A 288,358-nucleotide genomic window follows, 5' to 3' on the forward strand; every position below is an offset into this window, starting at 1 on the left:
TGTGATGTGCTGCTGTGTGGACATGTCTGAGGGACAGGCTGAGCAGGAGGCACAGGAGAACCTCTTGAGGTTCAGCAGATCCAAGTTGTAAGGTCTTGTACCTGGGTCGTGGCAACCCCCACTATTGGTACAAGCTGGGGGGTGTAAGAGTGGAGCACAGCCCTGCCAAAAAGGACCTGGGGGAACTGGTGGATGGCAAGCTGCACAGGAGCTGGCAATGTGCCCTCACAGCCCAGAAAGCCAACCGGATCCTGGGCCGCACCAAAAGAAGCACAGCCAGCAGTGTGAGGGAGGTGATCCTGCCCCTCTGCTCTGCACTGGTGAGGCCTCGCCTGGAGTACTGTGTCCACATGTAGAGTTCTCAGTACAGGAGAGACATGGACCTGTTGGAGTGCATCCAGAGGACTTATTCAAGGAATGTAATACCTTTCCTACAAGGACAGGGTGAGAGAGCTGGGGCTGTTCAGAACAGAGAAGAGAAAGCTCCAAGGAGACTTGACAGCGACTTTTCAGTATCTAGAGGGGTGCTGTAAGAAAGAAGGGTACAGACTCTTTATTAGGGTCTGTTGTGTTAGGACAGGGGGACTTGGTTTTAAACTAAAAGAGAGGAGTTTCGTATTGAGATTGGATGTACAGAAGAACTGGATGACCTTTGAGAGCCCCTTCCAACTCAAACAGTTCTGTGATTCTATGCTATGGCTGCGCTGGAGATGCAGGGGGCTGCCCTGGTCTGCCTGATTTCCAGTTAGTTGTGTTTCTGTAAAGTGGAGGACGCAGCAGACCAAACCCCAGGGCCTCCAGCATAGCATCTGCCTGTGTGACTTCAGCAGCACTGAGAGCCATCTGGCCCCAGAAGCGGTGCTGCTGGAAAGCAGTTCTAAAAATCCCAAGTGAACAGTTTGCTTACAGTGAACAGAATGCATCTTGTTTGCAGATGGCCCTTTGTTAGCGTGGGACTGGGAGAATACCAGTTTTTGTCCTTAGCCTGGGGAGCTTGAAGAACTGCCTGCAGCCATGTAACATGACCAGACTATGGGCTTTGTTACTACTTCTGGTCCAATGAAAAGTTCACCTTGAAAGGAGGGGTCTTTGAGTAAAGCAGGAAAATCCTGCAGGTCTTTGAAATACTGCTGATAGCTCAACTTCCAGTGATAGCACGTTTAAGGTACAAAATTTAAGAGGAGTGATGGGAAGGGCTGATGGTGCAAAGCTGGGAGAAGTGGCTGACACAGCAGAAAGCTGTGCAGCCGTTCAGCAAGACCTCGGCATGCTAGAGAGTAGGGTAGAGGGAAACCTGATGAGGTTCAGCAAGTACAGGCATAGGGTCCTGTGCCTACGGGGGAATAACTGTATGCATCTGGTTAGGGGCTGACCTGTTGGAAGGTAGCTCTGCTGATAAGGACCTGGGGGACAACAGATAGGCCATGAGCCAGCAGTGTGCCCCTGTGGCCCAGAAATCCAAATTAATCACAACTTTGCATTTATAAAGCTTCCACCTCAAAGTCAGTGAGGGTTGCTTTTGTTCTTGCAGGATCTGGATGCAGCATTGCCACTTATAGAACTCTACAAAGATAAGTTGGTGGCAATTGGAGAAGTAAGTAGAATTCCAAGATGGGTTGAAATGTATATGGCTTTGGCAGCATCTGCCACCAGAGTTACAAAATCTTAGTGTATGCTTGGCTTTGTATATATGATAAACATTGCTGGCCATCTGAAAAAACCCCACAGCTAATCAGTAATTCTCTTAATGTGCTCTCCTTCATAGATTTGCCCAAATCCCCGTTTTCCTGCATTATATTGTTATTAGGAAATAGTTACCCTTGTTCAGGTCCTTTCTCCCTTCTGCAACACAGTTAGGCCAACCTATGGTTTCAGCATGCCTTGGTGACTTACATAAGTCCCTTTTTCTCGTGATCCCTTGTCTGTCTCTACCCACACAATGTCTATTATATTGTATTTCCTTATAAACAAACCGAAGCTTGAAAACTTTAGGGTAGAGTCTGTCCCTTTGGTATGTTGGTAGCAGAGGGGTTTGTGGCTGGTTCTTGCTGGAGGAAAGGCAGTTGTTGAGAGAACTTGGCTAAACTTGTCGTGTGTGGAGCCAGGAGTTGAACTTGGAGTTGATCCTTGTGGGTCCTTTCCAACTCAGGATGTTCTGTAGTTCTGTTTTGTTCCTGTACTTTAACCAGGTTTTTGGTTTGTATAACAGTAAATTTGGCTTCTTTGAGGTTTAAATTCTGTTTGAATGTATTTAGATAAAAAAGCTATAAAATTAATGGGTAATTTTTTTGCTGGAGATAGGACTAAGTTACAGGTTCAAGTTGGAAATTCAACTTAGATTGGAGATCCAGCTTTGAGATTTTATCTGAAATAATATTTAATAGTATATAAAAACTCAGAAAACTGCTTACAGATTAAAATGTTAAATACAGTCGCTGCCTTCAAATGCTTTCATAATTGAAAGTCTTGTCTTGAGAATGAATTCCTTTCTGAATTAAGCTACAGTGTGGCTACAACCTTCTTAATTGCCATCTTTCATAAATATGTTTTGTAATACCTTGCAGGTTTGAAACTTTTTTTTTCTTTTTCTCTCTGCGCTATTGTGATTTAGTCAAGCCTTAGACCTGTACAACTTTCTCACTTTTGTTCTTGTACCGTAGGTTGGATTAGATTTCACTCCTAGATTTGCCAGCACAGATGAACAGAAGGAAGGACAAAGACAGGTTCTGATCAAGCAGGTTGAGTTAGCAAGAAAACTGGATTTGCCTTTGTAAGTTTTACTAATAGGAGAGTTTTCCAGATCTCAGTAACCTCTGTAAATTGTTCCCAGGATTTATAATTGCTAAGAGCCTCCCGAACTTACATGGCTTACACTGGTATTAGTGTCCTGACAGTCTCCAGCTTGAGACGTAATTACTGAATTTTGCCCATGAGTACAGTGGAGTTCCCTAGCCTGTCTTCACAGTGTTGTTGCTAAATATTCACTGTGGCTAAAATGATTTAAATACACATCTCTAGGCTTTTTTCCTGGTAAAAGTGCTAACACAGATTGTTTTCTTCCCAGCGTGCTGTTGGTTCATTGCAGCCTCCTCTAGAGAGCCTCCTGTAGCAAGGAACTGGACTAGATGACCTACAGGCGTCCCTTCCAACCCTATGATTCTGTGATTCTGTGGTGTATGTTTATTGAAAAATAAATACAAATACTGTTGCTTAATTTCCTAATACCACGGCTCTCCCTCTTTCCTTTGCAGAAATGTTCACTCCCGCTCAGCTGGAAGACCAACCATTAATCTCTTAAAGGAGCAAGGTATGTTTCTAATGCATGTTTTCCCTTCTTATTTTTTGCCAGCGGAATTTCGTAGAATTTCTTCAGTTTTGTAATGCTTTCCTATCATGTTGTGCCCAAGAAACTTGTGAAGAGTGGTGTGGAGATTCTGCATCCACTCTTTGGTGGGGTTGAGGTTCAGTTTGAAGCGGACACTGTGAACGTGCTGTAAACCCTGCTAATAAATTGGTTTGTTTCTTTTCTCCAAGGTGCTTCAAAGGTGTTGCTTCACGCATTTGATGGGAAGCCATCTGTAGCCATGGAAGGAGTGAAAGCTGGATACTTCTTCTCCATTCCTCCTTCCATTATAAGGAGTGATCAGGTAACACTTGAAGGGGATCGCTCCTGCTTGGTGCTTGGGGACTGCAGGCAGTAGTTGGCAGCTTAACATGTTGGCAAACGTAACTACGTTTTTACTGTGCAGCTCGAAGGAATGCTTGGTTGTTTGGTTGTTTTTTGTTAAGTCTATACAGTATAAAAGGCTATCACAGAGATGTGATTATAGTCACTTGATGCTTTTTGATAGAAGATCCTGCTTTCAGTTAAAACTGCCTTTTTACTTTGATTGTGTTTCTGTCTGGGACTTTTGCCATAGCTGGACATTTGGGGCAGAAATTTTGGCTAAAACAATTCAGCTATTCATGAGAAGCAATCATTAAGAAAATGAGCATTTTTTTCCCCTCATTTTATTGTATTCTGATGAACTTTTCTTTGGACATTTTTGATCCTGTAACGCTCTAGAGCAGGGAGGTGACACATGGAAAAGCACTAGTTTCTATCTCACTGCTATGGCACTTCTTGTTCAAAAGGAAATCCCCTTACAGTTGGCTAAGTTACAGGTCTTTGAGAAATGCTGATTAGTCCATGGCATGCCACTCAAAGCATCGGCTACGCTGCTTAAGATCAGCACTGGCCAGTTTCAGCCCTTGACTCAGTGAAATGCTGCTTCTGTTTCTACTGTGGGCTGCTGCAAACTATGCTGACTTCTTAGATCAGTCAGCAGTCTGCTTCCATCCTGCACCATCATCATTTTCTGTGATAAGCTCAGGAAATATACGATGAGAGAAGGCATCAGTCAAGCGGGAAGGTTGTGAGGGTGGATATGGTTGGGGATGAGGGCAGGAAGCTGTAGAAAGGAGAGCAAACTGGAGCTGAATGGTAAAAGCAGAAAGGGGAATAAAGATATTAAAATGCTGTATATACAGAAAAGTGGTAGACTAAAACTGCATTGACAATCTGATTCTGTGCAATATAATCACATAATTTGATAAAGTAATAGAGGATCCAGTATTCAGGTAAAAGTGCTTCAGATGTTTAGAGTCACAAAAAATGAGATAATTCTTTTTTTAAAGGGACATCTTAGGCATTTCCTGGTATTCTTGCTGCCATTCTGAATTTGCTGATAGTATACTGACAGTGGCATCAGAGTCTTTCAACATTGCTTTTAAATGCAGAGCTTATCTTTATATCTTATATTTTTTTTCCCACAAGTGTAAGTGCATAAAACATTTAATAATTCTCTTTATTGTCTTCAAGAAGCAGAAACTTGTGAAAGTGTTACCTCTGGAAAGTATATGCTTGGAAACCGACTCCCCTGCTTTGGGGCCTGAAAAACAGGTAAATGGTGGGGGGGATTTCTATGTTTGTATATCCACAATGACTCCTTGTCCTTGTGGAGGTTAGTTGCTAGCATGGGAGAGAGGAGGAGTGTAGGCATTGACAGGGGATGAAGGAGATGGCCAGGTGGAAATTTTGAAATATACAATTCAGAGAAATAGCTATAGAGGTAACGTCCCAGCCTGAAGCTGGGAAAGGAAAAGAAATTCCAGAAAGGGCCAAAGGGGAAAACGATTCAAGGACAATAGATACCTGTAATTTCTGTACCGTAGATAGGTACAGTGTGACTGAAGGTGTGTCAGGAAGTGAATCTGAAGCACTTGCCACCTGGAGGGATCTGTTATTTGCTCTGTTTGATTTTTATTTTTTTAATCCAGGTGAGAAATGAACCAAAAAATGTTTACATTGCTGCAGAATATATTGCTAAAATTAAAGGAATTCCAGTTGAAGAAGTTATAGAAGCGATGACGCAGAATGCACTGAAAGTATTCCCCAAACTTCGTAACTTCCTTCAGGTATAGACTTAGAAACTGATGTTGCTGAAACTATTGGTTATGATGTAATAAATAAAACCAACACACATCTTGGCCTTGAGTTTTGCTATCAGAGAGGTCAAGAAGTGAGCACAGTGTTGTACAGATACAATTCACAACAAATATACTGAGTTCATCAGAGGTCTTCTGTGTACAGCATTATTGGCTCTTCAATGTGATAAAGATACGTTGTTCTTCATTCCACTGACTGGAAGTCACTTGTCTGTGGCCCTGCTAGGACCTGCTTGAAAACTCCAGAAGGATGGAAGTGCTGAGTGTCAGTCAGACAGGGCTCTGAGCAGGGCAGGTGTAGCAGCTCCAATTCTTTTTGATATGCAGCTGGAGGGAAAGAATGGCAGTCCTTCTACTTTCCCCCTCCTTTTCCTTTGCTTATAGTAACTTAACAGTTATTCAGATCGTGGTTATTTTGAGAGGGGTGTGCTTTTATTAGTTTTTGAATCGCTCTCAAAGGAAGAACTTAGGATTTGGTCTTATCTGCAGGCCTACTCTTCTGTCTGCCCCGTATCAGGATGTGAAAGGGTAACAAGTCCAATGTTCTGAGATCTTAGAGGGATTTGTCTGCTGTGGATTCAGCTATGTGTTCTAAAAACTGGATATTGTGTTGTCTCACAGTACCTTGCATGAACTGAAATGTGCTGAAATACTGGGCTGAAATTTGTATTGACTTAAACAGTGAAGAGGTGAATTACAAGTGACACTTGTTCTGAGGGCCAAGTAGGGAGGTACAGGCTTTGTCTCCCTGGGGGTTCAGTCCATGACCACTTTCGGTAGAAAATCCAAGAGCAAGAGTATTTGGCTTTAAGATTGGGCACACAGACCATTTTCCAGGTTAGGCTTCTTCTTGTCTTCTTGCTTAAGCATCTTCCTGAATGCCCCTTTGGAAAATGGTTTGTAATGCCCTATTCTGAATTCATCAGATGTCTGCCTTTCTGTGGGTTGGATGAGGAGGAGACATAATATTGTCTTGATTGGCATATCAGGTTGCAGTAAATAGCTTAGAGCTGACTACTTCTGCCTTACAGGTCAAGAAGGTTTTGTTTTGTTTTTTATTTGCTGTTTTGAGGATTAAGATGGAGAAGGTGTCAGCCATCCATTAAAATAGAAATGGGAGCAAAACCTTGTGATATAAGGCATACCCACACTGTGGAATTCTGCATTCTGCACTGTGGTAAATGCAATTCTGGTCTACCCAGAATTACTTTATCAACTTTAAATATTTGTTTCTAAGCAGTCTTGCAGCACACAACAAAACTTGAAGAATTAGTCTATGTTACAGGGTGCATGCAGATCAGCACAGCTTGAGTCTCCTGAAGCTTTGACCCAGAGTAGTTAGGGCCATTTGTTATCCTGGGTCTACAGGCACCAGTTCCACTGAATTAGTGAATGATGCAGTTTGCCTCCAGGTGGTGCTAGGGAACAGGTGTGCCATAGTCCTGAATTATATGTTATTAATGATGTCACAGGAGATGCTAAGCAGGTGATAACAGGCTACCTTACATGTGCTTCATTCTGAGTGTGAAGCATGGGAATGCAATCATGTATGGAGAAGGACAAGGAGTTGTACCAGCTCTGGGGTGCTATTTGGTTGGCTTTGCTAGCCCTGCACCTGCAGCTGGCACTGAGGGCAGCAGGCTCTGGAAATAAGTTTGTTTCTTTCCCAGGAGATCAACTTTTCTGTGTGTGGCAAAGAGGTTAAGCACATGTGTGCTGAATGCTATTGCAGCCAGTGTGGTTGTCGGGATGAATCCTGTCCCCTTCCTGTGTAGCATGGGCTACTGGAGTAGCCAGGAATGTGCTGAGGGAGAGATTCAATGGAAGTTCAGCTGAGTGTCAAGTTGAGCTTTCAGGAATCCTGAGGGGAAACGAGAGAGAAAGCTCAGAACCAGTGGAGATGCAGCTTTCCTGTTCTGTCATGCCTTTAGCTTGCTGGGCCAGTGGTAGCGCCACTGAGCTCTCACAGCACTCCAGGAGCAGAGCAGTGCTTGCATGTCCCCAGCTTTGTGTCTGTGAAAATCAGGCCACAGAAATATTAAATGAGCTGCCCAGTGGCTCCTGAGGTTCCCAGCAACATGAAGAATGGTCATTTCTGAGCTCTACCCTCAACAATCATTCTCCCCTTGGATACTACCAACAGCAGACCTGGTAGTGTGGCTTTTCTTGTCTGTCTTGAAGACTCTACGTGGAGTGATAGAAAAATGAAGAAAGGTTTGTGATTTTTTTGTAAAAAATAGTGCCTTTGGGGTGCCTCATTCATTACTCATTGCTCAGTCTTTGGTGCAGCTCTGGTGGGTACAGCTCCTGCTGGAGGAAAAACCCCATGTCACTTGGTGCTTTCCAAGTTTAAAAGGCAGCACACAGATGGGCATGAGGAACTCCCATGTGTACAGGATTACAGTGAATGCATCGCTCCACACATTATGAGGAGGATGCAGGGTGACAGTGATGTGAATGTACTTTCCACAGACTGAGCTTGCCGTTCATTTCTGGAGGGCTGCAGATGCAGCAACCTCGCAGGGCCCTTCTGAAACTTCCCTTGAAGGCTTGCTTCTGCCAAATACTGCGGCAAGCTGTGAGGCTAAGTAGTTTTTCAAGATTTTAATGTGGGAACAAGTGAGGAGGTGACAATAAGGCTAAGCAGATAATATGTGTTATCCTGTTACTCACTGTGATAAGAGTTTGAACAAATTGACCAAAGGCGTTTGCTGGAAGTGTTTTCAGCTGGCTCCTATGCAGTGCATAGGTAGGCTCTTTAGAAGCAGAAACAGTAAATAATTGGCTGGAAATGCAAGTTTTATCACTAATGAGTTTCTGCTTTTGTTTGTTTGTTTGTTTTTCATTAATGCTGACTGGGGCCTTTGTTTCCATTACAAAGCAGGAAAATGAATTTAAGAAAGTTACTGGCTTAGCAGAAAGGTTTGTTATCCTTCTCTTTGCTTTCTGTATAGAATTAAAAAAGACACAATTGGGATCAAAGAAAAGTTACAGGCTGCCACAGCAGCTTTCCTTTCCAGCAGGTGGTTATCCCTCCCTTTGTGCCCCAAGACTAGTTTTCAATGGACATGAGCTCCCTTCCTGCCCTGAGTGCTAGCCATCTTTTGTGTCTGTGCTCCTGTGAGTCGTGGAACTGTGGAAAAATAATGGTGGAGAGAAAAAAACACTGAGGCACTAGGACATGCAGCCCACTCTGTCCAGAGCTGTTCCTTGTGGCACCGTAATGGGTTACACTTGGGTTTTGTCTCCATTAATGTTAGGAGGGCATGTTAGGATCTTGGGTTTATTTTGGCTGTGCCAGGGCTGTGTGTTCTGAGTAGTTAAAGCTGATGCTTGGCTTCTTATCAGCCCACCCTCAGCACAGATCAGACAGTGTCTCTGTGTTAACAGAAGAGAACACACTGCACAAGTAGCACAGAGATTTTCTTTCCAAGGGATCTGGGACCTCCACACTGTAGCAGTCCCACTCTCCTGCGTGTGCCCTGTGATGCTCCCAGCGCAGCCCTGCAGTCCCAGCCCACTCCCAGCTGCTTCATTCCCAGCTCCCCATGCATTTTCCTCATCCCTATTGTGGTACTACCCTGTGGGACCAGACCTCCTTGCACTACACTGCCATGGCTGGGAAACTGGAGGGCTGGGGGTTATCTGGCAGGAAGGCCTGTCCTTGTGATGTGCGCTGCTGGAAAGGGAGGCTTTGAAGTTTCAGTTGGCCCAGGCTTGTTGCTATAAATACAGAGAGAGAGCACTTTGAGCTCAGAGTTTTTCTGGACACACAACAAAGAAGGAGGAAGCGAACAGAGCACAGTAGGAAGAAGTTAAATGGAGCACCATGTGGGGAGCTCCCATCAAAGCACCCCTGGATAACTCCCCTTCTGTTTTGTGGGACTGTTCCTGCCTGGGGAGCTCCGAGTGGAAGCTGAGCTTTGTGCTAGCACCATGTAACCTGCACATGTGGATGTCAGTACCCTCTGAAAACATCCACTGCCAATCCATGTATGTATGTGGGACTTTATCTGAAGAGGCTCCTTGTATCAGGATGTTCAGAATGTGGAATGAGGCATCTGCACAAAACACTTTCACACACAGTAAGCCAAAGCAAGCACTGAAGTATTTTACTGCATACACAATGATCCACTAAGAGATCCAAGAAGGACAATTAGCCAGCACATCTCAGATTGGCTGTAAGGTACTTTATGGACTTTCCACCCTGTCTCCCCATGGAGACCCCATGTTATGGTTCTTAACTGTTTTCATTAGTACCCGTACTGTCCTCTTGATGGTAACCAGGTTATACTTATCTGATGGGACCTCTCAGGGTTTATACATGTGATAGTCCCAGCTTTGTCCCAAGCTGCATGACACAGCAGAGGAAAGGTCCTCACTGAAGCAAGTAGAGAGAAAAGATAGAGGGCTGCTTTCTCTCTATGGGACTTTGCCAGTGATCTCCTAATGCATGGCTGCACCACCCAGCATGCCTCTGGGCTACTTATTCTTAGAAAACCCCATCTGGACTCCAGCTTTCAGCCCTTGATAGGTGACTTAGGATGGAGGATGAGAGAGAGGTACAAATCTTGTTCTTGTGTAGATCTCTTAGTGCGTTAACACCCATAGCTTAGTTGTGTTATTTTTGTGTAGACTGAGAAACCTTTAGAAACAGATTGTTGTAAGGAAGATCTGTATCTGTTTGAAAGCCCCCTTTCTGTTGCAGATAGCAGTTCTCTACCCAGTGGGTCAATATTTAGGAAAAAACACCGGTTACCACCACCAACAAAAAGGTCAGTTTCATAAATATGAACCTCAGGAACATCAAGATCAAATTTCTCTTGTTTTTATATGCGACTGTGTTCCTGTAAATAAGCATGCTGTGTGCAGTTCATACATGTGGGGAAGGTTCACAGCTAAATCTACACAGGTGCCCAGAGCACTAACAATAAAAACAAACGAATCTAGTACAGCGTTTCCAAAGATTTTCTTAAACTTCAGATAGGTGCAAATAGGAGCAAGAAGGAAATAGCATTTTGCCTGTGGTGATGAGCAGAAAATAAATATTTGGAAAAAATCAGAGCTCACAATTGCTTTGCCATGTGCTGTCCACGTGATCTGCCCACAAAGCCACTCTGAGTGATCGAGAGAGGGTGGTTTGGGATGGAGGTGTCCTCGTACAGCTTACTGGCAGCTATTACATGTATACCCTTTGGACCTGGCATAAGTGCTGCAAAAGTGAGGCTGGATAATAGCCATCCAGCCAGAGGAGCCTGAGCAGAGCAGCATCAGGAGTGAGTCACTATAAGGGAGATGTGAAAATACCTTTACACCTGACTTCTGATGTGACTTATGCTGATAAAATTGTTAAAAAAATAGAGATCAGGATCTGTGGAAAGGTACAGCTGTCCATGGTCTGGGAAATCACTACAGGATGATGCTCTTCTCCTGGAGTAATTCAGTAATTAAGATAAGAACAATGAACTTGCTCAGTGAGACACTCTGCTTTTTGAAGGTATGGGTTTACATTGAGCAAAAATGTGTGTTCTCATTCAGCCAGCAAATGATTGCTTCCCTTGAGGGGGAAGGTCAGTATTGCTCCTCATTTTATTTAGCAGTGTGTGTAGGACACAGACTTAGGCACAACTTTGGAGCTGATCACCAAGATGTCTGTGTACCCACTGCCTCTGCTGACAGACTGGTGCCTGCATCTCTGCACAGACACGTGGCTTTGTGCTCAGGAAGCTCTCCAGCACTGGGCTGCTGGTGCTGTTTGGTGTTGGTCTGGTACCAATGTAATCACGATGTGTGAACCTTTAGTACTTTCCTGGAAGGGGACCTACCCAGCTGTTATCTTTACGTTACAAGGCATGATCAGGGTATCTGTCCTTGCAGAGTTCCTGGAAGCATTCTATAATTAGATTGCATGAGGCTCGGCCTTCTGCTTTATCTTCCCACTATCGTTCTCCAATATCTGAATCAATGCAGAAGGAGAAGTGATTGATGGGGAGGCTGTGGGTGACCAAGGGTGGCTTACATGCCATGGCAAGTATCGGTGATGTCAGTGCTCCCTGCAGACCTGTTTTTCCTTTGGAGTGAAAATGAGATGCTGGGATTTGATCAAGGCCTCACGTAGCAGCTTGGAGCTCAGCCTTCCACAGGCTGTTGTTTTTAAGCGCTTTGAATTGAGAGGCTGAACTTCTTCACCTTCACTGCTACCCACTGAAATACTGCTGCTTCTAGCACCCAGACATTTACCCTGGGAAAAGCTGCACTACCATGAGAGTTACTGACTGTGCAGTGAGGAAGAAAAGGAGGTGACAGTGAGCAGGCACCTGGGGATGTTGCTGAGCATGGTGCACCCAAGCCACCAGCCCAGCTGGGGCTGAGCAGGGTGTTCTTTCACCAGTATGTTCAAGTAACCTATGGCTTTTCATGAGCTCTGTGAGTCTGCTTGCTTTTGTCCCGTGCATAGCTGTCCAACACAGCTTTTGTCTTGTGCATAGCTCCAAGGGGCTCAAGATCTTACTGCCTGTGAAGAGAAGTAAGCAATCAAAAGTTATTCTTAGGACCGAAGTTATTCCTCTTCATTCCTCTCCTACGGTTTCTAAAAGCTGCCAGCCATTTGTGCCATCTGAGGTCTTAAGGAACATAAATGCTCTGTTTAGCCTGTATTTGCAGTTCATTGGAAATACAGGATTATCTCCAGAAGCTTAAACAGTCTGAATGCCACTCTGGCAGATCTGGTTCCTGTTTTGAATGTTGCTATGTTGATTTCTGTAGTGAGATTGACCTTGTCATGTGCTATTCTGCCTTGTTTTGTTTTCTTAGCAGCACCAGAAATTAATTAAACAGATTCCATGTAGGAGAATGGATCCAAAGAGTGGTTGCTTCTCTTGGTCCAAACAAATAGGTTCAGTCAAAAACAGGTAGATCAGTCCCCTTACGTACGCTGCTTTAAAACTCTCTTCCTGTGCTCTTTCTAAACTTAATGCACTGAAAAGCCTTAGTATAATGTAACACAATATTTTCTTTTTTACTGGCCTTATTATTTCGTATGAGAAGAGCCACAAGGATTTGAAAAGATAAATAATTTGTAAATCAGCATGTCAGCTTTCAGGCTGAGATTATGTGATAGCTGCTTCAGTAAAGCATGCCAGTGAATGCATTCATCGACACCTTGGAGAACACCAAATGATTTTCCCTGTAGTGAAAGGGAGGAGAACTTTCCCTGCGATCTTCTGGCTTTGCAGCTAATCTGAAACAGTCTGAATCTTGCTGGGCGTACTATAAAGAGAGCTGTCTAAAGGGGTCTTTGAAGAATGCTTGCAGTGCTTTCCCAACAAAGGAGCAGAAAAAGTCCCTTTTGGTGTCTGGATGGCTGAGTTCCTGTTCAAGTGATGTAGGCTGCAGGAATGTTATTGCATTTTCCATAATGTGCTATCGCAGCCAGGGGCCGGGGCAGGCATTGTTTTGTTTTAATTCAAGTCTACACAAAAAAAATCCCTCTGATTTTTAGTTATGCTGAGGTCAGCCAACATCTTCCCTATGGAATAGATGTAGGCCGTTAAGAAACATGGCTCTCTTCCTGCTGATAACTTCTTCAGAGAGCAATTGGGAACTTCAAGCTGTTAGTAAATATTTGGGTTTCCTCAGTAGTAAGAGTAACAACATTTCTCAAGATTGGGTGAGCAATCTGTCTTTATAATACAAGTACATTTCCATACTTGGCTCTCAGTAGATCCAAATCCACATTTCTCTTCCATCTGAATTTTAAAGAGCGTGCACGTGTTTGTGATGAAGCAGGTAGTAAAAGAGAGTGGTGAAACTGAAGTCCTGTTATGGTGTTTTGTCACAAGTGTACTACATTAAATTGCTGCAGCTCTCAAGTTATCTGAGACCTCCTAGAAGCGAAGGTGATGTTTTATCCTTATTCCTTTGAATGATGCTTTCATTGGCCAGTTATTCAGCATTCTGCCAAAGCTGTCAGACACATGGCATTTTTTTCTTAATGTTAACATGGCTTTTCTAATCACTTCTGTCCCACAGTCCTTTGTTAACTGAGGCTGATGTCATTTGATCTCTCTCACAAAAGAATTTGAGATTGAGACTGTCTGCCATTGTTGCTGCAGAGAACAGAGTATTAGGGGAAGAGTTTGTGCAGTAACAACAAAAAATGCTTTGAGGCTCTTCTCAAAAGTTAACCACTGTTCGGATGAATGAGTACTTGCTGAAAATGAGAATGTTCCTTAGAGGCAACCCTCTGCATCTCATGATTTTTATTAATTGTTATGAAGATGGGCACTTTGTTGTTGCTGTTTACTGTTCATAAAGGATTCAGATGGAGGTTACACTTTTTGTGACAGATGAAGAAGCTCTTATCCATGCTGAATAAGAACCCAACGCATTTTACCTACTGGATTTATTCACTTTTTATCTGTCTATCTATCTATCTATCTATCTATCTATCTATCTATCTTATCTATCTATTTTAAACACAAATTCTGTGTATGTAACATTTTTCCCCACTTGCTTTGCTTGGAAACTCAGGAGAAAAATTCTGTTACGTATAACAGACTGACAGCTGAGACTACAAAAGGAAAACCAGATGGCAGCACAACAGAAGCACCAGATGTACATTTCTCCATCTTTTGTGTGGATGGAGACATCTCAGAATGCTAATTTCTAATATTATTTACAGAAGAGTACCTTGCTCACTTATCACTCCCCATGTTTGAAAATTGAGAACTTTTCTCTGATGCTTAAGTAAGGGTATATTTCTGTGTGCCTGCCAGTATAAAAAATTTGCGTACAGGTCACAGACAAACATCCCTGCTATGGGCAATTATGTTCCAAAATTAAGGTGCCCAGACAAGCACCTGGAGTTCATCTACCAGCAAACTTCAGTTAAGTGCTTTGTATTGCAGATGCTCATTCTGTGAGAGAGATTAAGGCTTTATGTTGTGGGGAGAGCAGGTGAATGTTGCTGAAATGAGGACTGCATAGGAGGAAGAGGATGTTTACATTTTCCCTGTATTCTCTTAACAGCTTTCAATGAAGAAATTTAAACACGCAACTCTTTAACCGCTTTATTTCAAGTCCAGCTTACTGAGGTTTGTTTGATATCTTGCTAAAATAGTTCATTTCCAGCTCAGTTGGAACTTCAGATCTTTTGTTCTGAAATCACTTTCTTAAGCTGCTGTTAGATTTTTATTATTATTATTATTTTTTGTCTAAAGACAAGTACGCTGTGCATTTCTTCAATGGAGGTTGTCCCTGCACTGCGATCAGTGTAACTGGGAGTTGAGTGCTTTGTAAAATAACATTTAAATTCTTGACAGTAAAGACTGACACGGTTTGAAACATTACAAACAGAAAATCCTGGAAAACAGAATTGTGTGCCAGGAGCACACAATAAAATATTGGAAAATTCCAATTTTATTTCTGAACAAGTGTTGGTGTTCTGGCAGTGTTCTACAGTGCCAGTCCCAATGAAATGTTCAGTTCAGATTCCTACCCTCAGGCTCAAGTTTCACCAAGATACATACACTTATGGATTTCTAGGTGGAGGGCTTAGGTGCTGTTGTGAGGTTTGGAAGAAGAATGCGACTAAGAGTGTTAGGAAGCTAATTACACCTTGAAAGCAGCACTGCATAGCTGACGTTCCTTTGTTTTGTTATATGCTCCGAATGAAATAAAAAGGCAACTTCAGTATGGTGTTTCATCCAAAGAAGGCATAATCTGAAAGATTAAAGTTTGGAAATAGTTATGAAAATACATCACTTTTTCAATTGACGATATATTACAGTAACAGGGTCAGATTTTGGATGAGAGGCTAGATTGAAAAAGGTTAGCAGCAGTTCTAAGCTAAATTTGTCCTGCAAACCTTGACACCAGTCTTCTGTTTTTTGCTTCATAAATTATCCATGAAACATAGAACTCCAAGGATGCACATTTTAAGTGAGCTCTTCCAGTGGCTGTTTCTCAGAGGAGAACTTTCTCCTGCTGTTCAACAATGTCCTTGGCCCTGCTTCTCACGCAAACAGATGTAAATCAGAAGTAATGGTTGTGAAGCCTATGAAATACAGCAGTGTAAAAAGTTAGTATGCAAGTATCAAAGATTTTTCCTACTGCTGTTAATTTGTTCTGCCTTTTCCTTTCCTGTTTAGAAAGGTAATTCTGGAGATAAATCACATGTCCGAGAGATGAAATTGCATTGACTTTACCACATCAAAGTCAGCCTGGTTTTACTTTACTAACATCAGTGTAGCTGTGGCAGTGATGTACTTAACTTCAAGTTGATGAGTTATGAAGAAGCTTACTTCTTTCTGGAAAAAATCCACTTTCCTTATGGGAGCTAACTTTCATCCAGGTGCTCATTCTACTGCCAGGCTTAGGATCTTCTCTAAAGTCTCCTGATCTCCACTGCTTTGAGGGCAACATATCCTCTGAGGTGCAAGCCAGGCTGTGCCTCTTCTCCCTCATACCAAGCATCTGCACTGCCTTGTTACGTCCATTGCAACCAGGTGCTTTTTTCACTGCCTCAGACATCATTTTGAGAAAGGTGTTCAGTTATTTCTTCTGTGCGAGATTCCTGTGTTGCAAGCAAACGAAGCTTTGTGTGTTGTGATGCAAAGAGGATGCTGTCTGTCTGCTGTGAAAGTGAAAGCTCAGACGCATCTGCAGCTCTAGAACAGGTTGAACTTGAATCTTACTCAGAGCATATTCACCAGCACTAAATCTGCCTGCTGCACAGTCAGCAGTGTAACAGTAGGAAAAAGAAGAATGAGAGAAGAACAAAGCCTCATTTCCTATGTCTGTAGGGGTAAATGTTATCATTGGATGAACTGCAAGGTCACCTAAAATACAATGGGGAAAAAAAGTTAAATGAAATTAGATCACTGTTTACACCTTCTTTGGAAAAAACAAGAACTATACCTGTGTTCCCCAAAAATTGTGGTCCTTTCCTCAGCTGCAAGGCCTACTACAGAGTGAAATTCTCCTATGTCAGAATGAGCTGGACGGGTGGGAGAGCTCCCAGCTCATCCTAAATACTGAACATTGACTATCCCAGGCCAACCTTGTGCTAAGAACTGCTCTAGAAGCAGTGTAGACGGCCAGGCTCCAGTGACCACAAACAGATACTGTTGGAAGTATCAAGATGTGGCCTCAAGATATTTTTTCAGCACATCTACTGACATGTTGCACTGACACACCTAAAGTGAAAGCAGTCTCTTCTGTTGCTTTGATGTCTAAGAAGAAGAGGAACCAAAACAAAGTCCTATTTTTAACAAAGCTGTGCTTCTGCAGCAAGTAGCACTTCAACTCTGAAGTCAGCCAGAATAAATGAATTTACCCAGCACCTGATCTGGTACGAGAGAAGTACAGCTAGACCAGGCTTTTTCTTGGAATGAATGAAGGAGGCAAAGAGGGCCTGAATCTGATATAGATAACTTAATTGCAAAAAAAGCAGTTTGCTTATCTGTGATCTGTGAATTCAAGATTTGCTTCCAGTAGCCTCTAAAAATCCACAGTGCCTGCAGTCATCCCTACCGTGTCTTAGCTAAGTGCTCAGGGAAAGCAAATATAGCCAAGTTAGAATTTTGAAGAATTTGTTCATTTATTTGTTAATAAGAATTTTGTTTTGTTTTAAATAAGAATTATTGTTATAAGAATTTGTTCATTTATTCATGCTCTAAATTAGATCAGGAACTGTGGCTTAAATAGATCACCTGATGTTAACTAAAATACCAAATCATAATTAGCGAGGAAAATTAAGGCTGGTGGCTAAGCCCATCTACCACTCATACACAAATCTGATTAGGCTCAAACATATGCACCAACAATGTGCAGTATGTTATTTGCTGAGCACACGCAAAATGATTTCCCACAGAAGCCAGTAACAAACTTAAATATTGTGGTATTTTCCTAATGCTCTTTGGAGAACAATCCATTTTTATAACGGCACATTGTCCAGAGCGGCAGAATTATAAATCACGGTAGTGTTGCCAGATACCACTCCTACACAAACACATACTGGGCAAGGTTTGAGGGAATATCGCTTACTGAGGTGACAAGTGACGGCCTACACGTGCTACGCATGAGCCACACAGCCTGATTTCTGAGGGGTACGTCACATCAAGCTGCAGAGGTTGGGTGGAAACAAGGAATGCTTTGCCTATGGCACTTGATGCAGTGAAAGACCAGGGCAGAGGCACGTTCCCTAGTGCCGGTTCTGGGTGTCCTTTGCCTCCAGTCAGACCTCCATCTTTGCCGTCTGCATGTTAACCCATCAGCGCATTCCTTCGCACCGCAGCTGCAAAGAGACAAAGCTGTGGACTGAGGGGAGCACCGGTCGTTTCCTTGGAGCTGTCTGCGGCGGGGCGGCAGCGGATGCAGCCTGCAGGGTGCTTGATGGGAGGGTGCCACACACAGACCTGCAGCCACCCGGCCCTGCGGCACAGGGTGCATAAACTGAGAGAGACTTTACGGGAATGAGATTATGCTGCTGCTCCCTCGGGGACGTTGTGGGGATTATTTACGTCATTTCTGTCTCCATATGCTTCCCATCGTCTGCACTGAAACGCTTCCGAGGTTCAGGTAAAAGACTGTAAATGGAGAATACAAGGGCAGCCTGTCGGCAAGCGACACCACTCATAACGCAACTCAGCACCAGGAATAAACAGGGACCGTTCTGTGCAGAAAGGCGGCGGGGGTCGATACGGAAACAGCACCTTCCCGCCGTGCTCTGGAAGCAGCGCGCACCCGGCGCTGGAGCTAGCGACGCGGGGAACGCCCTCAGCGCCGCCGCCCGCAGCTGGAGGCAGCCGCGCCCGGCTCCGCCTCCCACCGCGCCCCGCCTCTCGGCTTCCATTGCCCGCGCCGGGCGCCCGAGGTTGCTTTGCGCCCGGCGGCGGAGCGCTGACATCGCGGGGCGGTGAGCGCCGGCGGAGCCAGGCTGAGGCCGCCGCTGCCGGGAAGCTGGGCGGGGAGACGGCCGAGATGGTGGAGGACGGCAGCGAGGAAGAGGAGGGGGAGGCGGAGGGAGAGAGAGGGGAGATGCTGGGAGCCCCGCAGCACAACGGCTTCCTCCCCGGCAAGGAAGCGGAGAACGGCGGCCCCGGAGGATGCGCGGCGGCCGGGACCGGGGCGGGCGGGCGGGCGGAGACGCGGCTGTCGCGGCGGCGGCTGGCGGTGCTGGCCGTGTTCAGCTGCTACTCGCTGGTGAACGCTTTCCAGTGGATCCAGTACAGCATCCTTAGCAACGTCTTCGTCCACTTCTACGGCGTGTCCTTCACGGAGATAGACTGGCTCTCCATGGTGTACATGGTGGCCTACGTGCCGCTCATCCTGCCCGCCACCTGGCTGCTGGACGCCCGCGGCCTTCGCCTCACGGCGCTGCTGGGCGCGGGGCTGAACGCGCTGGGCGCGTGGCTCAAGTGCGCCAGCCTGGCGCCCGGCCGCTACGCGTTCACCATGGCGGCGCAGGCCGTGTGCGCCGTCGCGCAGGTCTTCATCCTGGGGCTGCCCTCCCGCATCGCTTCCGTCTGGTTCGGCCCCGCCGAGGTCTCCACCGCCTGCTCCGTGGCCGTGCTGGGCAATCAGGTGAGGGGCTGGCGCCGGCTTCGAGCCTGCGTGCAGGGGAGGTGGGCTGAGGCGGTGTGAAGTGCCACGAGTCACGGGGAATTAAGGTCGGAGAGACCTTTGAGGTCATCCCGTCCAACCCCGACCCATCGCCGCTTTGCCCGCTGACCGCGTCCCTCAGTGCCGCATCTCCGGTTTCCTGAACGCCTCCGAGGACGGTGCCTCCACACGTCCCTGGGCGCCTGTGCCAACTGCCTCGCCGCTATTTCTGAGGAGTAATGTTCCCCCATAGGCGGTGTGAGGTGACGGTGGAGTGAGGCGGTGGCATGAGGTGCCGGTGTAACTGAGTCGGATCTCCTCACGTCCCCTGCTGGTTTATCAGAGCTGGACCGGGCACCTCTGGAAGCACAGGTGGAGATGAGTGCTGCTCCTTGTCCTTCCCCCATCACCTTATTCTCAATCCTGTCCCTGCTCATCTGTGGCAGCAAAATGGTGAAACTCCCACCAAGGCCACTGGTGCAGGCTTAGGTCTTAGGTGTGGTTTCGTTAAGATAATAGAGATTATGTTTCTTGTCTCATGAGTCTGATGATTTATGACTGTGCACTTTGGATTATTGGTAATATTTAGGTTAAGGTTCTTGCTATATTCTACTTCTGTATTAACAGCTGTTCTATTGCTTTCCCACTACAATTAATCCTGTGCCTTTTTGCTATCCACAATCAGGTTTAAGATTTCTTTGTCAGCTACATCTCTGCGTTTCAGACGCTTACCTGTCCTTCCAGTGGCAAGGAGCTGCTAGGGCCTCCATTTGGCAGGACAGTGGCCAAGGCTTCCCCAGCTAATGCAGAAACTGGGTGTGGGGCTGTGCATAGTTCTGATGCTGGGGAAGGAGAGGAACAGCAGTGCAAGGATTGTCCTGGATCACACACAAGTTATCTGCCGAAGTGCTGCTTACTTGCAGCTGAAACATATATCTCTGAGAGTGTGGCTGTTTGCTTGTCAAGGGTTGTTTTGAGCACCATGCTTTCAAAAGTAGTTTCTCAGTTGGGTATAGCAGGTTCTTTCTTGATCCTTCTGACCATAATTCTCTACTGCAGTTCTCTGTATGAAAAAGGTTAAAAAAAAAAATAAAATAAAAAAAATGATGGCACAGGATGCTTGTGGGTAACTACATAGTACTGCTCTGATGGCGAATAAAAGTCCTACACATTAAGAGAAAGTATAATAGTGTACTCTGTTTATGAGCTTCATACACTGAAGGGTGAGGGTAGAAAGAAATGAGTTCTTCAGGTGAACACTGAATACTGCTTAAATCTGATGGCCTTTGGGGGAGGGAAAGTAGGGAAAGACTTACAAGGCAAATAAATGCACAAAGGCTGCTTTGAGAGCCTACTGGCACATCTCTGGTGTGAGTGCTCTCTGAGTTGTGAATTTGCCATTCTGACAGTCATTGACATTTTATTTATTTTAACCTGAAATAGATGCAGGTTTTTTTTTTTTAAGTCTAAGAATTTGTTCTTGCACTTAAGAATACAGCTTAGTTTTGTATGAGTGACAAAGACAAGTTGCAGAGTAATTTAAGGCTGTTGTTTCTTGACATTTCTTAATGCTTTATACATATACCCGAAATGTCAGGAAAATGATTTTTTTGTTTCTTTTCTTGCTTTTACAGCTTGGCACTGCCATTGGCTTTTTGTTGCCACCTGTCTTGGTTCCAAATACCCCTGATGATATTGATCTAATGGCACATAATATAAGCATAATGTTCTATGGAACAGCAATAGTATCCACACTTTTGTTCTTCTTAACAGGAGTTGGTAAGTGTTTTGTTCTTACAGTGTGAAAGTACTGTGGCCATAGGGGGTGTTTATGCTGTTGTACTTCGGGCATCTGACTTAGCCCTCCGCAGTTGAATTTACCTCTTCTCAGGTTACTTGTGCTCACTGTCTGTGGTATCAGGGCTAAGAGACAGACATTACTGTGTGTCATGCTTCACGTGGAGCAATCTCTCTCAGGACACAGGTTTTTTGCTAGAACCCATGAGGATACTATGATGTAATGGAAATTCTTTCTGTTATTCTTACAATTTAGATGTGAAGGGATAGGGATGCTGCATGTGAAGTCAGGCTCTAACTATATGCTGGCAGCAGTGAGATGTGAACAAGTTAATTAACGCATCTATTCTGGCTGTGACTTGTTTCTTGCATGAGGAAAATCTAGAATGTATATTTGGAAGCATTGAAAAGACAAATTAATCCTGTTAAATGTACTGAACTAGAAGACTTCATCTTTCAAGAAAGAAACAGGCATGACTCTGGAAAATACAGATGAAAATCTTTTTTTTCCCCTAGTGTTCAAAGAGAAGCCCAAATACCCTCCCAGTCACTCTCAAGCACTCCTGCAAGCTATGCCTCCTGAGGATTACTCCTACAAGCAGTCAATTATTAATTTGATCAAAAATGTCCCATTTGTGCTTCTACTGATCAGCTATGGTAAGTGGTTCTGTCTGGCTGTTGTCTGGCAGAGCAGTTCCAATGTGTGCCAGAAGCATGGTGAGGTTTAATTGTGTTTTTTTTTGGCTGAGGGAGGGATGTCAAACTACTACATATTAAGCAGCCTATGGAAAGCCCTGCAGAGTTTGAGATGCCATTTATAGGTCTGGAGAAGAGATGCGTATGGTAAATGAAAGGTTATTCCTCTGGTCTGAGTCTTGGATGCCAAAAGATTAACTCTGTGGTAGCAGATCTGTGTTGCTAGATGTGGGGTGACTGAAGCTGCTCTTTTGCTGTTGCAGGAATTATGACTGGAACATTTTATTCTGTTTCCACATTGTTAAACCAGATGATAGTAACTCATTATGAGGTAAGTATTGTTTTGTTTTTGTTTTTTAATTTTATATTTGCAGAGGTGATTTGGTTTGGTTTCCTTTGTACCCCCCCATACAGTTTCTTGCATCATACAGCTGTGGGAGTCATAGGAATGTTTGCCTTATGACTGCCAAGAGGTCTGAACTTGACTCTGAGTGGAAACAAGTTATTAATGAGCACCATATAAATATTTGTTGAAAGGGAGAAGAAGTGAACGCTGGGAGAATTGGCTTGACACTGGTGGTGGCAGGAATGGTGGGTTCGATTATTTGTGGTTTGTGGCTGGATTACACTAAAACGTACAAGTAAGTGTGGGTAGGCATGTATGGGGCTAAGGGTAGGAGTCTGGTGCAATTATGTTAGAAAAATACTGCAAGTGTGGAGGTGAGCTGATGATAAAATGCAGCACATCCCTGATCTTCTAGCAGCCTTGATGAAGATGAGTTTCAGAGGCTTCAGCAGAAGTCTGACGCTCTGTTACTGGTTCTTGACCAAAAGAAATGAGAGGGAGTTGTGGAGAATGCAAAGACGTGAAGGGTTTTCTGTCTACTGCTGTCTCTGCAGGGAATGTAATGCTATCAAGAAAAGTGTTGTGTGTCCTACGTGTAGTGGCCAGAAGGAACCCAGTAGGTTCCTTCTTCGTGGAAACCATAAAGGCTCAAAACTTACCCTCCCTTGTTGTGTGAAGCACCCAGTTGAGGGATTCCCAGTTCTTGTATGACTTCTGGACCTGTTAAGAAGCACAACATTGGCTTTCGTTCAGTGGATGATCATGCAGCAGAACTCTGTTTTGGTGTAAGAGCTCTTGGGTCCATCACCCGTGCTGTGGTGCCGCTCCAGGAGTGGGCAGTGCTTCCTCTGCTGACAGCAGAGGAGTTCTCCTTTGGTGATTCTCACATGTGAGCACTGTAGAAACCTACAGGATGCTAGCGCTGTGAATTTGGCTTATAAATGAGTGGTGCATGCTTTAATGTTTTGGGTTACATCCCTCATTCCAGATTTAAAATGTTTTATTTATTTTTCTGACTTACTTCTTAGACTGATTTTTTTTTTTTTTTTTTTTTTTTTTTTTTAATTTTTAAACACTGATATTGATTTGGCTGCTGCTGTTTTGATCTTTATATAATGAATTGTGCTGCAGAATGGCCAAGAGGTGCAGCACAGAACTAAAGGAGAACTAAAATAGTCTTGAGGTAATGGTTTCCTGTACAATTATTTGTTCTTTGAGAGTCTGAGTAGTTCTCTTGGCCTTGAATGAAGCAGCCGTGTAACTAAGGCAATAAGGAGCTGGGGTATGAATGTCTTCTCACTGAAATGCATTATATGGTTAAGTTAGAGTTACAGGAAGCTAATTTAATTATTGTAGAAAGTCAGTTGTTAACAAGAGAGTAAATAATGTTTATATTATTCTTCTGTACTTCAACAATGTGCTATGACCTTATGTTTAAAATGTTAATATGTTGTTATTGTTGTTGCGTTGCAGGCAAACTACTTTGATTGTTTACATTCTCTCCTTCATTGGGATGGTGGTATTCACCTTCACGCTGGACCTCGGATACCTTATAGTGGTGTTTGTGACTGGAGGAGTGCTTGGGTGAGTGATGAAAGGAGGCTAGAAGGCTGATTGCAGTTCTGCTCAGAGGTAGCATTTGACTGCTTTAACTCAGTGTTTCTACTGTGTGTTCTGTCACCATGCTCTCAACCTATGTCTGTGTAGCTAATAGATGTGGTTTATTTGGCAGGCAAAGCAAGCGTTGAATCATATTAGATCTTGAAAACAAACAGTTCAGAGTAGCAGATAATTGGGTACCAGGTGTTGATGCTTGATTTTCATAGCCATAGTAACAGATGAAAGCCATACCCATCATTTTCTTGTTTTCTTCTTCATCAGGTTCTTCATGACCGGCTATCTGCCACTTGGGTTTGAATTTGCAGTGGAAATTACATACCCAGAGTCTGAAGGCACTTCCTCAGGTCTCCTCAATGCATCAGCACAGGTTGCGTCACCTTATTTATTCCAGTGGTGTAAAGTTCAGGAAGGCTGCTCTGCTAGAGTCTAAGTCTTCCTTAGATTTGGCTGCTGATCTCCATTGTGGTGGTGTTGTCCTTTTAAAATATATATATTTTAAAATTATTATTTGGTTCAGTATGATATGGTCTGAATTTGACGACTCTTCTTGATGTGGTACTGATGGATTGACTTGTTTGTAGATATTTGGAATTGTCTTTACGCTTGTTCAAGGAAAGCTTACAACAGACTACAGTCCTCGTGCAGGAAACCTCTTTCTTTGTGCTTGGCTGTTCGTGGGCATTATCTTGACAGGTAACTAAGCAGAAATGTAAGTAATGATATATTTTTAAATGGGGAAAAATGTGGAGTTGAGATGTTTCAAAGACTTAGGATGTATGTGTATTAGTATATGACTTTCTGTCTGGGCTGAGGACCAAAATGACTAGGAAGTGCAGGGTACATTCTAAGTTTTACATGCTTGCTGTGTCCACACACTTTGTTTTAAGGATGGTGTTGCTAATAGGTGAACAACCAGTCATCACCCATTTCTTGAGCCTTGTCCTGAATTTGTGGCAGATGCTTGCCTTCAAAGTAGGTTAGTGAACATAAGCAAATTGGTAAATGCAGACAGTTTGCAGTTTTTCAAATGTAAGAGATGTTGGGGTTTTTTTTTTTTTTTTAATGTGATGTGATTTAGAGAAACCAGCATTTGGAAATATGCTGGAATTGACAAAACCACTAAGCTTTGCTTTAGGTACTCATGTTTTAAAAGCTTTTATTGTCATTTTTTTGCATGTGACTTGTGAGGAGCAAGTTCCGATTGTCACCACTTCAAATTACAAAAGTCAGTGATGTATTTTGAGTCAGTGCTGAAAGCAGCTTCTTAGTGCTTGCACGTGCCCATGAAATGCATGTCATTACAAAGCTTTCTCTTTTTTTTTTTTTTTCTTTTTTTTCCCCAGCCTTAATAAAATCAGATCTGCGAAGACACAATGTGAATTCAGGGATTATGAATATGGATGTGAAAGCTGTAAGTGGTGACTCTTTTACACTGTGATATTACTACACTTGAATGGCTGGCTCCTACTGAATTAATATTGGCAGAAAAGAGCGATTGACAAAAACTTCCTGTGTGACAGTTTTGGTGCTGCTTTGTAAGGACAGAGCTGTGTGGGATGCTGCCATCAGATAATGTTTCTCTCCTTAGCTTCCATGAGAAGTCTCTGCTCTCAGATTTTCCTGAATTTTATATGGCTGGTATTCATCTCTTCTTGAGTGTAGGGTTTATTTATTTTTCCATGTTTGTAAGTAGTTTTGTAAATTGTGGGGCTTTTTTTGCATATTGCTTTAGGAGGTCATGCTATAGATGACACGTTTTATTTTAAACACCTGCCGTTCCTGTAAGTGAAGTCTGTGTCTGATGAACTGAAGTCACGCTGCATTCTTATTCTGTGTTTTCATGAAGAGCCAGGTTGTTCTTCTCTGAGCACCCTATCGAGTTATGGGAGAATGAACACTGTGCTTCCTGCTGTTTATGAGTTCCAAGACCATGGTTCAGCAGATTTTGCAACTAAACACAGTCACGAGTTGAACTAAAACCAACACCTGAAACTTTTTTCACTGCTGTTATTTTCTTGACCCTTTTGATTCAGTTAAGGAAATCAGCTTTCTGAAGTCAGATGTTTTAAGGTCCTTCATATGCATCTTTGTATTATAAAGGTGTCTTGCATATACAACAGCTCTGGTCATCTGCAAGCAGCTTTAGGACTTAAGGTTCAGAAACTTGCAAGTCAATGCCACACAAGCAGACTTTTTTTTTTTTTACCTGAAACCTGTGTGGCTGTGTCTGCACAGTATGACTGTGTGTTTATCAGCTTGGATTAGGGTTATCATGGAGATGGACGTGGTGACTTGTACATAGCAGTCCCTGACTGTTCCACTTTCACTCATTACCCTGTTAAATTACCCTGTTAATTAGCTAGATTGTCACACAACTTCATGAATATTAACCCCAGTAACACAGAAGTGTAGTGTTCTCACTGCAGCATTATCATAGGGGAGTGCTGCCTGTGTTAATAAATGTAGAACAGCTGCCTGTGTGAATAAATCTAAAATAGTACCAATTCTAAACCTTGATTAAGATTCTCCCATATTTAAACCTGATGGAGGAAAAAAAATGGAAGTTAATTTCCACGTGATAAATATCTATATGCTGTAAATGTATGTTTTAAAGTTAAACTAAGGAAGCTCAATTCCATGGATTTTTTTTGGGTTCATTTTTTTTTTTTTTTTTTTTTTTTTTTTTTTAAATCAAAAAGAGAATGGAAAATAGAGCTTTCTGTAAATGTCTCTTCTAGTTGATAAACTACATGTACTATTGTGGTCTAACATACTGTAGTCTAACTCAATAGTTACCCAAGAGTACTGAGGTTGAAAGTGGCTTTGGCTGTACTACAGCTCAATTCTTGATTACTGCTTTCTTTTTTCCACAGGTACCAGTTGACAATCCAGAACGTGAAACTTGTACTGCATTAAAAATTCAGTCAGATTTGTAAGCCTGAAAGAAGACGGCTTAGAAACGCACAATTTCTGTTGAACGCTTAACAAAATTAGTATAGTCACTGGATTTATGTGTATGAGTAGTAAAATGTGTTTGGTGATTTTGGTGACAGTTATGTGGACAGCTATGAAGATGCTGACTTCATTTTGCCCAAGATATAAACAATAGGACTTTGTATGGAATATTTATTGTAACAGACTACAAGTTTTGCTGTTTCGTTAATGAATCACAGAGTCGTAGGGGTTGGAAGGGACTTCTGGGGATCATCGAGTCCAACCCCCTAATGCTCTCCATTTTGGGAAGAAGTGTACGTTCAGGATGCACACCAAAATGTGCATTTGGAATCCTGAAGTACAGCCATGATCAGAAGTATCTTCTCCCCAGGAAATCAGAAGTTAGTTAATTTCTTGTTCAGTTCTTTCTAGTGCTTTTACCAAGTCGGAGTAGGTAGCTGCATGACTGAAGGGTATTCATACTTCTTTCTAATGTCTCTGATGTAAGACAGTATTTCCTTCTGGGAAACTGTCTATAGCACAATTCTGAAAACGTGATAACTGCAATTATGTGTGTTGAGTTTCTTTTGCCGTGAAACTTCTTGATAGATAGTGGAAGATGAGAGAAAATGCTTTTTTTTGTAGGTTCATCAAGCATTTCTGGGGAGATTTAAAGAGCTTCCTACTAGGTATGTTGAAGAAAATACATTTCTTATTAAATAGAAAGAAAAGAAGAAGAAAGACCATTGATTTATCTATCTATCTATGGTGAAGTATTCACAGGCAATGGAATATGATTGCACAGGTTGCCTCCTGAATATTTTGAGTGCTTTCTCAGTTCAAATGAGAGGAACATGTGTTTACAAAGAGATGGTGCCTTTACAAAGTAAAGAAGATCCTTGCCTCATCTTGAGTTTGGCCAGTGCTGCTGAAGAAATTCCATTTTGCTTGTTAAACCTCCTGAATGTTTGTGGAGTATCCGAAAATGTGCTCTATCTGTTGTATTGTTTTTTCTTTCCCCTCCATTTATTTCTCTGTGTTACGTTGTATCATTTGTCTCCTGTAAAATTTTTGTGCTCATTGTGTAACTTAACAGTAAATAATGTCTTGTTCCTCACAGTCAAGAGCTGTAAGGGTGACTGAAAGGAAAATAGTGATGTTTTTCTTTGTCTGATGAAATACTTGCTGTTTAAATAATGAGTCTTAGCTACTAAGTACTAAGCTTCTTTGCTTTTGTATTATAATTGTTTGTATTATTTCTCACTGCAGTGCTACTGATATTATTCTTCACCCTGTGTACTATCTACCCAGCTCCAGAACTGACATCCCTACAGTAATACTGAGGCTCTTCTACTGAAAAGTCCAGCCAGAGTTAGCAGCATTGAGGCTTTAGCAGCCTTTCAGGTGAGCCTGCAGTTTCAGTGCCATCAGTGATGCAGTCTCTGTGTTCCTACAGCTGTAGTGCCATCCAGCAGGTTGAATCCTGCTTGAAGTTTTTCTGTGGGTTACAAATTGATATGGAGAACTTTGCAACTCCCAAGATAGTCTTTCAAGGTGTTAAGTATAATTAAATGCTTTTCTTCTGCCTTGTTTCTCTAAAGATTTAGAGATTTTTTTTTTTTAATATATAAAGCAGAACCTGTATTTGTAGCTTTCTTAACCTAGTGATAAATGCTTCAGACATGAGTAGGCTGAGTGGCAATGTATGTATCTGAAGAAGCCAGGCATATCTGAACATTGGTCTTTCCAAAACAAGCCCATGCCTCTGCCGGAGCCAGCACTAGAGGGAAAGTGGGCATGCTTTGTGGCTCCTGGAGAGGCAAGCTCTATGAGAGGAGTCCTGTGTGAGATAGCTGAAAAGAGATGTTCAGATGGCAGGCAAGAGGATAGGAGTGGAAGTAGAGGTACCTTGTTTATCTCAGTTCTTACATGGAGCGACTAACTGATACCAGCTGCCCCGTTCATGGGTGTACACATTTTCAGCCTGAGTGAGCAAAGTGAAATTTCCTTCCTTTTGCTTTCTGAATGATTTTTGCCTTTAGAGAAGTGGTGACACTATGATACATACATACATATATATAACTCTTCCACAGAATACAGGTATACAGAATGGATGTGCTTTCAGACGTCCAGTAGAGTCTTTGGCAGCATCCAGAATACTTTCTACATATCTGCTAAACACTCTAAAGTTGAGCTCTTAATTTATTTTGGAAATTCCTTTCCCTACTAGATTCCAGTTTGTTTAGTTGTTTTCAGTTGATTATTGAAAACTATTCTAGCCCTACTGGCTCCTTGTGTTTTTCATCTTCTGCCAAATTACTTGGCTGCCCTCTGAAATTGTCCAAACAAGGTTTTTGGCATGCTAAAAAGCCTGCAGGGTTCCTGAAAAGAAAATATTCCTAATAATGAAGACTTAATTACATCCTAGACTTAATGCAGATCAGAAGGAACTTGAAAGTCGGAAACCTGTGAGTATGTATTTATTTGAAAGCTATTTCTGGGCAAGAACTAAGTATAGGAATAAAAGGCTAAGTGGCAAAATGAGGAACAAATAAACCAATACTCTTCTCATCTTTTCACAAAAAGAAAAAAAAAAAAAAGGGTTCTAGCTTGTGGCAGAAACTGCTTTGGGGTAGTTGGGGCTTTATTTTTTGCTTTCTGTTTGTTTTTTTTTAAATAATATCAATCAAATGTGTCTGGAATTGGAAATAGTGTTTCTGACTTTCTGAGCCATCAGATGGTGGCTCAGCCCTCTTCTGGCAGAGACTAAGAATCAAAACTGCTTAAAGAGTAATCAGTCCAGCAATGGGATCGTGTGTGCCAGCTGTGAGAGGACAGAATCAGAAACCATGTGAGGGAGCCATCCCAATTCCATGCATTAATTTGTGCTTTCAGTATGCTCTTCTGCCTATCACAGGAGCGTGTGTCTGCTGTTACCAACTTACGATTCCTAGTGGAAAAAATGCTTTTTGAAAAAGCTTTGGGCTGCTGTGTGTATGACTGAGTGAAATTGGGTTAATTCATATGTATTGCTCTCATTTTTCCATTCCGTGAACTCAATAGTTTTACTTTGTGAATGGGAATGTGGTGTTGGTTTTTATCTTGCTGTACTTGTAACACTTTCTGGAGCATTAGAGACTACAGACAATTCATAGCCCACAAGCTAAGCTGTTGTATCCATGTTTTATCCCCCCTACACACAATGTGCTGCCTGAAATCTGTGAAGAGAAATTGTTAATACACAGAATAGGGTGGAATAAGCAAAAATATGCTCAAGAGAAATGCATTTTCTTGTAAGACCTGTGTTATATACTGCTTGTCTTTGTTCTCTTGGAGATTGTGAAGATTTTTGCTGTAATTTTTGTTATTGTCCTATTCTTTGTTTCAAAATAAAGTTTAAAAAAAAATCCCTATGAATATTCTCTGAATGCAGTATTGTACGTATGTATACATGTGGGTGAAATCATTCTTTACCATTACATGTCACTTATAAAGCTTACAGCATACAACTTGATTGGAGCAAAGCTGCTGGTACAGCTGGTGTGTTAGACTCATTTCGCCCCCCTCCAAAGCTGTCATTTAATGTAGGAAAGCTAAGCTTTATATGTGAATTTTGTACTCTGCACTTAATAAACATGCGTGCATTCATATACAGACTGGATGTTTTCACATTACCCAAGCATTATACACAAGACTATTGGCTTACAGTGAAATCTTGTCAGCATATGAAATTAAAGTGTTAGCACCGATAGCTGAGTTGCACTATTCTGATGCAGTGGTTTCTCCTTTGGTTTGAAGAAGGTCTATGGAGAAAAAGTATGGCTGAGACCTGAAGCAGGGCTGTCCAAAAAGTCAGCTCCTCCAGGGTAGTGCAAAGATTAATTATTTTATTCTCAGATGATTAGTATTGATTCCCAGGACACGAGCTGGGGGCCAAGCAATTCTGAAGGATCCAACTTCAAAGAAAGTAGAGTTGCTGTAAGAAAGTGATTTTAATTTTCACCTTCCTTCTCCACACAGCTCTGAGCTACTTTCTCAAAAGAGATTAATCCTAGAAGGAGGCTGCAGTTCGTGCAGAGCATCAGATGCACCAGCCTCGTGTGGTAAGTCAATGCTAAGTTTCACTTGTATTTGGTTAGAACTGTATTCCTCTATGAAAGTACTTCTATGAAAGCTGTAGGCTTATATTCCCAATTAGTGTTGCAATTTAAACACTCCCACAGCTGGAAGGGAACAATCAGCAAATTATTATTGCCCTAAAGTTCATTCTTTGGCAGACACTTGGTTTTTCTTGAAAGAAAAGAAACTTCACCAGGTACGTGGGAGATGTGAAGGCATCATGACTGTGAGTCAAAGCCATTCTCCAGAGAAAATGCTTTCTTTGTTTCTATAGCTGAGGGGTGCTGTATGTATCCAAAACTAACAAGTGAGATACACTTTCAGAAACTGGACTTTGCATGGTTAAAATCACAGGTAATGAATACTCCGTTTCCTATGCTATAGAAGGCTTCTTAGTGCTTGCTGGATTTCCTCCTTTCTGCCTTTGACAATGGACTTACCTCATCTGACCCTGTTCTGAATTAGTATTTCTATCTTTGCTTAGACAACATCTTTCAGAAGTCAAAGCAATAATATCCTGGACTTTGTATAATAAAGTACTTCAGCAGTCATATCAGTAAAAAATAGGTGAAATGTGGGCAATGTTTAGACGTGGTTTCTGATTAATGAGATAGTGCCTGCTGAATATCAGGTAACATCAGTATTTAGCCTCTAGGGTGCTGACTTCTAATCAGAGGGGAGAATCCTGAAATTGTTGAATCAGGTATAATAGGGACTGCACCACGCATGTGGTCCTTATTCTTTTACTGGTTCTGGTGTCAAGAGAAAAGACATTAAAATGTTATGCTCCCCTTCCTATGTTTGTACATACTGCTATTCTCCGTTATTTCCTTGGAAAATAGCTTGGTTTCCTCAGAATAATTCGTCAGCTAATTCAGAGCAACTTCCAGGTGCAGGAAGAAACCTGCTGAGGTGAGAATGGCTTGCCCTTGGCTTACTAACCAGCTCCATGCACTTCCGTTTGTATACCTTGTGCTCCTAGAGCGCAACTGAAATTCACTTAGGGGTCTATTGCTAAAAGCCTTCAATTCACATGGAAGCTAATGCTTAAAGCCTAAAGTTTCCATGCTTTTTCCTCTTATATTTGCTCAAAAAAAGTATCAAAAGGGTAGAGGAGCCCTCAGAGGCTGAGCTTGACAAAGCCTCCCAGCCCTGACAGCTGATAGAGATATGGAGATCCAGCAGCTTTTGGGAAGCGAAGAGTCTGGGGTGACTTTGCTCCAACATACTTCATCTGCTCTGCCATGGACTGTGAGGGTCTTGCTAGAGTAGCAGAATGAGTATGATTCATGTGATGGGGTGTAATGCAGATGTATGAAAAAAAAATCATTTTGCTCTAGATGACTGTATTTCCTTTAAGACCTTTAACTTTTGAAATTTGACCACAGCATTTGAACTTTATCCTCATCTGCAGACACTTCTGCAGTGTTTTGTCTACTGTTCAGTCATTGCTTTCTTGAGAAGGAGGAGTTTTAATCTGCAGAGCACTGGCATCCAATGAAGCTTGAAGTGCTGTTCCAGATCAAAAGCTGCTTGATGAAATCATCAGTGTTGTGGTGATATTTTGCCATATAGTGGAATGAGAACAGTGAATCACACATTTCTTTGCAGGTTTCACAGAGCACTTTGGTCCTAGCTTGAAGCTAGGGCTTATGACAAGTTTTATTGCTAAACTTGATTACTTTTTCAGTCCACTCTCAAGTACTCCTGATCTTGAGCAGGCAGTGTTTGAATGGGATCCACTTCTCCCCTGGTACAGGAAGCAGTGACTCAGTACTCAAACACAGAGGCTTACTTTGGCAGGGAGCCTGTCCCAACTCTCACCTCAGCTCAACCACTCCAGTTCCCTTGTGACAAGGACTGGGGTGCTGCCAATTGCTGAAGAGATGGAAGCGATCTGGTGTCAGAGGACCAGGTCTTTTTTTTTGTTTGTTTGTTTTTTAGCAACTACCTTTCTTTGCTACCTGTACTGCTATTATGCAGTTTCCCTGAGCAAAGTGGTGGTGTGGAGTGGTTCACCCTGCACCTGAAGGTTATGAAGGAAGTGAGCAGTCCAAAAAAGATGGCTTTTGTAGATTTATGGAAGGTTACTGTAGTGTTTCCTTGTTTTTTACGAGCAGATACTGTAGAGAGTGAATCATATGCTGGCAAGTGAGACCTTCACAACAAGTTGTGTTAATGCAGACATTTCCCCAGACTGGGAGCAAAGCCTTAGAGCAAGACAGCAATGCAGGCTGGCCAGGACATGGTGGGGTGCTGCTCAGTAGCAGAGATCTCCACTGTACCTAGTGCTATTAGCTGTCAGTCAGCAAGGTGACCGTAATGGGAACAGGGTGGGCAGGGCTGTGCTGCTGTTGGCAGGGCTAGCAAAGGTTTATGGGGAGCGTGCTGGAGTGAAATTATATGCTAGTCCTGATGTGTTGTATTTTCCTGCCACTTTGGTTTCATGTGCTGGAAACCTTGCACGTTGTATTAGACTGAGATCAGGTAGAGCCTCATTAAACAAACCCGACTAAATTAGCACTAATGATGTGTTGTGGTAGAGTTAGTGCAGGAGGCCTTGGACCTGGTAAAGGCCCTGGACCTGGTCAGGTGGAAATCAAAAGGCATTGCTGATGTTCTTCATTGCTAAAGCTGAAGCAGTTTGATGCTGTTGTGCTGTGCTGGTGCAGTGGAAAACAAACAAGAGTTTCCAGAAAGGGTTGTTTGGGGGAGTACTCCAAAGCAGCATACCCTCAAATCTTCCTTTCATAGCTTTTTTTTCTTTTTCTTTTTCTTTTTTTTTTTTTTTTAAGATCTACTTTACATTTTTATTTTACCAGCTTTTATGATCACAGTGATTTATACATAAAGTTATCACTCTTAGTGGTTATGCAAACCACTCCTGCAAACTTGCCATTAACATATTACCATGGTGACATCCTTATCACCATTTAACCTTGCAGTTCATTACTAAGCAAATCCCATTCCAGTGTGATTTCCAGGTCAGGATAAAAAGCCCAAACAAACGAGTCTTATCTTCCTCTTCAGGCACTGAGTTTTTCCAGGAAATGGCCTGAGTTTTGCACATCCATCATGCAGTTATGTCAGGCAAACTTTCCAGACCCCATTCTTTTGTTTCCATAGAATCACAGAATCACCAAGTTTGGAAAAAACCTCCAAAATTATGTAGTCCAACTGTCCATCTACCACTGCTAACCCTAAAACCATGTCCCTTTGTACAACATCTGAATGTTTCTTGAGCAGTTCCAGTGAGGGTGACTCCACCACCTCCCTGGGCACCCTGTTCCAGCACCTGACCACTCCTCTTCCAGCAGCTGCAATGGGCTTTGTGGATGAAGTGGGCAACAGGGGTTCATGTTCTTAGCAGAGAGAGCAGCTCCCCCTTTTCTTAGTTTGGGGCTCCCTGCATGCTTGTGGGAAAACTTCCAGGAAGCAGTGCCGATCCTAATATCACCTTGCTGCTATGGTGCAATTAAGAGCCATTAATTTTCCTTCTGTTGGTTGTGTAATAGCACTGCAGGGTGTTCTGAATGCTGTGTGTGAATGAGTCTGCAATTGGAAATAATGAAGGTTAGAACCTTCTTGCATGACTTAATGATCAAATTAGTTCGTTTGACCCAGAAAGCAACTGCGGTGGCACCAAGCTCTGTGTTAGGAAAAGGACCACAGGTTAAGAGTGCTGCTCAGCCCTGTTACTTGAAGAAGGGACCGCAGTGCCCTCTGAGAGGCTCTGAGGCGTGGATGCCCCTGGTAGGCAGGGTCCTGTTTGGCTCTGGCTGACAGCCTTTCTCCAGTCTTCCTGACACCAGCCTCCAGCTGAGATGCCGACAGAAGGGCAGGGCTCACAGGGGACGCCAGCTCCTGCGGGAGGCCGTTAGCAGAAGGCTGGCATACACCCAGGGCTGCTGAAAGCCTTCGTGGAGTGGACAGGGCGCGGCACGGCTCACCCCAGCCTCTGGGTGGCTGAGGGGACAGCTCTCCTCGCTCGCTTGGCGCCACCTACTGGGCTTAGTTGGCGCGTGGGATTTCTGTTATTAGGCAGCTAGTTCGGGGCGCAGTCGGGCTGGGCACGGCTCTCTGAAGGGCCGCGGGGCCAGGCAGCCCTGGGGCGGGAGGCTCGGGTGTCAATCCTGTCGCAGCCCCCGGGCACGGTACCCGGACCGCCGGGGGGCGCCATCGTCGCGGCCGCGCCGGGCAGCATCTCCGCCAATTGTTTCTTCGCCCGTCTCCTGGCCCCGCCCTTCTTTGTTGCGGCCGCCAATAGGAGCGCGCTGAAGGCGGGCGGCAGGCCCGTAGCGTGGTAACGGCGGGGCGGCATGGAGCGGCGAGCCCGCAGAGCGGCCGGGGCGCCCGGGCCGTGGGGCTCAGGGTATCGCGCGGGGGGCGGGTAGCCGCCTTTAGGGCTGGGGTCTCGGCGCGCGCGAGCGCACGTTTGTACCCATCTCTATTGATAGAGGGGGGCGGCGGGGCCCGGACGCCCCCCGCCCGGGGCATGGCGGCGGGGCCATGACGGGAGCGGCGGGCGGCGGCGGCCCCCGCCGGGCGTCGGCTGCGGCCAAGGGCGGGGGCCGCTCCCGGAGCGCTCAGCCGCGGGCGGTGGGCAGCAGCGGCGGCGGCTCGGAGGAGGAGGAGCAGCGGGACGGCGGGGTGCTGTTCCTTGTCAACAAGAGCGGCTTCCCGCTGGACGGACAGACCTGGGAGCGGATGTGGGGGCACGTGGAGCGGGTGCACCCCGACGGCAGCGCCGTGGCCGCCGCCATCCGCAGCGCCGCCTGCCTGGCCCGGGTAAGGCTGCGGGGCGGCGGGAAGGGACTGCGCGGACCTCCTGCGACCCGCTGCGGCGGGTCCGTGCCCGCTGCCGAGCTGCCTCGGCGCCCGGTGGAATGTAATGATTGACGAGCCCCGGGATCGAGTCCGCCGGCTTTGTCCGCGCTGGGTAACGGAGCGCTCGTTCTGTGCACGGCGGCCTCCTGCTCCTAATGGGGTGCGGTGAGGCGAGGGAAGGCAGTTCCACGTGGGCTGCCCGCAGCGAGCCGGGACCTGGCGTTCCGGGCATGGGGTGGTCGCTGGCCGCGCTGCGCCGTTCGGAGCATCGGCCCTCGCGCTGCAGCGGCCGTGCTGTCTGTGGAGGCGTCGCTGCTTAGAAATAGCGATGCAGGGTCAAGGTTTCCCGTTGCTCTACTCCCGAATCCTACTTGCTTTATAAATGCGCGATCCACAGCGCTGTGTCTCCGCTCGGCAGCCCTGACTTCCCCACTTGTATGCACAGAGCTGGCTGCTGCTCTGCTGGCGGGCTGGGACCGGTCCTCTGCAGGGCTGTGCTTTGAGGAGTAGGACAATGCCAGGCAGCAAATGCTGTGACATAATGACAGTCCTGGCAGGAGTTTCCCTGGCCTGAGCCTGGTGTAAAGTGTGACCAGAGGAAACGGAGGGGCTCTTTGCAGATAGACAAGAGTAGGGATGGGAGCTACAGCTCTTCTTCTGTCCCCTCTCGTTTTCCACCACTGCCTGTGCCCCATCTCTGTAGGTACTTCTAGAAACCAGGGATGAACCTGTGGTTAGGAAGCTGGGAACTGTGGAATCTTTCATGCTGCCTGATCCTTGAGAGTGTACGGCACCTTCTGGGGTGTGCTCGGTCCTTTGTGCTTCCAGTGGCGTTAAGCAGGAGCTGCATGCTGCTCAGAAACATGCAGGGATTGAGCTCTAAGCAGGTGGAGCTCTGCCCACTGACCTAGGACACAGCTGGCCCAGATCAGCTTGCCTGGCTGTGGTGTGACCAATGTGGGCCAGGTGCCTGCATAGCCACATTTGTGCCTGGGACTGGCCCAAGATGCAGAGCAGTCCAGAGCCCTTTGTGCTGCAAGCTCTTATGGTGCTGTGGTGATCTTGTTCCACATGTACCTCATGCATATGTGTGAAAGACATTGACATGGAAGGTTTCAGCACCAAAAGCTCAGGCCTGGCCCAGGCCAGCCCAGCGCTGATAATTGGGATGCCTGCACTGCGTGTAGCGAAGGCTGTGAGTCCCAGCACCCATCCTGTCCCCAACAGCTGGGGGCCTAAAGGCTCTCCAGCAGTCCAGCTCTGGTAGTTTTGGTGAGGGCCACCCCACTGCCTCGATGTGTTGTGCATGTGCAGTGCAGGCAGGTTTTTATCTTAAAGGAGAGTCTGTATGGGATTGAGAGCAGCAGCAGTTACATCTGGAAACCTTCATTCACTTTTTTTTTTTTTTATATACTATTTCTGCTCTTGAAACTTGAGCCTTGTCTCAGTGATTCATCCAAGCCAAAGGGGTAGGGGGTGGAAGGAATTTGTGAAACTGAAGAACTACCTCTAATGAAGAGTGTATGCCTGGAAATTTGTACTAAGAAATGCTCACCATCCCCACTCATGACTTGTTGTGGCAGCAGAGCTGTCTGCGTGGTTACCATACCTCTTGTTGCACTGAGGAAGCTAGCAGCACACTGGAGCCACAGCCGTCTGTCTGCTTCCCACTTAAAACACATTTTTGTGTGTCAGTAGTGTGAGTCTCTTCCTATCCCTTTTCCAAGGCCTGTGTACTGTCTGACAGTAGTAGCGAGCTGAATGTGGGTGCTGATTTCCTTGGCAGGTGCTTGTCACAAAGCAAACAGTGAGCAGCTCACTCAGAGCGGAGGTGGGAGCCTGGGCAGCCAGGTCCATGAGAGGGAGGCTCCACCTGTTTTTATAGATGCTGACCCCTTGTTTTGCAGCCTTGCCCCTGCATTAGCTGGGAGATGACCAGGAGCTGCCTCTTCCCTGTGTTGCTGTGGGCTGAGGAGCCACATAGCTGTGGGGATTAGATGTGGATTGAGGGCCTGGCTTCTGATGGTGCTTTGGCACCAGCTGATGCCTTAGGGGATTTCTGAAAAAATCCCATTATGGTACAGTCTCTGTCTCTAAGTGTCTTAATACCATTAGCTGTCTGGTGCCCTCAGATGGCCTTTTGGCCCTACCGATCCCTGCCTGGCAAGTGCTGGGATTGTGTTTCTGTGAGGAGCCTGTGTGTGCGGGCTGCACAGGTCCTGTCCTGTCCCCACGCTGCAGGGTGTGGGCAGTCCCTGTCACAAGTGGGATGGCTTTGTCCTGTGCCCGAGTTCACTAAGGTGGGAGTCATGTGCTGCAAAGCTGCACGGTGTTAAGTGCCTTCATCTGTCTTAGTCAGCCTCCTGTGAGGAGTGGTAGCTGGCTGACCTCTTCTTCTTCTTTCTGTGCCCAGCCCTCGGTTCCGCCCGTGCCCAATTACAAGCTCTCCATGTCCATCCCAGAATGGCTGCAGGCAATACAGACCTACATGAAGATGCTGCAGTATCCTCTGCACAGTGTGTACTCTTGCAAAGAAGGCTGATGTGTCCAGCATGGAGCACTGCCTCATGGGTTAGCAGGGTTTACTGGAGCTGGTCACAAGGGCTGAGGATCATCGGGGGTGAAGGGACAACTCTCAGCACTGCTACAGACTTCTTGAGCCTTTTCTGAGGAGCGTAATGAGCCACAGCAAAGCAGGAGCCATGGGAAGGAGGGAGAGATTTTGCAGCATGCATCTGCATTCTAGCCCTGCAGCCTGCCCCTGGGACAGCTGTATTAAGAGAGGGGTAACAAGGAAGGGCCCTGTCCACATGTCTCAACTGCTTGGAGTTTTCTTTGGAGCGGCATACATCAACCTGGCCTCCCTGCTGCTTTGTCACTGCCCTGTGCCTGATAGCCAACCCTTCCCCACACTGACAGATAATGCTGGGGGAAGCTGCTGGCCTGGATGCTGACTTGGCTGCTCTTTTCTGTTTGCTTTTTTTCTAAACTCTCCCTCTGTGTGTGTGTGCGCTCTGGGGGAAGCAGCGAAGATGAGGAATGAACGTGAAGTCCTGGTAAGGATTAGGAAAGGATCTGGGTGGCAGCTGGAGGAGCATCCAAAAATAGCAGGGCAGAGGTTGGGATCAAAGCCTGGGCAGCAGCTGCAGGGCAGGCACTGCTGTGCAGCCCCTCTTGGGCAGAGAGAGCTACAGGGAGGAGGGCTGCACAGAAGGGGAGGCCATGTCACACAGCTCAAAAAAACACCATCTTTTCCTCCAGTGGTTTTGAAGTGCTGCACTTTGCTATGGAGGAGGAACAAGTCTCAGAGGTTGGGTTTGGCTCTGCGTTCAAAAAGGCTTCAAAGTGTGCTGGGACTGGGGAGCAGGATCCTGGCTTCCTTTGAGGGCTGAAGGAGGCTGTATGTTTTCAGAGCACTCTGTGAAAGGGTCTCATGAATTAAGTTTCAAAAGTGGGTGGGAGGGAAGAAAGTTTTTTTTTTAATGTTTGTTTTCCTGGAAGTCTCTGAACTCTAATTAATGTCAGTTCTGAGCATCCTGATGCAAGCTGAAGATTTGTATAGCCATGGTCACACAGCCAGCAGCTGTGCTGGTTGTACCGTGCTGGGGTTTGGTTGGTGGGTGGCTGTCCTCTGGCATCCTTCATGATGAGCTCTCATGTACTCATGGTGTTAACTTTTGTTCTTGAGTTGCACTTAGGTGGCTAGTTCCATTCTAAGTGCATTGTGTATTTTAGGGAATGATTTATATTTCCTAAGTGTAAATAGATGTATTGCCATGCAGTTGATTTACAGGCTGACTGAGTTAAAACTTACAAAAGGAAATTAGTTCTTTGAAACAGTGGATTATGTTGTTTGGTTTGGGCTCTTGCTTGAAGGGGAGACTTTTTTCAAACTATAACCCAGTTTTTTTCAAATGCAACCCAGTGGCAAATGGGAGCTAGAGGAAAAGAGAATTCACATCTCCCAAATGCCAAGTGTGTCATATTAGACAAGTGACCTTTTTGCTCAATTTTCCATCTAATGCTGATTAATATGTCATGAATTGTGATTTTATTGTTTGTCTGTTTAAGTTGCTTTCCTTAACATACAAAATTCAGATACAATCACACGGGAACTCAGTTCTTCGAGATCAGAAAATCCAGACCTCTAAGTGGGTAAGTGTCTTTGGAGCTGGTATACTGTCATGCTCCCCCATACATACTGAGGGCACTCAGCTGATGCAGAGCAATGTAGTGGTGTGGGAGCTCTCTAGTGCCACTGTCTGTCCTGGCACAGCCAGGGCTGTGTGTCACTACCTTTGCAAGGAGAGTCCCAGCTTGCTGCCTCCTGGGACAAGGATCCGTAGCAAGCCAGCAAGGGGGAGGGCTGAACTTGCTCAGTATCCATGCTGTAGCTGGCCAAGCTTGAATGTGCAGGGCTGGGAAAATTCAATTCTTGTTTGTTGGTGTTGGGCTGGGAGGGCTGGGCTGTTTTTATGGAAAATATATAAGTCTTGTTATTCTGGTTTGCACTATAATACCATTGCTGATGGTAGGAAGAGATCAACTGTGCACATTGCTGCAGAAATCTTAATGTTGTTGTGGGCTCAGTTATTTCACCTTTGAGGATCACAAGGAATAGCTCAAGTCATGGTCTTGGTTCTCCCTTTGCTGGTCCTCTTGTCGTTCCTTCCACCTGGTGTGGATGACAGTGAGTTGCATAATACAAATATGAACATGTGTGCAGGGAGTGTGGCAACAGAGTTGGGACCTCTTGCATGTAAGAGCTGTATCACGGTTACGACAGATCTTTGAAAGGACCCACTAACTTGGCAGATTGGGGTGGGTGGTGATGTTGACAACATTGTGCCTTTTTAATAGGGCAAAATTTAGACAAGCAGAATGTAATGACTCCTGTAGGCTGTCCCATCTAGCTCTCCTCAGCTGTCTGTCACTAATAGTGTGTTGCTGTAAATTTCTTTTCCCATCACAGCTCTAGACTTCAAGTTTTCATCTTGCTGACAGCAATCTTTCCCACTTCCTTTCTCTATGTAATTTTACTGTACTGGTGGAACTTGTTTAGAAGAAATCTTGTGCTTTGAATGATGAATGGGTTTATAGACTCTTAAACCAGTTTTCAGGCTGGTCATTCATTTTTAAAGTTGTCCCATTACTTTTATCCAAGGAAGTGGAGAACGAGATGAACTCACTACTTTAAATGGCTGTGTTCTCTTGGGCTTGATGATAGTCTGGCTTATGAGGATGGTGCTTTTTCTTTAAAGTGAATCAGCGTGGAGGTGTAATCAGGGCTCTGGATCCTCTTCTAAGTGGTCTTATTTCCTCCATTTATCTGCCTTTAATGTTTGTGGGCTTGGGTACTCATGTTTGGCTTCTCTCCTTGTTGCAGTGACTTTTGAGCAATCTAATTTGTGGTGACAGGATTTCAGAAGAGCTACAGCGAGGGCCTCTGGAAATGGTCTGGCTAGTAGGGGCTGGTTTGCCAGGCACAGTTGTCTTCCTTTCTCTTCCATTAGACTTGCACAGTGTGAGCTGCTAAGCCTGCACTGGTTTGCTCCTTGACATAGTGGACAGGGGTGGGCCTGGCACAGGATGTGTGTAGGATCCCTCACTTGCTTTTGAAATAAGGCAGGAGCCTGCTGACAAAGCAAGGTTTGTATTTGCAAGTGGATCTGGCAAGATGCTGCACTATCCATTTCTACCAACTCTTGGAAGCTGAGACTGTTACCAGAGTCGTGATTTATTGCTGCTGAGCATATTGTTTATTTCCTATTGTAAAGGCTCAGGCTAATGAAAGTATTACGAGACCTCTGGCAGCCTGACTTCATGAGAGTGGTGGCTGGACACAAAGAAGTAGAGTGCTAGGTAGAAATGATGAATATTCATAAATTCACGTGAAAGTGTCCTAAAGCAGCTGGAGCATATTAATGAGTATTTCTGTTATGGAGGGAGGACTATTATGGAGATTTACTGTCAGCATCAATGCAGTACATGAGAGAATAAAAATGTCTGGCTGGGCTTAGGAAGGAGGGCATAAATTATCCATAGGAACACATAACATTAAGCAATGCAGGCTTGATACAGCTCTGCCTTTATAATCCCTTTTATGAAGAAGTCAGCTATCAACTTGCATCTAGACTGCCTGGCGCCCTGTGAATTTGTCTGGACTCAAACGACGCTTCTGAAAATGTTAGATTGTGCTGGTGTGGCTTTGTAAGGGGTGGGAGAGATGTGATCCTGAAAGCTGTGTGTTGTTCCTATTGTATTGGCAGCGTGTGTGTGAAACTGGACCTTACCTTGCCTGGGTTTGCTGTACTTGTACAGAACCCAGATTTACAGGTGTAGCATGGATGTTCCTGACCCAGGGCCATGTCCTTGGTTTAGGTTTTGTGGTGTGCCCTTTTATACTGGGGAAGTAAAGGACACTCAGTGGAGTTCTGCTGATATCTGGTAGGTGTGAGAGTGAGGCTGGGATATTTGTGTTTCAGGCACTTACTGATAGGACTGGTTTTCTTTTTTTCATCCAGGATTATACTGGCAGAACTTACATTACAGCTTCTGTTTGTACAACTCTGATTTAAAAATTGGTTGTTCTTCAGTCATCACTCTTTAAAGCTCCCAAGAACGGATTATGTAAGAGCTTCAGAAAAACAAAGTTTCCAGATATTTAATGAAGTCTATGAATGTTAATTCAGTGCTAACACACTTTTATTACTGGCTGTACAACAGGCGATAAACCCTCTGCAGGCTTCTGTTCTAGGATACAGATGTGAGCCACAATGTGGAGCAAGCATCTCTGCTCTGCACAGAGTAATGGGGACAGTGTAGGGAGGTATGATATTGCAGTGTTCCCTTCATTCAGTGTCCTGTTGGTCACTGTAACTCCAGCTGAAGCAATAAAATAAAATAAAAAAGCAACGGATTGTGGGTGCTTTGAGAAATGACAGAGCTGCCTCTGGGATGTGAAGGTAGAGCCATTCTGTGGCAGCAGACAGTCGATGGCAAGAGGAGTGCGATAGGAGCAGACACATGGAATCTATGTAACCAAATAGTAAGGAGGAGAAAAACCACAATACTGTTTCAACACACCATATTATTAAGAAACCCTGATGGGGCTGCAAGGGAAAATGGGCTCATCCCATTTCCAAACAATAGAGTGCAAAGGCTTTTAAACATCTGCTTCTTTCTCACACTGCTATAGTCAGCATGTGGGAGAAGTCCTTTTGCCACTGACACAAACTGGTGGTGAGAAGATCCTTGAGAATGGTGGCTGCACTGCTTTATATCTGTTTACTCCTGTTCGTACTTTTCACTTCTCTTTTTGCTTTGTTTGGGAAGAGTAAACCTGTCAGGAGCCTCTGAGAAGCCAAGAAGAGGGAGGTTCAGTGGGCCTTGTGCAAGTCCTGATGCCTGGAGAAAGAGAATTTAGTAGGAAATATGTGGGAGGATTTTATTATGAGATTTACTGACATCTGTAGAAACCTTGGCGAGGAAAAATGGTTCAGTGCTCCTTAGCATGTTCATCTCTGAATGAGTGTGGTGGGCCCCTGCTGGTGAGGTCCTCTAGCACTGGGCGTGCTAACAGGTTTGAAGCTTTTTCTAACCTGTATGTGAGATAGGAAGGGTGGTTAAGAACCAGGGAGCAAAAGGTATTTGTGTTTCACGTGACGTGCCTGCAGTCATGTCAATGGAAAGCATTCTAAAATGGCAGGCACTAGTCCTCAGTGCAGAAACCAAGGGTGATAATTCAAATGGGCACCTAAAAACACTGAAATAGATTGGAGTCAGTTTACAAGGAGATATTGCTGTGGACCTGGAGGGAGAAGCATGCAGCCTGTTCGTGTTAGCTGTGCTTATCAGGGGCAGAAGTGTTAACTGTGGTCTGGGACAGATACCTGCCTGGCAGATTTTAGGTAATGGTGTAAACACAGCAAAGAGGGAAGTTATATTGGGCAGCTGGGAGCTAGCACAATATGAGATTGCAAGTACTGCACTGGAGAATTGTGGATGTGGAATCTGTTGAGATGACTGGAAGGATTTAAAAGTGTCTGGGACATGATAAAGCTGTAAGGCAACATGAATTTAATTTGACACATTTTATCTCTATGAGATTGTAAAGGCTTTTGTGTGTAAGGGAGGAGTTGCAGAAGTGATCCCTTTAGTATGGCTGTTGGTAGCTTCCAGGTAAGGCAGGGGCATCCAGCCTAAATAAAATGATTCTGACACAGGGACCCAAGCTGGTGAAAAGCTGCACTCAGGAAGTGGCATGCGGACAACAGCTTGTTCTTGGTCTGGCAGAGCTTGTCAGTTGAGGTGTGCAGTAACTGTCCTAGGTCAGTCGTGTTTTTCATTAATGGTGTGGATAAGACTAATTGTTTGCTAATTAATGTGCTTTGCACTTCAAGCTGAACAAAGTGACAAGACTTTGTAAGATTGAACTGGGATTCAGAGTGGTTTTGGAGAGTAGGAGTGGATTGGAACAAACAGGTGTTATTTTAGTAAGGACAGTTGCAGAGTGTGGTTTTGGAAATCTTCAACTGTGAGGATACATGATGGAGAAGGAGAGGCTGGTTTTGCAGAGAAGGATCCGATTTTAGGTATTTATTTTTAAAGACATTCAATGTGAGTCAGCAGGGCCAACAACACACTGAGTTGGGTTGCAAAAATATAGTTGGATTGAAAAGATAATTAGTGTTTGTATTGGAGTGGTGGGATCAAGTAAAGGGCTACAAGTGAAAAGAGAACAAAAGGAAAGCAAGAAACGTTGCCCAAGGTCTAGAAAACATGACTTATGGCAAAGCTTGGGGAGGGAGGGCTATAATAATAATAGTAAATGTGGGTTTACTTTGTCATGTTTGCAAAGGAGAGGTTGATTACAGCCTTATGTATGTATAAATGTCTGTTGCAAAAGGAGAGTTAATAAATGGTCTCCATGTCCACTGTGGATAGCAGAAATAGCTTCTCATTTAAATTGCAAAAATAAAGATTTAGTTTAAACATTAGGGGAGCTTCTCAGATGTGAGGTTAAGCATAGGATGGATTTACTGGTGGCTTCCCAAGCCTTTGAGAACCCAGTTCAAAGTAGGTTGGAAAATTATCAGTGAGGAGCGATTTGGGTTTGGCTTGTGCTACCTTGGGGCAGAGTGGTGGCTTAGGGGTTTTCTGAAGACTGTCTCCAATGCAAATGCAGTTTCTGAGGCTGTGGTTTAACTTAGGCTTGTTAAGAGAGGCAGAGAGGCTCTGGGTGGTTGTTGAACTGGGTCATCCACAAACTCTGTGGCCTGTGTTGCAAATGTGAAGGAAAAAAAAAACTTTGAGTACTGCCCAGGATTGGGCATGACAGGGTGGTGTTGGATGTGGAGATGCTCAGGGCTCTGTTCAGCTGGCTTTCTGTGCTCCATGAACTCACAGAAGTACTGAGCACCCTCTTGTTCCACACTCAGGTGAGACTTGGGCTCGTTCTGCCCAGGAGCTGCCTGGTGGAGCAAGGCTGAGCCCATGAGTTTGGAGAGCCACGTCTGCAGCATGGCTCCTGGGCCCACCAGCCAACAGCTGGCCCTGGGCTTCCCACCTGGGCTTGTCCTTGCAGGGATGGCTGTGGTTCCTGTGTCCTGATGCTGAAAGCAGGAGCTGGACAAGAGGGCTTGCCATGCTCCCTACCAAGCTGAATTAGCCTCCGTAGATGCTATGTAAAGGAATGGGAGAGCAGCTGCTAGCCTGAGTGGGCAGCCAAAATATAGCAGTGTGACTTTGTTTTTGTTTTTTTTTTTTTTAAGCAAGCAAAATGCCTCTGCTGGTCAATTTAAATCTATCTTAATAATTGCATAGCATCTTGAAGGGCTGTACTTGCAAGCAGAGCATATGTTAAATAGAACTCAGTATTTAAGTACCATGGATATTGCTGTGACAGATACATTGGGGCTAATTTGGCTGCTTATTTAGGCCGATTACTTTGAAGCCTCCCTCCCTGGCTGAGGAATCATTAACATTATATATATATAGGCTGACAACTTGACTTGATGGCAGGGAGCTTGTGCAGGCAGCTGTTAGGAGAGCCAGTGCTGCGTGCTGTGGTGAGGCGGTGACCCCAAGCCCAGCAGCCGCAGGAATTGCCTTGCGTTGCTGTGGGAGGATGAAGGGGCCCCATTGTGTCCCTGCCAGACCTGCTGCTTGGTGCTGGGGCTCCTGTCACTGATTGTGAGCATGGTGGAGGCAGGCAGGCTGGCCCTGCTGTGCCCGCTGTACGGCAGGCAGCACGTAAAGAGCAGTTGTTTACAAATGAGGAGATAATTTCTAGCCTGGAATCCCCGTGACAGGCAGTAATAGCAGTGGAAGCTGCGCTGCCATTTACACTGAATACAAGGTTTAGAATGCATGAGATGGCTGAATTGGAAAGTGGGAAAATAGATTAATGGCTTGAGATGCATATTCTCATCATCTTCTCTGGTAGAAATATTTCTCTTTTTATGAAGCTCTCCTCAGAGAGGATTAGAGGAGACTTCAAAATAGAAGTCATCCTTTGTTTTGGCTTTTAGCATTGTCTTGCTGCAATTGAATATCACTTTTCTCCCTCCCGGTAATTTTTTTAAAGAGTCCAGATTGTAACTAAATTTCATGGGCTTGCCATCCCTGGGATGTATTGTTTCTTGCACTCCTGTAAGGAAATCCTGCATTTGGGGCAGCCCAGAGGAGCTGGGGAGCAGTAGGAAGGTAACTTGGCTTGCAGTGTGAGTTATCTGTGCTGGCAGAGCTGCAGAGCAGATTCAATAAAACACCTGAAATTCCAGCCTGCATCTATAGCCATCAGCTCAAAAAAGGACATAATCACTGAGGGGATCAGCTTGGTTGCAGGCATGTTCTTCAGTGCAGAGGGGATTGTGGTGCACAGGGAGCTCCTGATAGGCAGCCCTACGTGTGGGATGACCTGGTGCAGTGCAGGAGGCTGCTGTTCTTCCAGCACTTCCAACGACAGCTGTCGCCTGCTCACAAGGTGCTGCTGTGGTCATTGCATCCACCCAGCAGGAAGTCATGTCCTCTGCATCCCCTGAGGCTCCTCCAGCCCCAGGGACCCGTGCAGTGACCCAGACAGAGCTCCCCAGGAACATCAGAGCACATCTAGCCTGCAGAGATGAGAAATGGGGATGTCTGGTTCCAAGAGTAAGAGAGAACTTTGTTTCAATCATAAAGACTAAAAGCTTTTTGTCTCTGTTCTAGGTTGATGGAAACAGCAAGAGAAATGACCAGGGAGTCCTTACCTATCAAATGCCTTGAAGCAGTCATCCTGGGGATGTATCCTTTCATGTGTCTGTCACTTCTTACTCTGCAGCGCTGTTGAATTTATCAGCTGTCCTGGAGGGTGTCTGAGATGTGCACAGCCAAAGGTGAGTGTACACATTTCAAGGGCTGTCTGTGCTGTAGATTGGTGAGCTGTTGAGATGTGTTAGGAAGAACTGGGGAGGCTGTGCTGTTCACAAGCATCAGCTGGTGTTACAGCTGCCTCCTGCCCCAGTAATTTGTGTAACATCAGGATCTGACCCACAGTGCCCACAAGTGTCTGTCTGTACAATCCTTGCTTTGTTTAGTCGTTTGTTGCCTGTTGCTGTTGAAGCTTGTTAACACATGAGAAACATAGGTTCTGCGCTGTGTTTGTGTAATGTTTGCATACTGAAGTTGTGCTCACTTCTTGTTTCTCAGTCCACAGCTGTGGTTTGTGCAGAAACAGGTGTATACTATAGTTAAATGTTTATGCTCTACCTTAATGTAATGGATATTTCCTACTCAGGTTCAGAAAATAACAAGGGTATTTTTATTTGGAGACTGACTCTCTTTCTAACTCCCTTGTTCTCTCACTAATAAACTAACTTATTTGTCCCCAGATGCTGGAAAAGAGCAAGACAGGCCTACAGGTACAGCTGTGCACTGGATAAACCTCAGCACGGCTGATCAAATTTGATTTCAAACAAAGAAAACCGAATCCCAATGCAGAGCGGCTCCTGACGTGTCTTTGCTGCGTTCTGCTTGCTGCTGCTGCCCCCTCTCGTGGCAGAAGAAATTGGCATGTGTTGTAGTGCCCGGTGCTGGCGAGGGGGTGTCTGAGAGCTGCCCCCTGTGTGCTGCTGCCTCCTCCTGCCTTGGCAGGGCCTGCTGGCGGCTTGGGAGTCCTGAGTGCTTGGTGGCAGCAGGTGGCTCGCACTGACACCAATGTGTGTAGGCCTGTTGTGTTTACCCATGTGTCAGGACTCTATTTTGTATTATTTGGAGAACAAAGTGGGGAGGAAATCCCCAGGAGGAGCTGATGCTGCTCTGCAGTACTGGTAAGTGTCTCTGTGTCTTCTGGTGCTGTATTTCTAGTAGTGAACCACATAGCATTCAGACAGAGAGTGAGAACACTGGTGACATAAAGATGACCTAGGAGTCATGGTAACCTAAGAGTGTGTTTGATAGTTGAAAAGTTTTGACCATTTTATTTTTGATTTCTGAAAAAGCCTTTTTTTCCAAAGTATTTCACCTGCTTTCCTCAAGTCTGATCTCTCTTTTTTTTTTTTTTTTTTTTCTTTTTTTTGTGTGGGGGGGCAAAACAGTTGAAAGCTCTGATTATGCTATTTTGTATCATTTCAAGTTTCTTTGGGGATGGATTTCAAAGCTTTGAATAAATGTTTCTGTGTCAAGACAGTACTTCCAAAATGTGTATGGAAGGCTTTTAGTTGAGGTTGCCTCATGAGAAGGCTTAGCAGGGAGAGTGGGACAGGGCTCTCTTTTCCTTTGGTTTCCAGTTCCTGCACTGGAAGTCCATTGCGTAAGAACAGGGGCTGCCTTCTGGGGTGGTTGTCTAGTAACATGTTCGTTGATGGAAATTAAAAGATACCAGAAAAATATTTAGATTTTATATTAAAGGCGAGGTGTGGGCACACAGAATATCAGTAGCAAGTAGATGGGCCTCCTGAGTGTGTGACTTTTGGAAGTGGCCCTTACAAAGCATGGGTCCCTGCAGAACCTCATGGTGTGCTCCAGATGTGTTTCTGGAGCAGATCTCTGTAACAACATGACCTTGGCTGATTTTTTCCTCAGCTGTGAGACTTTAATCTTCAGTGTCACCCTCTGGATGTGTACTCGGTTAGGCAGCAGCTGTGGCATGCTTTCCAGGGTCAAGCAGCTTCCAAATGAGAGATGCTGTTGCCCTCTGTTCCCTTTTTTGAGTGTCACATCACTGACTTGCATCCTCCTGAGCTGAGCATCCTGGTGTGTGTGTATGTGTGTTAACCTCTGGTTCTCTTTGTCTTTAGAAATAGGGTAATGCTGTGCTGACAGGCCTTGTCCTGTTGCTTGGCTACCAAAAGGAGCGAAGCCCGGCTTTGCTGACAGTGAGCCCTCAGTGTGAGCCTCCCTTCAGAGCACAGCTTGCGCAGAGCAGCTTAGCAAGGTGTCATTTAACTGAACTGCTTGGTGGCTTGTGCAGTTGCCTTTTGCAGTATGGCTTCTTATAAAATACTTCAGCAGTCCCTCTTGGTGCAGAATTAAGTTTTGCATAATTATCATCGCACTGAATATTGAAGCTTTTTTTATCTGGCAGCAAGTAAAATACTGAGCTATTCTAAACACACACAGCAAGGGAGCAGCTGCTGTGAGATTACCAGAAGCTCATACAGATCTTCCAGCATTATAACATTTGCAGCAGTCTGTACAGATCTCCTCCGCATAGCTGTCTGAACTGGCTTTGTGTCTTGTTGCTTTCATGGACTGCTCAGCAGTGCCTGGCTGGAGGCATTCCTCCTGCTGCCCTCTCCAGGATCCTTCTGAGTTTAGCTGTAGATCAGCTGAGTAATTGTATGTTCACTGCATTCATTATGAGCAAGGATCAAAACTACTTGTGCTCAGAAAAGGGAGTAGTAAACCAAAAGGTGCCAAGGGAATTGTATCCAGTTGTATTAAAATGTGGAGAGCGAGTACAGATTCTCAGTGGTCCACAGAGTGCTGTGACAGGTGAATCTAACTTATTCCCACTGACTGCAGTGTCCCTGTCGTGGTTCATGCGAGGTAACCAGCAGACCTGTGCAGTGTATGAGACCTCCTGCTGTCTGATAATGTCATTAACGGGGAGGGCAGAGTTGCCCCAGGAGGAGAGATGATTTAATGGCTTTACACCCTGCCCATTTAATCATTGGGTGATGTTTATCTCTGCTGGAGTCCTTCTTGCCTTGCAGGCAAGGTCCTGGCTGGGAGTGAGTGCTTCAGTTAGGGGCAGATTTTCTTCCTGCCATCACTGCAGGGTGCCTTGGGATATTGACATCCTCTCTGTCCCCTGGTTGCTTTCTGCAAGCTTGTCTGCAGCCTGACATGTTTTCTAACTGGAATAGAAGCAGGGAAGGCCTGCTGAAGAGCTGCAGCCCCTCTGGTAGCTGGGAGGAGCTCAGAGAGCTTGTCATGACTTCCATCTTCATGGCCTAACCTTGAACTAGTCAGCTCAGGCTGCACCTGGGCATTAGAGAGCTGGCTTCCTGCTCAGTCAGCAGGGTCATGCAGACCAGGGATTTCAGTGCTGCATCAGCTGCAGGTTCCCATGAGCAGCCGTGTCTGGCCAGCCAGGCTGCCCTGCCCTCCTCCCTGGCACCTGGCTGCCCTGGCCTGTGCTTACTGTCTGAGCCTCCCTGCCTGCGGTCACATGGTGCATGACAGTCACTCCCTTGGTTTGGACACCAGTGGGCTGGCACCCCGCAGACTGTTCCCTCGCCACCTGTTGAGCTGGCTGCGGTTCCCAGCGGCAGTGGGAGGCTGTTGGTCATAGGCAACACAAGCTCGGGTAGCCATGGGAAGCCAGCTGCTGCGTAGATGGCATCAGCTGCTAAGGCCTATTTCCAGAAATGTCAGTGTCCAAAGCCTGGAGCCACAGTGCTAGCACATGGAAAGATCCCACTCAGATTATGTATTTAAAAATAAAAAAAAAAAAAAGCATTAGAGAAAACCCTTTCTAAATTTGCTCCTGGCAGATGAAGGAGAGTTCCTCTTCTGGCGAGGAGCTGCTCTGCACTCCTCGGCGGGGATCACCTATTTAGGGAATGGTCTGTAACAGAGAGGAAGAATGCTGGGATTTCTGTGGGACTTTTTTGGTAGTAGAGTTTACTAGGGAACAAATTAAAACGCGGAAGGGCCGACTATAAAGCATTGCTGGAGTCATCATGTGGGTATATAGATTTAAAAACAAAACACAAACATCCAGAATCTAGTTTCGCACCAGAGTTTTAAAACAGCGTCTGACTCAGATCATGCCTTAGCTCAGAATGTTCACAGAACTAAAGAATGGTTTGGGTTGGAAGGGACCTTAAAGTCCACCCAGTTCCAACGCCCAGCCATGGGCAGGGCTGCCCCCCCAGCTCAGCTGCCCAGGAACCCATCCAACCTGACTCTGAGTGCCTGCAGGGATGGGGCACCACAGCTTCTCTGGGCAGCTGTGCCAGGGCCTCACTGCCCTCCAAATAAAGAATTTCTATCTAAATTTCCCCTCTTAGTTTAAAGCCGTTCCCCCTTGTCCTATCTACGTTCTCTGGTGGGGCTCCAGATGTTGTCCGTGTGCATTTTTGCAGCGGGGGCAGGAGGTGGTTACCTAGAAGGTGACAGATAGGTTTCCTGGGTGATCATCTGAGGAGATCAGCATCCCTCAATACTGATTTTTGGCTGTATAGCCGCGTGGCTGGGCCCTGGGAAGCTGCTTTGACTTGCACCAGGACCAGATGTGGAGGGCACCGAGCTTTCCTCTCAGCTGCCTGTGCCCTCTCCTGCTCCGTGCTGTGTCAGCATCATGCTGTGCAATTTGCTCCCTGACTCTCCATCCTGCAGTAACAGGCCCAGCTCGGAAGTGTGATTGCAGCCATGGTGGCAGCGTGTCATTGCCTTTTGTTTGCTACAATACAGCTCTACTTGGGCAGAGCAGAAAGGAAAAGAACTAATAATGACACATGGGCGGAGGGGAAGCCCGTTTGCTGTGTATTTCATCTCGGGTGGGGACTCTCATTAAGCAGTCCCTTGGCAGAAGCAACCTGTATCTAAAGGTTAATTTCCACAGCAGTTGTTGCTGGGTTGTTTGATGGCGGGTAATTTCCATCCTCAAAGGAGCCTTTTACTCCTACCCAGCATTTAATGAGATTAAATTGCAACTTCTGCAAGGCCTGGTGGCAGAAGTGTGTATGTGTGGCAGGCGGGTGCCACACTTTGTGTGGGCTCAATAGAAGGGCACTGGGGAGCGAGAGAAAACCCTTTCATCATGAAGGGAAAATAGTGGCGATGTTTGAATGCTTCATATGTGTTAATAAAAGATACTGCTTTTTCAGTTACACAGATTGATAAATACAATGGGCTTCTGTAAGAAACTGTCTGTAGGACAAGTTACTGTAACGTGACTTTGATAGATGCAGGATGCTCCTTTTAAGGCCTGGAGCAAGGTGACCTCAATGAGATGACAGTGGGCTGAGTTTTCCAGTTGTCACAATTGCTGTGGTAAAAATGTTTGAGTATGTGAAATTCAGCAAGTGTTGGGAGGATGATCTGCCCCAAATGTGCTGAAGTGTGCTGCAGCTGTTCCTCGTCACCGCACCTGCCCTGCCTGGGCCAGGAGGCCTTGTGGGCCTCAGTGCCTGGAGCTGGGGCTCAGCTGTCCAGGATTAGCAGCAGGGAGCAGTGCAGACTCAGCACTGATGAGGACCTGCTTGTGTGAGGGATTCTCTCTGTCCTTCCCCCTCTGTGAGGGTCACTGATGTCCTGAGGAAACCAGCTGGGCCAGCACGCAGCTCCCGTCTGAGATCACACATTGCTGTCAGAAAGCTTGGCCCTCAGCCATTTCCACTGGTGCATTTGGAACGGCCAGCCAGCAGTTCAGGGACAAATTCTGCTTTATAAAGGTTTGTTCGTGGCCATATGTGTCTGTGCTAATTTGGAAACAGTAATTGTCAACTCAGGAGCTTGTCTTTATCTCAGCAGTGTGTTACATATATAAAACTGGTCTTGTATCAGGAGTGGCCAGACTGAGGGTCATATTGAAAGACAGATCTGTAACCGTAGAAAGGATTCTGATCTGTTTGTACTGCTTAACGGCTGCAGAGATGTGTGAAAATGAGAATAAACAACCCGAGTCTTACCAAGTGTCAGTGGTTCCCTTTTGGTTTTGGTGTCAGATAAAGGAGCTCCCAGGGATTTGGGGTGGATGCTCTCCTCCAGCATACTGCGCTGAGCGCTGTCACTGTTGCTTTGTTTTTCTGTTCTTCCCCACAGGCATGGTAGAGACAGGCCCTTTCCTGCCTCAACAATTGAGTCTTATTCTCCAAACAGTAAAACGGGCTTTAGTAATATTGACAGTTGCTGGGGCACTCTGAGAATACACTTGTGTTTACGTGGGTTCTGGCAGTGAAAACTGTTGGAGGTCTCACAGCTGTAATGTGGTGCTCCCTTCTCAACCCCGTTTTCGCCTTGACTCAGTGCACAGATACCTAACAAATGGGCAGCCCTCTGTGGAACGATTCCCCATCAGCTTTAAAACCCACTTCTCAGGGAACTATTTTCATCATGTGGTGCTTGGGATTTACTGCAATGGCCGGTATGGATCACTGGGCATGAGCAGGCGCTCGGACCTAATGGACAAACCTCTGACTTACCGAACTCTGAGCGACCTCATCTTTGAATTTGAAGACTCCTATAAGAAGTACTTGCATTCAGTCAAAAAAGTCAAAATCGGATTATATGTTCCGCATGAGCCACACAGCTTTCAGCCCATTGAGTGGAAACAGCTGGTCCTCAACGTATCCAAAATGATGCGCACAGAAGTCAGGAAGGAGCTGGAGAAGTTTGCCAGGGATATGAGGATGAAGGTAGGTCTGGTGCCTGGTTTTAGTTACAGGATCTCTCCTTCAGCCTGGGAAACGCTGGAACCCCACATTCTCCCCTGGCTGTCAAGGAGTCAGCACTCAGATTGTTTTCTGCATGTTTTCTAGCTCTGGATGAGGGTGGCCAGAGGTGGCCATTGAGGCTGAAGCTATGGGGTTTCTGTACAGCTCCAAATCAGGCAGCTTTGGTGTTACATAAGGGCGGATGCCTGCAACACAGGGAAATGGGCCTTTCCTCTTTCCTTCTTTCCTTTTTTTCTGCTGAGAGGTGCAAGTCTGTAGAGGAGCATGATGGCAATCCCCGAGGTATGCGAGCACATGTTGAGGAGAGTCGCTTCTCCATGTAGGGCATGCTTCCCAGTACCCGTGCTTCAGTCACGAGGTAGGTGAGGTGGGGAGGGAAGGAAAGCAAACCCTTGGCAAGATCAAGGGAAGCACAGGGAGAGAGGGCTGGCTGCCAGAGGGCTGCAGGGTTTGGCTGCCCTTGGGGCGAGGGGTGTCCCTGAGCATGCTGCCAGCATTGCTGTGGGCAAGAAGCCGGTCACAGCTAGGGCAGAAGGGGAGCTGGGGCCTCTCCAGCCTTCTGCTGGCAGCAGGAGCTGAGCAGGTGCACTGCTAAGTATGGGGCTGGCTCTTTTGGAGTGGTATGCAGGTTATTCTGGGTTCCCATACCCTTCCCTGCTGAGGAGTGGCTTATACATGGAAGCTATGTGCCTTTTTGGTAGGGGCTGCGGCAGCCTCCCTGCCCCCTGATGGAATACCGCTGCTGATGTTGGAGGCAGCAGGAGAGCCCTCTCCTGTGCTGCCAAGTAGGGCGAGAGGGGTGAGAGGTGCCCTCCCTCTGCCTCTGCTGCACATCTATCTTCGGGAGTCCCCTGAGGTTCCCACCGGTCCCGTGTCCTTCAGCTGTGCTGCAGCCAGGTGGGCCCAGTGAGCATCGCTGCTATCTCTGTCACTTGCTGCCTGGGGCACAGGAGGAGGAGGCAGCAATGAAAAACGCTGAAGCCAAAATGGTCTTGTCCTGGCCTTCAGAGAGACAGCGTGTGGGGCAGTAGCACAGATAAGATGCCTTGTACCCTGATGTCATCTTAGGCAAATATGCTTGGTTACATTGTAATGAAGTTTTATTTTTTTCCCTTCTCTATTCATACACTTATAATACCATCTGGAGAGCAAATCACTTGAAGTGGGCTCCAGTTAAAGAAGTCCATGCAGGTAGACAGCTTCCTGAACTTAGTGCTTGCTTCTGACAGAGGCACCAGCTCAGTGTTTGTACCAAGCCATGATACTGTGTCCTGTCCTCAAGGCCCAGACCACAGCCCCGTACACTTGCATTCAGTCAAAAAAGTCAAAACTGGGGGCTGAAAACCCTGCACTGAGCTCTGCCCTCATGAGTATGGCTGTGCCTAATGCCACCTTGACCTCCTCTTAGTCAGCCACAAGATGACTTAATTCAGGGCTTGAGCCATTTAATTCAGAACACTTACATAGCAAGAGGTCTGATTTGGAGGATTGAGTCTTGAAAACAACCTGAAGATCCTCTTAACCTGGGCAACATTTGAATGAACCCCAAGGGACCGAGGGCTTTGTGTGTGCCACCTGTGCTACTGCCTGAGGCCCTTCATTTAAGCTTTATTTTTTTATGAATTGTTGCCATCACAGAACGCTTCTCCCTTTCCTTCCCATCTCCTGCAGATTCTGAAGCCCTCAAGTGCCCATTCTCCCATGAAGGAGAGGTCGCGGGGTAAGTCGCTGTCCCCTCACCGAAGGCAGGCCAGCCCTCCGAGACGGCCGTTCAGAAGAGACAAATCGTGAGTACCCCTGTGCTGTCACTGCTGCCATCGCTGGCGTACAAAGTTATTTGACAGAGTACAAAATGTAGACGCTGGCATTTATAGGAAAACTGTACCAGGATCTTGACTGCCTAAGAGGCTCTCCAGTCCAGCAGTGCTGCTTGTGCCGGCGCTGCTGTGGTTACTGGCCCCTGATGGCTCCTCTGTACGGTGTCACTGGGAGCCCTGGTGACGCTTGTTTGGTTCAGCTCTACTGGGTGTTGGATGGCTGTGACAGTGGAGGTCTGGGTTCCACCTTTTATTTTTTTTTCAGTTTTTATACAGTACATTTTTGGGAGAAATGAAGAACATATCTTGGGGTGCAGAAGGCCTTTGCAGGGAGGAACGCAGTTTGATCATATTTTGGGGTGTTCAGACATACATTTTAGAAACAGAAGATCTCCCAATGGTGTGGGGTGCAGAGCTATCACCGCTCCAAAAGAAGTTGCATTTCCTGTGAGCAGCACTGGTGTTGGGCTACTATCCAGCTTAGAGGATTGTGGAAGAAGTCAGTCTTTGTCTTCTTGCCAAAGCAGAACTAGCCCTCCCATTGTAAACTTTTGATTCTAATTGGTTTAAAAAGCCAGGCTACTTCATTCATGCTTCGTAGCTATTTGTTTTTCTGCGAGTGACTGGGGAGGAATGGACTGTGACTGCAAGTGATACCTCTAAATGGACAGGAGTGAGCTGCCAGGCCTTTTACAGCCACCAGCACACTCCATACCTTAGATGCGGAAGAGTCACGCTCGAGCTGCACTGCTTCGTGCCAGGAAGCTGACAACTGTGAAAGCCCACACGTCACCCGCATTAGTCACACATTTATGATCACCTCTTTTTAAATAGGCTCCCGGACTACTGTCTCAGCACTTATTTATTTATTTTAAAGTGGCTAACAAAGACATGAGGCTAACTTTCTAAAGATAACTTCCAGATAGTTTAGCAGCAGATGATTTCACAGCAGGCTTTTATTTTAACTTGTGAATTCATACTTGGTCCACAGTGCTGTGCTTTAGATGTCATCACTGCGTGCTCCTTGCTTAGTGCGTGAGTAATTACAGTCATGGCAGGCCCTGCTCCCCCCCCAGCCTCATCTACTGGGTTCTTTTGGAGGGATGAGGTTCTCTCTGGGTTTCTCCTAATGCAGTGCAGAAGTGCAACGCAGGCATTGCAGCTTTATCTACGTTGTATGGTATTCTGAGCCAAATCCTCCATCTTATCTCATGGGGATCTTAGTGCTGGTGCTGAGAGCGGGAGTCTAAGAACAGCAAGAGATGCACTATATGAAGTTTCCAGTGTCCTTTCTTCCTCCCTCTCTTTAATTAAAGCCAGTCTGGATGGTTAGGCTTCTATAATTTTCTTCTGTTAAGTACTTACAAACTGAGACGTGTTTGCTTTTCTGTTGTGAGAATAGCTGAGAACCTGGAATGAACTAGCAAATCAAATGCTTCTATAAACTATACACTGCCAGGATTATTTAGGTTTAAGAATGTTGCTGCAGGAGCTTTTCCATTGCATGCTAAGTAGGGAGAGACTGATTGCTCAGTCTGGAAGTTTAATTTATTTGGAATTGTGAATATAGTAACAGCACGTGTTTAAGTGAGATAACTGAAGTGAATGGCTTGATAGTACCAATCTGTAAGATGCCTTGGAAGTGTAAGGTGTTCATCTCAGGCTTTCTGTTTGGCTGACTCTAGAATTTCATGCAGACTTAGGCAGTGGGAAGGAGTAGTCTGAGACTTACGTTAGCATGTGAGAGTCCTTGCCCATTGACCCTCAGCAGTTTTCATGTTGCTGCAAAAGCCAGAGGATGGACAGCTTTTCTTCGCTGGTGGTGGGCTTTAATGGGAGCTTACTTGAGTAGCTCAGGTTATGCTCGTTTATGTAAGAAATTCAGCACGCTTGTGCTTGCAGCGAGAAAACTGGATGTAGTCAGCCTTAGTTTGGAGTAAGCTGTACCTGGCTCTGCTGGTGCTCTCTGCTCCTGTGCGGCAGTGCCAGATCGCTCTCCCCTCCTCTCCTTGTAGGCCTGCGGTGGTGGACAAGAAGGGAGACCTGGCTACACTCAACGAGGTGGGCTACCAGCTCCGCATCTAACAAAGCCATAGGCTGGACAGAGGGCTTCCTCGGTGCTTCCCACTGCACTTTACCCTCACTCCACTGGAAGGAAAAAGGAACGGGACTATTTATTAACTTGTGGACACTTACAGTAAAGGTTTTATCTAGAAAATAGAACAGAGAATTTTCTTGGTGGCTGTATTTATTTTCATTCAGTTCATGAAAAGGCATTAGTGAAGAGAACCTTCACTCTATCATGTAGGACATAACAGCAGTTGTATGTGAATTTCTACAAGTAGAGTTTTGCTATGTGAGCATTAATGGAATTTGGACATTGTGCTGGCTGGTAGCTTTGGGTTGGCTACAACTCATACTCTTAGTATTAAGATGTGCTGGGTGCAGTGTTTAAAAAAAATAAATAAATCACATTCAGTATTAATAGTCGGTTCAGCAATAAAAACAACCAGTGCAGCAGTGGCATGATTTTTTGAAGTGTCAACATTACCTCACAAAACTGAATAGATATGCAAAACTGTCAGTATTACTGTTTTGTAACAAGTTTGTACTGTTTCCCAGCATTCCTGGTAGTATTAAAATGGCACTGGATGTGCCCTGCCACCTCTATTGTTGTTCTGTGCATGTTGCTGAAAGACATTAATAATAATATGCAAGTTGTATTCTTAAAAACGTTTTCTTGGGGAAAAATGAGTTTTTTAAAAAAATAATAACTGATTAATAGTGAATTTCTAATATTTCATAATTTTTTATACTTTGTCACAAGCTTTTTGTCTTTCTTGACTACACTGCTGAAGCACAAGAAGAAGAGATTGCTGGTTTTGTAGAGACAAGTGTCCACAATAATGGTTTGTTGCTTGTGTATGTTATTGCAATCATGGAAAAAACGTCCAAATTGCTGAGTCTTTACACAACTCTTTCAAGATTTGTGTGCAGCTTTGAACCTCGTCTTTGAAAGGCCAAGTGCTCTCAGATGGTGATGCCTTGACATCTTATATTAAGATCAGACATCACAGGCTGAAGTTAAGCTTCCACTGTGCTGCCGAGGGAATTTCTCTTGTATGCATTGTAATCACAACTGCTTAGTCAGACCTGAATAAGGAAGCTTGTATTGGAACAAGTTCAGCAATAAAATACATGGTGTGTCTGAAATAACCAAGAACCAGGCTTGTCTGCTTCTTCCCTCTCTGCCCTTCCACTGTGAGACTTGGCTAAGGACCTGTGATGGATGGCAGTGTTCACAAGTGACGTGGTAAGAGACTTTCATGCCTTTCACATGAATGAAGTTCTCTGGAAGCATTTGAGCGCTGCGTTCATGAAAATATTTCATTAGGTGCCTAAGTAGAAACTGGATTATTCCAAACATCCAGCCTCTACCCTTTGTGCTGTGCTTATGGATTATACTGCCATGGTCCTTGTGTACCTCCTCTTCTGGGCACGCACTTGTTTTGGAATCTCATAGAAGACAGGACATTCTAACACAGTGACAGTAATACTGAATGAAATGGAATGATGTAAGCTCCTAGAACCCTTCCTGCATCAGCCAGGAAACAAATGAAAACAGAAGGAAATGAGTGCATATACCCAAACCTCACGGCTTGCTCAGAAGAGTCAGTGAACTCATCTCCCTAGGATAGAAAGCCAACAGAGACCCAGCAAGCTTCTACAAACAGCAAAACGCTCTTCGGTAATCCTTCACGAGGCCTGGAAAAAAGGCTTTTCAAATGTATTATACTTCCTTATACAAGATTACTTGATCAGTTACAGGGAGGCCTTTCTCATCCCTCTTTCCCCACCCTTTTTCACTCCTCTGTTCACAATAGGAATTTTGGTTCAGGGGTGAAGTTGAAGAGACGGAAGAATTTTTTTTAGTAGAAATTCTTGTGTAATTTGACATCAGCTACAGACTTTGGTTTACACTTTGTGCTGCTCAGTGTCTTGTGACAGTTTTCTTCTTGTGTCTTTTAGATTTCTCATGGGTAAAATACTGTAGAAAAACTGACATGGTGATCAGCTGTATCATATAGCATGAGGGTATCTGGTATGTTTCTAGCTTTTTCTATGGAACCACAGTTTACTACTCTTTAACTCAAGAATCAGTGGTCGGTATATATCTATTACCAGGGTCCAGAGCAATCTGAGTTATTTCTTCTTAGCCTCTAACTTAGACTGAAGCTCTTTTATGCTACAGAGCTGTTCTGAGGTGGTTCTTGTTCAACTGAAAATTTCTCTTGAAACTTGCTTATGATGGCATTTGTCTTAATGGTGGTTCTAGTGGCCGTTTTGTTACCTTACTGCAAAATGGTCAAATAATGTAGAAAACATGCATGCTGTTCTTTGTTTTTTTTCATTACTTGTATGCTTACGCACAGTGTGAGACTTCAATAAAATATCATGGTAGTCTTTGTAGTGACTTAGGGTTACTTTTTGTCTTGTCTAACACTGGCTATTATTGGTAAGTGTCCAGGTTGTGATATTCCAGAGAATACCCAAGTCATTTTAAAATGTCACACTGACACAATATTTAAATACAAGACAAATAGAGAAGGTCAGAGTTGAGCACATCCAAAGCATTTGCTTTTAAATTAGTGTAAAATTTGAGATTCAGACCCGCCCTACAGCATGTTTGGAATGGCCTATGGAAGTACTTCCTGCCATACAAGAGATTGGAACTGACATGAAACCTGTCCTGTGAAAGAGCTGAGACTTTAAGCAAATACTTCTCTGAGTGCCAGACAAGGGCTGCTTAAGACCTACTTTACCTCTCTCTTCCTGTTAAATCCCTTTGCAGAGGTGCTCAAAAGTAACTCCACAATAAAATATTATTTCCAGCTCATTACAAAATTTGACATGCACACAAACTCTCCCCTTTACTTGAAGGAATGCACAGTTCTCAGAGAATAATCAGTTTTACTCAGATTTACAACAAAGACCATTTACAGCATTTCTGTGAAAAATAATGCCATTTTAAGACTGGCAGATGTTTTCCATTATCAAAGAGGAAGCTCATGTAAACTTTCTTTTCTTTTTTGCCTCAAAGAGTCATAAAGTAATTCAAACTCTTAAAAAAAGTCTCTTTAAAAAGTCTACTTTACCCAGCACTACCAAATCAGCATGCAAGCAAAACATTTAAACCGAACCGGCAGTGCTCAAACTAACTTTAAAAAATAAAAATCACATCAAGAGAGAAGGTGGGAGTAACTGTAGCTACATGGGAGGTCCTTTGGGTGTTACCGTTCAACGAGCCTGAACTCTGCGAGCAACGGCAGGTGGTCAGAGGAGTTATTTTCATTGGGAAGACCATTAACAGTCCAGAGATCTTTCTCTGTTAGAAGTGCCAGCCTTCCGAGGAGCTTCAGACCTCCGTGAAGAGAATCCTCTGTTCCTAAGTGAAAACAAACAGACAAAAACATTCACTGTAGACTAAAGTAAAAAAAAAAAAGTAATAGATGGCATTCATACATTTTCAGAAAGAACAGAACATGACAGTCTGTGGTTTTGTATGGAACAATAACCAAACAAGATGGTTTGGAATTTTTTCAATTTATTACTGTTCCCACACAGAAGGGCTTGCTCCCACAAGAGCTGCAGTACTCAGGACACAGCCCCTGCACTTTGCAGGAGGAGGAGCTGAGGTAAGAAGGGAAAGGGATTTATTTGTCCATTGTACCTTCCCTGAAAAAACCCTGATACAATCCAGTCTTATTCCTTAGCGCAGCAGCATGGCTGTACAGAACTGACATTTGCAAAATTAAGAATCTCATGAGATTTACTGGGACACACAACATTTCTATATCCTCAAGCATGCAGTTCTCCAGCAGGCAGACAATACTCTCTCTGCTGAGGATGAAAGCATTTTGGCATCTTCATTCCTAATTGCTTGTCATAAGAAATGGATCTTACCCAGTGTTTCCTGCTAACTTTTCATCATAGCCTTAAAAGAAATCTTAGAAGTACCAAACCTCCTCCCCCTTTCCCCCAGAGTAAAAGCATCACATTGGTCATGGTAGAGGGGAAGACGAATGATAGCTTTTTACAACTTCATTATTATTATTATTATTATTATTATTATTATTACACTATATTTAAAATGTGTCCTCATTAAAAACAAATAAACAAACAAACTACAAAGCAATCAGCAGCAGCAAGAAGTTTTTTTTTGCATTAAGAAATTCTATTGAGAACGAGATCCTTTGTGTTGCATCAAACTTTTAGAGTTCTCGAGCTGTCTCCTTGAGAGAGCAGACTATTCTGCACCCCTACCTGTTTGTTGCACAGAGATACTACAGAGGGAGCTGAGAGCTTTTCAGGAATGGCCCAAAACAGCAGCTGCAACTTTTGACAAAAATGTGCATGTAATGAATGTGTATGATCAGCTGATTTCAGAACTTCCAGCTGAATGTTTTAAGGGCTGGCTTACAAGTAGAACTATGTAAAGGATCGCCCAGCAACTGCTAAACTCCTTGCAGAGTTCAGGGTCTTCACCCCCTTTGCAAACTGCTAGCTTACCAGGCCTCTCACAACCCAGCAGCTGCTTTCTGCTGCCTTGAAGGAAATCCTTCTTGCTGTAAAAATATCTCAGTGTCTTTAGAGCACATGTCTGCTCAGCTCTTGAGCCAAATGTATTATTTGGCAGCACCTGCACTTCTACAAAGCAGCAGTTCATTGCTACAGAGAGCGTGGTCTGTATGCAGTGATTCATGCCAGCTCAGGGCATGCACTTTGGAAGCAACCAAATCAAATCCTGCAGCACCCAGGTAAGTACTAACTCCCTTTTCACAGAAACATTTCCAGAACACCAAACTAAGTTCTTGGGTAAGCATACCATACATTTTTAAGTCACAGAGCACTCAGACTGCACAGAACTCGGGAGGAATTTAGAGACTTCATTTGCTGTATGCGTTACGACTAACAAGACTTTGGTACATTCACTCAATGAATGTTAATGATCTAGACCCAAAGCATGAGAGATGAAGGTGCAGTTTTCATTTCAGTTACCAAGAACAACGTCAATCCACTAAAATCAGTGGCAATCTGCACTGGGAGCAGGATTAGAATCCAGGTTTCTTTGCTCAGAGTTCTGCAGAGCCATTTATCTGATGGCACTGCGCTGTGCACTCATGGCTGGTAGTGGCATGAGACACGCAGCTAACTGTAACGTGAAAAGCCTGCTGCTCAGGAGCACCACACTAACACACAACTACGATCAAAGCAGTGCAGTTCCCCACCAGGAAAAGCACCCACAGAGGCACTGCATCTTTCTTGCACCATCTGGTGAGTTTTAGCTGCAACTGCAATCAGGAGAGTGACAACTGGGCTTCTGCCTGTGCCTCCTCTCAGAGGAAAGGCCATTCACTTGACATTAATTACACCAAGACTATCTGAAAAGTAATTTTCTAGGAAGCAGCTCATTTAGCAGCTTTGGCACGTGTTAATAAAATTGCCATTTTATTGACTGAATAATTGGAAAAACGACTTTGTTGTAGGTCTGGCCGCTCAGATCCTCCAGGAGTCAACAGTATTTTCCAAGTGCTACTTACATCACTGATTTTCTGTAGCCTTAGCTCTTGGTTTCCATGCTGAGAGGGTAATTACAAGAATGTTTCTCTAGGTGAAAGAGTTTGCCCATTCCAGCTGTGGTAGGTTGACAAGGCAGCCATACCTCTGAGGTACTCGATATGGATCAAATTATCACGTTTCCCTTACAACCAGATCCAGAAGTTCCCTTTTAGCATCTCTGAAAAATAATTAAAAGTTGGTTTCTTTACCTGGTTGGGCAACAGAATCATCATTTGCTGCAGAATAGAAAATATAATCCACAGTGACTGCGCTTCGGGAGTGACAAGTTGTTACTTCTGGCAGCCCATTTTCAGGGAAGTAGTGAGAATAGACTGAAGACAGCTTAAAACAGTGCTGCAATTTTGAGGATAATCTAGATGGAATCAAAAGAAAAACATTTTATTTTCTTGCATTTCCTAGAAAAAGCCATCAAATGTTTCTTGTTCAAACAAAATAAACATCTGGATATGCAAGCAAACTGGTGTTTTCCTCAAGCAATCAGTCTCATCGCTTTTTGTGCTAGAAATGTTTATATAAGAATAGCTTATGAGAAAGGGACTGGCTGTGAAACTCATCTCTACCCGTGCCTTACTGTATGTAAAGAAATCAATGTTGTTTTTTTTTTTTCCTGAACTAAAACTTGAGTGTTTTCAAGTTAGGCTATACCTAAACTTTCCTCTATTCAGGCTCCTGTTCTGCCTTTCCTCATCAGCAGCCTGTCTGTTCCTCTTCAGTTCATCTCATCTCATGTATGTATTCAATTCTGAAAGAAAAAGGCACAATTGCACCTTTCAGCAGGAGAGCTCTTCTCTCTATCCCAGCCATTTGCTCCCATCAGCTCAGCAAATCACCCCTTCCTCAGCTGTACCGCCTCGCCCTGCATGGCTGCATTTTAAACCTGATCTGCAATATGTTCTTAAAATAAAATGTTTTGCTATTGTTTTTACAATTAAATCAGCCTGGATGGCAGTGGGTACAATACAAGAAAGCAACAATTTCTTTTCTAGAAATGGATGGGGAATAAGTTCCTCTTTTCAACTGACTCTACTGCCAACAGTTATACGATGCAGCTTCTGTGGACTTCTGCATCCTGTGTTTTGATGACCTTTTCCATCTATGTTTAGCAGAAGCGCAGCTTTCCTGAGACAGTGCAGCCTGCCCTAACAGCCTGACACCAGCCAGTGCCAAATGGTTAAGCAGGGAGTGAGATCTGGTTAAACATTCAGCAGTCCTGTGACTCACAGCCTAGCCAACAATCGTTGCATCTACACTGATTAAGTCGTGTACAACAGCTTTTTCTTCCATGACTTTTCCTTACCATTGCTCAAGTACTTGTGCGGTGTTGTTCAGCAGTTGGTTTTACTTCTGCTGAAAGCAAAGAGTTTGTCTGTTTTATATCTACTGCCTGGAAATTTGTCACAGTGAGTACATTCTCTACTTAACCCTTCAATATTTGCTCATGTTCTGCTAGCTCTAAATGATTTTCCAGTTAATTCTCTCCCAGCTTTTTTTTTTTTTTCCTAAATCAAGAGACCCAAGTCCATTTAGTCACTCTTCAGATCAAAGCTATTCCAATGACTTTGATCATCCTTGTTACTTCATTTCCCTTATAAGATGAAGCAAAAACCTGCAAGCAGTCTTCAACATGTGGCATGATACAGATTTATTTACACTAACATTCCATTTTCTGTACTGTTATCAACTCCCTTCCTCAGAACAGTTATTCCTTGCCTTTTTGATTACTAGGGGTTTCAATCTATTAGCAGTGATACCAAGATCTCAATTCTGATAAGACATGGCTAACTTAGAGCCTGATATCACACACAGACCATTAAAGGAGCTTCCTTCTCTTTTGCTTTATTTTACATGCTTTTCCCAGTTTGGTAAAGGCAAGTATATTCTTCCTCTAAAAAAAAAAAACAAACAAAACAAACACCTGTTTCTTCACAGCAGTCTACTGATTATTTTGCCAGATGGGCAGATTGGGATCAGTGTGCATCTTATATCCATGTCTGAAATCAAATGCAAGTCTGGTCTAAAAACAAAACCAATACAGCCCCCTCTCTCCCCCCCCAAATATCCAAGATCCAGTCAAAGGAATGCACCTTCTCCCCAACAACACGTACTTTTCAGATGCTATTACAATCTCTTTGGTGTTATCCAATGTTGCTTCCTCTGTTTTTTCTCCTGTCAAATAAAAATACATTCAGTTTACATTCAAAGAGTAGGATGTAGGTGAGACTATAATACTGAAAAGCTACAACAGAATATCTGAATATCTGTAAGTATGTTTATTTCTTGCGGCAAGCAAGGTACAATTCACAAAACTGGACTGAATTACTCTGTTCCATTATTTAGATTCCCTACATCACATTATTTCAAATTGTTCTGTCTGACGCACACAAAAGGTGGATGAAAGATGCAATACCACTCAACAAGGAATCACTTTCTTTTCCCATTTGTCTCGTGAGATACTCTTACTGTAATACATGAACACTGGAGCAGAACGTAGGCTGATGCTACATGCTGCATTCCTCTCTCTTCTCCCTGTCACAGCACAAGCAGTTTTCCTGATGCAAACACAGTAATCCTGATGTGATTATCTGTCAGCTCCTGAATGGCAAATTCTGTGTCTTCTCAAAGATTTAAATCTGGAAATGCTTATCTTGTACAATATTCAAATTCACACGTGAACAAACAACCTTACACTCAAACAAGCCCAACAATAAGTTTGTGCAAGCTCAAGGCTATTTTTTCCCCTTCTACTGTAAAAGATTATCTGTTTTTCAGTGCTTCCTGAAGGATGCTTTCAAAGGACCACAAAATCCATCAATCCCGAAACTGACCTGCATCATCTTCTTTTTGTTGCTGTTTTATTTCATACACACAGTTTTGTGAAATACCTAATTTTTTGGGCCAAATTGGAATAGATAAGATTCTTTGTCCCCTTGGAAACTGTTCTTGTCCAGAGACCTAAGAAAGACAACATGCTTTTTCAGAAGAAATCTGATTAAAAAAAAAAACCCTGACGTGACCACACATTTTCTGTACATTAAAAATGTAAGCAAAAAACAGCCCCTTAGAATAAGCATTTTATAGAAAGTTAACAAGCCATTATAAAAAACAGTGAATTCTCCCGATCATAGAACAGCTTGGGTTGGAAGGGACCTTAAAAATCACCCAGCCCCAGCCCTCAGCCATGGGCAGGGCTGCCCCCAGCTCAGCTGCCCAGGGCCCACACAACCCAGCCATGACTGCCTGCAGGGATGGGGCACCTCAGCTTCTCTGGGCAGCTGTGCCACTGCCTTGCCACCTCTCTGTGAAAAGCTTTTATCTAAACCTAACTTCTTTCAGTTGAAATCATTACCTCTTGTTCTACCACTACACTCCCTGATAAAGTGTCTCTCCCCATCTTTCTTCTTGAACCCCTGTAAACAGTGAAGGGCCACAGTGAGGTCTCTCTGCAGCCTTTTCCAGGCTGACCAGCCCAACTCCCTCAGCCTTTCTTCACAAGAGAGGTGTTCCAGCCCTCTGAGCATCCTCATGCTCTCCACTGGACCACTAAAACAGGTGCACATCCTTCCTGTGCTGGGGGCCCAGAGCTGAACACAGTACTCCAGTGGAGTCTCATCATTCCCTCTGTTTACTCCTATCAAGATATTTTGCAGCTACCTAATTTTCCAAGATAGGTGTTGTGACACGAAGCTGAGAGATTACTGAGAACACTGTTTGCAATGTAATAGGATTGAGTATAGACATCTCCCTAGCAGAATCTTATTTTATCTTTTTTGTGCTTATTCTGGGAGCAAGTAAGGACAAAGACAGGCTAAAAACAACTACCCACTGGCAACAAACACCACTGGGGCTGTTTTCCTATTTTCTCATTGTACATAGTTCTGTGCTTCCTATTAAATAGCTTTTGACATATCCAAGAGCTACGGCACACAAGAATTTACAAAGAAAACCATCTAACCTGAAACAGTTTAGCCTCAGCACCCAATCCCATATTTGATTTTTACAATTATTCTAACCACTGTAATTCAAAGCTCATCTAAAACAAAAGTCATCTTCTCAGAGAGAACAATATGCAATTGATTAAGTGGTTGTTTTCTCCTGCTTAAAGACCAGAGCACTGACAAACAGTGACACAATCATCCTGTGGATAACTGCATTTTAAGAACAATTAATTTGTTCGGCAGATTTTTCATTTGAGAGTGATAGAGGCAGATACAACATCCTGTAAGGCACAGCTAACAAACCCAGGCTTAACTCCACAGCAAATTTCTAGCAATTCTCTTTAATCAGAATCAACTTTTTTCCAGGTAAGAAATGAAAAGCTTACCTTCCCTATAGCAAGTCCTTCATAATTTAACTTCCCTTCCTTTATAAATCTGTACAGCGGAGAACCAGGAACAGAATTGAAGTCACCACAGATGATAATTGGGCAGAAGATACCATTCTTCTGAGGGGCGACGCTAGCAATCTCTGCCAGGAGCATTGCAAGTTGGGTCAGTTTGATATCCCCTCTCCTCGGGTTATACAGCAGATGCGTGTTAGCTATACAGATGGCAGCGTTAGTTTTACATGGAAATTTAGGCTGCAAAAGTAAGACTAGTCCAACGTTGTCTCTGTCCAAGAGTGGAATATCACGGCGAAAAAACTCCACGGGATTTGATGACATCAGCCTAAACTTAGAAGTTTTGAAGCAAATAGCACAGCCATCGGGTTTTCTTCCTGTCCGCATTTTGTACTCACAGTGATACCCTGCAGGAAAGGTAATTAAAAACAGAATACTATTAAAAAAATACAGATTCATTACAAAAAAAAAGTTACACTTCACACTACTTTTGTCCCTCCCACAGCAGTAAAGACTCAGTCTGAAGTAAGGAAGCCTAAGGGAAGTTCACTGCACTCTTTACATTCCTTTCTTTAATGTTCATCATTGAACTCTGCATCTTTTGAGGTTAAATTTTCTGATGCTTATGTTATTTTGGAGGACAGATGACTTCAATGGGAATTATTTGGTGTCACTAAATACAAAGCTAAGAGCAGAGTTCCTAAACAATATCCATCACAAACTCCCTAAGAGAAACTCAGACCTGAAAGGCTTCTGACAGAAATACCAAAACAACTGGGTCCCGATAAAAAGAAACTTATGTAAAACTTAGTTCCTATTTATCTTTCAAGTTGATGGGGATCATCCCCAGTATCTCGTTTTTCAAAAATAATTGTTTTAAGATGGCATTGAGCTGCCATCTCAAGTCAGGAAATAGTTCAGTATTAACTGCCCCAAATAAATTTCAGCTAGAAATGTAAAAATGTAAGTTTTTAGTACTGTATTTATCCAGTATTCTTTAAGTAAGAAATTATTTAACATAACTAACGATACATAAGTAATCAAGTATCACTAGCAATCATTAGACTTCACTAATGAAGGCTTCAAAATATGGTTCAGTAAGGAGAGTGAACACAAGAAGCATTCTGTCCCAACTTCAGTTTAAATACTGCAGGAAATTTGGTCCAATACCTTTCACAGTGTATAAGCATTTAAATAGTTTAAGATACCAAGCATCTTCTTCTCTATTCATGTTAGAGAAAAAAAAAATAAAATAAACCAAACAACCCAAAATATAAACCACAAGTCACATCAATGGAAGCAGACTTGCATAACAAAGGCTTTTTTCCTGGATATTACCTGTGAAGCATATCAGTGATTAAAAAAAAACCAACCGTACTGGCCATAAGATTTTCATCATACCCAAGGATTCCAAACTTGACTTGATCTCTTTCCTATAGTGGTCTTCTTGGACTTCTTGTAAACAAAGTACCTGAGGCAAAAAAAAGTTTACAACAAAAGTATTACTTTGTCTCTCTGTTGGCAGCCTCTGTACATTCAGACAAAACCAAGAAGATGTTAGATTTTTTTTTTTTCCCCATAATCCTACAAAAGGATTCAGTCTCCCACTAAAAACAAAAACAAAACCTTAAAATGAAATATTTGCCAATGAAAACCAGCTGTTCAGTCTTGCATGTCCTTCGCACTAAATAATTTCTGGCACAGTTGAAGACACAGACTTCAGCTCTAGAGGTTCAGAATCTGACACTGCCATAGAGAAAGGTGCCCTATTTTCCCACTCTACATCTATCATCAGATGTGCTGAAGACACCATACTGCACTGAGTGGATCTTCAGCTATACTTGCATAAACTGTTCTTAAATCCAGTGCCTTCTTTACTGCACACTATTAAAGCATGCATTAAAGACAAAAGGAGATTTCTGTGAAGAGAAGGTTCTAATATTGAAAAATAATTTTGCTGCATGTCAGCAGAACATTGGTGTCATTTCAAAAAGACCAGGAAGTCAGGGACAAAAGGCAACCATGAATATTGCATACTGTACAGTTTGCTTTTCCTCTAAGTTTGGACCATAAGTAGTGCATTATAAATCATAAATCAGAACTTCTGTTAGGCATGACATAACCAACAGCTCAGCTGGATTCACAAGACAGCCCATCCACTAAACTAAAAACCATCAAGGATTGGCTACCCCATTTCATCAGTTCTAATAAATATTTCATTTCATCCGTTCTAATTAATAGCCACGTGCTTGTTTTCTACTCACATCTGCATCCAGCTGTTTGATTTCTTGTAGAATGTTGGGAAATCGGTATGTCCAGATTAACAAACGTTGTCTGCAGTGTTTGTACAGGTGGGAGTTATCTTCTAACAAATTCTGTGAGAGGATGTTGTAGGACATGACTGTGAAATCAAATTTGGCTTCACATTCTCTATTACTTTGGTCAGTTTCTGCACTTTCCAAGATTTTCATTGTCCTGCTGTGCTGACAGAAATATTCCCAGTGTCTTTTGATATTTCCTGTTAAAAACACACGCAGCAGAAAACCACATGACTTCTTACTGCTCTTAGAAATCATTCTACTAGCAACTACTTGCCTTGGAAATTGCTTAACCAATTCTAAAAGCTCATCTGATTAGCAGTGATTTAGAATCTCCATTGAAGATGATCTTTATATAAGCATCTGTGAACAGCACAGCAGAAAACAGTTATATGCCCTGCATTTCTAATTACTTTGAAAACAGGAAACTGGCATGTTCTAAGGAGATTGCTGCTGTCATACCATACCACCCCACTTTGCTAGTTCTTCCTTGCAGGAAGGCTGCTGGCCCAGGAAGTCAAATCCAGTCTCTGACAGGCTTATATCACTGCCTGCCCCTACATCCTAAATGCAATGTATCTGCAATGAATTCAGCAAGGCTTCAAATATTACTTTCATAGTGGGAGAGAAGTCATGCTGCACCTTTGTGACACTGTAACATTTTTAAAACAGATGTTTCCTGGGAGAGGTGCCAAGAAAAACAGTAACTCAAAAGAGGTGGGCAATGTTGCATCTGACTTGTTACAAGTTCTATGTTCTTAATAAAAAGAACAAACAAGGCAAAGAAGCAAAAAAACATCTTTTACCTTTCTTACTACTCTCACTTTTTTCATCTTGTGAGACAGAAACACATAAAGTTTCTTTCTGCTCAGAGAAGTTTGGTTCTTCTGGGGCTGGAGAATCCGGCTGGGTGCTGAGCCTCCTCTTCTTTGTCAGTGGTTCTTCTCCCTCAGATTTCATAGTGGGGTTAGGCAGGTAAAAGCAAGAATTTTGTGCGAAGTTATCGAGCTGCCAATTAGAATTCTGAAATTGCCTCCAAGGTCCAAAAAATGGTGGGAGCCTCCAGTTTGTTGAGAAATCAACCGGAACAGGCAGAGGGAACGAGGCCCATGGGCAGTGTCCAGCCCATCTCATACAGGTGGGAACTGGGCTGCCAAAGGCAAATACCTGAGAACCGTTGACATGGGCGATCCAGTCTCGGCCCAGCCTCTGCACATGACGGGGCAGCATGGGGTGTCTACCAATGAAAGTGTACATTTTGTTACTTAAATCCAACAAAACGTGCCTATAGAAGGCTGCAAATGCAATATAAAAGCCCCTCTCTACAAGTTAACACACACAGGGTATTCATTTTTCTATTAGTTCTAGTTCAACTACACGAGAGAAGAATCAGATTTTTAGATACCGCTTACACATTACAACCTCTTACTTGGAATTTCAAATGTAGTGGGCACATGTAGAAATGTAAACCTTAACCTGGAGGGTGACTCGCAAAGCGAGACCTCAGGAACTGAGGCAGAAGAGGGAAAAGGACACAAGCGCCATTTAATTTTCACACTCTCCCTCTTAGTAACTGTCTACAATTCCGCCTTGTTGAATTCAACGCCACATCTTCCAAGCGCTCAGCAGGACAACTTTTACAAAAAGTCATTTGGCGTGCTGCTTGAGCTTCTTTAAAAGGCTATTAGAAAGGAGTCAGAAAAGCACCGACTTGCAAGAAGTCGGGAATTTGCTGAAAGAGGCGCTGACAAGGACCGTGCCATGACGACAAGGAAACAGACGGTACGGATGCTCACTTCCTTTCAGGCGCCACAGACAGCAAAGAAATCTCACGCCTGCACCGACTTCCGCTGGGCACCGCAAAGGCGCTTAAAGCAACCGGCCGGCACGGCCAGGCCTCCCGCAGCCGCGCGCGGCGCCCCCGGGTTCCGGGCCTGTTCCCCCAGCAGCTGCCCCACCGCCCAAGGGAGGCCGACGCGACACCCAGGCCCGGCGGAGGCCTCACGGCGCCCTCAGGCCCGGCACCCCGAGACCCTGATCCTCGCCCGCCGCTCTTTACCTCACGGCGGGCCCAGGGCCAGGCCCGGCCCTGCGGAGCCCCGCTAGCTGCTCCGCCGAGCCCTGGCTCCCCCAGAAGGGGTCATTCCAGGGCAGCGCCAGCTCCGCCCGCCGCCGCCGCCGCCACAATCCCTGCCTGCCGCTTACCTCGCGAGGGCGCTAGCTAGGCCACGCCCGCTCGCCTGTGGGACTTGTAGTCCGAAGGCCGCCCTGCCGTCCCGCCGCCATCTTGGTTTTGGGAGGGCCGGCGCCAAGCCGCGCCGCCACGTTGGGCCCAGGGCGGGGTGAGGCGGCAGGCGCCATCTTGGTTGTGGGCGGCTCGCCCTGCTGTGAGGAATTCGAGCGGGTGGGAGCTTGTGCGTCACCTTCGGCTCTCAGAGAAATGAAATGCTGCTGTTCTTACGTGCTAGGCATATTTTGGAGACAGAAAAGACACCCGTAGGCAGCAGCATCAACGGCAGTTATTTTCTAGAGCAGAGAGAATTTTCCCATAGCATGTAATTATTTTCTTTATTCTGATGTGCAGTAGCTGTGAGGACAGTTGTTTTTTTTTTTAAGGTAAGCCTTTAAGAAAAGAAACATATGTTGGTGAACACAGAAACTGTAAACAAAAAAAATAGAAGTAAGAGATTAATTTAATCATACATTGAAAATCTCTTCACTTCTGTATTTTGTTATTATTTCTTACTTTGCCCCAAGTAAATTTTAATAACCCAGTAACATTTAATTACATGTAATCTCTTCTAATAATTATTTTGTATATCTAGGCTATACTACCTATGTTAAGAGAGATTCTTTGAAATAGGTACCCCCAAATACTGGTTTGTAACTAGCAGCCAAGTATTTCATGAATCATTTGAGCTTTGGGAACTCCCCAGTGATCTGAGGCTACTGGCTCACTGAGGAATGCTTTGATTGATTATGCTGAACACGAGAAGAGAAGAGCCGTGGTGCTTCAGCAAAATGGTCCAGAACTCAGTTTCCTGCCTGCTAGAAGGGGTTGGCAAAAGGTGCCTCAAGATGTGCAGGGACCAAGCAAACTGCAGCTGAATGCTTTCCCTGCCTCTAGCTGCTTTGAGTGTAGTAGATTTCCTGAGCCTGATGCAGTTGTCTTTTCAGTAAATCTTAGTGGCTCTCTCCCCAAATACTTGAACTTGTGAACTTTTTCACAGAATCACGGAATTGTAGGAGTTGGAAGGGACTTCTGGGGATCATCTAGTCCATTCCTGCTGATAAAGCAGGTTTCCTACAGCAGGTCACACAGGAAGGCATCCAGGTGAGTTGTGAATATTTCCAGATATATTTCTCCTTCCCTGGGCAGTTTGTTTCAGTGCTCTGTCCCCCTTGAAGTACAGAATTTTTCCCTCATGTTTGTATAGAATGTCCTGAGTTCCAGTGTGTGCCCACAGCCCCTTGTCTTATTGCTGGGTACCACTGAAAAAAGCCTGGCCCCATCTACTTGACTTCTGCCATTTGTATATTTATAAGTGTTGATAAGGTCCCCTCTCCGTCTCCTCCAGACCGAACAGCCCCAGGTCTCTCAGCCTTTACTCATAAGGGAAATGCTCCAGGCCTTTAATCATCTTGAACTCTGAACTCTCTAGAAGTTCCCTGTCTTTCTTGAACCGGTGAGCCCAGAACTCAGCACAGTGCTCCAGATGTGGCCTCAGCACATTTTATTTTGTTTTTTTTTAACGTGCTCCAGGATGCCATTACCCTTCTTATTCACACGAGCAAACTGCTGGCTTTTTTTTTTTTTTTTTTTTTTTTTAAATCAACAACATAATTTGAGAAAAGTTGTGCAAGGCTAGCTAGTATTCATCATGTGAAAACTTGTTTATCTATTTGTCTAATTCCTACCAGCCTCTGGCTGTGTTGAAAGAGACATTAAGCAGTGCACTCCCATCCATCTTCTCCATACAACTCATGATTCTGTGGACCATTAACATATCCTTTTGTGTTATTTCTTCTTCCCTGCCAAACCCCCCCAGACCGTTTTGTTGTTCTAAATGAAATAAAAAACAAAAAACAAAAAACAAAAAACTATTCAGTATCTCTGATTATTTTTATTTTCCTCCTTCTGAGGTTTCCTTAGCTCTAGTATTTATATATTCTCTGACTATACAAAATATGTAAAGCTTAGTCCAGCCATAGAACTGTAGTGTTGCAACACATTCCTCTCTATCTACTGAACTCCTACTGCTGCTTCTCTGCTCCTCTTCCCACCAAACTAACTTTTGAATAAGGCAGATTTAAAATTGGCATGTTTTTCTCAGAAGGTGCAGAGGAGTTAGCTTTTGAAATGATGTATGTCCTGCTATGTCATTCACTAGAGATTAATCAGTGATGCCTTCAGTACCACTGATTTCTGTTGGTACCATTAAAACCTCAGAACTTCCACATCTTATAAGATGTAATTAGTAAGGACCACTTCATAAGCAAGTTCATGTTGGAAGTGGTTGTTTAATCACGTTTTTGCACTGGAAGGTTGTATGAGCTGCATGTTATAAATACTCAGTATGCCATACTGGAAAACATTTCCTTGTTTCCTTGAGCAAGTGTGTCCTCTGGATTTATGCTACCACCAATGCAATTGGAGCAGCTGCAAACTTTTCACAGCAATATTACAGAAGATGAGAATAATAAAGTATCCTGAGGTCATTCTAACCCCTTCCTTTCAAATTTAAACAAAACCTTAGAGTTTGTATGTACATTAAAATTACTCCAACCAGAAGATCTTGTATTGGAATTTTTCCTTTAATGAAACTTCAGCCACATTATCATTGGTATAAGAAATCATTCACTATCCAATGGATTTCGTTGCTTGTCTTTAGCTTTGGGACTTGGAAACTTACTTTGGAAGGATGGTGATCAATACCAATTTATCTCTGAAGTAATTCTTTTGATATTTACTCGCACGAGGTTGGATATACCACCTTGTCAAAGACATAAAAGACATGCTTCTCTCTAAAGATAAGTGGGTGTGGCAGGTGAGGTTCTATCCATGTCACCTTCTCTTCCTCATCTCTTAAGAAAGTGTCTACCCAAAGCAGGGTAGACCAGACAGTTCTTAGAAAATGAAAGTATAAAGAATCTTCCTAGCAACTTGATAGAATCATAAAATCATTAAGGTTGGACAAGACCACTAAGATCATCTAGTCCAATGCCAACCCACCCCCACCATGCCCACTGACCACATCTCTCAGTGCCACATCTCCACGTTCCCCAAATGCCTCCAGGGACAGTGACTCCACCACCTCCCTGGGCAGCCTGTGCCACTGCCTCACTGCTATTGCTGAGAAGAGATGTTTCCTAATATCCAACCTGAACCTCCCCTGATGTAACTTGAGGCCATTCCCTCTCATCCGTCACTGTAACCCAGGAGAAGAGGCTGAACCCACCTTGCCAGCACCTCCTTTCAGGCAGTTGTAGAGAGCAATGGAGTATCTCCTGAGCTTCCTCTACAATGTTCTCTCCATCAGCTCCCCATAAGGTCTGTGTTCCAGATCCTTTACAAATTCCTTGCCTTCTCTGGACGTGCTCGAGGGCCTCAATGTGTTTCTTGTAGTGAGGGACCAGTGATAGCTTGGAATGCCAAAGTAATCCAGATAAATCCGAGAGACAGGGTGCTATGAAACTCACTTTCGGCCATTTCTGCCCTATGAGGTGTATATCCCCACACAGGATGACTCCTATTGGGATTGCACTGCTCAGAGCAGCAGCTGTGCGTGGATGCTACAACGTTCCATTTGGAGGCACTGAGCTCCTCCGACCCGATCTTGCTGAGCTCTCCGGGCTTTCACGAGGAAATCTGCGGGCACGTGATCCGTCTTCAGTCAGATCGGTCCCGGGAGGGGAACGTCCCGCTCCGTCGCGCCTCCTCCCCTGCCCGCGGAAGTCCGCACAACCTCCCTTACGCCCCTCGGGCGGGGCTCCCTGAGGCGGCGGGCGGGAGGGCGCGGCCGGGCCCGGCACCGCCCGGGCGGGGCGGGGCGTTCCGGGGCTCCGCTTCCGCCGCGGTCGGGCCCCGTTGCGGCGGCGGGCAGCATGCTGAGCCCGCGGGAGCGCGGCGGGGAGCTGGCCCGCTTCTACACGGTGACGGAGCCGCGGCGGCACCCCCGCGGGCACACCGTCTACAAGGTCACGGCGCGGGTGAGTCAGCGCCGCCCGGGGCCGCGCCGCCACCGCCCGGGCCTCAGCCTCGGCCCGCTGCCCGCTCCCCGGCGGCGGCCGCAGCCCTTCCTTTCGCCTTTCCCGGCCGGCTGGGGGGCCGCCGGGCCGGAATAGTTGTGCAGGGACCCCTGTCTGCAGGGCTGCGTGGGCTCGGGCCTCTGCCCTGTGACGGTGCTGGATGCTTGTCGCCTCCATCTTCCCATTGAAGCCCAATAGGGAGAAGGAGTATGTAAATACGTGGAGAAAGCTGCGAGAGGAGTGGGAGTTCAGGTCACGGGTTGGTGGGTGTATTGAGACCACCAGGAAGGACAGGGTGTGTTCGGATGGCTGTGGTCGTGCGGGTGCTGTGGCTGTAGGTGTTCTGCCTGGGAAAACAATGTGTCTGCGTGTATCCCCCTAACCTTGGCATTTTGTACCTGTCTTTATGCTGTAGCACTCAGGTTTTTTGAGCACGATCACACTGCATGAAATCATTTTGTACAACTAAAAACCTATTTTTAATCTTATTCCCTGCCTCGCTCCCCCACCCCAAATGAGAGCTCCAAAAGTAGTGTCTCCTATTCTGATGTGTTGGCACACAATGTCAGAGGCATATGTTGGTGGTACGGCAGCAGAGGGTGAACCTTTCCACCAGTATCCCATTACATGTTGTTGCTGTGTGACACATGGCAGCAGAGGGGCACTCTGACAAAATGGTGTCTGACATGGGAGTGCATGAGGCAAAGGTATGGAATTTAATTCCTCCATATGGAAAAATTAGCACCCACTAATGGTCACCAACACTTGTTGAACGTTGATGGAGATCAAACAGTGGGTGTGAGCATGTGAGGCGGTGGGTGATGTGTTTCAGAAGAGATGAAAAGGATGTGAAAGACAAGCAACATTCTGGACAGCCATGCTTACGCAGGCTCTTGTTCATTGCTGGTGAATATACCATAGTTAATGGTGGTGACTGAGTTGAAAAATAGTGGTTTGTAGCTGAGAATTTGCACTGTTAAAGAGTGTTGTTGTGCTCTTTGTTGTATTTTCTATGGAAATAAATTGTAGGCATTACTTTGGGAGCAATCTACAGATGTGTATTAATGCAAACACAGATATGGGATGTGCTAGATACTTTTTAGTCAAATAAACTACTTTTTATTAAGAGCCAGATAAAGGTTGTGGGTTATTTTTTTTTTTTTTTTTTTTTTTTCCCCTCAGAGATTTTAATCTAAAAGAGAAAGATTAGGTTGTGCTTGCAGTCAGAGCCTCTGGATGAGGATTAAGGGGATGAATCGCAAAGCAGATGTTGTCATGGGTGTCTGCTATTGGCTGTCCCTTCCATGATGGTAGTACAGATGAGCTATTCTGTAGGCAGTTAGGGGGAATCGTAGCATCAGCTGAACTCATCCCTATGGGAAACTTCAACTGTTCAGACACAAACTGCTGTGACAGCTGAGTCTAGGGAATTCCCAAAGCAAGTTGAAGATAATTTCCTGTTGCAAGAAATAAGTGAGACAGCTAAGGGGGAAAAGTGTCCTCCTAGAGCTGTTTGAGAACAGGGAAGGCCCTGTGGGAGAAATGTTTTGGCCACAGCACTTTTGCAGTGGTTATGTTCAAACATTTTGGAGGGAAGAGAAGAAAGGTCAGCATTACCACTCTGGACTTCAGGAAAGGAAACCTTATCCTACCTGAGCTAGCAGTGTTCCCTGGGAATCAATTTTGGAAGGCTTGGGGGGATTCCATGCAAGCTGGTCACTCTACAAGCACCACCTTTTAAAGTCCAGCAGTGGGCAGTCCTGCTATGCTGTAAGTCAAGCAAGTGGGGCAGCTCAAAGGGTTGCAGTGAATGGGGCTGGCTGGTGGCTGGTCACCTGGCTGGTGGTGTTCGACTAAGGAGAGCAATGGGTGCTACGCTGGGGGCAGAGTAATGGTGGGCACAGTGCAGAGTGGGAGATGTCAAAGTAAGTGATGTTTTGGTACTTGCAGACTTGTTCAGGAACAGGCTGTGGTTAACTAGCAAGAAATGACAGTGTGTCTCTGTGTCCTGTAAGTTGGAGCCGTGCTGGTGGTGTGGTTTTCCAGGAGATGCAGTTCAGAATTGGGGAGCATGCAGGCTGCCGTGGTTTTCCTGCAGAACAAGGAGTTGGTCAGCCTTTGATCTCTCCAAACTAAGCTGTTAACCAGAGATATTTCATTCTTTGCTGTGTTTGGATGTTGAAAGTCCTCGAAATACAAAATTATTTAATTTATGCAGCAAAGCATGTGCTGTACGAACAAATGTAGAAATACAAGTAGCATTTGTCTCACCTCAGTGGGTCTCTATCTGGTAATCTATTATGTAGTACTTGAAGTGAGGATTTGAAGTGTTAGATGTTGGACAAATGATTTAAAAATAATTCAGTGAACATATCTGCTGCAGTCCCTTTTTCTCCCCTCCTATTCCTCCCTCCTGTTCCTGCAGTGCTCTGGCTCCATGGTTGATATCACAGCACTACAGCTGTATTGGCTGAGCTGATGCTCAGCAGCTCTGGGGGACCAGCAGGAAAAAAGTGGGGTGGGTCTTCCCCTTGCATTGAATCCCTTTGTGACAAACCCGGGGCACTAAGTGTGCTAGTGGAGATGCCTTTCAATGGTGCGTGAGTGAATCCTTTCTGAAACTACACTGAGGCCACGTATTTATAAAGTAGATTTGATAAGTTAACCATAAACACAGAGTAAAGTATCAGGAAGTGATGATAGCAAGAGAATTGCTTATATGACATCTGAAAATGTAGGCTACTCATAAAAGTTCAGAAAATTGAGCAGATTATAGTTACTAATTAAAATTCAACTGAGTTGCATTGGCTATCTGCAGGAATGGGCTATTCTGAGATACGTAGCTCAAAGGTGAGGTATGAGATCCTTTTAGAGTTTCTCTTTTCAGATCATAATGCAGTAGTTATGCATTGCTCAGCTCATTGATGGGTATCACAATGATATTTTTAAAATAGATGGAAGTTGCTTGCATTAAAAATTTGCAGAAGGAGCCAATTGCATTGATCCTTGTGGGAGAACTAAAAATGTGCATTGAAAACTTGGGGGTTAGTTTTTTTTGGCAAGTCTCTGGATTGATTGTAGGTTTGGTTGAAGGGGAAGACCTCTTTTGGGGTTGACCTTCAGGAAAGGATATGAAGAACAAAGTAGGAAGACACATTAATTATTACATACTGACTTAAAGTTGGCAGGACTGGTAGATATAGAAGGCAGTGTAACATTATAACAAGTGTGGAACAGGGCCTCTGGGTTTTATTCCAGATTCTTACTAACTGTCTGGTAATTACTCATCTCTCTGGGTCTCCTTCTGCCCATCTGGTAACTTTCCTAGCTGCCAGAACTGGTGTAAGACTTTAACTAAAGGTGAACTGCAAAGCCAAACAGCTGGTGCACGCCCTTTGGTCTCCTTTTGATGCACAGCCGTACCTGTGGTACCTTCCTTCCTCAGCTCTACAGCTTCCCTACATCAAGTACGCCAGCTGCTGGAAAAGAAGGGTCGGAATTGTTCACAAATGGTACACAGGAACTGGCTGGTAGTGAATGAGGTAGCACAGCCACAAGGTTAAAGTTTGGTCAAGTTGCCAAATGTGACATTAGTCACAGATTTCCTTGGATTGAGGAAAAGCTGAGGAAAGGTTTGTCAGTGCAGGCTGTTACAAGGGACTGACAACTGAGTGATGCCCGAGGCCAGTGAGATGGTGTTCTATGCTGTGTAACATGAGTCATGTAACTCCTTTAACTTGCCCCTGTATGTCACCAGTTCACAGTGCTAATTGTTTTGGGGTGTGCCAGTGTGCGGATAGTCTGAGTTTGGGGTGAGAGTGCCCTGTTTATTTAACACTGGGCTAATTATTGTGCTAAATGGCTTTGGCTGAGTTATAATGAAGGATATACTGACTGACACAAGGTAATTGCAGTTATGAAATACAGATACCTGGTTTCGATGTGTTTGATTGTGTGGATGTGCTCTTACTGGTGTGACCAATGCAGAACTTGGATTACGAAGGCTTTTTTGCAGTCAATGTTTATTTATGGAAAGAAATCCTGACAAAACACAGGCTTCTTGATGGTGTGCAGTCAAGCCTCATTTTCACTGCAGTTTTCCTCTGGACAAAGTCATTTATAATTAATTAGGGAAAGAGCGTTTAAGCAGAAACAAGTACAGAAGGATGGAATTAGTTGCGTGTGCACGTTGATGGCTGTAAGTGAAGTGAAAATACTGTCTTAATGAATACAAAGCCTTACATTCACAGCAAGGCAGTGAGTGACTTGTATTACGCTAAGCATAGCCTTAATTAGCTCTGCTTAGTGGGAGTAATGTGACCCAAATATGAAATAATAGAAGAAGATGGGAAAGATGAGGGGGGTGCACTCTGTGCAGCTTTGTTCTGTGAGATGCCTTCTGTGCCATTTTGCCTGGAATGTCCGTCTTGATTTCTCATCCCAGCAACGATCTCTGCTGCTGGAACTCCCTACTGTGTTGTGTTTGGATATTAGACTTCTGTGAAACTAATGAAAACAGTTCTAAGTGCAAGGAGAAATATACAAGTGCCTGCCTTTTTCCAGGTTTTAATTTTCAGCAACAAATCACTCCGTGTTTCCATTTGGAATAGTAAAGCTGAGTGCTTAATGTTTTTGTTTTCCTTTTCAGATTGTTTCGAGAAAAAATCCAGAGGATGTCCAGGAGGTAACAGTTTAAACTTGTACAAATGTCTTTACATATCACATTATGCCTTTTGAAGTATCTTTGATGTAATTTAGCAATTTCTGTGTATTTTGTCATCGTAATTGTGCAAACTCTTTTTTTTGTATGTTTCCATCTGTTTTTTGCTTTCATACTTGAAAACAGTCGCTGGTGTAACATGTTGCAATTCTGCCCTCAGTGATGAATGTGACTTGAAACAAAGTCTTAGGAAGTAAAGTGTCTTTTGATGACAAGAAGGCTTTGATAACTTTGCAAGCTCTTTTCTCAGGGCTGGAATTGGCAAATTGATGGTTACTTAACTCCTACTGGTAAAATTAGAGATCAGTCTGCTATCCAAGTCTTAGGTCTCAGCTGTAGGTATTATAGTCCTCTTTAACCAATACTTCATGGAAAAGCCTACATCATTACTGGCTATTAGTGAGCAGGGAAAATGGAGGCACGTGGGAGTAATTGAGGGAGATCAGACTACAAGTCATATATTATGCGTCTCCCTTTGAGGATCCTTAAGTATTTTCCCATGATGTACTTTGATAAAACTTTTGAATTGCTTGCTCTTTGCCTCTTCCAAAAAGGCTCTGAATAAGCCTTGTATCACTTTAATGCCTTGGAAAATCTATTTTTTGTTTCCTTCTTGATTTCTTCTAGACTAATGACTTGACATTGCTGATACTATTATGATGTACATGCAGTATCTTCCTTCAAAAGCACAACCTTATGGCTTTTCAGACATTGAGTAACATGCATATGTTGAATTTCTGGTGCAGTCTCTTACCACAGTTGAGGAGAACCTGGATAGTTGATGAAAGAAGAGCCCACAGATGAATTCATTGCATCTGTATGGTCAGACATGAGTTACTGATTAGTGGCTTGGCAGAGGTGAGACTTGCCTGCTACACTCCCCTTTTGTTGCATCTTTCTTTGAATTCTTGAGGATGAGACAAGCATGAGCATTCATGCTTCTGGCTTTTTTTTTTTTTTTTCTTAAGCTATAGAAGATTAAAATAGTCTATCAGAATCAGAGTGATCATGAAGCTAGTGGTAGACCTGTGTGACTGTAGCTTGTAGCTCAGTCTCCTCTTCCAGAGAGACTCCTGAGTTGAGCCTACACGTGTGCACCCTCTGCCAGTACATTAATCTTCATCTGTGGGAGAAACACTTTATAGCAGCTGTTGATGAGCTGTTCATCAGTAAAATACATTGAGTGTCTTTCAGCTAGTGTACTGCATGAATATATTTTAAATAATTTTGAAAAAAACAGCAAAACCATATCCTTCAGTCCTTGCTTTACTTTATAGATGCAGGCTAGCCTTGCAGGATTCCACAAAGTTCCTAGTTACTAAAAGCAAGACTGCAGACTGCAGTTGCTAGAATTATAGTGGGAAAACAACATAGATTGGGAGCTTTGCTGTTGTAGTGATCTCCTGTGAAGTGAAAGACCTGTGGGCAGTGTTTGAAAGAAAAAAAAAAGATGCTTCTAATCTGCTCCTGCTGAAAATAAATTATCTCAGTTTTCTGGAATACTTGTTTAGAAATCCAACAGACAGAATTTTGTATATTCAGCATCCCTCTTACTTTATGGCCTCCCTGTGCAACCACTTCCCACTTGGCCATGCCTGCCTACATTTTCAGAAGTCTTTTAATGGCATTGCTGTGATGCTAGTAAATGAGTAACATATGTGCAGCTGTATGTAAGGCCATGTACAGTCATCTCAATTCTGCTTTCTGTCAGCTCTTCTATAACTGCACTTTGGAATACCTTTAGTGCACAGTCTCTCCCGCTGCAGCCAACTAGAGTTCAGGATGTCCTCACCTGTTATTGCTGGGACAGGAAGGAAGGTAACTTTGTAAGGGATTTCTTCTCAGAAGAATGACGTTAATGCAAAATTGTATGTGGAGGAGTTAACAGATACTGAAGGGCTTGTGGCATTCATTTCAGTTTCCTTGCTTCTGTGTGTTGATGATGGCAACATGGCATATGAAGTCATTCTAGTTAGGGCAGTCCATGGTTGATTTTCTTTTTTTTCATCCATAATTTGCTGAGGAGAAAGGGTTATTTTTTGTGGAAGGCAGAGATCAGATGAGTTAATAGAGATACAGTGGCTCTAGCTATGATGAGCACACACATTATTCCCTTACAAGTCTAATTCCTGTTTTATGATATACTTGGTGTGCTTTGTTGGGCCCCAAAGTATAACACGTCCTTCCTCCAAATCTAATTTCTGAAGAGTATATTACAGTGGGAGCTTTGCTAACTTTGCTGAGCTGTGTGCATGCAAAGGCATGATTTCCATGAGCTTGTGAAAGAGTTTAGGATGACCTTCACTCATTTGCTTTACAGGCCTTTTATGTTTTCAACCTCCTGGCTACTGGGAGAACGCTTGCAGCAGCAAAAAATAATACTCCGTAGTGGAACAGAATTTAGTGCTCTTAATTTTTGGCAACATTTCTCAGTGTCTCCAAATACTGACTATATTGCAGCTTGATGTTTTGTGACTTTGCTTTCTTAAGAAACTCAATAAGTGCTGATCACCCACTTTCTGGATATTGGATTAAATGGAAGTACAGCAGTAGAGAATTATTGTTTATGGAAGTCAAATCACTAGTTAACTTTCTTGAGAGATTCTGTTTTTAATTGCCTTGCCTGTTGAACTCCATCAAATACTAATTGCAGCTGAGTTCTGGATGCATGTGTGTGGTAGGTAGGTGGGGCTGAGTCAGGACAGCTACTTTACACATAATTAAATTGATGAGGGGAATAGGGTGTTGCCATGGTAAAGCTTTACATATACACTCCTAACGGTCCTATTGCCTTATATCTGCACTGTTCTGTAGGTATGACTTGCATCCACTGACAATTGGAAGGCCTCTGACCTGGTGCTTAAAAAGAAAAAAAGAATTACTCTAAAATCAAACCTTTTACTTCTCTCTAAATCTGATCTCCTTGAGGAAAGTAAATTTTTTTCAATTATGATTGCTCATGAGAATGCAACTGGTTAAACCATAAATATATGGAATATTTAAAATGGTGTTTAGTTGTGTTCACTTGATTGAGATTTGTGACTGAAGGAACACTGGAATCAACTTATGCATTTATTACACCCTCTTTGTTTTTCTTTGTTCTATACTAGTCTCTTTGCATTAGTGTTGAGTTTTATTACCATGGCTTAATGAGTCTAGCAAAAAATGCCTTTGTTCTTTTTCTTAATTTATTTTCCTAAATCTTAGGAAACGAGTTACCAAACTTGTTAGCAGTCAAATGCAAATTCTGTTGCTTGATTTTTCTCCTGATCTGATTTTCCTACTGGGTTTCCTTCTTTCTCAAATGGCAGGATACAAAGAATGGGATGGAAGAAGGATAATGTAGATACCTGGCTGCAAGATGGCTGCTTCTTTCTGAAAAGGGCAGATCAGGAAAATCCATTGTAATGAATGCTGTCCTTGCATTTCTGAAGTCTAGAGTACAAAAAGAATTGTTCAATTTTTTTACCATGATTATTAGTAATAAAAAATTTGGACTTGCATTTGCACACGGTCAGCGTTTTATGTAGATGCATAAATTATCAGCTAGTTTGTAGTCCTTGGTGCTTAATGCTCTGTCCATAAAAAATCCTCTGTCTATAAGATTCCATAAGAATCCTTCACTTGTACTGATTTATTTTTCCTAGTTTTCTCTTGCTGTTGTCTCTTCCCCATACCTGCGCCAAGCACAGCATGCTGTTGAGTTTTGGTGAATAGTGAAATGCTCCCATTTAGCTTTTTTTTTTCCCTTCTCTTAGTGGCTCCTTGTGTAACTGGTCTGCATCCTGGCTGAAACATTGCTGCTTTCACCCTCTGTGTCCTTTTTTCACCTTTTCCTTAATGTTTAGTCTGTACGCTGCAGTCTTGTTAGCCAAAATGGGGCTGGGGACAGGTACCTAATCACTATTTTTTATGATTGTTACGTTTGTCAGTTCAGATTGTATATTTTTGCTAAATGTGTTTGCTGAAGGTAGTGATCTGATTTGCTTGAAAATGTATTTGTGCTTTGAACAACGAGCCTGCTAATACTCCCCACCTCTTTCTGTGCTTCAGATAGTCGTTTGGAAGAGATACAGCGACTTTAAGAAGCTGCACAAAGATCTCTGGCAAATTCATAAGAACCTCTGCAGGCATACAGAACTCTTTCCACCTTTTGCCAAAGCAATAGTGTTTGGTAAGCATGATTTCTTCCTGAATTGCTGAAATGTATTGATAACTCAGAATCCATGAGTACATTTTGTTTTGCAGCTGCGTGGAGAAGTCTTTCCTATGTGCTTTTGAGCTCAGTGTTTTTGGTTTGTTGTGAATGTCTTACCGATAGGTGGGCTGCTTTCACAATTTGGTATTTTTATTATTATTTTTAAATGGAATTACTTATGTGCTTGTGCATTTTAGAGAAATAAGCACTTATGTTTGTTGATGTAATATGTTCTATAAAAGTCTCTTACAGTGAGGGTGGTGAGGCACTGGAACAGATTACCTCGAGATGAGGTTGATGCCCTGTCCCTGGAGACTTTCAAGGCGAGGCTGGATAAGGCCCTGAGCAACCTGATCTAGCTGTGGTGTCCCTGTTCAGTGCAGGGGAGTTGGACTAGGTGGCCTTTAAAGGCCTCTTCCAACTCTAAGGATTCTTTATCTGTTAAACATTAGTTCCCTGTTTTCAGGAGCACGTTGTTTGTATTAGCTTTGTGAACAGTGCTTGAACAATGTACAAGACTATCATATATAAACTGTTTATTGATGAGTTACAGAGAAGTACAATGTTGGAGAAAATATATGTTATATTTAATTATAACTATCAGTTGTATACTCCTTTGAGGTCAGTATTACATAAAGCTATTAATTATACATAAGAGGGCTGTGACTCTACATGAGAAATATGTGGCAAAAGCTACTTAGCCAAAAAAGGTTTTATCGTAATCCAGATGGAAATCACCAAGAGTAGCCATAGATGGATTTTCACTGCAGCAGTATGGCTCTGTATAGAACTCCATAGAGAACCAATTGTACTGTCAACTACTAAAGAAAAAAACATTCTGTGCCTCTCAAGGAAAAACCAATCAACCAAAAAGGCCATCCAATCCTCCCGAGTGTTAAGGCTTAAAATAACTTTAACATTAAAATGTAATGTCCTGTTGTGTAACATTGTATTTTGAACCTTATCTTGCTGGGTGTGCAATATCTTGAGCTTTAAGCCTTTTTGTTGTGTAGTGTATCATATTGTATTTTTAACAAGTTGTGTGCCTGCTGTGCATGTTGCACTTCTCACAGCATTTTTCATATTTTTTTTCCTTGAAATTTAATGTTTGTGTGTTGACTGTTTTTCAAGTTTCATGGCATGCCTCTTGTGTACAGTTTTGCACCTTTTCTCCATTTTTTGGCATCTATGTGTGTGGTTTTTTGTGCATCTTTGGATGCGGTGCATTTCTCAGCTGGGTGGCCCTTAGGTGTGCTCTTTTTTTGTGTTTATTTTTCACGTGTCTTTTTAAGCAGCCAACGTGCAGGTGCTGCATGTTTCCATGTTTTCCTCATGCACTGTTTGTAGGCATGCATGTGGCATAAGCTTTTGCACATTTTTTCCTTGTCCCTTGCTAGTGTGTTTCAGCCTCTAGCATGCATTTGACATTTTTACCATTGACTGCTCATCTTTTCACATGTACTATGTTTTGATGTGCATCTAGTGTGTGTTTTTGCTTGTTTTTTTCCATGTATGGCATTTTTGCATGCATTTAAGACTTTTTTTCCCCTTTCTTGCACCTTGCTGTTTTTTGCATACTTTATCTACATTGTTTATTCTTTTTATATTGCACCGTGTTTTTTATTGGTGCATTTTTTGTTTTAAATTATGATTTCTTGTGGTAAGCGTGAAAAGAAAATAACAAAAAGCCCCAACCCCCTGTGACTTTGAGATAGGCAGACCTGCCAGTTCACGGAGTGCCATAGCAGAGGTGGTTCAGTCACCCTTCATTCAGCAGTGCTGTTGTGCAGCTCTGGGCTGTGGCACTGTAGCAGTATTTGCTGGCGGCCCTCTTTTTTCTCCAGTGTCAGAGAAACAGTAGGAAACTCCCGTGGAGACAAAACCTCCACCTTCAAAGCACAACTTTTCCCTTAGTTTCAGGACCAAATTCTGCCAGACGTAGAGTTTTTGCTATCTAGTGCTACCATGCTTATTCGTGTTCACTGTGCTGCATGTAGGGATGGTGCTGGAATGTTTTAAAGAATATATGAACATAAACAAGTGGAAGTTGGCTTGCAGGCTGTCTGCAAACTACTCTCGGGGAGGCACTGACTTAGCCTGCTATTGTTAGAAATGTTCAAGTGATGGGCAAGGAGGCTGAGCTCTGGTGTAGACTTCATGGGTCTCTGTGCAGAGCTGTGTAAAATTCCTAGGTTGTCTTTCACAACAGGTACATTACACACAGCTCTTGGGTCTTTTTATTGCTTATTTTTGAAGTTGGAAGAGGAGTAAGCTTCACTGTTCTGTCAGAACTTGTGCACTGATGTTTAAAAAGAGAGTGCCGTATTAGTTTCATCTTGAGATTATTTTTATATCTTATTTACAAACTAGAGTGCTTGCTGGACAAGTTATTCACAGAGCCAACATTTGCAATCTGTAATGTAATGTTAGGTAGAAGATACGGTATCTATTCACAAGGGAGGGGGAAGAGAAATTAAAGTGGAGGTTGAAAAGAGTACAAACTTCTAATGTCGTAAGTAATTTAATTGTCAGAAACACAGATTTGGGAGCTGTTACTGTCTATAAACATGGGACAAATAGAATGGCATCTAAGATCTTTAAAATACATCTTTCTTTTGTATGGAACAAACAAACGTAACTGCAGCATACATTCAAAGGGAGGGAAATCTACAGAAGGACTCAGTGTAGTTGTTGACAAAATGCTCTTTGAAGTTAAAAACCAAACTAAGCAAAACTCACTAAGTTTGAATGAAAAATACAGGAAAGAAAAAATGAAGTAAAAACAAGTTTTAAATAATTCATAGATAGCAGAAAGGAACAGAAATGTCCTATTTTTTCCAATTTAAGATTTATCTTCATTTAAAACATAAAATTTTACAACAGCTCCTTCCATGCTTCTTCTACTTCGTAGTAGGTGCTGTGTGTCTTATTGCCACCTAAAGCATGTATCTTCAGTCCTAGTGCTTTTTGTATTAGAGAAACATGTAGCCTTTGTGGATGCTGAGTTTTTGACAAACTTCTTTTCAGTCTTGTTCAGTTAAAGGTGAGCTGTGAAGCACATCTCTGTTAAAAGCTTCCCTTTTCAGGCTGCTTTACCGAAGCATTTCTGAAATGTTTTTTCACTGTGGTGATGTTTTATTTGTTGCAGTTTTTAAATTAGTTATTTATAAGCATTGCCAATAGCTGCCAATGGCATAGTTTCATTTTTTTTTTTTAAATGCACATACTTTAAGTAACGGTTCGTGTTGTTTTGTGGAGAGTATACTTTACAAGTGGGCACTGTTGAATCAGACAGTTGAGCTTATTTGTTCTGAAAGTGTTAAACCTCAGCAGAACCTCAAGTGTAGCATTCGGAGTTTCAGGAGGTGATGTGGAGTACTGGGAAGGATTTAGAAATGGATCAGCCACGCTGTGCTGTTGTATTTAGGATAACTGAAGATGTGTCACACCTGCAGAATTGAACTGCCTTGCACATTCTGCAGCATATCTTTTGAAAATTATGATCTGCAAGTGTGTGTTTTTTTTTTTTAAGCTGCTCGCTTCCAAATATGAAACTTGGTATGGGTGAGGGAAAAATAAATCCAGTGAAGGATAGAAAAAGTAGAATGAACTTTTCCACCCGTGTTATCGGTGATCGTTCAGACCATAGTAAACTCAGGTAATGATACCAAATGAAGGAATCTGTTTAAGGATTAGGTGTCATGTGTGGTCTGAAGTGTTGAGAGAAACTGCACTGTGAGCAGAAACTTTGGTAGGTACTTTGTTTTTCAGATCTGCTCCAGAAACAGAATGGTGAAGTCTTTTAACAGAAATTTGCATTTGATTTCCATGCTCATAGGAAATTCTGAAAGCATCAGTTGCTGGAGGAGTAGCCCAATGATGTTAATGCATTGGTTGTACGATGAAACTGAGCTTGAGATTTCCTAAAACTCTGGAAAGCTATGATCTCTGTCATGAAGTTTTCATTTGTCTAAGAGACGTGAAGAGCAGTGGAAATTACATTGACATAGGTGCAGGAAGATATCATTTAGACTGTGTCTGAAGAGTCAGATCAGGTATCTGAGTACTTCTGAAAGTCTTACTGAGAATGGAGAGACCAGCCAAAGCACAACAGGAAAAACAGAAAAAACAGGGAAAAACAGGAAAACAGGAGCAACAGGAAAACTAGGGGAGTGGGAAGGAGTTCAGTAAGGGTGTCTGGGCATGGAACTGTTGCAAAGATGACAGTCTGGGAACAAACCAGTGCCAAATAATATTTTTCCATCCCAAGAAGTCCTGTAATTCTGAAACTGGTTGTTCTGTTAGTGTATCGTGGTGCTGATGAACCAGGAAATGTAACAGTGACTTTAATGTTTCAGCAGCTTTATTCCAACATACATCTTAGTGAATTTTGTTCTTGCTCAGCTCCCTAAGAAAATAAGGCTTACATAATTGCACTGTCAGAAAGTCAAATCTCTTGCTCACGTGGATCAGCTGAATTTGAGAGATGAGGTGCCTAATGATGTTTCTGTGAAGTGTGTGAAACAGCATCCCAGTGAGTAGTGTGCCCACGCTGTGTCTTCCTAAGGGAAGGAGGAGCCAGCTGCTGCCTGTTGGACTTGCACATGAGCATGAGCATGTTCAGCCTGTAGGCCTGAGTGCATGTTGCCTGTGCCTGATGGAAGCTTGGAGAAGGTGAGGAAGAAGAAAACCACTTCTTAATTGTTTTGATGAAGGCCTATAATGGAGAGAGAAGGATCCCTGGGAAACTAGGAATGGTGTCTTACAGAATCACTTTTTTGTGCAGATTGTACATTTCTCACTTTGTTAGCTGCTAATTTCTTTGTAATCAATTTTCTGATGCATTGCATTAGCATCTGTGTTACTTTGTAGATTAATTTATTTCATGCTGTTACGCTTTATTGAGGGAAATTCTTTTTTCATGATATCCTGTTTTTCTTGGTGTGAGGCAAAAACCATAATGCTCCTACAGTGTTGCTCTGAAGGCCTCTGAAGTTTGATGAGCAGTTTGATATGGCCTGATTTCAGCATTGCCACTGAATGTGATAGCATTGCCTTTGCCTTCTTTCTGCTTACTTGTTGCCCACTCTTTTGTATGTCTGCTAATGTTTGTACAGCTGAATGGCCGGGGTGAACAAATCATGGGGCTGATCCAGCTGAAAATTAGCCCAGCAATGTCTTTTCTTTCTTTTCGTGGAAAAAATAATCCCCAAAAGCTGTGTTTGTGATCTTCTGAGTATGTACATGTCTTTCTAGTTTTATTTTCTTTTTTCTGTTACCACATGGGCAGGAGCTATTTACTTGAAGAATTTCTAGAAAGAGTCCTGCTTTGATATTTTCTTCTGGGATTTTTTTTTTTTCTTGTTCTGAGTATAAATGAATTTTGCTTTTGTATTCAATGCATCTTTTGTCCTCTTCAAAGGTTAATGCCACAGAGCTGTTATAGGTGGCTCTTATTTTTATGGTCATGCTGTTATAGCAATACTATTTCTTGAACTTGTCTTCCCAGTCCTTTTTTTTCCCTCTGTATAGCTGTTTCAACTATCTTTTCTATTCTCCTCCAATTATTACTGTTCACCTCTGCCCTTTTCCTTTTGTAAACTTATAACTATTTCAACAACAAAGTGATGTTGATATGAAAAGCTAAAAGAAGTTGTGTGCAATTGTGAAGAATGTGGATTTAAGGTAGTAATGCAAGGGTCCTTTCTCCTGAGAAGCAAATCTCTGAGGTGAGCTGTGTGATTGGTTTTTAAACACTTTTTTTATTTTTTTATTTTTTCCTAATTGGAACGTCTTGGGTGCTGGGAAGGGAAAAGGGAAAGGATTGTACATTTTGGTAAATGAGCTGCCTCCCAGCTCTGATTACCTCCTGAATCCAGGGCAGATGAGGCCCTATCTGCTTGGAGCTGTAACTTCCCTGTCTCACTGCGATTTGTCTCCATAAATAGCACCTTAGAATCAATTATCTGTTTGGGGGGCTTTTAGCAATATTTCTGCTTTCTGCTCATGTCATGCATCGTTCTTGAGAACACGTGAAGAATGCTCAGCTCCTTACAGGATTTGGGCTGTAATCAAGGCTGACACTGACTGGCATATTGTCAAATTGCACACGTATCATTTACTGTTAGACAACACTGGACATCCGTTAGTGTCTCTTGGCTAATGAAGAGTGTTGCCTCACATATTCTTACGATGGGAGTGTGAAGGATTCTTGTTGTAGCTGCCAGCTTTCATCATGCAAGTGGATTGCAGAAGGTGGTACTCTAGGGATAATTGAGAATAGGAAGATTGAAGATTTGCTGTGTTCTTCTGAAGCACTGGAATGACTTCCATTGGCTCAGGGCATTGTCTCCAGAACATTGCTTTATTTATTTATTCATTTATTTATTTTTAAATAAATATTTATTTACTCTGTGGTGGTTATTATTGCAGAATAAATATCTAGTTATTTCTAAAACTGTCAATCCACGTGTCTGTTCCAGGGCGATTTGATGAAACCGTGATTGAAGAAAGAAGGCAATGTGCTGAAGACCTGTTGCAGTTTTCTGCTAATATCCCTGCTCTCTACAACAGCAAACAGCTTGAAGAGTTTTTTAAGGTTTGTTAGTATTTGCAAGAACATTTTCCTTATTGATAGGAATAAAGTATACTGCTGATTCTGCTTTGTTTATAACAATAGAATGCCAACCAGCTGATCTGACATGCTTTCTGAAGCAACTGGCAGTTTTCCATTCACTCTCAAAATGTAGCTTTGAGGAAAAAACCAAAAAGGTGTATCATACCTCTAAGGTGGAAAGGTCTACAGGAACTTTAGGTGAAGGGATTTGGAATTCTTGCTTACCAAATGATGAGCAAAACCAGTGATGTTAAATCTGGATGATGTAGGGAAGCAATAAAAACTCTACCATCAATTTGGCATGTAACTAGTTAAGTATGCTACTTGCACAGCGTTATGAGAACCACTCACCAGAATACAGTTTAGGACAGTAAGTTGAGACTTTCTTTTTATTACATTTGAAGCAGTTCACTTTCAATAGTTTCTTCAAACCTCTTTATTTTCAGTACTTAGCTAATTCCAATATTCCACAGGCAGATAAGCATCAATTTACTTGTAAACATGATAATAACTCCCTGAAATTAAATAAATGCTCATTTGGTTTAGATTGGGTTAAAAGTGTATTGACGTGTTTAGTCTCTTTAAATGATACATGCAAAAGCAAGATTACAGCAAGGCTTACAAATTACAACTCAAGTTCATGGAACAGTTATTGCATAATAAAGATATTTTTGTTAAGCATTGGAAGTAATGCTAAATAGGAGAATGAATTTAAATATTTTTTAGTTTATTTCCATTTACACTTTTTAAAATTTATTTTTAAATACTTCCGTGCTTTTGGATATTTGTTCAGAAAAGGCTAAAAGTGAAGGCTTTTCTGACTTTATAAGGCAATGAACAAACCTAAAATGGCATTCATTTTTATAGGAGTAAATATGTCTACAAGGAGATTTATGCAAGCTTGAGCTCAACATAGCATCAGCTACTGTATGTTTTTCTGTAAGAAAGCCTCATGGTTTGATCAGTCACCAGCTCAGAGTCCTTCAGCTCCATGTGTGAGTGGTTTTGTTGCTTGTCACATTTCTGTGCATGTAATCATGGAGAAATAGAGTTGGTCACTGAAGTCTTAGAAGGAACTGAGGGAGATGCTGTGTCTATCTATGTACTGCTGACTCCAGGAAAACAGACTACTGATGTGGAAATGTGCTGGAATAGTTCAAGACAGATTAGAAATGCTTTTGGAGGTGGTGCATTTATAATAAAAGTGCATGGAAGGGATGAACTTGAAATGCGAAGCAGAAAATTAAAAAAACAGTGACAAAATGACATCAATATAAACATAAAACATAAAGCAACAGCAAAAAAAAAAACAAAAAAACAAACCCAAGGTGTAGGGAACCTGCTTTGGCAGGGGGGTTGGACTCGATCTCTGGAGGTCCCTTCCAACCCCTACAATTCTGTGATTCTGTGATTCTGTTTCCTCATGCAATTAACTGTTTCTTTTGATACTTTACCTATAATGCTTTCCAGGCTTAGAAGGGTATAACACTGTCCTTATATACTGGCCCTGGCCTTATCTTCTTTTGTCCAAAACTCAGGATATTAGATCCTGGTTAGGCTATTAATCTGATCCACAGACACTTCTGTGTGAGGGCCCTGCTGACCTAGGGAATACCATGAAATGGCACAGACTCAAACCATAAGAGAGCTGGAGCATCACTGTTCTCTCCATGTAAAACTCTAGATCCTGTAGGTAGACCTGCTGCAGCCTGTGTGGTTCAGGACTTGTGTTACTCACCACAGAAGCTGAAGTTGATACCTAAGTGGTCTGTGGCAAGCAACTGTGGCCTGAGCAAAAACCCTTGTTTTGCTTTGGTTCTTTAGAAGGAGTGCATTCTGAATTTTCATAGTCATAAAATCCCCAAGGTTGGAGAAGATCTCCAAGATCATCAAGTCCAACTGTCCACCTGCCACCAATATTTTCCCCACTAAACTGTGTTCCTTATTATAACATCTAAATGTTTCTTGAACATCTTCAGAAATGGTGTCTCAACCACCTCCCTGGGTAGCCTGTTCCAGCTCCTGAACACCCTTTCAGAGAAGTTTTTCCTAGTTTTATGTTGCGCAATGCGTGGAGTTTAGCTAGAAGGATTTGGTCAGGCTTACTGTCACTCATTTGTAGTGGAAATGGAAAGTCAGGGCTTGAAGCAGTGATTGAGCACCTGGTGGGAAGGCAGGGCCAACTCAGGAGAGCTCAGGTGCATGCAGTGCACCTGGGTGACTGCAAGGGGTAGAACCATGATCCACCCCTTTCCAGATCTCATTTAAGGGTTGGCAGTGGAGGCAAGGGTATCTTGCAGGAGATCCCTGTGTGCCTGAGGCCTCCTGATGGTAAGCAGCTTCTTTCCTTTGTTTCTCTGTCTGTGGCTGCTGCATTTGAGCGTATCCTCACTTGTTGCAGCATGGGGCTTTGCTGCTACGCTGTCATTGCTGTGCTTTCTATTGTGTTACAGCGTTATGCCTATTGAAGTCTGTGAGAAATTATACCAGCTATTTTACACAGTTGTTGAATAGGTTAGAATGATACTAGGATTAAACTTCAAGCTAATTTTGCAGGTATGTATAGATTGATTAAGTGCATTAACTGAAAGTCGTGGAACATTTACTGGTTAGAAAAGTTGATTTTGATTATCACTGCTATATAAAGAGATTTCCATAGAACTCAGCAACTAAATAATTTCTTTCCCTCTCTTCAGGGTGGAGAGGTACATGATGGATCTGAACTGATCGGTCCTGTTGAGCCTCTGTCTGACTCACTGACTGACAACCTATCTGACTGCAGCTCCGAAGGTTTGCTTCTTTCTGTCATGTGGCTTTATACCTTGATCTCTTTTAAAAGAGCACATAAATGACAAGTGTAAATGACAAGTGCTGCATTTGTACGTTTCTGTTTGCTTGATATGACAGATAAGTTGAAACTGGGATTTAAAAAAAAGAAAAGTTCGGCTCAGCAGAACTCTGTCTGCTCTGCTAGAAGTTTGCTTATAACAGGACATTTTCTGGGAGTTTGTCTGGTCCACTTTAAATGTCCTGCTGCTCTGTTGTTCAAAAAGAACTTCTTCAGGTATCAGTGGGAACTGACCTCTCTGGTGTAAATGTACGCAGTCCCACCTGATTCCAAAAGGTTGGGTAAGTGATCTGGTAGCATTCATGATGAATTGTGACTTAAGTCTCTGGTAGTAAAAATTTGCAGGGAACTTTAAAATCATTTTGAGATTGATCAATAAATATTTAGGTAACTTTGAATTTGCCCAGAGCATGAAAAATAGGTCTAAGATTTGAATTGCTGTATTCATTTCAGAGGGTTCTTATTTAGCTGTTCGTGCCCTGGATGCCACCAGGGTTTAACTGCTGAGTAGAACCCAGAAGATATACTTAAAAATTATGCTCACAGTTTCTTGTGTATGAAACCTAATGTTGGCAAATAGGATTTGTTAAAGAGAGTAACAGCATGTAAGTATATATTATTATAACAGATATACTTAAATTTTTAAGTAATACATGTATACTTCAGATATTAAGTATACTAACGTCTTGCGACTCATGCTTTCTTAAGTTTGAAACCAAACGATGGCGAGTGGGATTTGGGAGAGAAAGTAACAGCTGTCTTTAAGGCCTCTAGATGGCAGTGGCAATACTCGGCTCTGAGTCCTCTCCCTGTTTGCATATAATTCTTCTAGTCTGATTATCATAGCTAGTTTGGACTAGTTAGTTCTCTGTTTTTGTGGGCTGACACAGCCTCCCCATGAGCACTGTTCCTCCAAACTGTCCTACTGAGAAGGGGCTTGTGTTTGCTTAACAGAAGTTGGTGTTTGCTAATAAGGTTCTGTTGTGTTTTCTCTGTTTTGCCTGTTCTTTTAAGACAAAGTTCACCCTGCAGAATACATGCGTGTTAATGGTAGAAGGATCAAACTGATGGGCTTTTTTTTTTTTTGAACCAAGATGAACAATAAATATCCTGCTTCTCTAACAGTTTGACAGTTCATGCTTTAAATACTTCTACAAGGATCTCTGTGCTTTTCAAGAGGGCACATCTCAGAGCATCACAGTACTTTCTAATCTTGCTGACTGTCACTCATCTTCCTCTCTAGATATGTGAGACAATGTTCATCTGTTGAACCCCCTCTCCAAAGTTTTTCTATACCAGTTGCCACATTCTTTAGATAAATCCCCTTGGAACATCATCTTTTTTTTTCCCCTTTTTTTCTTCCTTCTGGTTTTACCACATTCATGCTTTCCTTCCAGAAATAAGCAGATGCAGTTCAGACTTTTCCTACCCCTCATGCTGGTTGGAAGCCCTGTGACTGCGATTTGTGTGGTGATGGAACTGGGTTTTATACCACTCCCCTAAGCAAAGTTTATTATCTCAGGTTCTGTGCCATGCAAGCTCTGTTAGTGCAGCTTCTGGTCAAGTCAGCTGCAGGAGACAGCTCTGTTTGAAATATTCTGTGTAGATGTGTCCTGATTCATATAGTCTGGGAGACCAGTGCACCCTTTCTACAAAACACAGCCTGATAGTGGTAGGGCAAGGGGTAATGGTTTTAAGCTAATAGAGAGTACATTTAGATTGGATAGTAGGAGGAAATTCTTTACTCACAGAGTGGTGAGGTGTTGGAATAGCTTGCCTAGAGAGGCTGTGGGTCCTCCATCCCTGGAGGCATTCAAGGTGTTAGATGCAGCTTTGAGCAACATGGTCTAGTGGGAGCAGTCCCTGTTCATGGTGGAGGGTTGGAACTGGATGGCCTTCAAGGGTCTTGTTTCCATCCATTCACTCTCTTCCATTCATTCACCTTTCTCCATCAGTCAGCTCTGTTTGCATGTGCAGATTCCCTAACTTGTGATTTTTTTTTTTTTCACTGAAGAAGAACATTTGGTGCCTCTGAATGTTATTTCGTAAATTTAGTCGTGAACAGCCAAATTTAAGTTTAACTTCGGCAGATGATACCTAATCACTGATATCCTAATGAATCTTCTGTCTTCCTCCAACTGGTCCGTTTTGAGGTTGCCTTCTTTATGTATTCATGAAGCTACAGTTTTCTTCTCATTGTAAACACTGCTGTGTTTTCCTCCCCTGAAAAGATCTGGAGCAGTGTCTTGAGAGCACCTGTGCACTCCTGTATTCTCCAGTAGTCTTGTGTCACTGAATATTGTCATGGCTTGATTTTAGACCAAGTAATGACTGGTAATTTGTTTTTCTTCCTGCCTTTTTTTTTTTTCCCTCTCACTTAGGTTAAATGATTTGCTAGCTCTGGAGAAGCAACATTTCTACAGTGCTTAGCAAATGTGTGTGCTTTCTCTCTACTCTTCCATAAATTGTAAACCTCCCTGTCTCCCCTTCCCTTCTGAACTCTAGAGCTGCAAAATCAAAATGAAAGTTTGAGCTAGGTGCCTTTGAGTCACCTCCTTGCTGCTACACATTCTTTTTGAAGAAGACAGAATACTTTTCCTGATAACGTGCATAAACTCTTGACTCTGTTGATAATACAGAAGAAAACAAGACAGCCGGTTTTAGCTCAAAATTTACTTTTGTTGCTTGTACAAACAGCTAAATGCCTTGACCTTCTTGCTTGTTTTATTGCTTCAGTAGGTACATGTGCCAAGGTGATAAAACAAACTGCTACGTGATATCCAGGTGGCACTGCCAAATTCATTGCTCGCTCCATATGTCTCATGCAGAGTACTATTCTGGAATGACATTTTTTGAGACTGAAACCTGGCATTTTTTTCTTAGTTTGTAGATGTAGGTCCCAGCTTTGAAGACTCTTCTGTTGTAAGTCTTGTTAACTGTAAATCATTGGAATGGTGTGAGATAGGGATTAAAGTCCTATTGTTGTTGAAATTAGGTGAGTTGGAGTGCTGAGGTTTGAGTTAGCCATCCTAAGCAAATGATTGTGTTCTGATTTTAACCTTGGTGGCAGCCAGAAATGGCAAGTCTGACTTTGCTGTCAGTTTTAATGGTGTGCTACCAAATGAATATCTCTGATAGCCAGTTCAAGAGCAGTTTCACATTACATACTTTTACCTGCAGCAGGGCCATATCTTTTGTTTTTGATGGCAAGTGAACATCTAATCTGTTATGCAAAAGGGTATCAGAACCATTTTTATCGTTCTTGTCTTTTTCAGTTCGGAAAGACTTAAGTGGACTTGATGATGTGACGCTTACAAGCCAGTCGGAATGTGGAGGTGAGCTCTGAAGTTTCAATTAGTTTTGTGGAGTTCGAATTATTAAAGAGTCATAATTATGGATGGACACCTTATGTGGATGATGATTCACACAGAATGGTGTGCATGTAAAATATCTTTGCCACTTATTCCCAAATAACTCTTCTAGGTTTCTGTAGTTTGAAATTACTGAAGATCAGTTTGAAGTAAGTGTGTATGCTTGTGGCAAATGTAAAATAAAATAAAAGCTGTGAAATTCCAGTGAAAGAGGTATAATCCATTTTTTACCACATCTTAACAATGGAAGAATAGTATATATGGTAGTCATGAATTAAAGTGCTGTGTGATGCAGAAGCTGACAAACTGTGAATTCGAAGTCCTAATTGAATCATTTTGGGATGTTTCATTTCACTGATTTAAAACAGTATATACAGAGAGATCTTGCAACAATGATCTGGCTTCTGCTATTCTAACAGCACTCACACAGGGAGATTTAGCTTCCTGGGCTCCAGCAGTGAGCAGGCTTTGAAGGTTAAAGTTGGGTGTTAGATGTTTGTCTCTTCATTCCCTGTATTAAAATGAAGAATTGCTCTGCAGAGTTTGTAGCTAACTTTTTAAAAAACCGTATCTCTGGTTACTCAAAAGCCATTTTTAAGTTGGAAAATTTTTGTGCGCAAAGTCTTAGGAAGTTGGAAAGGTGAAAAGCAGGCTAAAATATTTGAATGCGATAAAGAATGTTGAATATTCCTGCGGTATATAATGTAGAGTGATAAATGTCTGTCTTGTCGTGCTTTCAGGCTTCTCCAGTGACAGCGACCTGATCTCTTTGACAGTTGATGTAGACTCTCTTGCTGAATTAGATGATGGAATGGCATCCAACCACAGTTCTCCCAGCAGAGCTGTTGGCCTTTGCCATACTTCTGAGCCCCCAGTACAAAGCGCTGTGGCATCTGAGCAGGAGTGGAGCAAACCTGAAGGAGAAAGGGAGAGCCATGGTCTGTTTTCTGGAAGCTTAAAACCCAAGCCTGGCAAACAAGATTACTTAGAGAAAGCAGGCGAGTTGATAAAGCTGGCCTTGAAAAAGGAGGAAGAAGAAGACTACGAAGCTGCTTTCAGCTTTTATAGAAAGGGTGTTGATTTACTTCTGGAAGGTGTTCAAGGTATGGATCTTCCCATATTGTTTGTTTTACCTTTGGTTATGGGTATTTGATTATGGTATTTCCTTAGTTACATCTGCTTATTGTGTTGCAAGGAGGTGATATGAAATGCAGAAAAATGTGTGCCTGGCTTTCATCTGCTTGATAGCTGTTGTGCTTGTAAGACAGAGAGAAATCTTTCTCTTTAAGACTTGAATAATAAGCTAGGGTCTAATCTTCCAAGTGCCAAATATCTCCTACTCAAAATTGCAGCACAACCTCTGACTTGCAGGTAAGTAGCAAAGTGCTCCACTTTTGTCTCTTTCCTTTTTATTACCTAGGCATTAATTAATGTGTGGCACTTGCAGCACTGTTGAAACATTATTTAATTTACATGGTTAAGTGAGGATTAATTATCCCCATTTTACACATGGGGAGAGGCAGACTCAGGTTAACTTTTCAATCACAACAGGATTAGAAGTATTCTTGGCTCACAGCCTCTTGCTTCTTTCATTTAACTGTTCTCCTTTTTCTAGCTAAAAGATGCATAGAAATTTACATGCTTATGCTGCTGGAGGAGAACAGGATTTTTTTCAGAAGACTTTGATGCATCAGTATATCTGCAAAAACCATTGTTAACTGATGAAGTACAACTCCATGTAAACTTCTGTAGAGTCTCCTTGTACCCTGTCAGTCAAGGGACAGTTTTATCCCTTTCCATCTCTAGTTCTTGAGAATCTAGAGGGATAACCTCATGTATTTGCATTTTGTTCAACAATAGAATAAAATGACCACAGGAAGAGATCTGTTGTTTCCTGGAGTGAATTCAAGGTCTGTGTATTGTGCTTCTGTTTGACACAGATCAAATGAGTGAGATTAGAATTGTGGCATTGTTTAACAGCATACAGCACATGAATATTTTGTTGCTCCAGAGCTGAACTTAAATGCTAATGTGCATGTACAAGTAGAATCCTGTTCTCCATCTGAGTACAGAGCTCAGCAGTGGTCTAAGCCCTGTGAACAATTGTAGGAATGGAACTTAACCTACTGAGCTGCCTTAATGGAGGCTGGAAGAAAATGATGGATAAGCTAACAATGAAGGCTGAAGGTGTGCACTTTACGTAAAATATCAGTTAACTTTCTGGCAAAAGCGAAACCCCTTTTTTTGTGTGCTGTCCCAGTGGTTGTCAGTAGGGCTGCTGCTTTGCTGCTTGTCATGGCTTGTCGATGTAATCAAAATGCCTTCCCTTGGGAATAGAAATGTGTACAGACTGGTTCTAGGTAGGCATCTCATCATTTTTCCTTTCTCTGTCACTCTGCATGGATGTGGAGATAGTGGGGAGGTTGGTCATCCTCTGCTGGGCACTTAGCTTAGATTTGCATGAATCCAGCTCATCTTGTGCTCGCTTCTGAGCTTAAAAAGTGTGCTTAATTGTCTATAAAGACAGTTTAAAAAACCCCACACAAAAAACTGAAATAACAGAAAAGCCTAATCCAGGAGTTAGCTCTTGTATATTTAATTAGTAGGTGGTATGTTTAACACTGATTTGTGAATATTCACTGTGTGTTGCAATAAAAAGTCCCCATCATTTCAGCAGTACTGGTTATGTAGTTCATGTGGATAATAATGGGTCTGTTTTGAAGGTGAGGGTGGTGCAGCTGTTGCCAAATGCCTCTTGTCTTTTGCCATTTGGTATTTTTATCCTTTTTTGTCTAAATTAGCCTATGTATTTTTTGAAAGTGAAACACAGCATTCGTACATACTTACACACCAATCTAAAGTGACTGTACCTTTCAAAGCAGACATGTATTGTCTGCAAATGCAGCCTTTCTTTAGATCGAACTGAAAGTGGCTTTTGCATGTAAAATGGCAGTACATGCTTTTGCCACATGGTGGCACCAAGGAAATAGGAATTGACACTTACCATTGGAAAATGCAACTAATGTACCAGAGGAAAAAAGAACCGTCATTCATCCCTTGTTTGAAACTTCTCTGAGAATTACTGTGGAAGTGAAATGCCTCCACGCACTGATTAGGCATATCTAAAAGATAAAGATCTCTCTGTTACCTGCCGCCTCCTTTAGGCTTGGCACGAGAAGTTCTTACTTCTTAAATCTACGTCTTCAAAATCACGTATGAGTAAGTTTATTACTGTGAGTTTACAGACCTATTGTTTAGTTAGGAGTAGCATGCTTCCATAAAGGCAGCTGGGGCAGCTCATCTGTCATGCTACCAGTGACCTCAGCTCTCTGAGTTGGTGTACTTCTACAGGGTGAGACGAGGTATTGCACAGGCTTACACCAAAGAAGTGTCCATCTTGAGTTCATTTTCAACTATCTGTGCTCTCAGAAGTGCTGTCACTTATACTGTGTGTGCTGTATGTGTATTTTCCTCTGCTAGTCTCTTGTGGACTTTTAGTGCAGAATCCTTCCATGTCCTGTTTTACAGTCCTGCTGCAAGACTGGATGTGTGCCACTTGGGAGATGAAGGCAGTGTACGCTCTGAGAGGCTGTAGTATAACTTGGTCTCTGGACATCTGCCCTACAAATGTCTTGGGCCTGGTTCTGCTCCATATACATATTCAGTGCTGAACATATTTGCCAGTGGGAAGGAGAACAAATTCCTGGAGTGGCATCTGAGGGCTCTGCTGCTCCTGAACTACCTGTACCTCTTGTAACTTCCCATTTCCTCGCTGCCAGAGCTCCCTCACATTCACACAAAGGGAATGATTGCCATCATTTTCTCTTTCCTTGAAATACGCAGATCCTGATCCCCTCTTGTGTTTTCTGGGACCTGCTGTGTGCAGGATTTTGGCACTTGCACAAAGCAGGTTTGTAAAGGTTGTGTAGCTGGTTGAGCTGAAACCTTCAGAAATTCAAGTTGGGAGTGAGTATTCCTGACTTGTTTGAGAATTTCAAATTTTCATACTTTTTAACCATACTAGAAAATAAATACACTAATTGATAGAAACTTGGGTTCACAGTTATAGCTGCTCATTTGTTTTATTAGCATGTCAGAGTACTTTGAGGTCAATGCATTGCTTCAGGCCCAGTGGCGGAAAAAAAGCACTTATCGATTGCGAGCCACCAACTTCTAGGCTGGAAATCAACTGTGTTTTGTACAAAGTTAGTGCTTTCCTGACTTCGATGCAGAAAGTAATTTGTGTTAGGAAAAAATTGATTAGGGGCCTGAAATTATGGAAAAGGATATTTGGAATAAAGAAGGGAGTCCTGCTCCTTCTGGTGTGAATTGCTCCTCTTTCTTCAACTCCCACCATTCTCTAGTTGTATCCATTATGGATCTTGGCTGTAAAAACATAGTTAATGCTGTTGCATGTTGCTGCATTTAAATCACTTCAAACATGTGATGGAGCAAGAACAGCCACAGCAATATTGTGATTCTGTGTAGAAAAGTACAAACTCTGTTCCCTGTAGCTTAGAATACAAACTTGTCCATTCCTAGACTGCTGCATATGAGGCTCTTTGTTACATATTAACATCTGAAGGTGTATGATCCATTTGCTTTGTCATAGATCTGGGGTGTTTGTGTTAGCAGCTGTGGCTAAGCACAATTAATAGTTATTTACTGTGTGAGGCTGGTTCAGCTAGGCAGTGTGGACATCGTTGCATGAAGTGCGTGGTACGTAAGTCAGCTTTGCAGCCACAAGTATATTTCCCAGGTATTTCTGTTTTTGCTGGTTATCTACAGCTCCTAGATAAGCTGTTGGTGTCTTTGAAAGCAGGCTGTGAATGTCGATTTCTCACTGCTCCGTGCTATTTTCATGTTTATCCAGTAAACAGAGCTGGAACAGAAATTACACAAATTGTTGGAACCTTGATACAATGACTTTGACTTTTAACCCAGAAATGCATATACAGTGAAATACTGGGAATACTTTAGACAGCTAGGTGATATTTCTGGATATACTGAAAACAAACCGACTTGTTTCTAATTACTGGAATTATGATGGACTATGATCTGAGCTTGTGATGGAGCCAGGAATGCAAACAGGAGCATGACTAACAGAATGCCAGACAGTGCTTTGTGAAGAGAGGAGAAAAGCCGTGGCTTTTCCATGAGCATGTTTCTGGCTTCCAGATTAAAAAGAACCTTTGCTTGTTTGTTGAATAATACTTATGAAACCAACTTCTGTACAAAGCAGTAGCTATGTTAAAGGAATATAACTTGTGAAGTCTTATGAGTAGTATTTCTTGCTGAGAGTGGCAATCTCTATGCAGTTTTTGAGCTACACAGTGATTGTGCCAGATGAGAGCATCTTTGAGGAAACAATAGACCTGTTTTCTGAGAGGTATCAGTGTGAGTTTGTTGGCATCAAGCAAATGCAAATGAGGATCCTTGCATTCCAATTGCAGGATTATTTATGCTAATGCTACATATTTGAGATCCTGTTGAAGAGATGAGGAACAGTTAATTTTTGCAAGACAGAGCCCTAGACGACATCGGGACACCTTGGGCTGTGAGATGATGGAGATGATGATGTCTGCAGGAAAAGAAGGTTGTGCTGGGTTCTGACAGGGAAGATTAATGGCAGTGTTAGTGGCAGAATTGAGGTTTTCCCTCAGCCAATCTCAGACCTCTGTGCTCAGATGATGCATCATGACTGTCTCCTTATTCCTTGTTGTGACTTCCACTGAGCTTGGAACCAGTCAAGACAGGAACTTCCTGCCCTAAGTCCTTCCAAAGGAGCTGGAAAGCCATTATATCCTAGTAGACTAGGAGGATGCTATAGGACCATTTGGATTTAGCTTTTTAAGCAACAGTGCAAAATGTTACCTCTTGACATTACAACTTCTGTTCTAAAACAGACTAGTTGTTTTAGCAGTACTTGTCTACTGGTAAGCAGCTGGATTAAGAAGGAATATTAAAAATATTGTGGTTTGCTTAAAAAAAGTCAGCTAATTCCAGCGTGCTTTCAGTGATGCTGAAATTCTTGCTAATGTGGGCCATGAGCTATTCATAACTGAAATGTGCTGACTTCCAAGCTGTTGCAGACCATATAGAGCCTCAGAGAAGATTAGTGCTACAGGATTTGTAACTGCAGGGCAGATGTTGGATAGATCACCCTGAGTAAAGTCATTCCGTATGCACACATACTGGGTTTAGACACACCATCACGGCTAAGCAGTAAAATATGGCATCTGCTAGTCAAGTATGGAGAAGTCTAGTATGTAAATGCAACCAGATTGAGGTATGTAAAGGAATACTCAAGACGGGTCCATTTTAAACTTCGAGATTCTTTGCACAAAATGCTGAGAAAGATCCGGGGTTTACCTTCTGCAGGTTGGTACCCATACAATATGTGTGGATAAATTGTGGTGCTAACTAAGCCAGTGTGTGGGGCATGTTGCAGAGGTGACATTGAATGCAGTCCCATAGCATTTGATTGTAATGGAGTGAACAAACATGTCTGAAGGTAGAACATAAGCATCTGTACTTTCTTCTCTCTTCTGGAGGGCAGTGTCGGCTTGGTGTTAATCCAGCCTTTCCAAGATTTCTGAGTTTGTCCTCATGGCAGTTCCTCACCAGGTTGCTGATCATGCCCAGCCTCTCTGATAGACCTCCCTGCCTGCGCAGCCTTCTGTCTGGGCTGTCATTAGGCAGCACTTAGCTGCAGCAATGTGTGTTAATCTTTACTTCTGCTTTGCGTTGTTTTTAACCTCCTATCAGAAGACCCCTAGTGGTTGCCATGCTTCTTCCAGCACAATGTAAACACATCAGGCTCACCTAGGTGGTGGTACTTCTGTCCAGGTGAGAAAACGAACTGAAGTCTCTGACTGCAGAATTAAATGCCTCAGGCCGTGTAGGTGAATTAAGGGTCAATTCCTTTAGCTAAGAAAGAAGAGCATAGAGAAGTTTGGAAGTCTTTTCCTCTCTTTCATGGTGGTGGTCTGTGTAAATTCTTTCACTGCTGTGGCTTTCGGAGTGCTTTTCTATTTCTGTGGCCCATGTGTTGGAGGAGCTGCTGCTGTCACCATTTTGTTTCCCCTCTGTGCTAGGATGCCATTGCTTATCCTTCTGTCTTACAGCAGTCACAGGTTTATTTTCCTTTTTCCTCTGTAGTTTTACAGGAAAGTGTTCAAGGTTATTTCTCATGTTGTGAGGTCTTACTTTGGTGAAATGCCTTGCAGCTGAAGTCTGAAAGTTTTAGCAGATGGATGGGAAATTAATCTTTTCTTCCCTGTAGCACTGTATGACCATTCCTTTTAGGTTTTTTTTTTCCAGTTAGTCACACATGCATGAGGAAGGCTACCATCTTGTGTGTTTAACGTGAAGTTGTATGAATAAACAGATGTTTGTTGGTTAGCATTTCTGGAAAGCTACTTTTTTATGATGTTGAGTGTTACTGTCTCCTGGTGACTGGTCATTCAAACGCATTTTGTCTACACCATTATTCTGTGTAATCTTAACTTTTGCACATATGCCAGTATTTTCTTTCCAGGAAAGTATTTACCTAAATATTCACACCACTGGCTTGTAACCTTACATTCATGACTCACAGGGAGTGAAGATCTGTAAGTGTTTTGAGCAATGTGCAATAAAGTAAATGTACAAAATATACAGAGCATACCAGAAAATTGGAAGAAGAATTCTTACACGTTTATTCACTGTCATACAGTTGTGCTTTAGCTTGTGTGGTTTTAAAGGACAGTGGGGTACTCTCTGGTGCCTTCAGGGAGGGAGAAAGAATAAGTCTGAGAAATATGGTGCATCCTAACCTTTTTTAGGAGGAAAAAAATCACTTCAAACTGTTTATACCATAATAGGGCTTAACTTTAGCTTTATTTATTTTTTAATATTTACTGTCTTTTTTTCAGCAGTGGAATTTAGCCACCACCCCAAAGATAATCACCATAAATTTATTATATAGCATACTGGAGATGAGGAGCCAGTGGGCTTATTTTGCAAATCCGAATTGCCACCTGCTGCTAAAATCTGTAGCATCTTCCCTTGATGCTGAGGTGTCCATCTACTCCAGCACCTGCCACGTTTCACTTAAGTAATTGTTTGAAAATTAAAGGTTACCCCCTTTCCTGTGAAAGTTTGGAGACTTGTTCCTAAATCCGCAGCTCTTCCCATTCCTGAAATAAATGTTAGGGTTATAAAAGTATGTCCAAAGTGGTCACAAATCTGTGCTGGATTATGACTTGCATTGTCACTTACAGTGGGCCTGAGCTTTTGTTTGGCTAATATGGACAAAGGAGTCAGCTTCACATGATGTAAGAAGTGTTTGCCCTAAGAAGAACAGAGGTCCTCTTGAACCAATTAGGCAAAAATAACAGCTGGGCTACCCACTAATAAGGAAGGTGCTGCTAAACCTCTTTTCATTGTGAGAAGAAATAAATCTTTTAAGGCTTACTCCCTTGCATTTTTATAGAGAGCAATTCTTTGAAAAATTCAGCGATCCAGCTGGGTGATATGTGCAGGAAGACTGTGAAGAAGATAAAGAAACTTTTAAAAATAAAAAATGGTATTATAGCTATTAGATTTGGCAATTATAAATGTTTCATTGAAGATTTCAGTATTTAGAGAAAGTTTTACCGTTTAAATTGTTAAGTACATCGAGTTTGGGGTTAGCACAACAGGCAGTCTTCCACAAGTTCCTTGTAGCCTGCAAGAGGACATTCCTTCCTGGAGCAAATCGCTTCTGATACCCTCTGAAACAAAGGCAGCCCACATGTATTTTTAGTAAGTCTGAGAAAAAAGCAGGAAGATTTGGAATATGGAGGTTACAAAGGATCGGGACAAGTGATGCTAACTTTTTACCTCTTCTGTGGAAATATGCACATCGTGGGCAAGCAGCTGGTTAGGTAGGGAACTTGCTGTTTGGGTTGGGGAGTGGTTTGGAGGAGGTCAGACGTGACGGAAGGAATATCTGGAATTCCTAGGTGGGTAATATATACTGTGATTTAGTAGATGTGTGATATAGTATACGTTAAGGGCAAGTAATGTGCAGTGCTATTTTTGTTTGTTACCATCTGTAAGATAAGCATCCATCCTGGATCTGTGGAGAAGACTAGTTAAGGATCAGAGCAAGTTTGAAGGCACTTCTACGCATCCATAACGTGCTCTGTTAATACTCTAGATTACCTGGGGGGAAAAGGGGACAGATTTCTCCACGGTGCTAATCGTAGAATCATTTGAGTTGAAAGGGACTTTTAGAGGCCATCCAGACCGACTCCCCTGCAAGGAACAGGGACAACTGCAGCTCAATCAGGTGCTCAGAGCCCCCCCGCCTGACCGCGAATGTCTCCAGGGAAGGGGCATCCACCACCTCTTGATATCTACCAGAGATTTTTATTTTTCACTTTGTATTTACAAGTTATAATCCCCTCTCCATAGCTTTTTTTCCTGACACCTGAACATAAGGCATTTACCTATATGATAATATCGCAGGAGATCTGATACCTGAGAAAAAACAGCTAGCTCACCTTAACACCCAGTGCTTCACCATTAAATTAGCGGATCATTCAGAGCAAGAAAATTAGCTCTTCTGAGCAAGAAAGCTGCTTGTAATATTGCTAGCTTCCCAGATGCTACCGCAGGGTGTATATTCGGTGGAAATGTTGCTTCTCTGTATTTTGCATTCAGATCAATGGTCTATAGGAAAACAAGCCTGCAAGTCACAGATGAACTTGGTGGCACGATTATTCTGATATTTGTGGTTTTCCTCTATCAAACCCTCAAGATCATTTGAATGTTGTTAGGAACGTCTGTTTTTGTAAATATATTATAGCTGAGCTGTCCTTAGAAATAAAAATTAAAGAACAAATTTTAATGCGTTGGCTGCTGTCCTAATGTCCTGGCTACTGTTAGTTTGGTCAGCGGGTGGCCCGGTCAGCCTTTCCAAAGCCAATTTTCATTTTAAGATATTTTTATTTCTTTGAAATAGGCAAAGCCTTTGGAAAATGAGGGAGCAGCCTGCTCGCGCTTGTGTAGATGAAGGCTTATATGTGCAACAAAGTAGCTGTAGAGTTTTTATATTCTGTTTGCAGTAATAGTAAACAGAGCATCTAAAATAACCACTTGCACATTGCAACAAACACATCATCATTTGCTTAAAAAGAGTTATAATTACAGTTGACGAAGCATGGACACCATAAAAAATGCATTAGTTTGGCTTGACACATTAATTACCTGTTTTTGCAGATGTTTTTATATATTGTTGTGTGAACAGTTTACAAAATAATTACAGGAAAGTCATATGGAAAATAAACTAAGTGGGTGGTTTCTCGCCTTAATATTTTCATTCATGTGAATCTGTGTGAGGCACAGCTGCTCCGTAGCAAATGCAGAGGGAGAGAGAGGGAGGAATCTTGAGGGGGTTTTTATTCAGGCCTCTGTGATCAGCATCGCTACACTTTATATTGTGCTTTAGCAGTGTAGTTTTTAAACATGTAAAATGACATTGCTGATTTAATCCCAGTGATCAGGAGCGGGGAAAAGCTTTGATCCTGATCAGATGAAACATAAATCTTCTAGTATCTAGGAAAATAAATGAAAAATCAATATTATTTTAAGCAGGATGATCTTTTATGAGCAGTTATAAAGATTCATCAAAGGCTTTGACACAGTTTAAACATTTCCTGTTTGCTGCCATTTAAAGAAAAACGCCTTTCAAGTTATAAATTGTAATTAAAGAGAGATACTTCTTTAGATTATTGCAGGCTAACCGCAGAATGAAAATAGGAACTCAGTGTGTTCATGCAGTGATGAAATCAAAAGATCTTCACTCGAAATAAATGCGTTGATTCTTTGAAGAACACGCATTTGTTTCACTTTACAAAATATTATAACAAAATGTAATATTGCCATTTTGAAAAAATATGCATAGTCTGTTTCACAGCTGAAGCATCTATCAGAGGCAGAGATTTTTTCTAGCACTGTGTTCTAATGCTTTATTTAAATGAAGCGTTTGATAAATTGAAATCGATGAAATTAAATAAATGGTAAAGATTATTTTTAGTTTAATGAGATTTTTATTATTAGGCATCACCCTGTGCTAAGACTTTTTGAAGTAATATTTTTTCTACTCCTGTAGAATTTGTATCCTCTACTTCATTACAGATTTCCATGAAGCATTGACTGGCTAAATGGGAAATTACATTGGAATATGGCTTTTCTATTTTTCCTTTTCATTTGCTTTGTTAAACTAATATAAATAAAAATCCTGTTCTGAGAATCCAATTCCCCAACTCCCACTCAAACATACACCTTATTACAGGGTTCCTAGGGATGGAACTGATAATGATCTTGATCTTGAATAAGATACAAGAACTCGTGGAGTTTGTGAATCTGCACCCTCTTAATGGCTGAAGATTTTAATGACTGAACAGTTTGTGAATGTTTTTTAACAAATTACTCAGGAAGGGAAACTAGAAGGAAAACTGAAATTAATGTCTTGTGAAAGTAGGGAGAACAAAGACAGCTCTAAGGGGACAGCCTATCTTGTTTGCGTTAATTACTGTAAAATTACTGAAGCATTGAAAAAAGGCAATAAACATCCAAACTAAATACACATAACTAACAATTAAGCAGTAAGCTTGACTTTTATGATAGCCTTAGACACTAGCCTAGCAGTTTTCTACCAGTTTGTTTGAAGAAAATGCTGGCTGAAGAGTTTAATGTTGCCATGTGGATGATTTGTTTTCCCTGTGCAACTACCACTTTTGTGTGCCTTTGAGAATGTTGACGATCACCAGTGATCATTACAAAGTTTTATGGTGCTCTGAGATTAAAGATGAACGCAGCAGTGTTGGTCATATTTCAAGAAATTGCAACACGTTTATTTAAAAGCAAACAAAACCCTGTGTGTCTATTCCATGCTGATACAGCCAATCCCAAGCTCAAACAATTGAGTTTTATTTCTTCTTCAACATGAGAGTAGTACTGGTAGTCTGGTCTAAGGGAATTTCGCCAGAAGAGTATTAGTAGAGTCTGATCTAAGAGGAGCTTAGACCTGAGTTTGCTTTCTCTTTAGAATGAGAGGAGTTAACTCAGAAATTTGTGCATATCCATTACATTGTAACCTAAAAGTGTGCTGAATTTCTGACTGTCTGGCTTCCTCCTAAACCACGTGCAGTCCAAGGTATTTATGGAGAAAGGCTCTGTATCTTTGTCCAAGGAGTTAACAATCACTTTTCCACCTGGTGGGAGATGGATAGTAATAGTTACAATAGATCACTTTCAGCAGAGCTTGGAGTAGAACATGAGTCTCTTCTGCTCTGTTTTTGATGGAGTGTGTGTGGCAGTTCTGTGCATTTAGGTAGTTGGTAGTCACAATACAAAAGTGAGGGGGAATCTTTAACAAGGTCAAAATGACTGGTAGAACAAAAACAGTGTGATAAAGACCCCTCTGCCTTGTTCACTCTCTTGGTCAAAGGGTTATTTAAAGCAAGGGCAATGATTCCATCTGGAGTACGGTATTCAGCTCTGTGGCCCCCAACACAAGGATTTGTTAAAATGGGTCCAGAGGAGGCCATGAAGATGATCAGAGGCCTGGAGCACCTCTCCTATGGTGTCAGGCTTGGAGATCTGCAATTGTTCAGACTGGAGAAGACTCTAGGTTGACCTTATAGCAACCTTTCAGTACCTGTGGGGAAGATGAAGAACTCTTCATCAAAGGATGAGGGGGTAACGTCTTTAAACTCAAAGAGGATAGATGTAGATGAGATATAAAGAGGAAATTCTTTACTCAGAAGGTGGTGAGGCAGTGGAACAGGGTGCCCAGAGAAGATGTGGATGTCCCATCACTGGAGATGTTCTGAGCCAGGTTGGATGGGGCTTTGGGCAGCCCAGTCTAGGGAGAGGTGACACTATCTATTGCAGGGGGATTGGAACTGGATAGACTTTTCAGGTCACTTTCAAGCCAAACCATTCTGTGATTTGTTTCTTCTTGTATAAGGCAGAGGGAAAATAACTCAGAGCTTCTACAGTAGAGGAATTTTCTAAAGAAACCTGCTACTTGGCTTTTCACTTTTCTCTCCAATCTTGAAAATGTTTTGAGAAATATGAGCGGTCAGACAACCTTCTCATCCTTCTTTATTAAGGAATCAGATGTTAAAGCTAACCAGGTCTGTCCAACTGAAAGACTCAGACATCAGAGTGACTCCTGCTGCCCTGACCTGCTGGAGATCAGTGTAGGCAGTTCACCTCTCCTTCGGGTCCTGCCAGTTGTGCTGCAAATTTCTGAGAGGCTTATGCATGTGACTGCATATTCTGTAGGCACACGGCTGGCCACAAACAGATGGGCACAGACAGAGGACACTGCCTTTGTAGGCACCTACATAACCACAGACAAAGTGTGCAGCTCAATTTTTTTTTGAACTATCGCTGTTCCGGGAAAGACTGGGCCCAGGCCCATTGTCTGACTCTCAGAAGACTTGTCTGCTAGTCTTGTGTGAAGGTTGGTATTGCATCATATGCACAGAGAGCAATGAGCTCACACATGCAGAAAATGAGGAAGAGTAGAGTTGAGTGAGAAGGTAAGACAATGATGATCAGGTACAGGATCTTAGACTAAGTTGTGCTGACTAACAGCCTACTTACACACAATCAACAGATGTAATTCCCATCCCTATTTTCTCACACTTGTCCCCTGGGACTCTACCTTGTCCCTCACCTTTAATCCTGACCCTAAACATCTCAGATGAGGCTTAAACCTTCCCACAATTCTTCTTATAAAGCATTCCATATTAAGTTTTGTGTACAAACTTTTACTCAGTAAGTTCTTCCTTGGTTTCCCTCAGACATCCTGTAATAATTTTGCTTTTTTTTTTTTTTTTTTTTATGAGACTTGTTCTTAATAACCCACAATAATCTGGTTCCTTTCTTATCAGTCACCAAGTTTCTGGTTGAACTTCTTCAAGGTTACACTTGGTGGGCATGTCAAATGGCCCATTGATCTCTTTCTTATGAGTTCTAGTCTTTGTTATTCTCTGCTATCTGCTGTTTGTCAGGGTTTGGTGTTTGCATGCTTAATTTATTACCTCTCCTGTTCCTTGCCTTGTCTTTTATCTTGAGTAGCTGTTAGATAACCTTGCAGTTCCTTGCCCCATTTGAGAACGGTGCTGACTTACACCTGGTGATTCTGAAGCCTTCTGTAGCCAAGGCTGTGTTTATGCAAGTCTTGGGCAGCTTCAGTTGTGGCTGGAAGCAACTGTCATGGCTAAATGAAATTTTTGCTGTTACTCTGAGAACTCCCAGGGCAGACATTTCAGTATTTCAGCAGCCACAGTATTTTCATTTTTCTGCTATAGCAATTATGGTGCGCAGTTTTTTTCTCTTTGGTTGGTAGTTGAATTCTTTTTTTTTTCTTTAGTAAAAATCGAGTCTCTTGTAGCAATGCACTGCTTGTGACGAGAGTGCCTGAACATAAGGATTTAGAGTGAACATAGATTTTTTGCAGTACCACAGGACTATCACCTCTTGCAAAAGTTTGGATAGACTAGGCCCAACACAATGAATATTCAGCCATCTGGAAATTGAAATAGTTGATATGAGTGGTTTTTCCTCTCTTACTGTGTGACCCCCAAGTCAACAGCAAAGGAACAGCAAGCATCAGAACGTTGTGAGCAGGAGTTGTTGATGTCTCCCATGTTGTCATTTGACTATTGATAGCATTTCTGTATTCCCTTTATACTTAAGGAATCTCACGTTAGAAACATAGGTGGGAAAAACAGATCCAAAAATTTCTCCATTGTTTCTATGTAAGCTCTTATCTTGTTTTCTGTAATTGAGATTTTGGGAGGTACATTGTTCAGACTGGCAGTTTGTTACAGTTCAAGTTACAATAGGAACATCTGCCAGATCACAGAAAAATTAGCTAAGAATTTTTATTCACCTCAGTCTATTACAAAGTTTAATTTTTTTTTTTTTTTTGGTAGAACTCTGATATCATAGTACTTGCGTTTTATGAGATGCATATTTGTAGTTTTGATTATTAGTAACCCAAAGTAAATCAAAAAGGTAGAATCAAAGCAGTCATGTGCTTTGATTACTTAGCACCTCTCTCTGTGTAGAAAAAATAACCTTACTTTCTTTTCCTTTGAGGTGAATCAAGTCCAACTCGTCGAGAAGCAGTGAAAAGGAAGACTGCGGAATACCTCATGCGAGCTGAAAAGATTTCCAGTCTGTACCATAAATCCTCTGAAGATGTTTCTATGGTAGGGTTTATTTTTTGTTATTATTATTTTTTAAAATTTGGTCTAATTGAATTGTTCTGTCTCGTAGTAAAGCATATTCAAGCTTGAGGATCAAAATCTTTGGAATTTATCTCAGGAGGACTAAGGAGTATTTTGACATTATATTTCTATTAACTTGCTCTTATTTTCCTATTCTTTTTGGTTTCATTTCATTAGAGACTATGCTTAATTTAGCACACTTTCCTTCTGCTCCACAGTTGATGAGGTGGACATTTTGATTGTGCTAAAGATTTCAAGTTAAAGCAAAAAAAAAAACAAACAAAAAACCAGAAACCACCACTAAAACTTTTTTTTTTTTTGACTTTTCAATGAAAATATTACTCACTCCTGGATGTAGCAGAAAGTCTGTTGGTTTCTTTAGCCTAGCACATATGGATGTATCACAAATGAGTTAAGCTTGTAGAGCTGGGAGGGGTGGGGGATGGTTAGAAATAAATACTTAATTGAGCTAAGGCTCTTTTTGCTTTATTTAGATGTCTCTCCTGGTTGTGTTTGAGTGATCAGCAGATTCTTTATTGGTGTGGAGTTTCAGGACTGTCTTAAGCAGAAACACCCTTATCTGTACTTGTGCAAAAGATAAACAAAGCTCGTTCCAAGACGCCCTCAATAAATTTCTACTTTGCCCTTCCCCAACCATTTCCATCAGGACTTATCTATTCTTACTTTAGATCTTTACTGCACTCATGTGAAACTGCGTGTAGGTGACTGCTCTATCGTAAATATAAAATTTACCAACTTCCCATCTCTTTGCGTGTGTATCAGTTAAGGGCAAAAAGCACAGAGATTATTGCTTCTTAGGTTGCACAGATCCAAAAATGCTCTCAGGAGACTACAGCTACCTAAATGTGAAGTGTTATAAAAATCTTACTGCATAACAAGTAATTTAAAAAGCAAAACCAGTGATTTTTAAAGGTAACTTTTTCTGTGTTGAGAGCCCTCAAGTACATTTTTTTGAGAATGTTCCAAATGAGATATATTTTGTGAGATTTGCAGTCTTGCTGCTGCTGTGAATTGTACTTTGAACAATTTAGTATTTTGGACTGATATGAACTCCTACTAGGTAGTCTTTCTTTGGGTCAGGTGCCCCTGAAAGTGGGGAAGAATCTGTATTGAATGGAAATCTCAGTATGTTTGGAAACCACAGAACAAGGAAAAAAAACCCAAGAACAACCTATTTTTACCCTTTTATAAGTTTAAAAACTAATTGCAGTTGGAAAGGAGGAAGAAATAGGTTGCGTTTTTGTATGTGGGCTTGAGAAATATTTCCTCTTTTGCTGTACTGAGTAAGGCAAATGTCTTCTTCGTAGATCCAAAGAAAGTGAAACTAATTGGAGTAAGACAAAAGGAAAAAAAAAAAAAGTAATGAGACTAGAAATTCAGTCTTCTTGAAACTCTGAATTGACAAGATAGGGCAAATCTGAATGTTCTACTCTCCTTTCTACGATAAAAATGTTTTTCTAGGCTGTGGCTTTGTCTTCCCTATGGCACTGTTTTCCCTTTGTATTTTAGTTCCATTTATTTGCTACTCTTTATAACATGGAAGCCTTACTTTTGTCTTAGAGTTTTTGTAGTTTTCTGGCATCAGATGCAGACAGTGCTGTTGGGTCACAATGGTTGTGGCGGAGAATAGCTTGTCTCTGATTTTATAGCTGAAAATTTATGGGAAGTAGGACTTCCCTAAATTGTTTTAAAGGTGAGGAATTGGCATGTTCTTTACTTTGGCTTTCAGGACAGGAGAGGATCTTACAAAAAGAAGAATGTGACTCCCTGTATGGTGTTTGCAGATCAGACCTGAATTCTTTCACCTTAATTACTACTAAATTACTAAATTACTACTTATCCTTTGTAGTCCCCAAGGTAGATTTGTGTGTGCGTGTGTGTGTGTGTGAAGTATTCCATCCCATGCAGGCAGTGATAAAGTGTATTGAAATTACCTGCATCTGTCTGTGGGGTGATGTTCACTAGTGGAAACATGCAGATATTTTGCATGTGTCCCCTATAGAAATTAAGTCTATAGTTTTGAAGATTAGTGTGCACGTTCCTTCTAACTAGCTAGCTTCTGAACTGCTGTAAGCATGGCTTTGGTCAAGTCTGGGGCAAGGCTAGTTTGTTACTGGTAGCATCCCCTACTGTTGTAAGTCCTGCAGACTGATCCCATCTCTTTTTCAAATACTGGTGCTTAGACAGGATACATAGGCAAATAAGACTATACAAATCTTTATTTGCCCACATGGGTCAGCAAAGAGATATCTCATCTCTTTGTCCTTGCTAGAGTGATGCTAAAGTGTTTGGGAGGAACCATTGCTTTAGTATATATATGATGCCTTTACTAGAAGCATGGTCAAGTTTTGTCACACTTCCAAGTGTAATAAACTCCTGGAATTGCCTGTGCCTGTATTATGATGGGCAGGATGCATTTCTGGCAAGGAAAACATGATTCAGTGCAGGGAACTTCATGGAATATGAAAGCGCTGAAACTGTAAGCGCATTGGAGGAGGAGGCTTGGTTAAATAGCAAGAGTAAATATTTCAGTGTTTCTATTCACCACCTGATGTTAGGCAGAACTACTTTGTCACTCATGACCAGCGTAGGTAGTCTTGTGTTTCTTTTGTGCCCTTACAAGTAACAGGGTGAGCAGCTTCAAAACCAGGCTTATCTGGCCTTCATAGATGTGATATTTTGCTTCTTTCTCATCCACCAGGCCAGAGAAATATCCAGCAAGGGAAGAGGTAAGCTCTGAAGTATGGGTTTAGTATTTGTCTTGCACGTCTCTGCTCCTCATGACTCCCAAAATCTGTCAGGCTTATGCTGAGCCACATGAAGCAGCCTTAAAAGGCTGTGTGTTACAAACGTAACCCAAGCCATGTGTTTACCGTCTGAACTCTAAGTGGCAGTAAGGCAGAGGGGCTTCTCCTGAAGGAAGCAAGCTATTCTTCCAGGCCTGAAATGCCATGCTCCTGCCTCAGTGAAGACCAGATTTCTTTAGAGGCAATAGCCTGGTGTTTCAGAACTGCAAAGAAAAAGATTCTTTGATGCCATGGAAACCAAACAAAGAATGATAATAGTTTGCTACTTCTCTTGCCTCGGCAAAAAGCCATCAGTGTAGCCCTCAAGGATAGCATCCTTAGCAACCACCCTGCTGCTGGCAAGTCTGAGTAGTGAAGAGAGAAACACAAGAGGACGTGTTTTTGAAGAACTCTTGGCACTGTTGAAAAAGGTTACAAGTAGAGGTCTTAAGGATGGATAGAAGATTTCTTAAGGCTGAGAAGCAGCGCAGGGAACAGATGCAACTGTGACTGACCATGAACTGGGAACCTACTTGACAAGGTATGGTAAACATTGAGAAAAGCCTTGCTGTAGATCTGTTGGAGTGGGAGATGTGGAGGGACCTTCTGAAGATTGTAAACAGGCATACAGACCTTATGGAAAAACATGCTTCAGCAAGCACTTTCCTGCTCTTCCTCAGCACAGCATAGCAGCCTCAAGAGCCTTCTTGACAATAAATACTCAAGAATGCTGGCAGCAGCAGGCCATTTTGCAGGTTCTCAAGCTTTGTTTTTCTCTTTTGCCTACTTATGACTAGCAGCCTTTAAGGGAGTCACCGCCAAGCCTGAGTGAGAGAGATAGCCTGCCTCAGCAGCCTTTGAATTGCATTGGACTGACCAATAGAAAGCTTCAGCCTAGCATAGCTGTCGAATGGGAGACCCAGCACAAATATACATACAGGCTATGGTCTGTTTTAACGCTGAAGGTATTTTTGTAATGCATATCTTCTTCACTCTTTGAAACTATTTCTAGTTCCACTTACGCCACTTATTTTATATTTGGATTGTCTCTTTTTGCAACTTTACAAAAGCTGTTGTACTCTAAAATGTCAGATATTTTCAATTTTCAGAGCAGTTTAGTATTGTGTATTACAGGCAAACTCAATGCCTAAACAGGAAAAGTCATCTCTGTTCTTTGCAGTTATTTAATAAGATATTATACTTCCTAAATTTCTCATTCAATGTGCATAAAAACTGCAGAATGTGTAAAGAAAATACACTGTTTTAGTTTTATGTTATGCAAGTTTAACATAAAATAGAAATTCAGTCTCAAGGTTTTCCAGATCATTCTGCATACCAATCAGCTGTTGATTCTAGATGTACATGACCCCAGCTGTGTCTCAGCTTCGTGGAAGATACCATTTCAAATTGGTGGTCACTGGGGACCTTGTGAAGCGCACCTTAACCTAGTCTCTGTTCAGATGCATGCAGAGATGCAGCATGTTTTTTGCTTGATGCAGATTCAGGGTGCCCTACTGGACCAGGAGAACTGGAAACTGTTTCACAGCCATCATGTGAAACTTTGCATCTCAGGCCAGCAGAATCTGCTTCAAAATGAAGAATCTCTTTGCTGAAGTGAGGGTTTTGGCCATGCTATGAAGGGTGGTGACTGAAGTCATCAAACACTGACCTCTGCATGGTGAGGGGAGATCTAATTTTGATGTGCAGCTTGAAGCTGAGTTCTGCACTGATGTTTCTGAAAGTGCTCTTTTTAATCCTGAAATTCTGTGAAGACTGCTGTCAGAGGTTGTGGAATCAGCAGTAGAATTACCTTCTGTCACATGGTGTTTGTGGCTAGGGATAGAACTTTTGTCTTCAGTGAGATTAACATGAGAGGCTCTTGTAATGGCCAACAGCGATGCTGAAGTTAAATCAGGAGCTATGCTTCATTGTGTAGGTTGCAAAGTTAGAGCCTGTTGAAGACTCGTGATGGACACAAATTGTTGCATCTTGGAAATCACAATCACATCATCCTTTTCCACTTGAAGTTAGCTCCGGCTTAACAAAAGGTGATGGTAGGAAAGGAACTGCAAGACTTTGGATGCTGGTCCCTAGTCAGGTAATCCCAGCTGGCTTCTGCTGTGAAGCTCAGAGTGTAGTCTAGAAATGGTACATAAGGCAGCAGCAGAGAAAGTCCTAGAATACCTGAGCAGTATACTGAGCATTTGGACAGGTTGTTGAAGTTATCCTTCAGATAGTTGTGTGGGTATAGGTAGTCTGACACTTTCTTTAGAATATGAATGCCTTATTTCTAAAAGCAGATTAAGTCTTTGATTTTCTGTTAGCCTCTTTCCTGTTTTTTTTTTTTTTTTTTTTTTTCCTTCTTTATTCCTCTAGTTTTCACAAGCAAGCTGTCCTTTAGTTATTTTTCTTATTGCTGGCAAGATGCTGAGCTTGGGTTTTTCACCTGTTCAGAGGAGCAGACATATCATGCTTAATTGCCTTACTTCTGGAAATTGAGTATTTAGAGCTTGCTCTTGCAACAGAGTATGATGTCTTTCCAACTCTGGGGTCATCTACTAGACATTGAAATGGTGAAACCACACCACTTTAAAGAGCAAAGAAGAAAAAGAAAAATAGCCTGAAACTTATAGAAAAGCTACTGAGAACTGTAGAGACATTAATGTTATTAATCATTTTAAGGTAGCAACTTAATGATTGAAGTTAATAAAAAAATTTAAAAAATTAGTCATTTTAAGGAAGCAACTATAAAATGATGGAGAGCAGTGTGTATGTACTGTTACTGACTGTGCCATTGTTGGTGATATTTTAGAGAAGAACCCAAGAATGTGTACTGTTTACTTCAGACTCTATGGAAATGATGGGTGCAGAAGTCCAGTTCTGTAGCACTGTTAACACAACTGTGAACTTCTGAACAGACGCATGAACTTAATTCATGGTTGGAACATTGTGCATAAGAGAAAGTTTTGAAAGCATGATTATCAAGCAGTGTTATAAAAAAGTAATAGCTTGTAAATCGAAATCTTTTATAGTAGTCCTGAGAATTTTGAAATATTTTCTTTCATTACACATTTTCCTTAGAATGCTTTTGAAATTGTGTCATGATTAAACTCTGCATTAGCAGAACTCCGTTTCAAAGCATCTATTTTTTTAATGCAAAAAAATAGCACACACTTGTAAATACAAGACAGAAAAAGAAAGCCACCTTGACCTTCCTGGTAGCTTACTAGCATGAAGGACCTAAGGTAGGTCTGGAGAACAAACTTCATGCGGAATTATTTTCTTCTTTGTACCAAAAGCTTTAGTGATTTGTAGAATCTGGGCTGTTTTCTTCTAAGTGCTGTTGGTACTCAGCAGTATCTGCATGACAAGGAAAATCACAAGAGCCAATCAGTTAAATGAAGATAAATAAAAAACTCTTTTAAACCGAGAGCCCAGTAGATTGACAAAAGGAAAATTACACCTTTGGAACATGTTCCAGGCTTTTGGAATGTGTGTTTTTGGCACTTTCTGTTGAATTTCACAGGCAATGCTAAAATAGGAGCTGCTTTCAGGAAATAATTTGGAAGGAAATAAGGTGATTGACAACGTGAAGGGAAACTGATTTTGGGGAGAGATATGAAGAGGTGCTCTGGTCCTTGACAATAGCACAGTGAATATATAGGAGGGCAAACACTATGTGGGGAGGAAATAGAATTAACTGGCTTAATGTCTCCAGTTTTTCTGCAAGTTTCTGATCATTTTCCTTTGTGACGTATTTATTAACAATGTCTCCAGACACTGACAAATGTGAGATGAACTTTTGACTTTCAGAAATTTAAAAATCAAGGAGTTTCACCTTTCTCTTCCTTTATCTTTGTATGTTAGAAGGAGAGACTTGGGGAGGCTGGGTTAGGCTAAAAAAGACTTCTTGTGTTCAGCTTTCCAAATGAATGTATCAGATCTGGGAGGAAGGGACTCTGGTCTGTGGTTTTAGTGGAAGCTGCATGTTGAATTTTTAGAGGAGGATCTAATGAATTCACTCAGTTTGCAACTAGAAACTTCTGAAAATTAAATTGTTAATGTGCCAGAGGTAAAATGTGATGCTTAGAGGTTGAACTTTGTCTTGAAAGACTTCTGCTTTAAACACTGTTCCCTCCTCTGCCATGCAAACTTGGAGTCTGCCCTGGGAAATTACGAAGTACAAAATGGACAAAAGTCTCTGTGTATTAAATACTTGAACAGTTAGCGCCTGCTGATTTTCTTGTTAATTTCTAGATTAATATGATGTAGCTAGCTTCCTTTTCCTAAGGCAGTATTAGAAATTATTGTACACCTTGCTATTAAAAGGATTTCATAAAGCTCATCGGAGAACAAGAGAATTCTGTTTATAATCCTGTATTTTATGTTCTTCAAACTTAAAAAGCCTCTAATTTACTTTCTCCTCTTCAGTGATCTCTGAATTATTTTGTATCTGTAATAGCTATAAGGCTTTGATTATTGGGATGGGTTAAGAATTCAGCAATTGATTCAACCAGGTTCTGCTAAGCATAGAAAGTATAAAAAGACATTATTTTTTCTTTTCAAAATTTTGTTTTCGATGTTATCTTGGTTTTATTTACTTGCAAGTTGTTTTTTTTCCCCCCACTAAGGACAAACAGAAAACTTCTCCTTTCATCTTCACTCTCTCTGATTTATGATAAATTTAGTTTCCTTCGGCCTGGCATTTGCTTCAGCAGGCAGTCTTCCTTCAAGTACCACCCTGATTGATGTGTAATCTTTGATATCTTCCATTAGCCTCCAGGATCACTAAGTTCAAGGCCCTCTTGGAACCTAAGGAGCCCTGCCGAGGAACTGAAGGCCTTCAGAGTCCTTGGGGTGATTGACAAGGTAATTCTTCAGTGTCTCTTCAAGAGTTCAGTCATAAATCGACTGCATGCTGACATTTTGTCTTTGAAGCTGTGGATCTTAAGGATATGAAACAAAAGGGGAAAATGACTCAAATGCATCTGCACTTTAAAATAACAAAAGTAGAAGAAAAAAGGCTTTTATCTGAGCAATTCATGTAAGGCCATGCAAAATATATTTGAGCTAAAGGATAAGACACATGTTTGGTGGCATTCAATAGGATGAGGCCTGTTTTTTTAAAAATGAATCATGGTTACAGTAGTGGGGTAAGGACAAGTTGATGTGTTTTCAGTTGAATAAGCTGGTGGACATTTGAAATACAGACAGGTAAAAATTCCCACTTTGGAGCTATTGTTTAAAATGGTGTTAGAAGGATGACAAATGTTTGCTCTCCATTCCTGAGAATTTGGAATTGAAATCCCCAGCAAAGACACAGATTGATCAGTGAAGCCAAGCTTCTTCTTGTCACCTGCAAGTAATGTCACCCAAAATCCCAGGGCCATGTTCCTCTACAAACAGTGAAGGACCATACAGATTTTTTTGCAAGCCTGATCAAGAGACCAGAAGAATTTCTGCTTTGTTTTGATAGTGCTGATTAATTGTCACCTTACCAAATATTTCTAGGATGGCGCATTAATCAGTGGTGTGACAGTGGCTAATGTAAGACTGCAAAGGTTCATTTCCTCCTTCTATTCCAATTCCCTTGTGTCTTTTGAGTTACTCGTATAACCCGTGGTTTGTGCCTGGTGTACTTGATGCATGACCAATTTATGCGTTTCTAACTCGTATCAGAAAAGCTATCCCATCGCTTTAAGATCTGTATTTCTTCTTTCTTGTTAGACTGAACCTAGCTACAAATCTTTGTTTTTCTTTGCTTGTACTGTTGTAATTGTGTGGATAAGCTGATAACTTCTCAGAGGGCTATATACATTGGGTTGTTATGGTTATTTTTGTCACACATAAGGATTTCTGATCCTCAGCTTCATTTATCATCTTTGTTCTGTTTTTTAAGTACAGACTTTACCCCGTGAAGTGTTTCTCCCTGTATACATGTCAGAGACGGCTTTGAAAGAACAGCTGTTTGATTGGTAGCCTCCAACTAAATGCCCATGCCAGTCGTGGGCTTTGTGAATTAGTCTGAGAGTATAAGGCTGAAGAAGTGTTGGAAAGGAACTGAGAAAAGCCTTTTCCATCTTCTCGTGTAGGAAAAAGGAGCAGTGACTGGAGAAAATGCTGGTTCTCGCAGTTGAGGTTTTAGAGTCCTTAGCATTGTGAGGTCTCCTAGATCCCTCTCAGAACATTTCTCAGGTGTGAAATGAACGTACCCCGATCTTTGAGGCAGAGCTGGGGAGAATTAGGGTTCCAAGATGACAGAAATACAAGATCTTAGTGCTGGAGATGCATGTGAAGAGTGGTTCAAGGAAACAGGCCTGTGTATACAGCTGTATGCTTGTGTGTAAACAGTACTATAGGGGTCAGAGTTAATGTTTAATTACTGGGTGGAAAAAGGAGCAATACTCCTTCAGCTGTCTTTGTACTCTGCATACATGCTTCCAAATTATCCTTATTACACTTAGTCTTGTCTTTTATCTTTTGTTTCTAAGTGTTCATCCAGTCGTGAGGCAAATGAAAAGGCACTCTAAGTCCAAACGTTCACTGAGTGATCAGTGAAGCAAAGATGTGTGTTTGTATGTGTGCTGGAAATTATGCCCCTGCCTTCGATTTAAACCACCATCTCCTTTCCTTCCTCACCATTGCTTTTTTTTGCCTCCTTCTCTGCTTGCATATACTCTATAAAGCTCATGTCTGGAGAAATCTAAATTGATGGGCAAGTTTAGTATCCTTGCTGAGGCGTAGTGTGTTTGTTCTTGAAAATCAATTCTGATTTTCAGGGCTGGCGTTGAAGATGCTGTGCTTCTGGACTCAAGTCTATAGCTGGTTCAGCATATGCCCGAGTTATGGCTGCAAATAGTATTCTGCTATTTCTAACCCTGAGGCAACTTCACTGGTTTCAGCAGAAAATGGATATGTGGATAGTAACAAGCCACTAACATTTTACTGCTGTCTTCCTTAGATCTGACTGAGACTAAGCACACTGAATGGAACGTGGCGGTGAGTGGCTTCTAGAGCTGTTCTTCCACTGCTGCTTGAGGCCCAGGCTGGTGTCTTGGCAGTGCCGACTGGAGCAAACCAGCAGTTAATCTTCACTCATCAAATGCTGAAAGGTTCAGCACGTCACCTTAGCATAATGTCTGTCCTTGTTGTTCTTTTGAAGCCCCTTGAAGTATTTGGAATTGGCTTCTTGTTCACAGATAAAATGCATTCTGCTACCTGAAATGCTGGATATTTCAATTTTTTTTTTTAGACTGGGCAAAACACTGGGCATTTCATTCTGGTCTGGTTTAGTGATGTGCCATCTTTCCCTCTCTATCTGCCTTTTCACTTTCCTTGTTACTTAAATAATTTTTGCAGCGTTGATCCCTTTTCTGCTGAAACTGAGAGAGTTAGGGATTTTAGCATTATTAAAATCCTGAAAGTGCTGTGAAAATTCATAGTGGAGCACCCATAACAGTGCCTCGCCTCTCACCCTTTGCTTTTGCTCTCATGCAGAGGCTGTGGATATAAATCCAACTGTTTTGATAGACTTGAGAGGATCTGTGCTAGCGTTTGAGGAAACCACGTTTCTTAAATTCTGCTGCTGCTGTGCTTGCTTCGTGGTGCCAAAGGTTAACTAGATGGTGTTTGCAAGTATTTTATGGGAAGAGTCTACCTGTGGCTTTCTGAAAATAGAGGTTTAATCTAATTCTGGATATTGCTCTTGTCCTGCAACTGTTGTAGGCTCTCAGCTCTGTTGCTGATTGGCAAGCGCAGCTCTTATTAATGTTACAGGGGTACCACATTGAAAACAGGCTAATATATAAATATTTTAGCTGCTGTTATCACCAACCAGGAATGATCAATCATTTTACTGGTTCATGTACCTTAAAGTACAAAACCTCTTTTTGGAGTACCAAGGATTTTTGCTTGCAAAATTTGACTAATTAAAAATACGAGTTGCAGATTCTGTGCTGAGTTTCTGCCCTAGGCAAATCTTTCCTTTGAAGCTACAACTGGCCCCTGAAGAAACTACTTTGTTACAGTGCTGCTGGATACCTTAACAATGCTGTTTCAAGCCCAATTTCTTATTCTTTAGAACCCTGTTATTTAGAGTCACTCCATTTAAAGATTCATCTTGAAAGCAGAGTACATTAAGTAATAACTATGCCTCTGTAACCAATGACTGTCTTTCATGTCTTTTCTTTCCCCTCCCCTAGACTCTCGTCAAGCCATATTGTCCATGTTGCAGTGGTGTGCTGTGATCAGGTTTTGATGAATGTCTGTATATTTGAGCTTGTTGTTCAATACGCTGTTTGTTAAGCTTCCTTACACAACCTGAAACCTTATCAAATAAAATCACTCTCATCAGGGCCTTGCTAACATTATTTGGGGACCTTCTGAAGGGGATTCCAGAATTATTATTATTATTTTTTTTCCTGAAGAACTGGAAGTGGTTATCTTGATCTGTAGTAGAGATTATGTTTGTGACTGTTGTGCTGCTGTGAGAAGTTGTAACTGATTTAATATATGGCGATGAGTTGACCTTAGGAATGTGTAGAAGAACCAAATCAGGGGTAATTATTCAGAAAATGTGATTACTACCTGTCTACTTGATGAGCAAAAGTACAAAAAAGCACACACATAAAGAATCTGGAGTTCACATGTATGGTCTGCAGACCTATAGATGAATTCAAACAGATTGTGGTTAGTTTTAATGGAGCTCAGTCAGAAAGTAGGAGAAATGGCCTCTCTTATGGCAGGCAGTGTGTGTGCACTGCATGAATGTCTCATGTTGTTGTGGCTGTGACCATTTAGTGTCTATTAGAAACTTCAACATTCAGCACTTTATGTGGAGGTGAGTTTCAAGAATGCTGCGGCTATGAAACTGAATTGGCTGCAGCAGGTGTTTGCTCTCACTTGGCTCCTGGGTGCACATTGCCAAGCTTCTTTCAACCATCTTGGGGATCTGATGGAGAGGTGGTAGGGGGAGAGGGAAGAAACTGTAATAAACAGTGTGAACAAGTTCAGACATTTGTTTTTGTTTCATAATTATGCTTAGAAAGAGAAACTGGCTGAAAGCATTACAAGGAATTGACCAGGTTTTAGCTTGCAAAAAGATGAACTTTTCTTTCTGTTACAGCCAACTGAAAGTATTAAAAAACTTAAATTTGAATATATGCTGCTTTCTTAGTATTTGCATTATTTAAAGCTGCACCTTTTGTCTTTTAAGTACACTATTACAGCAAGTCACAGAATATACAAACCTTAAGTTCCTTGGAATAATGGTGTGAAGGGAGGAATAATTGCAAACAGAAGATAATTCATGTTGCACAGGTACAAGGATAAGCAATAATCACATTTTCCATACATATTAGCCAAATGTAATCTCTTTTTGCAACAGCAGAGGAAGATGAGTGAGAGTCTGAGTGATGTAATCTGAAAAGTGACAAGAATAAATCTGTATTAAGCAGATTTTTTAATCCTGGTAGCCTTGACAGCCAGCACAGCTGAGGAGAGCAGGGGGAATTGCATGCCTGTTTCTGTCTCATCACTACTGCTGTGCTGAGCATGGCAGTCGGCCTTTTGTCCGCCCTGCTGAGGCTTTTATGAAGTCCCAAGTGCTTGTCCTAGGATCAGGTCACCAACTTGTCTCCTTCCTAGTTGTCTGTCACTACCTGTAATGGGATTTTCCTGTCCACTGGTGGTATAAATGCAAGGAAAAAATCCTAGGGGAGCATCTGATACCTGTGAGTTTGTTGGACTTCTGCCGGAGGATCTGTCCTTTGATGAGATTGCAGTTGTTTAGGAGGTAAGGACCAGAATCATTATGTGACCCACTAGCAACATTGTTATGTGGGGTGTCTTCAGTGTAGAGCCACAATTTAAAAAACAAAAATTAGTAGCTTTTAAAGTAGCTCCTCAGCTGTAGTGTATCTTCAAAACCCTTTAGGTATCTGATACCACACTAAGGAATTCTTTTTTATTTGATCAGGCAACAGCTATTTTTCAACCTATGTTAGTGAACTTAGTCACGTTTGTGTAAGTGAATGTTTTGAGGTGTTTATTTTGATCAATGTTAAACCTTGCTCAAGTAAATCGAGCAGCACAAATATGTTCTATGCCATGTTCTGTAAGTGGGGATTCTGGAAAAACATTAATATTATATACTGGGGGGAGGGGGAGAAACAAAAACAGAAAAGAAAGGAGGTCTGGGAAAGCAAATAACAGCAGTGTGTTAGAGGGCTGCATTTATATTAAAGCCACCTGCAGGAGGGCAGTGCATTTAGCAGTTCTTAGTTCTTGCAGTAGTGTCCCACGCGACCTTGGCTGGGTGCTTGGTGGGGTGACTGATGGCTCACCGTGCTCTTTTTTCCTGGTGACTTGCCTGTTGCCTGCCTCTGGGTCTGTGATTCCCCTTATGCTGACTTCTGCAGTATTCCTTCGGTCTCTTATCTCTGGGCTTTGATGCATATGTTCTGAAGGTGGCCACCGTGACTTTGGGTGGCAGCAGATGGTAAACCTTCAGGCTGCCACCGGCTATACTGGTGTTAAGTTGGAAACTTAACGTTTGATGAAGAATCAGTAATGCATATGAAAGAGCTTTTACTGCAGAAATATCTTTTAATTAAAAAAAATTAGCATACTGAAACATTTGCTAATTTCCGTGCATTTAAAAATCCTAAAATTAACTGTTTTCTTAAAGCCAGACTATCGTTATTTACCAAGTAGGTTTTATTATGTTTTTCTCCAATTAATTGTACCTTCTGCACTGAATTTATTTTAATTTATTTTCTACTAAGCTGTTGGATACACTGTAAATTAAATCTAAGAAGCTAAATTTTTTAAGTAGCTGTTGTCAGCATCAGTATTAAGCATTTCAGTATTAAGCCTTGACTTAACCTCCATCCTCAGGAGAGCAAGCCGAACAACAAAAACCCAAACAAACAAAAATCTTAAAATCACAAGTAGAAAAGTCAAAACATTGCTGCCATGCAAGGTTGCTGTGTTTGCATGTGTTTTTGTATGTGCCTGAGAACTTAACTGCTTACACAAAATAGGGATGAGTGGTGTAGACACTTATTTACAGTATACATTTATGGCAATTGCTATTTTGCTGTCAGTTTTTTAATTTTTATTTTTACCATTTTGAGTTTGTCATCAACACACAAAAATAAGGGAAAAATGGGTAAGCAACAGTGCTGTGAAAGCCAGCATGATGTGTAGACCTTGACTGTGTTAGTACATTAGTATTACAAATAGGATTTTGCCTGGTCTCCTTTTGTGTCACAGTCTAGTTGCTCAGTGCCCAGGAATGCCCTGCTGTGCATTTTTCTCCCTCCCCCCTGAGATAGGATGCTGCATGTTACAGCTGACAGCTCGTTGTTATGAGGTATTAAATATTACACCTTACACAGTAGTTGTCATCAGCAAAACAGGTTCCATCAACTTACTGCAAGCCAGGAGCAGTTTCTAGTACAGGCATCTCAGTGTGGTCTGCTCGGGGAAGGACAGAGTTATGCAATGGGGAATGTTTTGTGGAATCCTGTTTTGTCCTGCTGTGTCATTCTGGTGGAGGTTTGTCGTTTCATATTTGAAAAAGGACTCTTAGAAAAAGAATTGCTGATGAACTTGCAAACATTTTCCTTTTGCAATGGGAGGAAAATGTGATGGTATGCAGATAGTAAAGACTTGTTGGGGTACATGGCTGTCCAGAACCTGGCTATGAAAAGCAAAGTGAAGAAGTTAAGTTGGCACTTGGGTCAATGATGATGTTACTGTTGGTCAGCAGCCTCGATAATGCATCTAAGAGCTGCTCCCCTTTCTCTGCTCTGTTCATCTGATACAAAGTCAAGCCAAGCAAATGTGCTTGCGACAGTCTCTTTTCCGGTCTTTCCCCTTCCTAAAATAGCAGTTTCCTGGTGAGTGATTTAATTATTCTTGTATTTGTTAAATTATTTGAGTGAGTCTGGTTAAACCACCTTTTTGTAATATGCATGCAGCTGCCTCTCTTAGAAATAGATTCTTGGTCTTTATGGGTCCCTGTAAATTCTCTGGTCAGCCAGGGTCAAATGCAGTATCAGTGGGCAAAAAGTTCCTTGCATGGTTCTTGCTGGGCTGCTTGGGATTGATCTCCTGTGAAGCTAATGATCTTGTGGAAAAGTAAGCATTGAATCAGCAAACAAATAATTTTCCATTAAATAAAGTGGAGCTGTAGCTCATCATCACTGGGGGCAAGTTACGATGCTTGATGGGGAAGCTGGTTAGTAAGACTGGTTAGTCCACCTAGGCAGTTAACCTCAAAAGTGCACAAACATTATTTGTTATTACAGTTATAAAACCATAGCTGCTACTTTCAATTTGATGTTGTAATATAGCAGCAGATGAAGGCAGCCCTAAAGGGACCCGTTGTCTGCTTTATTCCCGTTAGTCGTAGTCATTCTATATGTCATCTTATAGGGCGAGGGCTCAGTGATCTGTTCTGTTTCACCATATGCTAATACAGTGCTGATAAGCAAGTGTGAAAAATGAAAGAGAGGAATACATTAATTGTATTTGTGCAATAAGGTATGCTATCAAAGGTAATTATTTCATGACAGTTTTAGTTATAGCAGTTGTTTTATCATAAAATAAAGGATGGCTTTAGGAGACTTTTATTGGAAAGACAATTGTATCAAATTAGTACCAAATTAGATTTTTGCCTTTATAAAGGTGAGCAAACCCATGAGCAGTTTTTAAATTGGTGTCTCCTACTCTACAAATGAATGAATCCTGTCTGAGGGTTAAAGAAGCTATTATTCTGTCCTTTATGCTGACAGCTTCATTACTGATAGGCCTACTGTTGATATTAAAAAAATGTTTGGCTCCTTATGATCTTTGTGCATGCAACTAAAATATTAATACAGACCACAGAACTGTTCATTGAGATATGACTTTAAATGAGGTTGATGCTTGTAAATCTGGAGAGATACAGATGTTAAATGCTGCCATTCCTTTTCCTACACAGTTGTATGGCTAATAATTTCCAAGTGGCTAAAGCTCTTGTTAGCAAGAGTGCTGGTGTGTTAAGAATGGCCCTATAAATAACTTTAAGAACTGAAGTTGAAGGTGCTTCTTTTAAAGACTATTGTTAACTAAACATTATTGCCAAACAGATGGAAAGCATTCACCAGCCTGATGTTTTTAGGTCTAATTATATTATCGCCACTCCTGGTACGGCTCAGTTGAAGAGGTGTATCCAGAGGCCAATTTATAATCATTTAGCCAACACCTGTTTGGGAGATATTGACAGTCAAAGGGCACATTTAAAAAAAAAATCACATATGTTCTTGTATTTATTGCCTCAGTGTGAACAGTGTCTAGTTACAAATAAACTTGGGATAAGAAGAAAGTGACGGTAAACACATGATAGTTTTCAACTGTTCTTTATCTGTCTTCGTCTGGCACCTCTTGCAAGTGGCTTTTATTTTTCTCTTGCTCTTTGGTTTTCTTTACTGTTTGTATATCATTTGAATTCTTTGCCTTTGTAGTTAGGCAAGGATAAGTAAATCAGTTTTATAGTTACCATTTCTTCAGCTGGTTTCTGGAAGATTCAATCAAGAGACCTGAAAGATTGTTTGGAGAAACTCCATGACGTAGGGACATGTGCCATTGGCATGGAAATGACATGTCTTTTCTTTCTCAAAAATTGTCACTAATAGCAATGTCTGATGATATTTTTTTCACTAGAAGACAAAGAAAGGCTGTGAATACTGGGTGCAACCCTAGTAAAAGAGGAAGTCTTTGAGAAGGAAAAGCGGCTCTCCCTTTATTTCTTTCAGTGAAATTTGGTGAGAGCAATGATGTGGAAAAACTCCAACTCTATTTCTCTTACTAGAGTGAAATGCAGAGGGAACGAGGGCAGTGTTTGGAAAGTGGCATCTCAAAAAGCAGTGCTTGTCTTGCTGCAGCCACAGCTTTGGGAAAGTCTGCGCAGTGCTGCCCTGAAACTTCCCCTCATGCTACTTACATCTTCACCTTATTGCAGGCACTGCACGTGGTGGCTCTTCTGGCAGAAGAGGAAGTCAGAAGGTGCAGAGAAAGTCAGTTGTGAACTTGGTAGGCTTTACCTTGCAAGGGCCAGTGGGCCCATCATTGCCCCACAGAGTAGAGACGGGAGGCTGAATGCTGTATTGTGCTTATCCTGTCACCTGGCAAACCCAGAATGTGTTGCTCCAGCACATTGTTCCTCTACAAGGAGTCTTTCTTGATGAATCTCTAAGTGCAGTTGCTGCATCTTGTCCACTGAATGCTGAGTTTGGTAACCCCAGTGCTGACATTTTCAGCCCTTCAGGATTTTAATTTTTAGTGTAACCAAATCTTACTGTTTACATCAGGTATTTACAATGTCTACTGTAAATAAGCAGTGAGTGTGTACTCTTGTTCCTAAAGGAGAGTTGATCTCATGCTTGTCATTGTTTTTGTGGCTGTCTTGCAGCTGGTGCTTTTCAAGTACATCCATGTTCTTGGAGTTTACGAACAATTCTTAAGTGTGTGTGATTTGAAGAAAGAGGTGCAGAGAGTTCCAGCTCCCTGAAGATAAACTTTTCCCAAAATATATGTGAACATAATTCTTGTTTGTTTTGTTTTCAACATGTAAAATAACAGAGCTTGCTAAGAGGCAGAACATGGTCTAGTACTCCTGTCATCACTGGATTGTAGTTTCAGCGGAGGTAATGCAGTCCTAATAGAGATTTTCTCTGTGGCTGTAGGTGTACTTCTGCAGCAAACCCATCCACTTTTTTTTTTTTTTTTTTTTTCCAAAAGAAATCCTTCTTTTTGTTGTTACCTTAATACTGGTTTTGCAGGGACATGAAAGGAACTTCCTTACAGCCATTCCTGTTGTGGTTTACGAGTGTGGCAAAATAAAAGGGCAGCTGAGGAATGAGACAGGAGTGGCAGTATGCAGTTCAAAAACTTTTGGTTACAGAACATTCCTTTACTATCAGGAAAAGGAAAAGCATTTGGTGTATAGAAAGCTTGATCGGGGGGAGGTGGAAATACTGTAGTAAGAAGGTAGGTGCAGTGAATTAGGAGAAAAGAAAATAATACAAGTGATGTAACATAGGAGGCTAGTGCAATATGGACATTATTTGTGTGCTTTATTTTGTTGTTGCAATTGCATTTCTGTAATTTGTATTCTGCTAAATTATTTCTACAATTATAAAGTAGTGGTTTTCTTTTTAAGGTTTGTTCTTTAAATTAGCTGATTGGGAATCAGGCAACATTCTAGTAGCTCTCTAGAGATCCAATTTTCAATCAAATTTATTTCTTTAAAAAAAAAGTTGTTTAACAAATGTGTGTTACAGGGCTTTAATTTTTGTTTTCATCGTGACATATTTCACTTTGTTTGCAAGAACATTTCAATAGTAAGTTTGAGAATAGAGTATTGTCATCTTACTCATGTGAATTTTATATGTTTCTCTGAACACTTTTTGCTTAGGTTTTACTTGTAATGGACACTAGAACACAGCAGACTTTTATACTGAAGGTAAGTAAAGTCTTCTTACTTCTCTGAACAGACTAGCTTCCTAGTTTATACAACCATACAAGATCACTTTGCATCTAATGTGCCAAGTTATATATATCCATATTAAGTGCACTGGAATCATTTTTCTCAGTATTCGATCTTTTCCATTCCTTTCTCTGTGTAACTTCTCATATGTGCTGGTTTACTCACTTGATTTGCCACTTGTTGTTGATGTTAATAATTCAGTGGGCTTTGGTAACGAATCACTGTTTCAACATGCTTTGTAAAAGAGCCATCAGACTCTACTGACTCAAGCCATACGTGTGCTTCTGATTAAGGAAGTTAAGATGAAAATTCTCCTTAGCCCAAGTATACCCTCAGCTCATCGTCATGGCTGGGTTGCCCTCAGTTGAAGAGTATTGTATTGACCAAAGGGGATTCTGGATGAAGTGGATGACTCGTCTTATCCAAAATTGCTGTTTTATGGTTTACATCAATAGACTCTGAAAACTGAATTTAATGTTACTAAGCCATTGAACTGCCAAATAGTTAAAGGTTGAGGATATTTTTTTTTATATTAGTCTTTTGTGTTTCAGAAAGTGCTCAGATGAAGATCCCAACATACTTTGAGCATCTGTGTTGCTGAGAGTTGATTTAGTCTGAGTCTTGTCTTTGTGGCTATTATTTCAGACTCCCATTGAAATTAATGACATGACTGATGGGAGGAAGGGCTGAAAAAGGATGTCCCAGACATGGAGCTATAATTAGCTAACATTTTATAATGTGGCTTCAGGACTGGCTTACGACCCTATCTTAACTTAGTGCATTTGGTTATTGAAGTGAGTTGTCTTAAGTTTATGCAGGGTACAGAAAACCTTTTTTGTTCCTCAGAAAATATTATTTGTGAATATTGTATATTAGAACCTCACTTTATCTGCTGGCAGATAGGGAAACATTGAATTTCCCATTTCACTGCTTATGTTTATCAATACTGTAATAGGTCACATTATTGACATAATTTTTTTTTTCCTTTCCCTATTCCCTCCCTTTCTCCCTCTCACATCAATTTTTTCACTTCTGGCAACTTCATCTCTGTGCTACCTCCCAAAAATCATTACCTCTCAAGGAGATTAATCCTTTCCTTTCCTTTTTGTTGTGGTTACTGCGGTTGTCTTTACTAAAGTACAATGGAAATGTGAGGATTACCTGTAAGGCTAGGGCATTCTTTTGTCTTTAGAACTTGAATTGAATTTTTTAATAGTGTCTTTTGGTCATGCACAAAAATAAATTTTTAAAAAAAGGTCACAGGGAAATAACGGAGTGTCATCCTGATGACTTAGTTTGAGAGAGATTCTAATAAAAACATTGACCCATGTAATTGATTTTAATGGCAGCTTTGTGCCATCTTCTGTTCTCTGGAAATGTGCCAGATGCCATCAGCACAGCCTCGGGGGACCGAGGGGCATAGAGCAGCAGATGAGTGGTTTCTCTGAAGCCCAGAGTAACTCGGATAGATTAGTTTGGTTGATAAACACAGAGCACAGCAGGCTCCAAAGGCAACTGAGGGTACAACTGACCTTTTTGTTCTCTGTCAGGGTCTAAGGAAAAGTAGTGAGTACAGCAGGAGCAGAACGACCATCATCCCCCGCTGTGTGCCCAACATGGTGTGCCTGCACAAGTACATCATCTCCGAGGAGTCTGTCTTTCTCATATTACAGCATGCAGAAGGTTTGTCTCTCATTTAAGTATATTGCTGAAAAAGTCAGAGGTGTAGGTTTTAATCAATCATACATTTCAGTGTCAAATCAATCTCTTATGTATATCTAATCAAAATATTTTTCCGTGCCTTAGAGATGTCATGTAAGGCATCTCACATCCTCCCTCCTCTTCTTTCCCTTCATTCTCTGGTAGATCTGATTCCTTTTTCCAACAGCCTCTAATCCTGATGGGTCTGTTGCACTGTAGCATTATTGAAAGCGTCCAACAATTAATTTCTACCAGAGAGCAAGTGCTTTTAACTGCAACAAGTATCTGTAGTATTTACAGTCATCTTTAAGAAACTAAGTCTTTGGCTACTTTTGTAAACTTTGGCAAGTACATTTGTGGTTAAGTGACAAGCATTCCCCTAAGAGTTGAATAACTGTCTGCTAAAAAGCCATAAATATTTGCCTAGCAGTTAAAATTACATAGTTACTCTGATCTGGATTTTTAAGAAAATAGCTGGTGGCATCACATTGGAGTTCAAAGCAGAACCACAGAGCAGTGCTTTCAAACTATTTATGAAATTCCTGTTAAATGTACGGGGAACAGGTGGCAAAAAATAATTACATCTTGATTTTTTTCCTCTAACACCTGGATTTAAATATTCCTCAAATGTAATTACCCACATTTATTTAGAATGAGTGCAGAATATAAATTTTGGGTTTGCTAATAGTTCTCTTTTTAGGAAATGTTAACAATTTAGACACAATGACTTGAAGGATATGTAGCAGAGAGAAGATAATTTTATTGCATTGAATATTATTGTTTTTACTCCTAATAACTTACATTTTAGCATTTTTATGAGCAATTTATGTCACGTGAGGCCAGCTAAAATTGGCTTTAAAACATGAATAACTTTTTAAGCTATGTGTGACAAGGTTTTGTCGCTACGAGTGTTGCATGAAGAAAGACCTCACACTGTACTGGTGGTGATGCTGGGAATCTGTACAGTGCTACTTTTTTGAGGTCTGTATGATTCAGCCAAATAATTTAGAAGCCATCATCTGAACTGTAATTTACATGTAAGCTCAAACATGTACAGTTGGAGAAGTAGTAACTATTCAAACAACAACAAAGCACAACAAAGCCTAGGCAGATACCAGCTGACCTTAAGGCTCGCAGAATGAAAGAATTAGAGACCAGACACAGTGATAATGCAACTGTTTCTAATAGTTCTTCAGTATTTGAAGACCTGCTCTCTTGGGAAGAATGTCCCTTCACAAGACAGATGGAAAACCGCATGTATTACCAGAGGAATTTGGGGGAGTAGTGATCACATGGAGAGAACAAAAATGTAAAGGCAGGCTTAATTTAATTTGATTGGTTGACAAAGATAATCTCCCCAAAGTGATAATTTTTTTTTTGTATGATGACAGTGATAAAAATGGAGATGTTGTATGATCAGAGGTCTTCCATTTAAGAGCAGAAGCCCCATCTTAATGCTTGGATAGAGTATATGGAGTATATTCGTTAAAAAAGGGTAACTCTCTTCTAGTCATCTTTGACCTGATCATGAGTCCAGTTAAGTGTTCTTGGCCTGAATGTGTTGCTCTTACCAACGCTGTCTGTAACAAAAGTTTAGAGTTCTGTGGTGAGAAGATCTTTAATTTACCAAATGCCTGCTAAATCCTATTTGTGCAGCTTAGAGTCTTGTGTGGCACCCTGTGATATCTGCTTGGTTTGCCAGCGGTGAAGGTGGTGTCTGTCAGGCATTGTCATTTTGCCTGGGCAGTCAGCAAACAAATACTTGGAAGCAGCCAGAGCTCATATGCCTTTCTCTGGCTGCGGGTCATGCATGCAAACAGGGAATATAGGAGAGAGATAAATTATTTTGAGGTGGAGCTGGGAGAGAGCGTGCAGGTGAGATGGTGAGATAGGAGTACTTTCTGAAGAGAGTTCTGAAGGGGGAACAGTGAGAAGGGGACATGGGAAGAACCGGGGAGCATTACAGGGATACAGGACTGTCAGACTGTACTGGGGAGGGCTGGGTGAGCTGGCAGAAAGGGATTTCATGTGGGTTAGGGCTGTTACTGACGGTGCTTTCGAATATAAGCTAATAAACTGCAAAGAGTCTCCCCTCATTTTCTGAAAAAACAAGTTGTTTGGAAATGGATTCACTTCTGTTTTTTTCCCATTGCTATAAGTATTTTTTCCTAATGACCAGGGAATTATCAAGGTTAATGTCTTTAAGGGTAGTCCCCTGCATTCATGAAATTATTGACTGGCCTCTGAACATACAAAGGGGGAGAGGAAGATAAGTGGTGTTTTCTGTTCTAAAGAGGGAGAACTGAGGCAAAAATCGATGAGTAAATTGCTCAAGAACACGTACAAAAATTATATTGCAGGTGTAGGCCCTGATCCCAAATCCCTATTGAGCAATAATTTTGTGTTGCTTTGGAACTGCATGACCTGTGTACCTCACCATGTCCCAGGAGACCGGTGCTGGAAAGCAATTCAGCAGAAATGCTGAAGTTGTCTTGTGGATTTTCCTAGCGCTGGAGAGAACATGGAAAAAAAAATAACCCACTGATGATTGTCTCGAACACATCAGTCCTTTGTTAGAAGAACTCATCCTTTAAACAGGGATAAAAATACTAGGAATATCTAAAGATATTCTCTTAAAAAATTTTGTCCATCTCACACCAAATATAAATAGAAAATGTGCTTGTAGGGAAGTTTGAAAAAGTATGAAGATTTCTAGGACAATGCTTTTAAAGTGATAATCTCTGAAACTTTATTCCATCACTTTGTGAATGTTCTTTACATTCATACGCAAAGTAGTTCTGTTCCAATGGAAAATACTGCCTGTCTAATTTATAAGTATATTGTTTTGTGGTGATCTTTCATGTTAGCCATGCTATCAGTATCACTGAGTGGTTCACAGGTAAAATATTAATTTTAGTGGGCGATGGCTTGAATTACAGCTAATTCAGAGGGTGTTTAAATGTTATGTTAGGTATTATGTATTTGGTAAGGAGCTTGCTGGCTCTTACAGTGCACCTTAACTGCATTAGTAAGTTCAGCACTGTTGGCTTTTGTATGGAATTCTGAAAGCTCGACCCCAAACTCTTGCTCCAGATGAAGACTTTTTTTTTTCAGTGAGTCATAATGCTGTTACACACTCAGATTGGTGAGTGAGCTCTTGGGTCCTCTAACAGGCTTTTCTCATAACTGCAGTCGGAGGCTTGAAGAGGGCCTTGGAGTCACAAAAGTCAGTAAAGTTATCTTGTAGCTTTGTTGGAAGGCACTTGGCAAGTTCTATTGTGGTAGAGAGCCAATCTGATATTAACAAGGCCTCGCTTCTTCTTGGCACTAAGAACTGCAGAAATTTTAGAAACAGATGCTTCAAAAATAGGCTGGGGGGCTTCCATGGGACATCAAAGTTTAAGTGGCTGTTAGAAGCTGTCAAATCCCTTTAAGCATAAATAAGGTGGAATTCCTGTCAATCTGGAGAGCACTCAAGAAACTTCACACTGAAGAGGCTTGCTGCATGCAGGAATTGGTAGACAACAGGGTGGTAGCATTTTGGTTTGCAAAGCTTGGATTTGTTGTTAGGAAAGGAGACAGTTCTAGCTGTAAGGACTTGGCAGAGATCAGAAAGGGTAGGAAAGGTGATGTAGTCATTGGCAAGGGACTCTTTCAGAAGGCTGCTTTGAAATAATAGCTTTTGCTTGAAGTGCTTTGGGAAGTGGGAGCTTTGCCTAAACTAGCAAACTTCGTAGCAGAGATTCACCAGCAGCAGTGGAAGCAGTTGTGTGTATGAGGCTCTGGAGTTTGTAACTATTGTCGTGTTAGAGATTAGGTTGAGATTAGCTTCCAGTTCCTGTGTGTGCTGCAGTGCTATTGTGACTGCTGTGAAATATTGTTATTTTATCATGATAATGTCTGCATGTCTGGCTCCCTTTTGGTCTAGAAACTATGCAAAGATTATTATGTTGTCATTGTATATTAACATGATGAAGTTTAGCTGCAGCCATGTCTTTACTGAAAAGAAGGACAGTAATTCTAAGAAAACTGTAAGGTTGTTCTTTTTCCTGGAATATTATTTCACATGAAGTACATAACTTGTGAATGGCAGTCCTGGCCGTAAACAAATTTTTATGCAGTGAAGTAGAGAATTTAGCCCGATTTTGCAGAATTGTTCAAAAAGATGTCTGACAGTACTTTTTTTAAATTTAATTTTTTTTTTTTTTTTTTATAATCACAATTATTTGAAGGCTCAGGCTGTTCACTTTCACTTTTTGTAGACTTTCCTAAATACAACGATTACCACACTCCAAAATGCATTCTGGTTTTGTAGAAATTGATGTACAATATTGTCCTTCAGAGCAAACTCATGGGCTAAGATAGCAAAAGCCAATGAAATCTTTTGAATTACATCCACTTAGCCAGTCTTTCAGGCTGTGGAACTGAAATAGTAAGTGACCGAGTACCTGCTGAGGAAAAGACCATCAGGTTATGATTTTTTTCATGTCAGCTAGAGCAAAAACATGGTTAGGAGAATAAATTTGCTGATCTGTTAGGTTTCCTTTTATCTTGTGGTGTGTACAGTATAGTCTCTGTATCTTCTGTTTGATGTGCCTGCTTCAAAGTCCTATTAATAACAAAACCTGTAGAAGTGTTTGATAGAATATTAAAAAAAAATATGAAACTAACAGTATTCCTATCCAGCTTCATCACTTGATCACTTTATTTTGAAATTCTATTGTTTTTTTTTAACACTAACTTCTTCGATTCCACCTCTTGTAGCACAAATATCACCTTCAGAGTATTGAAAATATGGTGAAACAAAGCACTTCTGACAAGTAATTTTATATTTAATACCTGCAGAAGGAGCTTTGATTTTTGTGTGCTAGTAAAACTAGAAAGAATAAGCTAGACTGGTTATAGTGTCTATTTATGGTTTAAAAAAAAAAACAAAAAAATCTTAATGATGTTAATACTGTACTTATGAAATCGTATTAAATACTAATAAACTTTAGCTTAAAATCATAGCTTTTATAGTTATTTAGTATATTAGACTATTTGACAGTGACCAAAGCTTTCTTGTTTGGATTGATTTCTGTAATTTTAGTTTTTATAGATTCCTGATACTATATTAGCATGGCTTGCTAATGGGTTTTCTTGATCTTACACAACACATGGGGAGAGGGGGAAAGATTATTAGTATGTCATTCATAAAGGCATAATTATATACCCAGATACAAATATCACTCTTGTTTGACCCTGGATTGGACATTTTCAAAAAGGAATAAAATTGTTGTTTTTCATATAGAACACAATTATTGAATAGCATTTATTTACATAGTTCCATTTGACCAGGAGGCCAGTCTTGAAATATTTGTGTGTAAACATATTTGGACATAACATTTTTTTTTTTTTTTTTTTTAATATTTACTTGCATTTAACTACAAATTGGAGTTGGAGGAAGTAGTTATTTCCACTACGATTTCTCAGTCCAAGTGATTATTAATAAGCAACTTCTTTCTTAAGAAGGTAAGATAATAACACGTTCACTAATGGAAAATGAGTCGTTGTAGTTCTCTTTTCACAGGTAGACAGTTGTGAATTTCTTAAAGCTATAATGATAAAGAGAGAATATTTTTTGTCTTGTGCAAAACCTATTCTTGCTGAAAGCATTTGAAATGAAATATTTTTAAAAAAACAGTTTGAACTTCTTGACTCTTCCATTGAGCTTTCTGTTAGACGTTGAAGGACTGATCTCAACATATCTGTTTTCCTTCCTTAATCCTTCTTGAGTTGATTCTTTTCTTAAGCTGTACTAAGACTTTGAGCAGAGGCCAAGATGTAGTGGAGACTGAATGAAATCTTGCATTAAGTGAGGTGGAGGGAGCAGAAGACAAGAACTGCACCAAGAGCTTGGCATGTGCTTGAAAAATGAGATAGCGCTGAGGAGAATTCCATGCTGCCAGACAGTCCAGCTCCTTTCTGTCTTAGCATAGGATATGAAGTGTTTAGTTTGGTGAGAGACCTTCAGATGTGACATGCAAAAGCATACCTGGTGTCCAGTAACGATGCAGGAAAAGAATGCGACTATAGACCATAGCAACAATGTATTGAGCTTTCTGAATCCCTGGGTCTAAGCTCAACCCAGACCTCTATTAAAAAATGATTTTTGTATAGACAAAGGACTGATCATGACAATATTTGTATTTAAAGCCATTCCTGGAAGCTGAGATGCCGTTGCGCCAGGCACTGTGCAATGCTGTGAAAATGCAAAGTGAGTCTTCGTCGGTCATATTCTGTGAGCACCTTTTGAAAGCTGAGATTTGTGCTTTCTTACAAAAAGTACTGGGATAATAAATACTAGTAATATGAAGATGGAAATCGTATTTGCTTGTATTAATGAACATAATGCAGGAGGATAGTTTCAAATGAGATTTTATTGTTCAGTATGAAAAGACCCTTAGTAATTCCTTGCCTAATTAATACATAGGGAAAAATCATTTTGTGAAGACTGTCTACTTAAAATAATCTAATTGAAATAATGAATAAAAAAATTGTTGTAAAAATACTGTTTCATCAGAATCTTCTAGTATAATTAAACTTTTGTGCTGTTGCCTTTGTCTTGGTTGGAAGTGTGAAAAAGAGGAGAAAATCTTTCAGACAAAATAAAAATGTTTTCTCCTTTCTTTTGCACCAAAAGGCTTTAAGAATAACAATTCAGAAGGCTCAGGGAGACTGCAGTGTTCAGAAGGCACGGCAGTGCTGTCATATTTGAGGCAAGTCTCTTCATCTTAAGGATGCACGTGGACTCCACCCTCACACAGGGACAAACAGTGTCCTGATTGTGTGGTACTGCTGACAGGACTGGGATGCTCGGCTCTTGCCAATGCACGCAGCTATTTTGCTTGTACCCAAGCAGGCTGGGAGTACATTGCTGTCCCAGGAGGCAGCTTGCTTGGTGACACTGGCAGGAGTTGATTCTCTGGCTTTGCTGGGAGACAATATTGCACCTTGTCTGGCTGTTGTGGCATGACACATAGGTATTTGAAGACATGATATGGCCTCACTTTGAGCACTGTGAAGGTGGTGAAAGGTCTGGAGGACAAGGGGTATGAGGAGGAGTGGCTGAGGTCCCTGGGTTTGCTCAGCCTAGGGCAGAGGAGCTGAGGGGAGGCCTCGTGGTGGCTCGCAGGGAGCGGAGGGCAGCGCTGAGCTCTGCTCTGTGTGACAGCGACAGGGCCCAAGGGAATGCATGAAGCTGCAGGAGTTTGAGGAGTATTTGAATAACACTTTCAAGGCATGGGATTTGAACACTGGATGGTTTGTGTGGAGCCCAGAGTTGGATTCACTGACCTTGTTGGTCCCTTCCAACTCAAGATTCATTCGGTGATTCTACATCTTTGGGTGAATCTGAGATGCTTGTGTAATACAGCAGCGAATACAGCAGGTCTTGTTCCCTTCTATATGAGCATCACTTCCATTTGTTCCTGACATACTTTCTTGCTTTAGAAAGTGGCAAGAGTCATTTTGACCCACTACATCAATTTGTAGCTTGCAGGCAGAACTAATAAATTTAAATTGTCATATTTACAACTACACTCAAGCTGTTAGAATTCCCTCTTAGTATTTTTTATTATTTAGTTTCACCACAAACACTGAGATATTTTTTTTCCCTTAAAAAGAAGTCTTGTCTTAGCCAGGGGGATGAAGAGCAAGAAAACTCCACATTATATTATTCAAATTCATTTTTAAAGTATCAAGGGTTTTCTGCCTTTGATAACTTAGTTTTGAAATACCTGGAAATATATAAAACCTGTTCCTAGGCAGTGAAAAATACTTTCTTCTTTCATTGTTCTTTTTGAAGGAATTTTGCCTGATAAGGAGAGTGCTTAAAAATAACCATTAAAGACTCTATTTTGGAAAAACATAATATAAATCTGTTTTACCCAAAGAAGTAAAAAAAGAAAAAAACCACACCAAAAACTTTTCAGGTGCCCAGCGGGCTGAATATTTATTCTTTTCTTCTACAAAGATTGTTTGAACTGTTTCTAGAATTTTTATAAAATTTTTAAACTGAAATATCTTGTCTTTGCATTTTTCCTTAAGTTAGTAAAGGTGGCTCTCTAGCTTTTCAAAGACAAATTCTTTGCCACATGCAAGAGATGCAGCAGTAACTTCTTGATTCATTTTTTTTTCCAACTTCTGTTTGTAAACTGTAATCTTATAAATGCGTGGTATTTAGAAAATGAGTTTTAGAGTGTATTTTTTTTAATTTCATGATTACTTTTGGAGCTGTATTTTTTTTTTTTTTTTTTTTTGGAGTTTTTGATATGAGTAAACTTTTTTGATATGAATAAACAGGTTTTGCCCGTATAGCTTAAAATATTGAAAATGTTTGCTTAGTGCAGCAAGGCATAAAGAATTTTCTTAAGGCCTGACATTAAGGGAGAAATTCATCTGTATTTCACTAAAAAAAAAATCAATTTCTTCAAAGAGAAACATATCCTTAAAATACCCTACTAATATGAGGTATTTCCCTTCCCCTCACTGAACTTGCTAATCAGTAGTTTTCAGTCTTGTGTTGCTTATGAGCTTGAAGCTGTGATTCAGAACAAGCAAAACTGGTGATGGCTACCCCTAAACCATTTGATCTTTCCTAGTTTTTGCTTTCTTTGGAGACAGCAGATGGAGAGAGCAGTCACCACCATGCAACTTGAGACAGACTCTGAAATGAGACTTTACTGAAGGTTTTATTTTTTTATTTTTTAAAAAAAGCTTAATCTCAGATGCAGCTATTTAAATATTTATGTATTAATACAAATCCGCTTGAAAGCAAGTTGTGGTCCCTGTAATTACTTCCTCCTGAGGAAGCAGATCCAACTTGCTTTATGGGCTTAAGGAGATAGTGTGTTCTGTCAATATTGACATTTTCCTATATCACCATTAAACTGATTCTGTTCTGAGTGATGTTAAGAGACTTCTATCTCTTCTTTTCTTGCAGGAGGAAAACTGTGGTCATATGTCAGTAAATTCTTAAACACAAGTCCTGAACAGAGCTTTGAAATTCCCGAAACCAAAACATTCAGTTCAACTAAAATTCTTCTTGAGCGGCCGACGCCCAGCCCTAAAGACATTGGTAGCAGCACGGATTCCAGAGAAAGCTGTGGGGAGAACATGCTGAAGGTGGTCCCTCTGAGGAGCAGCCTGACGCCGAGCTCTCAGGATGACAGCAGCAACCAGGAAGATGGACAAGAGAGTTCAAAATGGATGGACTCAGCATCCAGCTCAGAAGAAGAGTGCACTACGAGTTACTTAACGTTATGTAATGAATATGGGCAAGAAAAAATTGATTCTGGCTCTCTCAATGAGGAGCCTATGGTTAAAGTGGAGAGTCAAAGTCTCAATATTAAAGAGAAAAGTTCTTTACAGAAGTGCACTGTTGTTAGCAGTGATAGTTTCAGCTCTCATGTTCCATCTCAGGAGCTAAAGCTTTTCATTGATGATGGTGAATCAGAAATAGCCAGTCCTACTAGAATATTGGACTCACTAACCAAATCAAAGAAGAGCCCCATGGAACTCTTCAGAATTGACAGCAAAGATAGTGCTAGTGAGCTTCTGGGACTGGATTTGGGAGAAAAATTGTATAATCTGAAATCAGAACCTTTGAAGCCATTGTTCTCTATGCCAGGTCATGACAGAAGCTTGGATGCCCTGGAGAACAAAATGGGTGTGAGAGCTCAAGACACCGTAAGCAGGGGTTCAAACGACTCCGTGCCAGTTATCTCGTTTAAGGATGCTGCATTCGATGATGTGAGTAGTATTGATGAAGGAAGGCCTGATCTCCTGATAAACTTACCTGGTATGTCTGATACCACTGAGGAGGCAGCAGTGTCAAGGCCTGCCAAGTTTACAAAAACTGATATGGATGTTTTAGAAGTAAAATTACTAGAAACACCTGATGTCTTACAATTAAATAGTTCTGCAGAGCAATGCAAAGCATTTAATCAAGAGCCAAATCGTGTGACACCAGAACTGGGTGATCCTTCCCCCAAGGAAGTGAATGGACAAAGCGGTGTCACTCAGGGAGCTCTCGGGACCCTTTTTACTTCTGAACCAGAGGTAGGTAGTTCAGAAGATGGGGCTCTGTTTCAGGGGCCTGCAGCCTGCTCCGTAAACGTGACAAGCAAAGAAGAAAGTGTGTTTGTTTCCAACCTGCTCTCAGATGCTCAAGATGTTAGCTTGGACAGAGACACGATAAGAAACGAAGCAGTGTTGCTGTTTTCTGATCAAACTGAAGACTTTGGGAAAGAGGAAACAAACCTGTCTTTGTTACCAGCAGCTGAAAGTGAACAGACAGCACCAAAGAGGGAAGACAAAGTAGCAGTAGCAGGGGAGAAGGATATACACCAAATTTTTCAGGACCTTGATGAAAGATTAGCGATAACCTCCAGGTTTTATATCCCAGAGGACTGCATTCAAAGATGGGCAGCTGAAATGGTTGTAGCCCTTGATGCTTTACATAGAGAAGGAATTGTGTGCCGCGATTTGAACCCAAACAACATCTTATTGAATGATAGAGGTCAGGAACTTTTGCAAATGCATTTCTTTTTATTCGCTGTTGCTTCCAATTAACTGAGTAGGCGTTTTATCTTGTAATTAGTATCTTCATTTCCTGTCTAGAGCTTCATTATCAGTGCAGCAAATTCACCCCCAGTAATAGCTTCTAGTACTTAATGATGCCATTATTCTTAATGATACTGTTTTTAGCTACAAAAGGAGTAATTACAGTTCACTTCTGCAGAAAATGGAAGGGAAAAATGTTTTGATTTCTCCTGTCGTTTTGTTTTTAGGACACATTCAGCTAACGTATTTTAGCAGGTGGAGGGAGGTTGAAGATTCCTGTGACAGCGATGCCATAGAGAGAATGTACTGTGCCCCAGGTTAGAACAATCACCTACAATGTTTCACTTGGAAAGTAGATAAGCAGCTTTCATTTTCTCACAGAGCGTTTGTAACACAGAGCTCAAGAACATGCAATATCAATAGCATTTTCTTTTCCTGAATGTCTTAAAAAGCAAGAGAGTTTGTAACTGCTTTATTGTTGACTGTGTTGTTGTTAGAGCGTTTCCATAAAGTGTAATTGCATTGAATGCCTTGTTTAAGGAAATTTTAAAAATGTTATGTGTTCTTTCAGTAGTTTGTTATGTGTGAGTACATCCTGATAACTGGAATGAGCAAACAGGGAAAGGGCAGAGTGAAAAGATGACACCGTGAGCTTTAAAAGCACAACAATTTATACATGCAAAGAACATAGAAAAAAAACATATCGCTGTTTGAAACACACAACCCTAATAGGCTCAGAGATGCCTCTGACATTTTTGATGAGCTACAGTGGGCTTTGAAATAGTTTAGAGAGCTCTTTTCTTAGAACTGCTTTCATCAATCACGAGGGTGATAAAATCAATATCTCTTGGGTTTTTGTAGCAAGGATGGCACTTGAAACTGATCCCTCCCTCTTTTACTCTTTCCAATTTATTTTCTGCTATTATAGTTGTCTAATGGTAGTGACAATTATAATCAGATAAGTTACTTATAACTTTGCATTTTAAACATTTTATAGGTAGCTTAAAGAAACGGCTTTTAGAGTTGAAGTAACTACAGTGATGCTACTCAGATTTTCAGTTTGTCTTTTGGTTCTGAATTTGAAATGCCAATGTACACTTTCTGCTGAGTGCGTGGCCTGGCTAGGCTTTGCAACTTGGTGTGCAGATAGTCCTCAAACTGAGTCTGCAGATGGGCTTGAAAAAAATTAGCTGAAGGTGAGTGAACGACTCAAGGCAAAAGTTGTGAACTTAGTTTGGCAGGTGTTTGTTCTGTGACTTGGTTCCCCCCCACTCAAATACAGTGTGAAACTGCTCTTTGTGAATACAGGTGGTTGTATGGCAACAAAAAAATGAATTCCAGCTCTTGAGATTAACAGTAAATAAAATTTTTGCTCTCCAGGTGCAAGTCAAAAGGGAAGGGGCAGATATTACAGAATTATAGATTATATATATATAGAATTATAGATATTACTATTGTTCTACCCTCACCCCACTTTAGTTCAAGAGCAGCGAAACTGAGGAACCCTTGATTTGAGAACCCCAGCAATTCTTGTGGCTGTGGAACAGAAACATGTCCTGCTTGCCAGTATGCACTCTGTTGCATTAGAAAGAGATGTTTTTCTGCCTCCACAACCCAGGCCTGTACAAAGCTCTCCCCAGTTGTGCTGCTTTTAAGATGGAAGCACAGCCTATTCCCACCTTGTCACCATTAATAATCTGTAAAAGTCAAAGCCTAATTTTTCCATATTTTAATGAGAATCCAAAGAAAGGTGTTTTTTTTGCCCCCGATCTTCAACCAGCCAACTGCTGTAATTAATTTTTCAGGAAGCAGGCAAAATAATATTTAGAAGTCCCCAAATACAAGAATAAAGTTTTCTGTGCCATCTTTATTTCCACGTCCCAGCACAGGTGTGGTATCCATCTGGATTTTTTGGTTAAGTTTGTTCCATGTGTAACTGGTGAGCTGCAAGACAAAGATCTGCAAGTGCAAGTGTTAGATAGATGCAGGATGGCAGGATTGATATTGCCATGTTAGCCTTTCACATTTGATCTTATTGTTACCTGTGTACACCTTCTATTCTGAGTTAAGGTTTAGTATGTGCTCTTAGGTAATGTGTGCAACTGAGGTGAAAGTAGCTTTCTTATGGCTGCTGCAAAACATCCAACTGTAATTAAAAAAGCTCCCCTTAGTGGGCTTTCTTCAGCACCACTGCTACGTTACAGGAAAATAAGCCTTATGTGGATGGTCATTTTTCCTTTTAGGAAATGTCTTATGACTTGGAACCCACATCTCCTCCTGATCATGGCAGCATTGCCCCTAAGCTGCTTCTTGGGTTAACCACTTTGAAGTTAGTTGTGCCTCAGTTCAGAGTGCTTAGGTAAATTGAGAAAATTGGATTTTATACTATTCTTCAGTTGCTCTTTCAAATTGTTTGTAAATATTTCTCATAGCTTGTTTTTCCTGCTGAAGGAACAGATGAACAAGTGATCTTCACAAAACTTAGCCAGGCCCTATGATTTTTATCATCACTGCAACACGGTGAATAATGAAATAACTCCAAGTGAATCTCCATCTCGTTTTGATGCATCGAGCAGCTCGGTGGGCTGTGGTGCTGTGCCTCCGGGTACCTGACATCTCATTTCACATCTAACCAAGTGAAACTCAGCTTGGAAAATTTTACCTTTGTGTGTTTAGTTTGGTGTCTGTTTTCATCTGAATTCAGGATAGTAGGATTTGGGTGTGGAAAGCCTGTATTTAACAGACTTTTGACTTTTTGTTATTTAAAAGGTCTCATTAAAAGCAGGCAAGGAAGGGAAGACCTCTTTGTTAAAACGCTGTCCTTTAGGGTCTGGTGTTACAGACTGAGTACAGATGATGACCCTTTTTGAGATGCAGTTTTTCTGCAATAATTGTTGAGAAACGAATTTCACAGGCAGGAAAAAAAAAAAAAAAAAGAACGTGGAAGTTAAATAGATTACGTGGTATCTTCAATTTAAAAAAGGTAGGAAGTTGTGTTGCAGAGTTATGTGAAAGGCACGAAAGTGTGTCTGAAATCATTTTAATTGCTAAGGTTTCAGGTGTTGCTCTTTTACATGATATGTAAATAGTACTGAGCAGCAAAGTTCCTGAGGGCATATTTAGGTTTTAAATTGCTTTATTGGTTGAAGGAAAATGTGGAACCTAAATCCTACAACTTCTATGTCAGAATCTAGTTTCTGGAGGGAGTCAGGATATATGTATTAATGCTGAAGCTCTTCAGACTTGAGAAGTGCCCCTGCATGGGTCTGCAGGTGGTGGTGGAGGTTTTCGGTCCTCGAGGATGGGGCTCTGCTAAAGCCAAGGAAGGGCTCCTGGTTCAGAGGCAGCGGCCAGAGCCTTTCTGCAGCGAGTAGTCGGGGCTCGCTCAGCTCTTGTTATCCTATGAAAAGCAGAGAGGAATTGTTAACGGCGTGTGTATAAAAGAGATTATGCGACGTAGGTATAAATTAACAGAACAAATGCAAACATTGTAAGCGTAGAAGTGTCAGAAGGATGGGAGAAGAAATAGTTTAAATAGCCGCACTCCATTTCCTGCTGCCAGTGTACTTAATTTTGTTTGCAAGAGCAATTGTCAGTTTTCATCGTGCATAAATTACAAGCGGGGCCGGCTGTCTTGCGAGAAGTTGCACTTCTCCTCCGGGGGCGGCAGGTGGCATTGTGCCATTGGAGGACGGCGCTGCAGGCCGAAGGCGAGGTTTCTTTGCAGCGACTCGCACCTCCGGAGTTGCACTTGGAGCTCGGAGCCGGGCTGCGTTGCGCTGCTGTTGTGCGACGGCGCAAGGCTCGCCGCTGCGTGGTTGTACTCAGCCTAAGAGCTGGGGCCGGAGCCGCTCCGGGACAACGGGGCTATCTGCAGATGCCTGGAAGTAGCGCCCGCGCTCTGCTTTGATGGATGGCCAAACTAAAGCTTCGCTGTTCACCTATGATAAGTCAGATGTTGTTTCTCTAACCCACGAGGGAAATGATGGCTTATAAATCATCCCTGTAAACTCAGCACCGCTTCAAGTAAATCTGAGGGGGAGTTGGCCAAAAATAACGCATTTGCTTTTAAAGAAGAAATTAGGTGCTCATAAGTGAGCTGTTCTGCTGCACTCGCGGTTAAGGTGACAGATGTGAGATCCACCTGGGTTTTTTTGGTTGGCTTTTTTTTTTTTTTTTTTTTCTTTTCCCCTTCCTCTTCTTTTAAGTACTTTTGTTTTCTGAATGTTTTAAAGTGTGCTGATGTCTGAATACAAAGTTATTAGCAGATCAGATGAGAATGATTCACTTCTGTTTAAACAGCCCTTTGCTCTCTGCGCCCCCTGAGAACTCTTATCATGTATTTGTTCAAAAAAAAAAAAAAAAAAAAAAAAAACACCCAGAAAAACTAACAGAAAATCCCTCACATTATCCACCTACCCGGTGGCTGATAGTATCAGCAGCGTGTATCTCTTTATCTCTTGGTTAATGTGCCTAGGTATTCTGAAGGGGGAAAATTCCAGTAACAGATTCAATTTACAGGGACAGAAACTTGAGCAAATGCCAGCCTAGCAGGGGGGCCATTATTCTGCGCTGTAAATAAGTTTAAAAAAGAAACAAACGCGCACACAAACCTGTGAATCAACGTGTTTTGGTCTAATTGAGGGAAAAGCAAGAGAGATGAATTTTGAAATGCAAATGATTACCTTCTGTTACTTAAGTATTGGTTTTGTCATCTTTGTGATCTTAAATATAAAGTGTTGTTACCTTTTAAAAAGAGTAGTAATTATATTCCGTTTTTGATAGTTGTGAGTTTTAAAATTGGTAACTTTTTTTTTTCCCAGAGAGCCCCTTCCTAGTATGCTTGATACCTGTGAGAAAAGCAGAATTGCCTAGAGCTACAGACTAGTCGAGCCTGTTTGCAGCTGAAGCAGATTGTGTTGAGGATTTACTCATGAAGAGGAATCTTTTAGGTACTTTTTCAATCTAACCTGTAAAGCAGGATGTTACAGTGGCTTGCTGGTCTAACCTAACACGTGGATGCAATTTGTGAACGAGGTGTTTTATTTGCACTAAGTTCTCTTTCCAGCAGTGAGGCGAGTTCTGTCTTATCCCCGTAGAGTTATTAGAGGATGAGATTTCAGAGCTGTGTTTTCTTTGGAGTCTTTTTTCTTTCTTTCTTATCCAAACCATTAGTTTTGTCTGGATTGTTTTTACTAAAAACTGGAGATTTGTTGAAATTGTAAAGTCAAAGTGAGCTTAGATTCATTGAAAATGCAAGTAGGAAAAGTAAGCTTAGAGTCATTGAAAATGTAAGTAGAAAACTGGCCATCAGTAATGCAGTCAGATGCTTTCACAAGCTGTGTGCTATAATCAAGCCTTATTTACACAAACTAGCCTTCGCAGAAGCCTGCACAGAAATCTGTGATGTATTTGGTTAGATCGAAACTGGTGCTAATTGTACACATTGGGAAACCTAGCTAAAAAAGGAAGGCTTTGCAGGTAAATGATTTTGCCCCAAGCAGACCAGTGTGTTTCAGTGTGCAACCTGATTTTCATACTCCCAAACAGTGTACTTGTAGACAATTGAAAATACAGATGCGAAGTGCAGCTGATAACCTAAAACATATGGCATTAAAATAAAAATTGCCAGCGTGCTATTATCAGAGTGAATGCTATAATTTTTATTTACTGAAGAAAGCAAAAAATGGTCTGCCTCTATTTACCAAATAGATATCTGATGTTGGAAAACCTGCACGTTATGTGTATGTGTTTTGCAGTAGGAATTTGCAAGCACTCATTAAATTCTGCTGTTCTCTATTACAGTGGTTTAATTTGGAGTAGACTGTTTAAGAAGCAAAATAGCGGTGGTGGATTAAAGTGCCATTGACCCCGAGAGGTGTCGAGGGGTGGGTTGGTCTCACGGTTAGTGCGAGACTGGACTTCCTCGATGTTATCTCTGACTCTGTTGTAGCTTTTTGTGTGACGTTAATGTTTCAGGATGATCCTAAAGAAAAAAAGGGTCGGGGAACGGGGCAGATGAATGGATTTAGAGCAGCAAGTGTAAAAGGACAGGCTCTCTTGATTTTAAAAGCTCTGACGATAGGAAATGGGACTGAACATTAACATGACGACTATGTGGTTGTTGTGAATAACGAGGAAAAGTCTGAAGCTGCAGAAAAAGCAATGATGGTTGTGAAGCTGGGAGTAACGACTGTGCAACCCTTTGGGGGCGTCCAGCTCTCCAAAGACACCGGAGTGTCCCAAAGAGAACAGTAACAGCTGACTGCTCCCAAAATAGCAAGCTGTCATAAGCCTGGAGAAAGTAGTTGAAAGCAAAGGTTTGGAGAGGGCAGCAGGTATTTTCTGAAAACAACACGATGTGGCTGGGCACTCAGGCGTGCTGCAAGTACACTGTGTGTTGTAGCTGAAATACCTTCTCCTTCAGCTTTTGCAGACTTTAACTAGTAAGCAGTGAGATGTACTGAGGCTGTTGATTTATAGTTTTCTTATCTGGCTGACATAAAGGGCATCTAACAACTCTGGAAGAAACTGTAATTTACCTGCAATTGTTTTCTGTTGCTGTTATGTTTTAATAATGGAGCTGAAACTTGAAGATGCCTTTCGAAAATAAGTGGAGATAGCTGAAGGGTTAAACAGTGTTTGCTTTCTTTTGTTAACGGAGCGGTAAAAGGTTTCTTTGTCTCTATGGCCACCTGATTATTTTAAAGGAAGTTTTAATTCCATCTTGGGTTGCTAAGAGGACAAAAAAAAAAAAAAGAGTTGCTTCTGATTTTTTTTTTTTTTTCTGTTAATGACGTGAGGAAATTTCTTCCAAAGAGGAATGTAGAAGCTTGTATGTTATTGATACCTTTAAGCTGAAACTTCCTATTTTCATACTTCATTTGATCTTAGCAGATGTTCATTGCACTTGCTTCACTACTTTATTGTTTAAAGGCCATGATAAACTTTTTATATTTAAGAGTAGATGGTTCAGTACTGTGCTTTATAAATTGCTAAAGCATTTTAGGCAAAGCATTATGACTGCTTGCGTGATATGTTATTTAGTGAGTGTATCTTATATCTTGGCTGACTGAATCTACATAGAGTAAATTAGCTTGGGTTCATTTTCCTTGGTTCTCTGCAAATGCTTCTTTACATTTATAGATATTAAAATAAGATAAAAAAGTAAGCTTTTAAAATTAAATGAGTGTAAGGTAAATAGAATTTCTGAAGCGACTCTAATGGATTTTCATGCAGTGCTGTTTATCTTAATGGCAGCGGAAGGGAAAATTTTGTGTCTGGTGTTTTCAGAGTGTTGGACAAGTCCATTTCCTCCTTAACTGTTCTAGACACCTGATGGCAGTTCAGATGGATGCCCTTGTTTTCCTATCAGTGCAGAAGCAGTACTTGAAGGTATGCTGTTTCTGCTTGAAATGCGGAATAAGGGAAAGGGATCCCATGGCTTTTGAAAATCTTATCAATCCATCGAGATTCAAATGCTGCCCTCTTAATTCCATCTCAGTGCAATGCTAATCCTGACTCTCAGGTGTTTGGATAAGCAGTTTCTCCGTGTAGACCCTGTTTTGTCATGAACTGATTTCAGGTCTTGTTCCTAATTCGGATGCGTCTTTGGATGTTACAGTTTATCCTGAAAAGTTTGATTGACTTTATGCTCCTTATCGTTTGCAAGTGACTGGGCCTCAGTTGCACAGTGAATTTCCAAGTCCACTTGACTAGCTTTAAGCCTGGCTTCTTTTTTTTAGTGTCTGTGTGAACTCATCAGGAGCCCTGGAAGAAACAATTCTTAGGAGAATATATTTGAGGGATAGTTGTAAAAGCCTTTGAAATCCTTCAGAATGAAAGGATGTATTTTGGATTAAGGTCCTGTATAAAGAATATCAGCATCACTGTTAATAATGTTATCAACGGTGTGTGTGTTCAAAAGATGTGAAGTTCTGCTCTTCTACTTTGGAATTGGCACTTCTGTTTGAAAGCACAGCACGTTGTCAGCTGCAGATCCCGTATCAGGAAGTGAGGTGCAAATATTGAGATAAGTATGGAAACACTTAAAAAAAAAAATAAAGCCTTCAGTTGAGTTTGCCAGTTCTCTAGAGGGACAGTGCTGGGTAGAGAAGCTGTTTACCTGAACCATCTGCCTCAGTCTGAATCTGTTAGCATCTTACAAATCTTCTTCCCTTCAGTTTAGCCCAACGACTGCTGTTACTGTTGTTTCTGTGCTGGAATTGAGCAAGTGTGCTAGTTGGTGCTAGCTACTGTATGGACATATGCTGGGAAAAGAAGAGAAGGAAGTTTTTAATGCAGTTGAGTAAAATTGGTAAAGCTACTGATTTTATTTTCTCACCTTGCTTTTTGTTTATTCAGTTCAAAAGGATCTTGTATTTGAAAATAATATTTTTTTTCTGCAGATATTATGGTGTTAGTCCTAGAAACACCAACGCTATGCATGTGTGTGCGCATGTTTATGTTTGTACAAATGTGGACAAGGTCCTTGATTTCAAGGTTCATGAAGTAAAGAATTGGCACAAATATCCCCATGTTCTTCACTTAGGCTTATGGGTCACCACCATTTATTGTTTAAATTACTTTGCTGATGGATTGAGATGAAAATGTTTTCTTAGTGAAGGCAGATATTGTAGTTCAGATTTATTGCGACATTAGAGCTTTAAAAAAAGCATATGCCCTGTGTGGTATATTACATTAGCTGGCTACTCTATCACTTGAAAGCACTTCATAATCTATAGTTTCTAAATTTTCCCATGATGTGCAGTTGAGATAAAATGCAGTAATATTGATGTGATATCCTGAAGTTACGATCGGTGTACTGCATCAGAAGTAATGTGACCTGTTCAAAGTAAGGGAATGTAAACAACACATGTTTATCTGTAGTATTCACATTGATTTTTGTGTTTTTATTTTTAAGGAAAACATTCATGTTAGTCCAAAGTAAGGAAACTGTGGGACCTAGGGAAAGCAGCAGGACAGCAGACAGTGGGAGAAAAGAGGAGCTAACGTTTAGTTTTTGTAAAAAGGGTATTTAGATGTTCCTCTCAGCTGAATTTTCCATGTTCTCTCCTGTGTTGGTTTAGATGACTTATCACAGACCCATTTCTGTTCTGTGTATGAGAACCCAGCCAGAGACTTTCCATACATCTCAGCCTGCACAGTTTGGCCATTCTCTTTTTATCCCAATTCTGTTGTTTTGTCACAGATAAGAGGGATGGAAGAATTCAGTGCTCTTCTTGCAAGAGTTCTGTAGTGATGTTTATTTTGGCTTGGTGGATAGTGGAAGTGCTTCTGTGGTTAAAAGTATGAGTTTGGATTTTGGGGAAACAGACTCTAGTTTACTTCTTGACTCTTGCTTTGTGTCCATTTGCTTGATCAGTGAAGTAGGGTTACATCAACTTCTTGTGACACACAGTGTGTTTCTGTGAAGAGTGACCTGTAAGTCTGATGCTTCAAAGAACCTTCAGTACCTGCAACTGCCAACATGAAAGGATATAAGACCAAAAATTAGAAATGAATTTTCTATAATATTTCTTCTCTGTGATCAGAAGGACAATTTTTTTCACTTGTGGCTGAGGGTTATTTATTTATTTATGTGTTTATTTTAGACTGTTTTTCAAGAGGTCCATCCCCTTTAAATGTTAGTTCTGAGGTTCCTTCAGTGTCACTGGGGAGGAATAGACTACCTCCTTTTGGGGCATTATGCTAAAATTTCAGGTATGTCGATATGGGGAAGTTACTGGCAGTATGGGAGTTGAGAAAGTAGTAATCAGTTGTAAGTAACTCTTGGCTTAGCTGTCCTTATCCTCAAATGATTCCGGAATTGAACTTATAATAAAAACATCCATTTGTTTGGAAGACATAAAGAAAAGAAAACTCTAAAGCTGCCTGAAGTGTTTGTCTTTAGATTTTTAGTTTACATATCATGCTATTTTTGAATGTACAGCATTGGATCATTTAGCACTAGGAAATCACAGCCAGATTGGAAAGGCATTTCTACCGTATAGGTGTTACTGGGAGATGCTATAAAAACCTTTTACCACGCATTTAACATAGAAAGGCCTGAGGGTTTTTTTTCCCTTCTTTTTTCACATGACAAATGTCATGAAGATTTCTCTTTCTAAAATAAAATTAACTTGTAGGAGCAGATTTTGATTTTCGTATACGTTGTCTCAACTTACATTGAGATTCTTTAGATGCATGCCTGTGATCTTAAAACATGTATGAAATACAGTTAAACCAATAAGTTTGTCATGTGACTGCCGTTATATCTTTGTAAGTGTTCCTCAATACTGATAGAAGTATTAGTCTGTAAGGAGTGGGATAAATGCCAACATATGGCACCCTTACAGTGATATACTGGAGAGATAAATGCTATTAACTGTACAAAAAACTTCGCCATGAGTGATGTCCTGCCTAAAGAAGCACGTGTGATCCATCATTCTGGCCTCTTGCAGCAGTGACCTCAGGCTCATCCTTTGAGGTCCTGAGCATCTGCCCCAAAGGGAGCTTTCTGCACACCCCCTGCTCAGTGTGTACACCACTAGGGAAGCTCTGGGATGATGATGTTCCTTTCCCTGATGCTGGAGTCTGACTCATCTGTAGCTCTCCTTGGCCACGTTCACAGTAAGCTCCATAAAGTGATGAGCAGGATTTTTCTAAAGAGCCTTTATGCTTTTCACAGGAATGGCTGTGTGACTGTATGCTAATTGGTGTCCGTTGTTGGGAATCTGGTGTGCCTTTTGCCACCAAATCTGTTTTAGTACAGCTTCTGCATCTTTGACAGTCAAAATGAAGATTTCATCTTCGTTACAATCTGTTTTTCTGACTGATACAGAGCAGACTGTGTGGTGTGTTTGTATTTAATATTTTTTGCAGTTTAAAGCCTGAGTCATTGAAGGCCAAGTTTGCTGCGTGCATCATGCTCTTATACACACAATGGCTGACACAAGTCCCACCTCACCTCTCCGCTACTGCTGGATCGTGGACAGCAAAAGATGGCACTGGATTCTTGCTGGTTGCTAGGGAAAACTTTTTATTCCTAGGTAGCTAAGGGTGAGCTTGTGCTGAGCTGTAGCAGTGCAATTACTGCCCATGTCTAGGCTATGCGGAGTAGATTTAGCGTCTCCATCTAGTTCTCAGCGGACAGGAGGCTGTTGTGAACAGCCTGCTATGGTGTTCACAGCACAGACTATGGGTTGGCCATGAGATGAATCCTGCCCTCCAAGACAAAATTAAAGCGTGCAGTTGGCGATTATAAACTCTCTTGTATTGCTTTTATGGATGCCTCAGGTCAAGCTTGCCAGTCTAGCTCTTCTAACCAGAGTAAATTCTGTAAATGTGTTTTGCTTTACCATCTGTCACTGTCCAGTTTCAGTGTAGCAGAATCCTAACCATAATTCCTAAAAGTCTTGAAAATGCCTGTGTGTGCAAGGAAAAAGCAAATTATGCATGAAATGTGTAGTGTTGCTGTGTTTGAACAATGCAATCTGTAGGTGGCTAAAGGGCTAACTAAATTGCAGGCGTAATGAAAGCTCTGTGGTATTTAGTATATGTTCTGTCAGCATTAAACAGTCACCTTGTAAATATATGTTAATTCTGAAGGTGTAACTGACCTTTTTAATATTAATTGAAATGTCTCATGTTTAGAGGTTGGAGCTATCCTAGAAGAGACAGAAGCCTGTGACTGGTGGAGCCTGGGTGCCATTCTTTTTGAACTGCTCACAGGGAAGGTAGGGGACAAGCTGCATTATAAAACAGGCATGCTGGCCAATAGTTTCTCACAAGTGGTTTGCCCAGTTTTGATTTTCTTCTTTCTTGTACGCAGATGTATGTCTTTGTATAGCAGAGTATCCTTGATCTGCTATGTCTTCATGGCCAGAGAAATTAAGCACGCTCAAGCTTCAGAATAACTTCATAAAGTTGCATCAAGCTCAGGACTGAAAAAATAGCCAAAACCAATGCTGTTCTCTCAACCACAGTAAAATCGAAGCTCTCTAATATCCCTCCTGAACATTTAGTATGTTTTTTGCCCTGACAGATATCTTTGTTTCAGCACTATTCTCTGGGATAGTCTAAATGTTGTGTGTTGCAGTGACATATTAATTCAAGCCTGAGCAGACTCTCTTGTTGCCTGCACTGGGAGGTCTCACACTGGTGTGGTGATGCAAAATTGTCTTACATTGAGACAGGAAGATACCAGCACCTCTAAGGAATGCTGATTTCAGTATGTGAAGACAGGGTGCTCAGCCAAATTGAAAAATAGTGGCTATTTGGCAGTTCCATGTGAAGAAAGCGAAGTTCACCAAGCTCCAAAACTTTTCAAGTTTGAGCAATAGAGCAAGAGCATTATGATGTAAATGTTCTAATGGCAAATCTCTAGGGGTACTTCAGTATCTGTAGTGGTTCCCTTCAGAACCAATATTTCAAACTAGGAAGCACTGACATTTTAGCCGTGTGTGTTAATTGACATGTATACTAGAAGATAATCCAGCACTACATTTTTTTGAGTTAATAAATGTATCTGACTTTTTTTCCAGACCCTGGTCGAGTGCCATCCATCAGGAATAAACACTCATACTTCTTTAAGTATACCAGACCATGTATCAAAGGAAGCCAGGTCGCTGATTCAGCAGGTGACTGCGGGGGAAAAATTATTTTCTATGGGTACATGTGCAGTCTAGATGAATACTTATATACCTGAGCTGTTCTTGTGGAAATTATTGTAAAAAGAAAAAGCTGCTGATAGGAATGTGGATGGGTCTTTTGTCAGCAACTGATGATTTTTGCCTGACTGGTTTGTTGCATCTGGAAACTGACTTCTGTTTCCTGGTGCATTGGTAGAAAACAGAGTGCTCTGCTGTTTCTTCTAAGAACAAGTTTGGTCAATATTGGGTGCTTTGGCAACACCTATTGGTGATACGTGGCCATTTTAGGAATTCTGTCCTAGCTGTTATTGGAAACGTTTGTGATGAAATGAATTAAACTCGAAAATATTGAAGCCAATCAAACAAGATGGCTCAAAGTGCCATGAAACTCATAAGACAATGATTTGAAGTGTCAACCACTTGTTGAAAATCTGGTTGAAAATTTGCTGTGCTTCAGGAAATCCTGGGTGAAGGACTTCCAAATGTGAATAGTCTGACTTCTGTAAGAGGAAGATAATTGTTAGGTTAGGCAAAAAGCTAAATGGGAAATTTTAAAACACAGACAAACTTCCAGAGTGCTATACCACATATTTTCAAACTAGTTAGATTTAAGTTGTCACAACTGAGGAAAATAAATAACTTGTCTGTGTAGAGTCTTGAATTTCAGGTAACACTGTCTTCCTCCCTGTAGTTAATTTTGACCTATCTGTGCAAGTGGGGCCTGGATCAGACCTATTCCATTTGAGCTGAATAAATAATAGACGTGAGCTGTGGTGTTCAGCTTTGAGTGGAGAGTATCTGGCTAGTGAATATGTACAAAATAACATCTCCTAGACGAAGATCTGAACGGAAGAAAATGAAAAAATAGTTTCTGAAGAAAATGAAGGAAGGACTTTTTGAATATTCAGCAAGTCAAAAGCCCTTGTGACTGATTTCTGCACTGTTACTCTTGAATGATGAGTGGACAGGCAACCCAAAGTTTGAACCTCCAGATTTGAAAGTGCTTTCACATGCATTTCTGTGTTTTTGGCAAGGATAGGAAGGGGAGTGACGAAAGAAAAATCCCATTTTTGTTGAACCTGCATTTATTTTGTTAGATGGTGGCAAACTTTTGCCCTCACCTGCAAGTGCAACGTGACTTAAATGGATAAAGAAAAGCAATACCAGCTCAATGAAGGGAATTCTTCCCTTCTAATACTGAAAATGAAGACAAACGAAGTCATCCAGTTCACTTTTCCCTGCCAATACAGGATTGTTCTGTGCAGACTAATGTGTTGCCTGCTTTCATATATGCCAAAGAGTGGCTTTTTTGCCACTTGGAATGTAAGTGGAAGAGATACATCTGTCACTTTCAGATATATTGCAAGACCATAATCTGTTCAGAGGACAGTCACCCTAGTGCCTGTTAGGTTAAGCCTTCTGATGCAGGCTGGTGACGTGTCAGGTGGAGGTTCAGCTCTATGAGCTAGTAAATCACATTTTTGTTGTGTGACTATCCAAGGAAGCTGCCATTCATTTGTTGAGGAAGCCTTGTCAGGAAAAGGAAGAAAGCTCTCTTGGCATGGATAGCAATTTGTCACTGCGACTTTCCTTCCCTACACTGCCAAGGTCAAAGCATCACAGAATAACTCTCTGGGCTCAGTGTTCAGCTACACAGAGTTGCAGTTCAGCAGAAGGCAGAGGGACAGTGGCAGCTTGTGCTGTCTTGTGGAAGATCTCAGAGCAGCACCATTCACTGTCACCAAGTTACCTTTACTATGTGACATTACAATTGCAAATAGCAAAGCTATCTTAGAATGTGTAAATTCATGTGTTTATTGAAGTAGACTCACTTAGATGTTGAGTGCATTAAGATATGAGTACATGTTGTTCCAGGAGACAACTGGGAGAAGTTATCCTATTAGCTATTGCAGAAAGAGCAAGAAAGAAATCGTGCCTCTGTACTGAGTGTAATTGAATAGAGGATAAACAATTCTCTGGAAGTGCAAAATATTTTTGTGTGTCTTTATTAATATCTTCAGAGTGTTACCTTTGCATTCCCTTTTATGTGGATTGATATCTTTAAACAGATGTAAATATTGTGATTTCCTTTGCACATGAATTCAGCATGTGATGTACAACTAGAAAGGGAATGAGGTGCTGAATCTCAGGAAATTTCCATGGAGCCCTTATGCTGTTGTTTTGTTTGTTTTGTTTTCTTTTTTAACCTCTGGGATTTTGATTATTCAATCTTAATGCATTTGTAGAACTCTTCAAAACTTTTTCTTTTTTTTTATTTAAAGAAACAGAGACCTGACTGCCATATTTTAGGAACAACTGGCAACTCATGAAATGGAAAGTTACAGACCAGCGTCCCTGATGTAGCCTTATTGCAGTGGTGTGAGCAAAGGTTAACATGAAGCAAATGCAGTGGCCAGAGCTCTACAGATGTAGGCTCTGGCTGCTGTTCTCTTTTTAAAAACGAGGTTATGCTTAAAATGAAGTCCCAGTGTACAGTGCTTCAGGGTATTGCATGCTGTGATCAGTACTCTCTGAAGACTGTATCACTGAGACTCAAGGAAAAGAGAGTCTTCCATTTACTGCATTTTAGGAATTTCAAGTATGCTTCACACTCTTGAAAGTAACTCAAAGAGCAGGAAAACGGTGGGATATCCTTTACCTTAGACCTTTACGGAACTTTTAAGCTGTTGTTTTTGTTCTTACTCACTGAATCATATATATATATATATATATATATATATATATATTTTTTTTTTTATATCAAGCTTTTGCAGTTTAATCCTGCGGAGCGTCTTGGTGCTGGCGTTGCTGGTGTTGAAGACATCAAATCCCATCCATTTTTTGCCCTCATAGAATGGGCAGATCTGGTGAAATGAGAGATGCGCTCGCCCTCGGAACAAACTCAGGTCAAGTGGACAATTTTCTCTGGCACAGAACAACACCAACTTTCTTCCTTCGGGTGTCCCAAATCCTTGGACGTTCTAACTGAAGGACACTGGACCAATCATGCCAAAAGCAAACACTTTTAACAGGACTCACCATTGTGCAGGGTGCTAGCTTGTTTTTACGGCAACTGGCTGCTATGTGTGTGTAAGTCTTTTCACCAAAGGGTGATTTGTGATGAAACTGCTGCCTAGCATGCTTCACGCTGCCAGACTGTCAACTAAGTGACAGTGCCCTCCTGGTGCTTTGTCTGGTGATGGAAGCGTCTGTAGAGTGTGCCAGTTGAAAGTATCTTTTATACTGTATGTCAGTAGACCATTTCCCTATGCTAAGTGCAGCTGGAGGAGGGAGGGGAACAAATAATTTATTAATGGTATATGCTGAATGAAATACTAAAATGCTTTCTGCAAAACTTGACACATTAAAAATAGTATATCCATTAAAAAGTAAGAAAGCTGTTGCATAATACTGTGGAATGTGTCTTGAAAATGGCATATCACTTCAAACAGTGGAAAGAGCATATAAAAGGCAAATAATGCTGTCAAATGTTGTACTTTGTTGGCTGGCACTGTCTGTTTAAAACTCTTGACTCTGTTATATTTGATGAGCTATGTGTTAACGTCACTACAGAAAGGGAGACCTTTCCCTCAGCCAGATAAACACTGCTTTTGCAACTCGATAAGGAGCAAGAAGACACAGTGCTAAATAAATGTATAGATTACAAAAGGAGAAGCTCTTCTCTTCGTCATTGTAGCCACTACTTAGCACTTAATGAACTTCACTTCCTCTAAGTGTCCTATTTTTAACTATTTCTTCAGGAAAAACCCTTTCTTCTTGTTTTCTGCTTGAGGAAGCTTCTGAACTTTCTATTTGTTAATGATCTGAATAAATCAAAGAAAGCCTTCACCCACTCTGCTGCTCGAGCAGGAAGAAGCCTGGGCTTTGCTCGCACTGAGTGACTTGGTGTCATCTCTGAGCAAACCCTGGAGCGAGCCAGCTAGCTGACCTGTTTGCTTGTTGGTAAGGTCCAGAGAATGGGAGAAGGACACAAGGGATGCAGAATATTGTGCTGTGTGCTGTGGTTGCTGCTAATCAGCCATGCTTGTACAGGTTCCCGATGTACAAACACTGCACACTGTAATGTTGTACAGATTATGGATCTGTGTTCTTTTCTAAATGTTCCCTTTGCTCTCTCTCTGTTGTTTGTTTTTTTTTTTTTTTTTTTAAAAAAAAAACAAAACTTCTCCCCAGCTTTATCCGGAGAACAAAGACCAGACTCCTTTGGGAAAATGAGGTGACAGCAATGATTTTTGAATTGACTTTTTTTTTGGGGGGGGGAGTGGGGGGGAAGTTGTATCCTTCCATTTGTATTTTAGCAGCGCGTTTTATGAGCATTCCCCAAAGTGCATCTGCACAGTCTCCATCTGTTAGACACCAGGTTGGTGTATTGAAATAAAGTGGAAAAGGAAAATGCTTCACTTAAACAAAGGAAATCTGGAAACTTTTTTTTCCTTTTAAAATTATTCCACTCCCCTCTTTTTTTGTTTCTTCCCTTTCTTGTGATCACCAGGCCAGCAGAGGGGCTGTAACAACACTGCAGGTTGTAACCAGGTCATTGGTATCACCGCCTACGGAGCACTGTCCAAGATTACATCACTCTCAGAAACTGTGCTTCAACCTACCACCCTCTGGCTTCATAACAGGAACTCCCTCAGGTGAGCCACAGGAACGACTTCCTGCGCCGACAGGGTAGGAAATCTCTAATGCAGAATCCGAGCTGATGCAGAGCTTCCTTCCAGTGCTGCCCCGGCTGTGACTCTGGAGGGCTCATTGCTCAGGGGAGGCCTCCATCCCTCTGCCACCTGCCTCCATCCTGGCAGCTCTGCCTGCTGGTGCCACCTCGTCGTACTGTGGGTTCCATTTGCCTGTCCCACTGTGTTTGCCTGGCAATAACTATTTAAAAAAAAAAAAAATAAAATTAAAGGGTTTTTCCATGTTAACTTAAAACATTTTCTTGTTCAGATTGTGCCAGTGTTGGTTATAGGTGAAAGCAGTGTGAGCAAGCACAGCAGGACAAGCAGCAGAAGGAAAACGCTGCTCTAGCAGGAACCAAACGACCAATGGCTCTCACTGATTTGGTTTAAGTAATGACACAATGAAATATTTCTTTTTCAAGTGCAGCGTTGAGTTACGAGGAAGTCTAGATGAGAAGGAACAGGACATTTGATAGGACAGTTTGCTGTAACTGCGCCTTTGCAATGCTGCTGTTATTCATAACTTTACCACAGCTTCAGATAATGATTTTGCTAAAGAAAGCACAGTCTGGAGCTAATGGCACATGAAAAATCTTGGTTTTATATATAGATAGATAGGTGGTGGATTCTGTTTTTTTGTTGATATTTACATATTATATTTCCTTTGTACCTAATCAATGGCTTAAATGACTTGGGAAAATATTCTGAGTTATCTTCTCTCTGGTGCTTGTTATGAGGCCCTGTGGTGCACATCTCTGTTTTGCTGACTGCTGAGGAGTGCAGCATCCATTTCACCTTCTGTTACACCTAACAGCTGATAGCAAAGTAAACGTTTGTTACTTTACTTTTTTAAACGTTTGTTACTTTACTGCCAGTTTGTTCACAGAAATTCCTGTGAGACGGATGTTGTACAGTAAAATAGACATATAGATTTTCCTCATCTATTTAGGCAAAGCAGATGACAGGCTTTGGATGTCTGGAAGTGATAATTCCTTGCACCCCATTGAACCACTCCATTATGTTTTCGTCTCCTACTGAAAAAACCTCAAAGAGAAAATATATGAAGGCTCTGTGACCTTCTCTTTCTTTTTGGTTTTCTGTGACCTCCTCCTTTCTTCTGATCGCTCCGTCTCCAGCCTCTTGTTCACTGACCTTCTTTGACCTTCTAAGACCATCTTTTCTCTGACCTTTTCCTCTCCCCTCTGCTCCTGTCTTCACTTTTAAATCTCTTCCCTGCTCTTCTTGACTGTCTGCAGCCTGCTGTCACCTTTTTTTTGACCCTCCTTGACCTTCTCTGCTTTTCTTGGATCTTCTCTGACCTTCTCTTGTCTTCTTGCGCTGCTTCCTTCTCACCTCCTCTTCTTGATCTTCTCTCTGTCCTTCTCTGGTTGTCTGCTCGTCTCTGACCTTCTTTTTCCCTGTGTTGTCCAATGTTCTCTTCGCGGACTTCTGACACCCATGAGTATCTTTCCTTGGACCATCCCTTCTCCCATTTTCATTTTTAAACACCTTTATCTTTGCTCTGCTCATCTCTGCTCTGCTCTTCTGACAGACCCTGGCCTGCTTTGACATCCTCTGAGTGCTCATGGTCCCCTTTCCACCTTCTTTCCCCCCTCTTTGAGCTTTTTCAACATTCTTTGAGCTTCTCTTGATCTTTGACCTTTGGCATTGAGCTGAGTTGCTGCAAAGCACACCAGAGCCCCCTCAAAACATGAGGGAGAAACTGCCTCTCATGAAATGTAGGGGATGTAACACTGTTTGCTTTATATGGCTGTATTCACAGCTTCTGTGCTTGTTGCCTAGTTCCTCTATCTCCTGTGAAAATCACCTCTCAGACAGCAGTTATTGTCATGCTGACTCCCCGCACCCCTTTGGGATGCTGAGTTGGCAGGGTTAGCTGCTCTGGAACATCGACTCGGCTCTTTTCTCCATTTCTAAACCTGTTCCTTGGTGCGTCCCCGCAGAGAAGGGCAGCGGGATGAAGAAGGCTGGGAGGTCAGCCTGCTCTAAATGAAGCACTCAGCATAACAACGCACAGGGAAGTGCGAAGTAAACCTCTGAGGGCTTTTTTTGAGTGTGGTGTCATTTGTTTTTTCCAAGGACACTAAGTAGGAAGCCGGAGAAACAGAAACTTCCTCTCTGGTGAGATTTATGGCAGTGATTTAAGCAATAAAATGAAAAAGTGCACTTGTTGATTTCTTGGCATCTCTGCTCTCCACGTGGATTTTGCTGTGAGGTGAATGCAGCCCTTTCTGGGCCGTTGTTTGGGCCATGTCTTCCACCAAATGTGGGTGGGGGCCTGGTGCAGCTCTGCTGCAGAGGGAAGCTTTGGTGAGGGGGAGCAGAGCCAGCTCCTGGAAGAGGAATGGTGTCTGCTCAAAGGGGCCGTGCAGCTGCTACTGGCTGCAGTGTCACACTGGCAGCACGAAGCCATCTCTTGCACTATTGGACCACCTGCAAGAGTGGAGCTGGGGAGCCCAGACCCAAATGTGGGGCATCCCCAAGAAAAGCCTCAATTCTGGTGGATGGAGGAAGTGGTGGATTTGGTCCAACCTGCTAGTGCTGTGTAGTGAAATCCCTTGCACTGCTGCTGTGGGCCAGAAGAAGCGAACCTAGGCACAGCAGAGAATTGTCCAGCCTTCCAGCAGCAGGCTATAGCTCCATGTGCTGCCACAATGAGACCTCATGGCTTCTTGGCAGACTAGAAGCTCTCCTCCTCCAAAGGCAGCTCTGACTCTATCTTCTTGGCCCAGGGACCTGTCAGGAGGGATTAGAGCTGCTGCCGGAAAACTGTGGTGGCACCATGATGGGCAGGAGGGCTGGAGATGTGCACACTGCTGGGCAGCAGGGAATTGGCAACCTCTTGGGAAGGCTGCAGGCAGGTGCCTTGATGCTTTGCGAGATCCCAAGTTTGGCAAGTCTGGGAAACGTCCTTCTGGGGGCAATACAGTAGGCAAGCTGATTGGCAAGTGGCAAAGTGGAATAAAGATGGGCCAGCCAGGGAAGGAGCAGATGTTGATCAGCAGTCCTCTGCAAAGCCTTGCTAGCCTTGTTCTGCTCTGCCCTGGAGACAGCTGTTGTGCCTCAGTGTCATCTCACTGCAGGAGCTGTGTGGTGGCAAAGGACAAAGCCACAAACCAAAATAGGTTCAGTGTAGCTGGACAAAAGGAGTGTCTCTGCTGGCTGCATTACCTGATGGCTCCTCCTGTGCTGCAGGGATGGAGGCTGAAGGGGCAGCTGGAGATAGTGGGAGGCATCCCTGGAGCCTCACCAGCATAATGTGAGGTGAAGAAGAATAAGCTCTGGTTTTATTCTGATCACTTGCTTAGTAGTTTTCCCCTCCCAGCTAAACTCCTCTGTGCCCTATTCTGCTGGTTTCTCACACCCCTGAGCCATTTATCTCTAGGGTATTGTCTAGATTTGCCCAGCTGCCTCTGTTCATCTCCTGCATTGTGTCCTTCAGCCTTGGCCACAGATTTTCTTGCTCTTTTTGTGCCTCTGCTTCTGATATGCTGTCCTAAAGTGCTGGGACCTGGGAGTGGATTATTAGATGCAGCTGTTATACCCATGTAACGATGAAAACAGAGAGGATTGCTCCCACAGAATGAAAGTGCTGGGCTTGTAAAAGGGCTAGGAAATAGCTTACCCCAGAAGCATGTGAGTAATGAAAGTTTTATGGTGCCCAGCACAGTGGTGGAACAGCAGAGAAGAAGCTTCCATGAGAGAGGACAGCGCTGCACTGTGATTTAGGGCCTTCTGCCGGCTGGCTGCACTCTGCCTGCGGTCCTCTTTGAGCACTGTGCTCTGACATTTGCATGCTCATAAGCTTCCTTTACGAACCAGGCATGGAGAAGATCAGGAGCCAAGTGGTGTATATCCTTTCTCCAGGCTTTTTTTAACCTTCTTCCCTACTGCTCTGCCTCCTTCATTTCTAGCCCCAGCCCTGGTTTGATCTCAAGAGAAGTCCTCTGAGCTCAGACTATGGTCCCTCAGAGTGGCCTGCAAGCCAAGCAAATGTGAGCTCCTCAATCCTGAACGGAATGGCCCCTCAGAATCATGGAATATCCCGAGTTGGAAGGGACTCACAAGGAACATCAAACACATCTCTGGGATTCACACAGCACTGCTCAACTTTTAAACCCTGTGTCTGAGTGCTGTTCAAACAGCTCCGTTCCATGCCCACCGCCCTCTGGTGCAGGCCCTGTCCCTCACCCCCAGCTGCCCTCCCCTGACGCAGCTCCATGCCGTTCCCTCAGCCCTGTCGCTGTCACACAGAGCAGAGCTCAGCGCTGCCCTCCGCTCCCTGTGAGGAGCTGCAGCTGCCATCAGGCCTCCCCTCAGCTCCTCTGCTCTGCACTGAGCAAACCAGGGACCTCAGCCGCTTTCACACACCTTGCCCTCCAGGCCCTTCACTATCTTTGTTACACTGCTGCAGGGTAATGCAGCTCACAGTGTGAAATCCCAGCCCTCTTCACATTGCTGGGAGCTTTCACTCGGTCAGGAGTTTGCCCTTGATTTAGAAGCCAAGTTCTTGAAAAGAGGTATAGAGATTATATTTGCTTTCCAGCTTTAGGGATACACAGCCCAGAGAAATAAGCCGAAGCGTTCTCTGAAGGGTGCAGTTAGCGTGGCACTCGGCTGCTGCCTCTGGACTGGGCTGAACTCTTCTACCCCAGCCCAGGTGGAGCCATGTGGGGGTGGCAGGAGCTGGGACCGGCTATGGGGACAGGTGCCGGTGTCTGGCCTGAGCTGTGAGGATGAGAGGCTGCCATAACAGTACTGCTCCTTTCCCTTCAGGGGACCAAAGAGAGTGGGGCAGAGAAAGGCTGGCGTCTGGTTTCCTTGTTATTTCTTTTCATAAATAATCCCTTGTACTTGCACCCTGGACTCTGACAGCACTGAGAATGCACAAGGTTGGTGGTTTTTTTTTTTTCCTCCTCCGAAAGTTATTCATTTGGCTAGCCCTTAAACAATAGGTTTTTGTCTAAATCATCACCAGTGAGACTGTCAGGAGAGGCCCCTTCTCCCCCTCCTGCTCTCCTCCTTTTGTCTCCAGTTGAGGGGTCGGGATTCGCCGCCAAATGGAGGCGGTGGCCGCTTTTCCAGGCCCCAGATGCCAGCGCGTGGCAGCATCTGGCTGCTTGGCAGGCGTGGGGCAGCTGCCTGGCCTGGCCCTGCTGCCATGGCTGCTGTGGGCATGAGGGCTCCAACGGGGGGTTTGGGTGGCAACAACGCCTCCAAAGGGTCCGGGATGATCCAGCCGCTGTTGGACTCCCGGCCCTGCTTTTTGTCCTGCTCCACGGTGTCTCGTGTAACCTTACCTCCTTGTGCTGAGAGCGTTTCGGGTGCCTTAAGGCATGGAGCTCTTTGAAAGAGAAATACAAATCACTAGAAATGTAGAGATAAAACCCTCTCCTTGGAGGCCATGTGTTTGGCATGGGAAACGCATGATAACAGCTTGCTTTAGAAAGGTGACATTTCCACTGAAGGCTGAATAATAAAAAATGCATTCTAAAAGCTGAGCTTTCCTCTGTCTTCTGATATATTAGACTTTTGTAATGAAGACAGCTTCTGGGACCGGGGAATGCGCCGCTTACTTGAAATACATGTATGGGAGCTCTCCCTAGCCCTAATGGGTGTCACAAGTGGCTTGGGCTGCATTAATGTGGTGAGCTCTATTAAAGGGATTGTCGGGAGCTGTTCGCGAGCCGTGAATCAAAGCCGCCTTTCCCCAACTTTGTTTTAGCTTTGGCTCGCACGTGTAGGCAGACTTGCCTAAGGTTAAGTCTCTTTTAATATGAAAATGCATAGAAATATTCCGATATGATTTTTTTCCCCCCTTTTAATTCAGAACATGCCAGTGAAGGACTCCAGAGGGATGGGGAAGGAGGAGGCAGCTGAAAGAGGCTCCAAGGGTCGCATGGAGTCTGCACTGCAGTGTTCTCGCAGGGAACCTTTCTGCTGACAGGCAGCTGCTCGGCTCTGCAGCCGCACAGTACGTGCTGCCGGCACGCACAAATGCCGGGACCGTGTTGACAAATGCCTCGTCAGTGCGAGATAGTTAAACCTGCTTGTTTAATCATTGGTGTTGTTTCATCCAGGGCTCTGAAACAATTACGCTGCTGCTTCACAATATGATGCGTATGAAAGATGCAAATGTGAGACTTTCATGATGCCATTTAATTCAAAGACTTGTAGAGATGTACTACTATGGTTATTATTTTTTTTTTAATATATATATATATATTTTTTTTTTTTCTTTCCCTAGAAATAGTATTATTTGTTGTTTGTGCAATAAAACCCTGGCAGCTTGGCTTTACCATGTTGCTCTCAGGTCTCCTTGCAGAGCAAAGATTCCACGATGTGCCCCCGCACCGGCACGGCCCTATACATGGTCCCCACACAGCACGTGCACAGAGGCACGTGAGGATGTGTGTATGTTTTGGGCTGGCTTTTCTGGCACTGAGGTGTGGAACTCGTGCTACTGGTCGCCTCCTGTCCATAGCTTGGGGTGGCTTTTTGACCTCCCTCCGTTTTCACAACAATATCCGCCTTCATGCCAGTATATTATCTAGTCACATTGTTGGCCTCATCTTTGGAAATATAGTGTCTAAAATTAAAGATTTGCTTCTGTTTTGGAAATTTTGAAATGACCTTTGTCACTTAAATAGAGAGAAAGTGTTGCAAGTCAGGGCTTCTTTCACACTGTCAATAGGAAACAAAGTGGAGGTGCCTTCTGAGACTTCCTGCAGACCCTCTTGGTTCTGTAGTATCTCAGTGGCCCTTTCAAAGTGCTTTTGGTGTGTGGATAATTTTTTAATCAAAAGATTTATTTTTGAGGGCTGATCAAAAGAGGATGCTTCACTGAAATGTAAGCTTTTTTTTAGTCAGAAAAAGACTTAAAGCAAAAATGCCACTTCAGGATTTAGAGACGGTCACTGCATGCTTGTGTGTCTGTGCCTGAGAGAGACATTTCCTTCAGGAGAGACTGTAAGTGCCGAGGTGCTTGAAGATGTTGGTGACAAGCTGTCTATCCTATAGCTGTACCTACTGATGGATTTGAACCTGATGGTGCTCCTACTGTTTGAGTTTTTTTGGTTTCCTAGCAGTGAAAGCCAATGCTATCTATCTGTGTGGAACTGAGTTCAGTGCCTTTTCAGGGTCTCTTCCAGCTTGGGACGTTCTATGATTCTATAGATTCTGTGATTCTCTCTGCCATTTTTAAACACTGATGTTGATGCGTGAGGCCAGTTGTGATGAGGATTTGCACGTGTGGTGCACACTTGTGAAAAATTTTGTCTCCTCGGTAGTGTGGTTTTGTTAGCTGCAGCTTGCAGATGAATTCAGGCTTCATTGATGTCAGAGCAAATAATTACTTTTTTGCACTAGTTTAACCAACATAAATATAAATGTGCATTCTTATGAGTGTGGCCAGCTCTGTCTATGGTCTAGGCCAACCAACTGCATCTGAAACTTTTGGAGAATGGACAGCTTCCATGTTATTTCAAAATTAATGGCCTCATCCTCTCTCACTATGTATGCTTCTTATGTGCTGATCATGCTGGGATTGGGTACTTCAGTTCCTTCTTTAGGCTCTTGGTTTGTACTTCTAAGCCCAGTGCCACGCTCACTGTAACATATAAGGTGAACATAATTTATATGCAGCACAGCTTTCTGACTTACTTCCCTCGATCCTCAGTGGTGAAGAACTGTGGACAAAAAGCCCTGAACTGCTGGTGTTCAGATGTCTCTCTGATGGGAGCTTCACACATGGGTGTCTGCAGCTGCAAGCTAATCCCCATGTCAATTGCATGCCAAGGGCACCCAGAGGGCTCCACTGAGGTTGCTGCTACTTGCTGCTAGGCTATTTGGAGGTCTGTGAGGTTTTCTAGCAGAGGACAGGGCTTTCCTGCATTTTCCTGAGCATTTTCCTTGGGTGTGTATGGCCATTTTTTATGAAGCAAGATGTATTCTGATTACGTGCCTGTATGCACAATGCTTATGTGTTGCAGCCTTTAATCAGAGCTGGGGCAAATACATCTAAAGAAAACATAAATGTGAACAATGGATTTTTTAGTAATTAAAATCAGTTCCTTCTCTGAAATCTTGATTAATCAACATTAAATATCATAATGCTGCGTGAAATGCCCTTTATCAACAAAAATCAAAACAGGTATAAAAATGCTAAAGAACTTTGGCCTGGAGTGGTCAAATTTCAGAGCAAACACAAAGGGTCAACTCGTGGCACTTGGCTTCTGTATTCTGCTCGTAAGCATCCCCACGTATTTGCTTTGCTCTGTCTGTCTTTTTCCTCCCTGTTCCCCTCTCCATACATCAGTGTCGGGGAGTTCAGACATCACAAGGACCGGTGTTTTTTTTTTATTATTATTGTAGTGCCTAATGTGGAATTTAGAATGAGCAACACTCTTTCCTGTCGGTACTTGGAAACTCTTTTGTGTTACGTCCGTCCTTTCTCTGAAGTAATCGCCCAACTATTCCTAGCAATAAAATGTTCCTCTCTAGCCCCATCAGATATGTTAGAAAGATTAGTGAAAGATCTGAAGGCCCAGTTCAGCTGAGTTAAACAAAACTTCCACAGGCTTTAATGTACTCCTTTTATTTTACTGCAGATACTGCCTGAGGACATAGACTAGGAAAAAGGCACCCAGATACTGCCTGATAGAAGCAAGCAATGCACTTTACAACAAGGCTGCGTGTTGTCTAAATGACATAACTTGTACAGGAGGTGTGCCATGGGAAAGGGACACAGGGAATGGGAGCTGTGCATCTCTAAATCCACTCTATTTTTTATTTTCTTTAAAATTATTACATTGAAGATTTGTCCAAAATTTCTTACAGTGCTAGAAATTGGACTTGTCTCTCCTGTCAGCTGGGGTAGCAGTGACATTCTTGTATGACCGCAGCTCAGAAGATACACCATTTTCGGTAAGGCAGCTTCCTTGGCACTGATGCCTAACATATGCTTTGGGGTAGGGAAGGTTTTCCCAAAATTTCTGAATGTATACCTGACAAAAATGGGAGAATTTGTTTTCCTTGCTTCCTGCTGAAGGACTACTTGAGGGAGAACAAAACTCTTGCTGAGAGTTCAGAAAGCCTTAAAGGATGAGGAATTGGCTCCTCCAGGACCCAAGGCACCAGGGATGAAACTGCTCCTCTTTTGGCCTTTCTTTTGAATTCCCTCAGTGGGAGGTTGTAACTTTGGTTTGGGATTGGAAAACCCCCAAATTGGTGCTGGTTCTGCATTGAGCATCTCTGATGCTTCTGTAATGCATAAATCTATCAGTGTGTCCAAAGGAGGGTAACAAAGGTGGAGAACATTTTAGAGGGCAAAGTGGATGAGGGGTGGGTGAGGTTCCTTTTCTTGTTCAGCAGGGAGCACGGTCTTGTCATGGCGGCTGCAGCTCTTCTCAGGGAGCAGAGGGCAGCGCTGAGCTCTGCTCTGTGTGACAGTGACAGGATCCGAGGGAACAGCATGGAGCTGTGTCAGGGGAGGGCAGCTGGGGGTGAGGGACAGGGTCTGCACCAGAGGCGGTGGGCATGGAAGAGGCTGCCCAGGACAGTGGGCACAGCCCTGAGCTGCTGGAGCTCAGGGAGCGTTTGGAAAAGACTCTCAGGCATTGGCTTGAATGCTGGGTGGTGCTGTGTGGAGCCAGAGTTGGTCTTCATGATCTGTGTTGATTCCTTCCAACTCGGGCTATTCCATGACTCTGTGATTCTCCTGAGGCAGTGGTCCTGTAGCCCCACTTGCTGTCCTGGTACAGACTGGAGTCTCCTTCAGTTTTGGCTCTTAAAAGAAAGTTTACTTCAATTTAAGGATATTTTTGTGCACTACTTTTTGTTTTGTTTTGTTTTTGTTTGACAGCCATGACAGCCTCTCCTCATTATTATGGAAAATATAGGGTTGGTGGTAATTACTATCTGAGTATGAATGGGAGCAGAAGTGGGCATAGCCTGCACTGGCCTTTCTTTGACAAGGTATAACTTTCTTCTGAATTTCTGTGTTAATTAATGCTTATTTAAAAACCACTTTAATTGGCAGTAAACACCTCAACTTTTTGTACTCATTAAAATGCAGCCATTGATGTGTGATGGATTTTTTAAAGCTTAATTAACTTTCTTTCTGTATATATAACCTATAATAATGACAAATACTGGAAACTGCTTTTTTTTCTGCTTTTTTTTTCCCCCTTCATTTTTGGCCATTCTCTTGATATTGCTATCACTTGAAGAAAGGCCATAAAGTGTACCCCAGTTTGGCTGGGCTTGGGAGGTGTGGGGATGATAATGCAACCCCTCTGGGAGCATTCGTCCCATACCAGCAGCTGGGATAATGCAACCACTCTGGAAGCTCTTGTCCCACAGCAGCAACTGGAGCCTGAGCTTGCACCCAAGCAAGCAGGATTTGTTGTCCTGTCCTGTCCTTCTCTGCATGTCATGACCACCGTTACTAAAAATGCAGTGTGAAACTTTTTCTCGGGTAAGCTTGCAGGCCTGCTTTTCCCTGAAGCAACATACTCTGTGCATGAAAATTGAAGTGAAAATGGATTTTCTGGTTCTTTTTTAACAAAAAATAGATGCGGGTGGGTTTGTCCTCATGCATATGCATAAACACCAAGTCAAATGAACCAAGAAATCTTTAGGAGTGTTTTTCTCCAGTTTTCTGCCCACATCTCAGCCACAGAACAGGATTTGGTATAAAAGCCTGTACTTTGCTGAAGTGAGTTAGGAATGCAGGCTGTGTTTTTGAAGGACATCAGCACTTTGGACTATGAAATTAGACTCTCAAATCACTTTTGAGTGGGGATGTTGGTTCTTTTTGAAGCACTGATCCTTTGTATACAACAGGATTTACAAACAAGCGTAGCGCGGTATAATATGTAATTCATGCAAAATATGTAGTCTGTTTTGTTCAACTATTGCACACAGATACTTTCCCAGTATTCCTTTGCAATTTCTGGTACAATCTTAGATGAGGTGGGTAAATCAGGAGCTTGAAAATGGTGAAGCTGGTTTGGGAAAGCAGCTGTACTCAGTACATTTGAACTCCATGAAATAATCTCATTTCCAGAAGTGCTCACCTCCAAGCTACTACTACTACTCTCAGCAAAATAGGATTTTACTTAAATTACCTTGGAAAATAATCTTCATTCTCCTTTATGCTGTTTGTCTTCTCTAACTCAGTTGATAACCCCAATGCTGCTCAGTTCCTTTCCCTTTATGTGTCTTGAGAAGCGATCAGGCTGACCACCTAAACTCCCCACTGCAATAACCATAAGCTGAGGTATTCTCTCCTGCTTTCTAAACCGTTGCTGACGGCTGACTCCAGTACTTAGTGTCTGTTCCGTCTTGTCTGCTTTACGGGAATCTGCCACTCTGCTAATGGACATAAATCTTTATAGCAGTAGCGTAGTGCTCAGTGACACCTGCTTTTTGGAAGTGTGTGAATCAGTGCAGTGCTCCTGTAGGGACAACCAACCTGTAGATGCTTTTTACATCTTTTTACATAGTTCCCTGGCTGGTTGGGTTCAAACAAAAGACCGCGGATTCCTCGTGCCTCACTCCATCTTGCCTGAACTTGCTCCATCCAGCAGGCAGAGATCAGGCCTGTGGCAACGTGTGTGGAGAGCTATGAAGCTTGTGGCCTGCCTGCTGCTGAGCAGTTCTTTTGCACAGCTTGGGAGGAGAATATACAAGATAGGCATCGATTTAAAGCTTGGTTGTACCCGCTCAAGGTAACTCCATCAGAGTGACAGTATTTGTGTATTTAAAAAAATGCGTTCACGTGGCTAAATGTGAATGGCAGGCAGTATCTGAACATTAATGCTAACTTTCTTTCTGGGCTGATTTCTAGGCTATCATTAAAATAAAATGCTGCTGCCTGTTAATTTGACCGTGTCAATAAATAAAAATGTCCATAACAAGTGTATGAGGCTAATTAGGATTTTATGGCTGTGTTGTTCTGGTTGATAGTTGTGCTGCCGCCTTGCTGGGTCTTTATGTTTCAGTGATGTACACCTCATTGATGCATAACATGTAACACCTGTTGATGCGTTAAATGTTTAGTCCTGGCAATTGGCCCTCACATCATTTCTGGGTACAAGAGTGCTGTGTAGCAGACTGCAGCTCTCATAATTAGGCTTCCCTAGCTTAGAAGAGCTTTTCTTAAATGAAAACAAAAGCTTCTGAAGTCCTGATGAAGAAGTTTCCTGAAAGTTAGTTAAAAAGGCCAGCACAATTTTCTGTTGAAAAAGAGCAAATTATAGCTGTGGGCTGGCTGGTCTGTGCAGTGGGTCCCTGCAGTAGGATGCTGAAGTCTCAAGGCATAGCTGCTCTTTTCTCTCAGCACACCTCAGCAAGCACACAGTGCTAACAGTGCTGCCATTTCCTAGTCTGTGGTCCCATAAGGAAATACAGGAGTTCTGAAATGACAGCAATATTCTCTGAATACAGGACAAAAGGGAATGGCCTCAAGTTGTACCAGGAGAGGCTCAGGTTGGATGTTAGGAAACATTTCTTCTCAGAAGGAGCAGTGAGACACTGGCACAGGGAGGTGGTGGAGTCCCTGGAGGTGTTCAAGTACCATGTAGATGTGGCACTGAGGGACGTGGTCAGTGGGCATGGTGGGGATGGGCTAGGGGTTGGACTACATGACCTCAGTGGCCTTTCCAACCTTAATGATTCTATCATTCTATGATCTGAGTATCTGTCGTTCACTGCTATTCACTATCAGAGAATCACATTTGTGATACTGTGATTCAGTAAATAACTGAAATGATTTTCTTGTAGGTGGAGTTTCCTGCAAAATTCAATTAGCTTCAGATTTTGCTTTGAAATGTAAAGATTATGCCTGTTTTATCTTTGTTGAGTTGAACTGCTTTCACCAGATCTACTTGAATTATTGTTTTTAAAATCCTGTTAGTGTCTTAGTTTTAACAGGATTTTTGGCTGTGGATTGCACAAGCCCATTTAACACCACACTTAGCTAGAAATATTATCTTTTGCTGAGAGTGCTGGCTCCTGGCTGTAGCTCCATAATAGAACCGTGCCTGCTGTGGCCTCATGCATTATGAGATGCAGCCCGTGCGGGCAATGAGTAGAGGTACCCACCTCTAGAGGGTTACAGCACTTGTAGCCACATGCCTTGGGAGTCCTGTTCCATGGACGTTTTCAGCATGAATGAACAGGTTCATCTGTTACCTGTTGTAAGGACAGTAGAGATACATTCTGTAAATACATATATGGAGACATATTCTACATAAATAGCTGATTAACAGGACAACAGTACCACGCAAAGACAAAATCAGAGACAAAAGCTGCCCTGCTTGGTATCGGATTCAATAAATGAACACAAAACTTACTTCCAGCATATAAGCCAGCAGTTTTTTTTCTCCACCACCTGAATCCTGTGGTCCTGTAGTGTTTCAAAGCTTAATTTTTCAGACAGTAGTGTGGATGCCAAATGAAAATAAAGGTTATTCAAAAGACTCTACCACTGTTTTCTATTAGATAAAATGGCAGAAATGCATAGGAAAGCTAAAGCAGAGAAAGACTTGAATGATCACTTTCAACAAAAGCTAGGTGAGTTTTAATGCAGAGTGTAGATTTTGTTTTTCATTGCTTGCTTTTTGGCAAAAATTCTCTTGTAAAGGAAAGACTGCATTTTTTTTTACTTAAAAACAACTCATTTGGTTTTGCCTGTGATTTATTCATTACCAAGATGTTAATGACTCAACTTCAGGGATTAGTTGTGCTGACTGCTGTGGTGGTATCAGCTCTAGCTCTAGCTGATATGAAAGCAGCCAGCTCAAGCCAAGCACCAGGCATTACAGTTCAAAATCTGAAAACCATATCACTCCATCTGCACACTGACTACTGAGTGTGCGGTGAGAAGAATTGCCGGATGGAACAGTTCAGAACTGTTCAGGAACCTAAAATGGAAATCTTTCAGAGCTTCTGAAGGTTTCCTGTTAGTTTCTGAATGGAGAATTCAAATTTTGGAATATGAAGATGCAGTATATGTTGTATAGAAACATCTTGAAGATTTTTGTTAATATCTTATTTCTCTAGTAAATTTCTCTATTTCATTCTTTTATTTTGCTGCTTAATAAGTAAAATGCTTTCGTTAGTTAAGTGTCTTCTCTGTAATTAGATACCCAAATCATATGTTGGTATTTCAGTATTTTTTTTTTATGTATTACATTTTTTGCTACACGGTGGATATTTTCAGTATGAAAATTTCAGCTTACAATGTATGTATATATGGCCTTGCTTATATTATGCAATTTCTGTTTCCAACACATCACTTTTGAAAGCGTGAATTTCAAAAAAACACGTGGCGTAGGTTCACTCTCTTGTATTTCTTGCTTCCAGAGAGCACAGAGCAAATGATTTTTCATTATCTATGTCTTAAAGACTTTGCACACCCTCAGTAATTTCCTCTTATCGATTCCCTTAATATATCTGTATTTGGTTTTAGTGGTTGCCGATGACAGGTGTGGAACGGAGCTACGTACACCTGATGCCTCTTCCAGAGGTACTGCTAGTCTTGACCTTCTGGGGTTGGGCAAGGCTGATGTCATATTTTTGTTGGCAGGTAATGCATTATCAAATCAAAACACTTTGCAAATAGCTAAAAATGTCACCAATTTTTCAAATTTTTGCCATCACAAGCTCTCTTTAAGAAATCCTCAACCTTGTACTAAGCAAAGGGGAAAACTAGAGGAGAGAAAGCCAACAAGAAAAGAATCTTGGATTTCTCACCAAATAACTTTTACCAAAATGAAAAATTTCTATAAAAATAGGTGTAACAAGCTATTTTGATTTGATTATTGTTTTTATTTTTCAACGGCAAGATATTTACGGTTTTCCTTTCTCCTCATTGTGTGGCCCTGGGCCTTATTAAATGTGTTCTATTCAAACCCCGCTCTGAAGACCGAAATATTAATTTCCACATGGGCTTTTCTATAGAACTCATCGCTATGGTAACTGAATGTTTCATAAACATTAATGAACTTATTTTCACTGCGCTGCAGTGAGGCATTGGGTGGTGGTATTATCCCCATTTCATGATGAAGAACTCAGGCAGAAAGAGATTAAGTAGGAAAGTGTTCACTAATTTTAAGAAATCTGAGATGCACGCTCTGATTTTTCAGAGAACTTCAGCTGGTTATCTGTTCAAAGCACAGCTCGCATTGCTGTCAGTCGCAGCTGTGAGTTTGGATTTCTTTGTGCTTTCTTTACTTGGATAGAGACTGCTTTAATCCCATTCGTACACGGCCTTTTTAGTTTCTTTCCTCCATCACAATCAGAAAGAACTGAAACTTACTAGTACCAGCCACACATTCTTTCTGCATACTGACTGAAATGGCAACACTCTACATCATTTTGTCCAAACACCACTTTGCAACTCTGTTGCTATAACTAAAATAAGAAATGGACTTAATCTAACTTCTCAAAGATTAAAAAAAGCATTTGTTCTCCTAAAGCTTATTTTTCATGTTTATGAAAGAGAGGAAAATCTGTTGTTTTGAGGTTAATTTGTGGACTGGTGATGTGACTGCAAAGAGCTAAATTGGTGTTTGGAATTTCATGTATTCATCCGGAATTGTTCATTTAAGCAAATAAATCCTGCCTTCCCTCAGTGCAAAAATACTCAATTAAATTTATTAAACACATTTTGTTACTTGGGATGTTTCAAACAGGTGACTCAGATGTTTCAAATACACCTAGGTTTTGGCAAGGTTCAGGTTCACAGTCCTTGGCCTGCAGGCATCCCCTTAAATAGGAGGAGGTTTATTAAGATCGTCTTCTGTCTTTAGACAGCAGGGCTTTATAGTAGTTTAGGATATCTTGAGGAGCCAGCCCTTAATTTGCATCAGAATGCATCATATGGACTCGTGGTTCTTTATTCAGGTCTAATTCTGCAGGCTGCAAGTATAAACAAAAGGCAAAGTTTACTCTCAGATCTCCCCTGAGAGATTTACTTCTGGAGCAAACTTTTGTAGATGTTTTTCTGAGGCAGTGGTTTATAAAACAAGCACTGACCCATCTGAGCTGCAGAAGTGTGTGCAGGCTGCCCTTAATACCATGTTGTTGAATTTTTCTTCCAGCGCTGACTGAAAGAGAGCTTGCCCTTTTCCTCAAATCCCTCCCTGATTGAGAGACGAGTGAGCTGGTAACTACAGTATCCAACAGCTTCACCAAGTCGAGAATGTGATGTCTGTGTAATAACGCTCAATTTTACACACTTCAAATCCATTAGTAGCAATTACCTTACCTGAGGTGTTTTGAGTTAGTTTTAGCACAGCATTCTTGCAGTTCGTAGATAATGAACATAATAATGTATACAGCATTTTCAAGTCTCTGTTTTTAGCTACAATAATGCCATTAGGATTCTATTTAGCAAATGTGTGCTTCATGTGAAAAGTTAAGACTTTTTGTTCATGTTTTTCCCCCCACCTCTTTCTGTTGCACCTCACGTACTTTTCTATGCAGCTCTGTCCCTCCTGCAAGAGCAGGAAAGTGCTTTGGCCACTGTGTGCGTGCAAAGGCAGTGAGGCCTGGGACATTGGTGTGACAACTAGGATGCAGGAGACCTGGGCTTCATTTTAGTCCTGCTGTAGCATCCCAGAAAAGCTGCATTTCTGCGTTCTATTGATGTTCTGAAAAAATTCTTTACTCAGAGAGTGGTGAGGCAGTGGCACAGCTGCCCAGAGAAGCTGTGGTGTCCCATCCTTGGAGGCACTCAAGGCCGAGTTGGATGGGGCTCTGAGCAGCCTGAGTTGGGAGGGTGACAGCCCTGCCCACAGCTGGGGATAGGAGCTCGATGGTCTTTAAGGTCCCTTCCAACCTCAGCCATTCTACAATTCTATGATTCTATGATTTGTCCTGCTTGCCCGCAACACGGGGATACCAGTGTGCCTGCAGCATCCTGTGACAGCTGTCTGCTTAAACCAGGGTGGGCTGCATGCAGCACGGCTGAAGCTGTTGATGGGCTGTGTGTTGGCAAGAGGTGAGGAGTGAAGCACCTTTCTGTGGGGAAGCAACCCAGTTGTCTACACTTGGAATCCTTGAGCACTATGAATATGCCAGGACTCCTCTGCCACACTGGGCTTTTTCCCCCTTTGGAAAAAGGATTCATAGCCCATGTGGGGGATTGCAGCTTAGAGGAGGTCAGTCTGGGAATGTACGGGGAGGATAGTAATATAAAGGTGCCTTCAGTGCATTAAGGCTTAGGCCTGCTTGTTTTCAGCTTGTAAATGGGTCTGGGTGGGATAACTGCCCTCACTCTGGGCTGAGGAGCCACCCCATACACCACCACATCCCTTTCCATGCCCTCTATCTGTGTAGTGACATAAAATTTTTTCTGTGGAGGTTTGGGTTGGGAGAACTCGTATGCCTCTGCACAGCCAAGGTTCTATTCTCTCTGATTTTGGCTATCATCTGAACCAAAAGATACTGCAAATCTACCCCCTCTCCCTTACAGCTTTCTAAGAAAAAAAGTTTTCTTCAGTTTTATCTTTCCAAATAATTTCTTACCAGAGAAGAATAACAGTGCTGGGGAGATATAATTGATGCCTTTGTAGATGTCACTGCTAAGTTGTGCGTAGATCATATCAGCTTGTGAAAAATAGCTCTAAAATTTTATAGTTATACCTTGGTATTAAATTGCCTTTTTTAGTGAGCCACACAAGCTCAAGATGCAAAGAGTATTTGGGTAAGTACACAAAATACTTTGAGAAACAAACTTGTATTTGCAGTTAGTATGTTTAGAAACAGATGATAGCTAACAGTTTGGAGAGACTCCTCTGTTTAAAAAGGGAACATTGTGAACATATCTCAGGCAGAAGTGTATTGTCTCTCCAGCTCTTTTGCACTAGGATGTTCTTCTGAGATAGCTAACTGATTCTGCTGGCATTGAATTGATATTTCTCATCCTTTAGTTGTTGCTGAGACGGTGGCGTATAGGGATGAAGGAGAGCAGAACGTGTCCTCCTTGCTCTGTCTCCCTGCCTGCAGGGCTGCCTCTGGGCAACAAGGCCTCAGTTATGTGCTTCTGGGGCTGAGATTTGTGCTCACCACCTCTGGCACCATCAGCTGCATGTGTGACTGTCACCTCCATCCGTCTGCTGCCCTACGTGTCTGCTTATTTGACAGCCGAGCCCAAAAGCTGACCCCATCTGCAGCCTGCAAACCGAAGGGGAGCTGGGGGAGGCAGATATCACCGCTCAGTCACAGCGTGCCCGGGCTGCTCCAGGGGCAGCGCAGTGAGGCGCTGGCCCTGATCTCTTTGCATTGCCATCACCTACCCTGAAATTAGCAACAGTGCTTCCAAGGTTAGCAGCAAGTTCAGATGCCCAAGTCACAGAGGAGCAGGGTGAATAAAGGACGGTGGTCGCGTATAGTACTAGCAGTTGCCTTAGTATGTGACCTCTGAAGTAGAAAGACTGGGATTTGCATGGAGCTTTTTGCGTTATTGGGCCCATTTATGAAAACCTTTAGTCCTAATTGTAGGGTGCCACAGAGCTTTAACTCGAGAACATATTGGTTTTGTAACTTGATCCCCATATAATCGTCATCTGTGAGAGCAACAATTAATGCCTTAATCTGCTGGAACTGCACCGTACCTTTAAATCTGAATTGTCCTGATCATTACAGGTATTGCAAGAGTTAATTCATTTATATTTCACACAGAAATCTAATTAAATCTCACAACAACATGACTGTGAAATGCTTGGGGAGGGACGGGGAGCATGGAGGGAAAGGCCTTTCCTCACGGAGCCACCATCAAACTTCGCGGCGTGTCATTAATGGAAATGAAATATGTCCTGTTTTGCTTTATGATGAAGTACAAAGTCTTGTGTGTGGAGATGTGTTTTCTAATTGCGTATGGAGCAGCGGAGAGGTCACAAAAGGAGTTTGCTGCTGTGTACTTTCAACTCAGTCTGCAAGAAAATCATATCATGCCTGCTAACCAGCGTCAGTGCGTGGAAGAGACGAAGGCCTTGATGTTGTGGAGAGCCCAGTGCCGGTGGTTGGTCACCTAAGGGAATCCACTTATGACTCTATTACCCAGTAAATTAGCAGAGCGGTTCAGTCAGGTATATTTATCATGAAGAGAACTGAAGATAATTAATACACTGCATTGAATGCAAATTGCACCCACAGCACTTATCTCATTTTCAATTAGCACAAATGTTACAGCACTGCAGGCTTGTTATGGTTTTACCATGGGCTGGGTAATTAATTTCTGTGAGCTACATATCAGACACCTGATAATGCCGTTTATTAATAAATGTCACCCCAGGTATCTGTTAGGAGAGGTAAATAAATTAAATGTTCAGTTGTCTGCCCTGTGCAAATCTATTCTTACACCTCATTGCATCTTTTCACTTGTTTGTTTATCAACGAGAATGACTGCGGAGATTACAATGGCAAACAAAGGAATGTGAGGAACAATAATCTGTGCCGAAAAGCGCTGTTGTCTCAGTGGCAGCCCAGCGCTGATGGCAGCAGCAGGGCATGGCTACGCCTCTCCTGCCTGTGTGGGCCTCAGGTAACCCTCCTGCTGAGGACACGGGGCCCGCCACAGGAGGGAAGCTGAAGCACCCACAAATTCTCCACTTTGAAGGAGCTGGACAACACTTATCGATAGGTACTACTGTCCCTAATATCCCTCAGAGTGATTTAACCACTCCTGCCAGAGTCCATGGTTGAAGCTGCAGGTGAACTTGCCTGCTCGTCCTCACCACCAGGGGGACATGGCCACGCTGCGCTGTGCGACCTCAGGGCTGGAGGCAGCAAGGAGTGGACCGCTCACGGCATTTTTTGGAGGGTTCTCCATGCCTCAGAGCCAAAATCATACCGATTATAGCAAAAAGCAGCAGCCACATATTCTCTGATCTGTTCCAGCCTTTGGAAAACTGGAGAAGCAGGAGGTGGCATGACTTCTGCAGGCTGGTGGAAGATAAAGGAAAGGTTCTTCTGCAGGAATGTGGTAAGGTTTGGAAATGCCATCTCCCCCGTCTGGTGGGTTTTTCAGTTGAGTGGGTGGATTGTGTCTGGAAAATCGTATGGCCAACTACTGCTTTTAAGTTCCAACCTCAGTTTTACCACCATAGTGAGGAAAGGTTTGGTTCTCTCACATGATTTTAAAATTTCAGCAAGTCACACTAATGAAAATAGTTGAAAATGGCCAAAGTAACCTGAAATTCCAAAAAAAACCCACCACCACCAAAAAAACCAAACCAAACCAAAACAAAAAACCTCACCCCCATCCCTAAAATCCACACCAAAATAACAGAAAGGCTTTCAGGATTGGAAAATATATGTGGTAGAATCAAAGCTGTTGTTCCTGCTAGCTTCTCTGCCAGCTCCTTCTGCTGAGTCTGTTCAAAGTGTATCTGCTGCTGCTTCAGTTTTCACAGCAGAGACCTGTACCACCAGTGACACTGGTGGCTTTGGAAATCCCTCTCCACTGGGAAGGTCACAAGCACGTAACTGCCATCAGTTTAAGCAGGCTTTATCTAATCTTGGTCTTAGACCACGCAGACTCAGTTAAATTAGCAAAACCTGCATTGCTTGGTTGTAATTCTGCTGATAGATATTTGCTGCATGTTAGTAATTTCTTATTGCAAGCATAGAGTCAAAGCAAGTAGAGCTGTACAGTGTAAATACTTGTATTGTAATGTAAATACTTGTATTTTGATGGACACTGAGGAATTGCATTTGTCTGAATACATTAGAAATCTGAGTATAAACCAAGCTTCACTCTTTCCTCAGAACAAACAGTAATTACAGCCTCCCTCCACTCCCCCCAAGAAAAGTGCAATGCAGCGTACAATTCCATGGATATAAACATATCTAGTAATAGCTCCACTATCAGTGACTTGTAAGTAAGCTATGGGAAAGGAAGCCTCCAGTAGGCAGCTCTTACTGCAGTAGTTTAATCAGTGTGGATTTCAGCAAACATTGCTCTTAGGCAAAGTATTTTCATCCTTTATGCAGATATTCATTATATTTCATGGCCTTCATATGGCAAATAATTTTCATGTGCTTGCTGGTAATTTGGCCTGCTTTCTTACCATCATCAGATGTGATCTTTTGCACTTGCAAGACTTGGAAGATGGGATTTACAACAAGGCTCCTTTAAAATACTGCAGCACTTGAAAATTCAATTAAATAAAAAGTCCTATTTGGATTAAGATTCATATTCTAGCGGAGAACATGTGATCTTAAAGGCCAAGTGACCTGTCAACATCCTCTAAAACTGTGTATGCCAAGCTGAGAGAAACGTATAAACTCACAATTTAAACAATTAAAATAATATTCATACTGAAGAGCTGGCATGATACAGAATTCCTGCAAATTCATTATCTGTTCAGGAACAATGTATACAATAAAAATAGAGACAATAATGCTCTTTAGTACCTGGGTGCCACCTATGTGGTGTACTTCCAGTTGGTTCCACAGACTCGCAGACATGGTGGATGCAGTGTGGGCCCCTGCCCTTAGTGTGTGCTTGGCAGGTCAGCTCCCTGCAGGCAGCCCCTGCACCTACTGAGCAAAGCACAACTGGTGCCAGGGCCATGCCATGTGGATGGAGGCCTTAGCTTTGCTGGTGACACTGGTGCTGCCTGTGGAGTGAGGATCTGTCGTGGGGAACAAGCATTGTGGGAAAGGCTGTATAGGAAAGGACCCTACACAGTTTATCAGGGTTTTCTGATGGGATTGCCTCTCCAACCTTTCTGCCAAGGGAAAAGTGGGTGTAATGGAGAACCTTGTTTCTGCTGTTATTATTTATGCAAGTCAGAGAATTATGCCTTATCACAGAGGTGAAGATGTTTGATCCACAGGCTGAAGGCTCTGGACAGATGTGTTTCTGCAGCAAGCTCATAGGTCTAGAGGAGCAAATCTGTCAAACAGCCCCTTCATTGCAGCTTTGTACAGCTTGTTAGATGTGACGAGGATGATAAGAATGAAGACCATGAACTCAATTAGGAATTCCATGGGAAGCTGATGCCAGGCCCAATGCCAAGTTTGATATGCCATTGTCACTGAAGAGATGCATTGCAGCAGTAAATGAAGTTTTCTAAGCGTGAATGCTGCATGCTTGCATATTTCAAATGACTACAGTCCAGCTGAGAAGTGACACAGCCATGAATAACTGAGACAAGGTCATCACCTGCCAGGATGGGAGAGAGCCTGCTAGCCAATGGAAGAGAACAGAAGTGTTATTTGCATAGGTTGCTGTGGGAAATCTTAGCATCAGTAGCAAATCCAAGAGCGGTTCCTAAATTATGAAACAAACACCCGATTCTGGAAATGCAACCTCATGCCAGCATATTGCACACAAGTGAGAAGCTCTTAAAGATGCTTTCCTGACTCCCATCTGTCTTACCTCTGTCTTGCTTGAATGTAACCAGCTGCTTTTCTTCCACTGTCATGTTGGAGGTAGCAGGGTGTTTATATTCACCAAGATGTAGGTATAGACATATTTCACCTGTCTACTTCTGACAATTCAATTCATGTCATGTCACATAGTGGCTCTGTGTAGACATGGGGAAGTGCTGCAAAGAATGCAGATCAGAAGTCCACAGGAGAGAGGAATTTAATGCTGAAGATAATGGTTTTTTTCAGGAGTCATGGGATGAGTCTCAGCAGAAAAGACTGAAAATAATTTTAGTACCTTACCCTAGACTTCTGCCACCCATCAGGTGAGACAGCAATATCTCATTGTTAATGCTAAAGTCAAGGAGGGTGAAGATGGATTTATGCCCTCTCCCCACTGACAGGAGACTCTCATACATCAATGCAACTCAAGTTATTTCATTTCTACATCCTAGCTTGAATCCAAACCATCCCAGATCTAAAAGATTTACTTTTAGCAGATTTAGTCCCAGCCACTCTTGGGCTAGTAGCTGTAAGAGCTTTCTTGGGAGCTGGGAAGCCTGTTGGATGTTAGTTAGGAAGAACTCATGTCTGCAGGGTGAGTTTCCACAAGGCTGAGTCACAGTCAATTTCCATGGCCTGAACCACTGATTGATCACCTGGAGAAAGGACTGATTCAGCCACGAAAGCACAGGTGAAGGCAATTCAGCTGTGTGACCAGCAGCCTGGCTACACCCCTCCTGCTAGACCCCATTTAAGGCTGACTGTTGCTGGGGAAGGATTTCTTTCTGGAGATCCTTCTTCAGTGGAGTCTTTCCTGTGAACCTAGATCTTTGGATACAGGTAAGCATTCCTTCCCTGTTTGTTTCTTGTCCCATTTTCAACACAACAATCTTTCCAGCTCTAACACCAACTGTAACACAGTGTGTTGGTAATTCTTGGTTGGTGTCTCCAGCTTCCCTCCAAGACTTTAGCCTTATGGTTGGGCTCTGCAGCAATCCTGGACAGAAAGCAGTACTGTGAGGTGTAATCTAGGGCAAATGGATACTGAAACAGAGGGAGCTTTTTGGTGCGTTCATTGTAGTTAGAAGCCCAATTCAACTGTGCATTTTCTGGGATTTTAATGTTAATATAAACTTGACCAGATGTAAAATAAGGCTCTTATTTTTTCATGGGCTGAGGAGGAGGGAATGGGAAGCTTTTACAAAAGATCTAATTATTTGGTCTTTGGTTCTTGTAATGCAGCTGGGTTGATTTCCAGGTGTGAGGAAGGGCTGGGTCCTTCCTGTTGATTAAGTAAGTTGGAGGAAAGGATTATGGGAGGGGATGGAAGTCAGTGGATAGTATGAACAGCTTTTGCTGGAAGAAATGAGGCTGTACTACAGGAACAAGCTTCTCCTGCTTGCCGAGTTCCTTGCATTCTGCCTCCCTCCTCAGCTGAGGATGCTACTGGGAAAGGAGGACTGGAGGATGTCTGGTGTTTCCCAAGGTACTATAAAGCACGGAGAGGGCACTTCATCCGTTCATCAGCATGATTTCTTGTGTGGTGAATGAAAATCATGTGTCCTCTTTGATACCTGCAGTGCCTTGATGTACTGATGGTTGCGGTGGTCTTGGACGTAGGGTACTACTGGTAATCATGTGGCTGCTTTGTGTTCAGGTCAGTGCTACCAGGACAGAGATGAGGAGTACTGACTTGCCCCATTACAGTCATGCCAGCAGGGCACCCTTTTCCATTGTGCTTTGCTCTAGTTTGCAGTACACTTACCTGTCTCTGGCTGTGCTTGGCTACTGTGGAGGCTGGGTGAGCCCAGAACTGTTGTGCCTCTGTGTGGGCCATGTGCTGAAGTGCTTTGGGAAGGAAAGTGCAGAAAAGAGTCTATTAGCTGACTTGATTTATCTCTATTATTTATTGTCCACATGTGAGATTTCCTTTAGCTCTTTTGTTTCTTCTGGGTACTGCAATGGATGTCCAGGGTGGTAGTTACTGCTTGCCTCTAGATTGGGATCAGATACTCTTGGCACTTAAGGAAAATGAAGATGGATAGCCTGAAAATGCAACAAGTTTTTCCTCCTTGCCTTGTGGGTTGATGTCAAAGACTTTAAGTCATTGCGCTCTAACAATGTGTTAATTATGTGTCCATATTCTTAAAAATATGGATTTGTATTTACTTGCGTTTCACGATGATTATTGGGTACCAAGCAACTGATTACCCTTGCAGCCAATCATGTGCCATTAACAGTGAAAAATGGTAAACATTGTTTTAAATCTTGTTTGATTTGGCAGAGATACAACAGTAAAAAACAAACAAACAGAAAAACCAACAGCTAAATCAACTGTTTGTATATACAGCTTTTATCACCCACAGGCATCTTTATCTGTACAGTTTTGATTAATATTTGTACACAGACTAGCATATTCCTATTGCTGTTAAAGAAAATCTAATAGGCTGTTTGCTGCTTTCCTTGAAAGAGTGGATTTTAGAAAAGAATAATAATAAAGCACATAATTTTTATGCTTAAAGGAAGTTAACCAAAGTCTTGACACTCATATTTGGCCCACAGTATGAGGAATTGTTGCCATGTTCAGTGGGCTACTTAGTTTTCCGAATTACAACAGTGATTGTTTATTTTTCTTTATTGGGAACAAAAAATCCAGAGAAATATTTTTTACCTCAGTGCAGATCAATTTCCAAAATGAATACACATGTGAAGGTAGACTAATTAGTGGGCAGGGAAGAGGTCAAATGTTTAATCTGAAACTGAGGTTCTGGTTAAGACATGCAGACTTCTGTCAAACAAATCGTGAATTTGTGCCACTTTCAGAGAATTGTTTCAATTTGGGAAAAATAAAAAAAAAAGCCAAAAAAAACCTCATGTTTCATTTCAACATTTCTATACATTTCAGTGTGCTCTACAATGAAATACGTTTCCCCAGTTTTCCTTTTAACGTGCTGCTAGCTTTCATAATGAGTTCAATTTTATCTCAAAACTTGAAAAAGATAAAATATAAGTTGAAGTATACTATGAAATCTTTCACTGAAATTTAATCTTATGTTGCTTTTTTTAAATGCTAAGAATACTGGAAGCTTGTTTTAGGTCAAAGCAATGGATGTTTACTTATTTTGTTTTTTTTTTTTTTTTATTGTTTGGCTTTGATTCTTTGGCTGCTTAACCAAGAAAGTCTTGTAAGAAGAAACAGTTTCCCAGTTACCAGAGGCAGGTAGAGTGTTGTGATTGTTGGAATCATGCAAGAGTCAGTGGAATGATGGGGACTTTGCTTCCTCTGGTGTTGGGAACTCTACAGTTTAATCTTGCTACTGTGAAAGTCAGTGGAAGAATTCATGGGTAGTGTCTAGCCTGCTGTAACTAATGCTGTGGATCAGAAGGTCTGCATTTCCAGACACTTCATTGGTCGTAATGCTAATGAGTTTATGGTGTAAGAAAATTAACTTGACCGTGTTGTAAGAAAATTAACTTGACCGTGTTGTACATGAACTTCTTTGCTACTGTTAATGTTGTTCAAGTCCTTGCAGTCCTGCTCAGAACTGTGGATACCACTCATTACTTAAGGACCCTTTTTTTAAGTAATCTTTGCTCTAACATGGAAGCAAAGGTGGTTGTGTGTGAAGAAGAGGATGGGGGTAGGGAGGATTTTAATCAGCAAGTGATCTGAGAATAAAGAAAGGTTACCTGTTTGTTTGTCAACAGGATGAAGTAAATAAGAGTTAAAAAAAAAAATATCTGAGACACCAGTCAAAAGCAATCAAATATGTATTTAATTAAAGCAAACATAAAAATTAAAGTTACATGTTGAATCAATAAACAGCACTTTTTTCTACATGCATTTTGAACAAGACAGATCAGAATCTTGCATGATGAAGACATAATGTGTCATAATAATTAGGAACACAGACAAAAGAACAGCTAATCAACATGCAAATTTATGCAGTTCTGGCGATTCAGATGAGGCAGATTTCTACCTCTTTTTTTGCTTGATTCATCTTCATTGCTAATCATCTGAAGGCTGCCAAATGTTCACTGACACTAATGTATTATAGGTCAAGAGAGGCAGGTCTTCACCTATTACCCCCACAAACAATATGCTTTCCTTCCCTGTTTCCTCTTCAGGATTTTCAGCAATTACTGCCAGATGCAATCAGACTCCTTGAATAGGAGCAACTGGGGCTTGTTTGTGGCTTGGATTCATTAGAATCAGGAGGATGAAGAAAGGAATAAATTACTTAATTGCACAAAAAAGTTGCAGCCAAAGTGATGGTGAGAGAAGCTGATTGTGTAGTTGCGTATTAGGCCACTCTTGGAATGGAGGATCTTAGAATAGCTGGTAGTTTGGCCTTCCTGATTCAGACAGATTTGGGTGTCCTCCAAAACAGATGGCTCCACACACCATCTATTCTTCTCTTTGTCAGGTTTTACCATTTATTTGATCTTGTTCATCTATGATGCTGGTTGTATTAGATGTAACACAAATATGCATTCAGATCATATCCATTTAGTCTTGCATCCCAACTTTTATTCTTTTAGCCTTGTTTGATGAGATGATCAAGTTGAACAAAGCCCTTGTTGTCCTATTCCTGCGCAACATCCATACATAAAACACCAAAAACCGTGACTAAAGCCTTGCACAGACAAATAATCCTCCCGTGTCTCAGGTTTTTGAGGTTTATTTCTCCATGTTTTACCAAGCAGCCCCCCAGCTCAGACAAGTGCTAACCAGACACAACAAATAGTTAATTTTTATTTGATCCCATAGAAACAAACATTTGCATATGCCCAGGCAAAACTGCCTGCCTCCCATCCTTATGCTGAGACCCCTGTTCAGATATTCTCTTCAGGTTCCAGGCCATGTGTTATGCTTGTGGGTGGTCTTAAGATCTTAAAGAAAAGCTTTGCTCTGTGAAGTCATGCAGCACTGTATGTAATTAAGAGGCTTCCCCCCTTCCAAACTCCTCTCTCTCTCCTGATGTCGTTGTTGTTGCGAATGATCTACACTTTGTGGATGAGCTGCCTTTCAGGTAATGGTTAAAATTAACTTTCTAAAACTGAGATGTGTGGTTAGGGATTCACTTTGTGGGAGTCCTGCTGAGCACAGTGCTGTGCGCTTGCTGGGACTGGAGCGGGTGTGTGCACTTCTGATTGCTGGATCTGGAGTGCATGTTGTGCGTGTGTTTACAGCTGGGGGAGATGAGGTGTTGCTTGTGTGCCTGGAAACTGGGGGGGTCTGTGTTTGGTGATGGGCAGGTCAGTGTATGATGTGATATGTTACAGATCCTAGAAGTTCATTGCAACCTTGTACTAGTTTCTGCTTTGGCCCCACATCTGTTGTCTGACAAATACCCAATGCGCTGCTTTATTCTGTGATGATGTTTAGATCTTGAGTGTACAACATGGGCTTTTTGGTCTGTTTCAGCCTAAACTGGGGTTTGTAAAAGGCTTTAATATATTTTCAAAGTAAAATGAAACACCCATGGGTGTGGCAGATCAGTCCCAGCCCCAGACAGTGAGCTCAAGCTCATGATTTCCAACGTCATAGCTGTGAATCCCTGAACATCCTGTCTTTCAGAGACTGGTGAGATGAGGAGGAGAAATGCTGGAACCCACCTCTCACCAAGACTGGCATCTGACAGCCATTTATGAGTCACCTTTGGGGCAGCTATTCCAGAGGGCTTAAGGTACTTCTAGTAGAGTGTTTTTTTTTTTTTTAGTTTTTTTTTTTAAGGTCACTTGTTGGAATGGATTCATGAAGGTATGTCCTTCAGATGTCATCTTTACTTTTGGAATTGAAGTTGATGGCAACTTTTGGCTACAAACCCAATGCGCAGCCTTCAGTTCTTGCCTCCCCTCAGCCCATGCATGGGGTTCACAGCCCCCTTTGACCTTGGTCCCAAAGGTTTCTCCACTCCTCTCTCCAGGTGGGAGAAGAGGAGCATTTACCCTGTGCATTTTTTCATTCCCATAAGCCTGATTTTTATTTGGGATGTTTCGTAGGGCATCGGTGAATACACTTTATTGCAACTATTGGAGAATTAATTTTACTGCTGTGTCACTAGGGGGAGATTTGTGAAGGCACAAGTGCATTTAAGTGCTTACCTTTCCTCTGAAAGTCAGTAGGAGTTGTGTATCTAAATGGCTTTTGTGTCTGAGGAAAGTACGTGCTGTGAAATGGGAAGAGCCCACATTTGGTGCAAGTGCAAAAAATCAGTGGGTGAGGCTACACTGAAGTCTGTTTTTTTTTTTTTTTTTAAATTGTCCTCAGATCTTTCATTTCTTACAGGCTCGGGCTTGGTTTGTTGCAAAGAATTGAGATACCTCATCTCCTCAGTCAAAATCCTCCTAGATTGTTTTGTGATAAGAAGACTGAGAAAGTCTACACAAGGAACTTCTCTCTGTGCAGATGATACCTGGCTGCTTTTCTGTCTAATGTTATAGTGATTCAAGAGCTGATGATGTCTTACAAAGGCTCTCTCTATCTTAGGCCTCCCTCAGAAAGGCGGGGGAAGGCTACTTTGACAGGCTGGCTTTACAGCCTGTGTAATCTCTTGCAGAATGGCCTTTGCTTTCACAGCTCCTCATGTTGCACAACGTCCTGGTTTTTGCACTCACACTTGTCACTGAAACATTGCCTGAGCAGTGCTCAGTCTGAGGACTGCTCACTTCAGGTACTTACAGTTTTTTATTCTGCTGTGAAACTAGTTATTCCAGTGCTTGGAATAGTATTGGTAGCATCAGATTGGGTGACTAAACTGTTCAGAGTGGAAATGTGAGGGACGACAAGAGATGCAAATGAATCCTATTTTATGACTGGAAATACAGGAGTGCTGGCAAAGCTTTGGGCAAGTAAAAGGGTGTTAGTGCAAGCATTGGTGTAAAGGCCCTGGTTGCAGTTGGAGCAAAAAGTCCTCTGAATATGCATGTTTGCCAGTGATGCTTTAACTTAACAGAGTAGGTCCAAGCACCTACTCTGGCCACCTGTGGCTGTAAACATCTGCATTTGTTATTAGTGGTGTTCTTTAAGTGCTGATGTTTCCCATTAGAATGAACGCAGGCTTTGAAAATGGAACTGTTCTCTCAATGAGCGTGTCTGTGAGCGGGCCACCAAACTTCATGTGTGTAAAACTGAGGTTTAAAAGGTTGCTGGCCTTTTTGTGTCAGGAGGGTCCTATGTTACCACGCTGGTCTCTAAAGGCTCTTGAGGAACTTCTGCTGATCAGTGAACTCATTCGTCCTGATGGTCTATTGCCTCCTTTGTTTTGACATATTTTCACTCTCCTCTTAATGTTTCCTGTTTTCATGAATCTTCCCCTTCTGCTGTATTTTCCTGTGTGTGTTTTTTGTCTCCCAGATGTTGCATGACTGACTATTTCAGTAACTCTTTGCGTACAAGCTTGAAAAAAAAAATAGAAATGGAAAAAACCCATGGTGAGATGATACTCTATTTTCCACCTGTGTGTCACATGTCAACTGAAACATGCTCAACTGACAGGTTGAACATCTATCTAAATATTGCAGTACGTAGTGCTTAATTACTGTATCCATTCAGTGTATGAGTTGGTATCTGTTATTTCAAAAAGAAAGAGGCTCTTTTAAAATGGTACTGATTTGTTAGCAATGAGGAGTTTAAGTGGTTTTTTTTGTTTTTGTTTTTTTTTTTTTTTTTTTCAGTGCTTGAACCAGTTCAGAACTATGGAAAAAAACCTATGATGTACTTATGAAATGGCCAGAATATATGGATGTAGGGCAGGATACTTGAAGATGTATGCAGTAGTTCTTATTCTGGCTTCCTGACATTTGGCACTTCTGAAAGACAAGCTGTTTATTTCTGTGCCTAACTGTACCTTTTGGCCTGCGTTGTAAAGCTCAGCAATGCCAACTCTTTGTCTACCAAAGTAGTTCTATTTGTATCCACACAGATTTATCAAGGGTAGGTTCTTTTCTAGTGTAGTGTGGTTTATATGCAGTATACACCTGTGTACTAGTACTTAGTGATTACTATAGCAGCTGAAATGGAATGGTCTACTCAGTCCTATGTACCTATGTTGCCTACCTGTGTCAGCTGGTTGGTGAAATCTTTGTAGATACAAACAAAGCTGAGTCCTAAGCTCTGAAGGTTTTGTCCTTTTACCTCTGAGACCTGGTTGCTGTGCAAAAATACCAAGTGAAATTTCACATGGAAATGGGAAATTAATGTAAGGAGCAGGCTACCTGGAACAGACAGTGATTTGTCTTCATTACAGCTCTGTCAGGGATCTTTACCTCTGTTCTCCAAGTGATGTGTGCTCAGTAAAAGTCCTCAAAGTGTGTTTCTTCCCTCACTTCACTTGCCACGTGGGTGGGTGTCATTTGCTACAACAGTTCTACAGTTTACATTTGGCAAAGTTTACCCAAATAATTAGGATTTGGAGAAACGATTTAACCGGTAGATTAATCCTTATAAAATGTCTGTGGAGCATACCCAATTGTTTCAAACAAATCCAGTGTGTGAAAAACATACTGACCAGATGTGGGCAGGGAGTTCTGTGCCCATGGAGTGCACTATCACAGTTATCATGCCTATATGGCCAACAGCATTTGCTGAGTACAGTATAAGCTACATCAGTCCTATGAAACTGACAGAATCAAATTCCTTGTGTCTGTACTGTCTTTGCATTTTGGCAATTTCAGATTTAGTTCTATTTTGTAAGAACTCTGACAAGATTTCTTTAGCTCTTCCACTTTTCAGTGTACCTCCGCTTTAAAGAACTGCCTCTGGCCTTTCTGTCCCTTCAGTAGCTTTCTAATGTCCTCTCTGTCAGATGACGGTGGGCATAATGAACTCAGAAAACACTTGTCACTGGACAGTATGCCAGAACTTCTTTCTTGTCTCTTTCTTCTCAAGTGCCTAACAGAGCAGTCCAGGATGCTGGGGATCGGAAGATTTCAATCTATAAGTGCATCTAAATTCTTCTGAACTTCACACATGTTGCTGACTAAGGGTGGAATGCAGCCCTTTCCCCAGGGAGCCACTGTATAACCAATCCCATGGAGCTAAGTGTTAAGGAAAGACCTCCAAGCTGTAATACTGGCAAGCAGTGTCACGGTAGGCACTTCAGAGCAGCAGGCAGTGTGTGAAGTGTAGAAGTTGGTGAGGGTATTAGCAAGAAAGTGTCAAAGCTCCTGATTTAAAACCACAGCCTATTTGATTTTGGAGGATTCTGGAGTTGTCTTAAACTTCTTGTTACCTCCTGCATTTTGGAAATGCCACCTGACAATTGCTAAGTGGTTGGGGTGCTCTCATGCACTCGTCTGATTCCTTTGCCAGATGTGCTTGTTGATAGATGAGTTAAGGAGTCTGGAGTTTGTACCCTTGATGGCAGCAAAATCTTCTCTTTACAACTATAACATGTTTTCTATGCCCTCTTAAAAAAAACAATGGTACCTGAGATTTCTTTGAGATCCAGATGGAAAGCTTTTGTTGAAGGCGGTGGTAATGAGGCTCAGTAAGACTTCTTTTTTGTTAAGAAAAGCTCATCTGGTGCTTGCTTTTGGAGCTGGTTGCTCATGAAGGTTTCTAATTCAGGGTCTTAATTTTTGTAAAGCGTGAATTACAAGAAGTCAGAAGAATGATGCGAAGAGCATTTAATAATGCACATTCACAAAGAAGTGGTGTAACTACATTAATTAGGCAAGTCTTGCGTAAAGATGCAATGTAATTATATATTTGAGACAGTTAATTAGGGAGCTACTTGGAAATTTCAGTGAATATTAAGGTAATTATACATAAATACTATAACCATTAAGACTGCACCCATAATGAAAGCAATAACTAATTACATAAATAACAGCATACTTATGTTTTTACATTACCAATACCTAACAATACTTCCTCTCTTTCCTCGCTCTCTTTGCCATGCAAATGACAAAACTTCCATTTTTAATTCGCATATTCTTGCAAATTGTCGGGGAGACAATGAACTTTCCTCTTGCTCTCTTTCTCTAGAGAAGTCCAGACAACTGGAGTTATGCTCACCTAGCAGAAAGACAGTTAAGAATACTGCAGATACATACGGAGTCTTTGGTGACTGCCCTGGAATCTCACACAAGCCTGGGTCTGATGAGCTTAGTAAATAAATTGTATAATTGTAAAGATGATGATTTAGACTGTTTAATCAGCTTTGAGTAATTCAATAACGAGGGTCAGGTGAATGGCTCTTGTGCAACCTGGTCTCTGTACTTCATTGTGTTAGACCAATGAATAAATGCACGAACCTTGCTAAAACTTTCCATTTACTTCTATCAAAGTTTGGGGTATCTGGGTATCTGTCTGTAACCACTTGCATGATCTTTTTCTAAATCTATCAGCTTCCAGTGAGAAGTGAATGTGGCAACATTCCACGTGCTATGCACGCTTTCCTCATGCTACCTCAGCAAGATTGAAATTCGGGCCCTGTAAACCCATGTGAGCAGCTTCTAAGCTGGGGGCTTTTTATGAGGAGCAGTTCTACTGATTCAGCTGAAATAGAGAAATTGTTGCATCCAAATAAACTTACTGAAATGACAGTTTCTACCAACTAAGGATCTAAAGGTGTCTCAAAAGCTCTAATAAGTAAGATCTCAAAATGAGTCTGATTTTTTTTTTTTGTGAACTATTTATTGGAGACTTTATTGGTGTCATGACTTTATTAACTGTCATGAATCAAGTTATCAAGTGACTTGTGCAATATTATAAAGAACACTGAAGTCCTACAGTAAATCTTAGCTGTGTTTTAGTCACAAAATCATCCTTTCTTCTGCAACAAGGACATGGCACATGGTTTAGGGTCTAGTGATGCTACTCCTTTCTTACTTTGTTAATCTTCTCTGAGTAATTAAATTGACCTGGTGAAGCAGTGGAGTTCACAAAGGAATGTTATTTTCAGCGATTTGTGTATATTACGTTTCCATCAGACAGGGTGAGTAGCTGTCTGAAAGGGCCCACAGCAGCATGAGCACTGTGCATGTTTTTAATATTGAAGTCACCATCATGCTGAACAAGGTCATAGAGCTGGGATGGCACCTGGGAGTTCTTTACGCTTGCTAAAGGAACAGTGATGGCAGTTATTTCCTTCTATTTCCTTCCAAAAGTTCCCATGATAATACCAATGCTAAGGTATTAATGATGGGGCAAAGGTAAAGCTAACTTAGGACACCATATCGTACTCTCACTGTGGACTCCAGAGCTAGCAGCTCTCTGCAATTGATCTGTATTTTCTCAGATCAGCACCGACCAATGAAGCTGCCTGCCATAAGCTTTAAAACCTGTTGGAGGCCGGTAGGATCTTTCAAATTATTTTCATTTGAGATGTCATAATTTTGAGATAATTAATCCTTTCCATAGTTATGCATGTTATTACGGTTATGGGTTTACACTCTGTCCTGTTCCAAGTCATGTGAGGTCTCAAATCTTTTTTTAAAAAATTACATGTACTGTAATACTAAAAAATACTAATAAAATACTAAATACTAAAAATACTAGTAAAAGTAATTCCAGTAACTTTTAAAGCTCTTTATTTCTAGTGGAGTGAGACTGGGGGAGGTGTGTGGATCTGTTGGAAGAAAACATAATTTGCAAATACTGTAATAGTGCATGGGTAAATTGCCTCCCATTCCTTTGGTATCTTTCTTTGAGTTTGTGACCAAGAGCTACAGTAGCTCGAATTCAATCAAGGCTTCTGTAAAATATTCAATGGATGCTATGTGAAAGAAAATAATTTGGGCTGGAGAATGTGAGTTTTGCTGGAAGTGTAAAGAAATGGCTGTAGGATGATTGCTGAGAACATAGTTGAAAGAACTGCCAAGGGACGAGAACAGCAACTAGCAGCTTATTAATGATCAGTCTTATAACCTATCTTAACATTTTTGTTTGCGAGCACTTAAAAAGTTTGTAAGTGACAGAAAGCTGAAAGGCCTTGACAGTTCAGAGGACTGACCCTGACAACAGCAGAAATGGAAAACAGATAAAATTAAGTACTAATAAAGCACAAGGTCATGCAGATGTTTTCCTTTTTTGCTGTGAGCAGGAGGCTCATCAGCTGGAAGTAACAGCAAAGAGTTTTTCTGAATCTCACAATGACTGACAACTGTTGGAGCTCTTCAACAGCAGGGAAGGGAAATATTCTCTGAGATGTTTCCCTGGATGTTGCATGAGGGGAAGCATATCCAGGAAACATGTGGGATTCCTGAACATTTTTGTACAAGGCACTGGGGAGATCCTCATCAAGTTCAACAAGGAGAAGTACAAAGTCCTGCACCTGGAGAGGAACAGCCCCATGGACCAGGACATGCTGGGGGATATGCAGCTGGAAAGCGGCCTGGCAGTAAAGGACCTGGAGGTCCTTGTGGACAAAGAGTTGAGTACAAACCAGCAGCGTGCCCATGCTGCAAAGAAAACCACAGCAGCTATATGTATCTCAGACTGCATTAGGCAAAGCATTGCATTAAGTCAAGATGCTGATCCTTATTCTCTACTTAGTACTGTTGAGGCCACACCTGGAGAACTGTGTTGAGTTCTGTGCTTTCTAGTGTAAGAGAGAAAAAGATGCTGGAGAGTCCAACAAAAGGTCACAAATAATTAAGGGGCTGGAGCATCTCTCCTATGTGATAAGGCTTAGAGAGTTTGGACTGGTAAGCCTAGAGAAAAGAAGGCTTAGGAGATCTTAAACTATGTACCTGAAGGAAGGGAGCAAAGAGGATGAAGCCTCTTTTTGGTGGTGCCTAGTGCCAGGACAAGAGGCAGTGGGCACAAACTGGAACATGGAAGGTGTTTCAATCACGAAGTGCTTTGGTGCTGCCTGGATGCCAGAGCTCTGGTACAGGTTGTCCAGAGGTTGTGGGGTCTCCTCCTTGGAGATCTTCAGAAGCCACCTGAACATGGCCCTGGTTAGCCTGCTCTGGGCTGGAAAGAACTGAGATCTCTGGTAGCCTCAACCAGTCTATTATGCTGTGATACAGCAAAAGAGTTAATTAAATTGAGGTAGGATCTGTGTCTTTGGTTCTGTTAAACTAAAGCTGAGTAGGAGTATACTACTCCTATAAATATAATATCGGGATAAATGATGAGAGAGAACACTTTAATTTAAATATACACTGAATGCTGTAGGAATGACTGATAGGAGCCAATTCTGAACACATGTTCTTTGGAAGTTGAATAAGGATTTTGAATAATATGAAGTTTTGGGGCAGCCTTCCAGTAGGAGTCACAGGGGCAAGAATACTACCTGGATTCAAGAAAAAAATTGGGAGATCTATCAATGAGATTGTGATGTTGTGATATCAATGAGATATGATGTGTCAGACATAGCAGGGGATGACCTGGGAGGACACTTCTAGTCATATTTCCTATGTAAAACTATTCAATAGAGCCCCTGGTCTCCAGAGTACTTTTTCTGTAAAAAAGACTTCAATAGTGAGGAATAGAAAAAGTCCTTTGCTTTGGATTCTTTTTTTGCCCTTATCTATACTGGTGGCATTAATCTGATCAAAGTGCCAATGAATCTTGTGGTAGGTTGGATGCAGATCTCTATTATCTGTATGACAATACCCCTCTGAGGTCCTCCTCATTATTGGGGCCCAGCTAGTTTCCATTACTTGACTTCTATGATCTCAGTTCATCTCTCAGTTAAATCCATCTGAAGGACTGTTTCCTTGATAGCACCTTTAATTTTATAGGATTCTTATGGTTTCTGTATTCTTGTAATCTTCAGGTCCTTTACAGCAAGCCAAACAATCTTGTGCCTCTTGCGGTGCTATCAGCTAGCCAGAGCCGTGCAGTAGATCACTAATTCTCTGAGATAAGATCAATAGCAAGTCACCTATCTCTATCGTGAGAAGATCTGACAACTCAGTTTAGTTGTAACAACTGAAAGAAGTGTTAATAATGGATGATGACAGACCAGAACCATGGTATTCATGCATATTGCTTGTTGATTGACAGTCCCAATAGGTTAGAGGTTACCCATGGAATACAGCCTTGATGGCCTAGGATGAAATGTTCCTTCTGACCCTTCTGTAAGCTGGTGATATACAGCACTGGCTAATGTATCATTAACTTGCGACACCATGATGATGGGATTAAGACCCAGAGGGCTTTATCTCCACCTTATTAATGGCAATTAAAAGCTGCGTGACAGTTTTAAAACTTGATGTAAAGAAAGTTTGTACCTGTCTTCTAGTAGCACAGTAAATAATTGTCTGATTGCTTTGCTTTTTGTAATCTGTCTGTACAGCTGTATATTATCATTATTTTGCTGCAAATACAGCTTTTCAATTTATCAACAAAAGAGCAGGTAAGGCTCTATGTAAATAATAATGAAGGACACTTCCAGGTTGGATTATTTCCCATTTAGACTACTGAGCATGAAAGAAGCAGAGGATTTTCAAAACTGACAATATCTGTTAGAGGTGTTTTTCAATGCCTAATCACCACTTAAAGAAATGTTTTAAACCCAGTTTTAATTACTGCTAGCTTCACATCATAGGGTACTAAAAATTCTCCTCACTTCTCTTTATTGCGTAGTGGACAGTTATTCCTTCTTGGGGGCTGGTGGAGATGCAATGGCTTCATGGCAAGATATTTCATATCTCTTATCCTTCTGCATAGTCAAGAAATGTGTCTACAGATAGAGCAACATTTGAGTGCTGTGAAGCAGCACCACCTCTTTTACACATGACTTTTGTGAGAATCTCAATCTAACCACAAACTCGATTGCGCACACTATCTAGAAAATATTTTTCCCTCAAACATACAGTGGCTGTTCCTGCAGTTTTGCATATCTTGATTATCTAATTTTGGTTTTCGTGTTTCAGTTCCAGGCAAATGTTTCTGAACCACTGTTCTCACTCGTGTTTTGCTGTCCAAATGTGTCTCGGGTGCTGTTCCATGAGAACTTGGTCCGAGTTGTTGGGTGTGTTGTACCCTATAGACTAGGGCTGCTCAGTAAGGTTTTGTGTCAGGGCTCCTGGAGCTACTGAAAAGCAGTTCTCAGCTCTTCAGTGACAGAATGGACCAAAAATAATCTGTGCAGCCCCCAGAGTTGTCTGTCCCTCCTTGTTCGCTAGTGAGATGGGTGAGTTTCTAGGTCTATGTTTCTCTGTGTTAGATAGATTTGTTGGGTCTGCCTCAGGGTTACAGAAGCTGGAGAACTTTTTTTGGTAAGACTTGAGTATTCTTCTTCTTTTTTTTTTTTTTTTTTTTTTTTTTAATAGAGAAGGGTTCTTAGCTTTCCCTACTGCTACTATTTCAGAGGGGTCGGCAGCTGCAGCAGCCTGTGCTGCTCTGGCTGTGCAGAGCTGCAGGACTCCTGCTGTGTGCTTGCTCCTCTGGGGGTCCTCAGAAGGTGCAGGACTGGGAGATGTGTTATTGCAGCTCCTTGCCACTCCAAGGCAGAAATTGCCTTACACCTGTAGTTTGTACAGCCCCAAGCACAATGTCAGCATTAAACGTTAATTAATAATAGTGGCTTATATTGCTAATCACATAATTATAAATTATGTGCTGGTTATGCTTGCCATCACATATTACTTTGTAGTTACGTAGATATACACATAGTGTATCTGGGCTTTTGTAAATCAGCTTGTAGTCGTTCAGTGATACAAAGGCTATGCCAGCACATAAATCCGATGTAAACTGCTAATCATTTTTAAATGAAGACAAAGCAATCTGAGTTTTAAATCCATAATGCAAGAGAATTACAGTGCGTGTGCCTGAAATTTAGGAAGAGAACTTGCTTTGCAGACGTTTCAATTGTAAGCAAAATTCTGATGTTACGCGCATTACATGGTATTTTACTGAAATCACACTCTGTGGCAGATTTGCATAAATGAATGTATTGTATTTTTTATAACTGTGAAAGCTTTAATTACCTAAACTCTAATTAGACTTGCATTTTTCAGAAAACACAAGATATTAGCTTATTTTGTAGTTGGCTCAGCTTTAATGTTTTCACAAATTTTAACTCATACGCAACAATATACTATAAAAACACAGGGAAAACACAGAGATGAAGGCATTCCTGGAACTTCTGAAGCTGATTAGTTGTTTCTTTTCTTGCTGTGTTTTAGCTTCAGTGCGCTGGAAGTTTCTCAAATGTAGACAAAATCACACCTAATTTGATTTTGCCACAGCTAAACTTGGTAGCATTGCATCAAGGGTGAATCTAAATGAATATATTTTAATATTTTCTAGGAATAAATGTGTTGCGTGAAAGGGAATTGTTGGCAGAGTTGCTTTCTAGTGGAATTTAGTGTTTCAGGAATTCTTGAAGTTCTACAGCAATTTTTCAGACAGTGAGATATAAAGGTGCTGAGAGGGCACTTGGCCAGGTGGGGCCCTACGAAGATCTATGTCTGCAATGCAGGTTTTGAAAAGGCCTCCATGACATGGTCCTTGCTTGATACCTAGTGAGTCATTGCTGTGCTTTCACAAAATGGGAAAAATTAATTACCAGTAGTCATTACTGTCCCATTTGACAGACTTTAAAGAAAAAGAGAATTAAACCATCTTCTATTAATTGTCTTGAATTTTCTCATTTGCTTCCCTATTAAAGTGCCTGTTCAGTCTGTATTGAGTTGTCTATATTCTGCCCTTTCCTCTTGTGACAATTATTTCTACGTTTGTCCCCCTGTAGAGACTGCTGCAATGTGCTCAATCAAGAACTACTTCTAAAGGCAATTTAGTAGCCTGGGCTGGAGCAGAGCATCCTGCGCAGTGTTCACTGAGGGCTTGCTGCTAAGAGCGTGCAGCTCCTGTGTTCTGCACTTGCTCTCAGTGCAGGTCCACATGCTGTTGACATACTTGCTGCAGTGTGTGCAGTGCAGCCTTCCAGATGCTCAGAACTTCTTTTTTCTAAGGTGAGGGAAGGTGAAGACGCCTGTTCTCGAAAGACTGGGTTGAGAGAGATTGTATAAATCTTCTAGCTGTGTTTGAAGTGCTGCTTGCAGTGTTTCTGGTGAAGCCAAACAACAGTGCAGCCCTTGTGGTTAGCACATTTTAAAATATTTCTGCTTTTCTTGCACATTACAATATTGTCCTAAAAACACAATTTTTCACTTATGCAGACACCTGAGATTGCAAAGTATCTCTCAAGCATTTGTGCTAGACCTGTGAGTGGATTCAGTGATTATTCCAGTCCTACTAAAAGCAAGCAGCTTTTAGGTCTACAGATCCAGCAGCCTCTACATCCTGCTCCCAGCCATCTGCATCGTATTTCTGGATATTCTTCAGGCTGGCTAGGTGCATGCCTACCAGCAAGTTGATGCTCCCAACATGTTCCTGTGCAGAATTATATACCCTGAATTCTGAAAAATCTGGCCTTCAAACACTGTAGATACAGCTGTTGGTGAAGATTTTTGATGTATGAAATGCACAGGTATATCCATCTCCTGTCATGAGGGTTGTGTTCTGCTAAACTCCTCCTCTGCTCTGCCCTGGTGAGAGGCCACATCTGGAGCACTGTATCTAGTTCTGGGCTCCTTTGTTCAGAAAAGGAGTCCAGCAGAGGGCCACAAAAATGAGTAAGGGTCTGGATCACCTCCCATACAAGGAAAGGCTGAATAACCTGGGTCTGTTCAGTCTGGGGAAAAGAAGTTTAGACGGAATCTGATAAATATCTAAATGGATGTGGGAGGCAAACAGATGAGGCCAGGCTCTTAGTGGTGTGTAGCAGTAGTACAAGGAGTAATGGCTAAAACTTAAACATAGGAAATTCCATTCTTCAGCATGTTAGCTGAAGAACATCTTTACAGTTAGCGTGATGGAGTGCTGGAACAGGTTGCCCAGAGAGGTTTTGGAGTCTCTTTCTGTGGAGATACTTAAGACCTGCCTGGATGCCTACCTGTACCCTACTCTTGTAGGGTACCTGCTTCAGCTGGGGGGTTGGACTTGATGATTTCTTGAGGTCCCTTCCAACCCCTGTGATTCCTTAACTGTAGCTTCAGATCCAAAAGAAATGCTGTACTTGATTGCTGTGATTCTGGATGTCATAGGACAAGTTCTTATCTTACACAGGGTGCCTCATCCCTTGTGCACAGGGACTGGCAAGTTCTTTTGGTCCTACTGTGGAAATACAACAGTGACAGTTGCAATGGCAGGTGTCACAATACTTATCCTCAGTGTCCTCATATCACAGTGAGAACAGCAACCTGGAGTTAGGTGCAGTCATTTTTTGTGAAATCTATGTGCACTTTGGAAACTGGTTGGTGGAAGAACATTGCAATGTGTTTCCCCCAGGCATAGACTCTTTAATGTTTTCTACCTCTGTCTACATGGGATTTTCAGCCTCAAAATCTCTTCTTAAGATTGGTGTCTGACTTTCCTCTGAAGAACTAAATAATAAGGAAGCTGCAGTATTTATAGCTGGTGCTTTACTGGTTAGTACATTCATCTAGGATTTTTGAGTTCATTTTCCTTTTCTCCTGCCTTAATTCCTGCCTAGGAGTTGGACTTCATTCTTATGGGTTCCTTCCAACTCAGGTTTTTCTGTGATTCTATAATTCTGTTTTCTGGAGGAACTGGATCCTGCACGTCAAACTACCATCTAGTCTTGGGTAGGATGACAGAAGAGATCTTCTTCATGCTGCTTCTGAAAGTGATTCTTGTCATGAAATTCGAGGTTAATGGAGGCAGAAAAAGGATGTAAAAATAGCCCAACTCTAGCACAGTGGTTAGCTGTGCTTGTTTGGGAAAGAAAGGTTTTGTAGCAGAAACTGTGAAGCATGTAATGGAAATCAAGTGCTGCCATTACCACTAGGCATGCCTTCCTCTTCTAGCCATGGTGCCTAGGAAATTGAGAGCAGTGATGTTTTTGTATCGAGTCTCTTTCAGTAGACATGTTCCAAAGGCACCTGTAAGACCAGGCTGTTATGCTGAGATAGATAGAGGTGTGTGGATGCCTGCTGGGGCATAAATACTTGATCACCACAGAGTGACTGAGTCTTTTCAAGACAGCATTTTCTAAGCATGCACAGAAGCTGAATTGTACAAACTGAGGAATATGTAATGCAATTGATTGATGTGCCAAAAGACTCCTGGGTGTTCTGAGGATTATATCTTTTCCACACAGGCTGGATACAGCTGCTCGAGCCCTGCTGTGGATCTGGTCCAGAACCCCTTTGTATTGGAGTTTTCCACCAGTAAAATGCAGAGAGTGCCCTTGTATACACAAGTTCAGATATTATGCCCCGTTATTGGGTAAATATCTAATATAAAAAGAACAAAAAGAAGTGTCCCTTGCAGTTTGCAATCTGCTCTAAGAGGTAGGTGATTACCATCCCGATTTAACGTGGGATATTTCAAAGGTCAGTGGCAAGAGGCCAGCATTTCAAAATCGCAGGTGATTTGTGGGGGTAAAAATTTGCGATTTTTCTGAAATTGCTTCTGAGTGTTTCAGAGAAGCCCAGTTGCTGATTCTCAGGCTGAGACCAGAATGTAGGAGCTGCACTTGAGTCCCTTAAAAATGGAAGCATCTGGGATTAGTGTGAGAAAAATTTTGGCAGACTACCTTGTGTCACACAGTAGGCTTGTTCCGAAGCCAGGGCCCAGCATCCCTTCTCCAAGTTCTTGTAACAATAAGAACAACCTCCTCAGCAATTGCCTTACAAAAGGTTTGAACATCAGGTTACCCAGAGACATGAGCAGATAGTAGAGCAGTGATGTACAAATGAAAGTCCTACACTTTGACCTCCAACCACATGAAGCCCCATTACAATAAATATCCAACAACACATCCCTTACCACACCACACAGATGCTGCCTTAGGTACAAAGGTACTAAAATGACTGTTCCGTGTAATAAAACATGGTGGGAGAAATTATGAAGTATAAAGTGAGGTTATTGCCTTCACTGCTAATTAAAGTTTACCGTATCTTCTTGCAGCTTTGTTTAATGGGCTCCAACATATCATGGGGCATTTCTTTAAAGAATTAAAAGAAAGCTCTTTTTAAGGTCACTCACTTGACCTCGATTCATTGTGTTGTGAATGCGGTATTGTAGTAGCACATATTGTGTGGGGTACAACACCATGTGCTGCTCCAAGACTCCCGTGGTAGCTAAGCACAAAGGGCTGCGTTAACGATGGTGTGTCAGCCTTAGCTTTGAATTTCGTTGCTTGAGTGCTAGTTTTCATTACTGACATATATTATATGGTGTTAACCATTTCAGCACCAAGCTGTGTGCCAGAAACGCATCACTGCTTGTGTGTGGAAATGGTCATTTCTGAAGTGCCAATAGTCTGAGGTACGATAATTATTTTATTACTTAATGGCATCAATTAGGGCAAGCTTTGTCATCTAGCACACAATGATCTCAGCACCACAGTGTGATATAACTGTTACAGTGAGCATCACAGACTGATGCTTATGCCATATAGGGAATAAAAAGCTTTCAGGCTTTCCTTTCTTTTATTTCTTTCTTTGGTTATTTTTTATTTGATTATAAATTCAGTGTTCTGAAGTTTTCACTTTGTTTCTTTGTGCCTTCATTTCATCCTCAGAAATCCTGTGCAGCCCTTCAAGTATTATTATTCCTTTATGTAGTATGTTTCCTCCTACAAAAATTTTCTGTTCAGCATCTCATGTGGCATTTCAAATAGCTAAATCCTTGATTATTTTCAGTTTTCTCTCGTACACTTTTCCTATTCTGCTAGCTGAGTCGAGGTCCTTGTTTGCATCATACATCTCAAGCTGCAGCTGCTATGGATCCTCTTATTTGGTGGAACTCTGTTACTTTGGTATCTTGGCTGTTCATCTGGCTCGGGCTGCTTCCTCCTCAATACGTGTTCCACTCATGAGGCGGGTGATCCAAAACCCATTGAAGTAAATGGAAAAATTGCCGTTGATTGAATTATTTCACATCTGCACTCCCTGGCTGTACCAGCTTCTTCCATTGTCCACACATCCTGATTCACAAATGTTTTAAATGACAGCTTTAGGAACATGAAAGCCTTTGGGGCAATGGCCTAAAGACACAGTGGAGGGTAAAATCTGTGAGCATTATAGTGCTTTAGCTCTAGCACTCCCATTAATCAGTACTGAGCATCTAACTGAAAAGCCTGCCTAGTTAGGCAGGGGAAGCTTATATTTCACACAATCAGGCACACAGGCAGCCTCCGGCCCACAGTGTAGTTCATCAGGAGGCTTATTTGCTTCCAGATGCAACTAAACAGTGTCTTTGTTTTGCCAAAGGATTTGGTTTGCTTTGCTATTTCCATTCCTCTTCCTTGTGAGTGGAGGGCAGTAACAACACCAACTGCCCAAGTGCCTGATTAAGAGTATTGCAGAAGTGGGCAGGCTACAGATGACTGACTGTAGTATAAGCTGCTCTGGGGCATGTTGGAGAGAAAGGGTACTGTGATGCTGAAGCATGTTTGTCACCATCACAAGCCCCTGTGGGGACTGTCACTGATGGGGCCCAGTTGTGGTACTGACAAATGTGTCTAGCTGGGAGACCTATGCATGTTATCCAACTGCCTCCTGATGGTAGGTCTGGATGAAATCCAGAGGACTTCACACCCTCTCATCCCTAAATGCTGGTGTTAACTGGGGGAAAATCTGGGAAGAAGGCAGATGCTGCTCCAGGTTGTGGCCTGCTTTCAGGACCAGTGACTTGTGATGAAAGGCTGTAGAACCAAAAAATGTTTTGGGTTGGAGGAGACCTTATATCCAACCCAGAACCACACGTGGCCATGAGTAGGGCTGCTCTCCTCGCCCCCCCCCCCCCGCCCCCTTCCTCCCAACTCAGGCTGCCCAGAGCCCCATCCAACTTGGCCTTGAGTGCCTGCAGGGATGGGGTGCCACAGCTTTGCTGGGCAGCTGAAGGCTAGATTGTGGGAAGGAGCGTGATTGATGCCTGGATTTCAATTGACTTACGAAAATAGTTAAAATGACACTTAAAAGGGTATCAGTAGAACTGATTTTCTGATATCAGTAGTGGAAATTCAAGCACATTTTCAAAAACATGGGGCGATTTATTGATGAAATCATTTTTGGAAGCAGGTAGGAGGCAACGTCCAATTACAGCACCTGTGTGTGTGCATATGATGAAGATTACGTGTATGCTCAACAAGTCAAATACCACTCCCAAGTTGTTCTCATTTGTTATTTTTCTCTTTCTCTCATTTGTGCCTTTGTCCACTGTCTCTTGGATCTGGAGTGCCCGGCTAAGATAATGAAGTAACCTCATAAAGCCAGGCACAGATGTGGGGGGAGAAATTCAGCACTGTGGGCTCTCCCCTCCTTTGGAGGAAATCTACAAACATTTAGAAGAAATGTTAAAGCATTTAAAAATTTTTAGAGGTTTGCCATGTTCCATTAAGATGTAGATTCAGCTTTACCAATGGAACAGATGCTGGTTGTATACCTGAATTATATACTGTTGTAGCAAACCTTCCTGTCCATCACTAAAAGAATAACAATGTCATTACAGTTATAAATATAGTTACCGAGGAAACCAGTTTATCATAATTGACAATTTATCCCTGTTTCTTTCTGTTCAGTATCCCACTGCACCTGAGCTTATTTATTTATTTATTTTCCTAGTTAAAATGTTTGGTGAAATGCTATAAGGCTGACTGTCTTGTTAATCTGCATCTTAATTGAGGTGGATACATCTTGCCTGTGAAGTTAAATCTAGATGCTCACTCTTTCTCTTTCTTTAGCTTTTGGGGCTAGCAGAGGACTCTATCAGTTTATTTTATTGCTCCCATACTATTGAAAAGCGACTACAGTCTGTAGTATTTCCAGGTTTGTATGCTGTCACTAAAAACACGAGGGAAAGAGGAAGCAATTCTTGGCTAACAGATGGCATCATCTCCACTGAAATGTTTAAAATAATCAAAGAAAAGATGTCATGTCTTGTGGTAGAGGAAGGGAAGGGCTTGGGTTTCTTTGCCAGGACCTTGAAACATTTATTTTCCCCAGGAATTCTCTGGGGTTGACTTTGTTGGGTGTCTTTGGTCTTGGTTTCTTACCTGTATGGCAGATGTAAGCCATGACATTGTGCGTTGTCCTGTTGAGATCAAGGAGGTGACCTGCATGAATGGAGTAAATTGCTGTGATATGAGTAATTATGGAGCAGTCCCTTTCCTGGAATTCCCCTGCGTTGTCATTTTAAGATAAGGCAAAAGCTTTAGCTTTAACACAATGATGCATCAATTTATTATGTCTGCAGGCATCCTTGTTTTTAAAATTCACAAGTTCTTCACAATACATTTTTACAGCATTACAGCCACCTGTTCTACCTTGGTGTGTGGCTGTAAATCTGGGACTGCCCTTTTGCATGCGTGTGCCTAAATGATTGTCCCTTCCTACAGCATATGAAGAGCTTCCAAAATGTGTTCGTAGCCTGGACTGAATTGGGAGCCACATGGACATTCTATGGATCAGCTTTCCTTTTCTGCCACTCTGAAAGTGTTGCTTTGGATCCCAAAGCCAAGTGTTAGGAAAATATTCAGCACCTCCCTCATGTCCCTGTGGTGCTTCTGGAGCCTTGTTCTACCACCCACGATCAACTGGAGTTTTTAGCTCTTGTGCAGCAGTGGGCAGGTTGGATCCAGAGCCATTTCTGCTCCTCAGAGAGGAGCCTGCTTGACTCAGGGCTGTGGGGTGTGATGCTGAATGAGAAAGTGGGAAGATCTGCCTTTTGGTTCTCGGCCCTGGATTAGGCTTGGAGAAATCTCGTTGCTTTCACGTGCCTCAGTTTCCTATTTTAAAATTAAAATAATGATATTTTCTCCTTCCCTTTTTTCCTTTTGTCAAGTTTAATTGCTAGCCTTCCTGATAGTGTTACACCTGAAAAGCGATGTAATGCTCTTCATCTCAGTGCTGTAGTTTATTAATGCCTGTTAAAGCAACAGAGGCCTAAGAGAGGGATTCATTTGTTTTATGGGATGAAATACAAATAAATCAACTCAATGCATTATTAGAACCTCAGGATGCTTTCAAGCGGAGGTTTACTGGCTTGCTGTGTTTTAAGCCAATGGAGGCTCCTGGGGGCAGAGCCTTCTCTCTCTGTATATTTGCTTGTAAGTGCTGTAAAATAGTATCATTATGCAGAGGCTGTCCAGTTCCTTGTACAATATTATAACCCGAATCTGTGGGCCACATAGAAGGCTCACGATGATAGAAAGCAGTCTCAAGAGTCAATGCTGCAGGCTAGTCTTTTATTAATCTCCTGCAAAATGAGGTCCCACGGCAGCAAATCACGCAGTGCTGACACATTTAGTGCTTGTCTTCCCTAGTTCACATAAGGGGAAGAGCTCTGCATCCCCATTTCTGAGAGAATGAGGTGCAGCATGCGCTGTGTCTAAGGAAGAGGTTGGGTTTGCCAAGAGCACCAGATGAGACATTGATGAAATCCTGGGAGCGCCTGTGTACTTCTGGTGGTGTGGATTGTAAATCACAGTAAGGGATGTCGATGCTTTAATTATGTGTATGTGATGGTCTATGTGTTTGTGCTTGTGGGTTTTTTATAAGTACGGTAAATGGAGGAGAGAATCTGGCCTGGCTCTGAGGCTGCTGCTGCTACTGGCGAGGCGGGAGAACATTTTGGCAAAGCAGTATATTTATTTTTTTTTAAACCTCCCTCCGCAACCCCTCCTGCCGTACTATATTTTTGTAGGATTTTTTTTGTGTTCCTTATCGGAGGTGCTGCTGGGACTGGCCGTGTGCTCCAGCTTGCTTCCCATTTATCTGGTGTGGTTCCCAACCTATGATTTAGCAGCGGTTTGTGCAACAGAAAGAGAAAAACAATGTTTGATCTGCTAAAATGTACCTTAAGAGCAAACACATACACATTGATGAAGGTATCAGCTGGGTTCTGCCTACAGTTATGTCAAACAAAGTATGCTAGGAAGTGCCAACTTTCCTTTTGTGCTGTGACACCAAGTGCTGCCAAAAGATATTAAAAAGCTTGCGTGAACTAGGTGATGGCAGCTGTAACTATCTAAGTTATTGCCTGGCAGCTGTAATGCTTCTTCAGTGCTGCTGGCTGCTTTTTATATTTGGTTCCCCATTTGTTTGCCCTTATTCTAGCAACCGATACCACCAAAGCAGGCAATCAGTGTGTTACAGCACATGGCCACTTGCTACTGCAAAATAGGCAGCTTAGTAGTGGCAATTGAGAGACTCTCATGCAGCAGCTGATATAAGTCATATTTCTTTTGGAAGAGAACCAACCCACTGTTTTTTTTTCCTGTATGTGTCAGTGTGAATCCAAGAAACCTTAGCTGAGTTGATAGCAAAAGGCAGGCACACGCACGTACGCGCACACACTCGCATGCACACACACAAAAATGCAGCTTTCCGTGTTCTTTCCGTGTTGGCTCTAAATGTGCTAGAACAATATAGCCAGCTCCTGGCCCCTGCCAATCCTACATCTGCTCTCTAAAACCTCCAGCAAATAAGAATTACTGTGGGGTTGTTTAACCAACGCTTACAATATACACACTTTTCATTTTTCCGTCGCTTCTATCTGTACACTGGTGGCAAAGGTTTGAGAGATAATGGAGAATTATACCCATTGGGCACTTGCTTCTGCAGTGCTGTGAGGTGGGCAGTAGCCACCTAGATCTCACTGCTGGCAAATTTGGGGCAGTATAAAATGCTTTTCATTGCCATGTGCTTTTGGGAAATTGACTACACAGTGGGGGTAGTTTTAGGGTGGTGTTTTTTTTGTGAGAGGAAGGCTGCGTATTCCATGCTCTTCTTTTGAGCTTCCTCTGCTCAGTCATCTTTTAAATAATTCCTGCAGCTCATGAATGTAATATTTCTGGGAGATATGTTTCTTCATTTCTCCTTTCTCTTCCTCATTTCCAACCCAACCTGGTTGCATGTAACCTGATAATATTTTTCATTGTGATCCAGCCTCAGATTGATTTCCCCAACATGAAAATCAGCTTTAAGTAGTAGCAGCATCTTGCAGAGGATAGGGCGGAAGATCTCAGTTGAGCTTTTGGATTTTTTTTTCCTTTACCATTTAGGCTCAGCTGTTACAGAGACCTGAGACAATTGCATGTTGTCTCACAGTAATAAGACACCATAATTCTTTCCTCCAAAGAGTCCCAAAGCATTCATGAGTGTTTAATTACCTATTCCATTTCACAGATGAGGATGCTGAAATGCAGAGCAGTTAAGTGATATGACAAAGGACACCCAGGTATTTGATCATGTAACTTGTGAAAGAAACAGCATGTTATTAATGTTTCCCATCACGGTGACTGGACTGTGATGGTAATCAATGTGACTAACGAAATTTGTATGGCTTTGGAGCCTTGCCTCCAACTATGTTGCTTAGCTGTTTCTTGTGAGGCTTTTTTTTTTTTTCCTTAGGGTACTAAGAATTTAAAAATCCCCAATTTCTTTTTTTAATTTATGTATTTTTCAGAAAGATAAATGCCTCACTGTTATTTCAGAACTTGGAAGAGGATGAGGTTTACAGAAAGTAAAGTTGTAAGTGATGGTAGTGTGTTGATCAGACTGGAGACAAATTGGAACTCGCCCTTACAAAACTCAGATTATGTCAATCATCCTATGGCAAGTACTGTACTGCTGCTAGTGCTGACCCTCTCAATTGCCAATGAATTTCTCTCTATAAGAAGAGATTTTTGTAAAATAAGAATTCCCCCCTTCTATTGTTGAAGAGATACCTCCCTGCAGTATTAAAGCACGCCAAGTGAAAGGGGTTTTGAGATTTTGGATAAGTTACACTGTTTCAAAGTTCTCTTTCACCAGGGGGAACCTGCACATGTCCAGCAATTTCGCATGGAAAGGCTTGCATAGCTCAGTGAGAGAAAACACCTGTGGGGTCTGTGAAGCAGTCCTGAGCTGGTTAACCTGCTACCTGTTGCTTTTCCAGAGGATTTTCATTGCTGAGATAAGCTGACCTGTCCTCTAATTGCCTCAGCACTTGCCTTTTTTTCCTATCCACTCTACTGGATAGAAAGTAACGCTCGTGACTCAGACTTGTTCATGGGCAACAGCTGCCACAAAACGATGGTGGAATGAACCCTTGTCCTGTCGGATGCAGCAACCATCACTGCCACATGTATCAGGAGGGCTGGGAGTACCAACTTGTAGGCTCCCATGCCCAGCAGAGAGATTCTTTACCTCTTGGTGCATTTGACCTCCTGAAGAAATCAATGCTTCTCTCCCATTATCTCTCTCAGCTCAGAGATCTGGGGTACCCGTTATTTATTAATAGCTGGTCAGCCACAATCAACAGCTCATTCATCAAATCTTGTCTGCAATAATATCCTGTAATATTCTATCATCTAAATTAGTCATCTAAAAACTAACAAAAGAGTGTTGTTGGTGGGGAGAAATTATCTGCTTTGTCATTTTTTTCTTTTTTGTTTTCTTTTTGACATGATATATTTCTCTAAGACCAATCCATACAACAACCCATATAAAACTTTCACCATTGTTTTCCATTAATAAATGCAAAATAGTTTACTAGGAACCTCTTGTATCTCCATTTTTTTTCTCTCTAACAATAAATTAGATAAATGTTTTCTTCTAAGACTCTCATACCATTTTCAGCCCCAGTGTTCTTAGTGTTTTTTTTTTTCCCCTTTTTTTTTTTTTTTTTTTTTTTTTTTCCCAGAGAGGGATTTGAGCTGTCCCTCCCCTCAAGAAATGTGTGCATGAGTGTGTGTAATGGAAATGCTGACAGACCTTTAACTATAACAGCACGAAAGGCGCCACTAAAATAACAGTGGAACAGATGCTGTCACCACTGCCCCTGGTGGGGAAAGAAGATGAAACAGAAGGGCATTAGAGTTGGTAGATGGCAAATTAATCCTATTGTACTAGCAGCTGCAACCACCGAGATGCTAGCATTCGTGCTTAGACACTTCCAGTACACCATGCTCTAGTAGGGGTGGTTGGAAGAGATGAGGCAGTGAAAGGTCACTGGAGCTGTTTTCATCTGAATAGCTAAAATGTTGGTGTATGTTCCCTACTATGACTGGGCTCTTTTTGTCATGGCAGCTAAATGGGGGATCTTTCTGGTATTTTGACTCTTTCAGTATTTCTCAAATGCTTAAGTATAATGTTTTCTTTTTTTTTTTCTTTTTCCTGAGCTTTCAGTGCTGAATCTGATTTCAGAACATGGGTAATGACAGCTCAGATCTCTTTCTTATGCTCATATTAAAAGGCAAAAAAATCACTGTTATTTTAAAACAGTGAATAAGGAAGTTATAATTATTATTCCTAAAACAATCTGGGTGATTTTGTGGGGATGTTGCAGAAATTGAAACTCAGAAAGACCTGTGGCCTGAAATGGTTGGAAAAGGAATCTTGTTTCCAATGAAGGCTGAGTGGATGGTGCAAATCAGAATTTTAGGGGCTTGATTTATCCCTACAGGATTTTTTTTTTTTTTTTTTTTTTTTGTGAAAACTTCTTGAAGAGAGCTGTGCAAACAATAGCTTGTGTAAGCCAAAGCTGGCATCCAGTAATTCTTAATGTCTGAATGAAAGTGCTTTTTCTTTTTTTTTTTTTTTTTTTTTTTTTTTTTCCACAGTACGTGTTGCCAAGAAAAAAAGGAGTAGTTGCTTTAAGCATTTACAAATGGTAATGCACCAACAGCTGGTCCCAATCCAACTGAGCTATTGTAGGGGTATTAAAAAGACAGGCCGGAGTTTGAGATCTACTGCCAACATCCCTTGCAGAGTTAGGGAACATTTTACTTGGGGGAAAAAAAGGTCTTCTCTTCCTGCAGAGATCTGCGGCTGTATCCTCCTGCAGAGCCTGAGCCCTGCCTGGCAGAGTAGGCAAAAATGCATCGGTAGGCCAAATGTTTCATTGACATGAAAGTGCAGAACCTAATAGGTCTCCAGCTAGAATATTTATCTCAATCTAATATTGAAGTCTTCACTTTTATATGCTGTTCACTATAATATGCTGTTTGTTAGATAAATAGTTGCTTCATGGGATTGTATTTTTATGAATATTTTTTGTTTTCCTAGCAAAATCTTAACTGACTACAATGTTAATATTAATGAAATTTAACTAATTCTGTCAATCTGAAGGATTATTTGGGTGGGTGAGGGTGGGTAAATCAAACAGCTTATCTGCTTTCTGTAGACAGTATCCACAGATCACACTCTTCTTCCCATCCAGCAGAAACTGTAAAATATTTTGGAGGACTTCTATGTTTATAGGTAACAATTATACTAAAGAATATTCTTGTTCCAATATAATTATAAATGAACAGTTTTTACAGCAAATCTCCTAGAGACAGCAATAGAAGTTACTGTTTCTCATTCCCAAAACCTTTGATATTAGCAGTACGCTTTGTATAAGCTGCCTTTTCTAAATGGAAGCACAATGTTTGGCTTTTCCCTGGAAAATAAATGATGCCATTTGTTGATGTACCACACTTGAGCTGGACATTTATGTGAAATAAAAAAGGCCAAATTAATTGTAAAAGACAAACAAAAAATCCAACCAGGCAAATGTGAAAAATATGCCTTTATCTTTGTTGCATTTCTAAGGTGTTCATAGACATTGGCACAACTCCCACTTTAGGTTTGTGTGTATACAAATATATGCATGGGTTTTTCAATTTTTATTTTAATTATTATTATTATTTTTTACAGTCACATGGCTTGGTTCTGTTCTACAGATCTTGTCCAGGAGCTGCTATTTGAAATAAAAATGTTTGTATCCATTTTCTCATTAATCGTCTCATTGTAATACAACCTGCTGCAGCTAAATGACAAAACAGATGCAACGATGAAAATTAAAAGTGATGGATACTTATCTTTGGCTATAAAAGCTGCTAACAATTTAGAGAACTAGAGTTGCTTTTGGAGCTGGAATGTGGCAAATGAGAAAAACAATAATAGGGCTAAAGAGTTTGCTGTTTGTGAAGCAGATAACTGAGGAAGCTGCATTACTGCATAGCACCTGTTTCATGCAATCTGCCTTTTCTATCGTGTAAGATCAAGTGAGGTACCATTGTAACGGCTCATACGCCTTGTATAGCGTTGTTGGAACTGGATGCAACCCAACCCCAACAAAACTGCCGGGGACGTGACTTTGCTTTTGTATGATGTTTTGAACTTGAAAATAGGCCTCCTTTTTTTCTACTGCATGTACTAGCTTGGCTTGGAGCTTTTCCTTGTAAAACGTGTTCCTCTTCACTAATAGAAGCAGATTTATTCTGATATGAAATGTGGTTTTGAAACATAACACTCAAAACCTAACTAATTTTTCTTTGCCAAAATGTCACTTTTTTCAGTACATTTCATGGAGGTGGTGAATCCAGAGGGTGCAAAAATGCAAGGTTCAAAAATCTTATGGCAGAAATACTTATGGCTGGACTCCATCCATCTCTAGTTGCTCTCCTACAGCTGGGGCTCTTGCCTGTTCTCTGCTGTGATGTACCTGTAGTGTCTGTGGTTTGACTACACACTTCTGCAACTCCAGTGTGCACCTCCAAAATGCTGCTGCCAACCAAAACCTTCAGGTGTTTACAGTGGCTGTCTGGATGAATCTCTTCTAAAATGCAGGACAATATCTATGCCCATATTTCAAGCTGTATTCTGAGTAGTCCTAGATGGGTTCTGTATGTATGTTTTTGAAATGCTGTGTTCATGCACAGGAAAGGTGTACAGTACAGGTACCTCCCAATCAAGTCCAGTACAATTCCTCCTTCTGCTCAGTTCTCTATTTTAGATTTATCTCAAAGCATTGTTTTTTATCCACGGAGAACTCAAGTTTCCATTGAAAAAGGAAATGATCAAGAGAATTAAGTATTTGAATTCTCTGTATTCTTTTATCATGATTTATGTTTGTTGCCTTTAATGATCCCTGTGTTTGAGAATAGAGCAAGTACTGCTCTTCAATGCAAATCAGTTAAATAGAGGAAGGGCAAACTAGTTTAGGACATTTTTAAAAGCCTTATAGTTTTTTTTCTGTGGATCATTAGGAATCCACCCTGGAAAATCCAAGGTGGTGGGTTTTTACTTGTCAGAAAGGGAGAAGTGATATCAGATACTGAGCAAGGAAGTAAGAAGATGACGTGCATGGGAAATGATTAATAGGGGAGGGCAAGAGGTGACAAGAGATGTGACAAAACAGGAGGGTCCTTCTTTTTTTTCCCCATCTGTCATTGGGCAGCTTATATAGTTTAGATTCCTTTCAGATCATTCCTAAGTTGCTCGTTTCTCCACGCATCACCTGTGCTCTGTTTGAAACATGCTGATGTTCTCACTCCTGACTACAAAGCCAGAGAGTCCTTTACTGTGGAGAGGAACATAACATCCTCTAGATGTGCACCAACTGTCTCCATGAATGAGGAGTAAAACTCTCCAACATGGTGGTCTTAAGTACTGTGAATCATTCTCCTCCCATGACAAGCTGCCGGTAAGACAGGTCCCAACACCAGATATCTTCCTCATTCCCCCTATTTTATCATACCAGCAGCCTTGGGTCAGCTAGTGCCAGTGGCAGTGCTTTTCTAGTGCTTTTCCATGCTTCCTTAAAACATTTCAAGCAATGATGTGCTCTAAAATTGAGAACAGGAGTGTTCAAGATGCAGGTGCATGTGGATTCATCCAGAAAGACAGAATTTATTTATTTGTTCATTCATTCTGTTGTTCTCTCAACTTATTTCCTAGCAGTTTCTAAAAGCTGCTCTGGGCATTTCTGACAGCAGCTGAACACTGAGGTGACCTTTTCTAATTATTTGAATTAAGTCTAAGATTTCTTTCCCAAGAGTGCTGCTGATCATTGTGTGTCCATAACTAGTTGTTGTTTTTTTGTTTTTTGTTTTTTTTTTGCATCCACCACCACTGAATTTCTTCTAAGTTCATTACATTCTTCTGCAGCTCTTCACGATTAGCTACAATTTTGCCTGTTCTGAGCAGTGCTGTATCATCAGCAACCTGTCACTTCTCTTGTAGTGCTTTCCCAGGTTGGTTACAAACATAGTGGTTATAGTGGTTGTAAACACATTCAAAACCTTTTTCCATTGGGAGAACTAATAGTACAGTTTGTTTCCAGTTATTAACTTCTTGATCTATGAATGTTCAGTTCAGTGCAAGGAGGGATTTCTTATGCTGTATTGGCTAGAGAGCATCCTAGGCCATATGCTCATTGAAGATTTCATCAAATTTCTGGGACATGACTTTTTGAAAGAAACTGTTGGATTCTTCCCTCGCATATCTGCTTTATACATGTCTACCAATTTTATTCATTACTGTTGTTTCTAGAAATTCATCCACTGCAGAGATCAGATACACTGTTTTGTAGTTACCCGAGATTTCTGTGGAGTCCTTATGTGGCAAAATTTTTTTCTACTTCCTCAAGATACTGAGGTTGAACTCAGGACTTAGTTACAGACTTCTATTAATAACTTAGTAATGTCTTTGATTTAGAATCACTGGATATGTCACTTCTGATACTAGTGACTAGTTACTCTTCATTTATCAATTTGTTCAGAAACCTCTTCAGCTCACTTTTCACTTTTGTTTTTTACATGAGTTTAGCCTGATGTAGCAGATATTGTGGGGCCTCTCTCTGAAGGCACAGAGAACAGGAGATGTTCTCCTCAGTAAAATGAGAATGTCTTAGACCATTTCCAGGCATCTATTCTCTGAGAGTGCAATAAAGTATTTGCAGTAACTACTACTTAGCAAAGTCTCACTTAGCGTCTTTCTGTATTTCTGGGGGGATTTCATAACCTCACCTTCTGCTTGTGCTTTTCAGGAGCGACAACATGTACCACCAAGTGATGTTTTGTCTGTTACCTAAACACTTGAGTTCAGTCCTCTCATTTTATTTAGGTATCTTATAGAAATTGCAGCTGGGTGGTTTTCTACTATATGGACACAACCTAATAATCCGCATTTTGAAGACTGATTTGTGGCATGATGTCTTTGTACCTGATGGATTGATGATCTATGTTTTTATACCATTCAAATATCTACTTATAGTTGTGCCATGTATCAGACAAAATTACTTTGTGGCATATCCTTAAAAAAGCGATGAATCTTGATAAATAGTTCATGCTATGATTAATTTATATAGATTCCCTCTGATTTTAACTTATTTTGATTATTAGTCTATGCTTAGTATGTCAGATAAAATAAGCATCTGTTGAGCCAGTCTTTGGTGAGACGAAGAAGATGGCTGACAAACTTTGCAGAAGCTTTGTGTGTGTTTGTTTTATTCTGCAGGTTTTCAATCTCAAATTAAGCTTTCACAGTCCATGTGCTAACTCCTTTATAACACCCCATGAGATGTATGGAATAAGAGTATATTGTCCAACGGGGATATTAATTCCTTCAGATTATCTGTTAGGTTCTGTGCAAAGAAGTGAAATATCTTTGTTTCTCTAGAACTTTTTTACAAAAGATGTTTTAATGTTTTTTTTTAAGAGCAAGAAAAAATGTTTTGATTGTTGAGCGAACAATTTTCCGTTGAACCTTTTTTGCAAAACCAAGTGGCAGAAAATAAATGCTTCTGGCTTTGTTCCAGCGATACAAGAAAAGAGCACAAATGTCAAACTGGAAAGAGAAGGACTTCCTTGCCTACAAGATCAAATCTGACCTTGTTCAGGCTGCCATCTTCAGATATGGAGGATGTGCCCATTTTGCCTGCAGTTTCTCTTTTCAATCTCAGTATTTACAGATGGAGCTCCTGATGAGCACTCAAGCACCATCAGATCTGCACTTGGGCCTTGGGATTTCTCTGCCAATAACCTACCAGTAACTCTGAGACTTATTTAAGAGTAGGCAAATATGCCTGTCTTCATACAGACAGAGGAATTGAAATCAAGTGATTTACACAGGAAAATTCTGATGACAGCACCAATGCTCATGGTTTCCTGGCTCTCAGTCCTGTAATCAGATCCTTACGCAATTCTTTTTCTGTCCTGTAGTTGTGCTATCTTAGCTCAAAATGAGGCCAAAGCATGAATCTGAATCTTGTGTTCTGAGACACTGAGAAGTAGGTTGTCTGTTCTTTCTTAAACACATTCAGTGTGAAGCAGAATGTATTCAGATCCCTGAAGAATAACTTGTGTTTTTATTTTCTTTGTTTATTTTAAGTTGTACTATTTTTCTTCCTAGTCAACATCTGAACTGTTTGATGATTGCTAGTTTGGGGAGGGGCTGGTAGAAAAAAATAGAAGGTTGGTACAAACCAGTGGCATTAGAGAATGCAATGAGAAGTAGAAAAAAAAGTCTGATAATTCTTCAGTTGGGCAGCCGTGGAGGAAAAAGAGATGAAATCACTTTGGCTAAAATGGATGTCTGCAGCTTTGCTAAATCTTTCACATTGAAAAAAATCCTACCTTATAGTTTTTACAAAGACAGGAACAGCCAGAATGCCAACAGAAACCTCAGTTCAGACAAAGACTTCACTAGTATTTCAGTACAGAAACCCTACTTTCTTCCTGGTGCCGTAAGAACCAAGAGCAACACAAAGTCTCAGGGCTAAAATTCTTTTTCAGTATTTTTTCTTTGTAACAATCAGCTGCAGCTCAGACACGAGGCAAATGCTGGATTTAAAAATATAGCTTTCAGTGAGCAATGAATCTGGCATCCACATACTGCATTGTGCTGCCAGTCCTTTTTTATATACCAACTCGTGTGCTTCCTACCGCCTTATGAGCTGGGGCTGTCTGTGCCATGATGTAGCTATTATGACAGTGATATCGCCAGTTGCCTGCACCATCCCATCCCTTTAGATTTGGAGTTCTAAGAAACAGCAGATTGGGAAAAATCAAGTAAATGTCAACTCTCTGGACTTAAAATTAGACCTTTCTTCTGAGCATCTCAATGCATGTTACAAATCCAGACCACTATTCCTAGAAATTAGGGGATCAGATGCTCTCTCTGCACATGCATGGAGCATCACACAGTTGAGGAGCTTGACTGGAAGCATACCTGAAGTACATTACCTCTAAGAACAGATTCACTCCTCCTTATTCCCATTGTATGTGCTTGCCAAATGGCTGTTCTTGGACCGTGGTGCTCTAAGCTGAGGCCTAATTTGTCAAAATCATTAGTAGAAGTCCAGCAAAATAACCTTCAGCTGCAGTGTTGCAGCTTTTCAGGGGAAAGCAGCTGCCTTCGATATCTGTGAGACTTCAGATTGGGAGCTCAGGACCTCTGGAAATCAGAACCTCTGCTAATATATAACATCCTGTGCTGAAATACAGAATGTGCTGGCTTCGGATCCAAAACTCAGCTGTGGAATGATTCACATGTGCTACCATCTCTCTGCTCTAACGGTGATAAATGCTCTAACAGGGAGAAAGAAAAATGCATTTACTGCACGTCCTTTGCTGCTGTCTTTCTGACCTGGACAGCACATTTCACTTTCCCATTTCTTATAGGCTCAGCTGCCTCAAGCTGCCTCCAGTTATTGGCAGACTCTGTTCTTCCCCACCCTGTTGGCTATCCACAATTACTTCTGACTTACCTGTCTTTTTTTTCCCCCTTGTTTTCCTTCTTCTCTGCTAGTTTTTCTCCCTCCACCTTTCTCTCTGCACAGTTTCCTTGTCTCCTCCTTCCCTTGTTTTTATCTCTTTTCACTTCTTCAGTCCTCCCTGCCTTCACCCTGTCTGTGTGCCTCTATATCCCTTGCCTTCCATCTAACTCTTGAGGTGAGCTGAGCTGTGGTAATGGGGTTCCCATACACAAACTGCCTAATATGTTTTGTATTCATGGACTTCAACGTGCATCAGCTGAAAGTGGGCTACACAGTGTATTTTGCAAAATTATCTGAATAAATGAGCTTGTAATGAATTTTTCCACCAACTTTCTGATAACCCACCATAGTTTCTGAGGTCAGCTGCGGAAGTAGTCATTTCTCTTGAATCAGCTACTGTTTTCTTTGATTCATAAAAGGATCTGCCAATATAAATTCACATGCTTTGTTTTCACCTTCTCCTCCATCTTCTGTCTCATTTCGATTCATCCTCTTCTCTTAGTTCAGGCTGTTGGCTCAGGTGTTATTGGCAGGACTGTGTGAAGACCACATGAGTTAGCCTGTTAGCTCAAGTAGTGAAAGCAGTCTTTGTTTCCTCAGGCTAATTCTCCTTTATTTTTTATTTTTTTAATTTTTTTTTTACTCATAGTGCATGTAAGCCCACAAAGGCTGTTTCTAGTAGCTGAGCTTGGTCATGGAGAGTTCTCAGCTATTTCTCTGCACTGAACTGCTGTGCTTCAGCCTTGACTCCACATCCATCTCTGCGGCATCTTTTAGAACAATCCAGTGGTTGGCTTCATCTTCCTTCAAAAAATCTTCTGAGACTTCACTCCAAAGACTTATGTAAATGGCAGCTTCGATAACAGGTAAAATTATTAACCTACCAGTGAAGTAGTTAAAACAAATTAAAAAAGCACAGCAATGTTTTTATATCCTGGAGATGGGCCTGGAGTCAGGCTAACCATTTGCTGATCCATTCTTATCTCATCTAATCCGCACCATGTCTGAATCCATGCTTATTTCTATGTACTTCTGTGTATTATTAATGTGCATGAGAGTCCTGATAATACAACATGTACATGCATTGGAGAATATCTGCATGTGCATATTGCCTTCCAATTGAACTATGTCCAGAAAGAGAGACTGGGAGGCAGATCCTTTGCTCCCCCAGCTAGTGTGGATATGCAAAGCAGTGGACTGAAGGAGCATCTATATTATTGCTTGCTCAAAGCAGCAGAGACTCTGTCATACATAATACAGAGACATCATTACTAATATAAAACACTGCTGGGGAGAAGGGACACATGGGCGGGCCAAGATGGCAGATGGCTTTTAGTGGCATGCTGCTTTCAGTTCTTCTACCTTTGTAATTTGTGCAATTTAAAGCCTTTGGTTACTGTTTTTAGTCTGCTGTCCATTGGCTCTACTGGGAGCTTTTGTTGTTGTGCAAGAATGCACTGTATTTTTAGTGAGGGCCACAGCCAATAGTATGTGCTGTGTTCTCCTGGCGACTGGTATTAGGAAGGCAAGCTAGTCAAGAATAGCTGTTATGATCAGCTGGACTGCTGAAGAATTGATGAAAATAGCAGTTGTCTTGGCCATATAACCTCTGCTCTGCTGTACTGCAAGATTTTGCAGTTGCTCTGTAATGCTCGAGTACTGATGTAGAAAGACCTCTGGCAGTGAAAGAAGGAGGGTGGAAATAAAATATACCTCAAGGAGAAGCAATTTCAAGGTGAGGTTAGGAACATGTTAGTATATCTTCCCTCATTTCTCTAGTGGTGGAAAAAGTCTTTGTTGGGGTGAAGAAAGTGAAAGTGCCAAGTGGCCCTTTCTACTTTTTAGAAATGGTGTTCAGGAAATTTGAGGTTACTTCTGGCCTTGTCATATGGGCCAAAGTCACTTTGTTTCCTTTACCCTCAGCATCCCATCTGCAAAATGAAAATAACAGTTCGCTGTTTGGAAAGGCATTAAGTCATTCTCCATCCCTTCATCCTCTGGGATCTCTAATGCGCTCTGAGACCCATTGATGGATGATGCTGGAGGAATGCAAGGTGTTGGTACTATTGGTGCCAGTGATACTTCCACAGAGCAAGATCGTGACTGGCCTGCATGTAGCTGTGGAAAGTTTGTTCTCCTTTTCATGCGAATTGCACAGGGGCATTCATGGTCATAAATTCTGTCCCTCAGAACAGTGCCTGCAGGCAGATGCAGATAGGAGGCTGACTCATTTTCTGTTCCCATTTTTTTTTTTTTTTTTTTTTTTTGCCTCACTTCAGAACCATAAAATTTAGCACCTACTTCATCTTATAAGGAGAGGGCTGTTCACCTCTAGCTGCTACAATAAAATTAGTTTTTTTGGATGGCTGAAGTACCTCACTGCAGCTTGGCCCAAAAGTGGAAGCACAGAAGTACTGTTAAGAAGCTCATTGCAGATGGGAGAAACAGGAATGGTGAAAAGGTGCCTGTGGATACGTACCTGCTTTAATTTCTAGACTGAAGAAACTGAAAGAAGCAACCCACCTCAGGAAAGCTTTTGTGGAGGCTTCTGAACTAGAAAGAAACCCAAGATGCAAAGGCTGAAATTTGATCTCTCTATGCCTTTCCTCCTTTTTCTTTTTTTACAGCCTTTCTGCATTTTCTGATGCTTTGCTTCCATCTCTGATTTGATGGTTTTGTGTGAGGCCTTCTCTAATTAGAGCAGGTGAAAACAGTTCAGCTAAGCACAAGCTTAACTATATTGCAGTATATTTTATACGTTTCATGGCATGCTTTGCACTGCAGTTTTAATAGCACACTAAATCTGTGTATGTATAAATTTAAATGCATCTGTTGCCAAATATAGGGCTCCTTATACTGAAAAGCCAATGCATAAGCAAGCAATATTACCAAGGAGTTTTGTTGCATTTTTGTAATAACAGGAACTTTGGTTCAGACTCATAGTTCAAAGATGCATTTTTAGAATACCTCTGCATCATATGTATGTTCATTTGAACATACATAAAAGTATTTTGCCCAGATTCTGAGTACCAGATAAATTCCTGGGATGAGTTTAGGAATTTCTTAGGTATGCTCTTGAATTCTTCTTTAGCTTCCTACTTCCTATATTTTTATGTATTTCCCCACAGTCTGAACATACACTGAGTGGATTTTTTAAAATCAGAATGTGAGTGAACATAAAACATGAATGTAATAACCTATTTTCAACTCTACTTTCAGGAGATGTTTTCTTTTGAGTTCACAATGCATACAGTAGCTATAAAAAGACATTATATTTTCAAGGTCTGTCACATTATTTACAATGCGTGAACATAAAACCTCTCTGATGTTTCCTGATAAACAGTCAGACCCAGTAGCACAGCTGAACAACAGGCTAGGTACATCAGATGCATAACCAGCTTCAGGTGGAGTAAAGAAGCCAAGGGTATAGGAACATCCTTTTTCTAAAGGACATGACTGTACTCAGATCTCTGCAGTTTCAAATGCTGGAGTACATGGGTTAACAAACATTTCTGGTACGTTGTGGCCTAGCATTGCTACCTTCCAGGCAGTCAGTCATCTAAGCAAAATTTCCACATGGGTGGCTGCTGAAAAACACAATGCCCCTTACCGTAGGGTGAATCCTAGTTTTGTTTAAGTCAATGACAAAACTGCCTTTGACTTCAACAGAGTCAGAATTGGTGAAGTCTGACTTCCATTTGAGCTTAGGCTTGGAGATATCTTGCAGGAAAACAAATGTGACTTTTTACCCAGGGGATGGAATAGCTCAGTGCATTCGCAGCTCTTTCACCTTTATGACCAAAGAGGGCTTGTCCTCTTCTGGATCCAGATGTGCCTATAGAAGAAACTACTGTCCTCCTCAGAGCTCAGTGCTTCTGACTTCTTAAGTTGTTTTAAGGATAAATTATCTGGGTTAGTATATAGAAATAGAGATTGTGTTTTTAGCTGGGATGTTTGATGTGGAGTGAATTAGTAGGTGCTCATATGAGCTGTGTATCTTGAAGATCAAGATAAGGTGAAAACTTGGAGATGCAGAGTTGCTGTGAGCATTAAACTCTGGGTCAGGAAAACAATATTATGCCCATGGTTTAGGTAGTTGGAAGAGTACCTTTACCTCATGGCTTCTCAGTGTGATCAGTGTGGACACTACTTACCAGGGCTGCATGTGTGTGTAGAACTGTGGTGGTCTAATTCCTTCTTAGGATGAACCTTACAAGGACAGAGTGCTGTGTGGGCTGTGAAAGCTTGCCTCAACAAAATTTTTGTTCTGAGTCTAACTGAAAATGTTTGATCTCTATTTCCAATGTTCATGTTGGAAAACCATTTCCTTATGTTCCCTTCTGTCTGGTCACTCAGTGATACAACAGCTTATCTTCACTGTACCTTCTGCTTCTTTTCAGCAGTGTTCCAAAAGGACATTTAAAACAGCAACCTGAGAGCAGGCTTTCCCCATGTACATTGAAGAGCTACCTTCAGCCCTACTAGGTGCCTACAAAAAAATGTGTGTACTTGCATCCAAAAACAGAGACAGTGCAAATGAGGTGTCTTCCACATGTGACAGCAAGGCTCTAATGAAAGTAGCTGGGTGCAGATGAACGCTGGGGTGCATGTAACTAAACTGTTGGGCTGATATCACGTACCTGCTATTTTACTGTTCCTGCTGTATTTTGTTTTTCTGTGAAATGGGCACTGCTGGGATAAATAACTGGAGAATGATACAAACTGGGCAAACTTGAGACAAACTGAAAATATAAATAAGTTGTTGGAACAACACGGGAGCACCTTCAACAAAGATCCGAGTCTGAATTTATTTCAGAAAAATACTATTTTTTTTGTTTGAGCACTTTATCTGTGCTACGTGCAAGTGCCTGGCAAACACAGGCTTCTTAACTCACGAGTGGCTGAAGTAGTTAAGCTGTGCCGTCCTGAAATCACAGTGTAGTTCCTCAACAATAGAATGTCCTCATTCTTTGATGCTGCATACCTATGTACAAAATGAACAGTCCTTGTGGCTGACAACGAATGGCATTTTGAACCTCTGATCTGTCTCCCTGACTGTGGGAGAAATCTAATCTTATTTACAGAAAGTAGTCTATGAATGTTTGTGTATCTTACACATTAAATTTCAAAATTATTCCAGAATTTCATAATTCAGATTGTGCCACTTTGGATCCAGCATTTATTTTGCAACTTGTTTATTTGTGAGAGGGTTCTTCTGGCATTTTTTTAACTTCAAAGCAAACACAACAATAAAGACTTAACAGCTGGGTCCTGGAGGGAAGCCTGCTAGCACCTCATTTAGTGTCTGATTTTAAATTATGTTAAGAAATGAGAAGAAGAGTGAACTTGTTAGAAGTATTTTGGGCCATTCAAATTCTGAGAGTGATTCTTGGGCAATGCATAGCAGCTGGGTTCTTAAGGGTGGGACAGTGGCAGAGCATTGTGCATCTAAGAGAGGTCTTGGGATTTAGGCAGAGCAGTGTGCTGAGGGCTTGGGAACTCTTAAAATGAGCAGTTATCCTAATATTTGTCATTCTTTTTATTACATTTTCCTTTGTTACATATTAGTGTTGGGTTCCAAGATGACCTCACAAGGCATGGCTTCACTGAGGTCTCAGTTCTTCAGCCTCAAGAAATTAAAGTGGGTTTTGCCTTGCTTGTTATATTTGTGCAGCTGTGATAGAGAGTTGGGTGGCACATTCTAAGGGTGAACAGCTTTTGAGCTGATGTATGATCCAATACTAGGTTACTGAATGCTTCTGGAAGAGGAAGATTTATTCCTAGTATTACAGAAACATTAATGTTGGAAAAAACCCTTACGAGCATCCAGTCCAACTGTCCACCTATCAAAAATATTGTGCATTAAACCATGTCCTGAAGTACTACATCTATATGTTTCTTGAGCTTCTCCAGGGAGGGTGACTCCACCACCTCCCTGGACAGCCTGTTCCAGAGCCCAACCAGTCATTTGGAGTTTTTCCTAACATCCAACCTGAACTTCCCCTGGCGCAACTTGACATTAATCCCTGTTCCTTCTCTGCCCCATTCTGGCCATGGTTGAGAGGTACAAGTCAAGTCAGTTGTATCATCTTGAAGATTGTAAGGCTGCGGGGTGACCTAATTGCAGCCTTTCAGTACCTAAAGGGAGCCTATAAACAGGAGGGGAGTCAACTCTTTGAAAGAGTAGATAACAGCAGGACAAGGGGAAATGGTTTTAAATTGAGGGAGGGAAGATTTAAGTTGGATGTCAGAGGGAAATTCTTTACAGAGAGAGTGGTGAAGTGCTGGAACAGGCTGCCCAGAGAGGTTGTCCCATCTCTGGAGGTGTTCAAGGCCGTGTTAGATAGGGCCCTGGACAACCTGGTCTAGTATTAAAGGGGAGGTTGGTTTTTGGTGGCCCTGCCTGTGGCAGGAGAGTTGGAGATTCATGATCTTTGAAGTCCCTTCCAACCCGGGCCATTCTGTGATTGTGTGATTCTATGAGTGGAGATAGCACAATGTCTGGCTCTCATCCCTTTGTTGGCCCTAGGATTTGGGAGCTGACAAAGGAGATGGACTTGAAGGTGGCAATGAGTTGCTGGTAATGTGTGGCTAAACTTTGTTTGGGAAGCACCCTTAAACTCTAAAGGTACAGCAGGCATGTGGCCTGCCAGCATCCCACACTACTCACTGATTTCTTGCCCTGAAGTGAGGACTTCATATGGAAGGGAAAACAACTAATAGGAGGCAATTCTACCTCTATGTGAAGCCAAGGTCACCCTGATCCATTATCTGTTTCTATCCTAGGTAAATAAAATCACTTGTTACAAAATGGCGGCATCCATACAGGTAATCAATACGGGGGACCTCTGTGTCTTGTTCCTTTGATGACTGTAATAGCGTCTTCTGTTTTCTCTCCTTTGATATTTTTATCAGAATAATTTAGTCTGACAATGTTTGTAAGTTACTGAGAACAACCAAAGGATAAACAGTTCAGTCACCTTGGCCTCTTTCTTTTCCTGGTATTAAAAGTTAAGCTAGCTGTTATTATGATATAGTATTTTACTCATTGACTTTCTTTTGAAGGTTCATAATGTGGAAGCTGTTTTAAAAAAATCAATTTACATAAATGCTTTTTAATAACAAAAATGTGTTTACTCTTCCTTGACTGATTAATAATTTTCTACATAGCAATTATATATAAAAACTTGAGCCTGTCTGTAGATGTACACATATATATTCATACAGGCTCAAATATATATGTATAAAACTTGCCTTCTGTAGCTGGAAATGGATCAGTTGAGAAAAATAATGTGCCCACCAAAACAATTGCAATTTTTCAACAAGATCCCAGTGTTTTCTTTGTAAAAAACTAGGATTGGAAAAACATGAGGTTTTCCTGCCAGATTCCATTCATTTTCAGCAGGAACAATCTGCTCCTCTCAGCTGAACGTTTTACAGCAAGAATGGCTGGAACTGAGGAACCGGCTCCTGTTTGGAAATAGTAATTGTTTTTAATGAAAATGCCTGCCTACCATTTGGAGCTAATACTAGGACCATGATTCCACTAGGACAAAGCATCAGCTGGACAAAAATATATAATGCAAAGAGGGCAAGATGTCACATTACCAGGAAAGCAAAGAAGAAGCCCTTTCTTTTTTCCTGCTTTTCCTTTTTCTCTTCTTTTCTATTGGTTTCATCTGTGGTTCCCTAAGAGATACCAGATAATAAAAAGGGCAAGGGCCAAAAATCACCTGGTGGTGACTGGAGTCATGCCAAACCATTGTGTGTTTGAAAACAAAGCTGATGGTAAAGGAACAGTGTGTTAGACCTCCCTGATAGTTAGGGTTTGCTTGGAAAAAATATGGCCAGCTTGGCAGAAATAATCTGATGTACGAGGAGATGTGATTGAGAGAACCTTGAGTTCAGCCCTATACAGAAAACCTTGTCTGTCATCTTAATGCAAAATGTCTTGAAACATTAGTAAAGTCTTTTTTACAGAGGTACAGATTCAACTATTTCTTTAACAAATTTACAAATCAGAGAAGCAGAATGGCTAAATTTAAATTTAGATGTATCTAAATGTAAATTTAGATGTACAAGCAAAATGAATCCCTAGCTCGAGTCTATACTGGTGCAAATCCAATAGTGGAAATACCTGACTTTTACATATTACGTTTTGCTTATCAGCATCAGCTTTCTGCCCTCTAATGTAATGGATTCTAGTGAGGCATCTTTAATGTACTGCACCTCTTCCCATTGCTTCAGTGGTCTGAGTTACCATCCCTGGATACAAAGGTCATCTTTCCATTAACATCAGGAAGTTAAAGCTGACCCTTTTATTTATCTATGCTGTTCATAAGATTTATGTATTTACTGGTTTTGATGGCTTGAGTTTGGTTGAAAACAGTGGGTTCCCCTCTCTTTTGCTCTGATCTTACTTTTCTACAGTTTTGTTCATATTGAACTGTTAACAAGCTCAGAATGTGGTCAAATAGTAGAACAAGTGTACTTATTTTCTACCATTTCTTTAGTTTTTATTTGAAATGGAAGGAATATATTAGTTTAAAAGACATGAAGTATAATGTTAAAGCCACGATAGTCTAAGAATATTTGAGAGGACTAAGAGATTGGTGGAGAGAGGTCCTGCTTTTATTAGATGAGCTGATATAATAGAAAATAATAGGCAAGGTTTCAGGCACATAGAAGTTGCTATTTGACCAAATCAGTGAAAAGCTCTCTTTAGAACTTGGGCTTTGATTCAGTGTATTAGGGAAAATATGTATTTAGATATCTTTAAAATGGCTACAACAATGATGACACTATTTATTTTCACAGCAGGGGTAGGATGGCTTTTGATATCAATGACCACTGGAAACAAAGGCAACGCGAAGTGTGAACTCAATCTCACCCCAATAATTCCACAGTTATAACACAGGTTAATGCTGAAAATAATTCAGGTCACTATGTGACTCTACCAGGCTATAGCAGGTATTTTACAGGCATTTCAGTTTATCCTGATGTATTTTAAGAAGTCAGAAAAACACCTCTTAATCTATAGTTGCAACAGAAATTTGTCCAATTGATAAATTGGTTTCTCATACAAATCCTCAACCTATGTTCCTGCATGTTCAGTGTAGCTGGCAATAGAAGAGGGAAGGGAAATACAGGCTGTAGGCAGCTTTGCAAATGCCTGTATTTCATACTGCAAAGTTTCAGTTTGGCTTTGGGGAGGAACTGTGTCTTCTTGGGACATTTCGGGGGCCACAGGATATCTGGCTTAGGTGTTTGCAACACAGGTACAACTGTGTGACAGTGGTGTGAGTGGGTACATGTACTAGAGTGTCAGAAACACTCTAAGTTGTCTAATTTGGTTAGCGGTCAACCACCTTTTAGCTGCTGCTATTAAAATCTGCTAGCGAAGTATCACATACTACCTTTTTTCCTTTCTTTCCTTTTATTTAAAAAATGAAACCAAAACCTGCTGCTTGGTAATAAAGTCTTACTGCTAGGCAGAAGGAAATCCTGAGGTTAGTGAGACAAACTGATGCACTGTCTAAATGAGCCATCTCCTTTGAAGAATCATCTCCTTTTTCAGAGTTTACTAGCAGCATGAAGTGGAGGTAACTACAGACGCATCAGAGCATTTGTGGCTGCATTTCATAGGGATTTGCAGAACAAACTTCATTACAATTTGGCTCTTCCATTGCTTCCATGGTTACAAACCTGCCCTATTAATTGAGAATCCAGACTTTGCAGTTTAAGCCCATATCTACCAAAACCTTCTCCCAGGAATCTTTAAATGAAGCTACTGGTGGGCCAGATGTACTGTCTGGGTAGGAAGGGCACAGATAAAATGCACTGTCTTGGAGAAGACTGCTGTACCCTGGATTCAGAAGGATGACTTTTCAGCCAAGACCACATCTTCAATCTTGCACGGATTCCTGCCAATTAATTTTTGCTATAAAATCTGGATTCTGTGCTTGGTAGGATCTGGCATTATGGAATGATCACTTTGGGTCAGATACTTAAGGTACATTCCTGAGTTTGGATATCAGAGCATGTCAAGACTGCAGATTTGCAAATCATCTTGTGGTCAAGCTGCAGGTAATAATTTCTTTCTGTTTTGGTGAATGCTGTTCATCCAGAATGAATTAGTTCTTTTCCTTATACTTGAGTCTACAAGTCAAGAAATATTTAGAATATGAAATACAGCTTTTCTAGCATATTCCTTCATGATTTTGTTAATCAATTCTAGTTTATTAGTCATTTCCTGTTTTGCTCTAGAAAGAGAAAAAAAAAAAAAAAAAAAAAAAAAAAGAATCTATTAAAAGCCTCTCCATTAACTTCTAAATGAGAATTAGAAAAGATGATAAACTGCAATTGCTTCTTTGAGATAGAGGAATTAGATCTGACACTATTTTCTTGTTTGTGGGGCTTGCTGAAAATGAGTATTTCTCCACTGAGTGCTCAGAGATCTGCCATAGCTGAGCATGTTCAGATCCATTAATAATAATAGCATTGAGTATGGAGCAGTTTTATTATGTTAAATGGCGTAATCTTATGTTTTGAAAGCTTGTAGTAGATTGAGGGAAATAATGGTGCAAAATGACAAGGCTTTATGCATGATTTTCATTTGTGTTCTTTGAGTTGCATTTGCCTCTGACATTCTGACATGAATTTTGAGTATTTGCTGTTGGTTGGTTTGCTTTGACTCTTCTGTTCCGTGAGCCCTCTGCAAGTCCATCCAGCAGTGCTTTAATTTAATTAGGGCAGCCCAAGAAGAATTCCAGGTTCCAAGTGCTTCCAGAGCAGAGCAGAGTAAGGCAATACCTCCATACTCCTTTCTGCGCTTGCCTAGGAAGTAGAATATGGAAAATGAAGGCCACAATCTTCTGGTCAGACTATTGTTGCCATGCCCTACTGGGATGTACTACAGATGTACAAAGAATGTTGGTGCTGATGTAATCTCCCAAAGCTCACCACACCAATGGGTTGTAGGTTTATAGTACTGTTGCCAAGCTTTCTCCTGTTGGACCTGGGGCTACTTTCCTATGAACCAAAGCTTTGACTCAGACGCTGTATCTGCCTAGGGAGACACTTCTGTGTGTTGCATTTTCCAAACTCCCCTGGTTTCTATGCACAGAGAAGCAGTGTGCATAGCCTGTGTGAGTGTGCACCTCTAACTCTCCCACCAGCCTCACTGGGACCAACGCCTTTCCTTACCTCAGCAGATACAGATGTGTCGCCGAAGAGAGGCCGTATGTCTGCTGAATGCTCTCTGGTTTAGGTAAATAAATTACTTACGTGGGCTTGCATGTTTAGGATTTTCAAAAATAGATTGGCTTATACTACTTTCCTTGTCCTTTCCTTTCTCCTCTGCTCTTTCCCTTCCCAACGTAGCTCAATCTGTGCTTTTTGTATTGTCTTGCGCAGTGTGTTCCCTAGACATTTTGCTAGCAGGTGTATTTCTATCTTGGGTATTAACAGAGTGTTTCAGTGATTAGCTTCACACTGTAACAGTGGGGCCCAACTCTATGCCTAGAGTTTGTACAGACAGTTCCTCCACCTCCTCTCTGCAGCAGTCCTGAAGCTTGCTGTTGTCTTGGGTATTCTGGAATTGATAGAGATCCGCTTATCTTCTTTCTCCACTGACAGTAGAATTTATTCTGTCTCTAATGGTTTATTTTTCCTTGCTTAGATCAGGCTGTGGTATTATTTAAATGGAGTTTTAGGAAGGAATGAAACAAATAACACACTGAGCTCATCTTTACCTAACTGTACTGCTTCACTATGCCAAAATGGTTCTGTGCTAGGCTGTTTAATTTGGAAGAAATACACAGACTTTGTATGAGGTAGTATAAAAGAAAGTATGTGTGAACTGGGCAGCCTGAGACTGCTGTCCTGAAAACATGAACTCTTGAAGTATCAAACTAAACCTTCATGATTGCTCATATAAGTTGGGAGTTATTAAATGTTATGTATTGCACAGCACGTACTTGGGCCTGTGCTTTCAGGTACAGACAACCTGGTAGGATTTGTGGAAAGTTAAGCTTTCGTAGCATTTCAGAAATGAAGTACTGATGCCATTAGTGTTCTCAGATACAACTTCTGCTTTGTTGCATAGTTATAATGACCTTTGGCTTTCTGCCTTTTTTATTGTTCCATTACAACATGATTTGGGGTTTTCCATTATTTTTCTTCTTAATGCAGCTGAAAATTCTGTCTTATTCTTATTGACAAATCTCCGTTTTGGGGTCCCTTTTGGACCAGCTGCCCTGATTGTTTTATGTGATAAGACTGAGAATTTTAATCAATTCCTTGAAAGTCTTCTGCGTTACTTGAAGCTGTATTAAGTCTTAGCTATATAAATACACATATATATAAATGTATATGCATATATGTATGTTTATATATTTACAAAAGTCTGACATTTCTAAACAAAAAAGTACTTTTAAGGAATTATTTTTCAGTGTTAATTGTTGTTACTCTTTGATTTTTCTTAGAATTAAAAATTTCTTTTCAGTTGAAAAGGTACATTTTTTATAGATTGCCATTTGCTCTTTTTCTCTTCACCTGTTTGATATTTTTTTTCCTAGATAAATTATGCCAGGGATTGTTTTTTATTTTTTATTTTTTATTTTTTATTTTTTTTCAATTTATGAATTTCTCAGTTTTTGAAGTGTTTCAAATGGCAAGAGGAAGAATGGAACCAAGATTAAAAACAAAACAAAAAAGCACAACAAGAAATAGAGGAAATTGTGGAACATTGGAGTTCACTCCTTTGAATGATCTTCTGGTGTGAGTCCATGAAGCTAGATTTTTTTTTTTTTTTTTTTAAGGTTAGGGCAAATCCCTCCCATACTGTTTCACATTCATGGTGAATTTATTTGTGGGTTGAAGTTTATGGCCAAGTGCCTTAGCTAGCAAAATGTTTTTAAAGTTTCTGTAGGTAAAAGAGAAAATATTATGCTTTTAAAAATATTATTGTGAAATCTCACACATCATGAGAAAGATTAAAACAAAATCCTGGGCATTGTTGTTATGCCAGCACAAAATTATGAGAACATTTTCTCAGGTTAGATTTGACATGGGTATTTCCACAGCTTTTTGTTAGGCATCGTGATGCCCTTCTCCAGGCTGCTTTTACCACTGACTGCATTTGCAATCTGCAGACTAAGTCTTAGTTTGTGCTGAGGGTTATGATAATGATGCGTTTTGTTTTCCAGGTGTGTCTTTGTGGACAGTGCAATAGAGTTTGCAAATATACCCTTTGTATTGTAAACGAGTCTTCTATTGGTGCTGTCTCAATATGCTTACCTTAATTCTACAGATCAAGCTATGTTTTCCAGATTTACTTAACAGGAAATGCACATAGCTAGAAAAGAATTTAGAAAATTTAGTCACCTTCCTGTAGCTTTAATATTAAATTAAGGAAACATGTAGAAATATAATTGCAAAAAATAGTTGAGAGAACATAGAATACAGTCTGTATCTCAGCCGAGCAGATGAATAGCACTGTCCTTCAAATCAGCTGAAATTGCTGGAATACTCAGTGCCCTCATCACAAATGTCCTACAAAAGGGCACATGTACATGGGCACTCTTTGTTATACATTATATGTCCTGCAGCTTTCTTACCCCACACTCTGAAGTCAGTCAACCCTTCTTTAAAGTGTTTGGCTCTGGGCAAATTCAAAGTTGTGTGGCAGGTGAGGGGTTAATGGCATGCATGCAGCTGCTAATACTTAGCTTTTGAGGCAATATGGTCTTCAGGGGTTATTTATCCAGGCATGGATAAATCTCTGACATGAGATGTGACATTTATCATCAAACCCAGAGAGGGCTATCGCACACATTCTTAGGGCTATCAAGAGCTCATGTTGGTTTCTTCCCCTTTGCCTGCTGCATTGATTCTCACGAACCAGTTGGAGTCTCTCTGCTTCTACATATCCTCCTGCTAGGCTTTTGTATATCTGCTCGGGAATCTCAGCTTCCCCAACTAAGTGGAGAGGGTTACTATTATTTGATGACTTACCAGAGGATACTGAGGAATAACTTCACAAAATGAGGTGAAGAATGAAGAAAAGCATTTGTGAAAGATGTTGGCAAAAAATGTGTAGAGGTCAAGCAGTATTAAATTGTAAGGGGAGCTTAGGAAAGCTATACCTTATAAAGTTTTGGAAATAAAGAAGAAGATGTAAAGAGTTGCTGACAATAAATAATGAAAGGGAGGCTCAAGAGCAGAATGATAAGAACACTGAGGTCTGTTATGGAATTATTTGTCCTGATCTCCGAATCCATTAGTTCTGCCTACCAAACTGGTGACAGAACTAAGGTGGGCTGTGGTATGAGTCCTGCAAAGCTGAGCAGAGGTGGCTTCCTCCTTACAGAGACTTTATGACAGGTTGGCTCAAAGGAACAGTGGGTGACAAGAGTCTATCTCTTTGCTTCCAAGTATTTTTTCCGCAGCCACTGAAGAGTCCTCAGACCAAAAGCTGCCCAGGTCTGTGCCCAGGATGTGGGCTGAGGTGGGCAGATACACCCAAGCTAGCCTTCAGATTAACTGGGAAGGCGGGGGCTCTGTTTGCAGATGCCAGAACCCTTATTTGGTGTATGATGAGATCTGGACAGTAGGTGTAACTACAGTTATTTCAGAGTGAGGAAGGCAGGAAGGCTCTGCAGTCACACTTCTGACAGCAGTGCAGATATATCTTCCTGTGTGGCACTGTCTGGCCTATCATTACTGCTCTCTGTTACTGTAAGTATAAATGCACAAGAGCTCTGACATTCAGTTTGTCACAGAATTTAAAAAAATAAAAATGAATTGGAATAAAGGGAAGCAAAGTAATTATGCTCATCTTCAGAGTACTCAATTCAGCTTCATCCAGATCTCTAATTTAAGGTCAGCACAATAATTCAGTGCACAAAATAAAAGTGGATGCCATTAAAAACTGAATATTTACTGGGCTTCAATACTCGCTGAACATAGCTGTTGTTCTTTACCTTGGTAATCCTTTTCCCAAACTGAAAAAATTCTCAAATTCTACACAAAATATAATTACAGTCTGGATTTGAATGGCACTAGTGCTGCTTCCTATTGATTTTCATCACAAGTTTAACAATTTTACTTAGTGTTCAAAAGGGAACATTTACACTTTTGCAAAGAAATTTTGTTCACTTTACTCAGGACGTGGACAATTAGAGAATGGATTATGATACCACAGATGCTCTAACCTTCTTGCACACCTGACATTAGTTACACTGAATGAAAGTTATCCTTCGAAGCAGGCGAATGAATGGGTGCACTCTGCTCTGTTTTTCAAGCTCTATGTTACTTTAGCTGCTATCTTTTCTCCCAACAGAGAGGGCAAGGGCTAAGCAGGTATTACAACAGCACAGTTTTTTTCTCCATTAAAATTTTGTACTGTTGCTGAATAGGTCCAAGCACAGCTCTCAGAAGTAAAAATGATGAATAATCAAAGCAATGTCATCCGACCTGGAAGCCAGAAAGACTAGAAGACACAATCATAAAAATATCGTCAGTGATGAACTGCTTGTCTACAAGAGAACTCCAATTGGCAGTAACAGCAATGGGAAGTTTTGTAGGGAAAACCTCAATAGTATGGAAGCATTATAGTTGGTTCCTGCAGCTCGGGACCGAGATATGTTTATGGTTGTTTGTGCATGTATGTAACAGAAAGAGGATGTTTCCACTAGTTCTTGAGCCTTATGAGCCTATGGAAAGACCAAAGCATTTCTAACAGTCACTGAACCTGGAACACCAGGCAATGGAATTGCTGGAGTGGTTTGAAGCAAAGAATGAGGTGGCATAAATTTTGAAGTACATAAGTCACAAACATTTAGGAACTGATGGTTCCTGATGTTTTTATTTGGAGGAGTAAACTGAATACCCTAAATCAATGCCTTAGTAGCATCAGGCAAAGTTAAAGTATCAGCATAAATAGGCAACTGGATGTTCTTTACATTGTGCTTGCTGATGAGACTTCTGCATTTCTCACTGTCTCGTTCTTTCAAACTGCTGAGCCTGTGCTCAGTAGTTGCTATTAATGTGGGTGAAGTTGGCCATATGGCAAGCAGAAAACAGTGTTGGAAGAGCTTTCACACATAGCTATCACACTGCTGTCTGCTAAATGAGGATTTTCTTCCTGAAGTCCAGATTTCACATTCAGATCTCTGGGGTAATGCGTTAAACCACAAACAGGACTGAAGTGTTTGCATCAGTCTGTTTTAATGCCTGGGAGAAATCGATCTTCTCCTTCTCTTTTATGATATGGGGCTGTTTTTAAAAACCTCCTTCTGTGGAAGCTGGAGGGGGAAATATTTGTTAGATTTGCTGTTAAATCTACAACAGGTTCTTAAACAAGTTATTCACCAGCATCTTCCCTTAGCCCTGTCCCCAAGGAATTCCCCTACATCCTTCAATTTTTACTTGCAAAACTGCATTATGCTACTGTAGGTTTTAGATGATTTTTTCCATTTCTCAGATCTACAATGTGTTCCTCTAAATCACCTATTTCAGCCAAAGCATCTGTTAGAGTGTGATTGTGTATACATGTTTTTCTTTGTATGACTTAGTTTGTCATATTTATTTCAATCTCTCTGTGGTATCTATCCATCCATATGTCAGGCTGCAAACCAATATTGATTTCAGAGGCCATATGCTATCCTGATGTCTACAAGCATTTCTCCTGGTAGTATCAATGGGAGTACTCCCTGTGGAGACTGAGGACTTTTCAAGCTTGGGTACTGTTGTTGATACTTACTGTGTTGGCTGATCAATTTTTCTTTATGACACAGAAATTCAACAGCAAACTAAAACTTGCTCAATCCAATAACTATTTATTTGTTGAGTATCATGGTTTTCCTTTTAAGCAAGCTTTAACTGCAAACATTATGGTTGAAACATTGTACTATGAATATGTAACAGCAGTTGATGTAAGTATCGCCAAGACGTCTTTTGGCCTGTCTTTGTGGTGTCTGTTGAAATCAACAGAAAGATTCACGTACATTTTAAGATGTCAGGCTTATAGCTACTTAAAACCTCTAGTTAGAAGTGGATATATGGGAGGTGTGTTTCTTTACAGTGCTACCCTGGGACAATTTGGGCACCCTGTGCTACTTCACTCTGGTTTTACTTGAGTGGCCCTACCAGACATGGGCCTGTCTGCGGGCTCTTGGGCAGCCCTCAGTCTCTGTGAACAGGAATGGAGCATGTTAGGTGGTGCAGTGCAGGACAGAATAACCTCTGTGAACTTCAGGGACTATTCAGTGAGACTGATTTAAAAAAAAAAAAATCTTTTGTTTTATAAGAGGTTCTGTCAGGTTGGCTTCCATTATTATTCTATCCTGAAGAGCAAATGTGCAGCTAGGAGCTAACTGTCCTGGAGGTAACAAATTGCTTGGACTATGTAGCTTCTCAGTTTAAGGAAGTACTAGAGTCTCTGTGCTAAAAGCTGAGTGCTACCCTTCCTAGTTTTCTCAGGAGAACCTTCAGTGACACCACATCTTTTTTTATGAAATACAATGGTCTTTTGCATTGCAGTTCTGCAGCATGAAATATGCTCTTTTTTGTTATTCTTTTATTTAATAAATCTTAAGAAATTAAGAAAAAATACGTGTCTCCTGACATAGATCTTCAACTCACTGTTCTTTACATAGAGTGCTTTCTCAGGAGAAGTTCTGGAACTCAGGCAAAGGCTATAGCAAGCAGTGGATGGTAGATGCAGGTCACATGTTTAATAATCAAGTACATACTGAAGTACAAGACCTCACTTAAAAAATTCATCTTAATGGATTACACTTTCCTTAGCTCAGAACAGGACTATGTTTGGAGAAAAAATCAGCCTGTCTTTCCATCAAAGAAGAAAATGTAGTGCTGAGTGGTCATACCTACTCTGGCTCATGGTCATACCCACCCTTTGTTCATAGGTACTTTTGTGAACATTGCATTTGTAAAAGACATGGCAGCTAGAAACACTGGAGTGAATACATTTTTATTTATGGCCATTTGTTCAGTCTTGATTTGTTGGACTTTTTGGGGAAAATTCCTCCCAGACACTTGCAGAAAATTGAACTGGTTCTATTTCATAGCACACAAATATGCATCTGTAGGAGGTCAGTTGTGAGCTTCAGGTGCATACACAGTAAGGCCTGCATGCGCAAGACTTCACAACCTAAAAGAGATCACAAATGCTGAGCTATTTTCTGTGGTGCCCGGTGCCAAGGGGAGAGGTGATGACCACAAACTGGAACACAGAATGTTCCCTCCTAACCATCAGGCAGCACCTATGGGCTGTGCAAGTGACAGCACTTGTACAGGCTGCCCAGAGACTGTGGGGTCTCCTCCTTGGGGAACTTCAGAAGCTATCTTGATGTGGACCTGTGCAGCCTGCTATGAGTGTCCCTGTGTGAGCAGAGGTTGGATCAGATGCACACCAGAAGTCCCTGCCAGCCTCGTCCATTCTGTAATGCTGCGTAAGCTGTCCTATGCAACTTTTTTCAGCCATAAAAACTAGCAGCCTTTCAGTAATATAATCCATTCTAAACATACAAGTGGTGGCCTCTTACCAAGGGGGTAGGCATGTATGATTTTATAAGCCTCACTACAAAGCTTTATCTGTATAAATCAGACCTGACAAGAAAAAGAAGTTTTCTTCTGCACAGTGTATGAAAAACAAAACAAAACAACTACAATAAACATTATTTTTCAATTTGTATTTTATGGTTGTTAGCAAGGACAGCTTTGCTGTTATCCCAGAGCAAATGAAAAGAAATCTTACCTGTAAAATAAGGCTTCCAAAGAGAAGGAATCCCAAGATACTTACTTCTGTGCTTCTTCATCTGGTCAGTCTTATGCTGCCAAGTCTTGTAAAAGCTCTGATTTATTTCATTTATACTTTACACATTGCTGTAGTAGCTAAGCACTATGTACAATAATATAATATTATAATTGAGAGCTAATGAGAAAGAAATGCAGAATACTTAGTTAATTTTAAAGCAGCTTTTAGGTTTATCAGCTGTATCAGTAGAGATGAACTGAAACCAGGGTGAAAGATCTTTGCAAAAGGTAGCACAAGTTTGCCTGAGTGTAATACAATGAAAACATAGTCCTGGGTTTGCTTATCTCTGCTTATGTTTTCATTTCTTTATCCAGTTAAAGAAAGGGAGTGTTGGTGGTGAAGGATGATGGGATGGGTCTGGGGGGTGGGAGGTGGGAAGCAGACCTACTGAATAACATGCTCAAGAGCTCTCCTGCACAATGAGATTAGCACAATGTGATCATTTTGGTGCCAAGGTGCTAACACAATAATACGAGCGAGTTTGCCAACTTTTCAAATTGAATGTATTTGATTATTTGCTTTTAATTAGTGTGAGTTTTGGAGTATGTACAGGATTGTTAGAAATACATGAAAAACCTCCTATGGCAGGAGAGCGTATTCTCAGTAAAGACAGTACAGCATTGTTCTTTTTTAGCTATGGAGAATGAGATTTAACAGCTATGTTAAATGTTTTAGCCCATTTCTATTGTGCCTCCATTTCAACCTATTGGCAAGCCCAAGTGATGAGAGAAAATAAACCTCTCATTTGATCTGAATGCTGAGCACTTTGCCATAAGAATTTCCAGCCCAACTTCAGGATACAGAAAGTACCACTTATTTATTTATGGGAAGCTCTTGCTCCCTTTTTCTTTCTTAATAAGATCTTGATGAAACTCATGCTGTCCTTTTGTTTTGAACGTTGAACATTTTTGTCAACAATGTAGATTTTTAAATATCTTTTCAAATGGCAGAAACAGACTGCAGCTCTGGAAGAAATATAACAAGGCAGAAACTGTTTATTTTGACCTCTACCTTTTTTTCCTTAAGTAAGAAGGCAGACTGGAGGTTTCTTGGGGATTGCTTGGATGATTTACTAGTAGCTCTCTTCATGACTTGCCAGTCACCAGGAATAACTCGCTTCCCTGGATCAGGGGACATGTCAACAAAAAGAAGAGTAACTCTCAGTGTTTGGCACAGATTGTAAGTCAATGTCTGTTTCTCAGTTTTGGGCATTACCTGCCTTCACAGAATTCAGCCTCTTGATCTTCTGCCATCTGAAGAGTGGGGTTGAGAAGACTTCCTTGGAAAGACACAACCTTTACCTGTGATGTTCTTCAGTCATTTACACACAGTTATATATGCACACACATATATATATTTTAAATACTCTCCCCTTTAAACAATAGAGAAAAACAAATGGTTGACAATAACAATGGCAGCAGCTCTCCAACAAAAGCATGCAATTATTACAATTATACTATCCTTGATTAGGCTCCCATGCATTGCATTTCAATGTAATTGATGTTGTAGGTTGACACATTGGACACCAAATATTCTCGCCTGTCCCTTCACTCTTTTGTTTCAGAGCCTGATTTGCATTTTCTATGCTTTTAGTAATGAAGACTTAGCACTTTTCCTCCATTAGAAAAAAAAAGAGAGACACAATAATCTGCAACTCGGCACTTGTTTAAGGATTCTGACCCTCAAAAATACCACTTTGCTTCACACATTAGCTGCTTACAAAGAAGGAAGCTAATGTATCATCTAATTGGGCAAACCACTGCATCTGATTTCTCTCAATCAGACTATTAGCTTCGTAATTACCCATCTGCCTCATGTGGAAAAACGGCAAGGCGAACACCCAGCTAATAACATTCTCAAGAGCTCTCTACCACAATGAGATGAGCATGATGTTGTGGGATATAGTCCCTAACCATTTAAGTGCCAAGGTGGTCTCACAATACAGTGGGAGTCTGCCAACCTTCCTGGTCTGAATGTGCTTAATTATTTGTCTTTAATTAGTCTGAGTTTTGGGGTCTGTTCAGGATTGGTGAAGAAAAATGTGTGGAAGGAAAGAAAGCCCTTTGAGCCCCCTGGCAGTCTGCTTTACATCATCCTATCTATTAAAATAGTGGTGTGGAAAGTGGGATTTATCTCCTGAGAAGCTGAGAGTTCTTTTTCCAGATTGGAGGGAGTTTTCTGGATATCTAAGATGAGGAGCATCCTTGTCAGAAATCAGATGGAGGATGTTCAAACCAAACCTCAGGCTTGAATCTTTTATTTCCTGTAGGTTTGTGCTCTGGGCCTTTATGGAGCTATTGCCAAGCTAGTCTAATTTAAGAAAGAAGGTACTCAAATTCCTCAAATTTTCTCTTCAGCAGTGAGAGGTGCCATTTCCTCTTCCAGCCCTGGTTCTGCCCTTCCTGGATAGTTCACAATATTTCTGATTCTTGCAGATTGCAGAAGGCTGGAATGCCCTTGCTACCTGACTCCAAGGTTGAAACCATATGGTCAAGTGGCAGGTGATTCTCTGAGAAGGGCCCTTGGCTCTGTTTTCGCTCCCACATGTGGTTTAGTAAAGCCCACATCTGGCTGCAGGTAGAGAACAGAGCAAGATGCAGCTGCACAATCTCTTCTCTTTTCATTGATTTGGAAGCTTAAAGGAGATTCATTACAGATAAATCTAATATTGATCTATGTTAACTAATTGCAAATAAACCAATTTCCTTCATGCATCCTTGTAAACAACATACAGCATTCTTAATTTTATTGTAGTTTATTCTTTTGTCTCAGTACCTAGAACGCTGCTCATAGGCTTGACCATCCAAGTGCAAATGATCCCAGCAAAGGAATTAAGGACTTCTAAAGAAAACGTTAATGAATGAGGAAAAACATCCACCACAAAATAAGAATTCTTAGACCTGTCTATGAACCAAATGGTTTTTTGCATACTGATATATTGTCAGTCAGGAATATTAACACCTTGACCTTCAGAAGCCAGTATTTTAAATGCTGCCACAACTATTGATGTCAGTTACAGTGTAGAAGATGCAAGTACAGCTATTCATTAGTAACTCGATACTCTCACAACTCTGTCTTACTAGCTTGCAGGAGTAACGAGATGTGTACACAGCAAATGCAAGCAACCAGATGGTCTTGCAGTTATGACCCTCACTCTCTTCTCTCTTAGTGTTTACTGATATCACTCTCCGTACTATGTCCAAACCCTTTTACAGGTCTGCCAGCATTGATTGCTGGACAAAGGCCCCAACTTGCAGATTCTTCTCATGCTCATTTCTGGTACTGTGTAAATACTATTTTGGACGTAACAGATAAGCTGTGAACCTAGTCCTTTATGGCTTACTCAAGGTAGTGTCTCTTTGTCATGTGAATTATTCTTAACATAGGAAATGATTACATACAGGCTGGGTTGGAGGTTTCTCCACAGTGTAGGCAATGCTGAATGCTGACACTCATCGTGTGAACAGCCAGAAGAGGCCACCCTGTCCCGGAGGGAGGAGGTGACGCATCAGTGCAGGTTGTGGCTATGAACCCAATGCTACCGGAGGATGGACACAGCCAAGCCTGTTTTACCTTTGTTTGGCTGTTTAGCTGACCCTGGCAGTTTGTTGCCACTGGCAATTTCCTGTGTTGCGTTTGCACAGAGAGGTCTTGTATTTTTTGCTTCTTGCTCATTGCGTTATTAAATAATATTCTGCAGCCTAATGGAACCTAGCATTTTAGGTTATCCAAATCCTTCACCAAATACCTTCAATGGATTCTCAGCTGCGTTTCTAAAATTGTGTCTACTTTTTACTGACAGCAAAATCAGAGCAAGATTTTAGGCAGTGCTGTATAGTAATGTAGCCCTGTCAACTGTCTGAGTGTTTACCTGTTTATCGAGATGAATACAGGGCCTTAAATAACTCAGGCTCTCTACTCATGCATGCTGTCCTCACTCAAGTGGCATTCTTCAGGGTATGGCTTGAATGAATAAGGACTGCGGGGCTGTTATTTCACATGCTTGTGTTCCGTGTGTTTTATCTTCACCTTCTCTCTAGTGACCTCTTTGGGGGAAAGGCTATGCAATCTCTGGCCAGACACATCACTTTAGCGGAGGTGTTGACTCACTTATGGCTTCAGATTAAACTTGTATGGCTGAAGTGTCATTGCTGCCCACCACCCACCCTCCCCTACACTTCCTTCTCCTGACATTGCTGACTTCAGACCTGGAATGGCTGAGCAGCTCTTGAACTGTTACCATTTATAACCCAGCATATTACAGTAAACTGGCACTGGTTCTGGTTTTCTTTCATGCTTTGGCCTGAAAATTGCAGTAGTTCAAGAGCTGGTCCTCCTCTGCACTGAGATTATTATTCCCAGTCTCAGACTGGGTGATCCTGGACCAAGAGTCAGGTATCCTACAGGAATCCTACACAGGAATCACTGCCACCCCTGCTTACAGGATCAGCAAATGCTATTCAAGGATTGCTTTGTTTGGTGCTGCAGGGCTTTGCTAAGCCTCTGCCAGATACAGCGCAGATTTGTGCTGGCCATGTGTGGGCTTGTTATTTGGAAAGGCTCAGAAGTAAGTTGAGAATGACACAAAACCACACTGCTGGGCTGAAAAGTTTTTTCTGACACTCCTTAGGTATTGCTGCTGAATATGACTCTCCTCTTCATGCATATGTGCACGTTAACTGGCACTAATTTGGTGGGAAAGCTCTCTCAGGTGGCTTGAGCTGCAGGAATGACCTATGTTATTGCTGAGCTCTGACTTGTGCCCCTGTGCTGAGGGAAGTGAACTTGGTACACGAATGAGGAGGTAAACTTTCTGGATAGGACACACCATGTCTTTTTACAATGTCTGTCAGACCAGAGGGTTCTTAACTGGGTAATGTAAGGCGGTCAAAGCAGACTAGTGGTTATGAAAGACTTCAGAAGCTGTACTGAATTGGGCTGAGGAAAACAGGTCTTGATTCCATGGTTTATTCTGATAACTTGATGGGAAAGCACCCCTCCCTTTTAGGTTCCCCTCTGGCTTGGAAAATTTATCACAAAAGAAAAGTCTTGTGAGATCAGGCTTTGTATTTACCCAGGAGTTGTATGTTTGTCAGACTAAACTAATTAGTTTTAAATGACTGCTGACTTTGGATTCTGACTCAGCTTGAGTCAGTTAAGTTGCACTGGGTTAAAAAGTTGGAGCTATCATTCTTCAAGTCCACACCTGTGTTGTAACTCACTTAAAACATATATGTGTCCTTCATCTGCCACTTTGACCATATGAGCACCTCTTTCCATCTGAGATCCCATACTGAATTGCAGCCACAAAGGTATGGCAATTAGGTTGTTCTGATGTCTTTTGAGATCAGTAACTTTGGTGGAAGGAGTCAGTCAGGGAGAATCACAGACCCAGTTCAGTTCACTCAGCCTTTCTTCATAGGAGAGATGCTCCAGGTCCCTCACCATCTTTGTGGCCCTCCGCTGGACTCTTTCCAAGAGATCCCTGTCTTTTTTGTACTGGGGAGCCCAGGGGACCGTGATATTTTTTGAACCCTTGCTGCTAATTTAACTACTGCTTGGGGTTAATTTCAGCAACTCTCTTCAGTCAGATTTATGTTGACATACCGGTTTGATATAACCAATTGCAGCTCTTGTCTAAACTACACAGATCTTCCAGAAGTCACTTCTGTTTGTTATGAGCCTATTAGAAGACATCCAATACCTAAAGGAAAATTAGCATGATTTCAGACCAGAAGGACAGTTTGCACAACTGACTTGACTTTGGGAACCATGTGCAAGACCAGCTGTAGGTGATGAAGGCACTACAATTTCAACACTCTCACTATGACCTCAATATTAAAGAAACTGTATTGCAGCTTTTTAATGATGCAGAAAGGAAAATATTCTAGTGATTTAATTTGTAAAAAGAGTATTAAAAGATCCTCAGCACACACTTTCTTTCCATCTTAGTGAGAAAGATGCTATGAGGTTTTTCAAAAACTCCTCTAAGCAATTAAGATTTCAGTTTCATTACCTCAAAAATATTGGAATTTTTTTAACAAGACTTTCTTTGTAGAGTATGATTGAGTCACTCCATTCTGTCTGGTTATTAGTGGATATGCATTGCACTCCTACTCAAGAGTTTGCTGTTCCTTAATAAATAAGTGATTATTTCTCCTTTTTTCCTGTCTTGAGTATACTATTTTTTTTCTATGGATGAATAAGATTGGACTGGCTTTTCTAATTGTTTCTTAGCAAGGTGAGGCAAAGGCTCATCCTCTGTTCCTGCACTGAATTCCATATTACTTCTGGTCCTGTTGGCTATCAGTATTTCAGGAATGTATGTACAACCTGTTCTTATGGCTCTGCAAACACTGACCACTGGTGGTATGATTCAGTTTCCTGTTTGACCACAGTGTTTCACTGTTGTCTTGGTTCCCCACATAAGTCTTTGTGCATCGTCACAACACTTTTGTACTTTGTTAGGCTGGACATGATTTGCGTAGTTGTGAGCATTTCAGCCATTGTGAGAAGGGCCTTAGAAATGCCTGTGGCAGGGGTAAGTGTGCTCTCTGATGAAGTAATTAATGTAAAGGGAACAATCTGAAAGGAATGGGAGTATGGCGTGTGTATTCCTGGAGTCACTCATCTCTGCTGTGTTCTGAAAGGCTCTGTGGGATTTGAGCACTTTGGTAAACATTGTGGTAGTACAGCAGTAATCCTGTACAGAAGATCAAGTATCTGATTGACTCTGAATTTTCAAGGAACAAGCCAGCAGCAGATCCAATGGAGGTTCTTGATTAGTTTGACTCACACAGCATGCAAGTGCAATAAGAAACTCGGTTAAATAAAACTCCTTCATTATTCCTCTTTCCTTCTACAATAAAGCTGTCAGAGGTACTGCATGGCTCATGTGAATCAATATATTCACAGTGCTGGGAAGTAATTTCATTCTTTTATCATTGGAAACTTGTTGTTAATTAGGCTGAAATACCAAGTGGACAAAGGAAGCAGAAGGGTGTGTTGTGACTTTAGGCAGAGCAATCTAGGTGCTGTTCCCAGGGAGAGATTAGCAGCTCTCTTGCTGAGAGATACTGGTGCTGAGCCAGCTCTAAACAGCCTGTGCCACATGCAGCCACCTTTGGAGTGGAGGGAAATTGAATTTAGGAGAGGAGGCCAGGACAAATCTCCGTTCTTACGAGTCTCATGAACTGTAATGCCGGACACAATTTATCTGTGGCATCTTATCTAATTCAAGAATTATAGGATTGAAAGAAACAGAACAAACAAACAAAAAACCCCTAAGATTTGAATCTTGAAGTATTAAAATACCAGACTTAATCAGCAGAAGAATCCCCTTCCGCAGCATTTGACAGTGCTTCTTCCTTCTATGATTTATTTTTTTCTAAAAGCTGGTAACAACCAACCAGCTCTGTTTGAATACACAGGATTCATGTATTTCACTGAACTTGCGTTCTATTGCTAGACTCCAAGGTCACATCATAAAAATAGGGCACTGTCTCTACCATAACCTTGGCCTATTTGCAGTTCACCCCTTTCACCTTGGCTGCAAAGCTGTTTGTTCTCATCATGACATAAGCTGAATATTTATAATAATGAGCCTCTATTGAACGGTGGTGTACAAACTCCTGGTATTACTTGCAGCAACACTTGGGGTAATGAAGAGTTCAATATTATCAGTCACAGTCTTGGTTTTGATAGCAGTGTACTGACTGCTGCTATGCAGAGAGACTAATGTAGCTAGACTGAAAAGGACTTTATAAACAGCATTTTTGCTTAGGGCATCAGCTGTCAATCATCTACTGTGAGAGCTTGCAAATGAGGTTAGTGTGCTGGTTATGCATGTTATCTGTTGTTTAATCAAGTCCTTGATGCAATCTTCATGGTCCTTCTAGATTTCTGAAGGAGACTCTGGACCAGGATCTAAAAAAATTGTCAAGAAGTGCACCTGGAATGACAGAGTGATAGAAAACTCTAGTCAGATGACATCCTTAGAGATGTTAGCAAGCCTGACTTGGTGACAGATGAACTGAAGGGTGATGTCTGATTTCAAAGAGGATGACTCTTAGTTTTTGTCTCCTGACAAAATGAAGTCAAATGAATTGGAATTTATGACAAATATGTTTAGAATGTTATTTTAATTAGTAATGAAGTTACCCATTCCATTAAGCAGTACTTTAACAGCTTACATTACAAATGGGCTCTTATTCAAACTTCACTGATAGGTCATTAATTAAAGTGTGATGACTTCTATAGTGTCTAAGTTCAAGAGACCTATGTCTATACATATTACAGTAGCAACTATTCCCCTCATGGTTGCTAGACCAACCCATCGGTCTGTGATACATCCCCTTGTTTGGTACCAGTGTGCTTGAGCCTGTCTGCCTCCTGCTGAGGGGGCAGCTTTCCTGCAGTACTTTCTTCTGTATGCAGAGAAGGCAGCTGCTATTGTATTAAGAGGCAAAGAAATACTCAAGACATTTGCCAGTTAAGTCTTGTGAAACTGAGTACAAATAAGTTGGGAATAATCCAACAGGAAAGTTGTGTTTTCTCTCTTTAATAAAAAAGGTTGAGCCTTCTTTCTTCATCTCCTTCTGCCCTCCTGCAATTTCTCGATGGGGTTTTACTTGGCTGCATGGCAAACCCAGCTTTTACATCTGCAATGAGATCCTAGAACCTTGAATATTAACAATTCCCCTACAAATTCAGTCTTTAACGAAAGGCTGCTATCTCCAATCAAGAAAGAGCTAATTCTTAGGAAAGAAAAACAGGTTTGCTTTCTCTTGGACAATGACTTGGAGCTGCTGTGTGTCGGGGTGCGTGGGGTAACCAAGAGTGGTAACCTGTGCAGTGGCCGTGCCGTCACCAGCATCCAGGGAACTGGTGGTCTTCTGCCCAGTTCCAGCAGCCAGGTGTCATTTCCACACGGTGAGAAAAAACAGTCCTCCAAAGCAGGCACTAATTGGCCCCCTTGTTGGCAATCTCAGCAGAGATGCCAGAGTGAATGGGCATGAAATCCCGCTCAAAGCCTCCATGGTTTTCTCCTCAGGTCAAGGTTGAGGTGCTTTGGCAGGGAAGTGTGAGGAAAGCTGACACTGCTGCTGTCAGTCTCCAGGTCTGTCAAGCTGCCACCTTTTTTAAGCACTGAAGCTCAGGGGTTTGGGTTTTAAGATGTGATTTTGTTACTTTGTGCTTCCAGAAATGTTGTCCTTTGAGTGGGCTATAAATGCTAGTGAAAAGGGAAATTTCTAACCTTCTCTGAAGGCAATACACACAGAAAATAAATTTATTAATTACCTGGAATCTGCCTTCCCTAATGTCTCAAGCAGCCACTCTCACAACCCACCGCCATCTTCTACATGGAGTAATGGAGACCCTGCTCATTTATATGCTGTCTCTATGGTCCAGAATAGTTTTACATGGTACATTTCAATAACGATCACAGAATCATAGGATTGTTTGAGCTGGCAGGGACCCTTCAGGGTCATCTAGTCCAACTCCGCTGCAATGAACAAGATGTCATACAGCACCTGAGAATGTATCATCTAAATAAAATTTCATCAAATATGTTACTTCAGCTTTAAGTATGTCAACTGCAAAAGCTTTTTAAGGCAATCTGATAATTGTAGGGAACCTAATTCAAGATCTGAAAGTTCATGACTGACAGCATTGATCTATATGAGGGCGCTTATTCAGAAAAAGGACTTGTTAATACTTCACACGAAAGGTTTGGGGGAGAGGTTTTAGATTTTGAAAAATCCTTGTGAAGACTGTGTTGCAGCATCCCCTGGCACCACGCGATGGCTTTGAGTTTACACAAACTAAGGAGGGTCTGTGGGGACTGCACAGAGCAGCCAGGCAGTGAGACCTGTGAAAGCAGCTTTGGCAGTGCTTGCTTTCATCCCTGCAAGTCATTTCTTGGGAAAGACAAACAATCCATTAAAAACTGGAAGCAATGTGAATACCTTCCTGTTTTCTGCAAGCTTCTGTAAGTACTTAGAGTCACTATTAGTGCCATTTCAGCATGAATTTCTGGCCCAGACCCTGAGGGCTCTTTACTTGCTGTAGATCTTTTTTTTTAAACTGTTTTTATTTTTTAATTTTGTTTTTGATAATATTTTATGAAATCACAAGGGGTTTTAGCTCAGCTGAGAGCAGGCAATGATGCAGGGAGAACTGTTTTCAATGTCATTTTTCTTCTTAATGTTCTGTCAAACTTCAGTACTGTAACTAGCTCAGATAAGCACTTCATTCTAGAAGTTGTGACAGATAACAGGTTTTCCCAAACTTAGTGCTCATGTTTGAGGACTCACACACTATGTGTATCTAATGAGTTCCTGCAGATTTTGCTTTAAACAGCCTTAAAATGGTTTCTGATGCTGGCCTTCTTAATGAGATGCTGCCTATGCTCACATTTTGGTATTTTCATGTCGTGGCTCCCCTGTAACACTAGTAATGCCAATCAAATAAGCCTCAGAGCTGCAGAGAGCACTTCTGAGGCGTACCTGTGCATACCTGTGCACAGCTGAGTTCAGAACAGCAGCAGAAACAAACCAACTTTCCTTCTTTTTCTTTTTGCCTGTCTCTGAAATGTCACATGATACTGGGATGTGCTGAAGTCCCAGCAAAGAAATTTTGGATTACGGGTGGGCAAATAGCTGTCTGTGGCCAGAAGAACAAATCGTTGGACTTACAGAGAGGGAAAGGCTTTTCCGAGAGCAGCTGCTGTGCTGTCCACTCTGAGAGGCCACACTTCAAAATGAAGTTAAAAAGGTTGTAGTTCAGGAAAGAGTCACAGAAACAATTATCTGAATGGAAACCTGTTTTGGAATGCGCGAGTCAAGGATCTTAATACATTTTGTTCATCAAAGAGAAGGTTAAAGTATGATAAAAATATCTACAGGAGAAAAAATACAAGCAGTAACATTAGTAAAAAGATATACAAGAGCCCAGGGCTAGAAGGTGAAGCTTGGCTAATTTAGACTAGATATAAGGCACTTTTTTTACCAGGGAGGATAATTACCTGTTCCAACAACTTAAGGGCTGAAGTGGTTTCTCTGTCACTGAAAAATATTGCATGTTGTGCTGTAAGATGTGCTTCAGTTTAATGATGGCTTTTGGATACAAAATGGGAAATAATAGGCATTCAGATGGTATGGAAGAAATGAAAATCAGCGATAACCCTGGTGCATGCCTAGTGTTAAAATCTATGATGTTTATCAAGTCCTACCACGTCGGATTTGCATTATCTGTATTTGTTGCCTGTAGAATTTTTGTCAGTAGCAATGTTTCATTCTTCATGATATCCTTATATTTATTTTATGACACACATGGTGTTTCTACAAGTCTAAAATAACAGAACTTTAAAAAAACGTAATATTAAAGACTTGGAGTGCTTTAGTGCCACACAGTTTTAAGACACCCAATCTGGAGAGAATAAGATTTTATTTGAGGAGGATTAAGTAACAGGTCTCTCAGCCTTTTTATAGTAATGTACACAAACACCAAATATAACTATATTTAGTCTGCGTAGTGCACTATAAATATTGACATGTTAGAGTAAATACTAATAGATTAAGGTAACATAAATAGGATTTGGAATAACATCCTGAAATTAAACAAATCCTAAATTAAAACTATTCTAAGTTGAATTTTTATTTTACGTTTTGTTTTCTGATAAAATTTTTGCTATTTTTTTTCTACTTGCATCAAGATGGGGCTATTTGTAGAAATATCAATGAGATTTGGAAGAGCTGTAATTGTGACTTTTTTTTTTGTGCTTGGAAGAGTGAGATTTGCACTCCAAGGATTAAAAAATCTTTGTTTCTCACTTGAAGTCACTTACACCATAGGCATAAGCACACTTGGGTGTCTCATATTCATGTCTGTCAATTGTTAGACTTAATTAACTGTTTTGCAAAAGAAGGAAAAAAAAAGATGAAACAAAACAAAAGACTGGAAACTGTCATTACAAGGCTATAACCAGCTAAATTTAAGTGCAGGCCTGTTAAGCAGCCCCAGGGGAGGGCTGTAATGGAGGTATCATCCTCCTTGATGGGAAAACATGTAATAGATGGCTCTAGTGCTCCAGGGTCTGACCCATCACACGGCTACCCCTGTAATGGTGTCACTGCTGGTACAATCCCTCAAAGTATTTTCACCATTTTGACTTGCATGTAACTTACAGGGGGCCTCGTGCTTTTTGATGATAAAGTCCCTCAGTGTCATCCTCCCCTTTGGACTGAGATGCGTGATCAATTTGTCACATATTAGTTGTGTGGTCAGTGCCTTCATTTTGTTCTTAGCTGATGTGTTTTTACCTCACTGAGCAAAGAAGCTACCTGCCTGTGCAGATACCACAGTACAGCAACACTAAGGCTTCACTGCTCCTATTGTAAGCTGTCTTTGAGCAGCACAACGGTGCACTTTAAGACTTCTGTAGTTTGGTCAAAAGCATCAAAGAATATTGTCTAGAAGGTCAAAAGTAATTTAAAAGTAGATGTTGAGTGCCGCTTGCTTGCCCTGTGAAGCAACACGAGTACATCTTTGTGTTATGATCAAGCAAATAATTCAGGTTAAAAAGAAAAAAGCAACGGTTTTACTGCTGATAAGCAAGCATTTAAATAAAATTAAATTTCTGTTGGTTTAAACAGAAAGGAGATAGGAATTATATGAATTACATAAGGAAGAATAATAGGAATTACACAGCTGCATTAATTTTATGTACTGGTAAATGTACAAAATATAATTTTATTATTCAGTGCTGCTGGGTATAACACCGTGAATAAACCCTCTCTCATTGCAATGCCCGTAAGAACATGCCAGTTGATAGATATGTTTTGGGTTTATTTTTTTTGTTTGCCTTTTATTGTCGCCTCATTCTCTCTCAGCTCTCCTCTCGCAGCATGTTTGCTTTGCCCCTGTTGCATCTGGTTGTAACCTGGATTGTAAATTATCTGAAGTAAGAGGCCATCCGCTTAGTAAGTGTGTGTGCAGTGACTGATACAGTGGAGTACCACAGTAATTATATCACTCGTGTTGGAGTCCAAGGGACTGCTAATGGAGCTCTGCCCAGGAAGGAAGGTTTGTGGCATTAGCTTGTTGATAGCCAGCACAACCCATAGCTGCTGAGAAGCAGCAGCAGCATATAGTGAATACTGCCTGGCACTAACCCTGTAGTGCTGAAGTCAGTGTAATGTTTACATCTATTGTCCACAAATGACCTCACGGATCAGGTGCCATGGGAGAGTGTCACCTCCCTGCTTCTCACTGGTGGGACATTGTGAGTTCCTGCACACCTAGGTCACATGGAACTGTTCCTTCAGACAGTAAAAGTGTCAGAGAGGAAGCCTTGAATGGTGACATATAGCTGAACTGCTGCAAAGCTGTGAGTTAAGTTAGGCACTTGGGAACCTGAAACATTTCCTCATTGAAGCAACCATGAGAGAAAACAGGGCAGAGACCGAGCAAAGTCACAGCCTAAGTATTGAGGAAGATCTTTTCCGAGGCATGGGAGAATTGCAGGGTAAAAATATCCTTGGGAAGGAGATTTACAGTGTTGGGCGATGCTAGGAAATAAAGGTGGAGGAAGTTTCCAGAGAAAGCATCCTTTAAAAGTGCTATGGTTTTTGATGTGATAAACATCATTCAAAGCAAACAGAACAGCTGCAAAATATGATAAAAATCACTTGAAAGTTCATTGATTTTGCAGTAAAACTGTAAGTACTTCACTTTATAGTAATTGTTCCTCTCATGCTCTCAAATCTTGTACTTGAGCTACAAGAGTATTCAGGTCAGGGTTGCATTCAGAAAATAGGCACAAAAAGACAATGGAGCTCAACTAGAGAGATACTTTAATCATGAGCTAATTTACAAACCAAAGCAAAACAAAATCATTTTTGTCTAAGATTATTAGAAGATGCTAATTCTATGCTTAAAATTATTTTTTTTCCGTAACCTAAAAACAAAAACAAAAACCCAACTCTTATCTTCCTAATTAAATTTCTTGCCCTGGCTTACATGGTTGGTTGGACATTTTTTCCTTGTCTGAGGACAATGTGCATGTGTTATTCAAATATGAGTTTCTCTGTAGTATAAATTCATATAAACATTGTCCTGATGGTACAAAACTAATGATAATGCTCTTTGTAATCATTTTCTCTTGGCTTGCAGTTATATTTAAAATAAGTGAACAGCTTTTATGAAAGAGAGACGTGAAAAGGGAGCCCTGCTAAGTGTATGCAGTTTTGTAAAATTTGTAAGGGACTGAAAGAAACCAATGGGGATACTCAAGAAATTTAAAGCAATGATGAGTAACAAGAACATTTCTGTGATCACATGATAAGAACGCTACCTCAGAGCTAGGCAAGGGAAGAATATTCATTTGAATTTAAAATAGGAAAATAGCTTTTGTTATCTGTAACCATTTTTATTTTCTGGAAACACCAGACTATTTTTTACTGCTTAAAAAAAATGGAAACAACCACACAAAATGATCACAATGGTGTCTCTGTGTATGTATGCACCCAAATACCTATGTACTTACACACTGTGTGCAGAGAAGAGCAACTAAGCTGGTGCAGGAAGTAGAAGACAAGTTATCAGGAGAGGCTGAGGGAACAGAGGGTGTTTGGCCTGGAGAAGGGGGGTCTGAAGGGAGACCTCATTGCTCTACAACTGCCTGAAAGGAGGCTGCAGCCAGGAGGGGGTTGATCTCTTTTCACAAGTGATATGGGATGGAACTCAAGGAAACAGCCTAAAATTGTGTCGGGGGAGGTTTAGATTGGATGTCAGGAAGAATTTCTTCATAGAAAAGATGGTGGGGCATTGGAACAGGCTGTCCAGGGAAGTGGGGGAGCCTTCAGCCCTACAGGTATTCAAGAGATGCAGACATTAAGAAACGTGGCTTAGTGATGGTACTCAGTAGGTCGGTTTGGTGGTTGGACTTGATGATCTTGAGGGTCTTTTTCAACCTTAATGATTCTGTATCACCCCTCCCAATTCATGAACAATTCATGAACATCTGAGTGCTAGCAATCAGAGGAAAATGTGGGTGATGTAACTACCACAAGTGATTTATTTTCTGAGTTCTCTCAGAAAGTTTTTTTAAACATACACATGTGATTTTTTGTGGTTTAAAATGCTTGATGGTGCTCAGTTCTGTCCTAAGTATGTAGCTGTATGAAATGAAAATATACAAAATATACATTTCAAGTCTTTCAATTTAGCAAAATTCAAGCCCCCTCCGCCCCTCCTTTTTTTTTTTTTTTTTTTTTTTTTTGATACCTCGTGGCATCTTTTGTCAGGCAGCTCATCTTGTTTTGTCCTCCTCTTTGTTTACAGACTATTCAGTCTGTGCCTCTGCAGCACTTGCGCTCTTGGTGTGATATCTCCTTCTTTCCATCACCCAGGGCAAAGATGGACCTAGACCTTGCACCAGCTGCCTGAGCTGTGGTTCCTGGGGAGTCCTCTAGCTTTGTCTTCTGCAATTCGTTCTGACTGCAGTGCTGCTGGCCAGGCCGACTGGTGCACCCAGCCAGTGCCCCACCTTGAAGACTCTTACTCACTGCCCTTTAGCTCACTTGCTAATTAATGCTCTCTGGATGTTCTTGTTTGAGCAAGGGCTCTCTAGGTCGATGATTGTGCCCTCTCTCCATGTTCCTGGTCAGTTGTTCTAATCGCACGACTCTGATCACCCTGGTGTACTCAGTAAAATGCATCTCTCAGTGCTGCTGTCAGCAGTCTGTAATCCTATCAGTGCTGTTTTGTCATGTTTCCCAGGCGCCAGGCCAGTCATGACTTTCCAGTATTTTTTAAATGCTCCTATGTGCACATCAGATAAAACAGTGGTGCAATTGAGAGTATAGGTATTGGAGTGTTACTATTGCCCTTTGGGAAATCCAAACCATTCCATTTCTTGTCATTTTTATCTCATGGTAACGTACTGTGCACCAAGTTTTGGGAGTCAAAGGCTGCTGTAGACTGAAAAGAATCTTTAAAAATCTATTTAATATAATACTGATAAATCTGAGAGCCTGTGTTTATATGCAAAGAAGCCAGAGGAATGGGACTGTTATCCAAGGTCATGTATTTATGCATCCTTTTTCTCAAGGTCTATCTGCAAACATTTGAGAGCAAGTTTAAATGATGTTGCTGAGCCATTCTTCCCATTTCTTTTATGAAGCAAGGGGTTTGACTGCTCTCAACTAGCATAAAACCATTCTGCACTGGGAACAGCCAAATACCACCTGGTCTGCAATGAAATCAGAGCAGCAGATTTTTAGTTAAGTGTGTGCTGTCGTTTTTTATGCTGGAGCCCCTCTGTTTTCCCTTCCCTCTTTTAATATATTGGAGTTCCTCTGAAGATGACAATTTATATTTTAAGTATTTTTCTTTCTCATTTGGCATTAGAATGTGAGATACTGAATAACGCTAGTGGAAGAACTTCCCTCTGTGCACTGCTGATTCTGCTGACATCCAGTGCACAATGCAGATGCTCTAGATAGCTTCACATTGGAGTTTTTTCCACTAAACATATGACTCATGTCTACTCTGTTCCTGGGTTGTCTCTGTCTTGGTGCTAAATAAATTAGTTGCACCAGACCATGGTATTGTGCTCACATCTACCTTTGCCATTTCCTGCTGCAACAAGAAGATAGGATTTGGAGGTAATGCCAAAGCCTGGATTTTATGATGATGAAGAAGAGCTATGAGAGACAAGGGGACAGACACTTTAGTAGGGTCTGTTGTGATCAGACAAGGGGAAATGGCTTCAAATTAAAAGAGGAGAGATTTAGATTGAATATAAGGAATATGTTTTTTACAGTCAGAATGGTAAGGCACTTGCACAGATTGCCCAGAGAGGCAGTGGATGCCCCATTCCTGGAGATACTCAAAGTCAGGCTAAGGGAGGTCTGAGCAGCCTGATCTGCTATAGGTATCCTTGTTTGTTACAGGGAAATTGAGCTGGGTGACCTTTAAGGTCCATTCCAACTCAAATGCTTCTATGATTCTACACTGTTGTGGTGTAGCGGGACACCAAGATGACTGATGCAGCGTCTAAAACCTGCGTTGATCCCATATTCCTTGTTCTTCCAAACGACCTTGAGCTATTATTTCACAAAGTGTATGTACTAGTTACTGTGGGTTACTTCGTAGAGAAGTCGTATTAGTTAGCTCTTACTTCAGGGCTAAGATGTAGTTACAACTGGCTCAGTGTTTGAGTTGTAAGCCCTTTTGTGTGACTGTCAGTGGAATTACTCCTCTACAATTTGAGCAAATGTTGGCTCTCCTTTTTCTTAATTTAAAGGGAGAATGCAGCTGCTTATTCTGTCTTCTGGAACATAACCAGTGTTTCAACATTTGAGAAAACTTGATTAAGCCAAGACATGAAATCAAAAGCTCTGTGTTCTAGTCTCTCCTATGAGAAGTTATTACGATTCAGTGATTGATCATTTTGTAACTTTTTGACTTAATCATCACTAGACTGTATTCAACTGTATTTATTTTTGGATCACTTGTAATTCACAGCTGAGTAGAGTTTGGTTCATTAAATAGCAAAAGTTTTCAAGCCAATGCTTACATTGTCCATCAATATCTTGGCAGAATTATCCATGATTCTCCTTAATTGAGGGAAGCAGTGAGAATGGACTTCCAATTAGGGCATTCATTGTCTCAAACATCCATTTCTGTATACTTTCTCAATGTGCTGTGTTGTACTGGCCTGAGAATTTTACTGGTCCTGACCTACTTGGCCTGCTTAATCTCATTCATCCTCTGTCTGTCCTTTGTCAGGCTTTTGTAGTCCAAGACTCTGCAGCAAAATATGTAGATGTCTGTGCCCTTTGGCTGTTCCTTGAAATGCTGTATTTCTGGACACTCTGAAAGATGCAAGCTTACTAGGTGAGTGAAAAAGAGAGAGCATAGTTCAGGAGAGAAAATTCCGCTTTGTAAGGTACTGTGGGTATTTTGGTATGCCCCAAAGCTGAACATAGTAAGCTGTAGAGATTTCTTCCTTTGGTACAAGAGCCAAATTGCCTCTTCTGCCCTAAAGTTGGAATCATGCCGGGGGCAGGATGGCATTCCACAGAACTTCATTTGGCAGTGCTGCTGTGCACTGCAGGGATCCCCAAGAACCCCTGGGAACAGCCAGTCTTCAGTCACTGACAGCAGCCACACAGACAGTGGCGAGAAGAGCATTTCACACCACTGGCTCACCAGGATGTAGGCAAGGATGCAATCCTGCTCTCCACGTGCCTGTCCATCTCAGAGATCAGTGCTGTTGGCCAGACCAACATTTTGTGTGGTAAAATAATGTAAGTGGGCTGTTTTTAGTGATGTTACTGCTGTTATGGCATCTGATGGGGATGTGGAGCACCTTTTGTCTCAACTATGTGTGCCACTGCTAAAATCAGCATTATGTCTTTTACCACAGGTGTCTAATCTGCTTATTTGTAGGGATTCACAGGTTAACAAGATTCACAACTCTTTAATCCTTTAATCATAATCGTAATAATGATCTCCCTGTGCTACATTTTAGGCAACTAACTAAATTAGAGAAGTTTTGCATTTCAGGCAGAGATCAGGAGCACTGTTCAATTGTGCAGACTCAAGACTACTTGTTGGAGAAGCCTGACTCTACCTGGGCAGAGCCCTTCAACAGATGAACGCATTGCAAAAGTAGAGTTGACGGTGCTTCTACCTTGCATCTCAAGATTTGGCATATTTTGCTTATATAAAACAGTTAATGTATAATCACACCAGATCCTAGCCCTATACAAGTAAAGCTGGATTTGGCCTAACTATGGAAATGCAACTATTCACTTATAACCCTGTGCTTTAAAATGTCATCATGGCATTCCTCTAGGTAGGTATTCATCTGTATTTTAAAAATGTATCCATTTGAAATGCTCTTCTAAAGTATAGTGGGAGCCTGAGTTAAGGGATCTTTGTTTAGGGGAGGAGGATTGATTAGAAATAATAATAAATTCTGTAGAGTATGTGGCCATGCTACATTCAATCTGGTAAACCTCTTATGTCTCACAACCCGATCATGAATTTTCTGTGTCAGTGGGTGTGTAATCACTCTTAATACAATGATTTACAGTTTGTATGTAAGCAACAGAGATATACACTCAAATTAGGAAGGAGTATCCAGAGAATGCTGTATTATAATTAAAGAATGTTACAAATCGTAGGTGCAACAAGATTAAAATTTGTTAGAAGTTAGGAAAATGCAGCAGTAATTTTCATCTGAAAATCTGTATCATTAAGGAATTGTCCAAGATTAGACCCCTACAAGCATTAGCTTGTGAACATTGGGGGGGGAAAAAAAGAGCAACAGCTTTAAGCATTAATGTGGTTAATCCCACAGCGTAGCACTTGGTTAGAGTCAGGATTTGGAATTATAGCTCAAATGGTGATATTTCAAGGGGAAGGTCAGTTTGAATCAGTGATAATACTTTGCATTTTTACAGCGCCTTCCAAATAAGAACCTCAGAGGGGTTTAGAGACATTAGTGAATTAAGGTTCTCAGATCTCTGCCAAGACTGCAGTTTTATCCCTGTTTTATGGAGGGGGAAAACTGAGTCAGGAAGAGTTCAGGTGGCCCTGCTGGGCCAGCGCATGGTGGTACTATGTGTGGTACAGCTTCGTGGGATGCCTGGGCATACCTGTGGAAGGAGCGATACCGCTGTGTTATTTGGGAGCAGGTGACAAGGAGGCTCGATGGCTTAGTGCTTATGTTTTGTCTCATTATCTTGCCTTGTGTTGTACTGAAGCTTCTCAGTGTGGAATTTGTATGGCATTTCCCATCCACAGAGGTTGAGCTGCTTCATGCTGCTCTGTCCCGAGGGAGCACTTCTAACTTCTACCCAGGAATACTCTCAAAAAGAGATCTTGAACCATTGGTATTTGGTGAGAGACACATTTTTCCCCCTTTTTTTTCTTTTTTGAGGTGTGTATATGTGTGTGACTTCTGGGCTTGACAGGAGTGCTGTTCTTACACAGTGGGAAGTAGCAGTAGGAATGAAAAATATTGACAAGCTTCCTGCCTCAGTGTTCCTTATTTCTTTTCAGATATTGTTTCCAGTACATGGCTTACAACACAACTTATTGTTCAGAGTGAGATTCAATTGAAATCAATTGCTAATTAAATTTATGTCTAAATTAATAAATCACAACTATTCAGATCATGTTCATATGAATAATTTCTATTATGGTGAACACAATTATTAGATTCAGCATTTAATGAACCATATTGTTCAATGAAATTCTTGTGACAATTGGGACTAATAGAATATGTTAACCTTTATTCGCCTCAGCTTGACACCACATTAGACCATGAATTAATATATAAGTGCCTAGAAGAGTTTCATAATTAAGTAGCCATTGTGACTCCTTTGGCCTGTTGGATGAGTTACTTATCCCATGTCCTGTCTTTAGAACGCAGCATTTGAAGCAAACCGACAAAGACCTCTGCAGTGTGAACAGGGTGTGCTGTTCTTTGTTGTCCCTGTCTGTGCAAGTAGCATCCTGGACAGTTTGTGTGCACTCCAGTGAGATTCAATTACATGCATTACCTCTCATAAACACTTCAGCTCAGCCTTCTTCCTCCCCCCACTCACCACAACCTTGAATGAAGGAATTGCTGGGAGCTTCCAGTCTGTGCAGGTCTTAAATATATGCCAGTCTTAAAAATCACAATGTGCTAAAAAAAATATTGTCCAGGAGTGCACTTGTGCAGATTTGCTGTCGCAAGTAAATTCTTGCCTTTAACTACCTTTGTCTGTTTTGTCACTGACATTGCAGAGGAGAAAGCTTGAAAACAGCTTCTTTTTGGCAGGCTGGAAGACAAAGCAGGGAATAGACAGAGGGCATCCAGGGGATTCGAGTCCCCCAAATGCTTTGCAAATAGGTTTAAAAGGAAGGGAAAGGCTGGTACAGTGGAAGCCAGGCCCCCTTATCACTAGCTCTGTAATATCTCATGGGCCTAATGATTAGACTTTAAACCCACATGGGCTTCATGGAAAGATTCTAAACCCCACATGCTACATACTAGGGGACATTGCCTAGGGACTTTCTGTTTTGTTCCACTCTGAGGGATGTAAGCCCTGGCACTCAACAACTAAAAGCCATTTGCCATCTACAAAGATATTTCTAAGTGAAAATCTTCATATTCTTAAAACAAAACAAAACAAAAGCCACCAAAACCAGAAGGACAGCAATGAAAAAATACAGAAGAAAACGAAGCTAAAGCATTGAGCTTTGCAACCTGAAAAACAAAAGCTCAGGCATCCACTTGATCCACTTGATCAACCTAAGTTATATCCCTGTAGTATCCTTGGTAGTATCCAGCTCACAAACTGAGCTCCCATGTTCCAGTTTAGCAACTTTTCTCAAAATTTGAGGAGGTTTTAATGAAATTTTCCAGTAAATGCTATTGCTCCTCTTATTTTAAATAATAAGGGGGGATAGGATTATCATCACAGACCTATATTTATAGCTGCACAATCAAATTGTTAAGGGGCTTCTCTCATGTAATGAAAGTTTAATCAAGTGGGAAACAGCTCAGGAGATAGGGAATTTTTCTCCATTGTTCTTCTTTGCAGAGCATCAACTAGGAAGACAACAAGATATACACTTATTGATTGATTGATTGATTCTTTTTTCTAATCCAGACATATATTATCAGTAATGTTAGTGGAACATTGTGGAAGTTGCTCATAGTCTGTAATGGCAAGTAATAAGGCCTCAAGAAAACAGTTTATGAAGTAGAAGGAAGAAAGGCCAAACTTGTTAAGGAAATAACATTATTTTCAAGGTTCTCAAGGGATACTGGAAACAATGGAGAGTAAAACAAATATTAAAATTGCATATAAATGGTACTTGACATTTTCTATCTATAAATAACCCAAAAAACATTACTGCAAAATGCTGTGATGTTATTCTATTGGCAAGAATACAAAGGGGAGCAGGCCTAGGAGATGCCAGCTATTCATTTTATTAAGAACTCAACAGAAAAATGAATAGGTAAATTGAATCTTAATAAGAACTGAAGACATAGCAGTGCATTTAGTTATTAAAGCTCATTTAATAGAGGAACTTTCATAAAGTGACTCGTATCACAGCTAGAAAGAACACAGTCCTGCTACATGCAGTTTATATACAAATCTTCTTGGATATGTTGTACCTTTACTCAGACTTGTCCATTTTCTTCTTTTCCTCTGTTTCTTCAGGTTCTCTGCTTTCACACCACAGCTTCTGATTTTCCTCAGCAATTCCCTAGCTTCTACAAGGCCAGCAGTGAACTCCATTTAAACTGATTTAAAGTCCATTTAAAACTGATTCTGGTGATGAATGGGAATGAAGAGCTATGTGGTGATGTCCTTTTTTTAGGTGAGTTTAAACAAGGGCTGTGAAAATAAGGGCTCTGATATATGTACTGATGAAACAGCTGTGCTTCTTGAAGGAATGCTGTCCCCCGTGCCAAAAGAGAGAATTTCACCCCATCCTGCTATGTTCACAGACTAACACTAGTGTATTAATAGTGAGCTTACCTTAGTAAGCAATTCTGGGCTTTGGATTAAGTTGAGCAGGCAGTGATAGTGAGACTGGGCACTGTATTGTTTTATTTTTTTTAACTTTCCTTGGAGTAAAGGTCTTGTAAGTGCAATAAGACTTGTCAGTAATGCCTTTGGTCTTAATTTGATGGAGATGCCATGTTCCTGATGAACATGCCTGTTCATGATGGGAAGAACAAGGGTTTCTCCCACACCAATCAAGGCAGGTTTGAGATGGAAGGCAGCAGGATATGGAAAACAAGATGCCCTTATCCCTATACTCCTTCCATTGGTCAGAAGTGTCAGGCTTGGCATGTGGCAGGGGTGACTGCGTACTGTGAAAAGCAGTCAAATAACTTACTTCCCAAAGTCAGGGAGAGCAGGGTAGAAAACTGACTTGCTGAGTCGCAATCTGCTTTTGGCAGAAAAGAGATACACAGCACCCCTTGCTCAGAGCAGATTGTACATTTACCTTTTAGCCTTTTGCTAGTTGTTGACAAAGTTTATTCTGTTCACACTGCAATATGGAGACGTTAGCTCATGACTTCCTTTAATGTTAAATCCAGAAGTTTAAAAATAGGAGGCAGATGCAAGGATCTCGTCAATATATTATTATTCATTAATTATATCAAACGTATCCATTATATAATATAAAATGAGAAGATACTATAATACATATTTCTCTGCACAGTCCTGGAAACTTGCATTTGCATGCTTTCCAAGGGAGGTGGCCTGACTTTCAGGATGAATATTAGTCTTTAATGCTTATTTTTCACTCCCGGTTTAGCACAGATGTGATGGAATGGAGGCAAAATACATATTCAGACTTGCACCAAAGTTGTTGTCTTAACATAGATGGTCCTGCAGTTTGTTTATATTAAATTTGATTCTATTCCCACTTGAACTGCTTTGTTGCTTTAATTGCACACTTTTATCCATTAATATATAAGCTTCTCTCTTGGTTTACCTCTAAACTACTCCGTAATTTATTTTCAACACAGTATTATTTTTGCATTACACGTTGAACCTAATTGATTGATAATGTTCTGCTTAAGCTTTTGGAAGGAAGCTGATTCACAACAGCTGCAGGGTTTCTTGGTGACATTTCTTTTTTTTCTGACCATGTACAAGGAGAAGTGACAATGGTGCACTTGGATTTCATCGGCTTCTGGCCAATGGCCCTTTTCAGGTTGTGATAGAGGGCCAATTATTTTGGAAATAACAGTGTATCAGCTGAAAGGAGAAATAGTTTTTTCACTGCTCTGTTCTAAACCAACACCTCCCTACTGTTAAATACCTATAGTATTGGTTCAGAATTGAAGAAAAGCATTTTCTTAGAAAGCTATTTTTAAATTGGTATTGCTTATTTTGAGGATGAAAAGAATTTCCATTTCATGAAACTTTCACTTTCCATTCTCTTTCTTATTGCACTACAATATATGTTCAATATGTGTTCAATCACAGCTGTGAGATGGAAGAGGAGAGAGAGGATAGCCACAAATGCCTTTGGTAGGTGGGTAAAGGGACTGCAGGGGTGAGAAGAGTGAAGGCCATCAGGGAAGCAATGGAGTTGTCATCCCTGAAGGGTTTCAAGAAACATGCAGATGTGGCACTGAGGGACATGGTTAGTGACCATGGCAGCGATGGGTTGGGTTTGGATCTTCGTGGTCTTTTCCAACCTTAATGATTCCATGCTTCTATGACCTTCTTGGAGCAAAGAATTTGTGAACCCAGAACACAGGGTTTCATCTGCAGTTGATGTGTTCCAGACCTGATTTTGCTAAGGATGTTGTCTAACCTTTGGGATTATCTTAATTTCTTTAAAGAAAGGAAGAAAAGTTTCATGTGTGTTTGGCAAGCTAATAGAACTGATGAAGTGTTTGGGTTTGTGGCTAGAATTTAGAGAAGCTCAAACTTTTGTTGTGATTTGATTTTTGCTATATTTTGTGACTTTGGAGCAGACCTTCTCCACTCCACCTCAGTATCCCACCAGTACACACAATGTTAATTTAATAGATCTCACATGTTTTTAAAATGTTTTGAAGAAGTCTGCCTCTGTGTAGGCACTAGATATAATCTTACATTTCCTCAACCACCAGTTTGGAGAATGTGGGGAACTGGGGTAAAATACAGACATCTGTTTCACCCTCAAGGTCTTTGACATATTTGGAGCTCTATAGCCATGAAAAGCAAGTTCATGTACTACAGCAAACTCCCACACACTCAGGAATGAACTGCAAGTCTCTGCTGGTATCAAGGGCACACTCTACCTGAAGAAGGGCTGATCTCCCCATGCTCTGTGGACCTCTCATCCGTAGCTTAGCCAGGATCCTGTCTGGCCACAGGTTTCCTGCTGCTCTAAACTGATTTGCAAAAGCTGATTTCTTTGGCTTCTGCATTGTCAAGTGGGTGCTGTTTTTCCATATCCCAGATCTCCACACCTCCAAAGCTCACAAATGCATGGAGCTGCCCCTAAGCCTGGCCACGAGCTGAGCTGTATGCCCAGCTGCTTCTTTGAGCTTGTGATAATGAATTTTCATTGCAGTGGAATTTAGGAAGGAATTGCTCTGATTCTAAAGCTCACTGGTTGCTAATAATAATAATAATAATAACAATAAAAAGAGCCATTTCTTAAGATCTAAAAACTAATCAGGGAATGTGTAGTTCCTGTGTCTCCTGCAGGTTCTTGTCTTGTGGGGCTGCCAGACCGCCGCAGCCACATGACCAGCTGTCTGATTTCCGACTCAAGCTTTTCATTTCCTAAATGATAACGGATAAAAGATAAAATCTGGCACACACAGGTAATCTTTGCCATCTTAATATTTGTTAAGCTTTTTGATTTACTGAGAAGTTAAAGTCACTGCAGGTCACAAAACCTGCACATTAGATCTGCTTCATAAAACACTGTGAGGGAATGTTTTAGTCATTCATTTCACCATCTTTAAACCAATGTAGCTGAAGAATTGCACCTCCAATTTATAAATCTTTCAATTTATTTCTGATTCCAGTTATAGGATGGGGCTATATCCAGCTTTTCCCAGCCATTTGTGCATAGCTAGAGAGGAAACCTAACATATTTCTTGCATAATGTAGACTCGATCCAGCTTACATTTGTTAAATCATCCAAAAGGAAATATTCTCACTAGGAAACTTTTGCACACAGTTAACATATCCAGTCTGACCAGCGTTTTAAATTTCTGCAGTCCTCCTGCATGTGATCTCTCTTTCTCCCTCCCACCCCTCCTTTCCGTGAAGGAGAAATATGATTACCGTAGTCTCTGTCTTTCTGTTTTGCACATCTGCTCCCCACCCTTTTTCTGAAGGAGACATGTGATCCACAGAGAAATTAGAGATGATCCGAACCATTTTGGTTACCTATTGCTATGGGATGTTTGGAGGCCCATGGGTAGCTCAGGTTTCACATCTGCCAGCTTTTCAGAGGATGTGATCAAGGGCAGAAACAAGCGGATGATGATGATGATGATGCCACGGAAACTGGTGTGAAGGAAATGGGATCCCTGCTCCCGGAAACGTGTGCCCCCTAGCCCAAGTCAAGATCATTTGAATGCAGTAAAAAAGCTAACACAAAGGAAAGTATATTTTAAATTGTATTATTTTAAAAAAGGGAGCCTATGTCTTTAAAATGCTGCATCTGAGTTATGATCTGCTTTAGATTTGGGCATGGTCTTTGACCTTGGAACGCTGACAGAGTAAAAAAGAGTGAAATGGGTCAAAGAGTCTGTCAGACAAGGTGAGAGATACTAAGCTTTCCTCTGATCTCACACCAACACGCAGTGGTGTAACTCCATTGCCCTCTATAGATTTATGCAAACATATGGAGAGTAAAACCTGCCCCAGAATGATTCTGTACCAAAATAGACCCTTCTTTTCTATGGCAATGTAAAAAACCTTGCATGAGGAATGCACAAGGTTCCAAAGGATAAAATTTTGGCTTGGATTAATACTGCTTCCAGCCACCCCAATGCAGAAACTTTTTTCCAATTAGCTGACCTTGATGGATAAATTCCTCCTTTTTATCTTCCTCCAACCTTTCCCATATTCCATCTCTTCTTCTCCTTGATCTTCCTGATAAAGTCAGGCTGTCCTTCCAACTGTGATCAGCAGAGCCTTTAGCCAGTGCACAGCGCTCTCTCCAAGGACTTCTGATGCCAGGGGCTCCTTTCATTTTCTCTACAAATACTTTTTAACAAATTCAAAAGACCTTATTGGGAAAGGAATGAAATACATTTGTGTGTAGTGATGTATCTGCTAAACGGTGTATGCTTTTGCCCATGTAGTTCTCAAGGGACTCTCAGGCACGTTCTGTGGGCAGAACACATGGAAGTGCTCAGATGTATTGTTTGAGCAGTGGGATGCTTTTCTGAGAGTCAGGTCCTGAGAGAGCTATAGGAACACATATTGTATTTGGAGATTTCCTTGTCTGTAAATGCTAGATTCAGACTGCCCTGTTTGGAGTCTGACTTTTCCCCTGCTGTACAAGGCAAGTAAGTGACTGGCCCTCACAAAGAGATGCAGAGCTCTTAAGCCAAGTGTCTAGGCTCACTCCATAATCAACACAGCCAAAAGAGCAATTCATCATGTGGCATCAGTCAGACACTTCTAATAATTAAAACTTGCTTTTGGGGCAAGGTATCCAGCGCAAAGTTCTTAACGTATCTGACTTTGGCAGCCAACTTTCTTTGAACACTGCGAACAGCAGGAAGCAGTAGGCTTCAAGTGCAAACTGAACACTGAGCTATGAGAGTTTCAGCAGCTCACAACTCAACCCTCTTGTTGTGGGAAGGAGGACATTAGTGGAAAATGAATAGCCACTTGCAGGGACATGAGTGGGCATCTGACAGGGTCTCTGGCCTTCATGCAAGGGCCTGTGTACCAGCAAAGATGTTTCCTCTCTTTGGACTGGAGGAAGGTGGAGGAAGCAAGAGAGGCAAAAACTTCAACAAAACTTTTGATGGAATAAGCATATGTTTGTTTTAGGACATATGCAAGGCAGCTATTTGGAATGCCAAATGCCAGGTGTTTTACCCTGCTGAATTGTCTGCTGTGCCATAAAACTACTTTCTGTTTTCTTTTGTCCCTACATCATTCAGCAAAGAGACACTTTGTTTGAACCTCCCAATTTACCTCCGAGCGGTCTAGCTAAGAAAGAAACCCCTGAGAGATATTACTGCACAAGCACGCAAGGACAAGAAAGCAGGAAATGTACCAGCTGCTGCAGAAAAAAAAAGAGAAAAAGAAAAGAGGAGAGTGCTTGCAGTCCAGGAAGGACTTGATATTTCTGTTCCATATGTTTATTAGTTCACTGCTCTTTGACATCTTTCCCCCACTAGATTTTCTACCAGTTTAGCAGTAAACAATTACCCTTCACTTGGCTTTGAAGCTATTGTTCCTCACACTCTCCTGTCTTTGGTTCATGAAAGATTTGGCTGTATCTTTTATTAGCCTTATGTCTCCTGAGTTTTGCTGTAAGTTTTTGTATTCATGTTTCAGATAACATAGGCCAAGCTTGGATGACCCTGGTCTCAGTTTCTAATAAAATATCTTTTTCCCCAAAGTGCTGGAAAAAAAGTCATATCTGGGGTGAAATCATGTGCACTGCACTCATTTTTTGCACATCCTTCACCTTAGATCAGACAGTATTGACTCATGAGGAGTTTAATCCTGCTTCTGTCCGAAGACACCCATTGCCCTCTAGCCTACCCCAAGAAAGTCAAATCCAGCCTTGACATTTCATTACTGAAATTTGGCCTCTCCTTTCTGGAGCATTTATAAGCATTTCTGCAACAAACTTCCATCCCAGAGCCTCCTGTTATTAGGTCTGTAGCAAACTTCTCACAGGTTTCAGTAGTGATGTGTGTAGAAGTTGACTACTACAGTTCGGCAGTGTGCTAAGCAGGAGGCTGTTGGTCATTTTCAGTAGTCTGTTGTGATAGGACAAGGGGAAGTGGTCTCAAACTAAAAGAGGGGAGACTGGTTATAAGGAAGAAGATTTTTGCAGTCAGAGTGGTGAGGTACTGGCAGAGGTTGCTCAGAGATGTCAGACGTCTCATCCCTGGAGACACTCAAGGTCAGGCTGGGGTTGCTTTGAGCAACCTGATTGAACTGTAGGTGTCCCTGTTCAGCGCAGGGGAATTGGACAAGGTGACCTTTAAGGGTCTCTTTCAACTCAAGCAGTTCTATCATTCTGCAATCCTCTTGCTTTCTCCTCTTGGCCACTGATGCACAGTGGGTTGGTAGCTCTGTGATAGGCCACTGTGGGGTACGTGCCAATTCCCTCTGTGGAATTCCCTCTGGTTTCTTCATATGGTGGTGACAAGGAGGGCTGTTGAGAAACTGCTCTGTGCCTGGGAGTTGAAGAGGGAAATCAGCACAGGTCTCTTCAGGCTGGATCACGACTCGGGGCTGGGGGCTGTCCCCCCTCCTGGCTCAGCCTTGCCAATGATGTGGCGGGGGGTGAGGCATGGGAGCAGCACGCTCGCCTACCCCATTGATGAAGCATCTGCATGGCATCCCCCAGGGTCCCACTGGGTGAACAGAGCAGGCGTCATCAAAATACTTCTGTCTCTATCTGCATGACTTTTTGGTATTTTTTTCTGCTTACTGAGAATACTTGGCCTCCATAAACCAAAATTCATATTGACTTTTTTTTTCCCAGACATTTAGTTCTGCTGTAGAAAAGTACAAGCACATGATCTGAAGGAAAATTAGGCAGAAACAGTGTTACTCTGACTTTCTTAGTCTAGGACAGGGCACTAGAGGCAGGCAGGAAGATTTAGCTTAGATTATTCTCACTTTAAAGACTAAATTTTCAAGAATGAAAGGATTTTGGAATTTCCCATGACTGAGTTTTAGGAAAGTGAATTCATCCATTCTGTTACACGCACCATAACTTTCTGAGTTGAACCAGTTTTTCTGAGCTTCTGTTGACTTTCACTGTTAAACAACTTCTATATGTTACCAACTCAAGGTTTTTTCTTTGCTTCAACGTTCTCAGGGACTCCAATGATCAGTAAAATTACCTCTCTACCTTCTTCGCATAAATGAATATGTTTCTGCTCCACAAAAATACAAAAAAGGCTGTGTGTTCATGCAAGACCTTTCCAGGTAGCTTTTAAGTCCTTTGTTTTGTGCTTGGTCTAGAGTTGTCAACGTTGCTTTTCATTTGCATTTCACATCTCTGAGTAAGACAATGTCCTCAGGGTTCTGACTTGTTATTGGATGCCAGAGCTGAAAAACTGAGCTGTACCTTCATATTCTATTGTATTTGATGAGGAATTCTTAGCACTGCTTTGTCTCTTCCTGTTTGGAGGATATCTCCTCTCCTGACAAAGTTTGATACCTGCTGGTGATCAAGGTGTATCATGGTGTTAACCCTGTTCCTGCCAAGCAAATGCTGTTGTACCATTCCAGTTCGTTTGTACAGAGAGAGCCAAAGTGCTTAAAGAAAAGGTGAGGAACAAATGCCTGTTCTGTAGAGAATTCTAGCTTACGTATTACAGCAGTCTGTTCAGGACTTCCTCTCATTGTCATTATTTACTCAGGAAATATTTTATTAGACACTGATCTACAGCTGTATGGAGAAGCACAGGGCAAACTTCGTTTTACTGTGGCCAGTACCCAAATTAGCAGCTTTATTAAATGCAGACTCTGCTCCTTTAAACCTGAAGATGGACAAGGACTATTTCACTGCATGGAGTATAACAGAATCCCTTGTAAAGGTCTACTGAGGGACTGTTAAAAATCAATATAACTTTATTGTAGGCCTAAGTGCCTGAAACAACTGTTAGAATACCAATTTACTGAGGCTAAAGAGGCCTGGAAAGAACTTAAAGCAAAGAAATCAGATAAATCGCTGTTGGAGAAAGGCAATGGAAAGTTTTCATAAACACTGTTTGCTCTGCCTACACTTATGCTATGGCTTGTGGGCTTTCAAATCTCTGGCAGTAAAGGATTCATTTACAGCAATTTGAGGTTAGTAGTAGTCTTCTTCATTTCTCTAATAGTCATTTCCTTACTTACTCCGCTGTCCATTCCTCAGAATAATTCTTTGCTTTCATAAACCAAGACTCACAATGAACTCTTTTAGATATTTAGTTTTGCCATAAGAAAACTAAATATTACCAAATGAAAAATTAGATCAGCAGAAACAATATTTCTCCATCTTTCTGCATAATTAAGATGAATATTTTATTCCACTCTATTTTTATATTCATGATATGACTTAATTGTTTAGGTACTAGAAAAGCACAAAGATGAACAACATGATTTCCTCAGCTTGGTTCCTATGGCAATTTAATTGTAGGTGGCTAAGTCTCAGTTCTGATGAGCTGCCTGTTCACTCTCTTAACCTGCAGGACAACTACCACTGTGAAAAGCAATGGAAGGAGTGATTGAGTTGCCTCCTGAACATCTTAAGGAATCAAGTTGCTGCATTTTAGAATAGGATACATTTACAGAAAAAGCCTTTGGTTTCCAAACGTACAAAAATTATCTGTGGCAGTGTGAAATGGAAATCAGATTGCAAGACCAGCATGGACTTTGCCCTGCAGCTGTCCTGGTCTGACATGAAGCTCATCCTTTATGTCCTCTCTGTAGAAGACATGTATCTCATTAGAGCTGGGATAGTATGTCACATACCATACTGAATATATTATTTAGGCAAAAAAAAGTAGTGAACGAAAGTCCTCCTAAGGTGACAGTGCCTATCTGGTATCTTACCTTATCTTCTATCAGGTATCCCTCGAGATTTTTCTGGTGTCTAGTGCCACAGATATCCTAACCTACTGGATCTGTAGTTTGCTGTTTTGTAGATGAACTATTTTATTTAATCCTGTCTGGATCCTTACCTTGTTATTTGTTTATCTTATCTTGTCTGTTATCACTTTATAGTCTACTTCATCATGGAATCACAGAATCATAAAATGGCTTGTGTTGGAAAGGACCTTAAGGATCATCAAGTTCCAACCCTCCTGCCACAGGCAGAATTGTCAACCGCTAAATCAGTTACTAGATCAGGTTGTCCAGGGCCCCATCCAACCTGGTCCTGAACTCCTTCATGGACAGGGCATCCACAACCTCTCTGGGCAGCCTGTTCCAGCACCTCAGTAGAAACTTCCCTCTGACCTCTAATCTAAATTTCCCTTCCTTTAGTTTAAAACCATTCTCCTTTGTCCTATCACTATCTACCTGTGTAAGAAGTTGTCTTCCCTCATGTTTATAAACTCCCTTTAAATATTGGAAGGTTATGATGAGATCTGCCTGCAGCCTTCTCTTTTCCAGGATGAACAAACTCAGTTCCTTCAGCCTGTTTTCCAAGGAGAGGTGCTCCAGCCCTTGGATCATCTTCTTGGCCCTCCTCTGGACCCTTCCCAAAGTTCCACATCTTTCCCGTGTTGGGAACCCCAGACCTGGATGCAGTACTCCAGATGGGGCCTCATCATGACAAAGTACAGGGGAATACCTTCCTCACCCTGCTGGCCACCCCTCTTCTGATGGAAACCAGGATACCATTTGTCTTCTGGGCTGCAAGCACACATACCTGGCTCATATTAAGTTTTTCATTAACCACGACCCCTAAGTCTTTCTCAGCAGGGTTACTCTCAATGAATTATTCTTCCAGTTTGTATACATACATGGGATTACCTTGACCCAAATGCAAAACCTTGCACTTTGCTTTGTTGAACCCCATTCAGTTCACAAGGTGAACCTCATTAGGTTCGCAAGCTTTCAGGTTTATTAAGATCCCTCTGAATGGCATCCCTTCCTTCTGCTTTCTCAACCACATCACTCAGCTTGGTGTCATCAGCAAACTTGGTGAGGGTGCACTAAATCTCATCATCTATGTCACTGATAAAGTTGTTAAAGAGTATCGGACCCAAGATGGACCCCTGGCGGGCACTGCTTGTTACTGGCCTCTGCCTGGACATAGAACCACTGTCTACAATCCTTTGGCTTTAACCTTTCAACGAATTCCTTATCCTCCTAATATTCTACCTTTCAAATTTGTATCTCTCCAATGGAGAGATAAGAATGTGGTGGGGGACCATGTCAAAGGCCTTGGAAAAGTCCAGGTAGCTGACATCAGTCGTCTTCCCTTTGTCCACTAATGCCACTCTATTATAGAAAGCCATCAGATTGGTCAGGCATGGCTTCTCTTGGTGAAGCAATGTTGGCTGTGTCAGATCACCTGCTCATCTCTCACGTATCTCAAACATCTCCTGGTGTTTCAACCAGATCTTCCATAATTTTTATTTCACAAGCCTCTCTCAGATACACAGGCCCATAACCAAGCATCCTGAGCTCAGAGTCCCAGGAGACGTAGACTCAGAAGTCATTAAAAAAAAATCCAAAAACTTTTGAATCAAGGTGAATCTGATTTCAAAAATCCATGTTCAAAATACTCAAATCATCACTATGCCTCATTTCAGTTAGTTACTTTTTAAAAAATGGAACGTACTGTGTTGGTTTGGTGTCTCTTTCTAGTATGAGCTGGTCATTCCACTGGGGATATGGAAAAATTTTATCAGTTAAAGTTTTGTTGAAACTGGTATGTTTCTGTGAGAAAGATCACTGACCATTTTTTTCCAACAGGAGTAAATTTCCCAGTTCCCCATTTGCTTGGAAAACTGACATACCCCAGGGTGAATGTGATGGAGAATCTTTGGAATGGCCCAGCACAAGGTTAAGCATGTCCTGTGTTTCATAACAAATTAATAATGTCAGACATGTTGCCCTTGAGAAGTACCTATACATGTAAACAGATTTAGGAGTATGCTTCTCTTTTTTCATACATTCATACATTCACAAATTCATTAAACATTTTTTCCCCTGAATTGTTCCAAATCGTCACCCAAATTATGATCACGTTGATTTTACATCCTTGCAAAGCAGTGAGAATTTTACAAGGGTTTGTTTCCATAAGGGTAAGCAGAAACATATTTTTCAGTAGTATGTTCAAAGCGGTCATGTTACTAACAGTATGGGTTGTGTGTATATTTTCTTGGATGACAAAGTTTTTTAAAACTGTAACTTGGTTTATAGGTATTTTCCCTATCTTAGAAAAACAATTAAAATAAAAAAGTGCTGTATATACACCCAACATTAAATATTTTCATTATTAATTTATTGTTTGTAATAAGTCTAACCCTAATCCAATGTTTATTAAAACTGGACAGGATTTATTAAATTGGTTCAAGATTATCAAATATGTGCAGATCTTTACACATACTACATTAATTCTCTTTCTAAATATTTGCAAAATTTATTAAGTCTTCACAAGACTTCTAAAAATGCTACATGACACTCAAATGGGCTGTATTCCTAACACTGACAGAATTGACTGATTATAGGAATATCTGAAAACAGCATCTGAAGATTGAAACAGCACAGCACCTCAGTAGTTAAAATCATTTTGATATGCAGGGTTTAAAAAATGTATTTTGGAAAGGAAGCCTACTTTTAGACATTTCACCTTGTTTTTCAGGAAGGTATGAGATCTGCCTCATAAACAGGCTGAGGGTACAGCTATGTGTGTTCTCTACTTTTTGTCCTTCCTAGTACAGCCAGGAACTTTGTCAGGGACCTTAAAGTCCACCCAGCCCTAAGCCCAGCCACGGGCAGGGCTGCCCCCCAGCTCAGGCTGCCCAGGGCCCTATCCAACCTGGCCTTTGGCACCTGTGGGGATGGGGCACCACAGATTCACTGGGCAGCTGTACCACTGCCTCATCACTCTCTGAGTAAAGAATTTCTTCCTAACATCTAAATCTCCCCTCTTTTCGTTTCAAGCCATTCCTTCCTGCCCCCACTATCAGACTATGTTAAAATTTGGTATTTTTCCTGTTCATAAGCTCTCCTTGAGTACTGGAAGGCTGTAATGAGGTCTCCTTGGAACCTTCTCCAGGACAAGATCAACCCCTTCAACCTTTCTTCACAGGAGAGGTGTCCTTAGCTTGGTGTCATCTGCAAACTTGCAGAGAGTGCACTCAATCCCATTGTCCATGTTAGTCAGTCCCATTGATAAAGATGTTGAAGAGTTCAAGTACTAAGATCCTGCAAATCACTAGGAAGTTTTGAAAATATTGGCATTAGTCTTCCTGTTTTAATTTCTTCACTGCAAGTCAGGGCAGATGGCATGCAGATGAGCTGGTCATTGGTGATGTCATTTCTGAATAGTATAGTGATCATGACAACATAAGTGCCTTGTAGGCAATAGGCAGAATTGATCTTTTTTCCATTAATAGCACTCTTTAAATATAAAAATAATAATAATAATAATTTAACCCCATTTGGGTTCATGTTACGGAAAAGTGCTTGGCTTTTACATAAAACCAAAAAAAAAAAAAAAAAAAAAAAAGAAAAAAAAAAGAAAAGAAGTGGGCATTTAACAGCAAAAGGAAAAAAAAGAAATATGGAAACTGCACAAGCAGACTGACAACATTTTCGAAAGCTGCTGCATTTCTCATTAATGATTTTTAGTAATGTAAAATATATATTTTTTATTTTAGATCAATGTATAATGAATATAGACATTTTTATGTAATTTACAGATGCTTTCATGTTACTTTATGGGCGTTTTGCTCTGTCAGTTCACTCATGTTCCTAGTTTACCCTCACTTCACCTCTGAAACTGATATTCCCTTTGTGCAGCTCAATGAGAAATGGCTAGGTGAAGGTACACAAACACTAATAATGATCACTTGGAAGCCTGCAAATCTATCAAGAGAACAATTTGAGTCCCTAGCTTACACAGGCAAAACCTCAGTCCTGGACTTTGATGGCACAGATCCACGGTCTAGCGCTGTTGGAGCTTTGTGAGGTTACTTGTGCTGCAGGTCTCAGCTGTACACAAAGCCCATGCAGGCCTTGTTCAAGTTGCAGTAGATTATGCTCAGTGCTTCACAGCCTCCAGCAAGCACAGCACTGTTTGGTACTTGTGGTGCTTGTGAAAGCACCATAGATAATATTAATTTTCCAGTTGTTTTTTTGCAACCCACGTTTCCCCTGGTGGTATAAATAAGAGGAAACCACATTAGGAATCCTGAGAACCAGCTCCTGGAAAGTAAATTCTGGTTCAGTAGATAAACGATGGCTGGGAATAGCAACATTCTACTTTTATTTTCTCAACAGATCATCAGAAACATTATCTCAGATTCTGCCAGAATGCAAAGCTGATTTATCTTTTTATAATAATCTTTTTAGACATCTCCACTTAAATATACAGTGTGTTTGTCTGAACTACACAGAATATCCTCTGTTATGGACAAGATCATAGTCTGATGCAAACTAGACCAGGACTATAGAATGTCATTGGAGCTATAGCAGTTAACACTACTTTGGGTCTGAATGCAAATGTTAATTAATCTATTTTAATTCTGTTTTTTGTTGCATTTAACCTTTGAGTAGGCTCATTACAGTAGACATTGTATACATATTTTTCTCAGCTATTCATTTAAACTACCTTCCACAATCTGCGTGCATTTTGCTATGAGCAAAGAAAATGCACACTTAACATTTCTGTTCTGGACCGAATTTTAAATGAACCCTTTTGTAGTTATGAAATATGTAATTAAAGCTGTAACCCAGTGGAGCACTCAACTGGATGCTTGAGAATATGTATAGTCTCATGGACTTTCTACCAAGAATATATCACTGCTGACCACAGCATGATGGTTCTCTTGCAGGGACATATTTTATCTAGCCATGGGAAAATGTAAACACTTTGTTTGAGGCTGTGGAGAATTCTCATCAAAAAGGGTAAGACTTGAAATGATGAAGAGACCAAATCTGATACAAAATGTCCCTGAGGCTTTTGGTGTTGGTATCATAAAATCATAAAACTGATTGATCTGGGGTGCATTTGTGGCCATAAGGCAACTGAGTGGAGTCTTCATTCAAGAACAAGGGCTCTTACTCAAAAAAAAGCGGAGATACCCAGACACTGAGATGCAGCATCAAAGAATTAAGTCTCAGGAATGGCCACAGAGCTGAGTTTGGTACCTAGGATCCAAGAATAGCGTGAGAGAGCTAGGACCCTAGAGAGGGAATCACTTGCTAGCTAATTTCTGAGTTGCTTTGTGTGACTAATTATTGACTCAAAAAATTTTTTAGGAGGGAAGCCTTCAGGCTTTCCTCTCCTAGCTGAGTAGCTTAACCTCTAGAGGAGGACCAGGTCTTTCTGGCCACGTGGTTCCTGCATTCCTGGATGCACAGCAGATAAAAAGCTTTCTGTACTCTCATGGTTTGGGCACATGGGTTTTGGAGTTCAGAAGCCTCAGGATAAAGTGAAGCTTAATATTTGACTTCTCACTTAGATAGATCTGATAGGTGCCAGACTGTTTGGCAAGAAGTAGGCACCAAGACCAGTGAGAGTGTTGTGTTTGAAATATACCTTGCTTCTCCAGGAACTTAAATGCTAGGTTATGCCTTTCCTAAATCCTGAACAGCTTTATGCATAGATGCCCAGGTGGCCAGCACAAGATAAGACTGATATCCTTCGGGACATCCTCTGTAGTGCAAATATAGCTGTAGCTCTGTGAGTGAATTCCTGAACACCTTATTGAATGCTGAACTAAAATAGTGCATTGTAATGTCAGAGGAAACAATTTAATTTCATCCAGTCACTTCTTTATGGAGCCATACAAATTTGTGTTTTGCTAGAATGTATCAGTCAGAAAGTCATCTTGTTTTCATTTGAAGGATCTAAAAGATGAATCCACCATTTTATCTGATTATTTACACTCACATTAAATTATGTGCCGTAGTCCTCAACTGAATTTGTCTGGCTTTCATTTGCAGATGGTAGGAGCATGGTCTCACAAAGTAGATGCAGTTTTCAATTTGTTTACTAGCACTGTAGCACAGCTTGTTTACTAGAGCAGTTCTACTATTTGTTTACTATAGCAGTCATTTGAGATGAATATCACGTAGCTGCATGTATGAGTTAACAACTACTTGTAGAGTGGGAAGTTTTTGTTTATTAATTTTCTTTTGTATTTGCTAACTTTTGACCTTCTGTAACACATGATGAAAATGCATTTTTGGTGGCACATCTTGCCCCAATTTAGACAGATCAACGTGGCATATGAAAAGCAGCTTCATTTACTGTCCTTGACATAACTAACCATACATTTGCAGGAACACTTCTTCCTACCTAGACTTATTATTTTTTCAGAATCTTAATAGATGGGCTTTGTGCTTATGAATTTGTAATGCTGCTTACCATATATTTTAAGTCAAAGTGGATCATTCTGTTGAGGATTCTCTACCTTCTTCTTTTCTTTTTTTACAAAAGAGATAAGTGTTTTCATTCACCTTCTGTGACTTACAAGCTATTGAGTAGCTCTTGTTGTGTTTGAATGTCATGTTATGTGTATTATAGCTGATAAAGAAATGTCATTGTCCCTCTGTTGCCAATATCTCTTGAGATGTTCTCAAAAACAAGATGTTTTGACACAAAGTGTTTGTCTGGATAAATACATTTAAAATAACATCAAGAATTTGTTGGAGAAGATTAAAAGTAATTCTACTTTCCTACATTCAGTGTGATGATTTCCCCCTAAGTTACTAAACATCTGAGGATCCAGAGATAAGAAAGACAGCTGGGTTGTTATTAAAACTGCAAGTGTTATACTGAGTCAAATTAAAGATCCCTCTAGCTCACTAAGAGCCATTAGTGTCGGTAAAGTGTCTTCTGTGCAAGGCAAGTAGGTTGCAGAAGTTGTGGCCTTGTCAGTTTTGCACATACACATCTGTACAGACTGTATATACAAGCTTGTGTCTATATACAAACTCCACAGAGCAGTGGTCACTGCCCCAAGGCTGCTGGAGTTCAGGAAGCATTTGGACAACACTCTCAGACATAGGTTTTGAATTTTGAGTATTCCTGTGCAGAGCCAGGAGTTGAGATCCATGACTCTTGTGGGTCCTTTCCAACTCAGGTTATTCTATGAAGCACTTCTATGAAACATTGTTAGATTTAGATTTTATATTGTATGTATATGCATGCATATTTACTCTCTCATTACCAAGTTTTTGGCAAGCAATTATCTAGAGATTTCCACAGCTGGAGTTGACATCCAAACTGTGCAGTATATAGCACCCTTTTTCAGGGAGCTTCTGGCTCCCTGAAACATTTTGCTGCAGGTGTGCCCTGGCTTAAAGGTAGTTTAGATGAAGAAAAATTCACCATTCAGATGTCAAGCAACTGCTTATGCACATTTCGAGAGGACCACCACTTTTTCAAAAATGAAACATACTGGAAAAAAATCATCCCCGAATACCTTTTATTCTGTACAGAGAATATATATGCATAGCCCAAAGTCACAAATGATGTTTTCTAGAATTAGATTTCACTGCTGCAAACACATCTTTTCTCTGAACTTTTGCTGTACATCAGGTGAAGAAAGATGCATTTTATTATTCTATTTCTTTAGTGTTTCATAAAGCCATTGAATAGCCCCTTTCTCTATGTGTGTTAGAATTAATTAATTCAGATTACTTCATGGACCTTGTCTTTATTTTCCACTGTACTACAAGGTCTAGGAATACAGGGAATTTGTGCCAGTGAAGAAAATGGAAGAGACTGGCCCAGTTTCTTCAGGCACTCAAAGAGCAAAATTCCAAACAGGCCTGGTGAGGCAACCCCTACTCTCTGGGGTCCAGAGCAGCTGGATTTCAGCGGACTCCTGGCCTCATCCTTTCCTATTCAGGAACTTCTGTCTTCCTGTAAGGAATGGGTAGTGCAGAGTGAGTCATCCTGGCACTTGGCCACCTGGCAATGCTCCTTTTTTTTGAGGAAAATCCCGCAGATTTTATTGGGCACTCCTGAGCCCTAGTACAAAGGGGCCAGAGTCTGGCCCAAGAACTACAACACACACAGCTTACTGAAGCTGCTTAACACTATCCCACAGCTACAGCAAACCATTGTCTGCCTGTCGTATCTTATGGAAGCTCATGGTGATTTTTTCCATGCATTTTATCCAGCTGTACATTGTTATCAAGTGCAGCTTCTGTTGGTTAGTTCCTTAGATAAAGGCCTCTCTAAGCCTGATCCATGCTTTGCTATTGTGCCTCTTCTGATGTCACCATATGTAGTGCATTTCTTCTTTTATGTCTCATCCAATGCTATCTCAGACTATCCATCCATCATTTGGTGATATGACATACTCATTGTGACTGTTCTTTTTTTCCTGAAATAAAAATGTATGGCATACATCGTATTTAGCAATACTGCACAAGCCTTTTCCATATCTGAAAAAGATTAGTATTTCTGTTAGTGTCTGTTAACTGATGCAATACAATTTCCAATTGCAGCCATGCCCTACATTATTATTAACTGAAAGGCGTACATAGATATATCATCTTCTCTGCGTTATATTCTACTCCTTTTCAGAATGACCTATGTCAAATGTGCATTTGTGCACGCCTTGGTATAGCTAACAGAGTATTGCTTGGGAAGATCTGGTTGCATCTACATGCATACTACACACCTTAGAGACCCCAAATGGAACATGTGAGCAGGTTCAAGGCACTATCTCATGGAAGTTCAGAGAGGTCATAGAAAGGCCCAGCACCTAGGCTGAGAGCTGTCGCTTTCAACAAAATTAATGTGGATCCCAGACCACAGTGAGATTGCCATACTTCTTCTTAGTTCAGTGCTCTCTCATTTGGGACTGACTTGCATTTGTAGGTTGAGGTGATGAGTGGCACTGAATGATACTTTCCATTGTGCGGTATAGTCAGCGTGCTGTTTTTCAAGCACTTGCTGGCAACTCCTAAATCCCAGTCAAGCTTGAATGACTTCTTCCCCATTTCCCATTTGGGTATGCATTGGTTGTTGGTTGTCGTCAGGCTTCAGAGTAGTGATAAGAACTGCAATGTGATTGCTGGATATCTAAGACTCTTAGAAGAAGGGAAGGTGCACGATGCTTGCGGATGTCCTCATTCTTGCGCTGTAGCTGGTCATTGGTATCTGCTTAAGTACTTCTGTAGGCCATCACAGAAAAATATTTCTATCTCCATAAGGACATTGATGAAACAATAATACTAGTGTTTAAAAATCAGGTTGCCTCTGCAGAGCTTTCCTTGAATGGCTGTCAGCTTTAATAATATTCATGATTTATTTTTAAGTCTGTTACAGTTTTACATTTTACAACAACTAAGTTCAGATACAAATATATTGATACCATGAAAGAAAAGACTTTCCTGTGCTTTTAGTTTTGGAATTTGTTATAAAATATCTTTATTTTTTCATGGTTTCATTCCTGTCTCTTCAGAATTTTAATCCTGTTAAAGTGATATTTATATAGGATGCAATCTTGTTGGGCTTGCCCTGGAACATCTCAGTAATCTGAGCTTTCTGAGATCTCATGAGAGGAACAAGTTGGGATATCTAGGAATGAAATCACATGCCCTGAACCAACTCCATCTGGAGTGAAAGGCAGCAGCATCTGTTTAGCAGCACAGGTCAACATGAACACAGAAGCCTGGTATCTGCTCCCTGCCCTGCCTTTTCAGTCCATTAGTAGGTGAAATCAATGAAGTGGTAAGGAAAATAATGGGCTGTTTTAAAAATACTGGCTCTGGAAAGCCACTGTCTTAAGTATGGCTGAAAAGATAAAAACACTGAGGTAGAAATGACAAAATAAGAGAATAAAAGTAACAGTAGACATAGTAGGAATCCAAACTGAATTGTTTAATTTTAGTATTGCTTTAAATACAATGAAAACAAATTTCCATTGAAAATGTCAGCTTTCCTATAAGATGGCACAAGTTGTCTTGCCTATCATACTTATGTATCAAAAATGTAATCAAGTCCTGCAACAGTGAAATGAATTTCTCCGTATTCTTGTCTGCACCTGATACCCGATTCACATGTTATAAAGAGTGAAGGACTTGAGAACAGGAACTGCTGTAAATTCTTTCTTCTTCTGAAGTTTTTCTCAGTCAGGGTCTGAGCATATGTGATTATAGAAAGCCTGTGGCCTGTGAGCCAGTCAGCGAGAGGTAATGTAAAAGAAGCCAGCCATGGTACCTGAAATCTTGGTTAAACTGTGGGTTTTGTGCAGGCTGGGATAAAGAAATTCCCACAGCATTTAAATAAAAGGCCACAGCCAGAGAACTTGGCCTAAGTGAACATGCAGAAACTGTCCACACCTCCACACTTGTTAGTGAACTTATTATTATGGATCATAACCAGAGTAGAAGATCAGAAACAGGATGAAAAATGAAAACTGGTCTGTCTTGGATTGTCTGTTGCTTTGGAATTAAAAAGCATGTAGTCTGATGGAAATTAGTTGCCACATATTCAGGCTTCTCAGCTGGTAGATAGCACATTAAGAAAGTATTTGCAGAGATGTTTTTAACGAAGAGAACAGTCTAACAGTAGGAATTCCTCAGGTTGGTTTGGTGTTCTTTTTAACCATTCTACTATACAACCCTCTGGGCTCTTGTGGTCTGTGGGCTTTAGATACTTAGAAACTTTGTAAGCACTACAGTTCTTCTTTGGAAAGTACATGCACAATGTAAGGGCTCAGCCTTACAGCACAGTGAAGCTAAGCAGTGTACAGGCACTGGGATGTTACAGGCACTGGGATGTGTCTGAAGTTTTTGGTGCTGTGCTCTCTGTTCTGTCTGTCTGTCTGTCTGTGTAGGCACACAAACGCACGACAGATTAATCGAGTTAAATATATCCCAAACTTGTTTGAAACAATGCCTTTTTAATTTTTTTCAAGAGACTGCACAGAAGTATAGCATTGTACCACAAATAAAAGTGTTGCCACAATGCCTGTAAATCAGAGCTTTAAACTATGTTTCAATTATCCTTCTATTATCCAGCTGGTGTTTAAACATGTTTATTATTCAAATCAGTAGCGAATGTGCTGCTGTTGTGTAAACAACTGTCAATTGCTGAAACAATGATTACAAGGCACCATCTCTTTCAGGTGTACTTAGAGGTACTTATACCTCAGCCACTTGTATTTAAATAACATGCAAACACAATGCTTGAGTGACTACTTTCACTCCTGTTTCCAATACCTCGTGCCAATTCTATTACATTAAGAGGGAAATCTATTACATTTTTCATTTATACACATCTGTACTCTGTTTTTAACCATTGTATCATTAAGACTTGAGTTAATATAATAGATATGCCAAGAGATGCGGTACATACTGAGAAATCCTGTTCAAAATAAAAGCCAATTTCTCTGCATTATTTTAGGGTATTTGAAAGCTTTTACGAAAACAATGCTAAGAAAATTATTTTCTAAAGAGTAAGCCTGAGAAAAAAATAATTTAATCGTGAAACTCTGCTATCCTCAAACCTCCATCTATTTTGATGGAAATATTACATTTCCTGATGTGATTTTGGTGTCTTTATTTCAGATAGGTGTTCACAGAATGCAGCATTGATGGCATTGAGCTCTCTTTCTTGTGTGCGTGACAGTATTCAGTGCCTTTACAGACCTACTGCTGAGCAAAGGTAGTTCAACAGGCAATGTTTGCCAAGTGAGCTTTGGAGGGAACTCTTTCCTGGTTTGTCACATACTGAGAGGGAGGACCTTTCAAAATACTGCATTTGGGAAATTGCTAATAGGATTCTCAAAAGGCAGAACTGAAATAAAGATTTTCTGTGTATCTCAGCGCTCTCTTGAAGCAAAGATGTTACCACAGTTTTTGTCTGTTCTCTATTTTCCTAGAGGAGAAAATCTGGAAAATGAAAGGAGATACTAAAAAAATAAAAATAAAAATGGAGCTTCTGGCTAGCGATACAGGCATTACAAATTTTCCCCTTTTTCCTGTCTTTTAAGCTAAATGCTTAAATATTAAATACAGAGCTAATGGAAGAAACAAACACTACCACAAGGATAAGCTGTTGTAGTGTGCAAATAAAATATGACATTCTTTTTCAGAACTTAATAGAGATGCTTTGACTGTTGTTCTGCAGTCAACAAGGCTGGTCTAATTGGTGGCCATGGCAACAAAATCAGGTCATACAGAGGTTCATACCGAGATCAAGCATATGTAGATCTTCTTGTTCAAATATACATAAAGATAAGAACCTTTAGTGAGAGCCCACAGTGAAAAGCTGAAGATGGATGCTCCCACGCACATCTAATATTACTTAGAAATATTTACCTGTTTGTAACATAATGATGTTTTGCAGGACAGAAATAGAATAATCCTTCGTACTCATTGGAAAACAATAATTTTTTAAAGTCAAAGCAGAGTGTATTCATGCACATTGCTTCATAGCTGTTTGTAATTTACTCCCTGGGGTTTTTAGTCTGTCTGACTTATATTTTAGATGTAATTAAGTAATCAGGGGTGTACACTGTAAAATGAATGTTTAGGCTGCTTAAGGTTGAATTTTCACAGCCATAGCAGCTGCGCAGTTATGGCTCCTGCCCCCACCTCCCTTCACGCAGTCATCCATTTACAATTATTACTTGAGTTATTTACGTAGTTATGATATTTCATAGAAATAACATAGCAGCTACCTGGTAATGGCTGGCAACAAATATACGGTAACTCACAAGACTGCATCTCTCTTATTTCCAACTATATACGCATACAAGGTTTACAGGACTTGGCTGCTTAGTCCTCAAGTAATCTAAGCCTTGCACAGGGCATGTAGAAGCTACTGGTGAATGCCTTTACCAGGTTTCCTTCCTCTAGTGCTTACAAGCATTATTAAGGCCAGAGAGGACATGTGCAGCCACTCATTGTCTTTGTTTGTATTTACAAGCCACGTTTGTAACAGCCAAAAGTTAAAATCTAATGATACATAGTAATCCAATAAAAATGAATGGAGAGTCTTGGGCAGGAGTACCTACTCCCAAACTGAGCAGCATCTAATGTAGGTTCTCACTGCAAATAGTCCAGCTATGGGCTCTGAATCCTGTTGTTATGTAGATGTGGAAACATGGTTGGAAAGTCTCCCCCTGCCTTTCACTGACATGCCAAGCTGAGGTGATGACCAGTCACTACCTACATTCCCAGCTGGGCTCATTTTCTTATAAACAAAAGCTTATATTTTAAGCACCATTTACAATAAGATTTTGAACAAGCTGAATTAGGCATACTATGGTAGGAAAAGAAAAAAGCATTTTGAAGTAATTTCTACCTCTTCTGGCCAATTCTCCAAAGATTTGGCAGCAGGGAAAAGCTTTCCTTCTTTCCTGCTTCCTATTGGTCTTTGCTAAAGATAGTTGAAACTGCAAAAGCATTTGTGTGTGTTACTGATGGAGCCTCCCTTGTTCTTCTTTTCTCAGCTTCTTTTGCCTGATATTAACAGCAAAGTCCTTTATCAACCCTACCCCCGCCTTCTCAGCAAAGCTGTTTCTTTAGCTACAAGGATATGCAAAAAATCTGATTTTAGTTATCTGTTCTGCTAAAGGCAAGGATTAAGATTAAGGTTTAAATTTTTTTTTTTTTTTTTTTTTTTTTCTTTCTTTCTTACTTACTTTTTTTTTTTTTTGCAATGCAGGAACTGGAAATTTTCTATTCTCTCAAACATATCCCTTTTGAAATCACGTAAAACTCATCTCTAAAGTTTTACATTCACTTTCTTTCATTGCATTCATTTCCATTACTATAAATCTTTACTTCTTCAGAAGCCACAAGGAGAAGCTTTACTCACAGAGCTGAATGCTACGTGCCTATAGTTATATCTTACCTGTGAAAAGGAGTGGATCTGAACTCTGAAACATCAGAGTCTATAGATGAGGTTTGGGGTGGTCATCTACCTGACTATGGGAATGCAGAGAGGAAGAGTGATGCATAGACTTGTATTTAAATGGATGGGAGCATGGAAGAGAAGAAACTTGTCTGGTCCAATCAGTTTTTCTCTTCAGGAGTAAGTAGTCTCTTCTTCTGCCCAGACATAATGCTCTGGGAAAGCACATGGAAATCATAGAATCATTAAAGTCAGAAAAGACGTTTAAGATCACCTACTCCAACCACCAACCCATGCCTGTGACCATCCTAGACCACGTCCCTAAGTACTGCATCTCTACATTTCTTGAACTCTTCCAGAGATGGTGACTCCACTACCTCCCTGGACAGACAGCCTGTTCCAATGCCTCGCTCTTTTTTAAAAAGAATTTTTTTCTAATATCCAACCTGAACCCTCCCTTGGTGCAACTTAAGGCCATTATCTCTGTTCCTATTGAATATAAGTATATTCCAGACTGTGACCCAATGTGTGCCTGACACACAGAGTGGTGATGAGCCAGAGGCTGAATGTACTTCCAGGTAATGGTACTTCCTGCTGGGGAGTTAAGCAAGCCTGCAAACTCCCTTGTTAAAGTATTCCCTTTTTTCTGGCACGTAAGCCTCAACAGGTGTGAACAAGTGTATGTAGGTACGAAGTGCCAACGTTTCATTTCTGGCAGAGTGCGGCCATCATGCACAAGAGATGACAATTGCAGTGTGGTGCAGTCTGCCCATCAAAACACATTGTTGCCTGGCACCTATATATCATTCAACTTGTGAGCAGGCACTGTGCCATCAGAACAGATGGTAGAGAGAGGAAGCAGCCAAACTACCACGTACAGTAGATGTATTAAAGTATAGGTGTGGAGAGTGATTTCCAGCCAAGAACGTCAAAACAGCTCTCTTCGTCTTGAATTTACATGCCCAGAGTTAAGGGGATGGGCAAGCATTTAACCGCACTCCCAGCTGGATATGGTTCCATACACACACAAAAAGCTTCTACTTCAGCTCACTTCAAGTGAGATTTTGGCCTAGCTGAATTAGGCGGGGTATTGGAAATGACAGAGAGAAGCATTTTAAAGTGTTCTCCACCTTTTCTGGCTCTCCTCTGGAAGTCCCCCTCTATGGAGTAAGTGAAAAGAAACTCTCATGGCCAATTGTCATTTATGGAAATTTGCAGGGTGCTGTAAAGTACTCTTAGCATTCTAGTGTAAATGTCTTTCCAAAGAGTACTGCAACACTTAGAAGTAATGGTGTATTTAGAAAAATAAAAGTATGCAGTGATTAAAGAGCACTATATTGTGTCTCTACCCTCTCCTATTTGTAGTACTCACATTCATCAAAAAAGGAATTTTCAGATGAAGATGAAATGGAAGTGTACGGTACGCTTCTCTGGCATACATGCTGGGAATATCCCTCCATAATAATAAAACAAAGAAACATTAATAATATCCTAACCGGAAAAAGGAGTGATTGCTTAATACTACTACTCTGTGAGCTGTTCTACTGAAAACTGGGCACTTAAAACATCACTGTGGCTCTCTTGTTTGCATCTTTATGCTGTCCAGAAAAAAATTCAGTACTTAGTTTATGGATAAAAATACTTTTTTTTTTCTTTCTTTCTTTTTTTCTTCCCAGACCTCTTGTTTTGCAAAATTCTGCCCAGGAATTTAAAGCCAGTCCTCATCTGCTATTGCTATAAAGAACTCAGGCTGAGTTCTGTCCCCATTTTTGTGTGTGAACTACACTGCCTTTAGATTATGACCTCCTTCACACCTGTAGCCTCATTGTTTTCAAGACAAAATTTTACTTCCTTTTTTGTTGTTGGCCTGGTTTTGATAGCAGTGTGAAGAAGGGCGTGTTTCTCTGCCTAGCTGTAGGCACAATAATAGTTTCATTTGAGTCTCTACAGCTCTAATAGGCACAGATGAAGGGAAAGGGGGTTTCTTTTTAAAGAAAAGGGCCTTGTGTTCTGTGTCTGCCTTAAGACTGCTTCATGTCTTTCAGAATCAGCCTTTAAAACTGGCGTAGGCTGTAATTTTCTTAGTTGTTGAATGTATTAAGAATTGGGGTTGGTTTCGTCTGTTGAACAAATGAAGTGAATCCTGGTTTGAAGAAAAAGAGTGGAAGAGGGAACTTAGTTCTTAAAGAACGAGATATGACTGAAGATGAATTCCTGCATTTTAAATAATTACAGGAAGGTTAAAAAGAACTGACAACAGTTATTTTTCTCACAATAATGTAGAAGTGAAGACTCCTTATCTTCTCATGGGGAAAGCCATCAGACTCTCTTAGAGGGAGTTTCTTTCTGCATGGGGTTCTTAAGGGAGAGTATATTTCCCATTATAAACAGAGAACCTTGCTTTAAGGACATGAGGAACTCTTCAATTTGAAATACCAACACAACAATAGATGTTTGTACAGTTCACTGATATTCTCAATATTCAATTTTCTGTTTTTCATGTCCCAACTTCACATAATACCATTTCAGAAAAGCAAACCCATGTGCTGAACCCTCCTCTGACTTCCCTACCATCTTGTCTGCTTGTGTAAGCACTAATGAGCCAGCAGTGAAAAGTACATTGCTCTGCATGCCAGGAAAGTATGTGTGTATTTAGCTTCATCTGCCTATTCCGAACAAAAGCCATCCATTTGATTGGGTGAAGGTGCAGATGTCTTTCTAGTCTTGCTAGTTCTCCACTATGTTTGTGAGAGACCCCATATATGCCTAGAGTTAAATGCTCTAGGTAGGGAAGATGCAGTCTAGGCTTTGTTGCCATGATCCAGGGGGCTGCTGGGCGGTGTATAACCATACCTGTAGGCTTCTGATGATCATTCTTAGCAAAAGCCATGTGCCTGTAAAAAGCCAATGCCCATAAATTGTTTTAACTGAGCTCCATTTAAGCTTTGGGTTCACAATTGTTAGTGAGCCTTAGTTAGGCAATAGTTAGCCTTGTTAGTGGAGAAACTTTGAGTACTTGTGCAAACAGTATAACAAACGCTCCCAGGGTCCCAGCTCCTCTTCTGTGGAACACAAACAGTGTGTATCTTTCCTTGTCCAGGGAGACTGCAAAATATTCAGGGGGAAAAATAAGTGGGATTTAAAGTGGGATTTCAGAGGGAACTAGTGCAGGGACGTGAACCCTCAGTGCAAACTGAGTCTGAGGTGTTAAGGGAAATTAAAAGTGAAGTGGTTTTGTACTTGTGTTTCTGGTTAGAAGATGTCTTACAAGTACACTAAGTGGGCCAAAGTGGCTCCTAGATGATGTGCTTCTGCTGCATAGATGAGGTTTCTGGTTTGGTAAACTGCTTTATGATTGTTGGAAAGAGGCTGTAGTAGGAATGCTGAGAATTGGTACTATCAGTGTATGACAGAACACATTTATGGCTTTTTGCCTATTCTGTCTATGTTATCACAAGCAAAGCACCTTCATCCATTTTCTGTATGACTAAGCTAGTTTATTCAAAGATAGGCCCATGTGCATTTTATCTAAGAGAAAGTACCTAACTGACGTGCATCTATTAAGGGCGCAGCTACCTGGTTTTCCTTCTCATTCACTGAAGGGTGATAGTCATCTCAGAGAGCAATTCAGATTTTTCACTAGTTTAAATTGCTCCCTAGAGCTCATAGATCTGCCTCAAAGAGATGGGGGAACCCTGGGTGGCAGTAACCCTCAGCGAGTACCTCAGGTATGCAGACTCTACACAAAAATTAGACAGTCTCCCCAGCAGGTTTTGTATCAAAACAAGATGAGTGGAATCACCTTGCCTAGATAACAGCTAGTATTGGCAAGCTGACTGAAATGAAGCTGTAGATTTTGTTTCCTGAGTGGTTTGGAGGGGAAGTCATGATGGCTGTTTCTCAGGATTGGATGGAATTCGGTGTGTCTTTCAGTTAAACTACTTCACCGAATCACCATGATTCGTTTGAAAGGAGTAGGTGCAGCTGTGGCAAAGGCAGCTTAAGCATCTGAGGGAGGGGATGGCTTTGCCAGTTGAGTTTGAGTGTTTTGGCAACACCATTGATTGAGTAGAAATCTGCAAAGCATATCCCTTTAGAGGCAAAGCAAGGAGTAACTCATGGCCCTGCCTACTGCAGTAATTTCAAATGCAGTTTTGGCCAGATAGAGAACATAAGAGAAAGATCAGAAGACCACATCTGAGCACACTTGTATCGGTATGTGTACATGCACCATGCAGGAGGAAACATAACAGTATTGGGACAACGTCATCTGCAAAAATCCCTAAACACTGAATGGCTTTTGTTGAATTTTTTATCTTCAAATGCAAATAGAGGGGAGGTGTAGTGGGAAGGGAAAAAGATGTGATTGAACAGTAAACATGAGTGATAGTTACAGGATAAATAATGTTATTAACTTACATTTCCAGTGGCTGCTGTGATAGGAGAGGGCACTTTTTAGAGACATACAAATAATAGCTCAGAGAAAAGCACATGGTCCATCAAAACCTTGCCCTGGCAACAGAAAATACAAATCACCAGGTATGGTAGCTCACCACCTTATGCAAAATTATCTCTCTAATGACTGCATGGCTACATTCACTCCCTTCTCCAAAAATGTCCAACTCCCTCTCGAAATGCTGTTCAGTTTACATCTATTACTGACTTTAGCAAAGCCCATTTTATTCTTTGCGATGAAAGTCCTTTGCAGAAAGATAGTCTATCTGAGTTCCACATAGTTCTTTTTGCAGTTGTTCCCTTGTCATTGTCAGTCTTCATGACCTCTTGCTTTGAATGATAAACTTTCAGAAACCTCATTTGGCAGTAATCCATTTTTTCTGTACTTCTGAGAAACTTCTGTCTTTTCTGCTTTATATGCCATTGTATATTGACTGTTTTCACGTACAGTGTCTCTACAAAAGCACAGATTAGAAAAAGCTTTAAAAATGAGGAGTAAAACAGATCACTAGTATAAGCCAAGCTGCCTGGCTGAATGGCATTCCTCTCATTTTATATGAATATTATTGAAAGGAAAATGTGCATTTAATATAAAAAGGTGTTCTAATCGCTCTGTCCAATTACAGCAAAGCATGAAGGCTAGCAACACGTTTCATGCTTCCAAATAAAACAAGCAACGTTAAGCTAAATGGGATGTCATTATTCTGCTGAAATGCCTGTGAATTTCTTGTTACACTAGTCCTTCTCACTGTGCTTATTTCCTGAGAGGAATGTTGCACCTGCTGAAATAAGGGTGGTAACTTCTTGTTCTACCACAGCTGATGGAGGTTTTTTACTAATGGTAAGCTGGTTATCCACGTCAGGATAAGTAGCTCTAGAGTACTGGAAGTACTATGAATATGTGCCTGAAAAAAATGGGCTAATTTGTGCCCCCTGTTGCCCAAATTCTCTGATACTGGTATCTCTGCACCTATTTCAGCAGCAGGATTCTGATGGTGAGTGCCTTGCAGGCTTCTGTTGTCTACTGTTGTGTTTAGCTGTGTAACACACATCACATGTATATTCTGCCTAGCATATAGTATACTGATAGTATCTGGTATTTTAATGAATTGTTTAGATAAATACACTTTTTCGTGCTATAGATTCTTCAGCATTTACTGTTTTCTTGGTTATAAGGCTAGGCTTATGATCCCATAAACCCTCATATTTGGT

General features: G+C 41.5%; 5 protein-coding genes and 1 long non-coding RNA gene across 14 annotated transcripts in view; 5 read left to right on the forward strand and 1 right to left on the reverse strand.

Moving 5' to 3' along the window:
* The window catches only part of TATDN3 (TatD DNase domain containing 3), a 6,166-nt gene extending 550 nt beyond the window's left edge, over window positions 1-5,616 (forward strand). Inside the window, exons 5-10 of the mRNA XM_042875071.1 lie at window positions 1,532-1,594; window positions 2,661-2,770; window positions 3,252-3,307; window positions 3,535-3,647; window positions 4,862-4,942; window positions 5,320-5,616. Of these exons, the coding sequence (XP_042731005.1) occupies window positions 1,532-1,594; window positions 2,661-2,770; window positions 3,252-3,307; window positions 3,535-3,647; window positions 4,862-4,942; window positions 5,320-5,463 (567 nt within the window). The 3' untranslated portion in view covers window positions 5,464-5,616. The remainder of the gene's footprint in view (window positions 1-1,531; window positions 1,595-2,660; window positions 2,771-3,251; window positions 3,308-3,534; window positions 3,648-4,861; window positions 4,943-5,319) is intronic.
* Window positions 5,617-17,963: 12,347 nt separating this feature from the next.
* On the forward strand, window positions 17,964-29,898 carry FLVCR1 (FLVCR heme transporter 1). Its single transcript, XM_042875092.1, has 11 exons — window positions 17,964-18,069; window positions 18,140-19,074; window positions 20,727-20,871; window positions 21,406-21,546; window positions 21,849-21,916; window positions 22,123-22,226; window positions 23,405-23,515; window positions 23,813-23,918; window positions 24,133-24,244; window positions 24,895-24,962; window positions 26,425-29,898. The coding sequence occupies exons 1-11, from the start codon at window positions 17,964-17,966 to the stop codon at window positions 26,485-26,487; spliced, it is 1,959 nt and encodes a 652-aa protein (XP_042731026.1). The 3' UTR covers window positions 26,488-29,898.
* Window positions 29,899-30,504: 606 nt separating this feature from the next.
* On the forward strand, window positions 30,505-58,352 carry VASH2 (vasohibin 2). Of its 2 annotated transcripts, none has more exons than XM_042880415.1 (7): window positions 30,505-30,588; window positions 37,845-37,933; window positions 39,530-39,586; window positions 46,643-46,717; window positions 52,899-53,280; window positions 54,991-55,106; window positions 57,152-58,352. In XM_042880415.1, exons 1-7 carry the CDS (start codon window positions 30,571-30,573, stop codon window positions 57,219-57,221), a joined length of 807 nt encoding a protein of 268 aa, XP_042736349.1. In that variant the 5' UTR covers window positions 30,505-30,570; the 3' UTR covers window positions 57,222-58,352. The 2 variants fall into 2 exon arrangements, with proteins under 2 accessions (XP_042736349.1, XP_042736341.1); XM_042880407.1 differs by lacking the exon at window positions 30,505-30,588 and adding an exon at window positions 35,297-35,392.
* A 1,689-nt stretch (window positions 58,353-60,041) lies between these two features.
* On the reverse strand, window positions 60,042-72,028 carry ANGEL2 (angel homolog 2). Of its 5 annotated transcripts, none has more exons than XM_042880375.1 (9): window positions 71,893-72,028; window positions 70,238-70,668; window positions 69,378-69,631; window positions 68,515-68,584; window positions 67,099-67,520; window positions 65,603-65,729; window positions 64,883-64,943; window positions 62,966-63,129; window positions 60,042-60,582 (listed from the first exon to the last, which is right to left on the reverse strand). In XM_042880375.1, the coding sequence occupies exons 1-9, from the start codon at window positions 71,901-71,903 to the stop codon at window positions 60,428-60,430; spliced, it is 1,695 nt and encodes a 564-aa protein (XP_042736309.1). In that variant the 5' UTR covers window positions 71,904-72,028; the 3' UTR covers window positions 60,042-60,427. The 5 variants fall into 5 exon arrangements, 4 of the variants coding, with proteins under 4 accessions (XP_042736309.1, XP_042736317.1, XP_042736331.1 ...); XM_042880383.1 differs by lacking the exon at window positions 71,893-72,028 and adding an exon at window positions 71,637-71,707; XM_042880397.1 differs by lacking the exon at window positions 71,893-72,028 and adding an exon at window positions 71,491-71,630.
* A 3,508-nt stretch (window positions 72,029-75,536) lies between these two features.
* Window positions 75,537-159,684, forward strand: RPS6KC1 (ribosomal protein S6 kinase C1). 4 transcript variants are annotated; one of them, XM_042880245.1, is made up of 16 exons: window positions 75,537-75,641; window positions 80,329-80,364; window positions 84,454-84,574; window positions 91,081-91,196; window positions 93,911-94,004; window positions 97,338-97,397; window positions 98,174-98,536; window positions 112,584-112,696; window positions 120,298-120,390; window positions 130,985-131,032; window positions 132,607-132,739; window positions 141,741-143,318; window positions 143,590-143,679; window positions 155,018-155,100; window positions 155,908-156,003; window positions 158,781-159,684. In XM_042880245.1, the coding sequence occupies exons 1-16, from the start codon at window positions 75,537-75,539 to the stop codon at window positions 158,889-158,891; spliced, it is 3,240 nt and encodes a 1,079-aa protein (XP_042736179.1). In that variant the 3' UTR covers window positions 158,892-159,684. The 4 variants fall into 4 exon arrangements, 3 of the variants coding, with proteins under 3 accessions (XP_042736179.1, XP_042736187.1, XP_042736200.1); XR_006180674.1 differs by lacking the exons at window positions 155,908-156,003; window positions 158,781-159,684 and adding an exon at window positions 148,186-148,314 and having other exon boundaries at window positions 155,018-155,093; XM_042880253.1 differs by lacking the exons at window positions 75,537-75,641; window positions 80,329-80,364 and adding an exon at window positions 81,160-81,258.
* A 24,247-nt stretch (window positions 159,685-183,931) lies between these two features.
* Window positions 183,932-209,953, forward strand: LOC122194345. The gene is made up of 3 exons (XR_006183116.1): window positions 183,932-183,965; window positions 209,253-209,304; window positions 209,880-209,953. It is a non-coding gene; the product is annotated as an uncharacterized LOC122194345 (long non-coding RNA).
* The last annotated feature ends 78,405 nt before the right edge of the window (window positions 209,954-288,358 follow it).

The sequence above is a fragment of the Lagopus leucura genome, unplaced genomic scaffold, assembly GCF_019238085.1.
Source record: "Lagopus leucura isolate 7727_CA_CO unplaced genomic scaffold, USGS_WTPT01 Super-Scaffold_73, whole genome shotgun sequence".
NCBI classification, from domain to species: domain Eukaryota; kingdom Metazoa; phylum Chordata; class Aves; order Galliformes; family Phasianidae; genus Lagopus; species Lagopus leucura.

What these genes read in the sequence shown, in the direction of transcription:
- FLVCR1 (XM_042875092.1), top strand. Translation starts at nt 17,964, where the DNA reads ATGAGATTATGCTGCTGCTCCCTCGGGGACGTTGTGGGGATTATTTAC. An exon ending in TGGCCGTGCTGGGCAATCAG is followed by an intron (nt 19,075 to 20,726) that starts GTGAGGGGCTGG and finishes TTGCTTTTACAG; the next exon opens with CTTGGCACTGCCATTGGCTT. An exon ending in GCTTCTACTGATCAGCTATG is followed by an intron (nt 21,547 to 21,848) that starts GTAAGTGGTTCT and finishes TTGCTGTTGCAG; the next exon opens with GAATTATGACTGGAACATTT.
- VASH2 (XM_042880407.1), top strand. Translation starts at nt 35,312, where the DNA reads ATGTGGGGGCACGTGGAGCGGGTGCACCCCGACGGCAGCGCCGTGGCC. An exon ending in AAATCCAGACCTCTAAGTGG is followed by an intron (nt 39,587 to 46,642) that starts GTAAGTGTCTTT and finishes TCTCTGTTCTAG; the next exon opens with GTTGATGGAAACAGCAAGAG. An exon ending in GAAGCAGTCATCCTGGGGAT is followed by an intron (nt 46,718 to 52,898) that starts GTATCCTTTCAT and finishes CTCAGTGCACAG; the next exon opens with ATACCTAACAAATGGGCAGC.
- ANGEL2 (XM_042880367.1), bottom strand. Translation starts at nt 70,688, where the DNA reads ATGTACACTTTCATTGGTAGACACCCCATGCTGCCCCGTCATGTGCAG. An exon ending in AAGTGAGAGTAGTAAGAAAG is followed by an intron (nt 69,632 to 70,237) that starts GTAAAAGATGTT and finishes TGTTTTTAACAG; the next exon opens with GAAATATCAAAAGACACTGG. An exon ending in TGATTCTGTTGCCCAACCAG is followed by an intron (nt 60,583 to 62,965) that starts GTAAAGAAACCA and finishes GTTTTCACTTAG; the next exon opens with GAACAGAGGATTCTCTTCAC.
- RPS6KC1 (XM_042880245.1), top strand. Translation starts at nt 75,537, where the DNA reads ATGCTGAGCCCGCGGGAGCGCGGCGGGGAGCTGGCCCGCTTCTACACG. An exon ending in CCTCTGAAGATGTTTCTATG is followed by an intron (nt 112,697 to 120,297) that starts GTAGGGTTTATT and finishes ATCTTCCATTAG; the next exon opens with CCTCCAGGATCACTAAGTTC. An exon ending in TTGAACTGCTCACAGGGAAG is followed by an intron (nt 155,101 to 155,907) that starts GTAGGGGACAAG and finishes CTTTTTTTCCAG; the next exon opens with ACCCTGGTCGAGTGCCATCC.